General features: G+C 35.1%; 32 protein-coding genes, 5 long non-coding RNA genes and 1 pseudogene across 81 annotated transcripts; 18 read left to right on the top strand and 20 right to left on the bottom strand.

The window, feature by feature from the left end:
* Nucleotides 1-8,448: 8,448 nt before the first annotated feature.
* On the top strand, nt 8,449-9,601 carry LOC142554471 (transcription factor MYB62-like). The gene is made up of 2 exons (XM_075665142.1): nt 8,449-8,781; nt 8,898-9,601. Exons 1-2 carry the CDS (start codon nt 8,498-8,500, stop codon nt 9,469-9,471), a joined length of 858 nt encoding a protein of 285 aa, XP_075521257.1. The 5' UTR covers nt 8,449-8,497; the 3' UTR covers nt 9,472-9,601.
* Nucleotides 9,602-10,243: 642 nt separating this feature from the next.
* LOC142554461 (uncharacterized) lies at nt 10,244-11,981 on the bottom strand. The gene is made up of 2 exons (XM_075665130.1): nt 10,992-11,981; nt 10,244-10,890 (listed from the first exon to the last, which is right to left on the bottom strand). Exons 1-2 carry the CDS (start codon nt 11,808-11,810, stop codon nt 10,819-10,821), a joined length of 891 nt encoding a protein of 296 aa, XP_075521245.1. The 5' UTR covers nt 11,811-11,981; the 3' UTR covers nt 10,244-10,818.
* Nucleotides 11,982-13,856: 1,875 nt separating this feature from the next.
* Nucleotides 13,857-19,071, bottom strand: LOC142554452 (chaperone protein dnaJ 15-like). The gene is made up of 12 exons (XM_075665120.1): nt 18,915-19,071; nt 18,376-18,656; nt 17,424-17,547; nt 17,130-17,212; nt 16,921-17,032; nt 16,721-16,825; nt 16,499-16,549; nt 16,000-16,089; nt 15,802-15,910; nt 15,531-15,679; nt 15,389-15,442; nt 13,857-14,377 (listed from the first exon to the last, which is right to left on the bottom strand). The coding sequence occupies exons 2-12, from the start codon at nt 18,507-18,509 to the stop codon at nt 14,144-14,146; spliced, it is 1,245 nt and encodes a 414-aa protein (XP_075521235.1). The 5' UTR covers nt 18,510-18,656; nt 18,915-19,071; the 3' UTR covers nt 13,857-14,143.
* A 757-nt stretch (nt 19,072-19,828) lies between these two features.
* LOC142554481 (zinc finger protein BRUTUS-like) lies at nt 19,829-27,539 on the bottom strand. The gene is given in 15 exon segments (XM_075665153.1): nt 19,829-20,197; nt 20,284-20,355; nt 20,560-20,619; nt 20,702-20,936; nt 21,291-21,428; nt 21,503-21,724; nt 22,086-22,257; nt 22,380-23,241; nt 23,243-23,604; nt 23,715-23,883; nt 24,139-24,361; nt 24,766-25,094; nt 25,178-25,372; nt 26,356-26,565; nt 27,162-27,539. Coding segments are annotated over 15 exon segments (3,654 nt in total). The 5' UTR covers nt 27,435-27,539; the 3' UTR covers nt 19,829-20,065.
* Nucleotides 27,540-33,628: 6,089 nt separating this feature from the next.
* Nucleotides 33,629-37,089, top strand: LOC142554492 (lysine--tRNA ligase, cytoplasmic-like). Of its 6 annotated transcripts, none has more exons than XR_012822202.1 (5): nt 33,629-33,901; nt 34,467-34,535; nt 34,691-34,861; nt 34,948-35,041; nt 36,481-37,089. XR_012822202.1 is itself a non-coding variant. In XM_075665162.1 (5 exons), exons 1-5 carry the CDS (start codon nt 33,893-33,895, stop codon nt 36,712-36,714), a joined length of 306 nt encoding a protein of 101 aa, XP_075521277.1. In that variant the 5' UTR covers nt 33,629-33,892; the 3' UTR covers nt 36,715-37,089. The 6 variants fall into 6 exon arrangements, 1 of the variants encoding a protein (XP_075521277.1); XM_075665162.1 differs by lacking the exon at nt 34,691-34,861 and having other exon boundaries at nt 34,932-35,041; nt 36,481-36,593; nt 36,710-37,089; XR_012822201.1 differs by having other exon boundaries at nt 33,629-34,535; nt 36,467-37,089.
* A 10,711-nt stretch (nt 37,090-47,800) lies between these two features.
* Nucleotides 47,801-53,723, top strand: LOC142554515 (E3 ubiquitin-protein ligase MBR2-like). Its single transcript, XM_075665188.1, has 5 exons — nt 47,801-48,326; nt 48,443-48,547; nt 52,714-52,815; nt 52,897-53,028; nt 53,312-53,723. Exons 1-5 carry the CDS (start codon nt 47,907-47,909, stop codon nt 53,435-53,437), a joined length of 885 nt encoding a protein of 294 aa, XP_075521303.1. The 5' UTR covers nt 47,801-47,906; the 3' UTR covers nt 53,438-53,723.
* Nucleotides 53,724-55,327: 1,604 nt separating this feature from the next.
* LOC142554525 (uncharacterized) lies at nt 55,328-57,776 on the bottom strand. The gene is made up of 2 exons (XM_075665196.1): nt 56,594-57,776; nt 55,328-56,462 (listed from the first exon to the last, which is right to left on the bottom strand). The coding sequence occupies exons 1-2, from the start codon at nt 57,736-57,738 to the stop codon at nt 55,634-55,636; spliced, it is 1,974 nt and encodes a 657-aa protein (XP_075521311.1). The 5' UTR covers nt 57,739-57,776; the 3' UTR covers nt 55,328-55,633.
* A 2,206-nt stretch (nt 57,777-59,982) lies between these two features.
* LOC142554531 (lipid phosphate phosphatase 2-like) lies at nt 59,983-63,490 on the top strand. Its single transcript, XM_075665199.1, has 9 exons — nt 59,983-60,204; nt 60,424-60,605; nt 61,130-61,354; nt 61,481-61,568; nt 61,697-61,806; nt 62,020-62,110; nt 62,513-62,701; nt 62,809-62,868; nt 63,163-63,490. The coding sequence occupies exons 2-9, from the start codon at nt 60,597-60,599 to the stop codon at nt 63,363-63,365; spliced, it is 975 nt and encodes a 324-aa protein (XP_075521314.1). The 5' UTR covers nt 59,983-60,204; nt 60,424-60,596; the 3' UTR covers nt 63,366-63,490.
* Nucleotides 63,491-64,468: 978 nt separating this feature from the next.
* LOC142554539 (lipid phosphate phosphatase 2-like) lies at nt 64,469-68,115 on the top strand. 3 transcript variants are annotated; one of them, XM_075665206.1, is made up of 9 exons: nt 64,483-64,678; nt 65,274-65,387; nt 65,993-66,225; nt 66,344-66,431; nt 66,532-66,641; nt 66,744-66,837; nt 67,188-67,376; nt 67,482-67,541; nt 67,722-68,115. In XM_075665206.1, the coding sequence occupies exons 3-9, from the start codon at nt 66,010-66,012 to the stop codon at nt 67,916-67,918; spliced, it is 954 nt and encodes a 317-aa protein (XP_075521321.1). In that variant the 5' UTR covers nt 64,483-64,678; nt 65,274-65,387; nt 65,993-66,009; the 3' UTR covers nt 67,919-68,115. The 3 variants fall into 3 exon arrangements, with proteins under 3 accessions (XP_075521319.1, XP_075521321.1, XP_075521325.1); XM_075665204.1 differs by lacking the exon at nt 65,274-65,387 and having other exon boundaries at nt 64,469-64,678; XM_075665210.1 differs by lacking the exon at nt 65,274-65,387 and having other exon boundaries at nt 66,003-66,225.
* An 872-nt stretch (nt 68,116-68,987) lies between these two features.
* On the bottom strand, nt 68,988-73,031 carry LOC142554550 (uncharacterized). The gene is made up of 5 exons (XM_075665214.1): nt 72,490-73,031; nt 70,512-70,601; nt 70,274-70,426; nt 69,616-70,179; nt 68,988-69,515 (listed from the first exon to the last, which is right to left on the bottom strand). Exons 1-5 carry the CDS (start codon nt 72,953-72,955, stop codon nt 69,181-69,183), a joined length of 1,608 nt encoding a protein of 535 aa, XP_075521329.1. The 5' UTR covers nt 72,956-73,031; the 3' UTR covers nt 68,988-69,180.
* Nucleotides 73,032-74,471: 1,440 nt separating this feature from the next.
* Nucleotides 74,472-82,004, bottom strand: LOC142554556 (nuclear poly(A) polymerase 1-like). Its single transcript, XM_075665219.1, has 12 exons — nt 80,835-82,004; nt 79,935-80,534; nt 79,573-79,737; nt 78,648-78,710; nt 78,400-78,561; nt 77,472-77,585; nt 77,330-77,392; nt 76,874-77,203; nt 76,303-76,467; nt 75,342-76,196; nt 74,828-74,901; nt 74,472-74,733 (listed from the first exon to the last, which is right to left on the bottom strand). The coding sequence occupies exons 3-12, from the start codon at nt 79,657-79,659 to the stop codon at nt 74,697-74,699; spliced, it is 1,950 nt and encodes a 649-aa protein (XP_075521334.1). The 5' UTR covers nt 79,660-79,737; nt 79,935-80,534; nt 80,835-82,004; the 3' UTR covers nt 74,472-74,696.
* LOC142514678 (uncharacterized) lies at nt 81,167-81,850 on the top strand. The gene has a single exon (XM_075619771.1). The coding sequence runs from the start codon at nt 81,167-81,169 to the stop codon at nt 81,848-81,850; it is 684 nt and encodes a 227-aa protein (XP_075475886.1).
* Nucleotides 82,005-83,215: 1,211 nt separating the features above from the next.
* LOC142554561 (fructose-bisphosphate aldolase 3, chloroplastic) lies at nt 83,216-86,738 on the top strand. Its single transcript, XM_075665224.1, has 6 exons — nt 83,216-83,472; nt 84,469-84,738; nt 84,901-85,010; nt 85,103-85,193; nt 85,298-85,567; nt 86,117-86,738. The coding sequence occupies exons 1-6, from the start codon at nt 83,314-83,316 to the stop codon at nt 86,393-86,395; spliced, it is 1,179 nt and encodes a 392-aa protein (XP_075521339.1). The 5' UTR covers nt 83,216-83,313; the 3' UTR covers nt 86,396-86,738.
* Nucleotides 86,739-89,978: 3,240 nt separating this feature from the next.
* Nucleotides 89,979-96,004, top strand: LOC142554566 (CDP-diacylglycerol--serine O-phosphatidyltransferase 1-like). Of its 3 annotated transcripts, none has more exons than XM_075665237.1 (13): nt 89,979-90,345; nt 91,572-91,766; nt 92,046-92,111; nt 92,249-92,308; nt 92,926-93,016; nt 93,438-93,492; nt 94,014-94,093; nt 94,195-94,311; nt 94,412-94,496; nt 94,758-94,849; nt 94,997-95,250; nt 95,351-95,439; nt 95,518-95,829. In XM_075665237.1, exons 2-13 carry the CDS (start codon nt 91,603-91,605, stop codon nt 95,643-95,645), a joined length of 1,281 nt encoding a protein of 426 aa, XP_075521352.1. In that variant the 5' UTR covers nt 89,979-90,345; nt 91,572-91,602; the 3' UTR covers nt 95,646-95,829. The 3 variants fall into 3 exon arrangements, with proteins under 3 accessions (XP_075521352.1, XP_075521350.1, XP_075521346.1); XM_075665235.1 differs by lacking the exon at nt 89,979-90,345 and adding an exon at nt 95,864-96,004 and having other exon boundaries at nt 90,899-91,766; nt 95,518-95,645; XM_075665231.1 differs by lacking the exon at nt 89,979-90,345 and having other exon boundaries at nt 90,899-91,766.
* A 1,833-nt stretch (nt 96,005-97,837) lies between these two features.
* On the bottom strand, nt 97,838-99,116 carry LOC142554580 (uncharacterized). Its single transcript, XR_012822208.1, has 2 exons — nt 98,836-99,116; nt 97,838-98,053 (listed from the first exon to the last, which is right to left on the bottom strand). It is a non-coding gene; the product is annotated as an uncharacterized LOC142554580 (long non-coding RNA).
* A 546-nt stretch (nt 99,117-99,662) lies between these two features.
* On the top strand, nt 99,663-102,764 carry LOC142554584 (putative protein phosphatase 2C 27). 3 transcript variants are annotated; one of them, XM_075665248.1, is made up of 4 exons: nt 99,663-100,436; nt 100,920-101,114; nt 101,284-101,489; nt 101,883-102,764. In XM_075665248.1, the coding sequence occupies exons 1-4, from the start codon at nt 100,230-100,232 to the stop codon at nt 102,436-102,438; spliced, it is 1,164 nt and encodes a 387-aa protein (XP_075521363.1). In that variant the 5' UTR covers nt 99,663-100,229; the 3' UTR covers nt 102,439-102,764. The 3 variants fall into 3 exon arrangements, with proteins under 3 accessions (XP_075521363.1, XP_075521372.1, XP_075521368.1); XM_075665257.1 differs by lacking the exon at nt 99,663-100,436 and adding an exon at nt 100,458-100,841; XM_075665253.1 differs by lacking the exon at nt 99,663-100,436 and adding an exon at nt 100,458-100,820.
* A 1,978-nt stretch (nt 102,765-104,742) lies between these two features.
* On the bottom strand, nt 104,743-105,623 carry LOC142520386 (uncharacterized). Its single transcript, XR_012813920.1, has 3 exons — nt 105,367-105,623; nt 105,110-105,164; nt 104,743-104,981 (listed from the first exon to the last, which is right to left on the bottom strand). It is a non-coding gene; the product is annotated as an uncharacterized LOC142520386 (long non-coding RNA).
* Nucleotides 105,624-107,442: 1,819 nt separating this feature from the next.
* LOC142554606 (glyceraldehyde-3-phosphate dehydrogenase B, chloroplastic) lies at nt 107,443-110,569 on the bottom strand. The gene is made up of 9 exons (XM_075665272.1): nt 110,320-110,569; nt 109,874-109,987; nt 109,621-109,782; nt 109,354-109,521; nt 109,069-109,229; nt 108,913-108,974; nt 108,677-108,726; nt 108,017-108,423; nt 107,443-107,720 (listed from the first exon to the last, which is right to left on the bottom strand). Exons 1-9 carry the CDS (start codon nt 110,416-110,418, stop codon nt 107,585-107,587), a joined length of 1,359 nt encoding a protein of 452 aa, XP_075521387.1. The 5' UTR covers nt 110,419-110,569; the 3' UTR covers nt 107,443-107,584.
* A 771-nt stretch (nt 110,570-111,340) lies between these two features.
* On the bottom strand, nt 111,341-114,200 carry LOC142554616 (uncharacterized). 3 transcript variants are annotated; one of them, XM_075665289.1, is made up of 6 exons: nt 114,061-114,166; nt 113,412-113,466; nt 112,881-112,993; nt 112,263-112,359; nt 111,935-112,021; nt 111,341-111,642 (listed from the first exon to the last, which is right to left on the bottom strand). In XM_075665289.1, the coding sequence occupies exons 2-6, from the start codon at nt 113,412-113,414 to the stop codon at nt 111,505-111,507; spliced, it is 438 nt and encodes a 145-aa protein (XP_075521404.1). In that variant the 5' UTR covers nt 113,415-113,466; nt 114,061-114,166; the 3' UTR covers nt 111,341-111,504. The 3 variants fall into 3 exon arrangements, with proteins under 3 accessions (XP_075521404.1, XP_075521393.1, XP_075521399.1); XM_075665278.1 differs by lacking the exon at nt 113,412-113,466 and having other exon boundaries at nt 112,881-113,007; nt 114,061-114,200; XM_075665284.1 differs by lacking the exon at nt 113,412-113,466 and having other exon boundaries at nt 112,881-113,007; nt 113,945-114,110.
* Nucleotides 114,201-114,877: 677 nt separating this feature from the next.
* On the top strand, nt 114,878-116,897 carry LOC142514694 (peptidyl-prolyl cis-trans isomerase FKBP18, chloroplastic-like; annotated as a pseudogene).
* A 289-nt stretch (nt 116,898-117,186) lies between these two features.
* LOC142520390 (uncharacterized) lies at nt 117,187-119,725 on the bottom strand. The gene is made up of 2 exons (XR_012813921.1): nt 119,399-119,725; nt 117,187-119,308 (listed from the first exon to the last, which is right to left on the bottom strand). It is a non-coding gene; the product is annotated as an uncharacterized LOC142520390 (long non-coding RNA).
* Nucleotides 119,726-119,763: 38 nt separating this feature from the next.
* Nucleotides 119,764-121,160, top strand: LOC142520396 (uncharacterized). Its single transcript, XR_012813922.1, has 3 exons — nt 119,764-119,884; nt 119,945-119,995; nt 120,906-121,160. It is a non-coding gene; the product is annotated as an uncharacterized LOC142520396 (long non-coding RNA).
* A 1,979-nt stretch (nt 121,161-123,139) lies between these two features.
* LOC142554598 (3-hydroxy-3-methylglutaryl coenzyme A reductase 1-like) lies at nt 123,140-126,661 on the top strand. Its single transcript, XM_075665264.1, has 4 exons — nt 123,140-124,122; nt 124,657-124,838; nt 125,163-125,509; nt 126,124-126,661. Exons 1-4 carry the CDS (start codon nt 123,206-123,208, stop codon nt 126,364-126,366), a joined length of 1,689 nt encoding a protein of 562 aa, XP_075521379.1. The 5' UTR covers nt 123,140-123,205; the 3' UTR covers nt 126,367-126,661.
* A 438-nt stretch (nt 126,662-127,099) lies between these two features.
* LOC142520399 (cell division control protein 2 homolog D) lies at nt 127,100-129,472 on the bottom strand. The gene is made up of 8 exons (XM_075623386.1): nt 129,173-129,472; nt 128,381-128,522; nt 128,224-128,285; nt 128,018-128,129; nt 127,836-127,929; nt 127,671-127,740; nt 127,448-127,586; nt 127,100-127,355 (listed from the first exon to the last, which is right to left on the bottom strand). Exons 1-8 carry the CDS (start codon nt 129,391-129,393, stop codon nt 127,263-127,265), a joined length of 933 nt encoding a protein of 310 aa, XP_075479501.1. The 5' UTR covers nt 129,394-129,472; the 3' UTR covers nt 127,100-127,262.
* A 3,940-nt stretch (nt 129,473-133,412) lies between these two features.
* On the top strand, nt 133,413-133,979 carry LOC142514710 (uncharacterized). Its single transcript, XM_075619772.1, has one exon. The coding sequence runs from the start codon at nt 133,413-133,415 to the stop codon at nt 133,977-133,979; it is 567 nt and encodes a 188-aa protein (XP_075475887.1).
* Nucleotides 133,980-136,056: 2,077 nt separating this feature from the next.
* LOC142554673 (histone deacetylase 19-like) lies at nt 136,057-140,696 on the top strand. Of its 3 annotated transcripts, none has more exons than XM_075665349.1 (8): nt 136,057-136,189; nt 136,576-137,136; nt 137,643-138,083; nt 138,805-139,035; nt 139,149-139,219; nt 139,298-139,355; nt 140,074-140,172; nt 140,444-140,696. In XM_075665349.1, the coding sequence occupies exons 2-7, from the start codon at nt 136,609-136,611 to the stop codon at nt 140,137-140,139; spliced, it is 1,395 nt and encodes a 464-aa protein (XP_075521464.1). In that variant the 5' UTR covers nt 136,057-136,189; nt 136,576-136,608; the 3' UTR covers nt 140,140-140,172; nt 140,444-140,696. The 3 variants fall into 3 exon arrangements, with proteins under 3 accessions (XP_075521464.1, XP_075521459.1, XP_075521455.1); XM_075665344.1 differs by having other exon boundaries at nt 140,074-140,159; XM_075665340.1 differs by lacking the exon at nt 140,444-140,696 and having other exon boundaries at nt 140,074-140,361.
* A 644-nt stretch (nt 140,697-141,340) lies between these two features.
* LOC142554630 (histone-lysine N-methyltransferase ATXR7-like) lies at nt 141,341-160,357 on the bottom strand. 9 transcript variants are annotated; one of them, XM_075665302.1, is made up of 22 exons: nt 160,175-160,356; nt 159,363-160,033; nt 159,104-159,220; nt 154,183-154,506; nt 153,784-154,104; nt 153,368-153,685; nt 152,707-153,249; nt 152,256-152,607; nt 152,009-152,152; nt 151,469-151,887; nt 151,267-151,389; nt 150,325-150,405; nt 149,759-149,812; nt 149,506-149,657; nt 148,334-148,377; nt 148,201-148,259; nt 147,086-147,204; nt 146,912-147,010; nt 145,195-145,916; nt 145,069-145,111; nt 144,833-144,893; nt 141,341-141,630 (listed from the first exon to the last, which is right to left on the bottom strand). In XM_075665302.1, exons 2-15 carry the CDS (start codon nt 160,002-160,004, stop codon nt 148,356-148,358), a joined length of 3,612 nt encoding a protein of 1,203 aa, XP_075521417.1. In that variant the 5' UTR covers nt 160,005-160,033; nt 160,175-160,356; the 3' UTR covers nt 141,341-141,630; nt 144,833-144,893; nt 145,069-145,111; nt 145,195-145,916; nt 146,912-147,010; nt 147,086-147,204; nt 148,201-148,259; nt 148,334-148,355. The 9 variants fall into 9 exon arrangements, with proteins under 9 accessions (XP_075521417.1, XP_075521437.1, XP_075521426.1 ...); XM_075665322.1 differs by having other exon boundaries at nt 141,341-141,623; nt 144,827-144,893; XM_075665311.1 differs by having other exon boundaries at nt 145,069-145,916; nt 148,346-148,377; nt 160,175-160,357.
* Nucleotides 155,503-158,084, bottom strand: LOC142554666 (uncharacterized). Its single transcript, XM_075665333.1, has 4 exons — nt 157,120-158,084; nt 156,203-157,027; nt 156,003-156,121; nt 155,503-155,913 (listed from the first exon to the last, which is right to left on the bottom strand). Exons 1-4 carry the CDS (start codon nt 158,081-158,083, stop codon nt 155,518-155,520), a joined length of 2,304 nt encoding a protein of 767 aa, XP_075521448.1. The 5' UTR covers nt 158,084; the 3' UTR covers nt 155,503-155,517.
* Nucleotides 160,358-162,318: 1,961 nt separating the features above from the next.
* LOC142554685 (chaperone protein dnaJ 10-like) lies at nt 162,319-172,866 on the bottom strand. 2 transcript variants are annotated; one of them, XM_075665355.1, is made up of 11 exons: nt 172,676-172,866; nt 172,458-172,569; nt 168,138-168,197; nt 167,230-167,312; nt 166,959-167,118; nt 165,667-165,796; nt 165,091-165,249; nt 164,498-164,676; nt 164,337-164,417; nt 164,080-164,238; nt 162,319-162,654 (listed from the first exon to the last, which is right to left on the bottom strand). In XM_075665355.1, exons 2-11 carry the CDS (start codon nt 172,542-172,544, stop codon nt 162,562-162,564), a joined length of 1,191 nt encoding a protein of 396 aa, XP_075521470.1. In that variant the 5' UTR covers nt 172,545-172,569; nt 172,676-172,866; the 3' UTR covers nt 162,319-162,561. The 2 variants fall into 2 exon arrangements, with proteins under 2 accessions (XP_075521470.1, XP_075521468.1); XM_075665353.1 differs by having other exon boundaries at nt 172,658-172,864.
* Nucleotides 172,867-176,119: 3,253 nt separating this feature from the next.
* Nucleotides 176,120-177,613, bottom strand: LOC142520408 (uncharacterized). The gene is made up of 3 exons (XR_012813923.1): nt 176,863-177,613; nt 176,391-176,713; nt 176,120-176,316 (listed from the first exon to the last, which is right to left on the bottom strand). It is a non-coding gene; the product is annotated as an uncharacterized LOC142520408 (long non-coding RNA).
* Nucleotides 177,614-183,483: 5,870 nt separating this feature from the next.
* On the top strand, nt 183,484-201,863 carry LOC142554788 (uncharacterized). Of its 5 annotated transcripts, none has more exons than XM_075665465.1 (23): nt 183,484-183,676; nt 183,813-183,954; nt 184,043-184,196; nt 186,280-186,342; nt 186,583-186,929; nt 187,021-187,114; nt 187,367-187,444; nt 187,536-187,595; nt 187,683-187,787; nt 188,269-188,379; nt 189,366-189,407; nt 189,545-189,637; nt 190,017-190,195; nt 190,966-191,255; nt 191,338-191,459; nt 191,561-191,603; nt 191,681-191,772; nt 193,448-193,496; nt 198,511-198,581; nt 198,700-198,819; nt 199,069-199,169; nt 200,993-201,038; nt 201,458-201,863. In XM_075665465.1, the coding sequence occupies exons 3-23, from the start codon at nt 184,059-184,061 to the stop codon at nt 201,506-201,508; spliced, it is 2,295 nt and encodes a 764-aa protein (XP_075521580.1). In that variant the 5' UTR covers nt 183,484-183,676; nt 183,813-183,954; nt 184,043-184,058; the 3' UTR covers nt 201,509-201,863. The 5 variants fall into 5 exon arrangements, with proteins under 5 accessions (XP_075521580.1, XP_075521586.1, XP_075521589.1 ...); XM_075665471.1 differs by having other exon boundaries at nt 183,836-183,954; XM_075665474.1 differs by having other exon boundaries at nt 183,836-183,954; nt 184,048-184,196.
* A 664-nt stretch (nt 201,864-202,527) lies between these two features.
* Nucleotides 202,528-208,250, top strand: LOC142554691 (fimbrin-5-like). Of its 2 annotated transcripts, none has more exons than XM_075665367.1 (15): nt 202,528-202,630; nt 203,164-203,275; nt 203,358-203,528; nt 203,676-203,935; nt 204,064-204,235; nt 204,335-204,373; nt 204,473-204,541; nt 204,643-204,759; nt 205,745-205,956; nt 206,328-206,483; nt 206,558-206,757; nt 207,416-207,573; nt 207,661-207,757; nt 207,858-207,949; nt 208,066-208,250. In XM_075665367.1, exons 2-15 carry the CDS (start codon nt 203,189-203,191, stop codon nt 208,222-208,224), a joined length of 1,989 nt encoding a protein of 662 aa, XP_075521482.1. In that variant the 5' UTR covers nt 202,528-202,630; nt 203,164-203,188; the 3' UTR covers nt 208,225-208,250. The 2 variants fall into 2 exon arrangements, with proteins under 2 accessions (XP_075521482.1, XP_075521476.1); XM_075665361.1 differs by having other exon boundaries at nt 202,626-202,773.
* Nucleotides 208,251-208,605: 355 nt separating this feature from the next.
* LOC142554702 (BTB/POZ domain-containing protein At2g04740-like) lies at nt 208,606-212,702 on the bottom strand. Of its 2 annotated transcripts, none has more exons than XM_075665373.1 (5): nt 212,007-212,702; nt 210,688-211,447; nt 210,149-210,185; nt 209,899-210,047; nt 208,606-209,131 (listed from the first exon to the last, which is right to left on the bottom strand). In XM_075665373.1, the coding sequence occupies exons 1-5, from the start codon at nt 212,443-212,445 to the stop codon at nt 208,795-208,797; spliced, it is 1,722 nt and encodes a 573-aa protein (XP_075521488.1). In that variant the 5' UTR covers nt 212,446-212,702; the 3' UTR covers nt 208,606-208,794. The 2 variants fall into 2 exon arrangements, with proteins under 2 accessions (XP_075521488.1, XP_075521491.1); XM_075665376.1 differs by having other exon boundaries at nt 209,899-210,032; nt 212,007-212,701.
* A 2,073-nt stretch (nt 212,703-214,775) lies between these two features.
* LOC142554711 (polygalacturonase-like) lies at nt 214,776-216,771 on the bottom strand. The gene is made up of 4 exons (XM_075665383.1): nt 216,538-216,771; nt 216,116-216,430; nt 215,348-215,866; nt 214,776-215,181 (listed from the first exon to the last, which is right to left on the bottom strand). The coding sequence occupies exons 1-4, from the start codon at nt 216,661-216,663 to the stop codon at nt 214,936-214,938; spliced, it is 1,206 nt and encodes a 401-aa protein (XP_075521498.1). The 5' UTR covers nt 216,664-216,771; the 3' UTR covers nt 214,776-214,935.
* Nucleotides 216,772-217,473: 702 nt separating this feature from the next.
* LOC142554719 (GCN5-related N-acetyltransferase 9) lies at nt 217,474-220,452 on the bottom strand. 9 transcript variants are annotated; one of them, XR_012822209.1, is made up of 7 exons: nt 220,298-220,452; nt 219,916-220,100; nt 219,680-219,751; nt 219,098-219,197; nt 218,520-218,652; nt 218,248-218,354; nt 217,482-217,873 (listed from the first exon to the last, which is right to left on the bottom strand). XR_012822209.1 is itself a non-coding variant. In XM_075665413.1 (7 exons), exons 2-6 carry the CDS (start codon nt 220,088-220,090, stop codon nt 218,264-218,266), a joined length of 525 nt encoding a protein of 174 aa, XP_075521528.1. In that variant the 5' UTR covers nt 220,091-220,100; nt 220,298-220,452; the 3' UTR covers nt 217,483-217,873; nt 218,248-218,263. The 9 variants fall into 9 exon arrangements, 8 of the variants coding, with proteins under 8 accessions (XP_075521532.1, XP_075521528.1, XP_075521517.1 ...); XM_075665413.1 differs by having other exon boundaries at nt 217,483-217,873; nt 218,248-218,308; XM_075665402.1 differs by having other exon boundaries at nt 217,487-217,873; nt 218,248-218,286; nt 219,916-220,096; nt 220,298-220,434.
* A 2,707-nt stretch (nt 220,453-223,159) lies between these two features.
* On the top strand, nt 223,160-224,895 carry LOC142520412 (exopolygalacturonase-like). The gene is made up of 4 exons (XM_075623397.1): nt 223,160-223,353; nt 223,438-223,743; nt 223,888-224,403; nt 224,510-224,895. The coding sequence occupies exons 1-4, from the start codon at nt 223,213-223,215 to the stop codon at nt 224,738-224,740; spliced, it is 1,194 nt and encodes a 397-aa protein (XP_075479512.1). The 5' UTR covers nt 223,160-223,212; the 3' UTR covers nt 224,741-224,895.
* Nucleotides 224,896-225,848: 953 nt separating this feature from the next.
* Nucleotides 225,849-230,292, top strand: LOC142554746 (WRKY transcription factor 1-like). Of its 7 annotated transcripts, XM_075665438.1 has the most exons (7): nt 225,849-226,024; nt 226,555-226,639; nt 226,713-227,050; nt 227,133-228,244; nt 228,329-228,497; nt 228,592-228,744; nt 229,794-230,292. In XM_075665438.1, exons 4-7 carry the CDS (start codon nt 227,815-227,817, stop codon nt 230,032-230,034), a joined length of 993 nt encoding a protein of 330 aa, XP_075521553.1. In that variant the 5' UTR covers nt 225,849-226,024; nt 226,555-226,639; nt 226,713-227,050; nt 227,133-227,814; the 3' UTR covers nt 230,035-230,292. The 7 variants fall into 7 exon arrangements, with proteins under 7 accessions (XP_075521553.1, XP_075521545.1, XP_075521537.1 ...); XM_075665430.1 differs by having other exon boundaries at nt 226,555-227,050; XM_075665422.1 differs by having other exon boundaries at nt 226,628-227,050.
* Nucleotides 230,293-230,986: 694 nt separating this feature from the next.
* LOC142554774 (scarecrow-like protein 21) lies at nt 230,987-233,906 on the bottom strand. Its single transcript, XM_075665454.1, has 3 exons — nt 233,718-233,906; nt 233,514-233,615; nt 230,987-232,752 (listed from the first exon to the last, which is right to left on the bottom strand). The coding sequence occupies exon 3, from the start codon at nt 232,670-232,672 to the stop codon at nt 231,044-231,046; it is 1,629 nt and encodes a 542-aa protein (XP_075521569.1). The 5' UTR covers nt 232,673-232,752; nt 233,514-233,615; nt 233,718-233,906; the 3' UTR covers nt 230,987-231,043.
* Nucleotides 233,907-235,226: the final 1,320 nt, after the last annotated feature.

A 235,226-nucleotide genomic window follows, 5' to 3' on the forward strand; every position in this document is an offset into this window, starting at 1 on the left:
TTAATTATAGATTGCAGACCAAGATAATAATTTTTAAAATAAGAGAATTTGTGAAAATTTATGTTACTGGGAAAAGAAAAGTGGAACGTGAAAACAATTATTAATGTGGAAGTAGTTTTAAGCAGATCTGAATAAGTAAACTAAAAAAGATCAAGCTTTGATAAGATACATACAGGCCAGGATTGAAGATTCTTGATCTTCCCCGCAGAGAAGAGGATCTAGAAATACCAAAATACCCACGGTTTAACCTCGTCAAATTAATTAAAAAAACAGCTATAATCACCAGAAATAAGAGGAAAAAACGTGGGTATTTTGGACCAAATGCTACCAAAAAAAAATATGTAACCTAAAAATAAACTTGATATAATTAATTGACACATGATATATCCATAATTATACTAGTTATGTAGAGGATCTGGGCAACTGGGAATCTTCCTTTTGGAATCAAGAAATCTGCTATCTTCTGTTCCGTTGAGATGATCAGAAACTCTTCCATTGAAATCATCTTTGATAATTTGCGTTTGATTCCTGCTTGGTGGAGAAGATTCCATCGTTGAAATTTCTGCTTCATGTGCTGTAGCAGAAGAATCATGTACTGCCAGAACCCTGATCGCTTCTGCCTTGTTCGGGCCGATGGCCCGTATATTAAATAGTGAAATGATGAGGAGGAATACCAGAGAAGGGTGCGTGAGTATCGGGCTTCTTTCGCCGGAAAATGACATCGCAGGTTAAACTGAGAATAGGGTTTCTCTAAGAAGAGAACTTTAGCTAGCTAGCTAAGCTAGCTGCTGATATAAATTGATTATAAAAGAATATTGTGGTATCTTTGATTTTGAGGTTTTGGGTTGAATTTCTCTGCACTTTTGTCTGCATATGGTGTCTTTCTAGCTATAAGAAAATAGCTCGAGTAACTTGTCCAGTGATCGTCGGCTTTGCGAGTTGGATAAAAATATACACAGACCACGCCACTGGTAAAACATGAAAAGGAGTGATGTGCCGGTTTCACTGGTCAATAACATTTCTGTTGGAAAAGTCATCGACAAATATATATATAGTAGGGTGTCTCCAATAATTTTCACGAAAAAATTAATTTTATATGTGTCTTTATATTAAACTTTACATTAAAAATTTTCTCAAATTTTTTTTATCCATTTTAAAATGGTATATGTATATTTTGAAATATTTTACTAGCTAGTAAAAATATATATAATTGTTTAAAAGGCTCACTAATGTAGATTGAGTACCTATTTGCCAGAGAGGTTTGACCAGATTTTCTACGACGTTGAAGAAATATGCAAGGAAATAATAAACAAGCGCGGCCATATGCCAGAGTTTGACTAAGCAACATATGGCCCTGCGTCGGTGAATTTTAATATATTATATTAGTATTTCTTTTCTTTTTATTACAACAGATGCGCAGAGGAGAGATCGAACATAGGAAAGAAAGCCTGCTAATCTGACGGATGAGACCACTGGGCTACAAGCCCGTCTCTTTTTATATTAATATTTCAATTGAAAATTAAATGAAATCTTATGAAATTAATATATAATATAGATTTACATACCATGATTATAATTAATTAGACGGAAGATTGAAATTGATGCCCTCTTAATTATGATGTGTTTCATATTGTTCGAGTGAGTATTACTTAATAAGTAACTACAAATTCCGTAAAAGAAAAAAAAAAGAAAAAGAATTGTTCAGTCAGCATATATATATATATATATATGTGCGCGCGCGAGCGCGCATAAAAAATGCAGTGCAGGTGAGTTGATTAAATTAAGTAAAAAATAAAAGACTTGATCGTCCCTCATTGGTTGACACCTGTAGTATTTCCTTTAACATATTGCAAAAACATGAGACTCCGCTGATTGACCGGGAATCTTGCTCTGGATTTTACAAATTAATTTGTTTGTCTACGTACTATACATAAAATATATGCGTATCTCACAAAATACGACGCGTGAGACCTTCTCACACAAGTTTTTACCATAAAAATAAATAAATATATTCTTCCGATTTGCTCCTCAAACCCCAAACAGAAAACAAAAGGCAACAGATAATATTATATAGTATTGTAATTGCTGCAAACTCCATAATTACTTCAAATTTAGAGTAGTTTTTTTAATTAAAAAAAATTACTTATGGAAAACACATATAAAACTAATTAATATTTTAAATAAAATAAACACACAATATTTTCACCCACGAAAGCATACAAAATTTCGAACCCTAAAATAAAAAAAAAGGGCTTAAAGTTTTACGTAAATCATTCATTATATTGTTGTGTCGAAAATAGGTAACCAATGCCATACGATATCTGATCTTTTGGAAACTTTTTTAGCTTTGTCCCTTGGATTTGTTCTTCTCTTGTTGGCGTCTTTCTTTTTACCTCTCTTTCGAAAAATATTGTATTTTACCTTTTCAGCCTAAATGGACAACAGTACGCTTTAATTTACGATAGGGCCAGGCTTTGTTTCATTATTGATTAATTGATGTTATATAATTAATATTACAAATACGGCTTATTTGACATACCGAATTTTCGATACACACACGTATTGCATGTGCAGAATAACTAGTATATATTATTATGAAGGCTTGGCTACAATAATTTCCTGCATGCCACGTCCTAATTTAAGGTTCGGTCGACCCTACCCCTGCGGGCACAGCCTGCAGGGGTCGATCCAACGGCTCGGATTTTTTCGAGCCAATTTTTTTTTTTTTTTTACAGGGAGGTGTGCCCGGATCACTCATGTGGAGTGATCCGGGCCGTTCATTGCCCGTGCAGGCACTGCCTGCACGGGTAGGTTGAAACAAACCCTAATTTTCTGGATCTCCAATTCACACCATTAAACTAATGAACATGTAAATGGGCTTTATCTAATATCAGCCATATGCCAAATGTTATATTTTTGAGGCGCTATTTAGAATGAAATAATATAAAAAGAATTGAAGATATATATACATATATTTCAATTAGTTTGTCCTATTTTGGATTAGACTTATCAAATCTTGATCTTGGTGGTTATTTTACTGACTAAATATCAACAGTTTTCAGCGCCTATGTTAGCAATTTTCGCTGTTACACCGATCATTTTTAAATGTCACATCAACACTCCGACGAAATATGATGATTTTATCAAAACCAAACTTTGAATATACCTTCAATAAAACAAAACTTAAAACGGGACAAGTTAGTAAATAAATAAAGTTATTTTTCCCACATACATATATATGTAAAGGAGGTGAGAAATTAATCTAGTACCAAGATTTTTACATATATATTGAAAAAATAATAATGTGTATGTCTCTTATGAGATGGTCTCACGGATCTTTATCTGTGAGACAGATCAACCTTATCGATATTTACAATAAAAAGTAATACTCTTAGCATAAAAAGTAATACTTTTTCATGGATGACCCAAATAAGATATCCGTTTGACAAAATACGACCCATGAGACCGTCTCACTGAAGTTTTTGCCAATAATAATTAGCTCTTCAATGTAAGTTCACATTGTCATTCAAATATAACATTAGATTCGGTGTTCTTCACTTTAGGTAAGACGTTAAGAATAACTTGTAAAGGCAACATAATGCAGGATCGATCAATCGAGCTTTTAAACTTTAATGAGTGATGCATTTGTTATGTTTCACATAATATTTAATCAGCAAATTTCTTGATTTTTCCATGTATTTGAAAATGTATAAATAAGAAGCACAAAAGTTGGAGAAATAATAAAGTAGCAATCGACTTCAATAATTGATACTTATTCTATATTGCTAGGGTTTTATCCATTTCACATCGCTCTCTTTCCCCCCACTCACTTACATACATACATATATATACATATATATACATACATACATATATATATATATATATATATATATATATACACACACACACACACTTGAAGGACAACCACAAAGGGATCTTTCATTCCCTTTTGTTCGGCCCCTACCTCTAAATGCTATGGCTATGCTTGCTTTAATTTTAATTGCTATTTTCTTGTCTCTCATAATACAAAGAAACATAACTTCTCCGATCGACTAAAAATCTTAATTTTTCGTCTTTCGATATAATCCTTATTTTTAGTGTTAGATATGTCATATCGACTGAATTAAGTTCTTGAGTGTTATATATATAAAGTAGGACAATTCTCTCATTGAATTAGCTTTTGCGATGAAATTAGACCACACCCATATTTTTAAGCAAAAACTTGTGTGAAACGGTCTCACATGTCGTGTTTTGTGATACTGATATCTTATTTGGGTCATCCATGAAAAAGCATTAATTTTTATGCTAATATTATTACTTTTTATTGTGAATATCGTTAGGGTTGACCCGTCTATAAAGATCTACTCATATTTTTAACATTTAGTTTGAACTTTCATATGTCTCAAATCTTATTATTGTGACATGATAAAAATATATTTTTTGCAATTACATCAACTAGAAGACAATATTCAAAATCCAATGTATGAATTGCCTTTATGTCCCAAAACTCAAATTTGGATTTATGATTAGTCCATGTCCTGAATCCATATGTTTTTTCGAGTATGAAAATTGATATAAAACATTGAAAATATAGTACTAATATAGTAATATATGATATTTGAATATCAACCAGACCGGATCTGGTACAAAAAAATGAGTACGCAATTAGAATAAATTTATTAATACAAATACTCACTATACATGTTAGGGTACAAAACAATTAACGAATTTGGTGCACTAATTTAAGAAACTTCAGATACAAAAATATTAAATTTACGTATTACTTTTTATATTTATGGTATCAATTGATTCAAATTGGATACAAAATCATGATTTATAATTTCAGTTTAAGACAGAAAATATAACTATATAGGTCAAAGATTTTTATATACCAAACATATGTTTTATACCATATATGAAATAGTTGGTATTAAAAACTCATATATTATATATTCAATGTTTTGTGCCTACTTTTATACCTGAAAATACAGGTAGGCACAGAGAGTGCATGGAGTACAATTTTTTTTTTTTTTTTTTTTTTTTAACTACTGAGGGCTAGCTAACCACAAAACCAAGTTTGTGTTCGGATATTTAAAGAAAATTTACCCAAATTCAATTATCCAACAAAACCTTAATGTTGAGTTTGGATAGGAGGATTTGGATTTGATAGGGTATTTTTAGGAAAGATTTGAAATGACTTCATATGAGAACGAGTTTAAAATCCACCACACTGACTCAAAAATAATTATATTGAATTTTAAATTCATTTTCAAGTAGATTTATTCAATTAAACCAATGAATTTGTATTACAGATTTGAAATATCATTCATTCAAACTCAAATAATTTAATCGATATAGTAACTTTTTATGTTTTACCTAAACAAATCTAAATAATAATAATTTTATCATAATAAGCACTTGAAATTCTGAGAACACCAAACATATGCATGCTACAAAACAATTTGGGTAGGTTAATATTTATCAACTGAGTGGACTAAAACCATAAATTAATTGATAATTAACATGACAAAAAAAAAAAAACATACAAATTACGATATATCACAAATGTAATTTTCTGGATTTTGTTTGTTTGTCGTGTATACAACATTTCTAGCTATCACAGGCCATATATATAATAGGGTCGCGATAAGGAACTCTTTTAACATGTGCAATTAAATTATGGACGGCTTACATGAACAATAAGGTTAGTAGTCTTTATTTTGATTTTAACTGTGCCATCGTGAGAGCGAGAGATCAAGATTCATACCTTCGAAACCGAGCACAAGAGGTGTCAATTCGAGTGAGTTTGGATCAAATTGGAGCAAGATACTTCAAATTTACCGAGGACTCAAACCAACTCAAAAACGATAAACTCGAACCCAGACTAACCCAACCAACCTCGTCATATTTTACTATTCTCACTTCAAGGTTCTTTTTATGCAATCCAAATATGACCAAAAATAATCTTTTTAACTCAATTTTGTCTCAAGATAATAAAACTTCTTCTACAATAAAATGACACAAAATTCACCAATTAAGCATATTAAAAGACGACAACAAGAGGGATATGATAACAAAAATATTAACTAACTCGATATTTTTCATGTTAAATCAGGTTCATTAATCTTGACATCCTATGTGCGCGTTGTCCAAATATATATATAGTCGCCATCTAAATCATTTAAATTTTTACGAGAAATCACGCACCGATATGTGACAGTGTACCTTCATCAAAGATTTTAGGGGACGAGATAAGATTATGATCCACATTTTCCAAAAAAAAAATGATTAATTAATTTTCTTGCCAGAAAAAAGATGCCCTTCCTCCGATCCTTCCTCTTGGCTTGATCTGATGATCTTCATCAAGAAAGACAACTGTCATCGTATATCTAGCTAGCTAATTAACGGCCGGATGATCACATACTAATTGCCAGCAAAAGTCCTAAGCTATCTATACAAAGTAATCGATACGTACAAAGATTTTAGTTTTGAATTTGTGGCAAACTCGACGTCCTTGCAAGGACGACAATCAACTCTTGATTTCACCACATCAGAAGAGTAATTTAGGGAGAACTCATCAGGTTTCAACATAGACATTAACCACCATTAAAAAGTTCGATTGCTTCCTTGCAAAAATGGCTTCGGTTATTGAAAAATAGGCATGGGAAATTTCAGATCACTGTCTCTGGGAAGACAATATCATTATCAGGTAGATGCATCAGACGTCTACAATCATGAATTAAAACAAATTTCGAACACGCCATACCTAGTACAATTGTTTGCCGCCCTACTTATCGAGACAAATAATCTCACGTTTAGTTATGAGCATAAATACAATAACTGTTCAAGTCATGCACGTTTCTTTTCATAATTCCAGTAAAAAGAAGAAACGAGGAATCGAAGTGATCGGTGCTTCACCCCGAAAAAGACACCAAAAACATCTCTCACAAGAACATGCGCGTCTTTTATTAGATAGTCCCCTTTCTCGCGGACTTTCTTTGTTCGATCCATATCATCTTCGTTTTTTAGTGTATTTGCAATAATTTATTTTAAGTGAAAAATTTCAAAGATTTCATTGATTAGATTAAAAGCTTATAAACATTTAAAATAATCTTTTGCAAACACTACATAAATCTACCAGGTTTTAATATTAGATATATACTAATATTAAAAACATAAGTTTCATATAATCTTAATTGAAAGATTATATCTATATATTTTTATATATATATCGACGTCTCTTATCTGAGTTTTAATTTCATTTTAAATCTATGAATAGAAGTGTTTCATGATCTCCTCCATTCAAATGGAAACTAAGGTAAAAACCCATTTTAGTGTGTACATTTTACTGACATGCATGCATCTCTCATATAATGATTACTAGTTACTCTGTACACACGATGCGTGTGTACAATCTTTTTTATCATTATCGATGGACTAAAATAAAATTTGATAAATTATAGATGGACTAAATTGATATTTGAATTGTTGAAATAAAAAAATTAAAATAAAAGTCTATGTTGAAATTGAAAAAAACAAAAAAACAAAAGTGTAATATTAGTATCATATAAGGGTAAAATTAGAAGAATGTGTGTTGAAATTGAAAACAAAAAACAAAAGTGTAATATTAGTATCATATAAGGGTAAAATTGGAAGAAAAAGTTGGTGTCTTCTCTAGGTAGTTATTCTCATGTTCTCGCACTTAATAATATAGTATAGATATATATTATTCTATTTTTACAAAAAATAAATTTAATAATTATTAATCATTATACAAAGTTTAATAATATACCAATAATCATTTAAAAATAAATTTTATTAAGGTTGAGGAACATAGAATAACTAATTTTGGTGTCATGGTCTGTTTTAATAATTATATATATTAATAAAATGTTAAAATTTTAATGTAAGTTATATGTAATTCAGTGGATAGAGTCATTATTTCTTGGGGTTTAGGTGTTATAGGTTCAATTCTTATTGATGTCATTTTTTTATACATTTTATTTTTCAATTTATTTTTTAATTTATATATCAAAAATACAGTGTAGTCTCTCACTATTTCTTATAATTATATTTTGATACTCATTTAAATATAAATCAAATGAATTATAAAAAATATTATACAACCACGCAAGGCGTGCGTCGGTGTACTAGTATATATATATATATATATAGATGCTCGCACAAAGAGTGTAAATTCCTCGTTCATTTCACACAAATCTCGACTCACAAAAATTCCATGTAGCCTATCATTGATATTTTTAGGCAAAAAGATAAAAGCCGTATCATGTGGAGAATTAGAGAAACTCTCCAAGTGGGGTGTACGGATCCTTTTTTTATTTATTTTATCCTTAAATTTAATCTTTTTGACAAGTACTATAAAATCTACTCTGGGTTTATGATTTCTCTCCAAATTTTTAAGAAAGCTAAACTAAGAACGCCCACGCCCTTTGTTCATATATCTAATTTTCTAATTGTTATATCGAATATCATCATGAGTAAAAGTAAGGTTACAGGTAGCGATTTGTATGAAGAAGATGGAAGTGAGATAAGAAGAGGGCCGTGGAGTCTTGAAGAAGACAATCTTCTTATCGAATACGTGACTTGCCATAGGGAAGGCCATTGGAATTCCTTAGCCAAATGCGCAGGTTTGAAGAGAACTGGGAAGAGTTGCAGATTGAGGTGGTTGAATTATCTGAAGCCTGATATTAAGCGTGGAAACCTCACCCCACATGAACAGCTCTTGATTCTTGAGCTCCATTCTGAATGGGGAAACAGGTGAATTTAATTAATTCTGTACTCGTATACCTTAAACTACCGAGTAAAAACAAAAATTCTTAGAATTTAGATTTAGTGCATGCCTAAAATATTTTATCACTTTCTCTGGGCTGTAGATGGTCCAAAATCGCACAGCATTTGCCAGGAAGAACTGATAACGAAATAAAAAATTACTGGAGAACGAGGGTACAAAAACAGGCACGACAACTGAAGGTCGATTCCAACAGCAAGAAGTTTGTCGAAGCCATTCGCAAGTTTTGGAAGCCAAGATTACTAGAAAAAATGAAACAAGAATCATCAGATCAAACTGCGTCTCCTTCTTCTTCAATCTCCAGCCTTGAAACTCAATTATTTACTGGCGCCCCTACACCAGTTCTTGACCAGGCCCTGATGCAACACTCTCTATATCCAAAACCAAATAACCTGGCAAATAACTCAGAACATGGTAATTTTAATGAAGATCTAAGGACTGCTGGCATTCAAGTTGGCGGTGCATATTCACAGTTCGATGATGATTGTTACTTTGTTGATCTTCCTAGTTATGGAATGATGCCTAGGATGGATTCCCAGGATATTTCCTTGCCCGAATACCACGCAGAGGGTGTCGTTGATTGGTTTGGAGATGAATTAGGAAGGAGTACTTTTTGGGAAACCGATGAGTTATGGCAATTTAGAAAGATGGATGTTTAGATAAATATATTGGACTTTGGTGTTGCCCTTTTCTCTAGTAGGGCCTTTGAAAAGAGAATATCAAGTTTTATATTATGTGTGTTTGTAAAGTTGTTCTGTGTTTGAGATCAATCAGACAGGTCTTTTACTATGTAGTTGTGAATTACTGATGATATTTCATCTGATCACTTTATGCAATTGATTAATTATATATAAAAAGATTGGACTACAAATTATGTGTTAAATAAAAACTAGCAGTGTGGCCAACTTCATGCTCAACGTGCTGTCTACTCATAGGATGTGGGAAACAACTTGTGTAAAGGAAAAAACAACCCTACTAAAATTAATTAATTAAACTAAACATCTATAAAATTACAATCAACAGTGAGATATGATAGATAGAATTGGAGGGTGATACCAATGGATCGTACTTGGAAGAGATAGGCACGAGCTTGGTAGTGGAAAACAACTGTAGATCATTTTCTTTACTTGACCAAGTTATAAATGGACACCACACCCATAATTTTTTGATTTTCAATATGCCGAATCTTATTTTTAGTTTATTATATTTGTTTTTGTATGCAATTTTAGTCTCTTTTTTCCTGATATGATAGTGATGTACCACCAATGCAATGCGAGACTGATGTGGTCTATAGTGTCATATTCGACTGATGGGATTTTTAGCATTTCGCATGCGCTCATCTTTTCAGTTAGTTGACGGGATAAGTTTTCATGGGAACTCACTTTTGCAAGCAAATACACTTTCCCTATTCATTTTCTATATTAAGTCAACATAATTCATACTTTAGGTATTGGAGCTTAAATTGGCATGCCAAATGGGTTGGGCCATGCCATCTAGCCCGGTTTCTAATCGGGTTTTGATCAGACCATCACCGTATAACGGCACACCGGCCAAGCCCTTGCCACTTCTATACTGGGTTAACAGATTGGATGGGACCAGCCCATTTCACACCTCGTGGAACAAACGTACGAAAACATCGCCACTTGAAAATGAAGTTGCATTTGCATACCATATGATGATTGAGCCATCGTGTTCATCAAATTTACCCACAAACTAAAAAAAAAATTGGGGGGAACACCACTCCCTCCCCACCAGCCTTTTCTAATATGTCATTTTTTCTTTTTTCATTCTCATTATATATATTATTATGTAAAACAAGTATAAATCAAGACTAGACAAAAATTAGCATCGGAAAACAACATTAAATTCTTTTCTTGTACTCGGCATTTTACCAGAGTACTCTATGATGAAAGATGAAGCCTTTAACTTCAAAATTCAGCTTCAGAACGCAGAGAATGATGGATATAATTGCCGACAATAGAAATCCGAATATCACCTTCTCTTGTTCATGGAGCTGGTTCTGTAACCTTGTACATATCTGCTGTAACTTCTGTCAACCACAATCCTGGAAATAGTGTCTGCAGTTTTTTGTAAAATAAAAAATCAAGAACCATTATTCATCACAGATTTTGGATTTATAGTCTTTGAAATCAAATTGTTCGACTTCTCATGTACTTACATCCAATTGTTTCTGAATAAATTTAGCTCTTTTCTTTGGTCTGCGCGGGGGCCGGTGGTTAACCATTGTCAAGAAATCTTCTTCAATCGCTCTCTTTGAAAGCGCCACCGAGAATTTCTCCCGGTCTTTCTTCTCGCCGCCACTCCTCAGCACGGGAGATTCGTCCGCCGCCACTGCCGAAACCGGAGAGAATCCCGAGATGGGTCTACTCGCATCCACCGTCAACCCCTTCCCGCCGGAGTCACTTCTGGTGAAACCACCACAACAATTTCTACCGGATGAAAACCCATTCAGCGGCGTTGTTTTACATGCTGCTCGCCTCGTCCTCAAACTCCACGGTTTGTGGGTCTCGCCCTGAGGCAACTCCGCCGACGCCTCAGGCGGCGTCTGGAAAACAGGGAGCGGCGTCGGTGGAGAAATAGCGACCGAAGCCACACCCTCTTCCAGACCCTCCTTAAAAATCGCGTCTTTCATCTTGTCAGCCGCTGTTTGAAGATCGAGCATGACCTTCTCTCTAACGGCAGCGATCCCATGATCGGCAGGCGGAGGGGTGGAGCCCACTTTGCGGAATCCATCAGCAGAGGATTCTCTTTTCTCTCTGTCTCTGGTGGCGGCGTGGCGGTGTTCGATTGAAATTGAACGGTGGTGGTGGTGATGAGAAGAATGAGCATCGGTGGTGAAGCGACGGAGGGGTGAGATTTGACCATCGGAGTTCACTTTCATGCAGCGGAGGAACCTCTGATTTCCCCACCTCAGGTCGCAAGGCATCGTGAAATTGTGCAACGCCGCCTTGTTCGATCTTTCTGTATTCGTAGCCATTATAGAATCAAAACACTCTGAAATTAAGCTCTCTTTCTTTTTAATTGTTACTTTGATTGGGGGAGTTGTTGATCAAACGAAAGAAATTTTGTTTGATTAAATTGGAGAAGAGAAGAGAAGAGAAGAGAAGAGGGGGGAGAGAAGCTGTGCCTCCATTGTTATGGGAAACTCGCCGATGGCGTTTTATATCTGGAGTTGGAGGGGCTCGGATCTTTTCTTGCGGGTCTGTTTACGAGTTGGATCTAATTTCGGGTTGCATTATTATTATTATTATTATTATTATTATTATTTAGAGTATATATCTCGTGAGATTGTCTCACGGATCTTTATATGTGAGACGGGTCAATTCTATCGATATTCACAATAAAAATTAATATTCTTAATATAAAAAATAATATTTTTTCATAAATTACTCAAATAAGAAATATGTCTCACAAAATATTAGCCGTGAAACCATTTCATCTAATTTTTTATCTATTAATTTGGGGCCTATAGGTAAATTGAAACTTCCTAATAAATCAAATATCTATCTTTGTAGTACAAAAAAAAAGGTCTAACCTATCAAATTTTAATATAAAAATATATATATCTTCGTAGTACAAAAAAAGGTCTAACCTTTCAAATTTTAATATATAAATATAATTTTAAACTTCTATGGATTATATTTTAATTTTTTTGTTTTAAAAAATGATATATAAAGCATTTAAGTTCATTTATCTTTTATATAATTAAATTATATTTATTTATTAAAATTAAGTTGTCAAAAAATCACAAAAACTGTTATGAGACGTTATCATCAGTCAATTTTGAAATTTTTTATCCGACCTATAAAAAATATTATTTTTTACGGAAACTAATTTTTTTTCCCAGTTTGGAATTCAGAATAAATTAAGTCACGTTTCTATGAATTAATTGTTTTCATGAATCAAGTCAATTGGTCGCTCGGGATAACTTAACCTAATTTTCTTAATAAATCGAGGTTTTTGTAATAAAAATATTAGAATGAGCGTTTTAGACGGTTAAATACGAATGGACCGAAAAGATTTCAAGATACCTTCGAAATTTATTTTTTTAGGAAAAAAATAACTAGAAATTTGGATAGATTATGAAACCAAAACTTCAACTGAAATTTTAAAATATGGGAATTTTTTTTAAATATAATTATACAATGGCGTGAAGATGAGGACCCATGCATGTGGCCCAAGACGAGGGGCACGAGTAAGCTGTAATCGTGAAATCAAGTTAATGACAATATATCAATAGAATTTAAATTCATGTTCTATTTATTTACACAATATTTAAAAAAAATAAAATGAATTTCAAATTTATTTTAAAGTAAACTTGAAATACATCTTAATTAATATGAAAGTAATTGATTTGAAATTAGGATTTTGTTTATTTAAAATAACAAAAATATATTTGAAATATATAAATCCAAATACAACATAATGAATTTATATTTATATGTATTTCAAATTCACTCACCATTTCAACTGATGTAAATGTAAACGGTGATTATGTCGTTTCAAATTCAACTTTCAAATACTTTCTCAAATCAAACATCTTCATCCAAATCAAATCGTTTCATCTTAATCTAAGATGCAATTAAAACAAATCATCCTCAATTTATTATTTTTAAAATAAAAATAAAAAACACAAATTATTTTCAATGTCTGAGCGAGCATGCATGGAAATTTCTTCTCTCGAATGATCTCAGCTCCAACAATTCTTTCCAGACTGAATATATTTGACAGAATCTTGTGTATCTTTAACCAAAACCATTTAGCGACTTTGGAAATTTAAATTTAAATTTAAATTTTATTGGCTCTTTCGTTCGTATTTATTTATGATTGTTTTATATCTCACGATAGTAAAGTGAAATAATTAAATATATGGTACGATATTACTAATCCAACGTAGTATTATATAACATGATATTTCCTAAAAGATATATTACCGTAAGCATTCAAGGATAATCGCTAAATAAGACTTAACAAAATAAAAATACAGCTTACAAATATATGAAATAGTTGCAAGAAAAGCATCATAGCAAAAACAAATCGAATTCCACTACTGTTTTTATAGCCATCCCAATTACCAACACTGGCATTGAATATTTAACATCTCCAAGAATAAGATATCTACGTACAAAAGCATCTGCATGTTTCAACATTCTACATAAATAATATAGCAAACAATTAACGACTCGCAAAAGGCAAAAGGGATCGAGCATTTAACAACAGAGCCTTCTATAGACAGCAAACTACAATCGGATAAATCTTGCACGCAAGAAAGAACTTCAAACTCGGGGATCAAGCACAATGTATATCCAGTCATAACTTTTTATCGGATCCCTTAAGGTTAAGATTGAACCATTTCTTCTTCGAAGATTTGTCCTTTGAATCTGAACTTCCCTCTTCCCCTGGACTCTCAGATTTATAATCATCGGCTAGAAATTTACTGCTGCTTCCATTACTAAAATAGCCACTCCCACTAGATAAGGAAAGGGATCTCGCGGTGGTAAAAGATGCATGGATGTCATCTCGCTGTTTTAGAAGCTCATCAACCTGTTCACAAGTAGCATAGAAGGTACACATCAATTAAATATTTGAGGCAAAAAGCTACTGTGAAGAAGGTGGAATCAGTGTGTCAGTGAGTTATCCTTAAACACTTACTCAGCCAATTTGGATAAACAAAATACCAATTTGAAAAGGAAGTCCTATTGAGAATTAATAAAATGATAAGAAGATTTGGTTAACCGGGATATTTCCAAAGCCAACTGCTGCTACCGAGGACCAAGTTGATGGGACTGCCCCTTCTAACACTCTTCACCAAACAAAAAAGGAGAGGAAAAGTACATCTTGCATCTCTGAACGGTAAGACTACTCAAGTAAACAGTCAAAAGATTCATCCTACTGGACACAGCTTAACAAGGGTTGGATGCAAGTAGGAAATATAAGCTAATGACTAGTGGAATCGTATGAGGTAAAAGATTGCTGCAAACACGCAATTGTTTTTCAATCAAGAGTCTCAGTTTGATCTCTTAACTTCTAAATCAGAATCAACCAGCAATGCCCTCTTTTTTTCGTACCACTGTCTAAGAGTTTCAATAAATGTGCACAGATCGAGTCGACGGTAATAACAGGGTCTAGTAATTTTCAGCAGAAAAATGGACTTTAGAAACACCCAATATCATTGGAGTAAGAGGCTGACTAGATTAGTCAAAATAAAAGAGATGTCTGAATTCCATTACAGAAATGGGTTTCACTTTCACAAGATCATCCAGAATTTTAATTTCAAGGTTTAATAAGTTTTGGACAAGACATTGCTCTTTTTGCTTATCTCATCTATGTATTATCCATGCCCGTTAACAAAAAACTGTCCAAGGAACTTAATTTCACAAGATCATTCCAGAATTTTAATTTCAAGGTTTAAGAAGTTTTGGACAAGACATTGCTCTTTTTGACCTATCTCATCTATGTATTATCCATGCCCGTTAATAAAAAACTGTCTAAGAAGCTTAATAAGCTCAAGACAGCAGGAACAGAACAAAGGATTCCTTCCTGAAGCCAACTTACAGATTGCTTTTCCTGGTTATATCTATTGGTGACTTCTTGGAATTGTGCCAATGCCTGAAAACAAAAAAAGACTGAGATGTGGCAAAGACAAGCGCAACCGGTACTACAAAATTCATAATAAAGCAGGGTTAGAAAAGGACACCTTCCTATATTCTGCCTCAAATTGGCGCAGCTCATTTCGCTTTCTCAAAATCTGAGCTTCAACATCCTTGAGGTTGTGAGTCGTATCCTCATATGACTTTGCACAGAGAGCCTCAATTATGTAGGAAGCAGGTTTAAAGAAATTATCTCCTGCAACAACATGTGAAATGTTAGCCCGTGAAGAAATTTTAAGCCACTTTCATGCAATTATCAGTATTTAGTTGACATGCCACATAGTTCTATATATTTGTATTTGTTATAAAAGCTCAGACCATAAACAGCGAATATGTGAGTGCCAGCTTTTAGTTCCGAGACCTCACAAGGCTGAAGTCCATCAAGCCTTTTAAAGAAAGCAGCTTCTGGATCCTTAGCCATTGCCAACTACACCAACAAAACAGTCGTACTACTGAACAAAATAAATGGTGCAAGACTCTTGACTGGCCAAAAAATAGAGAAAATAACTGACACACCGCATTTATAGTCGAATCCAATCTGTACACTTGGAAATGCAAGAAGTACATTCCAGCTGAAGTATTCTTGCCTGTCTTCTCACTATCTTCCTGTAAAAGTTTATAACAGTAGCACAAGTTCATAAGAGAAGGACTGTCAATTCAATTGAGCATGTTTCTAAAAATTTACTCAGCATCCTACCAAATGCAAACAAATAGCTATTAGGTAAAAAGATAGCTCATACAGAACTGATACAGCTTGAAAAGAAGCAAGTTCAAGTACAATAGTAAATATATTCAAATCCAATTCTCCATCTGTCCCCGATCTCAAGAAGCTTAAAAACCATTCATGATTCAACTCATTATTTAAGAGACCTCCGAATTGTTTATAAGATACAAGAGACACCGAGTTCAAGCTAAAGGAGGCGAAACAAGGAATTTTTTCTCACAACAGCAGATTTGGTGTTTCTACCCTTGAGAGGACATTAACAACCAAAATCGGAAAAATAAATAAGATTACCTGCAAAGCCAACCCATATCCCCCATTTGCATCTTGTTCAAAGTATAAAAGCTGAAAATAAATGTTAAATGGAACTATTAGAACTGAACTCAAGAAGCAAGACCCTCCATTTCTTCCTTCAACATTGAAGAGGGGAGAGAACAAAAAGAATCATGTTTCTCCACAAATTAGAAAGATACAAGGCTGTGTTGTGCTAATTATGGGTAAAAGAAGTATCGCCACCTTAAATTTACTTTGAGATGGTGAAGTCACTCTAACTACAATTCCAGCCTCTGCTCGTTCCTCATCAAAGGTTACACTATAGAAGTGAGCACACTGCTTTTCTACCTGATTGTAGACAAAAGGAAAAATAAATGAACCAATACAGAAAATAACACCAACACAACTAACATGTTTTCTATGCAGTTATGGGAGGCACGTACTTTGCCGCTGACTGAAGTTCCAATTGGAAGTGGTTTAATCGTTACAGTGCCATTCAAAGCCTCTTCAAGAACATTAGCAGATACTGTAGTCCTGATAGGCACACCAAGCTTGCTAACCAAATAAAGATATTTGAACAACTTACAAATTAGTCACAAAGTATAATATATTTACGACTTAGTCTAAGTTAGAAAAGAAGCATAAATATAACCTGAATAAAGCTGCAAACATTGTGTTTACGGTTCCAAGGTTGGACAAATCAATCTCCATATCCATTCCCTCAGCGTCAAGGGCCTTATAATATCAATACATATGTTAATATAATTAGAAAACTCTTATTCAAGCAATAACAACCATAAAATTGAAATTCAAATTCATGTCAATTACTTGTCACCTTTATAATATCCATTTAACAAAAACAGCATAAACTTACAATGTATCAAATCAGGGAAAAAACATCAAGTTTGCAAAACAAAATGTGATAACAAAGAATAGAGTAGTGTACCTCAAACCCTGACTTATCATACTGCCTCTTCTTCTCTGGATCGGATAAGATGCTATACGAATATGCAACTTCCTTGAAGTGTTCCGAAGCTTCAGGATTGCTGGCATTCTTGTCTGGATGATATCTGAAGATATCTGAGATTATTACTTTACCCGACAAAGAACACTTCCTAGACATCAGTGTCTCTGCTATTTACTTGGGAAGATATTTTATGTGTGTCTGTGTAAAAGGGGTCCTTTGCAAGAAAAGACTTGTACATTGTTTAAAAAAAAGTACCTCAATATATGGTACTACACGTGAGATGACGTGTTTTTGACGGAGTGACTAAAAGGTGGACAAAAATACCCTATTGATTTGAAAAAGAGCAGTAGCGATCTCAAGCACACAAATGCTCAAAAATTCGTGGCATCCATCCTCACACAAATTACAATACATAATGAACAAAAAAGTTGAATTATAGCAGACTCCATATTTGTTCACAAAACACTTCATGTTTCATTAAAGATGGAAATCATTTGTTAGCACTGAGCAAGACAAAACAGAAGGTAAACTCCTCACTGATAGAAAACTAACTACACTGCAATGGTCCTAACTTAAGACCAGGGAGTGAAGCAGACCTTGCAATCAATTTCATTATTAAGCCCCAAAATTACCCTCAAACTGCAAAACCCAATTGACGAAAAAATAAGATCCGACACCTCCAATCACAACAATATAGCCCATTAAAAACACTGGAGTTTCAATCAAACTCAACCTCAAGTAATAACATAAAGACACCAACAACCGTGAAAACAACTAATTAGAAACTAAATAGCAAACCAAATACCCCAAGATTCATTAAACTCCAAGCGACGACTTCCAGACTTTCCATTTAAGTGGCCATACAAGAAGGAACACTGACATATAGAAAGTGAAAATTGAAGAATGAGAGAAGGCGACAAAAAAAACTTACTTGAGAGCAAGCTTTCTATAAGCAGTCTTAATCTCCTGATCAGATGCATCCCTTGACACGCAAAGCACCTCATATGGGTCCTTTCTCAGTGCTGGTGCTGGTGCCGACGGCCCCTCCTTTTTTGAACCCCCCATTTTCTTCTCTCTGAAAATTCACCTTATTTACTGTATTTTATCTCTCCCTTTCAAAAGTCCACTTCTTTCCCTACACAGGCGTTTGCCTCCTATGATATTGATTTGGCCTTATATCTAGCTGAACATCATTCGCCCCAATATTCAAATCTGCAAGCAAAACAAAATCAAACAAATGAATTTCAATTAAAACATGCAAAATTTTATCTAGCAAAGAGAAGAAAATCAAAGCTATGGACCGATTTGTGAATTTCTAATAAATTAACGCGAGATTGCAGATAATAAAATATTGATTCGACGTCAATAAAGCTGCTAATACAAGAAATAATCAACTCAGCAAGATAGAACAAATGAAAAACAACAAATAGATCCCACATAAATTAAGAAGCTCGGGCTTCGAGAAATTACATGGATATGCGAATTAGGGCAAAAAATGGAAGATCTACGAGCTGAGCGCCAGAGAGACCAATGAGAAGCTGCGATTATCCCATAAAATTTCTCCTTTCTTTCCTTCAAATAATTTGAAGTTCCCCATTTATTTCAGCACCAAGAGAAGATTATATATATGATGATGTAATCATTGTTAGGGGTCAGATTACCTCACACTTCCATTTCTTTTTTTTTTTTCTTTTTTTTTTCGTGCAACCAAATGTTATTTTATATAATTGTAATTATTAAGCATTAGTGTGTAAATAATTCTTTAATATAATAAAAATATTTAAATTTAAAATAACATTAAAAAATGTTTGATGTCATTTTTGTTTAAATGAAGATAATAATTTTTTGTTGTAAAATTGATATTTTCATTGTGGTTGAATGAAATTGTGGGATAGAAAAATATATTTAATCATATATTATTTTATTTATTAAAATTTTAAATAATAAATAAATATTTTTCAAAAATTCAATTTTTTCATTTATCAAGTGAATTAATTTTGATTAAAAATTTACTTTTGAAGACATGTTAAAAAATATTATATTAAAGTTCTAATTAAAACATATAATAATAATAATAATTTATGGATAATCAATATAACAAAATAAAGTGAATGATCTTTAAAGTATTTCGAAGCTCAAATTTAATTGAAACCGGGCAATAGCCCAATGTTTTCATGTGTAAGGACTCAGGATGGAGTTCCTCCGACCCTATAGTTTAGGATATTAAAAAAAAAAAAGAAGCTCAAATTTAATTGTTTTAAATATAATTTTATTCAAAAAACACTAATTACACCCGTGTTGTTACCATGTAGGTAGAACGTCGATAATTTATAGTTCATCTAGCACCCAAGTTTGATACGAGAGCTCGAATTCAAGACTATGTTGTAACAAATCGAACCGAATTCGACATTCAAATATAACAAATAACTCCTCCAACTCAAAAAAATAGGTGGGTAGATGAGTGAATAACATGGTTTAAATAAACTAGAAAGCAAGTGGTAGAAATTCAAGTGCCTCCAGCAACAATCGGAGAATAGACGTATGTACAAACTTAGGAAGTGCGGATGGCAATCCACACAAAAAATGCTACACAAGAATCGTTTCGGTACAATGCAAAAAAACTATGTGGAGCAATTAGGATCTTGTTCAACCTTGATTACCCTTGTGCTGTAAGATCCACAGAAGCCACATTTGTGATACATCCAATGAAATGGCGCAGTTCCTTTTCTGTCGCAATCATTGCATAATATATGCTGCAAGTAGAACTTAATTAATTTTCTTGGTTGTTTATAAAATAAATAAATGGCACGGAATGAATAAAGTAAAAGTCGAAGCTCACTTGACGTCGGTTTCTGTATTCTTCTGGGAGGATCTCAGAAGCCATTAAAGCATCAAGCATCCCAAAGTAGACCTGAATAAGAGAGACGATGCTCTCAGTAGACAAAATAAAAGAAGAATAATCATAGGCCAACAGTTTGGACAGGACGTGTTCCAAAGGAGGTAATTGGATTTGGACCAAAGGATTTCGAGTACCATGAATCATTCAAACTCAACCCAAAATATCAAAAAATGGTTCAGTGAAAGTTAATCATTTGAAGAAAGAGCACATCCTTACCGACATGTCTCCCATAGACTTGCTGCATATGGGACAGACGTAACGAGTGCAAGCATATGCCTGGGATGAGGACAAATTTTCAGCATATCTTTAGATAGTTTATACAAGACAAATCAGATTAATACAAAGCAGGTTAACAAACCTGGAAACAAGCAGAATGCATGCAGTGACCACAGGGAAGAGCCCTCACAGTTGCACTTGATGTAAATAAAAAATCACAACAAATGGGGCAATTGGTCTCAAGACCTTTCTCTGTGCACTTATGTTCCAGCAGCCTCATTCCCAAGCAACAATTGCAGGTCATGCAATGAAAGAAGTCTATACCAAGCCCTTTTCCAAGGCGGCATAAATTGCATGAAGGACAATGATAGACTTCCCTGGATTAATTAAATTTTAAGGACAAAAAAGTTACAAAAAAGCTCAAATACAAAAGTTTTGTCGTCAATATCTATTTATCCGAGCTCATAAGATAACAAGAACTATCCGAGCAGTCTTTATTTCTACATAATCTGCGCATATCACAAACTCATGAATGCACTGTCAGATGGATAAAAAAGAAAATAGAACTCAGGCATAAGAAAAAGTAATGATCATAAAACTTAAGAGAGATTTTAAAGAAAAAGTAAAATCTTAACTAAATTCCAAGCCTTTATTTCACAACGGTGACATGGCAGAGCCATGACACACTTAAGTTTTGTCAAATATGTAGCAGCCATTGTATAATCACTAACCTTTCATCATCAAAAAATTTGCAACTACTGCAATAGTATTTGGCCATCAGAAACCCATTGCAAGATATACTTGTGCAAATTGGTCCAATCGGTTGGATCGTTAGGCATTTCATACACATCATTTCAGATGTTGCCTTCCTGCAAAGCAAACAAACTCAAAGAATTTTCCTAACATGATTCCCTCAGAACACAACCAATTATCCAAGAGTTACCTATCCATCGAATGATCACTGACTTCATCATGGCAGAATCTGCAGGTAAACAATTTTCCGCAGCAAGCAGCCCAAAGCTTGCAGTTCCTTTTGTAATGCTCACATCCAAAATTTTTTTTCTCTGGATCACGAAAGGAAGGGGAACAACAAAGAAAGTCTTCACCATCTTGTGCTTCACCACTTTTGGTTTGCGAAATTTTTTGCTGGGAAGCTATCCACCGACTAAATAAAAGATGATAATTGGACTGAGAATTACGCAACACTATATCAAGAACAACGAAAAAAAAGCATTGTGTGCAACTATATTAATGAACAATACAAACTGTAACAAACAAAAAAACTGATGCTTAATAGAAGAAATAAAAACAATTTGGAAATGAGTCTATATGACAGGAACTAAACATAGATTCCTGTAACTGAACACTACCCAAAAATGAAACAAATCAAACAGCCCAGGTATATGGGATGAATACCCAATAATCTGCTAAAAATATATAGTTCCTGATTGTGAAACTCAAAGCTATGACACAGATAATAAATTGAGATCTACCATGAAGCATTGGAAATAATAAGCACGTAGAACCTGGTCATTAGATTTTGTATAAGGTAAGCCTTTCTTCTTGGATCAAGGGTTGGATCACGAGAGACTTTCCTAATCTCTGCTTCAAGCTCATTTTGATTCATCCGAAAAATATCTTTCCACCCAGGCTTAAAATTATAATCACTTAGATCCATGGACTCATGCATCTCGTATTCTGAAAATAGTTTCAAAACTTAACGTATGCAAGCTGTTAAAATATGTATCTTGCTAGGAGAAACAAAATTTCCGACTGCATCAAAAAGCACATGAGGGAAGAGGTTTATGCACCCTAAATACCTTTCGAGATACTATTCTCTGATGTCGGTACCTGTGAGGATTCAGCAGCAGTCCCTTCCCACCATTCATCAAGCCACTCACTGAACATTGTATTCTTGGTGGCATGCTTCCATGTGTCAATCATTCTATTTTGCTCGTCCTGCGTAAGAGCAGATGTTACCCACGGCAACATTGACTGGAGTACCTCTGCTCCTGTTCTACCAATTATGCGGCCAACAAGTTTGTCTTGCTCCTCCACGGAGAAATGTCTGTCAAATAATGGCCAAAGCTCAACCTCTTCACGGATGACATGGTGATCTAAAGTTACTTTAATGGATTTACACATGCCCTGAATCTTGGTTGCCATCTCATTATATTCTCTCAAATTATCAACACATTCAGAAGAACAGGAGAGCTTCTCACTCAAATTCCCAGTCACGTTATTTGCATTTAAATTTTCATTAAGTTGAGAAAGCTTAATTAGTGCGGATGAAATATTCTCAAACAGTTCTTCTTCCTGTTTGTGGTCCAATGTGTAAGAGTGGCTAACATTATGTAGAGTTTCCTTCGACTCCAAAGCAGGGAACACAATATCATCCTCTGCATTACTATGAGCTCTGTATAAGCCCCGCAAAAGACGAAATCTACCACCAAACTGTCTGAGAAAGTTTTCATCCCGATCACTAAGTTTCCCAGATTCCACATCTAGAAACTCCAGATCTTTTCGAATTGCTTTATGGAATCTAAAAATATTGTCAATAGGTCGTGTTGTGAACCCAATTTCTGAGGAATTAATTTCTGTTTCCCAGTTGAAAAGACTGGAGTTAAGAGAAGGAGCTGTAGGACTACATGACAAAGAACGCAGAGATTTTGCCTGTGGCAAGGGAACTCATCCCTAGACTACTGCTGTCGACTCCTAAACCAGGAACACAACAAGTTCGGTTATTGAGAAAAGTTTTTTGGGATTCTGTCCCTGAGATATTGCAACCACTGCTTTCCACGAGAGAAATTTTGTTTTCTTGCTTAACAGTCTTCTCACACTTACTTTCTAATCCAAAAGTTGTAGATTCATTAAAAATACTTGAATTCCCACAATCGCCACAAGATTTGACAAAATTATTTTGGGTTTCTGTAAGAGTCCTTGCAGGACAACCAGTTTCACTGGAAGACAAACAGTCGCTCCTTGGGTGACCTTTACATGCCCAACCAGAGAACAGAGTAACCAATGCAGTATCTGATGCTGGAGCTGCATCAATAATATGGTTAAGCAAATGACCAATCATTCACTTACTGTTATATAGATTATTAAAAAACAAAAGGTCCCCAGGGCTGAGATAAAGGAAGCTGACACAAAACCTGCCATGTTCATGTTGTAAAGGAAACATCGAGCTTCCTCTTGGCTCAGTGATCTGGTCAGCCAAGGTAAGACACATTCAATCAATCTCAACGGCATCACACACAAGCTTTGATACAATAGTTCACGCTGCCTTTCAGCGCTGAAATACTTCCGAGCAAGAGGAAGAACCTATAATTCAACACAAGTAGTAAAAATCTAAAAGCAGAGGAAGTCAGCCTTTGAATGCATCGAATAAAATTACAACTTTTGTAATCCCAAAATCAGGTGTTGCAGAATAGCACTCCAGATTTTAGATCTTTAGCACTTGCTTATATACAAATAAAAATTGTTTTCTTGATCAGGGACATCGGCAGTTCAAATATGATACCACTAAAATTAAGGCCAATTCAGAAATTAACAAATGGAATATGTCCCATCACGCACCTCGGTTTCTTCATTGTGACAATGCTTTTTTATTGTCTCCATTATATGATCTGCTTGTGAGCATAATCTAGAGTAAAATTCAGCAGGAGAGTTGGCTCCAGCGCTTTCAATATATTCTATCAAGCATCTGAACTTGTCAAATTCACTCTTTTCTTCTGCATGCTCCTGGACAAAAGACAATTCTGCATCTAGAGCAGGGAATATAACTTTGTCTTCTGCAATACTGCTTTAAAGTTAAGATGAAAGAAAAACAGGTCAAACTTCATCAAAGATTACATGCAGCAAATTGCATAAAAATAGCTTCAAATATAATAGTTAGTGGTTTTGCATGCAACGTATGCACAAGAGAAGGCGTAACTACAAAGCACTTTGCCCAAAACTATTCTCATGTTGATAAGTAGATCAAAAGAGGCAAACCTTATTAAAGTACTGATGTTAGAAGCGGATGCTTCAACTAACCAATCCCAAAGTAACAGTGTGGGCCCTAAGCAATAAGAACTGACAATTTTTGCTTACACAAAATGTTTTACACCAGTCCCAGCTACTTAACAGTCAAACTCAGATGAAATGTGATTTATTTATTGAATTTCAAAATAAAATATGGAAAGTCACAACACCGAAGTCAACCTATGAAAAATGCAGACTTCGGCTATAAATTGAAGCCTCCTATTAAAGGCAGATAGATCAGAAAACTCTCCAGTTAACTTTATATCTCTAGCTGCTTCAGCTATGTCATTCAATTCAATTTTGATAGCCTTATGCCAGTGGTATATATCATCTACTGGATGATACAGAGTATTTAATGACAGAATATCACTTTCAGGAGTCTCTGAAGATTCACAAATGCAGTGCTTGTTTTCTATTGGAGTATCAGAGCAGCTATTTTGTCTAGGGTCTTCTTCAGAACGTTTACGCTTACTGCTAATCTTTACTCCATCCATCCAAGTAAACATAACCTTCAAAAAGAAAAAAAAGTACTGGTCAGAAATGTAGACTTAGAATCTGCTTTCTGCTTACATATCCCCAAAAGTTAACTAACCTGTTGTAGCAACTTTTCTTGTGGTATTATTTTGTTCAAGCACTGGCGCATATCCTGCCTCTCAACAGGCGAAATTGATGATGAAAGCCACGGTAAAAATTCTGCCATCATATTTACCGGAATGCTGCAAAAAAATTGCCACACTAATGATGCCTGCTCTTCAAATGAAAACTTTTCCTTGAGCAACGGGAAGACCTGCCACAGGAAAAGAGAGAGAGACAAAGATAAACAAGGGATTTAAAATCCAAAAATCTTCAGCCTGGTCTCCGCATTCAGCATGCTGAAAGTATAGACGCAAATATTTCTTCTAGAAGCACCCTTTAATTGGGTGTATGATCTACTGCTTGGAACTTCATATGATAATATGAACATACACTACTTCATCTGACTCATCAGGATCACAAAAAATATTTACTTCTCATTAGCGTGCAGCACTTGAAACATGCCGTTTGTGCTTTTAATATTTTCTCACAATTATTCCTGTCTTTCTAGAGAACGAGAGTTCTACATCATGAAATTATTAGTTGAGGTCAGCCTAAATATGATTTTTAAAGTTAAATATTGAAATCAATAAGAGGCAAAGCCCTACAAATTTGCTGCTGAAAAAAATTATATATTGAGAACCAAACCAAACCGTATCTTTATTAACTGTGTTGCGATTGCTCAGTACCATCTGTTGGAATTATAGAGAAGATGAGGGTGACAAAATCTTAAAAAACACAAAAAGGCCCACACAATTCAATTAACCTTCGCATGCCTCGACCACGGCTTTGAATTTGTTCTTCAATTAATTTGATATCGTTTTGACTCTAACTCAGATCGCAAGATCTTTGAGTCTGATTTTTTATAAAATGAAACACCAAATTTATTGTTAACAAGATTTCTCACGATAGAACTGTTTATGATCAAAATCTCTGAGAAGCAGCGTGTCCCACATCCCAGAACAAACAAAAGAATCGGATTTGCAGCTCCTAGTACAATGTAGATCAGGGATGCTACCTCCGTATCACAAGTAGCAGTAGCGGGATTGACTACTAATCATAGAGAACCAAAAGCAATATGCAAGAACCCGGATACATATCTTCCTGTCTTGCTAAGGTAATCACAATAAACCTTTTTAATCATCTATGTAATGCATGTGAATTGTGATCAACAAAGAGACAATTTAAGAATTAAACCTGCTCCTCTTCCTTGGACATGTGCTGAGAAATTGATGTTTTAAGGGCTCCTGTACAAGAGGCTAACTCTCTCCTGTAGCTTTCTTCATTTGATGTATCATTGTCCAGCAATGTGAACAGATGATCAAAGAGCATACTTTCCCCCTCATGCTCAAGGGAGTAAGTTCTCGCCACATTCTTCACACGTATATCAAGTGCAGGGAAGATAACCTACAATTTCGAAACTTACTATGGTAGCGGTACGTCTTTGCTTCTTCGCAATAATAAATAATGGTTGGGAAAAACATTAAGCAATGGAATGTGAGATTTCTACCAACAAAATTAAATGTTTCCAAACAACTCTCTCGGAAAATTTTTAAAACCAAGTTGATGCCTAAAAATCGATTAAGATCATGTTGCCCCACTTCGCCAAGAAAGTTTTCAGGATAAGTTTAACTGCAAGTTTCACAGGAAATTATTGACGAGTAAAAAAGAACGTAGATGAATTTCGCAAATAATACCTAGCAAACATTTTCAGATGCTGTCTAAAAATAAGAGGGGGAAGTCAGGGAAAAGAGTTGGAATTTTTTTCCCAGATTTAATAAAATCGGGAATGGATAATCCATGAAGTATAACAAAATTACGACAGCATCACTTGCATAAAATGCTAAAAATTTTGTGAGTAGAGCTTAGAGTTCCTCAAAAAAACATACCATTCCCGAAATTCAGTAAACAAAAACAGTTCAGTCAAGCTCCACAAACAGCATGAACCATCCAATTCTAGCTTTACAAAAATGATACATACACTGATACAAGTAGGTACAAACCTCGTCTTCGGCATTGCAGTGGTGCTTATAAATCGACCTTAAGAAATGACACTTATCAATCAACTGCTTGATGTCTCCGCCGCTCCTATTCATGGCCAAAGCCATGGCGGCCCGATGAAGCCCGTCTAGCTCCGCCCGTATAGCCTTATGGAAGAACAAGAAAATCCGAACAGGCGATGAACGCTGCTGCGCCGCCGTCGAGTGCCCATTCTGATCCACCGGCCCGACAGCCACCATGGATACGCTGCCATTCTGTATCCCAGGCGTTGCCATTGCTTTCTCAGCGTCAGTGGATTTCTCGAGGAAACTGGAGGTGCCTTTTTGCTGGACGGATGGGATTGGGAAGCAATTTGTATCTGGACACGGACACCTACGGGGAATGTCTTTTTAATCAATAATAACGATTGATCAATAATAATATATTTATTTATTTATTTATTTTATTTATGGTACGTGTGGTGGATTACAAGTGTTTTATCAATATCTTTGTCTCCTCCGACGTCCGATGAATAAATAAATTATTTTAATATATCACTCAATATATATATTATCTAATTAATAAATTATCCATGTTATTTATAAATAACATTTATTAAATCGATTAGGAGACAATGTAAGAACTCAATCATACGTGGCATATCAGAGAATTTTTAAACGTGCATGGCACGTGACAGGAGAAGGAAGGTACGTGGCCGTATGAGAAAGTGTAGCCATGATGATTAGGCCGAATCTTAGTAAGTCAAATTGCAATTAATCCAAAATTAACCTAATTAAGAATGGCAAGAGAATTTTTCTTGGTTTGATCAATGTCATTGAAAATTTGTTCGTGGGTAGGTGAACCTTAGGGCATGTGACTTTTAAGAGAACAAACCAATTATATTTTAATTAATAATTTAAGTACATAGTTGATATCTAAAGACCGCCGTCAAACCAGCATTAATTAAAATAAACATATTAATTTCTTTTTAGATGATTAATCGAGCTTCCTCTTTAGGGACTAGACCCGAGGTCCTCCCAAGGGGCGAAGCGGTCCAATACCAGCTTCTTCTATAGGATCAGAGTCGTCAACAAGAACTGCAGAAGTTTCTGATGTTATCGTTTCTGTTTTGTGTTTGGTTAAAAAACGAGACGTTCACAGGTCCGACCAATGTGGCAATCTTTCTCCAAAGGTGAAGTGCGATCAGAATCTTAGCTTGAGCCTACCTTCGCACACCATAAACTTTATACACAATAAAGGGATCAATTTGCTTATTTTTAGATAGCTAGTACCATAGATTTTTTTTTTTAGCTATGAGCTATTAATGGACTTAAAGGATACCTATAGACAAGTTTTCCTAGTCAACGGAAGACTTTACCGAATCTCCTAGAATAAGAGTTCTTCTTTCTACCGTCGTCATGGAAAAAGCGTAACATATTTCCATTCGTGGACCTGAAAAGGGGGGATTTCCGGTGAAATAATGAGAGACCTTTGCCCATGAGACCTCGGTCCTGCCTTGATTAGAGTTTTCACCCTAAGGAATAAGACCGGCGATGAAGCAAACAAATAGGGTGTGAGAACATTCAGACCTCTCTGATATTTTGTTACATTTCATGTGTTCTGAATAAACTCAAAAACCAATGTAATAGCATACAAATTATTTTGATCAGATAAATTATACTGAACAAGCTCTGTATTACATACTCAAGATGAGAAAACAAAAATAAAAAAGAATTAAACATTTGACCTCTCGTTGAGATTTTATTTCTTTGAATGCACTATACTAATTTAATCTTTTATAATATAATATTTTGACAACATTAACAATGCATGTTATATATATTACCTAACATAGATGGTTCTCTCTTTCATGAACAAAATTGCCTCAAATTTAAATACTTGTAGGCCTATGTCAGATTTAAGCTTTATTTCTTTTTTCTGACCTGTTAATTATCATGTTTAAAAAATAATATTTTTCTTTCATGATTTGATAAATTTAATGTTTTGAAAGTTAATTTTGTAAATATCGATACCCAATTTAATTAGGGAATGAATGGAAAATCAATGCCTAAAAGCTAACCACAGTAGCATATATTAGTATGTAATTATGAAAATAAATTAGATCGTGATTTGAGTAAATAAGAAAACAAAACAACCAAATTGATTGATATTTCAAATTAAAATTAACTACCTCATACAGATTTTGCTACGATTTCGACGGCGAATTTTGCGAATTCAGAAAAAAATAATCTTTTTTTTTTAAACGAAGACAATATATAGTTAAATTAACCCCTCGAATTCCATTGTTCCTGTTGTTGTGAAAGTTGCAGGACGGTCAACCAGCATTAGAAGATACGACATTACTGATGGGTACTCAACTGTTCCATCTAAACCATGTTCTCAAACAATATATATAATCATAAAAATAAAAATAAAAAAAGTTGATGCATGTAGTGCCATGAGTTTTTGTTAGTGGCCAAGTACGTTTTCCACTCTTCCAATATTAAATAGTCGGGTGTGTGTGTGCGTGGCTTGTGGTCTGCCCACAATATTCCACAAAATACTTGCCCACCATGCGCATGTGTTACACTCAATGCATCATATTGATATACATACCATACAACTTTTCTGGTCTTTTTTATTTTCTTATCGTTCACTCTCATTCATTGTTTCCAACCCTTTTTTTGGTGGTTAAATGATTTTCAGTCGTGGACATAAAGTAGTTTGATCGAGTGGTCTCTTATCAAGTAAGTGCGATTGATTATTTAATTATAGATAAATGACCCATCAATCCTATCGACGCAGGGTATCTCGCTTTTAGGTCAAGGGGGTTCGGGGAAAAAAGTTTGGTCAAGATGATAATAGTTTACGGTATCTAATCAGAGTCCATGAATTGTATATTAATATCTAATACTGATTTATAAAGTTGAAAGACTAAGCTGAGATCGAAGATTATGAGTTATGACTAGCATCTATCAAGAAATTATTTTTGTTTTTTAGTTTGAGTATGTCACACAAGATTTGTCAAATATGATTTACATTAAGGATAATAATTAAGTCGAGCTTCATAAAAACGACAATAAGTTGGATTCTTGTAGAATTATGCAATGTAATTAATTATTTAGTGCAAATATGAGTCACACAAACTCTTCATTCGGAGCGAAGGATTGATTAAATAATATTTTGGCCCAAAAAGGGAAACTATATATCAATTGTGGCTGTTGTTTTTGGTGGATCGTTTCACATCTTTTCGAATAACAAACAATTTGGTAAATGAGACGGACTAGTGGAAATCCATTAGGAAATCATATTTTAAAGATTTGGACACAATGCAGGCCAGGCCGGCCATTAGGGAGGCCTATCACGGACTAAATGCCGCCACCACTTTAAATAAATGTCGGAAATTGGAATCCTTGTTTTGTCCATTAATCGGAAAATAGATGCATAATCCAACACTATCCTCAAAACAATGAGAGATCTTGTTTAACAGCTTTTCAATAAAAAAAAAATTATCCGATGATATCATGTTGGATAAATAGTGAGTAATGAATGAAAGAAAATGAAAGTTGTGCCCCTGAAAAATGAGCAAGTATAGTATTTCTTATTAGCTCAAAGTTTGAGCTCTAAGAGACATTAGAAGTTTTTAGAAGGGGAAGACGTTGATAGGTTGAGTCTCGGTGAAATACACGCACGGCTGGTCGGCTGTCCTGGCCTGGTGCGGTGTGGTGTGTCGAGTTCTCTTGACCATATTAATTTATTTGGAAAATAATTTTTATTTTGAAACAAAGATTACACCTGATACCCCCGGATTGAGGATGGGCTCGGCCCGCCCTCGGTAGCCCATCTAATTGAGGACGCGGCATTCAATGAAGGACGGGAGGTCATCTGGGAGGTCATCCCAGCCGACCTCTCATATCAGCAGTTTCGTCGATCAGAGAGGTCAGCCGACCTCCCAACATGAAGCCGAGCCGACCTCCAAGATTATGGTATCGGTGTGATTTGAAATGTCTCGGCCGAGCTCCCATGCCGACCTCCCAACATGAAGCCGAGCCGACCTCCAAGATTATGGTATCGGTGTGATTGGAAATGTCTCGGCCGACCTCCCACGCCGAGCTCCCATGGGGTCCAGACTTCAGGCAGGCTTGTACCTGCGAGAGCTCTTACTCAGACATTAGCGTGTAGCCCACAGAAATCGAAGCCCAGAAAGGTAAAGCCCATTAAAGATCTAATCAAATTTGGCACAAGATCTAACCAAATCTGGCACAAGATATACCCAAATCTTTCAAGATTCTGAGGATCTAAACCTACCAAATCAAGACTCTATCGTTCCGCTATAAATACCAGGTTTCGTTCATTGTTTATTGATTCATATATTCGCCTTCTCTCAGCACACACATTATTCTCTCAGTTTTCTGTTCTCTGACTTGAGCGTCGAAGGGGCTACGCCGGAACAACCTTCCGGCCCCCTTCTAACACTCTTGTTTGTGCTTTCAGATTTCGAAGGTCCGATCCGAGCTCCCTAAGGGAAGATCCGACCTCCCAGCTACCTTTCGAAGGTCCGATCCGAGCTCTCCAAGCGAAGATCCGACCTCCTAGCTACCATCCCCGATTTCAGAACCATCAATTGGCGCTGTCTGTGGGAAATACTGAGCAAAGACGTAGACATGTGAGAATGCAAAAGGAAAATTGGGTGGAAGAGCTCCCTAAGTGAAGATCCGACCTCCTAGCTACCATCCCCGATTTCAGCAACATCGTGATACCCCCGGATTGAGGATGGGCTCGGCCCGCTCTCGGTAGCCCATCTAATTGAGGACGCGGCAGTTCAATGAAGGACGGGAGGTCATCTGGGAGGTCATCCCAGCCGACCTCTCATATCAGCAGTTTCGTCGATCAGAGAGGTCAGCCGACCTCCCATGCCGACCTCCCAACATGAAGCCGAGCCGACCTCCAAGATTATGGTATCGGTGTGATTTGAAATGTCTCGGCCGAGCTCCCATGCCGACCTCCCAACATGAAGCCGAGCCGACCTCCAAGATTATGGTATCGGTGTGATTGGAAATGTCTCGGCCGACCTCCCACGCCGAGCTCCCATGGGGTCCAGACTTCAGGCAGGCTTGTACCTGCGAGAGCTCTTACTCAGGCATTAGCGCGTAGCCCATAGAAATCGAAGCCCAGAAAGGTAAAGCCCATTAAAGATCTAATCAAATTTGGCACAAAATCTAACCAAATCTGGCACAAGATATACCCAAATCTTTCAAGATTCTGAGGATCTAAACCTACCAAATCAAGACTCTATCGTTCCGCTATAAATACCAGGTTTCGTTCACTGTTTATTGATTCATATATTCGCCTTCTCTCAGCACTCACATTATTCTCTCAGTTTTCTGTTCTCTGACTTGAGCGTCGGAGGGGCTACGCCGGAACAACATTCCGGCCCCCTTCTAACACTCTTGTTTGTGCTTTCAGATTTCGAAGGTCCGATCCGAGCTCCCTAAGTGAAGATCCGACCTCCCAGCTACCTTTCGAAGGTCCGATCCGAGCTCCCCAAGCGAAAATCCGACCTCCTAGCTACCATCCCCGATTTCAGCAACATCAACACCCATTCGGAAACTTTGTGTCCGTTCCAAAAGCGTCCAAAGTTATTTTATTCACACACAATGCAATAATAAAATATCAATCTAATTTTTTTTTAAAAAAAATTTTGTAATGTATCCTGATATATGAGGCTTAGAACCTCACGTGATATGGAAACTACAGCTAAAAGCCCATCAAATCAAACTCCCATATAATTTTTCAGAATTCGCAATAAAAATCACAACAGCTAAACTACTTGCAAGTTGCAACTCGTTTTGCTTCCGCTTGTTTGAATTCAGGTAAAGCCCAACCCAATCTGTTTAGGAGATAAGAGGGGGTAAAGCCCAATGCTTGATGACCGTGGAACCACAGTTTCGAGGCTTATCTTTCTGTTTACTTACTTTTAGGGAGTGTTTGGTTTGAATGGATAAGGTGTGTTTATTTTTTTTAACCCACCTTATTCCTCGTTTGTGGTACGCGTGATTATTTAATCAAGTCAATACCTCCTGTGAATGATTAAGTTATATTAGGTGAGTTAAAATAATACCTCCTCACCCCTAGGATTATTTATCCAACTCTTAATCCTTTCTATTTTCCAATTTTACCCTTCTCCTATATCCAAACTCACCACCACTTCCCGCCGCCACCGACCGTCACCGCCGCTGCCGGCCCGCCGTCTCCGGACCGCCGCTGTCGTCCGCCGGACCGCCGCTGTCGTCCGCCGGACCGCCGCCGCCACCAACCACCGACCGCCGCCGTCGCCGCCGGAGTGGAAGAAGAAAAAAAAGAAGAAAGGACAAAATTCAAAATTATCCTACACTTAAAAATCATACCAAACATAACATTATATATTACGTTCCTACAACAATCATTTTCTTTATCATTTACTTACTAATCATTGGTTTATTTTGTATGTAATGCCGATTTCCGTCAGTTGTTTAATTCCCTGTTTTGGGCCTGGTTCTCTAATTTTTGCCAATTTTTCAATGATTTTTTGACCGAGGATTTTAGTCTCTGTGTATATTGTTTAGTCTGATGAAGAATTTTGTTAAAAGGACTATATCTAGGTGTGAGGCTGTCCTGCAATTCATACCCATTTGCTCTGTTTATGAGTTTTTTTATTTGCATTTGAATCAAATTTAAAGCTAGTACGACAAAATGTAGCAGGGTACGAGTAAACATGCAAAAGGTGAAGATTTTAATGTGAACTGGGGAAGTATAATTTTTTGCATTTGTATCGTGAAGCAGAAGCTGGAGTCATAAACAAATATTGATTCTTTATAAAAATTTACTTGATTAATGGATTTTATTTAATTTTTGGATTAATTTGGTTACTCTATCTTTTGTATTCTGCACGTTATTTTAATATGCTCGAGATTTATGCAAATTTATTTGCTTTTATGTATTTTGAAACACAATGCAGTGTGTGTACTCACAGTAATTTCTCATGGTATTCTTAAAAAAAGAGTGCTTTGGTATTCTCTTGTTGATTTATCAATTTGAAATTCATGATAGATGTTATTATGATCAGGTAAACCTTTTGTAAAAATGGCTTATATATCTGTTTCATATTTCCTCCAACTAACTACTTTGTACATTTTTTATATTCGAGGGAAAATAATTTTAGTGTTTGAATGAATTCCATCTTTAATCCTTGGCTTCCAGTATATACTTAATGTGTTTATCTCGTCATTACTTATTATGATGACTTTTCTAGTCATTACTTATCATGATGACATTGGCATAAATTTCAGGCCTCTGCCAAGCCGGAGCAACAGGCAAAAAAACCTGCTGCTGCCGAAGATGAGGGCATGGATCCAACGGTATGCCTAGTATATTATTTTAATTTTTTAGTTGTGTTCTTTTGCGTTTTTGTCTGTCTCGTGTTACCTATATGGTGTTGGAATGGGAATTATTTTGGCTGTATACCGAGATGATCTTGACTGTTTCACTGAATGCAATGTTTGAACTCTTGCAGCAATATTTTGAAAATGGACTGAGGTTTCTAATTCTTGCTGCTCAGAAGGAAAGTGGAAGCTATCCGTATCCTCACAAATTTGAAGCTAAATAGACTATCCCTGAGTATGTAAAGAGATATGAAAGTTTAAATAGCGGAGATCATCTTGAGGATGTTGAAGAAAAATAGCTGGTACTAGATATTCTGTATGTGATTTATTCCGAGTGCTATAATGGTGTGTTACTTTTGATTGATGTTATAGATGTTTCATTTGGAAGGGCGGCTTATGAACAAGGGTTCATCATCATCAAAGCTGTTCTTTTATGATTTGCATGGTGATGGGGCTAAAGTTCAAGTTATGGCTGATGCAAGGTAGTAATTGACAACACTTCCATAGCTGATGCTTTTTTAAATATGCTGTCACGCTGTGAGAGAGTTTATTTATTTCATTGCCACTTTTAGGCCTTGAAATTAAGGTTTTTGTTGTTTTGTATGGCATACGATGACTGTACTGAGGATAATTAAGTTGTCAACTATTTGTTTCCCGTGGGTGTGATGTGGTCACTGTTATTTTAGGCAGTGTGTATGACATTTATTGGTATGGTTGTATAGTCCCTTGTCAAGTGATTAAATATCTTGGTTTCACATGCACTTTTCCGGTTTCTTCGTGTAATTTTCCCTATCTCAGAAATCTACTCTAGTGGTACTTAAGTATAAGGGGAGAGCTGAGTATTATTCCAAAAACATTTGTTGTTTTATCTCATTGTCTACATACGATGCCATGACCAGGAATTGGTCCTGGTTATGACAATGCTAAGGCGACATTGGTTTTTTTTATCAGCTGACTGATTACATACATCAGTAATGTGTCAGTAGTGTGTCGCTTCACAGATGTTGAATATTCTACTCTGGACAGATGACTGATATTTGGGTCCCAGAGAGTGGTAGAAATCTTGAGGCCTATACATTGAAAGATCAGCTATCGAAGATACCCATCGAGTTTTTGGACATTCTTATAGTTGGTGTTTTTAAAGTTAACCAACGTATGCACAAAATCATACATGCCTCAGAATCCAGAAACTAAAAATTTGGAATCCAACTAATGCACCACTGGTCTGATGGGTATATGCATCATATACTTGCTTATTGGAGCAGGAGTCTCTGGTAGACAAGTTAGTGTATAATATGGATGATGAACCACTAGATAGTTCTATAATATAAACAATGCTTATTTCTCCATGGCAGAGCCACAATTCTCTGGGCTATGATTATAACTTGATTTTCCTGTCATCACTTCATAGGACTTACTCTATGACTTATATTTTAGTAAAACCATTTTTTATATCTTTTAATCATCCTTTTTCATGTTCTTAACCACAGAGCATTCCATCTAAAAGTGGCACATAGACAAACGATGATTCACAATGAACTTTGAGATTGTTATTTGAATACTTATAGTCCAAACAATGTATCAAGTTGATATCTTTCGTGATATGGAGCAGCTAACTACTATTTATTTATTATTTATTATTTTCATGCTTCATGGTAAGATTAATGGAAAGAAAATGTTTCTGAACCAAGCACCAGTACTTGAACATTTCTTTAATTGCTTAGTGGGTACACTAGATTCTATATTTTTTAAGTTTCTATTACACCTTATATTTTCACATCTCTACACATGTTGTAGTCTCTTTTCTATGCGTCCATCCAGTGATTTCTGCGAGTAATTTTAAATGCATTTGATTGTATGTGCCCTACGTGAAATCTGTTTATGATTAGTGGAAAATTTCATACTAGGAAACTCAGTACAGGCAGCTTTATTTGGATTTGATGTTAAACATGGAGGTTCTGGAAATATTTAAGACCAGGTCAAAAGTTATTTCCTACATCAGAAGTTTTCTTGATAAACTAGATTTTTCTGGAGGTAAGTCAGCCCAGTGTTGCCTTTAGTCTAAAATGATGTTTTATCACTAGCCCAGACCTGGCTATACGCTTTAACTCAAATTATTCTTGCCTGCTTTTTAATGTTCTTGTTTTAAGGTTGAAACATCCATGATGAACATGACTGCTGGGGGAGCTGCTGCCCAGCCATTCGTGGTCACAATGATTTTAACGTGAAACTATATATGCGTATTGCACCTGAACTATATCTCAAGGAGTTGTTGTCGGTGGCTTAGACTGCTTACATGAAATTGGTAAACAATTTAGGAACGAGGGACAAGAACAGGCAAGACAATTCTAAGTTTTGTGAAAGTGATCACTGTAATACATTTGTTTTCTATTATGATTACCCTGTCCACAAAATTTTTGTGATATAAATAAATAATTTTTGGTGATCCCATCTCTTTTTTACATATTTTATTTGAAAGTCCTTGTGCAAGCAGTCCATGTTACGGGATTCCAGATGATAGAAGAATGAAATTTGCCATTCCTTCTTCTAGAAACCTGGAAACACATTTATTTTTTCTACTGTCATAAATTATCTATCTGGGTTCCTCCTCCATATGCTTACACTACGATCTGTCAAATAAAGACGTATAGCTTACTATTATATATATAATTAATTTTGACTTTGCTCAATGGCTTTTTAAATTTAGTCAAGATTCAAAATTATGAAAAATTTTGTGCATGATTCAACTAGATTTATCACGAAAAACTTATAAGTCGTTACTTTAATAATTGGATGAAAGAAAGACACAAAAAGGAAGAAAAGAAAAAGGAGACAGAGCAAAATCTAGCCTTGGGATTTAGAATATTTTGTATTTAAGAATGTTGGGTATATTTTCTTTTCTCTCCCCCTCACCAAGGGTTCTCGTACTCAGGGTCCCTGCCGTGTACGAGAACCCTCGAGAGCTTGACGAATACATAAAGCCAACCTGAGATGAAGAGACTCTTACTACCACCACTCTCGTGTACCATAGCATAGACAAGGACCTGTTTTTTTGTATAAATCTAAAAATATACTCCCTCTCCCTCTCCCTCTCCCTCTCCCTCTCCCTCTCCCGCTCCGCCTGGTTTAAAACAACTAATCTCAAGACACATTCGATTATCTCCTATCTTATAGTACTGCCAGAGAAAAGCAAATTATTCATCACATTTCTCATTGCCACAACCACACCAAGGTACAAAACACAACACAGAACACCAAAGCTATTACACAGCTCATAATAGCATAACAAATCACCATATATAGAGCATACAACCTAGTACGTACATCACAGCGGGACAGGATTTTGCCAGAGGGATAGCCAAATACTTCGGTTTGCATCTGGGAAATGGTGTGCGGCATATTTTGGACACTTTTTTCGCACCAGGGGACTTGATAAACTTCTGGAGGTTGGGATTCTTCATGTACTGGCAGAGGCAAGGCCTCTGTTCCTTTATCTTGGCACAGCATAGGCGGCTTGGAGATGCGGAAGATGCGATTTCACTTGCGCACGGGCTGAGCTGCAGGGGGTTGCAAGTCACTGCACTTGTGACCTCAACTCTTCCAAGCAGTAGAGCAAGTACAGCTGCACAGACTGCAAGATATGTTGCTTTGGTTTTCATGACTGGAAACTTTTGTGTGGGGGTGAGGGATGGGAGATCTGTGGGAAAACATTTGGGTTGCACCTTAATTTATAGACGTTCGATGTGGTAAAATTTATGCAAATTTACTTGATTTTTAATAAAATTTAATTTTGAAAAAAATATATTTAATCTAATACTATTGTTAAATGGAAACAAAAGGAATTATGGTTGCGCACATACCTCCGTTCTGTGTTATTTGACTTAATGCTGCCACTAGTGGAATCATGACTCAAGCTATATTAATAATATTTTTTGACCTATTTTCGGTTATATATCAACGTGGAGAATCATGAGGTGCAGTATCATTTTCTCAAGACCCTCATCATACAATTCTAATGGGATTTTATTTTATTTTAAAAAATAAAAATATCTGTTATTTTCCAAAGGAACATTTTTCCAATCTTGGCTTGCTTCCCTCATTTTATAAATTTATTATCACATTGAGAAATTCAGAACCAACAAGGAACAAAATCATTTGACATACTGACGACTTTTCCTTTTTCATTACAGTCTTGTCCTATTTCATTCAACTCTAAATTTGCTTTGCTCCTTTGGTGTATGCTACCTAGCTCTTAGATTGAATGTGCCGATATACGTATCGTGTACGTGGAGCTGTACTGATATATTTAAACTTGCTGAATCTACATATCTAAAACAAACTATCAAGAGGAGAAGACAGTAACTCCACCGGCTGGAAGCTAGGACTTGAGGAGGAGGCCAGAGGGCCACCGAATCCATCAAAAAGTACTGGTCCTTGGATAGGGATCGCCGGCCATTGAATTAGTTGTAGCAGGAATTCAGAGTCGAGCATGCTCCGTGTTACTGAAGAAAACAGCCCATCGCTATTATAGGATAGCCCTGGATGAGTCGAGGGATTAATACCAGGAATGATACTGCAGCCGGAATTTGCCATTAACATTGAATCGGTTGAGTGATCCCAAGCAGTCTCCCTGACTGGAATTAGTAATCCATCCATCATCATCTGCTGATAACCGAGAACGGCCTTTTGAAGTTGAAGGGTTTTGATGTATTCAATGGCCTTATCCAGAACTGAAGCGGCACTCATCTATTTATACACAAAACCCACAATATTTCCAATCAATTACTGGCTAACAAATCTTTTATATAAATTTTGTTCGTCAGGGCACGGACTTTGAAAAAGAAGATTAGCTATATTTTAAATTTAAGAATGTCAAATTTTCTATTTTTGTAAAAACGATAATGATTTCAATACAGTAACATATCAGCTTGGTCCGCCCCTGTTCTTGACTTACGCTACCATAATTAAAATATTGCACATGCCAGCTTACTGACTTTGTATGAGGAGCCGGGTAGTAATTCTTGAAGGGTTTTCATTCTCTCAGCAATTCGGCTCCTCCGTTTCTGTTCAATTGATCAGGAGAAATTTGATTAGTACTTTTCAGTGATATATAGGTTGATGTAAAAATATTGTGTTCGAAGTTTATTACAAAATGGAATGTATAATATAAAGTGAATAAAATATGATGTAGAAAACTTTATTCTTCTTTAAATTTACTCGTTATAGCAAAATATAAAACTACTTTACTCTCAAAACTAATTAAAACTAACTATTACATATCCAAACTAACCCAATTAAAACTGTAATTTGAATGGCTTGAACATACATAATCATATTGACAATCTACGATAATTTGGCAAAAACTTGTGTAAGACGGTCTCACCGGTCGTATGTTGTGAGAAAGACCTTTTATTTGGGTTATCCATGAAAAAATATTACTTTTTATACTAAGAGTATTACTTTTTATTGTGAATATCGGTAGGATTGACCCGTCTCGTGAGACCGTCTCACAAGAGGCTTACTCCTATAATTTTAGTTTAGTAAGCTGGCAACTTAGCTAGCTCAATTAAAGTAATTTGAAACCCTTAGGTTTTGTTCTGAGAGATGAATTTTAAAACCATAGATTTCGATTATAGTTTTATTGTTTACAATGAAATGATATGTCAAATTTTAAATATAAATATTACTTATTTACATATTACCAAGACAAAATATAATATATTTCGAATGACACTATTATTAAGTGAATTTAAAATTCATCATAATTCAGATGAATATATTAATACTATAAAAATATATGAGGAATGAATTTGAAATTAATTTTTTGTTTCTCTAGATATATTTAAAATAAATAAATTTGAAATCTATCGATCTAAACGCAAACTTATACTGACCAGAGCTTTGAACTCGACTGTAATTGAAAGAAACCCACATATATATATGTTAATTTGAAGACGTAATGATTTTTGTTTAGTTTTAAGAATTTGGTAGTTAAATTTAGAAGCATATATGTCAAACATTCCTTCCTTCGGGGTCCATTAAAATGACGCATGAAAAAATTGAATCCTATGACAAAATATTAATTAAAGCAGCACGTGTCGAAAAACGAACCGTCAATTCTTTAAAGCTCACCCTTTCACACGTGCTACGCTTTTCCAGTTCTTTGCCCTTTCTCTTCTTGTTTCTGGCTTCTCCATATTCCGCCATCGCTGGGGAACCAATGGCGACTTCTTCTGCAGGTGTAAAATGCAGGTGCGAATTTGAATGCTTTCCCATCTGGGTTTCTTCTAAGCTCATGTAAAGCGTCGAATGTGGCGGTGGAGGTGGTTGATTCCATGATAAACCCTGCAATGGAGGTAAACTTGAAGTAGAATCAAAGTCCAAACAACTGCGATGATTCATTTTCGTGGAGAGAGAGAGGTGAAGAGATCGATGGTTTGATTTGGGCATCTGATTCTCACATCGACACTTTTCATGCATGCATTTGCAAACTCTCGAATTTGTATATGCGAGTATATATAGAAAATGGCTGCCTAGGTTTTCATGATTACCGACTTGGGAAAAAGCGTGATAGGCCTCCACGTGGCATTTTGGTTTGCATGAGAAATTTTTTTTTTGGAAGTTTGTTTAGTTAACCATCCCAAATAATACACGTATTCATAGTAAGCCTAATTATTTGAATTTGGATAACCTTTTCTTTTAAAGACGAAACGTACAAAACCATCAATTTTTAAAAAATTTTCTGGTGATATCCGGGGAGAGCTTGGGTCATCGGATTATTTTGAGACTCGAGCTGAGGATGGATCGGAAAAGTTAGGGAAGCCAACCAACCCTCGTCCAAGGGAAGGAAGTGTTTTTTTATAAACCATCATTGGGTTTGCGAGATTTGGGAAACTGATCAGACCAGCACATGATTAGGTGAACCCGAGCTCTCATCTTCGCCTAGGCAGTGCAATAGGACTTAGGATATCAGGGGTCATGTCTTCGTTCTTACATCACGATCATCCGCCCGAGCATATCGATAAATGTGTCGATTTCGCGTCCATAGATATGAGATCCATGCTTCGAAATAATTGGCATGACATTCAGTGCACGTAAGAATGATGTGACTAGACTAGACACAATATGGGATGTCAGCTGTGTCAGTGTCAGGAGACAGAGCATGGGCAGCCAGCCATCTTGCCATAATTAGCGACCGAGCACCAAAAACAAAATCATCAATACATTTTCCCCTATAAATACTCAGGTTTATTTGATCCAAAAATAGGGTATTAAGTTAACATTTAATGTACGAGTATTCAATATACATTTTCTATATTGTATTTTTCCTTGCGAAAAACACTTGAACAACTTGAACGTCAGAAGTGATCACGTTAAAAAAACTTTCCGACACCCTACTAACATTCTGTACTCCGAAAGTGTACACATTATTCAGCTCAGGTCGACATCATTTTCCATTTTGGAACAAAACACACAAAGAAAAGGTTTTCCCTATGCAGTAATTGTTAGATATATTTATAAAAAAAAAAATGAGCACTTGACACACCAGTGCATGGGGGTGTTACTTGTCAACAGGGAAAAGCATATGTATTGTTTCATATGAATTAAATCGTCATCTCAATTTTCTGACTCCGTGTGCACAGGTTATTGGAGAGCACAAAAGTTGGCAGTTAACTCATCCATTGGAGTGAATGCTCGTGTCTATCCGTGATGATTGGTCACTATTCTGTGCGTATAATACGTCATGCGATACATAATCGCAAGCAAGAGCTGTACTTGTCCAATACATAGAATCTTGGATGTCACATCTGTATTCCAGTGTGTGGTACTACGTACGCGTGAGAAATATCATCTTTATGATATAATTTTTTATTTTATCCCATATATATCCCCTTAGTTTAAAACGGATCAATAACATCAAATTACTGTTTTGATTCAAAGAATAAATCGATCGAAGGAATAATATTTTATTCAACCTTTCAGAATATTTAAGCAACTCAACTGTGTTGCCTCCCGATGTATTCACGCTCTCATTCTAAAATTTTGTGAGAAGATTGGTATGTGATTATATATGAGGTGATCCGTTCAGGTCGATACTCGATTTGTCGGGTGGTGTGTGTTTTGATACTTGAATCTAACCCGATTTTTAGGCTACCCAATGAATTGTGTTCGACTAGGGTATTTCGATTTTGTAGGTATGAGTTTAAATCTTAACATATTTTTCACTAAACTAAAATTTCAATGTATTTTTTTCCTTTTGAGTTGATTTTTTAACATATTTAAACTAAAATAGTAATGTCATGATATTTACTAATTTTTCATGAATTTCTTAGCTTGATAATTTTTTTTTTTTGCCAAAAATTTTCACGCCTTTTGCAAGATTGTAAAATCGCACTTTAAATTTATGAATATTTTTAACACAAAAATAAAATAATGTGTTTTGTTGTTAATATTTCTAGGAGGAATCTCTATTTAATCATATCTGTCAAATTCAAAGACGAATATACTTTTTTGAAAGCTAAGTAAAGAATCCAAAATGGTCCTATTTCCATAAGTATGAAATTAGAAAATATCATATATAATGTCTAAATTTATGAATGTTAAAGTTTCTGTTTAAATTTAGTACACATATTTAAATATCTTGCAACTCAAAGTCACTAATGAGTCAATCTAACATCAAGACCAATAAAAAAATTAGTTTTTAATCTTACTTGGTACATGATCAGGTTATTCGGGTAGCATTATATTATTCGAAACCTGACCCGATTCAGAATATTCTGGTTTGTGTTTTACTCGAACCCCCACTAAATATCCGAACTACCCGATTATTTTCACCTTGATCGGGGTCGGATCAGAATCCCACTACCCGACGACCCGGTTGCTCATCCTATTGATGGCCAGCCTACACATCAATTGTTCTTTATATAAAGAACTCGTAGAGAAATTTGCGCGGGATCATTAGACCATCTCCAATCATGGCACCACATTGGCACCACATTGGTGCCACACCATTGTGGTGCCATGATTTTTCACTCCAATCCAGCACCAAAACTGGCGCTGGATTGGAGCAGCTCTACAAGCTGCTCCACATGTGGCGCAACAATTTTTTATTTATTTATTTTTTTTAGTTTTTAATTTGATTAATTTAATATAAGTGTTTAATATATAAATTATAAATTTTAATATATAAATTATAATATTTAATTATATTATATTATCAAATTATAAATAATTAACATAAAACAGAAATATTAATATTGAAAAAAAAAAGAATATTCTTGGAATATTCTATTGTAGTGTAAAATGTAGTGCAATGTGGTTGGAGATTATTTTAGTGTAACACCAATGTAGTGCAGAATGTAGTGCAGTGGATTGGAGATGGTCCTTAGGGATTTTGAATTTCAAAAAATGGATAATACAATCTTTCAATATCCGTGATTATCATAATCACTTATCTAGATTTTAATAATTAGATATCCATCAAATCACAATCATATTCATCAATATATCGCTGATAAAATTTGAAATCCAAAATAAACTGATAAAATCTCTTTACGTACGAAGTTGCAATCTTATCCTCCCCGCACACTATATGGAATATAGTGATGTTATATATGTAAATAAGTAATATTTATATTTAAGATTTCACATATCATTTTATTATAAACAATAAAACTATAATCGAAATCTATGGATTTAAAATTCATTTCTTAAAACAAAAACCTAAGGGTTTCAAACTTTAATTGAGCTAGCCAAGTTGCCAGCTTACTAAACTAAAATTATAAGAGTATGTATCTTGTAAGACGGTCTTACGAATCTTTATTTGTTAGACGGGTCAATCCTATCGATATTCACAATAAAAAGTAATATTTTTAGCATAAAAAGTAATATTTTTTCATGGATGACCCAAATAAGAGATCTGTCTCACAAAATACGACCCGTGAGACCGTCTCACACAAGTTTTTGTCTTAATTAAATGTTTTATAATATAAATTTATAGTTTTTGTTTTATTAAATGGTTAAATATTATATGTTTTATAAAAAATAGTATAAAATATAAGTTGTTGTGTAATTGTAAGTTTTTATTTTTTCTACAGGTTCGATAAAACCATAATAACATTGACTTTGCAAATGCGATTAAGATGATTCTTGTACATGTATAAAGTTGATTTTAATATCTATAATATTGGTGGCAATCATGAGATAAAAATCTTCTCACAATTGATATCAAATTAAGCAACAAATAAAGTTACCTAAATAGTGGTAGTTTTACCATGCTAGAGCATTTTGATCATATCTTTCAAATTACTCAGTCAAATAGTAACAAAAAATATCACAATTCAAATAACTCAATTATCTACATGTTTTGTTTTATGTTGAAAAGCAAAATCAGATCGAAAAATTTTCAAAAATGATGTGTATGATGACATAATTTCTTGGAACACCGATGAAGACTTATGTGTACAAAATAATATTTTATTTGTGGTTGTCTCCTCAAATTTGGCTATAAATAGATGTGCATTGTAATGTATTGAGATATTACTCATTCTATGAACAAACCTTTGAATTCATAATATTTCTCTCTTTATTTTTCTTTTATTTCTTCATTTAAATATAATTAGCATGTTAATTTCATATTCAAAGTTTTACAACTTCCCAAAGTTGAGATGAAAATGTGAAACACTTGGTATGATAATAAGGTTATTAAAATATTTAATCATTATTTATTGTTTATGTTATATTTATTTTTTTAAGCATTATTATACTTTACTTATAAGTGAGAGTTTTGATTTATTGTTGCTATATGTTACACTAAATTGTTGGAATAATTAAATGTTTGTTTGGTATTATCAACTATTTAAAGTGGATGTCTTGATTTATTATATATGAATATATCATAATATTAATTTCTTGGTATCATTTAAATGTTTGTATGGTTTTATCAACCATTTAAAGTGAGAACATTGATTTAATGTTTACAAATATATATATATAGTACAACAAATACTTGATAACATTTATAATTTTTGGTATATATTATATAATTATAAGATAATATAAACGTAATATAAATATGATTATTTAATATATTGACATCATTTTACTAAGTGGATTTCAATAATGTTTATTAATGTTAACTTTATTAAAATACCAAAAGTGGATCATCTAATCTCAACTACTTAAATTAAAATTTGAACAATTAAAAATTATCAATTAAAGATTCAAACAATTAAAAAAAAACAAAACAAAAGGACATTTTAGTGGATTTGTAATTACCTCAACTTTCCTGTGGATACGATATTCGGACTCACCGTATTATACTACTTGTGTACAACATGCTCTTGGAAATACAACAATCAAAGTCGCACCAAGCACCTGCCGACTTCTTTGAGTCCAATCATAAATTGAAATTGAGTTGAATGTATGAAAATGGTGGATTCCTTGTTGAGCATTTGTATATTTCAATTATTATTTTTTATAGTTGTTTTGATTGTCTTACAATTTTTTATCTGTTAAACGAATCAATTATGTCCATATTTACAATAATAACTAATATTTTTCATAGATAATCCAAATAAGAGATCAACATCACAAAATTAACTTGTGTGATCGTCTCATAATTTTTTTTTTGTGTATCATATATACACAACCCAAAAATATATACAAATCTCTCATGTCAAAGGATAAAAAGAATTTGTGAAAATATATATTGACAATAACATTTATATACACCATTTAATCAGTGCATGTACTACTTACATTACATCTACTTGTTTTCTTAAGATCACTCTCTCCCTGATGGAGTAAATCATTCTATCTTATAGCGGCACAACAAGTATAGTTATTATATATATAACCTAGAATAATGACTCCGATAATTATAATCAAATTATTGCTTCCAACTAATGATTCTTTAATCAAAAGAATAATTTAATAAAATATATATCCGAGTAATATCCAACTGATAAATATAATATGCACATGATTAACATTAAATAAAACGTTTAAGAGGGCATATAAATTCGACAACAATTTTTCCCATTTATAAAAGAAAAGATACACATAAATTTATAATAATTAACATCAATCAAGCCTACAAGTTATATATAATCCATATCTTGTAATAGAACTTAAAATACATGAGAGTTGAGTCCAACCTAAAATTTCATATTACCATTAGGACAATACCTCAAAGATATATTTAACCCCAAACTTCGTACGATTATGAATTTGATAGCTTCCACTGTGAGCTGGAGTATGCTTTGGCCTCACCTTATTATGTGTAGCATAACCCAGTTCGAATTCGAGCTCAAACTCAATCTCGAGAAAGTTGCAGCTTACGAATTGTATGTGTTTGCGTATATAAAAACCCCACAAAGAAAAGCCTAGTCCATATATTATGGACCCATATAATTGGTCTCAAAATGAAAATATTTGTGGTCCAAAGATTTTTTTTGCTACATTCCAATGCGCTAATAGCCTCCAACAAATAACAATACCAAAACCTTAAATCTTTCAATTTAGTTTCACTATATTGCAGATCACACCTACCCGATGATATTAAAAACAAAAGAAAAAATTTCATATGGAAACTTTTACAAGTACCGAGACTGAACCATGCATATCTTAATTACGAGAGTAATAATGCTTGTAATGATGTCAGTGAATAAGTTGCTGCAAAAAACAAACGACGTTTGCTCTTTAAAAGTAAACTTAAGGTCTTGACGTGAAAATAATTTCCATGAGCTGTTCGAGACAATAATGCAGGGCAGCCCTGCACGCTCCCAAAAAAAAAAAAAACAATAGAATAGACAATTGTTACCGGTTAATGAGATCCTACCTATATGGGCACTACCCTCACTTCAATTTCAACGGGTAAGATCTTGCCACACATACAATTTCAAAAAAAAAAAGTGGGTCCTATATATGCAAGGACAAATCTTGGTCATCCATCCTATCATGAGAGCAATGCCCACATGGATACGATGAAATAAACCATTGTTACCCAAAAGAGATTGGCCTTTTTGGTGTCACATCTTATTCCCAAAAATCTTGGTTACGACATACTACATCATCATCTACCACATATTATTGTCCAATATTTACATCACATTTTCACCATTTATTTATCAGTACTATGAACATTATTTACTTTAAAATTTTAATTGTGGAAGGAGAGTTGTCGGGAATGTGTCCTGGCCAAGTTTTTCATCTTCATAATATGTATATGATTAAAAATGTTTGGCATAACTACTGCAATCGAGCATTTTTCCTTCTCACGTGTTTTCATCATTCTTGTAGTCTCAAGAACACCCAAGCTCCCTTCATTCTTTTGCATATTTTATCATGCTCCTCCTATTGATCAATGAACACGAAACGCTGATAAAAAAATCGAAAAAACAAAAGAAAACAGCATCATGTTCAAAGCCCAAATCTCGTTCCATTTCCAATATAATCTCCAACGTGAACAACCCAACTGAATCAAGAAACACATTCAGTGAAAATCCCAGGAAAATTAACAAGTTCTTTTTGGAAAAACTCAAAGATCTGGGATGTCAGGAGGCTTCAGCCTCTTCGTCTCCTGCATCGGTGAAACACACAAGAAACAAGAACCTGGATAGGAGAAAAATATCTTCGAGTAACCGAAGAAATCCTGCAAATGTTGCTGATGTTTCCTACGTCTGCTGCACTCCTCCGGGAGTTGGCATTGTTTCTGATTTTGTACCAAGACGTGGAAACACTAATCGGAGTACTGATCGCCGAAAGGTATATTTTTTTATATATTTTTTTGAATTTGCATAGGAAAATATTTGATTTCTTTAATGGGAATTATTTTTACTGGAAGTTTAAGAGATTTAACTCAATGTTCTTTTACTTTAGTATATACTCATGTGGGTAAGAGAAATGTGGATGATTCAGATCCGAGATTTCCAGGCAGTGTTATTGGATCCAAACTTGATAAACGCTCTTTGAGAAAAATCGTAGAGGTCTGGCATCGTTTTCTTCCCTTTCTTTCTTTTGGTTATCCTTTATAATAATCTATATATTATATATATATATTAATCTCATTGTGAACGGACATTATTAACCTTCACATATTTACTTATTTTCATTATTAGGTAACATACGTGGTAATTTCACATTTATTTCATTAATTAATAATTAATACTAATTAACCATATTTTATGATTATTATTTTGTGTTTTTGACTTTCTTCTCCATGTTCTTAAATGTTTGAGCTAATTTTAAATAAACATACTATTAAATTTACTTAATATTAATATTAATTATTTTTTTCAAATTTTAATAATTTTCGTTCTATATTTAATATTGATAAATGAAGAAAAAAAATTAAAATAATAAGTATTATTTTTAAACTAAATAAAATGAATTGAATTGAAAATAAAATTATATTTAATCAAAATTTTAAATTTATTTTGTCAAATTATTAATTTTTAAATGCATGAACAAATATAATATTTTATAAACCTAAATTGTGAATATAAATAATATTAATAAAAAAAGTTAATAAATTTGAATCAGAAGTACATATAAAAGTGAGGACGAAGAATCGTTCATCCACATACATTGGATGATATGATACTAGAAAAATATTGTTGTACAATTGATAAAATGAGAAAGAAATACGTAGAAAATCAATCAATTTTTTCATTAGTTTTTTTATTGTTTTTAATTAACAAAAATATACCTATAAAAGTGTGGATAGTAGAAAAGTTTTCTCATTGTGAACGGACATTATTACCCTTCACATTTTACTTATTTTCATTATTAGGTAACATACGTGGTAATTTCACATTTATTCCATTAATTAATAATTAATACTAATTAACCATATTTTATGATTATTATTTTGTGTTTTTGACTTTCTTCTCCATGTTCTTAAATGTTTGAGCTAATTTTAAATAAACATACTATTAAATTTACTTAATATTAATATCAATTATTTTTTTCAAATTTTAATAATTTTCGTTCTATATTTAATATTGATAAATGAAGAAAAAAAAATTAAAATAATCAGTATTATTTTTAAATAAAATAAAATGAATTGAATTGAAAATAAAATTATATTTAATCAAAATTTTAAATTTATTTCGTCAAACTATTAATTTTTAAATGCATGAACAAATATAATATTTTATAAACCTAAATTGTGAATATAAATAATATTAATAAAAAATGTTAATAAATTTGAATCAGAAGTACATATAAAAGTGAGGACGAAGAATCGTTCATCCACATACATTGGATGATATGATACTAGAAAAATATTGTTGTACAGTTGATAAAATGAGAAAGAAATACGTAGAAAATCAATCAATTTTTTCATTAGTTTTTTTATTGTTTTTAATTAACAAAAAAGAGGAAAAATTTGAAAAAGTTAAGCACACTATAAATCTAATGTATTGATAAGCCTTTTAATAATAATCAATTGAATTGGAAAATATTATTATACTTAAGTAATTATATTTTATTCTAATTCAAATTTAGTAACTTTTTAATGTCCAATATATATAGAATTCATCAGTAGAGTACATGATTTTATTTTTCAAACGATAATAAGAAAAAAAAGAACCTTAAAATAGAAATATAAAATGAGAACGAATTCAAATTTTCTGTTAATAGCTTCTTTTTCAATTGGGAAAGGACATAATTATCATTTACATGCTTACTTATTTTCATTATTAAGTAACATATGTGGTAGTTTCACATTTAGTCTATTAATTAATAATTAATACTAATTAACCACGTTTTATAGTTATGATTTTGTGATTTTGACTTTCTTCCCTTACTTTCACATTCTAATAATATTTAACTAAGTCATATTTCATTAAAAAAATTTATTTAATTATATATTATATACATATAAATGTGTGGATGATAGAAAATTTTTCTAATTGTTGTAAATAAAGTTGAATTATATTCATATTTTAATTTATATGTAGCAAATAAGTCATGTCCATGTTTTTAAATGTTTGAGCTACTTTTTTAAAAAAACATACTATTAAATTTACTTAATATTAATATCAATTATTTTTTCCATTTTAATAACTTTCTTGGACTTTCATTTAAATTCTAAATTAAATTAATTATGTTATTTATTGTTCTATTTCACTATCATTTGAATTCAATGAATTATTAAAAATAAATTTTAATATAATTAGATTTAAAAAAAATTCAAAAAATTATATATATAAAGGACTAATGATAAAGTATCTGAGTGCTTTGAACGAAGAGTCATTCAAATAAATTCTAAATTAAATATTGACAAATGAAAAAATTAAAAATTTAAATAATCATTATTACTTTTAAATTAAATACAAAATTTGAATTGAAAATAAAATTATATTTAATCAAAATTTTAAATTTATTTTGTCAAACTATTAATTTCTAAATGCATGAACAAATATAATATATTATAAATCTAAATTTAATTGTGAATTTAAATAATATTAATAAAAAATTAATAAATTTGAATAAGAAGTATCTATAAAGTGTAGACAAATGAATTGTTCATCCACATACATCGGATGATGTGATGCTAGAAAAATATTGTTGTACTAATTGCTAAAATGAAAAAGAAATATGTAGAAAATCAATCAATTTTTTCATAAGTTTTTTCCCACTAATTTTGATAATAAATAAAATAAATTGAATGATTAACTGTTTTAATTACTCTCATAGATTCTATTTTATTTAAGTCTACTCATATTTATATATTATCAAATAGTACTCAATCATAACAATAATGTCATGACATTTTATTTGTATTTGTAGTGTTATTTACATACAAGTATATAATGACAATTATATTGACAAAAAGGTAAGCACACATTAAACAAAAAAAATCAACAAACACTTAATTTGAAAAAAAAAAATAAAAATTTGAGCTTATTCACAAATTTTATACTTTTTCAGCTTATTTTTCTAAAAAAAAAAATCAATGACGGTATCTATTATATGTTGAAAAAAAGTAGAGTCAAATGGTACATAGATAAAATTATTATAAAATTGTTTTAAAAAATGACACAAATGAGTCAAAAAGAGTAAGAGCAAGATGTTCCTACAAATAATTATTAGTATTTAACATAACTAAATTGGAAGTTATGTTGGTGTAGAGTAAGTCTCTTATGAGAATGTCTCACGATTTTTATATGTGAGGCGAGTCAACCGTACCGATATTCACAATAAAAATTAATATTCTTAGAATAAAACTTAAAATGAAAAATTGTTTTCATATGTTCTTAATTATTCCAAATTATAAGTAAGTACTATTTTAGATTTTCAAGATGTAATTTTTACATTTTAGGAACATATTTATCAATTAATTGATATAATGAGTAGATAAATATCAACATCATATACTAAAATGTTTTCTTCCACTCTTATATTGTTTAATTAATTAAAATATATTCATATAATTCTATTTACACTCTTATATTGCTTAATCAATTCAAATCATTTCACATCATTGTATTTGTATTGTTATTTTAGTTCAATTTAGTACTTAATATGATAAATCATTATTCCAAATTCTTATAATTTGTTTTGATCTATCTTTTTCCGAACGAAATGTTGTTTCATGGATTTGATCACGTTATGCAAAGATTAAAAATATTTTTACTATTAATTTATTTTTTAATTATTTAGAATATGGGTTCATGTGCGGATGCACGTGCTTTTTTGCTAGTAAATACTTAAATGAGCCTCCATCTTCACTTATTCACAGATAACCAAGCTTACTTTTAGTACCATAACTTGCGTTTTCGGCAAATGGTTAGAGGATTTTTTTGACTGTAAATGACCACAAACTGGCTAACTCTCATCTCGAGCAACCAATTTGTAGGGATTTCTTGCATAATAAATGAGAAAATACGACATGTATTAGTAGTAATCCATTTATGTCCAATCAAATCCTCGATCGGAAGCCCGGTCCATTTGATAATTGGCAACCGAGCTACTAATAATTTATGTAATTTTTCTTCCTACTTTATGTATTTTCCATCTATATAATTGAATCTTGGAATGTCTAAATGCATGAAAACATGATATACCCGATGGACATGTAAGCCGAACGAAAGGTAATTTCAAAATTTTGATGCAACACAAGGAGATTGAAATTGAATGAACGCAGATGATGGTGTTCCAAGAAAACTTGCTCTCGGCAAGAAGAATCCACAATGGATCCGATCGATACAAAGATTGGAGACTCGACATTGATGATATGTCATATGAGGTAATTTCAGTTATGCAATTAATAGAATGTAACTAATCGTGGCATTCATAACTGAAGTTAAATTCATTATGTTGCGACTAGGAGCTGCTGGATTTGAGTAATGGGATTGGGAATGTCTGCACTGGTTTAAAACAAGAAGAGATATCTAATTGCTTAGGGAAATTCAAGCCCTCCGGCTCTCCAGACAAAGATTGGAGATGTAGCGTTTGCCAAGTGAGCATTTTCGATTTTTAAACTCGAATATTGCAGATGTTATACTTTAGTGTAGTATCAAAGGTTTCTTGCTAGGAAAACCAAGCCCCAGTGGCCAAACTTATAGGAGATTGCTGGGTATTGGGTTGGCAAACGCAAAATTTCAGACAGCATCCAGCAACACACAAGATTTTAGTCGATACATCAATCTCGTCTCTTAAATTTAAATTGAAAAAAATTAATCGTGAATCATAACTTGATGCTATGAAACCGGAATTTAGGAAATATTATTTTGTTTATGCAGGATAAATGCTGTGAGACTGAAGATATAGAAACACTGGAGTGTGGACACCATCATCACTTACAATGCATAAAGCAATGGCTACTGCAGAAAAATTCATGCCCTGTCTGCAAAGCTGCGGCAATTTAAGCTTACAATTGGTAAAGAAGTCGCCACGAGGGTAAGAGACAGGATAACTGGATAAGAGTACCCAGAATAGTGGTTTGGGTATGCAGCTAGAATGGTTGCATGATTCATCTTCTACATTAGTAAGTTTCTTGCTTTTCGATTTTTCAGGTCCAAAGTTTCATGTTTACTGACTAGAATTTTGAATCTTGTACTCATATTCTGGAAAAGATTCATGTCCATTATTGTACTAGATTCTGTGTTGTGCCCGTCAAATTTCCTCCTAATTCTAGGAAGTGGCGAGTCTATTAACTAGTATCGAACAAGAAATGTTTTACAACTCGACATACCGAGTGGATAGGCAGCCGAGCAGTTGTTCTACGGGATAAGAGAAAAAAGAAACAGAAAACAGGGTACAACAAAATAGATCCATGTTTTAGTGTACGTAGTGCGTGTAGACACTAGTATACAAAATTACCAATGAGGGAAAGAAACGGATATATGATTTGAAATCAACACAAAAGTAGTAAAAAACACCTATTTTCAAGAATTAAGCAGTTGACATATGAGGCTGCAACAGTCAGACCGACATTATATTCGGTGAAAAACAGCAAATCGAGAGAATTCAGCTTCTAAACGTATAGGATCATACTTATATGATACAACCGAAGCAAAGAATACATCAATAAATTGCAGCTTGTGATGTACACACAATGCCTCCATCCCTTGGAAACAAAAGAAGATACCTTGCTTTTACAGAACTTTGTCAGAAAATTGTGTGTAAAGCAAATCAAATTTCCACATCAATGAACTGCTGAAGGTATAGATAAATCTAAAACTTTATGTACGGATATTGGCATATCAAAGGCTGGGAATATGAACAAAGGAACTGCATGTATTCTCTAAAGATAGGAAGATAGTCGTCTAAAAAAGTAGCATGATCACTTGCAGCATCAATGTTAGATACTTCTTCAGAGGTTGGTAAACAAGAGACATATTTCAGCATTTTGCAGTTCCCAAAATTTTAAAAGTTGATTTTTGACCAAACATGCAGAATAAAGGGCTGGCCTGAAAGTAAAAACATTGGCAGTAAAAAACAAATCAGGCAGGAGTAAACAACACGATCACTTTAATTTCCCACTCTGTCTTTGGTGAATGCTTATAGAAAAGTAAAAATAAGTATCTTCCAACAACCACCGATCATTTCGAGATGGAATATCCAAATCAGGCTGTACTAAGATTAATCAGGAGAAGGGAAGGTGCAGCCCGACAAGCCATTCTATCGTCAAATACCAAATGCGAAACACAAAATCGATATCGGGGGATTAAGACTATATCCTCACGATCAGTAAAAATACACAACAGAAGTTGTGAGTAGGCGAGATAATTCATCAATGGAAAATCCAATAGTAAGATTCCCCTTTGATCAAAGTAAATTGGAACTGGCATGGAAAATTCCGGTGGGATTTAAAGCATGAGGGGAATTGTTGGATGAATGTGGAATGATGCAAGTAGATAAAATGATTTCGATGAATTCAAATATTGGGTGCAACGGATATGAACTATATTATATCAGAGCAGATGTCTGTTTCGAAATGGCATTCTATGAGGTATCAATAACTTGAATTATTGCACAAAATCAAAATGATTGCCCAGTGGAGTAGGGCAGTTCTTTCATTACAGAATTTGTTAATCTCCGTCTAATGGTATGACAGGATCTCAAGTTCATAATGCGAGCCTTGTGCATAACCAATGCATAAACTTGGGGCTCCCTCATGCTTGATTTAGTTCCTTCAATAGTTGTCTACGAAATGAGATTCACGATATCAAGTTGAGATGTCATCCCTCTAAATACATACATATATATGTGTGTGTGTGTCTATATGTATGTATTCCCAATCATATAAAATAATCGCTCCAAACTGATGAGTATTTATTCAATAAAAAAAACACAGACGGACCATGTGATTTTTGAAGATAATTTTTTACAGTATGATCAGATGTCCATTTTCTTTCAACAACAATACGACACACACACATACACACGACAGAAGACAAAAGACGAGTTTCTTAGTGCTATAACAATCATGTATCAGACCAAGCTAAATGGTAAAACAGACAAGACAGCGTTGATATATAAACTTCAAAGAAAAACCAAAACCCTCGGGCAAAACTTTGCATCCATGATCAAATCCCTTGTCATGGCTGGGAAGTCCGTACTTACAGCTTCAAGTTCTCTGTAGGAAGCTGAGTAGTAGCTTCGGGTAATACCACAGTAGGGGCCGGCATCATGGTCTGGTACTGAGCAGCCAATTGAGGGGGTAGAGGTTGAGTGCAATACATTTGAGCATGTGCAGAATCAGCAAATTCGTAAATAGAATTTATTGCCGAAGAGGGACCGGGAGCTACTGCCTGTTGGGGATGATAAACTTGAGTGAAACCAACGTATTGAGCTTGGTTCTGGTTGATAGGAACTCGAACTGGTGCTGATGAGGCCATTGTTCTATACACACCAGCTGCAATCTCAAGCTGGGAAGCAGCATTTCCTACTGGATTGTAAGCTGCAAGAGGGGCTGCAGCAGTAGGGGGTGGCATTTGTGGCCGACTGGAAGGAGCATTTGGTGTCAATTCATTATAATTTGGTGGCTGAACAGGTAAGTTATAAGCTTGAGCCTGTCTAGCAGGCATAAAGTAAACTGGATACTGCTGCTCAAGAAAGGGCTGGTCTGGATGGTGTTGTTGCTGAGTAGGATACATAGGGTAATAGGATGCAATTGGCACAGCTCCGGCAGGGATATACTGCATACCGGTATGAACAAACTGTTGTTGTTGATGCAACTGAGGATGGTTTTGGCCAAACTGACCGGACAAGACATAACCGGATTCTGGAACTTGAGGTTGCATCTGTCCTGCGCTATTATTTTGATCCCTAGTCTGTAGATCAACCGGACTGTTGTTGACCCTGCTGTTTCTAGATTGAATTTGTATAACTGGTTCTTGATAAATAGCTTGTCTCTGCCGAGACAACGGATTGGTCATGCTTCGCTCGCTGTACCAGTTAAGCCATTGACAAATTCAGATAATTCTCAACTCTTAGAATTGAACAAGCAACCATAGAAACAAATTACATAAAAATACGCGCTAAAGATAATAGAATGAAAGATCTTTCGTTTTGTGTACCTTGAAACTGAATCTGGAGATGCCAAATCAACACCACCGCCCTGTTTCAGCTGATAGTGAGCAATCTGCTGCTGTTGCAATGGAGCCTGTACCCGGTTCACATACTCCCCACCACCAAATACGGGCGTTACAGAAACCACTACACCAGGCACCTCTACCGCCAATCCTTCAACATCCTCCTGCTTCTTCCGCGTTAAAATCGCATCGCCCCCAACCCCAACAGTCATCTGCTGAAACTTCTCATCGACTCCCACCACACCCAGCTTTGGGATCTCCTCCAAGCGCACCCTAATCGGCGGTAAATTCACCATTGAAGGAGAACCAGCTGTGGACCCAAAAGACGAAGATGTTTCCAGCATCGGAGAATCCGGCACGGAATGCACATCATGATTAATAACACTATTATTATTATTGTTATTATTGTCGTTCCCATTCCCATCAACACTACTTCTTTTATCCTCCAATTGGGCTTCAACGTCCTTGGCTATGCCAGATTTTCCCAACAAATCATCATCCAAACCCAACAAATAGTTAACCGAAGAAGATTCCGAATGCCCACGTTCACTTGCGGTTGCTTTCCCCCCGTTGAGAGCATTAAGAAACCAATCTTCCGATTTAGTAGAAGCAGATTCAACGAGAATCTGTTCTATACTCGACGATTTCGGAAACAAGAAGAGGCGAATGCGACCCGGTTCCAATTCTCCAGGGGCATTATTAAGGCGGTCGTATTCTTCGACCATGTTCTCGAGATCTTCGTCGGTGGTGACAGAGATTAATGAATCCAAGTCCTCGTTAGGGAGCTTGTATTTGAGGCAAAATTCCTGATTGTGGAAGAGGGTTTTGGAGAGTCGGTGGTGGAGGTCGGCAAGAGAGGTTTGCCGATCGATTACGATGATTCGGGTGTCCCCTCCGATGTAGCATAAGGTCTTGTCATGCGGGCGGGGAATTATGTGACCGCCGTAGCTACACATGAGGCGTAGATTATGAGGCGAGGCGGTCGGCGGAGCGTCGGCATCGCATGAGTCCGCGATACGGGGTCGAGAGGAGGAGGAAACGGAGTCTGGGTAAGTTGGGGGTGCCACGACCGTGGTTGCGGAGGCGGTGGTGGAGAGAGGAAGAGGTGGTGCTGGTGGTGGGGCCTCCATCCCAGAAGAAAAGGGGAAGAACAGCGTTAAGGGTAGGAAATATGACTGCGTTCAAGGTGCTTGTATATATAATTAAGGCAGCCGCCAGCTGTTTTGCATTTTTAAAAATAAAAATAAAAATTGGATCATTAATTTTAACTTCGTTAAACATTCTTTACGAAAATTCTTTACGAAAATTCTAAAACTTTCTTTAAAAAATATTAATATACTAATATATTTTAATTTTTTTAAAATCCAATCAATTTATATTATAAAAATTTAAGTATATTTATCTTTCTGACAATGAGTTTTGTGTCTAATTTTTTAAAAATATGAGATGTTAATTTTAAATATAGTGTTTTTTTAATTTTTCATAGAGGATTGAAACAATTAATCCACATTTCTAAAAATATTTAAAAAATTGAATCACAAACTTCTTAGTGAAGCTTCAATTTTTTTTGAGTTTAAATGTGATTAATGTGAGTTTAAGTTTAAAAAATAGTTTTGAACTTAAATTATAGTTTTAATTATTTCAATCTAACTAATGAAGTAAATAATTCATAAATATAATAAATCATAAAGTATCATTATCTATCACATATTCAGTATCACTACTTTTAACTATTTATTACTATCCAAAAAGTGTACATTTGTATGATGACTCACTGATAAAATCTACTGGACCTCGCACAAATTTATTTACTTACTGGATTGGGCCCAGTTTCCAAGTCTATTGGGCCAGTCAATATTATCCACAAACCTAATCAAATTACTAGTGGCTTTTTAGTAATTAATCAGGCACCAAGAATGAAATAACAAGTGGAGCGAAAGTTATATAAACATAAGAATTCCATGACACGTCCAGTGTGTGTAGGCCCGGTGTGAGAGCCATCAATGTATTTCGCCATGTTTCGTTGATCTTATGAAGAGCATTTGCTTGATATCAAAACAAAGTGAAAAGTAGTAGCAGTCAGGGGACATCTAGTCCATTATACTACAGTGATCTTAAATATGGTTAGTGTCGGTGGGAATGGAACATAAATATCGTAGATGAAAAATATATAAATAATATAGTATAGTCGCTTTCTTGAAGGTTTGAAAAGTGACATAGAGTATCAAAATACAGTCTCAAAGTGCTGATTGAGCCGGTCACCGTTGGGTAAGAATTATTTCTCACTTGCGATGTGAGGCGACATTTAAAAAATGCACTTTTTTCTCTCTCTCTCTCTTGATTTATATGAGATCCATATATTTGGTCTCAACTAGGTGTGTTATCAAAACGTGTTGATTAGAATGCCGTCGGGTTTAAAATATTTTAATCACATTATTAGCACAAGTTATAACTTTTAATAAAACAATAAATAATCAATCACATATCAATGTCAATGTCATGTATCTGATTCCTAAAATTCACAAAGATTGGTGAGGTAATTGTTATGGCACAATAAATCACATTTAACAAGAAAAGCGATCGAAACACATTGTTTGCGTTATTGTAAGTTTAAATCAAGAATTTATGTCAAAATCAAGAATTTCTATGGATATATATATTTAGATTGCTAAGAAATTAGTTGAAATAATTGTTTGAGTAGGGTTATTTTAGTATGTTGCTTGTATCTCGGCCTGATGACAATGAAATATTTAAATATTCTTACTTATAGAAAAGAGGCTCGCACTTTTAGATGAGGTCTTGAATTTGATTCTCACTTATTTGTGTTGTGTATATTTTATTAGTGGTTGGTTGTACTTGTAACCTAGTTATTTGATGATATTATTGAATTATTTGTGATGATTGTAATTTATTATAATTTGTGCTAATGTTGACAATATAATAACTAAAAAAAATATTGCGTATCATGAATATATTGATATTCAGATAATCGATATAAATTAAAAAAAACAACTTAGTAAATAAAGAAACTATATAAACCCGCAAGACATAATTTTATAAAAAAACTAAAAATCGTTGAAATTTCTAGGTCGTCCGGTCAGCTTTGTTTATCGACTAGTCCGGAAACTACATATTTCGTATATTATAGTTATATATGCATTGTTATTATTCAACGAATCTAGATACAAGAAGCATAATTTAAAATTATAGACATATGGGGAAAAAGAATTGAATAATAATCTGCCTGCTCCGTTCCTCTGCTGTTATACTATTCAAATGGCACAGAGAGAGAGAGAGAGAGAGAGCAACGCAGAATTATTAAATAATTTTGTAGGCAAATTAGCTTCGTGTACAAAAATAAGGAAACATTATCTTCAGAACTTGTAATTTTGAAAGAGTCGTGTTTGAAAGGTTCCAGCACACGTCTATACCCTAAACTGGTTGCACACCATGACCGATCGTGCGTGTCTATCTGGTTTGAAATTTATTAATTTTTACAAATTTTAATGATTTCTTGTCAGAGAATACTTCTCTTGATTATTGATCAAATACATGCACTGCTGTGATGGCACTTGGGTCCATTTCAATGGTCTCTGGTTATCTAACCAAGAACGAATATCCAAGTATCGTTGATCTTTCTTTCTTTATTTATATATATAGTACTACGATTAGAATAGATTATTCACTTGAATTACTTCAACCCAGAAAATAAAATATCTTTAGTTCTTGGATCACTACAAGGTTAAAGTCTACTTTCTTGTAATTTGGGTTAGAATATTATGACATTGGGTATTTCTTATTCACCATGTATATAGCTAATCAACAGTTGCTGAAGACACTTGAGCTCTTTCTTTTGTGGGTACATTTCTTCATCAAATCCAGTTCTCTGGGTTTGAAGTGTTTGTTTTTTTTTTTTTTTTTTTTGCCATTGTGACCAGTGGGTTGGAGAAATTTGATTTCTTTTTGGCCTACGTCAGATTTTTGGACCATGTTTCAGGTTTGTAATCATTTTTGTTCATTTGAGCTTTATCTCCCTTTTCTCTGATGTATTATGCAAGAATAGTTTTGTATCAAGAAATGCATCTTCGTTGTGAAATTGTTAAAACTGGTATTAGTTAAGATCACAGCTTCTGACCAGATTTGACTCTTTTAAGGTTTTGGGTACTGAGTTTGTTTTAGGTGTAAATTAGCTTGGATTGATTTGAGGCAATATATTTAATCAGTTTTTCAATTATGTTTTTAATTTTTAACAAATTCAAATCTTCGAGTTAAATGGTGTCAACTAGTAAAAATCAGTTGCCCCCCTCTGCTAAATTTTTTAATCAGCGCCATGGAATCAGCATATTTTGATGACACAAGTAATAGGATAAGCAAAGTGCTTCACCTTTTATTCCCAATACTGATGGAGACAAACTCTTTATATTCGATTGTGGATTGCTTCCCTGTCTGTTTTCTTTTTAATGGATCTTTTTGCACAGAAAATATCAACTTCGGTTCAAAAGTTCATATTTCTGAAAACAGGGTCGGCGGGACGAGATTGGACTCGAGTGTCAACATACCATTAAGTCTCACGGGTGGGAACTCTTAAAGAATCACAAGCATGATTGGCTTACATTGATACTACTTGCAGTAATAGAGATCATATTATATCTAATGCACCCGTTCTATCGTTTTGTTGGAGAGGGCATGATGACTGATCTTAGGTATCCTATGAAAGGCGACACAGTGCCAGTATGGGCGGTTCCTGTGAGTACACTTGACAACAACCCGAAAAACTTTTTAATTTTTCACACGTTAGATTTGGTAGTATGGTTTTGTTCCAAGAGTTGTCGGAAACCATGTACTAATGTTATCACTTTCTCTTGTGAATAGCTGTATGCAGTTTTGCTGCCTTTTGCCATTTTCCTTCTATATTATATTCGACGAAGGGACGTCTATGATCTACACCATGCCATACTAGGTAAGATACCATTTCAACTTTCTGCCATATTTGGTGCTAGAAATTTTAACATATAAAGCATATATATGTTATAAAAATGTTTTAACTCAGCCGAAATAATTTTCTGAGCTTGAATTACTGAACTGCAGGAATCTTGTTCGCTGTTTTGATAACTGGGGTCCTCACAGACGCTACAAAAAATGCAGTTGGCAGGCCACGTCCTGATTTTTTCTGGCGTTGCTTTCCTGACGGGAATTTTGTATGTCATCTTAGATTTTGAATGAATACTTATTTTTATCACTAAATGATTCTGGTTTAGAAGGTTCACGCGTTTGTGGCCAGTTGTTATTTTTTCAATCTTTTGGAATTTCTTGATGCATCCATCTTTAATCTTCGAAAGTACACAATATGGAGTATACAGTATATATATAAGAGAGGTTTTCCTGTTAATAATATATTTCTTATTCAACAGACGTACGATAGATGGGGCGATGTCGTGTGCCATGGCAAAGATAGTGATTTAAAAGACGGGCTCAAGAGTTTTCCAAGCGGGCATACTTCATGTAAATTCTGCTAACTGATTTATGGTTTAACCGTGCCTATATGGACCTAACGGGGGAGGGGCGTTGCCTCTCTCACATAAAAACTTGAAATTTTGTATTGGATGTTTCTAAAATTAAGTTTCAGCTATCATAATACATTCAGTCATCCTTATTCATTCCAAATCTTGGGGCAACCACTGAAAGCAAAATGTTCACAACAGTGGCTTTGCTCATTTGTTGTGATTGCCTTCCCAGTCGCTTATGATTGTTTGTTTGTTCGTAACATTACGATTTAATTTGGATAAATCTAAGGTCACGGATTAGACTCCCTGACGAGTCATTCTCTGTGGTTTGCTTCGACTTCCAACTTCCTCATTTTTATCACTGCCATTTGCATTGTAATCAATCTCATATGCTTTTCAGGGTCGTTTGCTGGTCTTGGTTTTCTATCATTATACTTGTCGGGGAAAATCAAATGCTTTGATCGAAAAGGCCATGTTGCGAAACTATGCATCGTTTTCCTACCTATTCTTGCTGCATGCCTTGTTGGAATTTCTCGTGTGGACGACTATAAGCATCATTGGGAAGATGTGTTTGCCGGAGGTCTCCTTGGTATGTTCTCGTTTTTAACATAACGATTCTTGAATTAAAGAAAAGTTTAATCAATCGACTTTGTTATATTTGTTGTCGTGTTTACTGACGTCTGCATTTTGTTTTAGGTCTTGTTGTGGCTACATTTTGCTACCTGCAGTTCTTCCCACCTCCATGTCACACACAAGGTATATTGTGTAATTAAAGTAACTTTAGATAAAGGAAACCGTATGCAACATTTGATAATCAATTTTCAGCAATTGTACGAGTCTAATTTTAAACTTGAGTATATGGGCTTGAGATGATTCACGTTCAACCGAACGGTTTAGGACGTGATGAATGATATCAGAATCCTAACGTTTGATAGTACTGAAGTCCGATCAGCATAAATACTAGTTCTGTTTCATCATAGGAATATACCGCTTTCTTTTTCTATATAATTTCAAGAAACCCTCTTATTTAATCCACCGATTGTACCGCAGGATGGAGTCCACACGCATATCTCCGAGCGGTGGAGGAATCTCGCACAAACATGAGATCGTCTGAGCAGCCTGAACCCAGAACTAGTACTTCACAGAATGTAACACCTGAAGGTGCGAATCGACAGCAGTCGACGATCCATCGGAACTCAGTGTATCACAATTTAGACTCGACTATCGAATCCATGGAGTCAGGAAATAGATAGCTTAGAATTATTTTGTGTTCCAAATTGACTGATTTATATCTAGCTCAGCAAATTAATTTTATTTGAAGTTGTAATTCCATTATTGGAGTGGGTTGGTTATTGTATATGAAATCATTTTGTTGTTCTTGATACTGTTACTGAATTGTAACACTCTCCATTTGAATGTGCGACCCTCTTTGGATGCAAATTATTAATAGGGTTATAAAATAATTTATTGAGTAGGAGGTCATTTTAAGTGATTATTCATAAAAATAAAAATAAAATTAAAATCAAGTTTATATTTGACGAAGATATATATATTTTATCTATTTTATTATATTAAGTGTGAGGACATGATATTAACTACTTAGGGGACATCAACTTTTTCTTTCAATTTTACCCTTATATGATACTAATATTACAATTTTGTTTTTGTTTTTTTTTTAAATTTCAAAAACACATTTTTATTTATTTATTTTATTTCAACAATTCAAATATCAATTTAGTCTCTCCATAATTTATCAAAGCCAGACTATACTGGTTGGCTTTTATTGCTTTACGTGGTTAAAGAAATTCGAGAATACCACTTTCTTCTTTCTTTCTTTTTTTGGCTGCGTGCGTAGCGTGTTAATTAAAATTCTTATATTTATTTAATTGATTTTTACAATATTCTAAATATATAATTTCAAAATACTCTTAATGTAATGAAAAAGAAGATAGATAAAGAGGGTGATTGGTATTATTAACGCATGTTATTTAATATAATAATTACATAAACTATAATCATTTATATATAAACTTATTATGAAAGAGTAGGTCTCTTGTGATACGGTTTTACGAATCTTTATCTGTGAGACTAGTCAACCCTAATGATATTTACAATAAAAAGTAATAGTCTTGGCATAGAAAATAATATTTTTTAATGGATGACCCAAATAAGAGATCCGTCTGACAAAATACGACCCGTGAGACTATCTCACACAAATTTTGGTCAATACTAAAACAAATATTTTCTATGGACTTAAGTATGATTAGTAACATGTTAGTATTTTATATTTTGGTGTGCACTTTTTTGGACTGAAAAGAAGACGACCCCACCCCGTTATCCCATGCGTTCTTTTTTCCTTCGTACCTGGAAATTGAAAACGGTCCACAATAAAAAGCCAAAACATACAGCAAATGGTGCAGTAGATTTGGTGAATATGTAACCTCTCCGCTTGGATCTTCTCTCTCTCTCTTTCATTTTGAAATTACCAACGGAATTATCCGTATAAGGATTTGGATTATCTCTCTCTTCTCTCGACAAGCGGTACTGACAGTGATACGTTCTCAAGGTGAATCGATGTTCTCTTCTCCCTACTCCTCTTTTTTTTTTAAAAAAAAAAAAATCTAAAGGTTTGCTGTTTTTTATTTTGTTTAGTGTTAACTGTTTGTCTTATGTGATATAATATTTGTCAAGTGTTTTTGAGGAGTTCATTTTTGTTTTTCGCCGGATTAGAACAGCGATTGCTCTTTTTTTCGTTTTTATTCTTTTTTTGCTTTTGCGATGAGATTTTTGTGTTCGAAGATTTGTTTGTATCTCTCCATTTCTGTAGTTCGAGTTTGCAGTAATATTTTGATGCTGAATATCTGTTTTCATACGAAACGTATCGGATTCCGAAGATTGAAAATAATCTTCCACTATCGCATGGGATCTACGTACATTATTTATTGTCACTTTTCCGCCCTCCTATGCCTTGGATACGGAACTATGTTGTACCTAAAACAAGAAGTACAATTTTAAATGTTATTTGTGATTTTTGTGTGACCAGTTGACCTATACTCGTGAGAGCGCGATACTTAAATCGTATTTGAGCATATTTTGTGTTGTCTCATAATCCAAATTTCATGCAAACTAGCGATAGTTCTCATACGTGATTGCTTTGCCAGAATTATTAGCCTTCATTGGTAGAGGAGGCATTGTACATTTCAACGAGGGAAAGAATATTACAATCAACCTCGATTGACACGTGATGTCTTGATTGCATCCTTCACATTCAGCAGGCCTCTCACAGTCACATCAATAGTACCCTGGGTTCGTTTGTCATACAATTATGTCATGTCCCCCAGCTTGCATAATAGGCTCTTTTTGCAGCTACTTCGCATTTGTACTATTGTTTTACAAAAATGATTAATTCAAATTGTCCTGGAGAGTTTGCAGTAGACCTTTATAAACATTTTTTCAAGTTTTAGAGATCATAAAATACACTTCATTAACTTCAATGTGCAAATAAAAAGTTGAATTCTTGTCTCCTTGAGTGCTAATGAAGAGGAACGAGAATTTATCCACCGTTACCCACGCTAAAGGCCTGTTGAGCAAAAGATGGTAATGTGTTGGACATAATCATGGAAAAGCTTTTATCTGAGTTGTTGATAGGGTTATTTCTGAGTGTATTGCATAGATTTATATGTGCTACAGTCATTGAACTTGAGAGCATTGTTACTCTTTTATTCTTGTTATAGTGTTATTTTAAAATTTCGCTATCTGGTGTTAATTTTTATTTTTTTTTTGCTTATATTGGTTGATTCATGCTCTTTCATTTTCTATATGCTGAAGATACTTCCTACCAGTGTCTGGTTGTTTACCACTGACATTTCATATACTTTAGTATTTTAAAGGGTCAAAATGCCAGAAATTCAATTGGGTGCCCATACTATAAGATCTCACGGAGCCCGAGTTGTCAGGTTTCACATGCATGATTGGCTTATTCTGATGCTTCTTGTGGTGATAGAGATCATCCTTAATGTGATCAATCCATTTTATCGATTTGTCGGAGAAGATATGATGACAGACCTGAAATACCCATTGAAAGATAATACTGTGCCCTTCTGGGCTGTTCCGGTATGCTATATCAAATCATTGTTTTTGTATATGTTGGATCTAGATATGATGATAAGAGGCGATATCATTGCTATCCTCTCGAGAATTGATCAACACTTACTCTTTTTATGTGATAAAGCTAATTGCTGTTGTATTGCCTCTCACTATCATCATCGCCTTTTACTTTATCCGGCGAGACGTCTATGATTTGCACCAGGCTACATTGGGTATGATTCTTTCTTTTCTATAATCACGTTGTTTTGTTTGTCACATGCATAGATGATTATTATGGAAATGAAATCATGTCTTCTCTGTATACAATGTCAGGCCTGCTGTTTTCTGTACTTATAACTGGTGTTCTTACTGATGCAATCAAAGATGGTGTTGGTCGACCTCGACCAGACTTCTTTTGGCGCTGCTTTCCAGATGGTGTAGGGGTAAGTCCTGTGCTCTGTGTTCAATATTAGGGCCAAACCTTTTTCATATGGGTGTTTGAACTAGCAGGGTTAAGTAATGGCACCTTTGTATTTGGTGGATAGATTTTTCATAATATCACAGGGAACGTTCAGTGTACTGGATTGAAAAGCGTCATTAAAGAAGGACACAAAAGTTTTCCAAGCGGGCACACCTCATGTGACTATACTCTTCCTTTTTCCTTTTTCAATGACGTGTTACTAATTTAATAATTTTTTATACTCCGAAATTCTTGTTTATAAGATCATGCGGCATTGCAATATCTCGTCTACATCTATGTGTTAACAAATCAACTTTGAAGTTTTCTCCTTATTGCTACAGTTCTACTGCTTCAGCTTTGGTATTTTTCTTGCGAATCTGGAAGCATCACAGATTCTTGTTATTTTTTTTGTTAAAAGTTGAACACTTGTTTTGAGAACTATCATATATTTAACTCAAATCAACAATAGTTTCAGTTTCTCAAACGATTTAATGGAGCTTAATGGCATCTAAGATTGTCATATTCTTAGGGTCGTTTGCTGGTCTTGGCTTCCTGGCCTGGTACCTGTCGGGTAAAGTCAAAGTGTTTGATCGTAGAGGCCATATTGCAAAGCTCTGCATCATCTTTGTGCCTTTACTCTTAGCAGCATTAGTTGCAGTTTCACGAGTTGATGATTATTGGCACCATTGGCAAGATGTGTTTGCTGGAAGCTTGCTAGGTACTTAAAATACAAAATTGCAACTACCTCCAAATTTTAATTTCTTTGTTATAAAATTTATTTCTGTATAAGTTCATACCATGCTCGAAATTTCTCTATGCGCAGGGTTGACAGTTGCCTCATTCTGTTACTTGCAGTTCTTTCCACCACCTTATGATGTAGACGGTATTTGCCTTCTTTGAGCTTTTCAGCCACAGCGGCAGCACAATCCCTGAATCAGTGATATAGTTCTTGAAACAGATTATTACTGCATGATAATTGTCACATTTAAAAAACTGTTCCTACGAGTATATGATATACCTATTTTCAAAAAGATATTTTTAATGTAATGTCTGGGATAAGCAGGTTGGGCACCTCATGCGTATTTCAACATGCTGGCCGAGGCACAGACTGAAAACCGATCATCATCAAACAACGCTAATCGTCTCTCTGTTGCTCCATCAGAACTTGAGAGTGTGTACATCCATTCTCACAATTCGGAAGCCAATGCTTCTGGCTCGAACTCGATATTAGAAGACATGGAGACTCAAAGAAGACATTGAATTTTAAATTCAACCTTATTGCAGAGCGAGCCAGGCTTGGAAACAGTTGTTCATGCTGTTTTACATAAATTGTTGTAGCATTGCTTTTGCTTCTCTAGGTAGTGTGCTCGAAACATTTGCTTGCATTGTACTTGGTAGAATCACTAGATCGTGACAGTTGTACTTCTATGCTTGAGTTTGAAACTCGTTAGTGATCAGCTAATCTTTACATCTCTTTGATACATTTTAAGCACAGCCATTTAATTGACCGATGTTTTTGAAGTACATTTGAAATTTTTTTATTAGGTTAGTGCCAATGATTTCGGTTAAATAACCGATGTTTCATGTTCCAATAGGGGATGGAACCGGAATTTAATCACTTAGATATATGGTTTTACTTTGGTTCCCGATGGTTTTTGTTGGAGTTTGAAATTTTTATAAAAAAAAAATACAGAAATAAAATAGAGTTTTACTTCGTTTATATAAATTCAATTGTTTGTATATTTATAGTTTAGTAGGTCACAGTCTAACGAATTTCTATATGTGCAACGGGTTCAATTCTTCCGATATTCATGGTAAAAAGTAATACTTTTAGCATAAAAAGTAATATTTTTTCATAGATGACTCAAATAAGAGATCCGTCTCATAAAATACGACTCGTGAGACCGTCTCACATAAGTTTTTGTCTTTATAATTTAGGATCTTAAAACTTAAAAGAATAATGTATGGTTTAAGATTATGTTTCACGCAATTTTTATTCCAATTTCGGATTCATTTTTTTATCCAAATGAATCACATACTCGGATGCGTACCTGAATTAACATCTAAGCGATAAAATGAAAGGCAGATGCGACAGGCACCAAGTAAAGTAAATCGACTACAGAAGGCACCGGGGTGTCCACAAAATTTATCAAAATCAAGGGCCGGATCCGAGTGCAGAAGCAATTTATGGAACAACGAAGGAGAAGTATTATCGTCAATTAAAACGATGCTACGATGAGACGTGATGATATGATATTATTATGTTGAGACGTAGGTTGATTTCATATCACAATCTATCAATTGCATAGATATCTATCTGTTCGTTCCAACATTCACAATTGGCATTTCAAGAAAACAATTCTACTTGAAACCCATTTTGTAGTAATTTATTGCAAGATCATACAATCCCAAGTCTCTTATTAGTTGGGATCGACTAAAATGAATGATACAGACTGTCAAGTGAATTCAAAAGTCAAGTCTGACTGTTCTTGATGCGTATAGTTCCCAATCAGAGAGCTTATCTATTCAGAACCTCCTCCAATATCACTTGCAGTAGGTTGGACATTGGTTGCTTTCTTTATTTCACCGAGCTCTACCGTTGTATTATCTATTGTTTGGAATTGGTTTTCCTCCTTTCTGATATTTGCTTCTTGAAGCGAACTCTTAAAAGTCGTCAGGAAGTGGCCTGAATCCTTAATTTTTGTGAAATAACTTTCTGCATCTTCTGATATATCAGGAACAGGTAACTCCTGTGCTAGGTAGCTAGAATTAAGCTTCCCTTTAAATTTGTTGGATAATTCCTCAGAATTAGGCACCTCCATCACCCCTTGTATCCCTTCAGCTTCAGGCCACATTTCTGAATCGCGCAGAAGTAAATAAATTTAAGGTGTGTCAAGGAAGAAAATGCGTTTTACTTGCAACATGATAATTAAACTAGGAAGATCCAAAATATGTACCTCTCTCTCCTATTGAACTGATATATTCATTGAACTTGAGCGGAAGATTTGTGGTCGAGCTCAAGCTTGCAATATTTTCACCGGTTCTCTCTTCGCCTTTCGCTTTCTTCCCTATATCTCCAGAAGGCTTCATATTTCTTGAATTCTCTTGTTCAAAGTCATTGCTGGCCATTCTTGTTCTTTTTCTTTTGAGTTCTGATTCATCATTTTCTGCTGACAGAGACTTCTTTATGCAGATTTCTGACAATTTAGTTCCTTCTTTTGCATTGACTCGTTTGTCAAGGTTATTCTTAATTTGATCGTTGAATCCCAGTTGTTCGTTTTCCTGTTCACCTACGGCATATCCCTTCACAGTATCAACTCCTTTATGCTCGATCATTTTCTTACTTTCAGTTACGTTTTCTTGATCATCTTTGGTGTTTTCCACTTCACGCCTTCTCCTTTTGTAAACATGCTGCCATACATTCCTGAGTTTCTCTGGGAAAATCGGTTTTCTAATAAAGTAGCATGCCCCCTTAGCCATGGCTTCTTTCACCACATCCTTCTTTAGTTCAGAACACATCACTAAAAAAAGTGAACTTTTATCAGAAACCTAAATTTTTGCCGAAAGAAAGTCCAAGAAAAAACACAGTATTTTTTGAGGTAGTCTAAATCTTACATAGCATCGGAAAGTCTTTAATTAACTGTACGCTTTCAATAAACTTGATACCGTCCATTTCTGACATGTCGAAATCAGCCATGATAAGATCAAACCGATCTTTACGTTCCTGGACGATGGATAGTGCCACAGATGCAAGTTCAGTAGTTGTAACTGGAAGAGAATCAAGAAAAAGATTACTAAAACTCGTTGTATTATCTAGGAATCTGATGTAATATAAACTAACAAGAATATGTACCTTTGTAAGAATAGCCTTCTAGGATCAACGCTGTGTTTAACAAGGTTTCTGTATTGTTATCAACCAGTAGCACCCGTAAGCCTCGAAATGCTGCTGGGATAACAGTAGAGTTGTTCTTATTCATCTCGGCATGATCCATTCCGATAATATTTTTTAACACGCATACAAAGAAAAATGAAAGCAATATCATACTGGAAAAAGAGAAATCTTAACATATATCATTTTATATGAAAAAAATTGCCGTTGATTTGATGAAGATCGACAGAAAGTTGGTACATTCTTTTAAAAGATTATTGTAGAGTTGTGACATGTTAAAGCATTTCCCGTTTTGCAGCGAGATTGAAGATTTATTTCTTCTTGGTAGTTGGTTATTTCAAGAAAATCTATTATATATCTCCTATGAAATCAACATATTTTCTGTCGAAAAGGATAATTTTAACTTTGTATCGTCATCATAAATATAATTCGATTATTGCTAACAAAAACATGATTTCTTCTCATTTATGAATGATTTAACGAGTTAATTCGATTACTGCTAACCAAAATTGTTTCCAGCATGGATGTAAAGTCCAAATAAATAGAATTTGACAAATGAAAGGTTACTCCCCGTTATTTTAGTGGGTTGGGAGGGAGAAGGATGGCCTGTTTATTAAAATTTGGGCCCAGGCCCATTCAAGGACAATATGGGCTGATCTTTGTCTTGGTCCAGTATATGGTGGTCTTGGGCTAAGTATCCATGACCCTTTTCTGGCATCTGATGGGCCCAGGTTACATGTTTATCCAATTAAAATTTAACTTCAAGCTAAGGTATAATTTGAATTAATGGGCGATTTTTAAAAAAAGTGTAATGCTGTATCTCACTCGGTCGATGGTGCCTCATCCAAGTGCAATATAACTGTGATGAGACTCAATTAACAAGGCAAGGAAAACATTTAATTTTTAGCTCTTTTTAGATAATATATATAATTTATTCGAGTAATACTTATCAATAAATAGATTATTTCCGGGTTGAAATTTAAAAAAAATTTCTTAAAAGTAGCAATTTCCAAACTTTCGAACCACACATACGATACATGCATAAAATAATTATTATCATGGGATCATTAATAGATCAAATTGATTCATAAAATTTTGTTTTTAAATTATTATTTGGATAACGATTATGCAATTATATTAAATATGTAATTCATAGAAATAATACGTGATTTTTTTTAAATTTTTTAAGTGGATTGGATAGCGCAGTTATGCGTAAATTATATGAGAAAATATTAATTATCTAAATGTATATGATATTTTTTTGTAAAAACTAATTCATATCGTATCGGTGATGATATCGTTTTTATATAAAATAGTTTTTATATAAAATAGATGTATTCCGCCATATACTTTGTGGCAAGTGGTCCACTTTCACAAACATGTACGTTGTTACACAAAATCATGTGATGATCATAATTATTGGCGTCGACCAATCGTGATCTGTTTGCTTCAACTTGCATGTCGTTTGTTTTTCCTGTTAGTTTCTTGTGAACCGAAAACTTTGGGATAAATTAAAAAATATATCTTCAAAATTTTGGATTTTGAAAATATGTTTTGGTATTTATTTATCTTATTACATCGTCAGTACAGATTAAGCCTTGTTATCCCATCCATTCTGTAATCTCATGTACGTCTAACCAAAAATAAATAAATAAATAAAAATTTTTTAGCACAACAATCAATCAAAGTCATATTAATATTAAGAATAGGGTCTCACGAATCTTTATATATGAGACTGTCAATCATACCAATATTCACAATAAAAAGTAATAATCTTAGCATAAAAAATAATATTTTTCCATCGATGACTCAAATAAAAGATTCGTCTCACAAAATATGACATGTGAAACCGTCTCACACAAATTTTTGTCACAATGATTGTAGCATAAAAATATTATACCCACAATATGTCAAATAAATTAAGAGGACGAAAGGAGATCACCAGCCAAGCGCCTCTGCGTGCAATCCAAGCGATATTCATCCTGCGCCAACGGCTGACGGCAAATGGGGCAGTTGAAGTTGAGCTGATCGAGCCAGCCTGCAAAGCAATCCTTGTGGAACATGTGTCCGCATGCCAACTCCCGCACGTAGTCTCCTTCATCTCCCAGTCGATTCAGGCACACGACGCAATCCGAATCGACGTCATCTGGTTGAACTGGGAATGATAATTCCCGGTTCATGCTCAGCTGCTCGCAGAGGAGAATTAAGTTGGCTAGACCGGACCCTACCACGTCATAGACTTGGTGGTGATGATCATCCGGCCGATCGAAAAGGGGAGAGAGGAGGCCGATGGTGCGCATCATAGTGGAGATGATGGAGTGAAGATAACGTAAGCTCTTGGCGATGACGATGACGGCGAATATTAGGATTGAGTCGGAGTCGGAGAGTTGGTTGTGTAATAAACCCATTTTTCTTCTCTTCTGTCGTGTTAGTTTTTTTTATAAAAGCTTCATGCAAGAAAGTGAAAATGGGTATGTGTGTGTGTATATAGTCGAAGATTAAGTCATTTGTGAGATGGTCTCACGAATCTTTATATGTGAGACGAGTCAATCCTACCGATATTCATAATAAAATATAAAACTCTTAGCATAAAAAGTAATATTTTTTCGTTAATGACTCAAATTAGAGATCTGTCTGACAAAATACTTCCCGTGATATCGTCTAAAAAAGTCACACTTGAAATATGTCTGTATATATATATATATGTATGTACACGCCCATGTCAATTTTAAATATGATTTACATTTTAAAGATAATACATAATATATTTATCCTCGATTTTGTCGGATTACTTGTTTTTTTTTTAAACAAAAAAATGATAATAGAAGCTGCGACAACGCGCATTTGGTGCATCTCGAGATAAGGCAGACTACCTTACAATTCACACTAGTAAGATAAGCCGTCTATCATTCTTTGTTATTTAATTAGCTTTGAGGTGTCCTATTCCAATCACATTTGGGATAAATTAAATATTATTTAAAAAAAAAGAAAAAGAAAAAAGAATGATGTATCGTTATCAACATTTTATACATGTAACTTTAATTTAATACAATTTATAAAATAAAATATTTGATATAATAAATAAATAAATATACATGTATATATTAAAAAGTCAAATACAATTTATAAAATAAAATATTTGATATAATAAATAAATATATATATTAAAAAGTCAAATACATAACATAAAATCGATTAATAAAAAGTATATGTTACAATAAAACACACACATTTATTATGTAACCATACTTTGTCATACTTTGCGACTTGTGATACGTATCATGTAAAGATGGACGAAACTTCGCTTGTGAAAATCAACAAGGCTTTGTTTGGGGCGAGGATAATTATATTATATAACTAATAACTAAAATGCTAAATAAATAAACATTATGATATCAAATCTTAAAAACAGCGTTGGCTAGCAAATGAATGGGCGATTAGTTTTGAGTTGGTAAAAAAAAAATAACAAATACCAGTTTGAATATGAGCAATTAATGTTTAATAATTGATAAAATTACTACTTGTATCAATATGAATTAACTAGTAGTTTTATATAATTTTGAGAGTTGTTCAAAAATCTTGGCAAATCTTCATAGACATTTGGTCCTTGACTAAAATTCCAGCTACCTCAAATTTTAAAAACTCTCAAGTGGATGCAAAAATTATTTAATCCTCAAATTGTCTGTTTCTATTTATGCATTTTCAGATATGATTTTGCTCATAGTTGCGACTCATAGAATATAAGTACAAGGGAAATAATGATATGCTGCTGCTCAAATCTATTTTTATCCTTGAAATTTAAAACAGAATGAAGAAATTCCAAGTCATCAAAGTCTAAGGCCAAATTCGAATACTTTGATTGCGTTAAGCATTTTGAAAATACACACACAACATTTTACAAAGGAAAATGTACACATCGATTAATTTAGGCACCCCAAATGCGGTATACACCAGAGTTCGCCTTGGCCGGAGTATCTATGGGTTGAATGTGCTAAAATTTGCAAATTTTTATTACTTCATCAAGGTAACGCCTCCAACTCTCTTGCCTCGGTGCAAACCCCTTCCATTTAATTTGTTCTCTTTCAGGTGCAGACTCGAGAGTTTCCGATATTTAACATGATTCCAGCACGCGAGTCTCTTTAGGCGATATTAGTTACCTGCCTTTGCTAAAGAAGTGAAACTGAACCTGCAAATATACCAGTGAATCACCAACCAACTAAGCCGTGTATAATAAAAAAAGAGGCAGAACAATCAGTCAACTTTTGACGACAAATAAATACCTGATAAGAGGCTTCTGCGCTGTCACGCTAGCAGAAGGCGACCCTGTGGTAGGAGTTGCTGTCAGCTCAAGGGGCTATATCCATGTAAAGAGGCAAAGATAGAAGTCAATTTTCCTCCCACGTAAAGCAACGCATCATAATGTGAAACCAGTTTTCTAAGACGTAGTATCTCTGGTGATTAAAACGGGACAAAAATAAAGGCATGCATATGTAAACAGCAGACATGAGAAGGATTTCGATGTAAAACTAATCTATGCTGCAAAAACTCAAATAGTTGCAACACAAAGTGAAACTCTAGCAAACTTTATAATCAACTCCAATTCAAAAATGCAAAATGTGGCGAGATTGAAAATGCATACGCAACACTATAGCCCATATTTTCTACAACCAAGCATACCCAGTAAAAATGAAAATAAAAGTAGCAAACACAACTGGACATTTTACAAGAGCACCAACAATAATAAAACAAACCGATTACGCATACAGATAGAAGCATCAAGAAAGACGACAAGACCTCCAGCTCTTCCAAGTCCCCATTTTGTTGATTCTTGGAGCAAGAAATATTCTCTTTCCCAGCTGCCCCTGCTCCTACACCCTGCTTTTCTGAGATGAACTCCAATGGAGTAGTTTCTTCTGCCTTGCCATGGTGTTCCATACCATCTACAATCTCATTGATGATTTTCACAGATCCTTCTTGACCAACAGTTCGTAGAGAAAAATGTGAGTTAACAGGCTTCTCTCTTGCCGATGAATCTGATGAAGCAACCGGAGAAACTGATGGCACAACAGAAGACATACTTACAACCAATCCTGTAATCTCATGGTTGTCAGATATATCTTCAGAATGTTTCGAGTTATTTACAGTGTCATCAAAATCAGGTTTGAATTGTTTTCTTGCCATAGTTTCATCCAACAAAGTTGCATCACTACTAGATATGGACATGCTTGAGGACCCTGACAAGCTAACTCCTTTGGTGACTTCATCTTGTCTTCTCTTCTTCCGGCTCATCGCAGAATCAGCTTGAGATGTGTTTGAGGCAAGTGACATGAGGGATGAGCGACTCTCATTGGCACTTTTAACAGGAGGTGAAGGACGGATTCCACCAGGGAAGACGAAGTTGGGTATGTCTTTTCGTTTCACATGACAAACATGAATCCACATTGTCGGTTTCCAGAGTGAGTATGCATAAACATCCCTTTTAAAATCCTCAACCGTCATCCTTATATCAAATTGTTTGCCTTCCTGAGGATTAGTGTCTTGTTTCCTTCGCAAGCCCATAAAATAACTATGATGAAATGGCTTAGATTTGTCTGAAAATTCACCAGGGTGTGGATGGCACAGAAGTACCCCATTTGTGTCCCTTTCGATCTGAATAAAAATCAAATGACCACAAGAAAATTATGCAACAGGAATAAAATCAACATATCATGTTTTAACCCGACAACAAAGAGCTCAAAAAGACACTTCCGCTAACCTTCAAAGTAAGCAAGCGTATTCGGGATTCAACCCAACCTTTCCAATTCCTCGAGTCCTCATCAGTCTCTGATGCTATATCTATCTGTAGATAATTCTTGTACGCTTCAAAGAAAGCGAAAGGTTCAAAAAGAGCATCCCAGATAGACTTGTTTGCTTCAATTGTCTTCCATGAAAAATAACAGAAGCTAGTATAAGCATAGTAAAATGACAAATCGGGCTGGTAGATCTTGGAACAAATAAGGAACCATATGAAAGGCACGTGAGGTGATATAGCTAGTATTATTAACAGGTATTGAAGCCTAACTTAGGCTGCATAAGCATGTTCCGTCAATAGATGAAAACAGTAAAAACTAAAATTCGTAAAGACTGACTGCCACTCATGAGCTTTTTTTCAGAATCTGCAGATCCTATAGTACATCCCATCCCATCCCGAGAATTAACTCAGTTTAAAGCAAGACCAACATCTGAATTGAGAATGAAATCATAACAGCATTAAAAGCATATCTGACCAACGACAGTTTGTACAGAAATGCTCAAAACCATAAAAAGGTGACAGCAAACTGAAATACCTCGCAATTTTCATTTCCTCTTCGAAATTCTTCCATCATGACACGCAATGTGCTCATTGACACATTGTAGCTAGAGTTCATACAGGGATATGCAGGCGTAATTATGGGCATCAGATGTAATCTGTCCTTGTAATTTCTTCTCGGATCCCAAAAAGAAAGCTCCAAAGATCCTTCTTCAATTGGACACAACATAACAGGATTAGGCCAGCGCCACAAGTTATAGACCCGAAAAAACCGAGAAACCAGCATGCTGGCCAGTGCATTTGGGTAAAGCTGGCATATTAGGGCAACAAGCAATGCCCAATTAATGCCACCAAGGAAACCAGTTACCTGACCAAATCAGAAAGCACATTAAAGGAAGAACAGAATCATTAAAAATTGTCAAAATGGTTATATAATTGATATTGCTATACCACAGGATGGCTGAGAAAACTAGTACAGTCCTGATATACTTACATTTGAATAAACTCCACGGCGTTTAGCCCACAGCCTCATACTTTGCAAAGCAGTACGGAAATTCTAAATGTCACAAATATTAAGTAAAAAATGAATTTTTAAGAACAAAAATTAATACGCAGACCCGGCCCGGCATTCACACCTGAATATTTGGGACCAAACTTAATATTTGATCGGTCACTCTGCATCCATTGAGACTACGAACAGTCTGATCATCTACATTTTGTAGTATAGAATCTTGTGAAACATCCAAGTCCTGGAGACAGACATGTAAAGATGCTCAAGGAACATAATTAGGAATTATCCAGAGAAGCATATTTATTTCAATGGCAAAAACAAGTCTACAATATAGAGTACTTGAAAGCAGAAATTTTCGGCTATGTTTCAAGGAAAAAAGAAAGGATATGCCCAGCAACTAAGACAAAAAAAGTAATCAAGGAAATACCAGTGCATTGCATTCTCCAAGCAAGGACTTTGATATACAAAACAACGCAACTTGGACAAGAAAAAGGATACAAAGAGTTGGTAGACCTAAAACACATCCTGTTCCAAATTGTTATAGTCTCAAGACATCAACTGTCAAAACAAAATGAAACCAATTGTCACAGAACTCAGAATGAATAGGAGTGGCATTTCTCCATTTTAAAATAACAGAATTGAGGATACATCCAAGCAGCATTTCTCCATTTTAAAACAATCCGGTTACCGAACAACAAACATACTTAAATGTTACCCTTCAGATTTTCACCTACACAATGGGAAAAACCAAATGTGATGAATCATCAGTGCTTGAATCCATCAGTGAATAACAGCCAACTGTTAGTTAAGCTAGATTTAAAGGTGAGATTATACTCTTAAAACCGGTAATTTATGTACATCAAGTCATAACTATGGCTGATTCAGATTCGCACAGACATCACAAAAGAAACAAATCAAATAGCAAGATATAAGCACGCATGTCGAACTTCTTCGTGCAGTAGTTACTGATGGTGTACACGACATCATAAAAAACTAGTATCCTATGTCTTACAATAAAATTGCATGAAAATACCAAGGATAAATTTACATACTTCGGGAATGACCCAGAGAGACACATTTGCATAAAGCAGATCAATAGAAACACCATTGAACTTGAACTTCATGACTGGCACGTGAGCATCTGGTACAGGATGCAGCTCTTGTACATCAGGCATCTCTGACAACATTCTGTAAAGTTCACCAAAAAAGTCTTCCTGCATGTGAAATAAAAAGTGATATTTCCCACTTGTCACCTATTCATTTCCACGGGTATTGTACAAATATGAAGAAAGTAACCTACATTTCGAGTAGCGTGTTTTGGTCCAACACACAATGTATCAATATCTGCACCAGGGCTGTGCACCTGTCAAGTATTAAACATAATGAAAAATAAAATAATAAAATCTTTGGAGGCAATTCCTACGAAACATGTTGAGAATAAATTAATAACTTTGCAACACACCAAGATAACATTTCTTAGCTGTAATTTATTCCTGGCCCAGACTCGTCATTTTAAGAATAAACATATAACTCCACATCATATTTCGCCCAAAAGTGAAATTATCAATTTGTGAAAGCTTCAAGTACAAAATGAAGATATCTTAATTACCAATTTGTTAAAGCTTCAAGTACAAAATGAAAATATCTTAAATCTGACTGATCTCCGTAGACTTGTACATAAAATTTGGATTAAGAATACATGAGATTTGAATACACAAAAGAATCACAATCCCATTATGTCCATCCTCTAGCGTCATCCATTTACATGCTTTTGCTCTGCATTTTTTAGAACACAGCCACCAAATCTAACAGGCTTCAGTGTTTTGCATGTAAATCAAGTGATGTAGCCATCTGACTCAACTTGCTTTATATGATGCTCAAAAGCCTAGCAAGTATTAATTCTGAAATTGCAACACAAATTTTAACTAAGTTTCATAGATAAAGAAATTAGTACAGATCTTCTGTGGCCATAAGCAATGAAACAAAATGGAATAAGAAAGAGATCATCCATGGATTTGCGAGTGGTATACGAAATTGATCCTAAGAGATCACCGATTACATAAACATAAATAGTATGACAGGAATCAGCAATCAATACGTACGATAACCACGAGAACAGCCCAATTAAATTGTGGCTGTGTAAAATAGTCAGGAGAGCAGGTACCTTAATATTTATTCGGATAAAACCTTAAAACTACATAAAACACTTAAGAAAAAGGACGGACAATTAATAGTCTTGAGATTCGCCAACCACCAAAAAGACCATCTTTATACATAGAATATGGTTGCATCACATTAACAGGAAACATCATTCAAAAAGAAAATCCTAAAACTTCCTCTCTCTTAATAGCTTCTTCATGACTTTCATACAAGCCTGCATCTGCAAGAAACTGATAGCAAAAACGCTGGTAAGATAAAAAGCCATTCCCTTTTCATAATCAACCCATTGTCAATAGATAACTTAATTAAATGGTCAGAAAACACAATTAAAATAAGTTTTAAATCTCAAACAGAACACATATCAATTCTGAAAAACAAATAAATGGATTAGCAATAAGCACATAAAAAATAGCTGTAAAAAACAAACCTTTTCCAATTGTCTGGTCTTAATAACATCGAATTCAGTGGGGCCACCAGTTGAAATTGGCCCAGATAATCCAACCTGAGCCCCAGCGGGTATATTATTCGATCCTGGGCTACCCATGAACTATCCTCCACTCAACAATTTATTAAGTATCTTTTCACCAATTCGTGAAAAGGAAAGAAAGAAAAGTTATGTTGAGTGAAATACACTCACACCTTCTGTCGCCTTAGCAATTCAAATTAGGAAAGGATAAAAAAAAACTCTCTTCTTATTCCAAACAGAGTAACAATTAACTCTCGGACAGCAGCAAAGATAAAGAATAATCAATCAACTTAAAAAAAATATTGTTTCTGGATATTCAATTCCATTCCAAAAAATCTATAAAAGAAAAACAGATACAATCAAATCAAAATCAATAAATAGAACCCTCAATTTCCTCAGACAAAATTCTCTTTCTTTATCTCTCTCCTGCTATTATTTTGTCCACAGCAGTACGATATTTGGTGTGTAGAGCTCTAAAAATACATCCAATGAATCCCCGGTCTCCAATCTCCATCCCTTGTTATAACACCTTAGGTTACACCTTATGAGTTGCTGAATGACCTATAAGAAAATCAGACACTGGAGTTATACATAAGCACAAGTGGTTAAAGGGCAACACGCTGACAAAAAGGGGAGAGTCGGTGACTGGGATATGTCGGAAGAAACCAGAAAATTGAAAACAAAGACAAATACATATACAAAAAAAAAAAAAAACTAAATCCCATCAAATCCTTCCATATAATCGAATCGATCGACTTAAAGCAGGGAGAAAAAATGAAAAAAAGAAAAGAATAAACAATAGAAAACGGGCGTCCATGGTTGCTGAAATCACATAAAATCATCCCGTTTGCATCAACGTACTCTTTGATATGGCTCACCGAATTAAGAACCCAGACAAGTGGGCAATTGGATTAGCACTTGATTTTCTGAAATCAGGACTGCGCTGTGAGACAATTTGGTACCCGAGACGAACGAGAAGTAAGCTATTTCCTTTCCTTAAATGGACGAGGAGGTTGGAAAACTGGTTGGATTTTATTTTATAAAATATTATAATAATCGAAACCTCGGCTTTTATTATTTTATATTATATTATATTATATTTATATTTATACAACACACCCATTCAAGACAGGACAGCACCCACATCTTCAGAAGTTTTATTCCCCCATTGTCTCAGTTTCAGTTTCTTATTGATGGAAAGCCACGTCCAAGTCTTTTTAAACAAGCTCTCCTATGCCTCCATAGCTGTAGCCACATTAACCTTTTTCTTCCTCTATCTCCAAACCCCCGAAACTTGCGTGGATCCCTCAGACTCGAACCCGAAGCCACACTCCCGGTTTCCCACATCCACTTGTGATTTCAATCCTCGCTACTACGCCTCTCCCAACAAGAGGAACCGTCGCATCTGGTCCACTAAATCATGGACCACCGCGGTATCATCTTACGCCGCGTTCTTCAAGACCTTCCACATTTCTAACCATTCCCGAGCCCTGATTGTCTCCGCCGGGCCAGGTCATTCCGTTGTGGCGATGAATGAATTGGGCGTGGCTGATGTGACTGGGGTGGAGCTGGTCGATTCTCCGCCTTTGGTGAGCCGAGCGGATCCCCATAACTTACCCTTTTTTGATGAGATTTTTGATGTTGGGTTCGGTGTGTATTTGGATCGCGCCCTGTTTCCCGCCCGATATGTTGGGGAGATTGAGAGGACGGTGAGGATAGATGGGCTTTGTGTTGTGGCAGTGGAGGAATGTGGACCTAGGGATGTGGAGAAGATTCTGAGATTGTTCAAGAAATCACGGTTCGTTAGGGCCAAGAATGTAACTTTAGCTGGGGAGTTTAGGACAGGAATTATCATGAAAGTAGAGAGCTCAACCTGAAGTTTTATTTTTCTTGGTTTCCCTTTTGCAGTTGTTTACATACTGTAGCTCTATTGTATTTCAGATTACATTATTAATTTTTTGTAAAACAATCATCTTATCTATTAACCTTGTACAAGATTTATTTTTTGAAGTGTGCGGTTATCCTCGATTCTGGACTTCTGGTTGGTGATAAGCTACTTTGCCTTGGGAAAAAAGTTGTGTACAAGCTTCAAATCACTTTTTGGAGTTAACTACGTGAAATTTGAGTTTATGTTATTGTACATTTATGTGCAGCGTGAATGTTCGTTGTCTCTGTTTGTTTCTTTTGTGATAGAGAAGCTTGGTGTGGGTTGCACGGTTTTGGCCTGTTCCTAGAAATAAGCATAATATATTAAATGGAGTCTTTGTTCTGACCCCTCGCATTTTCCAAATTAGAGCTACATGGGTCCTGTGCGTTTTCGAAATTGCCAACATTTAAGTTGTGCATTCTTGAGAAAATGTGCTTGGAAGTGAACTTATGGTCGTGTGTTAAGTTGGCTATGAGAGGTGGATTTATTTTCGTCTTCCTAAGATTTTAGGTTCTGTGCTGGATTGATGGTCATGAGTTGCTTCCAAGTTTTTGGTTTATATGACATTGGACTACATCCTTTTTGCTCTTTTTCTGATGTTTCTTTGTTGGAAGTGTGTTTTTCATTTGGCAGCTAGCAGACTCAGATTTAAATGGTTTGCTATGTCTCAGGCGTAACTATGAGCAACTCTGTTATCCGAATTCTACGTTTTCGAGGGGTCGTGAATTATTTGGCTCTAGCCTCTAGTAGTACCGACTTCTTCAAAGTTCAGACTCTCTTACAAAGAGACTAAAACGTGTAATAATTCACTAATGGAAGAATGTCAGCGAAGGGCTAGAGTACATGAAATATGTCTCTACGTACTCGTCTTTTGCAGACATTCATTGAGTAAATTCCTCTAAAGTTGACGGCACAATCTCTTTGTACGAGATTATCTCTCAAATTCCGAAACTCTTACATCTAATAAAGGCTTGTATTTGAATCGGGCAGGCCCGGTGGAGGATGAGTAGGAGATGGCCTCTTTAAATATATAAAAAAAAAAGAGTGAAGGCATGAACTTTCTATCAGAATTTCCGTTCAAGCAGTCGACTTTTGCCCCAACAAATCTTTGACCGAAATTGATTCTTTAAATAAACAGTTTAAAAAGCAATTATTGCAAGGGATTGGTATGAAAATGGTAAATGGGGTGAGAAACTAATATAATTAATAGTAACGGGGTTCTAAAAAGATGAGAGGCATAGTTTGAGGAGTATAATGAAATTATTATCATCGTTTTCCTGCTCGAGTACAACTATGATGTGTTTGGTGGATCCGAACGTTCGTTGTCTTCTACTGCCCAAGCGGATTCTACAAGAAAAAATTAAACTGTCCCTTTTCACAGTACACACCTAACTTTCTTCAATTCCTCTGGCGATGGCTTGCTCGGCTGTTGTGAAATTCAACGCCTCCTCCTCATCGTGGATCGCCGGTCAACATTCAATCAACCAACGGTCAGGATTGGCGGCTCGTTTCAATCGCCGCGTCTCCGTCATCCGAGCCGGATCTTATACCGATGAACTCATCAAAACCGCTGTAAGCGTTTAGTTTGATTGTTGGATCATCTGATTGGATAGTCAAATAATTGTTTGTGCAGCGATTCTTAAAGTGTGTTGGATTGTATTTTTCCGGTTTTGTTTTTTCTTGCTACGTAGTATGTAAAAAAATAAATCTTACAATTGTATTGTTTTGGTGTGTGAGATTAAAGATTTGAGTGCTTCCGTGCTATATATGATATTGTTGTTTGCTGTTCTGAAGACTTTAGATGTTGCATTATTTTCCTACAGTTTTAGCTTTAATATACTTGTTTTTCCTTCGCATGTTTAATGAGAAACCATCCAGATACGCACTGATTACTTGTAAATTTGAATTTCAAGATGATTAATGCTCTGTATTCGTGTTGAGAAAGTTGATATTACTCTGAAATCCCTTGAATAGTTGGTCCAATAGTTCAATTGGAGATCTTCTAGCTATTTTAAAAGGTAAACATTAAAATTTCCTGTATGCTCTAAGGTTCACGGTGCAAAGGTGTTGTACGGTCATATTTCATGCCTTTGTATTTTGACTTCTTCTTTTTTCATTAACATGCAAGCTGACCTGCACAGTTAATTCTTAAAATTTCTTGAGTTCTCTCTTCTATTTCATACATTATCATTTGTAAGTTGGTCAATTAAGTCTCAACCATATCACTGCTTTTGAATGGTGTGCATAGGATATTGGCCTCTCAATATAGTTTTGGAAACAAGTATGCGTTGCATCCTTCTTGTTTTCTTGCGTGTTTTTTATTTTCTTATCCTTGATCTTATGCTTTCTGGTTGATAAAGGTCTGAACTTTAAATTCTACTATTCTATTTTAAATATTTTCAATACCTATTTTGTACATTAATTCTCATAAATAAAGTTATGATGGGAGGAACTGACTCAAAGTATTTTAATCCAACATCCACTGGTTTACTGCATTTGCTTGTGATTTGTGACTTAAAGCTTATTGTCCTTGCTGAAGTTGTTTATGTTTGTTTTTGTTGGAAATAGAAATCAATTGCTTCTCCAGGTCGGGGAATACTTGCAATTGATGAATCAAATGCTACTTGCGGAAAGCGCTTGGCTTCCATTGGACTTGACAACACAGAAACCAACCGACAGGCATATAGGCAACTTCTGCTGACCACTCCTGGCCTCGGTGATTATATTTCTGGCGCTATTCTCTTTGAGGAGACACTTTACCAGTCCACGACAGATGGGAAAAAATTTGTGGATTGTTTGCGTGATGAGAATATTGTACCTGGTATCAAAGTTGACAAGGTGAGCTTTTAATGAAGGTCATTTTGGTTTGACATTTACAACAGCATACCCCTAGAATGATGTTCGACATAATATTTCATGCTGCCTACAAAATACTTTGTGATGCTTTGGCCTCTTTGTTAATTTCTTTCTTTCTGTGTTTCCTTCTTTTTCATATGACAGGGTTTGGTTCCTCTACCAGGATCAAACAACGAATCTTGGTGCCAGGGTTTAGACGGATTGGCATCTCGCTCTGCTGAATACTATAAGCAAGGGGCTCGTTTTGCGAAATGGTACTGTCTTTGTCCTAAAGTCAAGTTTGAAATATGAAACACTATCTTAGTTTATTTACCACCCTTTTTTCCGTTGCATCCAAATAATATAGGAGAACTGTTGTGAGCATCCCATGTGGTCCCTCTGCTTTGGCTGTTAAAGAAGCAGCTTGGGGTCTAGCTCGCTATGCTGCCATTTCTCAGGTATCTTTTAAAATGTCAATGCATCTATTTATTCCAATTCCATCTTTTATGATATTCTCAATCATGAATCTAAGAAAGCTAGACGTATTGTGTTTTGTATGCAGGATAATGGTCTTGTGCCGATTGTGGAACCTGAGATTCTTCTTGATGGAGACCACCCAATTGAGAGGACTCTTGAAGTGGCAGAGAAAGTCTGGGCCGAGGTCTTCTACTACTTGGCAGAGAATAATGTTGCCTTTGAAGGGATTTTACTCAAACCTAGCATGGTAACACCCGGTGCTGATCACAAAGAGAAGGCTTCTGCGGAAACCATCGCCAAATACACTCTCACTATGCTCAAAAGAAGAGTGCCTCCTGCTGTTCCAGGAATCATGGTACTAATTCATGCATTCATTAGTGATCATAATTCATAACTACTCCCCTCTGTTTCTTCTGGTTTTTATGCACAATTTTTTTAAAATACCTTTTTTTTAAGTTGTTTGATCATTTATGGTCCTTGCTCCGCATAGGGTGCTGGTGAGTTAAGGGATGGTTATATATCTATGGTAACCAAATAATTTTTTTGGCTAAGTTCATTTAAGGTTTGTTTATGTTGTTTAATCGAATTGTGAACACTGGTAATTATGATTCTTTAAAGGCCTTGATACCAAAGTTGTTTGCTAACATTAGGAAATCTATTAATTAAGTGAAATTAACTACTAAGTCGTCTTTATAATGAGTTTATGAGTCTTATTATGGTTGTTTTCATACAACATTGAACAAATTCAAGAGTAATTGGTACAGCTTGAAGTGAATACTTGCATGAGAAATAAATCGTATCTTATGTCATGTTTTTCTTGTTTTATCTGCCAAAGCCAACCTTTATATTTATGCCTGTATTGGACGACACACCATTCTAAAGTATTTTTTTTTTCATCTTTTAGTTCTTGTCAGGAGGACAATCTGAAGTAGAAGCGACATTGAACCTCAACGCGATGAACCAAAGTCCCAACCCATGGCATGTTTCCTTCTCCTATGCTCGAGCATTGCAGAACAGTGTCCTAAAGACATGGCAAGGACACCCAGAGAATATAGAGGCTGCACAGAAATCACTTCTGGTGCGTGCAAAGGCAAACTCATTGGCCCAGCTGGGGAAATACTCAGCCGAGGGTGAGAGTGAGGAGGCTAAGAAGGGAATGTTCGTCAAAGGTTACACGTACTAAGTGAATCCTCGCCGATAAAGCTGCGTTAACTGCTAGGTTTTTGGTGTTTGGTTAGTGGCACCTTCTGCTAGCTTTGGGTGCTGAGGAGATTGCATATTTTCTGTTCTTCCTTGTTTTTTTATTGGCTTTTTAGCTTTAATTATGCATGCTTGAAAAAATCTTAGTGAGGCAACTGGTGCAGTGATAGTTTTTCCTTATAAAGGACCCAGGTCGAGTTTGTAGCTTCAGATGGAGTTGACATCTACTGGTTTTGTGATGAGGTTTATAAAACTGAATGATGCCTGTGTGGGCTAATGTCAGAAAGCCTGAATTCTATAATTTTCACCATTTACAATTTCTCTTACTATATGTTTTATATCTATCTATTTTTGTATGTCATGGAAGGAAGAGTAACCACATATATCTTCCGTGTTTACAAGATATTATTTTAAATGTTTCTCAATTTTTACCTTCAATTTTTTAATATTTCATTAGCTCAAAACTTAACAACATAAAATAGGTCTGAAGTATTGGCTCTTGGTCCATTCCACCGTTCGGCTGTCAAAAAATAAGTATAACATCCCATTTAAACCAAGTATTTATTAAATTAAATTCAAATTCAGGGCCTCAGTACCACTGTACCAGCATCTCATCAATGCTCCTTTTTTTTACAATTTTCAAAAAATTTGTTTGCCAAAAAATCAATCAGACTTCAACGTTCTGCTATTTTATAATATTTAATTAATTTAATGATGCATTTCAAATATGGATAATAAGATAAAAACAAATCATTGGTGACCATATTATGCATTGTAAATACTATATTATTTATATATTTTTTATGTATAATTGTAATTTTAAAAAGTAAAAAAAAAAAAAATAGTGATAGAATAGTAAAGTGCGTGTCCTGGAAATGCAACGTTGATATGGCTGTCGGAATCATGTAATTGATTAGGTTAATAATTTCGAGGGAAATGGAATCTTAGCCCATATGAGTTGGAGACATCTTGGGAAACTATGCTGCTTCCATTGTTTCATTACGTGTCACTGCCAAATTAATTAAATAAATAAATATAATATATGTTAGAAAAAAATATCATCAGTAAATTTAAATGTATTTATATATTTGTAAAAATTTTGAGGAAATCACATGGCCTACGTTATGATTTTCGACCTAATCCAACACAATGTGTGACCACATTTTGTACTCAACACTGTGTTTGCTGGGGTGGATTGGCCACCATCACAGTACATACCACTAATCCATTATTCATTTGAATTGACGCTAAAGCTTAGGTGACTTCATCTTTTTCTTTCTTTTTTCTTTAAATTGGATGTGAGTTGAAACGTGTTCATCTTTGTATTAGATATCTCATATCAGCTAAATTAAGTTTTTTAGAGTTATACATATAAACTTGTACAATCCTTCTTTTGAACTAGCTCTTAGGGTGAAATTAATTCAAGTCGTAACATTAACATGATATCAAAGTCAGATTTATCGCTATATGTTGAATTGTCCATATGGACTTGCATAATCCTCCTCTTGAGCTAGTTTTTGAGCTATAGTTAAGTCAAATCATAATATTAACATGATGTCAGAGTCAATTTTACTGTTACGTGTTGGACTGTCCTTATAGATCACTCATTAGTCTTGTAAACTTCACGCTCAAATTTTTTATTCTTGGACATGAGAGAGATTTGTTAGATATCTTATATCGGTTGAATTAAGTTTCACAGAGTTATATATATATATATTATTCACTTTGGTAAAAAAATGATTTAATTTGTGGGGAATTGGAATATGACAAATGCAAGGTAAAATGTATTTGCATGAGTGTGTTGTACCTCACGCATTGTGTTACAGCAATAATTTTTTATTTCCCAAACAATAATATGGATCCCCCGTCCAATATGCATGAGAGGTTTAATTTATATATACAAGCTGAGGAGTTCTCCTCCTGAAATAGCACAGAGAAATCATGGTTTCACCTGTCTGAAATATGAAGTTAAAACCACAAAGATTGGTGAGTTTTTGTTGGATTCATAAAAATTATTTCAAATTAGTGAGATTTTAAAGAATTCGAAGTTATGTACGAAATATTTTTGAAACATTATATTGAAATATGTTCATGTGGAAACAATGCAAACACTAATTAAGTTGATGGGACTTTTCAATTTTTCTTATTGGATAATAAAAAATCCTTAATGCCCAGAGTCTGAAAGCTTCAAGTTTCCCAAATTTAGGCAATCACGTATAGGGAGGTAATCGAGTCGAGTCGAGCCGAACTCTTGAATGCTTGAGCTTGGTTCGTTTATAATCGAGCCGAACTCGAGCATTATTTAACGAATATATGCATGGCTCACAAGCTTATTCAAGCCTTTATCGAGCCTAAACAAACTTAATAAATATGAATTATACATTTAAATTTTCATTAAATTAATTAAAAAGTAAATTATATATTTAAAGAAAAATATATTATTCTTATTAAAATTTGTAAATTTATTATAATAAATAAATTTAATAGATTTTTCTATATATTTCATAAATAATATGCAAAATCAATAAATCAAATATCAAAACTATTATTTTTTCATCTAAAAGTTTACTAATGAACTTACCAACGAACATGTTCACGAGCTAACGAGCCGAATACTATAAAGCTTGAGTTTGGTTTATTTATCTTAACGAGCATTATTAAACGAGCTCAAACGAGCTTTTATCGAATCGAGCTTCGAATAGCTCACAAACGGTTTGGTCCGTTTACATTCGTAAATTCACGTCATCATATTAAGAAAGTGGACTTTTAAATGGTCTAAATATTACGCAACAATTACCACTATTTATTTCTTCCTCGTGATATAATAATAATAATAATAATAATAATACACAGTTTAGAAATATATACACACAGTTTTGATTTTACTTTTTGGATTCTTTTATAGTTCACGTTTGGGAAATATTGAAAAAAAATTCAGTTGGATAATAATTCGGTGTCTTTTCTAACATGAGATTCAACTCTATTTATTTATTTATTTTTATGAAGATGAAACTCACAATCGTTAATTTTTTTTATATAAATTGGTTAAACTTTTTATCTAATACAATAGCGCAAATCACACTAGTTAGATAAATTGTATTAGACAACTCTGTACGACGCGAATCGTCTGGAAAAACGTTGGTAAGAAAAAATCGAACTCATGATTATTGATCCAAAATCCATCTATTCTACCCATTCGAACATCCTCCGGAGAATATATACTACCTTGTTTGCAAATGATGATTTAAGTTCAAAATTCACAAGGACTAAGAGGTGGAAATATATTTGGGGTACATTGAAAAAATAGTTGAGAAAATTATATTAAATATGGAAACTACACTGGACGAAAAATGAAATTAGCATAAGTATATAGAATTGATGAGTAATCAATTGCTAATCTATGAATCAATGAAATTCTCTTTCCTTAATAAATGAAATTTTCTTTGTCGGAAACGCACGAGTTTATACAGAATTAATATGGCAACTTGACAACAAATTATAGCAAAAATTCAACGAAGAGTCCAAGCTTTGACCACCGTACCGTTTTGCACATCACTACCTTTTCGCCATTGCTGAAATCAAAACTGAAATCAAAACCCGACCTTTCGCTTTCTCACTGCAAAAAATTGCTCCTTTTTGTACACAAACATTCGCTATATATATATATATATATATATATATATATCGTCACACACATAAGCACTCATACATAATATACATTACATTCACACGAACTTACCAGTCATCGGATGTGTTGAGTGCGAGTTATCTTTTAGTGGAGCCATTCTTGCTGCTTCTTTCGTCTTCTTTCCCAAATCTCGATAACTCTGGCTCCCGCATTCTTGATTTCTTTCTCCTTGTCTTTGATTAACGGAAGAGGTTGCTTTGCCATCCAATCGTGCGGCTGGGTATCGCTCACCAGCCTATCTCGACGTCAGTATGGAGATTGTTCATTTTGATTACAAATTAAACGACCCGTTTCTCAATACATCGCACTAATTGCTCTTGGATTGAATCTAGTTTACATCTTTGAAATAATTTATTTGGGATTGTATATGAGATGTATGCATGATTATGCAGGTAGTTGTTTGGGGATGATTCTCTCGTTTAATTATTTCAGGAATCAATCTTTTGTAGCATGCACTGTTCTTCGAATGATGGGTCAGCTTTATTTTTTTTCTAATTAATTGAAATTTTAGTTGGAAAGTGACTTTTTTTAGGTTCAATGATTTTACTTCATTTTGTTGCTTTTTTAATTGCATGCAGTAAAAGCTTTTTCTGAGGTTTGGTTTTGATATCAGTCCGGGTTGACGGTGACCTCAATTTTATCCTGTCTATTTTTTTAATCCTTGGGTGAAAATTTAGTTAATTGTATACAGCCTGTTTTGTAAGGTTTTTATTTACTTTTCATGGATTACATAAGGCTATTTGGTCTTTGTAAGCGTAAAGGTATAAAAGTATTTAAGATTCTTATCTTGATTCCTGTAGTTCATAGTTGTCTTCTGAAACTTATTATGATCAGAAAGATTCTTTTATCGTTACAATGTCTGGCTTTTTTATTTTTATTCTCATTATGCACCTTTTAACCAGGGAAGTTTTGGGTTATCGCAAGCCATTTTATGCTTGTATTTTGATGCGTAGGATAGTATGTTTAAAATAAGGCTAGCAAAGGTGAGAATAGATATCACCGGTGAGAATGGATATCACCGTTGCTACTTGATGTTTGTTATCTCACCTTTTGCTATGTGATGTATATTAATATTGTTATTTTACACAATTAAGTGTTTATAAGTTATATTTAGATATTGACCATGATCCTGGGTCTAGATTGTGTTTGAGCAAGAAAAAACGTGGGAGTTGCGAGTTGATTCTTGGAAGGTGTCCTCCGTATTTTTCATTCTATCACAACATTAATATGGACAGGAAGGACTGTTGCTGTTTTAGCACCATGTGATGGCAGTGGAAATTGGTTTATTTTTTAAAAAGAAACTTGGGGTATTAACAAATGCATCAAGTGCAAATAGTTTTAATGATTTTTTGTTTGTCATTTTCCTTGTTTTTCTTCTCGTAAAGGATATGTTCTTTTGTTATTTTTCTATTTATATTATGTACCTTGTAAGAAGGTTATGCATGCAATCACTTTATTTCTTGACTTGCAGTGAGAAATCTTCGTAGCTGATATTTTGTAGTATGGAAGTTAACGGTCATCAGAAAGCCAGGCTTCAGGATTTTGTTCCTCATCAAAATGGTGATGTGAATTCATCAAGTATTGATTATGAGTTTGATCCATGGGCTTCCTGGGCATACAAGCCGCATACCATTACATTTTTATTTATCGGTGCATGCTTTCTCATGTAAGTTGCTTAGTCTTTTAGTCCTTCAAAATTTTCAGTTTTCCAAGATCGTGTTGATGATGGACCAATTGATTATCAGCTTACTGGGTCTATTCTATTCATCTGGATCTATAAATCACCGCTTGCATGTTTCATTAACGAATCAACTTTTGGCAACTTTTTTCTTCTTGAAATAATGGAAAAATAATACGAGAACAAAAAAGAAGCATCTAATGAAACACTGAATTAGTTGGAAGATTTTAATGCTGCTCTAATCTATCTGTTTGAACATTCTTTCAGATGCGCAAGCGGGGTGCTTGATCCTGAAGGTAGTGCTGAAAACGATATTGTCACCTCTGTGAAAAGGTGAGCATTTGCTAAATTGTGTGCAATCTACCTCAATGTCTTTTATTTTACTGTGTTCACATGTTCCTTTTTCATTTATTTTGTTTCTTTTATAGACTTGTTCAAACTTCAAATGCTCTCTCTTACTGCTTTTTCAGGGGTGTATGGGCAATGATTGCCGTGTTTCTCGCTTATTGCTTGTTACAAGCTCCTTCGACGTAGGTGCTAGCTCCTTCATATACTTCTGTTTTATAACAACAGATTCCTTTTTTATCCCAGTTTACAGTAAATTTAATAATAGATGATATTGTGGTGCATGATTCCTGTTTTTTTCCATCTCGGATTGAAGCAGTTACTCGGGATTTTTAAATTCACTTGCTTTTATATGTATATTAGGAAAGCAGACTTATTTGTTTTATTGTGTACATCATACAGTAATCCGATGTGAAAAGACGGTTTCTATGCGTTAACCAAAACACATGATTTTGATTATCGGTATTTAATTGACTTGAACCTATTTATTGTCCATTACAAAGTAAAACGGAGTTGCATCTGTTTTATATGTTCCCACACATCCGAAGTTACAAACATTTGTGGGGAAGACAAGAAACAAGCTCATTTCTTATGTGGGTTATTTTTTCCCTGCCAAAATATTGCCAAGATTGGCGAATATGAGAGGCTAAAGAAATTTTTACATGGTTTCGATACTTTAGTTAATTTTACGGTGGAACATCTTCATGAATGTAGGCATTGGTGCCCAAATTTCTATACTTGCCTGTTTACATGTCAATTTTTATTTGCCCATTACCCATTAAGATCGTATATTTTCTTATAGTGTACTATCTCGGCCGCATCCTGCAATTTGGCGCCTTGTCCATGGAATGGCTGTCATTTACCTCATCGCATTGACATTTTTGCTTTTCCAGGTCAGATTTGAACTTGTTTCTGCGAAGTTTCTTGGATGAGTGTTAGTTTTTTTTTGGTAGTGACAAGGAATAAATTTATTGCCATTATTTATCATGCTATAAAGTGGCGCACATAAATCACCTGGATATGTTTTCCCAAATAGTGTACCACCATGATAGATATTGATGATTTATCTTCTGTTGGGCACCGTTTGATAGTTGAACCAAAAACAGAATTTTACTGTTCGCACTTTGCATGGATATATATGTAGCAGAGGTAATATGTGTTGATTAATTTATGTTTTGATTAGCAGCGTGAATGTGTGATTGAAAACTTGATAATTTAGTAAATACAGTGATTGATCTTAGGACAAATTTGAACGTTTCAATTCCTTTTTTCTTTTTGAGGATGTTGATGCCCCTGAACATTTGTTATTTCCAGAGGCGTGATGATGCTCGACATTTCATGAGATACCTGCATCCAGATCTAGGTGTCGGTAAGGGATTTGGGCATTATATTAATCCGTCAAATAATTTGGTTTTTCTTATTTGGTTGTGGTAATGCATGGCATCACTTGGGGTGACAAATATTGAAATAAGTCAAATACTAGTTATTTAATAAGTCAGAGCTTGAGATAATTTTTCATTGAACCATCTTGAAGCTCGGGAATTTTACTGCATTGGGATCTATCGATGCATTTGTTTCGAATTTATTATTGAACTATAGCAGCAAATACTCTAATTGTGACTTGTGAGATTGTTTAAGTGCACTAGCCATAAAAAAACGAAACAATTTGTCTTTGAAATTTAGCTAAAAAATTATCAAGCATACTAGAGTTCAGTTTGAGATTGTTTATTTCGAATTTGAATCATGTATTTTTCAAGCTGGTGTGAAAAGCTCACAATTTAGGTTTGTACGTTTTTACATCATCAACCATGTAGTCAACACGAATTATAGATCACTGGAACTTTGTTGGATCATTGTTTGCTGAAGCTATATGCAAATTTTCTGATACAGAACTTCCCGAAAGATCCTATGGAGCTGATTGCCGAATTTATATGCCTGAAAATCCAACAAGCAGGTTTAAGAACGTTTATGTATGATTTCTACTTTCACATTCCTTCTTTTATATCTATATTTTGTCTTACCATAAATTGATATTGTGATCATCTACATACTTTGGTTTAATGTGTTTTAGGAGACACTTTTTGATGAGTTTGTTCTGGCTCATATCCTCGGATGGTGGGGGAAAGCTATAATGATACGTAATCAGCCTCTTCTATGGGCACTTTCGATTGGATTTGAGTTAACGGAGGTAGGCCTTCATCTTGTGTGTGGTTCTGATTCTCTCCATTCAGTTTCTAGAAACTTGTAAATATGTGTCTTTTGTTTGATTTTTTGTCTTGTGTTTTCAGTTTACGTTTAGGCACATGTTACCAAATTTCAATGAATGCTGGTGGGACAGCATCATTCTTGATGTCTTAATCTGCAACTGGTTCGGTAAGTAGTTTTTATCATTCTCCTTTTGTTCTTTAAATTCATCATATTTAGCTTTGGCAGTGATAATGCTGTTAGTATATGTATAATGTGGTTATAAACATGTACCTGCTAATTTTCCAAATGAATTGAATGTCAATCTAAATGACTAATTCAATGGCTCTGAATGGTTTCACCACATTTCTCTGTCGGCGAGTTATAAAACCCAAACTTGGGGGGTAAAATAGAATTTAACTTGGCTACTAATTATGTGCTTGATAACAGGTATTTGGGCTGGAATGCATACTGTTCGATATTTTGATGGTAAAACTTACGAGTGGGTTGGAATAAACCAGCAGCCAAACATCATGAGCAAAGTACGTTGGTTTGTAACATCTCTTTATTTGCAGCTATGAACTCGTTACATATATTGTCATCGGAGGGCTTCAATCTTGGTGCCATGATTTGACTATGTTGTGCGAAACATAGAAGTAGGAAATAATTGCTTAGTCTGGACTTTTCAGGTGAAAAGAACACTTGGGCAGTTTACACCGGCCCTGTGGGATAAAGATGAATGGAACCCTTTTCTTGGTCCACTGCGATTCATTCAAGTTCTTAGCCTTTGCATAATTTTCTTGACCGTAGAGCTGAATACATTCTTTTTGAAGTTCTGTCTTTGGATTCCTCCTCGAAACCCCCTCATCGTATACAGGCTAGTTTTGTGGTGGCTAATTGCTATGCCAACAATTCGCGAGTATAATTCTTACCTACAGGACAGGTGTTTCTCTTTTCTTCCACATTTTGCACGTGCTGCTACGCATGCACGAAAATTCGATTTTCTCATGAGATGACACGATCTCTTGTTCGGTTATATTTAGGAAACCGGTGAAGAAAGTGGGAGCATTATGCTGGCTCTCGCTTGCTATATGCGTAGTGGAACTCCTCATCTGCGTCAAGTTTGGAAAAGGTGCCATCACAACCTTGCTAGTAGTGTCTTAAATTCAACAGGACCTGAGTAGCTATATTATGCTTGTTGATTTTCCAGGATTATTTCCTAATTCCATGCCAAAATGGTTAGTTATACTTTGGATGTGTGTTGGGATGTGGCTTGTGATAGTCTTGGCTACATGGTCATGGCAACTGCACAGACTCACGACAAGGAAGCTGCAATGAGTTAATTTATTTTGTTTTATGTATTTGTATTTTATCTTATGTTCTATTCATGTCATTCATTCATTCATTCATTCAAACATGCGGTAGAACAATAGATAAAATGCAATTGTGGAATATAAGATTTGTCAGCTTCTTCAAGACTGCCTCCCCTCCCTTCTTTTTTGAGATTACCCTGTACATATGCCGGGGTTTTTAATTGTAAATGATTTCTCCATTAGGTTAGATTTTTACACTTGATGCTGTAGGAACCTCAATTCTTGTATACTAATTGCATTGACTGACACGTGTGTAATAATAATTTTCGAAGACCATGTACGTGTTAATTTGAAACCAAAAATTATGTAATTTAACTTTGTTTTTTACTTGAAAGAAATAATTTTTAGATATTTGTTTGAAATTGCCATTTCTCTTTGGTGCCGGATAATAGAGTTTAAACTTTTTTTTCCTGAAGATTTGATGATCTTTAAATGATTGCCACGTTTAATTTCTGATGATAAAGATTGTGAAGCATACCAAAACGAGTTTGTCAAATTTTAGTAATTTTTTTTTTTTTGTTTGGGTTGGATTTTTAGTATACTTTTGATTTTGATTGATTAAAAGATTATTATTACATTATATCAGACATGCATGACTATTGGTTAAATTATTATTTGAGCCCGATTAATCGTTGGGTCCGGTTTAAATTATTATTTGAGATCGATTAAATCGCGAGTTATTCTTGCCGATATTTCACTGATTATAACATTGTATTCTTTATAACATTGATTTATAATCGACTCTCGACAAGTACAATTGATAAAATAATCTAAAGTTCGAGATTAAACATAAAATATTTTTTGTCCAGATAAGGCTCGGAGGACAAGTACTAATTATTATTATGCTATGAAAATATTTTTTTTTTCTATTATAAAAACTCTGAGATGGGCTCGATGACTTCAAATTCTTGATTAAGCTTCCAATTTAATACTTTATTTTTCTAAAAAAGACATTCCATAACATAATTTGATAATGAATATCTATATCATAAGATATAAGATAATTTAATTAACGGCTTTCCAGTGCTTGATGTGTGACTCAACGGTTTCAAGTAGCGATTAAACAGAATTTGGGTCAATCAAAATCTTAAGCTAAAAAGATTTGGTATCGAGTAAATAGTGCGAAATCAATTCAGACACTAAGACGAGCATGGATTAAGAAAAATGAGGTCCTACCCAGTTAAATTTGTTAACCAAGTGAAAATGTTAGATATCCTAAGAAAATGTTAGATATATCCTAAGAAAATGTTAGAACATGTAATTTTTTTTTAATAAAAAAAGAACATGCACCTTCTTTTAGTATCGAGGACTTGTGCAAGTATATGATCTAGACTCTCAAAGTTTAACAGCCAAACAATTCCTTTAAACCTCACCAAGAATTTTTTTCCAACCTTCATATGAAATGGGATTAAAAATATGTCACAATCTATAGTTTGAAAACACTTCATTTTCTCTTTTAATGTTAATTTTTGGTTCGAGGCACACTTCAATTTTCCTCCGTGGAAGAAAGTTGAGTGCGTTAAAGAGCAATCCTACTTCCTATTCTATCCACACGACATATTCGAGTGTTATTTTACACGTCTACGGCCGTTTACATAGGTTTCGCCATTCCGGAATATTCAGATACAGGTAATATTGTTCAAGAAAATCTTCAATTACAAAAAGGACCGGGGAAGAGTAGAAAGACACCAAAACTTTAAGGGAACAAAGTTAAAGATTGGTCATGATTACATAGGAACATGGGGGATTTCTTTAATTTCAAATAGAGTGTAGTGGAGAAGAGAGATCTACAGTCGAACTTCAGTAGATTTATGACTAAACCTTGAATGACGAAGATGATTAGAAATGAGGAATCCATTGTTTTATGTGAAACTCGAGTTGCTTGGCAGTGCATTGAGAATTACATGACAAATTATACCCAAGGAGTTGTACAAAAAATTGAATATTTGTTGCTTGGAAGAGCCTAGAGAGTAACATGATCGTAAAATAAATGGGATGACAAATCAGAGACCTTTTTTCGAGTTATAAGATGAGATAGGACTACAAAGGCTCGGTGTACCTAAAATTGGCATATGCTGCAGTTCCAGATTATTACCAAGTCTAAATTTCAAATCCTTGTGCTTACAAGCTAGTAGGCAAATCACCGTACATGAGAAATAGATAAGAAACCATACGCGTTTATTAAATTCATTAGAACGTTGGAAACTCAAAATCAAGAAAGTATTACAATACCCTTCAAGAGGCATGAAATGCCAAAGAACCTAAAAGTTTACAGCGGTCGCATAGAAGTAAATCAAATAATTATTGCATACCACATCCATCTGCCATATCACGAGAGCAACAAAGAGATCCACATTTCATCAGCCAACAAACCTGCATAAAAACAATATCACAAGACAATCCAGTATCATTTGCATAACTTATCTAAAAATTGAAGCGAACAAATGCAAGAAAACGATCAAATGTCACTTCTGAATTGAAGTCGTGCTGCATGGCACTTGAAATTTAATAACTAGGTCCCTCTCAAAGCAAAATAACTGAATGACATGAAGCCGTCAATAACAAAAGAAAAACCGTGAAACTCTGAACTCAACTTCAAATGGACATCAAGTGACGAAAATCTTATTCCCTTCTAGCGCAAAGGTTTAAAGAGGAAGCAATAAATGTAACATACGGAGGAAAGATGCTATAAGAATCTGAAAGGAGAAACAAAGAATTCCACCCAACTCAGAAGCTAAATAATGTGCAAAATGACTATTATTTTTCACCAAACCTATCGCTTTAAGAAAATATTGTGACGTGAGGTCGCCATCATCTTCTTCCAATCTTCGTACACAACTGTGGTTCAATTAGCATTTCTAAAACAGCCCGCAAATCTTTTTTTCCAATTTTTTTTGAAGTATCATAATTCACAATAATGTCCGAATCCGTTCAATCGTTTCTATGACTAGTACCTATGACAAATAGATAATTAAGTTCCAATCTCAATTACTTTCTATTCAAGCCATACAAAAACCAATCAACCCAAAAATCAGAGTAGATCCATCGAACATAAAGAAAAAGCTAAGAAGATACAAAACCCTAATCACAACGTCGGAATCGAGAAATATAAAAGAAGAATGCCGAAAAGGTTAACATATAAGCACAAATATGACCTTTGCTTCTGCCTACTGGGAAGAAGAAGCTGGCGATGGTTTTTTCGGTCGAGCATAATCGGGTGGCGAGTACACCACGGCGGCTAACATAGCTGCCGGAAGCACGCCGTACTTAGCCACCACCGCCAATTTCGTCACTAGAGGCTCCCCTTTCAACGCACTCAGCACCATCCCCACCTGATTTTTGTGCCCTTTCGCCCTTTTGTGTAAAGAGAGATTTTTTGGAACTGTATATCAGAAAATCAACTTTTAACTTTGAAGAAAATTCTGAAAAAATTCAACTCCCGGCACAAAAAATATTACGTTTTGTTCTATTAACATTATTTTTTATTATATTAGTATTATTTTTTATTGTAAAACTATCCACCAACTCTTATAATTATTCGACTGTTTATTTATTCCTTAATATTTTAAATTGTGTATCTATATTATATTTCAAGTGTAGTACTTAAAATTTGTTGTTTGGTGGAATAAATTTTTTGAACTAAATAAAAAAGTAAAAAATACTTTTTTAAAGCATACTATTTTGGTTCAAATCTTGTAATAATATAATTCAATGGATTAGAGATGAAGAGACAAAAAATGGTGTCATGCCCAACCAAACTAGTCTTTACAAATTTATTATTATTATTTTATTTATTTCTTATTGAGAAGCTGACTGACCATGGGATGGAGCAAGAGTCAGTGGTCAAACGGTGCAGGGAAAGCGATCAGGTCTGCTATACTCTATAGCCAATTAAAACACACCACGTGTCCCAAAGCAGCAAAGTTTTACCTGTAATCACCGGTTACCAACTGAATTCAATGGAAAAAAAATTCCGCACCTGCATTCTTAGTATCATTTTCTTCGTTCTCTCATGCAATTTCCTCTGCGATATTTTGTCAATTGAAGGGATTTCTTTTGTATTGGACTTGTAATTGTAAACTCTTTTGTGTATTTCCATCTACCTACCATTTTATCGATAAAGAGTGGATTTAAGTTTGAATTTATTTTTTCTTTTAATGGGATTTGGATCCGTTGGTCCCTCAAGTTATTTTTTTACCGAATTCTCCAAGATTACGTTATTTTTTTCCTTTTCTGGGTGGTGTGATTTCGTTTGTTAATAGTGGGGAAATTGATCTGGAGGTTAGGTTCATTTTGTAGGTTTTGTCTTTAATTTGATTGGGTTTCGAGGTGTTGAGGATTAGAATAATTTGGAGCTTCTTTGAAGGAATCGAGGTGGGGTTATTGATTTTGATCTTTTAAAAGAAGGATAATATTGGTTGATCTGTTTTTGTCATTGGGTTCTTTGAATTGATCCTGGGTACAAATCTATTTAGTTTGTTGTTAAAGGGGCATATATTGAGTTCTTGATCTTGTGAACGAGGCGTAAGTTGATGTTTTAAGAAGGAAAATGGCTGGGGATACTTATTCTACACCTCCGCTAACTAATGGCAAAGATTGTTATGGTGAGAATGATTATAAAGTTTCAGTTTTGAGTGAGGATATACCTGAGAACATCGAAGAAGGGAAGCAAATAGTTAACAGGAAACCACCACGGCATCTTTCTGTTGTACGTCACTCTATCAGCACCACCACATTGGTCTCACCTACTGATTTTGTGAGTGAATTCTTGTAGTAATGTAATGAATGTTTCACTTACATCCAGCGTATGTTGCTATTTAGCACTGCCATGATGTCATTTGTAACTGAAAAAAGTTATCTAGTCTATATTACTTGTTATTAATGGTAGCAAATGTATTAGATTCATTGTTCATTTGGAGGCTTCGATTTGATAGTTGTGAGTCATGGAGGATTCTATGGTTTTCTACGAGGATAAAGCAGGAGAAACCGTTTCTCCTTGAGAAAGATGTATTTTATTTATTATATTCTGCAGGCAACGTATCTGAATTTCAACTGATAACAAGATGGGGCAACTGATAACAAGATGGGACAATGCTTGTAACTTTTAGAAGTAGTGAATTAAAAGATTAAATTTTTACTGGTACTTGGACACATTCAATTGGTAATCTACTCCTGTTGGGCCTTAGCCTTTCTGAATGTTTGATGCATTATAAGTAATGCTATCTATTTTTTTCCCAAGGATTTTGAGCTTGGAATGTCGGGGATTAAGTCACCATCAGATATAAATTCAAGCTTTCAACCCATCTTCCGGTCTGGAAGCTGCGGTGAGAAAGGACCAAAGCAGTATATGGAGGATGAACATATCTGCATAGACAACTTGGCTCACCATTTAGGTGAAATTGCAGGTTCCCCTTCATTTGGAGCTTTCTACGGGGTGTGTAGCTAAATTCTATTAATATATTGAACCATTCATCTTGAATGTTCTCCAATGAATCCAAGACTCAGAAAATTTGTTAAAGAAATAGATTTTGGGATCCTTTTTCCACCATATCATATTTGTTACCTGTTCTTTGCGTTTATTGAGTCACACACTGTGTGAGCAGGTGTTTGATGGTCATGGAGGTACAGATGCAGCACAATTTGTCAAGAATAATATTCTGAAATTCATAACTGAGGACTCCTTTTTCCCAGTTTGTTTGGAAAAAGCAATCAAGAGTGCATTTCTTAAGGCTGATTATGTATTTGCTGATGATAGTTCCCTCGACATATCTTCTGGTACAACAGCATTGACTGCATTCATATCTGAAAGGTAAGAAAAATTATTTTCCTTCACATGTCATCAGAATTTCCTAAACTCCGCTTGATAGTTGTCACTACCAGTTATCATCGTGGTTAATGTCCTGCTATGAATTAATGCATGGTGTTGTTCTCTGTCACCCGGGAATTATTTGTCTTAGAGATGTGAGTCTACTGGTTGTGGATTTTTTAGAACCCCCCCCATATTCTGTATCCATAATCGGTAGAAAGGTGAACAAATTGTGTCTGTGGACACTATCGTATGAAGTTGGCCAACCTTATTATTAGTACATAAAAGTATTTTATAGTGAGAGTTTTTGAAGGTTTTTTTTTTTTGAAGAGGCTCACGAACTTCATCTAAGAATTTAGGCTTTGAATTACATGTAAAACGATGTCTACTCTGCAGAACATTGGTAGTCGCCAATGCTGGAGACTGTCGAGCAGTGCTGGGAAAACGAGGGAAAGCAATAGAAATGTCCAGAGATCATAAGCCGAACTACACGTCAGAAAGACTCAGAATCGAAAAACTTGGAGGAGCTATATATGACGGCTACCTTAATGGTCAACTATCTGTCTCACGAGCGCTTGGTGACTGGCACATGAAGGGACCAAAAGGATCCTCATGCCCTTTAAGTGCCAGCCCAGAGTTACAGGCAACTGTCTTGACAGAAGAGGATGAGTTCTTGATCATTGGATGTGATGGCCTATGGGATGTTATGAGCAGTCAATGTGCCATCACAATGGCAAGGAAAGAGTTGATGCTGCATAACGATCCTGAAAGATGCTCGAGAGAGTTAGTTAGGGAAGCGTTGAAACGCAATACTTGTGATAACTTGACAGTTATAGTGATTTGTTTCTCTCAGGATCCTCCACCTCGGATAGAGATACCTCCTAGTCGAGTCCGGAGGAGTATATCTGCTGAAGGGTTGAATCTTCTTAAAGGTGTTCTGGAAGGTAACTAGTGAGAAATACACAGGATCTTATGTTCATGCAGTAGTTTCGTTTCATGTTCTGTGTATTTAGATAGATGACACATGTTAAACAGATTAAAATACCATTAATAAACATGTGTCATCAATCTTTTCACAATGGAACATAAAATGAAATGTATGCACTTAGTAAGATGATGGCCCCAAGACTTGAATGCGAGGAAGAAAATTTCTTTGTAGTTTTTCACTAATGTCTATTTGAGTGAAGTGATGTATTAAGTGAATGAGTTAAACTCTGCAGATTTCCAGAAGATAGGACGATTTTGTCCTGATGTATATAAAGCTTAGAGCCTTGTTCACTGTGTCTTTTAACGTAGAGAAATAAAGCTACTGATTTTTATTGTTAGAGAAGAGCTTCCTGAATGACCCGTATGAATCATGTTTAAGGACTTTGCCTCGAGCTCGGCTCGTTAAACAGGCTAGTACTAATATTTTTATTTGTTAAACTAACAAACGAGCCAAGCTCGAACTTGTCTCGTTTATGTGGCTCGCAATCTTGATCTCACGAGCTGAATATCCTTAAACTTGAGTTCAACTCAATAAGATTAACAAACGATATCGATCGAGCTTTTTACTTGGCTATAAAGAGAGTTAGTGGATTGTTAAATAGAAACTAGACATAATCTAATACTATTATAAATATATGAGTTTGAATTGTGAGCTTACTATATTACCCTTTAATTTATTTACAATTTGTTATGTTTACGAGGCTCTTTAAGTAATTTTCTATGTTAATTTAATACGATCATTAATAGTCTACTTAATTCAATCAATATAATTATTAACTTGATTTTACTTTTAAATTTAATTTAATTTACATATTTAAAAAAATAGTCTACTTAATTCAATCAATATAATTATTAACTTGATTTTACTTTTAAATTTAATTTAATTTACATATTTAAAAAAATTAATAATATTACATCTATTTTAATTTTATAAATATATGTTTTTCATTTGTAAACTTACTATTTTACCATTTTATTTGTTTTATAAATTGTCCTGTTCGTTCTTTAAATTAATTTCTACATTAGTTTTATACATTGACATCAAATTCATAAAAAATTACTATAATAAACTTTAATTATTCATTGACATCAAATTCATAGAAAATTACTATAATAATGTTATAAATTAAAAATTTGTTAATATTCCGAATATTAAGGTAATAATGGTAAGACGAATATAGATGAGTGAGGTTGAATAAAATTAAATTATTAATAAAATTAAGATCATATAAAACATCTTTTTCTCATTTAAAATAGATATATTTTTAGACTACTTATGTATCAACGCAGATATATGATTGAGAGAAAAAGTTTGTATGTAAGTTATTTCAATACAAATACAAATATTTAAGTATTTAATCAATTTCGATATATGATTCTAAAAAATATCTTTAAATAATATATTATCTATTAATAATAATATATATTAAATATATGACATTCAATTGTGAGCTTACTATTTTACCAATTTTTTGTTTTACAATATTCGTCATATTCATGATGTTATTTAAGTCTTTTTTATATTAGTTTAAAATTATCATTAATAGTGTACTTAACTCAATCAAAATAATTATTATTTTAATTTAATTTTAATTTCTTAAATTTATACAGTGCAGTCAAATTTATGAAAATCTCTACCATGTTAATGATAGATAATAATGGGAAGACGAAGGAATATGAGACGGATTGAATAAAAATAAATTATTAATTAATAAATATTAAGTTCATATAAAAATTCTTTCTCCCATTTAGAATAGAGATATTTTCAGACTCTTTATGTGTCAATTGAGATACGTGATTGAGAGAAATTTTTGTATGTAACTGGTTTGAAACATTGTTTTAAGCCATTTGGTCAATTTTTTATATATGCTGCTAAATAAATATTATTAAATAATATGATTAATTTGATCATTTAGCGTTCTTACAATGAGATGAGTTTTTTACCCTAAAGTTAACATGTTTTATTGTTATATGTCATTTGTGTTGATTATAAGTCTTTAACTGACGTTTATAAACATAAGATGGCAAATAAACTATGTCACAGATCAACAAATAATTTAGAAATGTTTCCATATTTGTAAATTAAAAGATCAATCTTTTTATAATGGCATTGAAAATTTGGTGAATGACGCCATAATGGTTCTACCTCATGGACTATTAGTCCTTCACTCCAACTCCATCTTAAAAAGTGTTTGTTCAAGCCGAAATTAACCGTTTCTGACATCAGAATCATCAGAATCACATAGATGGCACAATTTTCAGTGCCATCTAAAGTAAAAGTATGAGTTAGAAATGAAATTACCCCGTTCTACTACAATATCTGCTGAGATTGTGGCATAAAACCTTGCTTACTTCTCCAACTTGAACTGAGCCTTTTTTTATTGATCCAGACAACTGTGAATAGAACGAAACAAAGTAATCTTAGTCATGCAATAAATTATCTGTAGAAGAAAAGATCGGTAGAAAGTAGAAGATGATTTTGCCTCGTCTTCAGTTTCCTCGAGTACCCTAGCCATGCAATACATGATAAAGAAATTTAAAGTTAGACTAATATACTCCACTCCATAAGGAAATCAAGAAACTAATCGCTGTGATGCCCGACATTAAAAGTTACATAGTTACAGGCCTCGCCTCACCTTCCGCAGAAAGTTAAGATGTCTTTTGGATACACTCGGGCTTCTTGTTTATAATCTGCTATTAAGAAATTTCAGATTTTACTGGGGGATTTTCAAAAAAAAAAACCTGAAAATCTCAGTAATTGCATGAAATGACGATAAATGGAGAAACATAGTTCCCATCGTTTAAATTGTACATTTTAGCGTAAAATGCCTCAGGATGCTGCTGAAGGCCTAATATCATATCTATTCTTGAGTAGTTAGTGCTGTTAAACTACCTTCAAATCAGCAGACTAATAGTGTTACCAAGAAATCAGAATATTGCTTCTCAAACAATCAGATTTTCAAACAATTCCCGTACATGTCATCATAGTTATAAAAGGCGAGCGCCAGGGTTCCTTTAAAGGCATGCCTCTGCCCGGGCGCGGTGCTGCTGAAAGGTGCACACATGTGCACTTGTGGCCTACATAATACATATATAATATATAAAAATTCAAGCCCACAAATTTTAAAGTCCAATAACAAAGCATGCCCCTATTTACAGACAGAATCTTGAGCAAACTTCAGAGACCCTTGCTGGGTTTGAACCTGACATCAAAAGCCAGTCAAGAAATATAACAAACCACAAATCTGGACGGTCAGAACTTCATATTCTTCCATGAGTGAATCTCGGGTTCCAGTGGAGTGGCGATGGCTCAAAGATGGGAAAGAAACAACAGAGAGGAGAAGAACAAGGGGAAGGAGACGATCATTTTTGTATCTCGATTCTTTCTCTAATGCAGGAGAGAATACTGTGAGTACTCTTGGTCGTGTGGTGCTTCTAATATGGCTCTTTGTAGTTCTGATAATAACTCTAGTTACACTGCAAGTTTGACCTCGATTCTGACGGTACAACAACTCCACTCTTCGATAAAAGGAGTTGAGAGTTTGAAAGAGGGTAATGAACCTATTGGATACCAAACAGGCTCCTTTGCCGAACATTATCTGAGGGTAGTAAACTTGCAAAAATCTCATCCATCCAAGATCATTATCCTAGAGTAGCAGAGGGATGCATCTCTAAAATGATTGAAAGAAAAGTGCATGTCGGAGTTGTTTAGAGAACTCAATGAATTGGTTTGTACATGATCAGTGTAGCAGAGTTTTTTATGATCACTTTGTCACCATTTGTAGTAAATTAGTTTTCACATCAGATACTGTTTCCACACACGTAATTAGTAATGAAAACGCACATAATCGGATTTATTTTATTATTCTAAAAAAAATTAGTTTTGACTTGTCGAACCCATCTAATCGAACTAAATAAACCATTTACCTTCATGCATAGAATTTTTTTATAGACAAACTAATTTGGAAATTTTTTTTTAACAAATAGGATAACATAATTCGGCCAAAAGAAGGAAATTGTCATAATTTTGACTAGAAAGGGAAAAAATATAAAGTTGGTATATGAATTTTAGTTTTAAAAAATGTAATTCAATTTAGAAAATTAAAGTGAATACAAAATGTAGCACTAGTAATTAATTCAAAAAAGAAAAAAATAAAAAGATGATAAATAAATGGATGAATAAATTTATTTTTGCTACAAATTAATTAATTCAAAGAAAATAAATATATTCATAATTCAAAAATCATGGATTCCCATAATCTTAAATTAAATCCATGGAGGGAAGAACTTGGTGTCGTCATCTTCGGTTGCTTTCCTGATGCTATGCCTGGCGCACGCGAGAACACACTCTCTCTTGCACTCGCTGTCGGTGAAAACCTTGATCTGCGTGCAGTCGAAGTAGCATTCCGCCATGCAATGCGTACTGATGTTCTGCGTCTCCGCCGCCTGTGCCGCCACGAACAACAGAATCAACGCTGTTAAAGCAACCCAGTTGCAGGTTCTTGCCATCGTTATATATGTATTTTATCAGAGGAAGTTATTTTACGGTGATTCAATCCAACTGTTGTATTTATAGAATGGTGAGATTTGTGAAGGGTTGCGTCTGTGTCTTTTCGCTTTTTGGGCTTAATATCCGAGCATTAATTACTCGCGGCTTTTCCCAAATGGGATTCATTAATTTACCAGTAGCGATTCGTTCACCACCTTTTAAAATCGTTTACGACATTTTAGCAACTTTAATTTTATGATAAATATTGGATAACGAATTTACTATAATTTTGATCTATTGTAAGTGCTGTGGAGTCCTTATAATCTCTTTCTTTTTGTTTTTTTTTATTATCCTTTTTTCAATAATTTTGTTTCCTTGTGTTATTAATTTAAAGTTTGAAATTGGGTGGGATTTTAATTGAAATTGTTGTTGTAGAAATAACTAATGCTTGTTCAGTGAATATATTTTACAGAGAGTACATATCAACTTCCAATATTTCCCACTTCTGTAAAATAAATGGATACTTGCCAAGTTTCGATAGTCACGATGACCAAAAAAACGTCCTTGTATTTCTCCTAAAGTAGTTTCTTCAACAGCTCAAGAAAAAATGTAAATTCACATGTTAAGCTTCATAAACTTTGCATTCCTCATCTGCAGGATTGGTCTTGCAGAAGTCCTCCAATGGATCTCCACTTCCTTGCACAGATGCTCCAGACCACTTATTCGCCACGAGGTGAGCCAAATCAACAACCCTTTGGCTGAAAAATATCGAACATGACCGGCATTAAAGATATGACTCGATACCAAATATGTTTTGTTTACAAGTATAGGAACATTAATCTATCTATAAGCAATCAAAGAAGTTCTGGTGCACACTCCAGGGGAAGATTTAGCGGAGTGAGAAGAGGCAGTCTCCCCCTTAACCGGAAAAAAATTCCGTTTTAATGCAGTTTTAGAAAAACCTCTTTTGTTCCACTCTTCCATTATTCTGGATCTATCCATGCAGTCTGCGTACACTTCATGTGATAGAAATATTTACAACGATAACACATACCTATATCCCCATTCATTATCGTACCAAGCCACGACCTTCACCATATCGTCTCCCATCACCATTGTCAATGAAGAATCGATGGTTGAAGAAACGTCAGAGCATCGGAAATCAACAGAAACAAGAGGGATGTCACACACATCCAACACGCCAGCCAATGGTCCTTCGGCTGCTTTTCTGAAAGCAGCATTGACATCTTCGGCCGTTAGTCCTTTCTTCTCGACGTTGACAACCAGGTCAACCACAGATACATTAGGCGTTGGCACACGAAGAGCAATGCCATTGAGTTTCCCCTTGAGCTGGGGTAGCACAAGTGACACTGCCTTTGCTGCACCTGTGCTGGTTGGCACTATGTTGAGTGCTGCAGCTCTAGCTCTCCTCAAGTCTCGGTGGGAAGCGTCCAGGAGCCTCTGCATATAACACAGTTCAAACGATCATATACAGTTGCAGATCCATGAAGAATTTGTGTAACACGAGGTCGAGACCTAATGGATTTATGGGCAACAACATCTAGGAAACCCTCCCTCCAACACCCCCCAGCCCCCATGCCGATCGTACAACATCAAAATGAGCATGTACAGAACACGGGACCGATTCAATGGTTATCAATGCACCTGGTATGTATAAATAAGCATAGCAGATAGTTTGTTGAAGCGAAATTACCTGGTCACCAGTGTAAGAGTGAGTGGTTGTCATTGTACCTTTAACAATGCCTGGAAATTGAACCAAAAAAAAAAGCACACACTGGTGAATATTGAAACTTACCTATGAAACATAAGACTCTAGTACTATGTTGCAAGAATAGCATGCTTATATCAGTTTACTTCTTCGGAATTTTGAATACCCTTTTACACGAACTGAATCAGAATACAGGCCTCAATCCTGAAAAATCGTCTTACCAAACTCTTCATCCATGATCTTCACGAATGGAGCCAAACAGTTGGTCGTGCAAGAAGCATTGCTGCAAAAATTCCAACTCTTATATCTTAGGCTACTCGTAAAGTCTCTCTAACATTACTTTTCGAGGAAGAAAAAGACTAATGAAATGTATTGACCTTATGATATCAGCTACCTCGTGATAGTAATCCTGCTCGTTTACCCCTACCACGTAGGTTGGAATATCAGCACCCTTTGCCGGAGCAGTGATGAGAACCTTCTTTGCTCCGGCTTGGATGTGCTTACCTGCTCCTGGACCGTCAACAAATACACCTGTTCCCTGTATTAAAACCGTTCCGTTCTTTAAAACTGTGTCTCAAACAAGCAGATTTAAAGATTCAATCCTTGATACTCAAAACTAGGATAAAGAAACATAAATCTTGATGGCTTGAGTTCAATCCCACCTCAATTACAATGTCGATTCCGAGTTCTGCCCAAGGAAGTTGGAGAGGGTCCCTGCTAGATACAACCTTGATTGGCTTCCCGTCAACACTGATGGTCTCTTTATCGACTATTTTAACATCTGCTTTGAACGTACCCAGTATCGAGTCATACTTGAGCAAGTGAGAGGCCTGAAATGCAATTGAAAGAATCATACAAAAGAAAGTCCGGTATAAGAGACAAATAACACGTCCAGAATCTAAGCAAGAAACTGGGCTCTTTATGCTTACATTTTTTACACCTCCACTGTCATTGACCACAACAACTTCCAGTGGCGAGTTCTTGCGGCCATGCCAGCACCGGAGGAAGTTCCTACCGATACGTCCAAATCCGTTGATAGCTACCTTCAATTTGGCTACGGTCTCTCCATTCAATGGGGTAGATCCCGCGGTCTAATGTAGCACATCATACACATTATTTTGTATTAGGAGACCGGAAGTAATCATGCATCAATCTATATATTCTTCTTTTGTAAGTAAATACCTTTGGAGTGAGCTGAGCAGCGACTACATCAAAGAAAGAAGTGTCCCTATTATTCTTGGAGAAGGTCACACATCCACTGGACCTAAGGCCAGAGAACTCTGCTACTTCCAGCTTCTACAAAACAATTAAAAAGTACCAACCACCAATATTCAATCAGAGCCCTTGAAATAGTACTATTAGAACTGTATTATCAATTAACCAGGTTCGAAAATCCAAAAAAGGGTTCTTAATCTATGATATGAAAGCGAGATTGAAAGATTTAAGTTAAAAATACTTAAAAACAAATTTAAAAACCTCTCGGCACTTGTATTTAAGAACTGGAGGAGTCAGAAAGACTAAATTTTTTTCCAGGAATTGGTGTGAAATCACATTATTTGTTCGAAAATTTAGCAGGGAAGGTGCCGATTGGCCACATGCATCGGAGAAAAAGTGAAGAAAACAAATACCTTAGAGAAGCATTGAGCTGAAAAAAAGTGGAAATTCTTGGAGGGGAGCCTGGTGCTCGTTGGGATTCTTGAAGAGGCCAAAGCTGCATGGGAAGCCATGGCCGCAACTAAAACAACTTCACAAAACACTTCCTAGCTATATATAACTTCAAGAACATTATTTTAGCAATTGAAAGCCTTGCCTCGAAATTATGGTTGCGAGTGGTTTATTGTAGTGAGTGGTGAGGATGGCATGTGAACTTGATATCAGATAAGATGATGCTATTTTTTAAATATAAAATTTTAAACCACATATTGTTCCTGAATTGATATTGTTTGGCTTCGTTCTTTTTCATTCATGGTGTGCCCTTTCACTATTGTAGAAAGAGACATGCTTTTTTGGAGGATATATGAGGTGAAAGAAATCAAGAAAATCCGCAGCCATTGGATTTATCATCTGGCTGAGATGCATTCATAACTGATGGTAGATATGTGTTGCGGATGAAATTTATTTTCTTCCGTCTATGTGGGCGGCAGCAAAACATGTGAGCGAGCCAAAAATGCTTTCTTTTTCCTCGGGAAAAAAAAGAAGAAAGAGATATGACTTCAGCCCCCTTGAGATTATATCCGAGTACAACATTTGCAAGAAAACCACAATTAATTTCCTTTGATTTATATAGTTTTTTCTAATGCTTTTCCCCCAAAAAGTTATCATCGTGTCAAGTTGAGAAAATGCAGTTTTTTAAGAATTAAATGCATTTCAATGTTCAAAATCAGCTCTAAGGGTGACCATTTCGACATAGATTTTACAACATCCCATCACCGAGTTAATATTTATTATTATAGGTATGTTTATCAAATATTAGACTCCCAAAAGCTAAAGAAGTCGTGATTGTAATTCATGATGCACGACCAAATCCTACACATTATTGTTTTGGAAAACTATCATCTATTAACCATCAAGATACTAGAGTTAAAACCTGGAATGAAGTGCTAATGCTTAAAGCACACTAATATTAGGGTCATCAAATGAATCAAGAGCTAAGCAATGGAATGACCAAGGTATTATTTACTCCAATGTTGTATTCTAAACCTTGTCAAACGAACAGAGAATCACCACGTTTAACGAAGTGAAAAAAGCTAACACGATGACTAGCATTGTAGCATCGTAATCATCTCAAATAACTGGAGAAGAGCAAGAGAGATCTAGACGAGTGCTTCAATGTCATCGGCGCCGATTGCTACTCCATTTGGGGGGTGTTCTTCTGATATCAACTGATTGGATACCTCATCAATAGCAGAGTTGAGCTGTTCAATATTCTCAGACAGTTTCTTCCGTTGCTTCTGAGGATATGATATGTTGTTAGGATCAAGTAACAAGATAGGACTGCACACTACACAGTACTGACTTTATGAAATTACGGAGTACATGTTGAGCAAATTCTGCCAAAAAAAAAAAACAAAGATAAAAGATAATCCTAATGGTGTGATTTTAGTTTATAATTAATGGTATTGAGCCATTGGCATTTACTAGCAAAAGCACTTTCTTTGTTGCGGAAGACCATGGTCATTTGATTTTGCTGAAAATTGAGGAGCAAAGAGAATAGAGATCTTGCAAAATAAGAAATATGCTTACCTCCAAAGCCTTTCCTTCGTCATAAATAAATTTGGGAAGTTTTTTCATCAGATCCTTTTTGTCAGCACCGGTTAAAGCCTTGCTGATCTGTGAAAGCGAAAAAAAAACTATTCATAAGTATCTCGAGAAACGGTTTCATAATCTTGATCCATCACAATGCATCAAACGGGCATGTGATGCATTGGCATGGAAACAAATTCCACCGAAGAAATAACATATTGAAATTTCTATATGATGTTTAACCGTAATCACTTGAGGTGCATACGCACAACCAACCACCGATGAAATAGCATATTGAAATTTCTATACGATGTTTAACCGTAATCACCTGAGGTGCATACACACAACCAAGTGTTCCAACAATTAAACCGCCTAGAACAAAGCCACCGATAAACAAGCTTGTACTGCCTGATCTTCCACCGTCGCTGCCATTAAACATGTGACAGGAGATACAATTATAAACTTCTCTAGATATATTGCTCTTTCGTCTTCTTTATATTCCATTTTGATATTAGATCCTAGGATCTTAATTCATCACAAGTTCCATGCAGGTGTTTCCTTTTCAACGTCAATATCATAAAAGCTGACTGTGGTAGGTGTTTTGGTATAATAATCGATGCTTTTAGGTCCACTTGTTGTATTGTTGTATTTTTTATGCCCTTGCACTCAAAACAATTACAACAAAGCAGAGAGAATGTCCATTTGGAGTGATTTAAACTGATTTTTTTATTTGCATGTCAAATACCAGTTTAAGTCAAATTGGAAAACTGTTGACATAAATGCAGTGAGATCCAGTTTACATGTTGCTTCAATACAAATTATCCATTTACATTGAAGGGTAGTTCATTGAAACAAATGGGAAAATAAAAGGATTAACTTTCCAATAAGAAAACCACTTTCATACATCAGAAGCACAGCAACCACAATTTGATGGTGAAAATAGTACCTATAACCTGCTTGAATGGTGAGCGTCCTCTTCTCGGATGATGAAATCCTTGTTCCTTCAGAAACGAAGGCCAATCTGGTGGCACCCACACTGGCAACATATTGGTATCCAAGCTTCAAAGAAGTACCTAGAAAGAGTAAGTTAACCATTCAAATAAAGTAAAAATGTCACATACCAAAACACGGGACAACAATTAAAAAGTGAAACTGTAAGGATTGCACAGAGGTCAAAATCTAACATTCAAAAATTTAAATTGAATTGTTAACTGTCAATTTGAAAACAATTTCTGAGCATAGTTTAAGGTATATTTTCACAACACCCCAAAATGAGAAGAGTATACATTTGGATTTCTTTATTTCTTTTGTAATGACTGGCAAAAGATTAAAACCAACCCTTCAACACACCCAGAAGCTCGTTGACATTAATGTGCTCTCACTTCAAGATATAACAAAAATGAACAAATTTCTTTCATCCAGAGCCAGTTCACAAAAAATCTTTACTTTCTATCTACAGCAAAACTTAAAGATTTACCATTCAGACTTTTCGATTCAACCCCCCACCCACTGTCTCACCTCCTACAAGAGTCCTGACAGAGAAGAATCTTTTCCAGATTAGATATCAATAATAGCAGAAAAACATTAATGTGCATAGTCCCTAGACAAATAACAAGCATGGTTTCAATTTAACATAATCATTCAATCATACTCGGTTGGAGCAGCGACAGTGAAAAAACCAATGAAGGAAAAAAAAATTACTTTTACTGGAGGAAGATTACTGCCCGGCACAGATAATATTATCTGTGGTTGGGGGAAGATCAAATACAGGGAGGCAAAAATACTTAGGCACCAGAGAAGATACAGCTAACTAAATTTTAAATCGATTATAACGACAGTTAATAGAGGAGGAAAAAAAGAAAAAGAAAAACTAAAAATCCAATTGAGAGACCATCTTCGGAAAATTATGCTAAAATGATATATGATGCCAAATCAGTCTCTCAATCCTCCACATTATCACCTCATAGTTACAATAGAAACAAAATTATAAACAAATAAACGATTCAATACAAAAGCTGATCCTGCTCGAAGAACCCATCCCAGTCGATTACTTTCATCCCAAAATAAATCAAAACAGTTTGTTCATTTTCCCAAATGAGAAACCTACAAAAAGAGTGTAGATTTACCTGATGAGAGCTGGCAAGATGGGTTTTTGGCAATCACAAGCGAATTGGATAGAGCTGTCATAGTGTAAAAGGTATTCAGAGAATATGAAACGAGCGAGTGAAATTGGCGTAAATATTTTGTTCTACGAATAAATAGGAAGGAACCCCCCTTAACTTTACTTCATTGACACTTTGTCCCTCATCTCTGAGAAATAGGCATTCAAAGGAATAGAGCGAGTTTAAGTGAGGTTTATTCAATTTAAAGTTTTGATAATTTTTAATGATTTTTTTTAAATGATAAATTTTTATGAATTTAATATATTTTTATTGTCTTTTACAGAATCTCACATATTTATAAACAGATTTATGTAGTTTCACGTAGGACAAAACGACAAATTGTATATAATACAGTGATTACTATAGTGATTATGTACATGACATATTATTATATAACTTTAATAATTTGTAAAATTTGAGTTAAATATTCAATAAAATAAAATTAAACGTGAGAATCGTTCAATATCTTATCGTTTCCATCAAACAGTTAATGAATCAGTAAGCTAATTTAGCTGTTATAGTTTACGTTTTTCAATTAAAGATTTAAGCTATAAAAGTGATGTATTGTTTATTCAAGTGGTAATGTATGTAATTAACTAAAAAGTGATTTAAAACAATAATTTATTTAAAAAAATTAGCGTATAAAATTTATGTTTGAATAATTAATCTGAAATTAAATAATTATTAAAGTAAAAAATATCAAAGAAAAAATTATAAATTCTTGAAATTTTGTGTTCACCCAACTACCACAAGAAAAAAGAAATTACTATAAGAAACCAATTACCCAGGGAAAAAATAGACCCGCCAATACCTGAGCACCAACTGGGAAACACAACGTTCAAGTAATTTAGCATATTCTCTCTCTGTTATAAGCAAATTCTGAAAGCCAAATTGACAAACGAGTGCCTTGGAGGTGTAGCGTCTGTGTTCGGATAATAATGGAATAAAAATTGTATCAACTGTTTCGTTGGTACATTCTCCAACGGCTATGGCTTCCATTGGAACCTTTGACAAGTGTATACTGCAACATACTCGATGTTGTTTGAAGCCCAATGGCCAAACAAAGCAGCCGCTTGTTGTTTTGCCAATGCCCATTTCAAGAAGATCGGCGATTTTCATCTCTTTGCTGCCTTTAAGCCTTAGTGGTCTTCCGCAAATTTTGCTGGCTAGAGAGAGGCGGAACAGAAAGATCATCCCACTTGAAGATTATCTCACTGGCCGTTAGATTCTTTACTTTTTTGTTTCGTTTTGCTGCAGTTTCTAGTTTTTGTGTTGGTGTTTTGCGTTTATTTTTCCTGGTGGTGTCTCTGCTGCATAGTTTTTTCGTGAGCTTTCTTCATTGTTAGCTTCCCAAGCCCATGTTGTTTCGAAAGATTCTCAAATCTTTCTGAAACGGTTCATGGTTATTTTCTGAAGGGATCTCTCATCATTTGCATTTAAAAATGACGCCTCTTCTTTTCTTGATGCTGGCCGCTGGGCACTTATGTTAAACTTGATTGGAATAGTGAATGAATCCATGGGGATTTCTTGTTTTTGTGTTTGCTTTCTATACATCTTGATGAAATGATGGTGTTTACCTGTTTAATAGATGCTATATACAAATGTTTGGTGATCTAACTTCAATCATTTGACAGATACATTCAGTGAGGTAGTAGCAAAATCAAAAACAGATTCGCATGGTAGTAGGTTTCGCAAAGACTACGCAATTAGTAAGAAAAGGCATGGCCTTTATGATAGAGTTGTTAGCTATCAAATTTTTGGATGTTGATCTTTCGCTGAGGAAAACAACTGCTAGGGTGAAAGTTGCTTACCTCTTCATTATCATAGGGACAATGTTGCGATCGCACAACCACTCTATAACAAATTATCAACTTTCTTGTACACTTAAGTAGCCTTACGAGTTCCAAGTCGGAGCAGCACCGGGAAAAGAGCGAAAACGTGAGTTTGTAGACAATCCAAATGGTTTGTTCTCTGCGCAGGCTGCATCTAAAACCTCCAAAGGCCATGTATACCATAACTGAAGGGATGAAAGTTGGTGGAAAGGTAACCCAGGTTACCTACTTTATATGCCTATATCATTATTGCGGAGGAGTAATTGCCCCCACAGACCCATGTCGCTGCTTATTATGCAGCACAACAATCAAAACATTGTTCTTTGATTGCAGCAATGCAGTGCAGTTGTAAATAATTGAGTTGGGTCGCTATTAACAGCCATGGCTTTTGATATGTCGCTACAATTACTATATTTGTGTGACTTATCATTTCAAAATGCCATGGAGATCCTATTCAAACATCTCTCTCGTCATGTTGTTTCATAATTTCATTTCTTGTGTGTTAATATACTTTTTTCTGTGATCCAGAGGACTGTGATAATTCCTCCAGAGGAAGAATACGGCCCAAAAGGAATGAATGAAATTCCGGTAATCCATTTCCTTCCTCCTCACTGATTTTTAACCTGTTTGGTATTGTTTGATATTCAATTGGGAGTCATGAAGGTGTTATGCTTCATGTTGCAGCCTGGAGCTGAATTTGAGCTGAACATTGAACTTTTGCAAGTAATATCACTTGAAGGCAAGTAAACACTAATCTGGATTGAAATTGGAAAGGCTATCAATATATGTAACTAGAGTCTTCATTTTTCTGTTGGGAGGGATTGAACTTCATATGTAAAGAAAATAAATATAAAATAACTGGTGATAAAACTAGTTATTCAGTCTATAATGTGCCAAAAAATGAGATGCTACTAGAAACAATAATCTCCCTCAAGTGGGAAAAAGTTCAAGTCTTATATATTATCTCATGAAATCATACATTTCTTGGTTGTGCCAAGAATGCGCGGCACCTCTAGAAACAATACTAGAAATGAGATGCTAGTAAAAACAATAATCTCCATCGAGTGGGAAAAAATCAAGTCGTGTGTATGTTGTGTCATGAAATCATACATTTCTTGATTATTCTCCATCATACTCAATAAAAAAGCGTGAACCGCATCTCTAGACTTGAGAGACAACCCGTCAAGCATCAATCGATCACACCTTTTAGTATGCCTTGATACTCAAGATGCCATTTAAATATGCATTAAACAACATATCTGGGAATGAGGTCTTTTTCAGATTTGTCCCGAAATGTTTATCATATTGACAATTAACATCTCAAAAGTTGGTTAAAAAAACAAATTTTGCATTCGCCACCATCCTACCTACCCCTATACATGGCTTCCCGTCCTCGTCTTCTAAGCGGCGCAAACTTACCGCCGCCTCAGATGACGGCACCGGAAGATTTATCGACAGCAACCGCCAAACTTGTGAACTCAGACATGGTCGTAATCTGTCACGGCTCAGCTCATTTGTGATATTGTCTGCTTTGGCCCGAGACCTCACGGCTTTAAAACGCGTCACAACGTGCGGCGTCCACTCACACTGGCTCTGATACCAAATGTCACATCCCACCCCACTTGTGACATTGTCCGCTTTGGCCCGAGGTTTCACGGCTTTAAAACGCGTCGAGAGCATAAATCATAAAACCTTCATTACCTATTGACAACAATCTGAACATTTCCATTGCCGATATTAACGGAATGCGAGACTGTGAATCATAACCGTAAAAGTTCCATTTGCTGTCATAATACGGTCAAAATCTGACAACTCCGTGGAAACAATCCACAATAGCTCGATAATTTGTCAATATATCCATACCGAGAATACAATCGAAATCAGACATAGCTAACTTGATTAGATTAGTTATCATAATATTATTCTCAAATCTAATCACACAATTTAGGACTATCTCACGAGACATCAAGTATACACCGGCAGGAGTAGCCATAAACACAGTATCCAACAACGGAATAGTAGCAATCTCATGCTCATCAACAAATGCAGCATATAAAAATGAATGAGATGCTCCAGTGTCTATCAATATACGTGCAGGATAATAAAAAACATAGCAAATACCTGCAATCACTCCTCCTGGTGCATCCTGAGCCTGATCTTGAGTCAATGCATGTACTCGAGCCTGCTGTGGCACTGGAAATTGTTGCTGAGGAGGACATCTAGGTGGCGGATAACTGAACTGCTAAAATGACTGTGCAGGAGCATATGGCCTGAAAGCTGGTCCCCGAGGTTCCTGACCAGACTGTTGTGGCTGAAATTGCTGTCTTTGTGCATTGGGGCATACTTTGGCATAATGCCCAACTTGACCACAGACATACAAGCCCCTGGACTCCTATACACTTTGCACTGAAATTTCTTCCACCACATCGGTCACAATACACAACATTCGATGATCCAGATGTACTGCCCCCTCTAGTACTGCCTGAACTGGAGGAGCTAGATTGCGATTTCTTCTTGAATTGTTTACCTCTTGCTTTGAATTTTTGTTGTTTCGGTTGCTGGGATGACTGTAGAGGCTGATAAGGAGATAAACCCACTGTCATCGGCTGATTAATTCCAGATCCCTGAGAAATAGAAGCTGGAACTGGAACTGGCTGTGGTTCTCCCATGAGCAAACTAGCCTCTATCTTTTTCGCCATCTCTACTGCTTGAACATAGGTATTAGACGATCCACTCATCACCAAAGTATGAATAGTCTTTTGTAGTCCATGCAGGAAACATGAAAGTTTCGACTGATCATTTTTTGCAACATGTGGCACATACGACAAAAGAGCAGAAAACTGATAAGCATATTCAACAACTGTTTTATTGCCCTACACCAACTGACTAAGCTATTCTTCCTTGGCATAATAATATGAAGGTGATGCATATTCCTATGTAAACTGAGCACGGAATATGCACCACCTTGGGAAATATTCTCAAAGTGTCAGACCGAAGCTGGCCATCTATATCAGTTAAAAGACTGAGCACAACTTTGGTGGCAAGCTGCAGAGAAAGCACTTAAAGCATTTGGCGAAATCATTCCGTGCTCAGTTTACACAGGAATATGCACCACCTTCGTATTATTATGCCAAGGAAGAAGAGTTTAATGAGTTGGTGCAGAGCAATAAAACAGTTGTTGAATATGCTACTCAGTTTTCTGCTCTTTTGCCATATGTGCCACATGTTGCAAAAAATGATCAGTCCAAACTTTCATGTTTTCTGCATTGACTACAAAAGACTATTCATATTTTGGTGATGACTGGATCGCCTAATAACTATGTTCAAGCAGTAGAGATGGCGCAGAAAATAGATATCTCTATTCGACTCAATTCTTGTACCTAAAATCAACAATATAATAAATATCAATTGTTGGAATTCAAATGAATCAAAATACTCAAAATTCAAAACCCCAAAAACTGAATTTTTACCACAAACACTTCAAATTTCGAGTACAACTATACAATCAGTTGTCCAAGCTCTAAAGAACACGAAATCGAGGCGAATTGCAAAAATTCGAGCCAGACACGACCGAAGGCTTCGAACAGGATTGTGAAAAAACCTTGCAAAATGGGTATCAATTGATAGCCCTCGTCGAGAGTTTTCTAAATATGTATTTACTTTAATTTTTGAGCAAGCAGAACGGTCACAATCGATTGATGAAATTTAGAAATATGTTGCTGATACAGCATAAGGGGAGAGAATGAAGATTCAAGATTATTCTCTTTTTTTTTTTAACAAAATAATATATATGTTAAATGGGCTGGGCTTCTTGTTTGGACTGGCTTCTTACATTATCCTTGCCACTCTCCTCTGCGTGCTCTTCACCATATTGTGCGGCGCCTGAATCCTTCGCATCTGCGGCAAAGCAGTGGTTAGGCCTCCCGCGGCCTATTGCTATTGCTATACATCCACACGTACGTATTTGTAAATCACACCTGCTATTTACTTTACTTACTGCCTCTTTCTGTGTGCAGTCTGCAACCTCTCTTTTTGTTATTAAATGGAAGTAATCTTCTATTGAAAAGGTAATTCATTTCTGGCTTGGTTTAAAACATACCTACTATGGTGATATACACACAAAAATAATGCAATTTTTTGTTATTGATTTGTTTTTTTTTAGAATTAATAATTCGTACATGCCAACCAAAATAAACAGAGTTTGTTTTTTGTTACTTGCTTCTTTCTATAAGTGAAAAAAAGAAATTAAATAGTAATATTTTTTGTGAATCAGGAAAAAAAATTTTGAAATATTAGGAATAAGTGTAAGTTGGTGGACGACCGCATTTAAATGTAAATCATAAACGTCTGATATTTTTTCTTTTGGGAAGAGCACCGATCCCGACTCCTGGTGGTTCGGTACAATGACATTTAATGTTTGAGTTCTCGAATTTAATATTGTTCACACTGGATTCTCCAAGAGGACAATAAATTAATTTGAAGGGCCAGTCCTAGTTCATGAGATTTTTACGTTAGATAAAAATTTGTGTGATACAATTTCATGGGTCGTATTTTGTTAGACGAATCTCTTATTTGGATTATCCCTGAAAAAGTATTATTTTTTTATGCTAAAAGTATTACTTTTTATTGTGAATATCGGTAGAGTTGATCTGTATCACAGATAAATATTCACGATATCGTCTCACAAAAGACTTAGTCCTTATATAAATAAATATTTCAAATTTATTTTTTTATTTTCGACAAAAAAATGATAATTTTATTAAAGTCAAGTCAAGTACAATCACATAAAAATTTAAAGAAGGCAAATGGATGACCGTGCATTCTAAAAAATATTTTTAAAAAAATTATATGAGTAACATGGAATTTTTTCTATTATAAGAGACGGAGCATCGGTGGAGCCAGTGGAAAAACCCCCCTTTTAACTTTTGTACATGTTCAAATTTTGTATTGGCTCTTTTTTTTTTTTTTTTGTCACAGGTGGAGTGAAACATTTAAACGCGAAACATGCAATTCAAGATGGAGTTTGGATGTCCATAGTCTGTGTTTCATTTGACATCAACGTCTCAAGTTTGAGAAAATGTTTAGGATGTGATACTCAGTTGTAATAAATTACGGAATTAAAAAAGAGATGGTTTCGATGTTTTTTTAAATGTTTTATTGTCTCGAAAACTTTAATAATTGAGGCATGATAGCTTGCACCTTGGAATGGTTTTAACATTGGGTACGAACGTAGAAAAGAACAGGACTTTATATCCTCACTGGCTCGATATCCATTATCATCCTTGGCTTTAATATGGGCTTACTAATCTGGGCCTAGGTATGTTGGACTGGGCTTATTATTCATTTCACGGGCCAAATTAATATATACTACATCATTGAGTTGAGATCATCCCATAACAATGGGCCGGTCTGAAGAATATTGTACACACGCACACGAATACTAATAGGTGGACACATAGAAATACGACATATCAAAACTATATATATTCAACAAGAACATTTGTTGTATTCTTTTTTTAAAAAATTAATATCAATCAGCTAACACTAACTCTAAGGCCTAGTTTGACAGATATGATTAAGCTCGGATTATTTATTAGTACTTTGTTTGATTTGTTTTGTAAACTTTATATTGATTATAAGTTTGATTATTTTCACTGTTTGTCTTGAAAAACTAATCTATGCGTTGAAGATGGATAATATCTATCCGGCTACATTAATCAACACTAACACAATGTGATAACCAAAATACCCCTCAATGAAAATAAAAAAATAGCAAGCGATCTTGTAAACCTAATTCTCTTTTTTCAAAAGAATGGAGAGTAAACGCTGATGAATCGCGACTTCCAAATTCAAAGAGGCCAACCATAAATTCTCATTTTTGGATAAATCTAAAGAATTCTGAAGCTTATTCGAATGTAAAATGTAAAAAGTCACAGCTCTTGGAAAAAATAAACAATGAATGAGAAATAAATGAAAATATAATACGAAGGGTATTTTGGTCATAAATATGTTTATCATTATGTTTGTTAAATTCGCACCACACATGATATTACTTTATATCATATCAAACATTTATCAATCAAACTATTGATCATTCAATTATCACATCCTAGTAACACCAGTAACAAAGGGAACCCTAAATGGTCAAATTAAGTCAAAATGTTTATTCATATGTGGTTTGACTACCTACAAGAATATAAATAGTTTTTTTAAAAAATATATAAATAATTTACAAGAAATAAAATAGAATGTGGTACATTCATTAAGAACCAAAAGCGGTGCAAAAGTGTGCTGTCTTTTGTTTGGTTGTCCACTCCTCCTTTGGCAACAGTAATCAATTACTTTCCTTCGGTTTCCATTCATTATTTGACACTCTGCTTTAAAGATGTCACTCTCGCCTAATTAACACGTAACTCCTCCTCCTATTATAACCAAATTCTTGGTCCGACCACATTATTTTTATTTACATAATAATGTATGTTTAATTTTGAATAAAAAATTTAGTATATGTATTTTGAATGATATAAGATAAATTTGATGATATAATTCATAATTATTATTAAAATTGTATCATTGGATTTTGAAACGTGTAAGCGAGCAATTTTAACAAGAGAAATTATTGTTAAAATAACATACCCAAAGATTAAACATGGAATTTTGGAATAGAAAGGGATACTAAATCATTTGATCCACCACAATAAAAGCAAAAGTAGGTCTCTTGTGAGATAGTATCACGATTCTTTATCTGTGAGACTGGTCAACCCTACCGATATTCACAATAAAAAGTAATACTCTTAGCATAAAAATTGATATTTTTTCATGTATGACTCGAATAAGAGATCTGTCTCACAAAATATGACATGTGAGATCGTCTCACACAAGTTATTGTCTAATAGCAATTTCATGTAAAAATTTATAGTAAATTGAACCATACAAAAAATATATATATGGAAGATTCACTTGTGATATTTTGTAAATTTATTATCGTTTTTAAATGATTTCTAAAGATAATATTAAATCTTCCATATATATATATATATATATATATTTTTATTTAAGTTAGGAAACAACATTTATTTTTAGAGTTTATATATTTTATTTTATTAAGGAAAAATTTTGTATGGAAAGTGAACCATGCAAAGTTGGAGAAAAAAAACACAGAAGGTGGGTTGGGTGTGTGTCTCCGCTATAAAAGGAAAGCATCCTTCGTGCCGACTCCATCGCTCCTCCCTTGTTCTCCACTCTCTCTCTATAAACACTCTCTCAGTTCCCCCAATATGGACATTCGCCGGAGGCCCCTCAAACCATCCCACACCACCCGTTGTTCCGCTGCCTCCGGCGTACATTCTGATAGCAAGGCATCGGACGCGCTTCCGCTCCCGCTGTACCTCACCAACGCTGTCTTCTTCACGCTCTTTTTCTCGGTCGCCTACTTTCTTCTGCACCGGTGGAGGGACAAGATCCGTAACTCCACTCCGCTGCACGTCCTCACGCTGTCCGAGCTCGCTGCTGTTGTCTCTCTCATTGCTTCTTTTATTTACCTACTTGGGTTCTTTGGGATTGATTTCGTTCAGTCCTTTATTTCGAGGAACGAACTCGAAGCCAGTGAGGTTCGGGGGAGATTCGTTCTTCGAGAGGAAAACCCGGATCGGACCGACATTCGGTGCTCTGATTTCTCCATGGACCGCCCTGTGATCAAGCAGTCGTGTTCAGTAGAAGATGAAGATATCGTGAAAGCCGTGGTCTCTGGAGAAATCCCGTCATATTCTCTTGAGTCGAAGCTCGGGGATTGCTTCAAAGCAGCTCAAATCCGGCGAGAGGCGTTGCAGCGGCTGACCAGTAGGTCGTTGGACGGGTTGCCGTTGGAAGGTTTTGATTATGATTCGATTCTGGGGCAATGCTGCGAGATGCCGGTGGGCTATGTGCAGATTCCGGTGGGGATCGTGGGCCCACTGTTGCTGAATGGGTGCGAGTACTCGGTGCCGATGGCTACTACAGAAGGTTGCTTGGCGGCGAGCACCAACAGAGGTTGCAAGGCGATCCACGCATCTGGAGGTGCCACCTGTGTGCTTCTCCGAGATGGGATGACAAGAGCTCCGGTGGTGAGGTTCCCGTCGGCGAATAGGGCGGCGGAGTTGAAGTTTTTCTTGGAGGACCCTCTCAATTTCGATTCCCTGTCTGTTGTTTTCAATAAGTAAGCAAACTATCTTTCTTTCGTTTATTCAGTCATTGCTTCTTTCTTTCTGAATAATTTTTGCATGTGGAATTCATTCCGTTTATTCAGCTCTTAATGTGCTTGATTCGTCGGTATCCGTCTAAGGAAGGCTGTAATGTTACTGTCCTGGAGTTTGAACTTTCACCTGACTTTTTGTTATTTTTACGGAAAAAAATTTACATAAATGGAATTCCTTGCTAATTGCTATAAACGTGTAGTGGATGTGTGACCTTTTCCATTAACATAGACTTTTGATAATGTCTCCCCTTTTAAGCAATGATTGGCTGTAAAAAGAACAGAGACTGAGCGGTCAAATTGATTCGTTGTGAGTCTCAGTATGTTGCTGTGCTGATATTGTTTTCATTTTTTTGAGTTGGTGGTTTTTACGGACACCTGACATCGAAACCGTGCTTTATTAAGTTGCTCTTGTTTGATATGGCTATATGCATTGAATTTTTGATTCTGTTACTGGAAATGTATCCCCGTTTCAACGAATTTTCCATGTTGGAACAGGTCAAGTAGATTTGCAAGACTTCTTAGAATTCAATGTGCTATTGCGGGGAAAAATCTGTACATTAGATTTAGCTGTAGCACAGGTGATGCCATGGGGATGAACATGGTTTCAAAAGGTGTTCAGAATGTCTTAGACTTCCTTCAAAACGATTTTCCTGATATGGATGTTATTGGGATTTCTGGTGAGTAAATTTGACAAATGAAAATTTAAAACTTTCCTCATTCGAAAGCTAACTTATTTTATTTCCTTGAACAATGCTTCTTTTTAGCACAGTATCTCGTGTATTAGGAAAACGTTGAAAGAATGTATGAAATCTATGTTATCTCTTTTTTCTTTCGCTTATAGCATCTGTTGCCCGGTGTATTCATTTCTAATACCTGGTGTAATACTTCTAATTTCATGGGACAAAAACTTATCTACAGTGGTAGTTTTTCATGATAATATGATCATATATGAACCTTTTCATGTCACTTTTACTAAACTTAATTTGTCTTTTTCGGCCAAGGAAATTTTTGTTCCGATAAAAAACCTGCTGCAGTAAATTGGATTGAAGGGCGTGGAAAATCAGTTGTTTGCGAGTCTATAATAAAAGGAGACGTGGTGGCTAAGGTGTTGAAAACTACTGTGCCTGCTCTTGTTGAGCTAAACATGCTCAAGAACCTCACGGGCTCTGCCATTGCTGGTGCTCTTGGTGGTTTCAATGCACATGCAGCCAATATTGTTTCGGCGATTTTTATAGCCACGGGGCAGGATCCAGCACAAAACATAGAAAGTTCTCATTGCATTACAATGATGGAGGCTGTTAACAATGGGAATGATCTTCATGTTTCTGTATCCATGCCATCCATTGAGGTATTTAACATCTCTTTAGCAACATTACGCCATTCCTTACATGTTCGGCTTCCCAGCAAATTGGAAAGGACTCTCCAACCTAATAAATTAGCTTTTTTGGGTTTTGGCTCGTGTCTTATGTGTATAGCCTAACATCGATTCTCTTGTTTGGGAAGACTATCTGATAAAAACTAACTACTGCCGTCTGTTAATTTGTTAGGTAGGAACAGGTTAACGTCAGCATCTTTAGTAGTTCTCGTATCATATTACATGTTCCACAACAGCCCCATAACAAAATTGTCAAGTGACATAAGTTTGAAGTGCTTCTGCCACCTTCTAGGCAGTAGCGGATTTAGGTTTTGGGGGCAGCTTACAAAAGACAAAAGATTGAGATAGGGGAGATTCAAATATGAGTACCTAGAAGAAAAAAATATAAAGTTGCCTCTACCACTGATATATGTTATTTTCAATTATTTGGACTGGCTATTTAGTTAAAATGATACATTGTAGAGGATTGTTATAATAAAACGTGTATATGAACAGCGAATTTCCTTGTGACTGCAAAATTTCATTCAAGTGGCAAACTCTATGCATCAATCCCCAAGTACTGAGGTTTGACTAGTAATTCTTTACAGGTTGGCACTATTGGTGGCGGAACTCAATTAGCATCACAATCGGCTTGTCTCAACCTGCTTGGTGTCAAGGGTGCCAGCCGCGAATCCCCTGGTGCAAATTCTCGGCTCCTGGCCACCATAGTAGCCGGTTCAGTCTTAGCAGGAGAGCTGTCTCTAATGTCAGCCATTGCCGCTGGTCAGCTCGTTAAAAGCCACATGAAGTATAACCGCTCTAGCAAGGACATCGCCAAAATTGACTCCTAGAACTGTGCTCCGAAACTCCCAGATACTGGTGGTATTTTTGCAGTTGGGATGAAGATCGGATCTAAAAGAATGAGGAGGCAAACAAATGATTAACGATCACACTGTTTACGCTCAATAATTAATGAATCAAAATCTGTAAGTTAACATCTTTTCTGTTTATAGGAATCGTTTAAAATTTAGTTTGATGCCTTAAAGCTCTTGTATTTATGTACTGGTTATACTTTATAATGAATAGGGTGTAAACTTTGTATGAATAGGAAGGATGCAATACGCTTTTTTTTTTGAAATTTTACCAATTTTGAAGGATATGAGGGACCCAGGAGATAGCCCAGGTGGTCTCACCCCATTCCCTCCCCCCCCTAGGTCGTACGATCGAGCCCTCCCCATGTAATAAATAAAATCTTTGTAGGACGTGACTCCGCCAGGGGGTCCAATTCTTGTCTTTTTGCAGCACCACTCAGCTTCAATCTTTTTGCACTTGTAAAATTGCGTTACAACATAAACAAAAAGGTTTCTGTCTGTACAGCGGACAACATCGACATATTTCAAACATGAGATTGAAGCTACGCATGCTCCTTTTGATCACCATATTTAATATACGTGTCATTAAGCGGGCAGGGGAAGGATTGAAGGAAGAGATCCTCGAAATGAGTTGAGGGAAAATTGTTGATAGGTTGCTAAAATTGGCGTGTTTTATTTTCCTCCAACAGCAATTTATGATTAGAATGTAATTTTGAACTTTCATTATGTGGTAATGATATCATGCTCTTGCATAGACAAGCAATTTGATAATAAACCCACAAGTTGAGAACAAGGAGTACGTGCTCGAGTCGAGCAAAATGAAAATGACTCAAATTCATTTCATCACAACACCTAGACCGACCATAAATGCGGCTTCAGAGACGAGACTTGTCAAGATCATCGAAGAAAGGATGTTCCATAGCTTTCTTGGCTGAAATTCTCTTAGCTGGTTCGTAGTGCAGCATTTCCTGAAATTGAGAATCATAAAAAGGACTATTCTTGGAAGACATTTTAAGACAATATTTGATCGTGACAACAAGTTTAACAAAACAAAGCTTACGGATAAGAGGTTTAGTCCCTTCTCATCCAGTTCCTTAACCATTGAAGACAGTGGCTGTGGACTCCACTGTGGATATTCATGCCAGTTCACAAGCTTGCTCACACCAGGCCACACTTTTTCGTTTGGAGTACCCAACAATCTGTTTCAGATTTTAGATTCAGTAAGAACTTAAATGCAGCCAAAATTGAAGATCCAATTTTCTTTATTTTTTGGTCTATCAAACCTGAATATGTGTAGAAGCTGTTGAAGCTCTGAGTCTCCAGCAAAGAGAGCTTGGTTTGTCACCAACTCAGCTGAATTTTAGTAAACAGAATAAAATACTTTAATGTTCTAGTTGGATATCTTATTTACGAGATACAACGTGGTATAGGGAGAATTAGATCTCTACCAAATATGCAGGCAACAGACCAGATATCCACTGCAGGTGAGTAATGTGTAGCACCCAGAAGCACTTCTGGAGCTCTGTACCAGAGGGTCAATATCTGGAAGAAGACCGTGAAATTAGCAAACATTAAAAGATATCAATCCAGTTATCTGATTAGATAATTGCTGTCTAGGCCAGAATGTTACCTCATGAGTATACTTTTTTATGGGTACTGTATACGATCTGGCCAATCCAAGATCGGCTATTTTAAGCGTCATTGTCTTGGGATCCATCAAAAGATTGTGCGGCTTAAGATCCCTACATAATTGAAATGATGAACATCATGATGAAATAGAAAAACTAAGAACTAAGGTTGATGGTGTATAAATTTGATGAGAAACCTATGAATTACCTGTGTAAAACACCATGACCATGGCAAAAAGCAACTCCCTTACAAAGCTGGTACATTAAGCTCTGCGAATTAACAACAATAGATTCAAGGCATGCACAAGTATAACATCATCAATACAAGGAAGATAAATTCCCTCGAGTTGAGAAGCTATGAATACCTTCACAGCTGCAGGTGGGACATGGCCTCCGGTTTGACGGAAGCTCCGGATGTATTTCTTGAGGTCAGTATCCATGTACTCGAACACCAAATAAAGAACTGTCTTTCCTTCCTTATTCTGGCCTTGTTTCACGTCCATCAGTCTGCATAAGTTTATTTTAAAGGAAATTTGTTAAATAAAAAATATTTGAAACGACGTGTAACAGAAAGCCTGACAGAGTATATAATTAACATCTGTCTTAATGAAATGAAATTCATCAAAAGAAACCAACAACTGAATAAACAATAAATAACTAGAAATTAGCAAAAAAAATCAGCCTAAACTAATTTAATTATCTGGCTAATTGTATGTAAATTACAATTATAGCTCGAGGCTTCGGGATTAAACTAGAGGAATGCAGAACAAAGACTAACAGAGATAATATAAAGAATAACCATACATAAATCTCAAGAAAACCAAACAAAATCTGGAATTTGGACCCACAAACCGGGGAAAACACTCACAACCAGAAAGTTTTCTACCTAATACCTATTCCCGTCTCTGAAAGAGCAAAAAACAATTATATTGAAATAGAGTAAACCAAGACTAAATCCCCTGCAATTGAACTTTAAAAACGTTTCAAAATCTCAAGAACTGCTCCGAAGACAACCAAGAAACCTCAAATCACGCTCAGGGAATCCATCACAAACAATCAAGAAATCGAACAGGGTTCCAATTTACGAACCCTAAAAAACCCAAATCCACATGAAAAGTGGGCGAAACGTAACGTTAAGTGCTACACATATAAATAACCTGACGACATGGGGATCTCTGGAGAGCATACGCAACAACGAGACCTCTCTGAGAGTGGTGGGGGGCACTCCCTCTTCGTCTTCATGAAGACGGGTCTTCTTCAATGCCACGATCTTCCCAGTGGCTTTCTCTCTCGCTCGGTACACTTTACCGTACGTTCCTTCTCCAACTTTCTCCAGTTTTTCGAACGCCTCCATTGCAGATTTCGCTTTCTCCTCCATTTCTCTGAAGAATTTGGTTATGAAAATGGGAAGTCGCAGAAAAGAGGAACTTGTTTCTGTTTGAAGCCGCGGTTGGGGATTGTATGTATATTCGTTTGTTTAGCAACGGTAACATTTTTGAAATTCAAAATGGCTCCGTTGAAATCCCAAAATTAGCCCCGACTGAGATTCCAATAGATGCAAAAATAGGTGACATTATTTTCATTTTAGTCTTATTGCTTTGTGAGAGAAAGATCAATCTTATATTTTAAATAATTTAAATAGATTTTAAATTATATAAAAAATTTTGAACTAAAAGTACTTCTATTTCTAAATTGGTTCTTTAATAATAAAGACATTCAAAATAAACAAATAAATTTCTCACAAAAAATAAGATTTTGATTTTTAAAGATTGCAAAATTTTGGCATACTCATAAAAAAATAGATGAAGCTTTTTAAGACGATTTCACGGATTTATGTGCATAAAAATTATCAATTTGATCTATACTTGAAATAAAATATAATATTTTAAAATAAAAATTAATATTTTTTTTATCCGCGGTAGGAAAAATGTGTATACCATTTTTGTGCCATTAAATATAAGCATTTGAACGATGGACCAGGTAAAAGAACTATCCTACCACTCGTGTTGAAACAAGCATTATATTTTGAGGAATTATTTCAAGAAAAATGCTAAATGTACCTCTTGTATATCATCACTTACATTATAACTTAAATTTTTTTTATTCTATTGCGGTGTAATATTTTGAACGAGTACCTCCCCCGTGCCCTCTCCCAACCACTCACTAAGCCCTCCTAGAACTCGATAACAGCTTGCTATGCGAGATGAGCAGCAGCCCGAGCACACTCGGCTTCTCAGGAGTCGTGATCCCATTAGCATGGAGGCCATTCACGAGTGTTTTGGCGGACATCGCATGGAGATGGTACTCACTGCCCACATATGGTGCAACGGTACATCCGTCCGGATCTTTTCAGTTTCTTGCGCTCACCACAGGTGCGTCGCCGGCCGCAGTAGTTGGCGGTAGAAGTCTCAAGGGGTGTGGATGGATTGGGAAGTTGATATGAGTTGAGAGGGCAGCAAAGGGTGCACATAGAAGCTACATACATGCACTGCATCTGTAGGTAAACCCTTTGGAAGACTTGTTACAAATGTCGCATCTTGGCCGTGTTGTTATTCCAACTTTTGCTACGCATATCTGCAAAAGATCGAACTTATTTATGATTTTACACGTGGGTTCAAAATATTTTACATTTTAAAATAAATTATCCAAATGTAAGATCAAATATACGAGGCTAAACCTGACAGACATGCAATTAATATATTATATATATACACACAACATACGTACCCTATTTTGGTTTAGAGTGGAAAACGAGTTGGTGCTGGGCGTGCAGTGGATGATTCATCAGCAGCGGAGCAGAGTGAGCACAAAACTGATGCAGCTGAAAACCGCACTGCTGAGACGATAACCTCTTGCCAGAACCATGGCTCCTTGCAGCCAGCGCAAGCGAACAGAGCCGGTGAGGTTACCTCCATCAAGGGGTGTTTAGAGAGGACCAAATGCGTGATCTCTTCACCCAGAATAGGCGGCGGCTCGAAATTTTCTGTCGTCTGAAAATTATAGGCTGCGGCGGCGGCGGACATCAGATTCAAGGAAGAAGAAGATCTTCTCATTTGTATGAAGTTTCTTGAAAGATTACTTTTCACACCAGATTGTTGCTTCAAGAGAATGATCGACGATGCAAGTTTTCTTTGGTGGGAATATTATTTATGCTGCCCTGGAGAGATGATACAGTAATCAGAATACCAAATGCATGTTAATCGAAATCCATTCGATAATTAGTATTATTATAATTATTCTTTTTCTTCTTTGGCATTTTGGATATTTATGTGAGATAAGAACAAAATAATTTTTTCATATTAATTTTTAAAAGTTGTTGTTAACCGGACATGCAAGATAAAACGGACAACCAACCCGATATGTTGTAGTTCCTCTGATACTAAGTTTTTAAATATTAGTATTAAAATTGAAGGTCAAGCTAGCATTTTATATATGTTTGAGTAGATCTCTTGTGAGACGGTCTCACGAATCTTTATCTGTGAGACGGGTCAACCCTACCGATATTCACAATAAAAAATAATTCTTTTTCATGGATGACCAAATTAAAAGATTTGTCTCACGAAATACGACCCGTAAAACTGTCTCACACAAGTTTTTGTCGCTGTTTAATGTTGTTTAAGTGTGGGTTAACCTTCCTCTTTGGTGCACTTCAATTCAACGTCTGTGGATCATTTCTTGTTATTTTCACAAACGGGACTAGGAATCGAAGACCAAGACAACGAAGGGCCAGCCCCCCATCCATATCACCATATGTAAGGGCCCAAGTCTTTTGGTCAAAATCAATTTTCACTCGTTTTCAATTTAAAAAAGTCAATAATAACAACTTGCTACGCGGACTTATCCACTATATAATATTCCTTGATTCGTGATAACCAAGAAAAGTTTATCGCATTGCTACGACATCAATTTTAGAACAACCTGTCATTCCTTATGTCATAACCAATGCTAAATCAACCAAATATTCTCATTTCAGCATTCTTGTCCATGATCTCTTTGTGATCGTTCAACATGTTCATACATACAATGAAAATAATATTTTTGACATAAAAAACTAATATTTTTCATAGATTGGGTCGAACGAAGATCGGTTTCACGTGAGTTTTTGTATATCAATTGATACTTATAACAAAACTAGTTTTCGTTGTGATTTTATCTGAGTGCGAGTCACGTCCAAATGATCAATCACTATATCTATATCGAAAACAAAATTTTATTAATCCTTTATTTTAGAAATAGTTTATATTAATTTTGATTTACCAGTTTATTTGATATAGATCAACTCATACTAATTTAGTACACTTTTTTTTCGAAATGAGCCTTAGATATACATGAAACACAAAGACCAATCAGATGATAAAATTTGAGAATGTAAGATTTGATTTGAAATTCATTAGCAAACAAAAGTCATTTTGTTAAATATTTCACTTGTGGGGCTAATTTCTTGAGTAAATTGTTGAAATTAAACTCCGTATGTACAATATTATTTCTAAATATCCATGATGTTTTCCTATATATTATCTTATATTTTAACACAAAACTTACAAGAAAACAAAATAAAATTATATAATTAGTACGATAAAAACTTGCGTGAGACGGTCTTACGGGTCGTATTTTGCGAGACGGATATCTTATTTGGGTCATCCATGAAAAAGTATTACTTTTATGCTAAGAGTATTACTTTTTATTGTGAATATCGGTAGGATTGACCCGTTTTACAGATAAAAATTCGTAAGATCATCTTACAAGAGACTTGATCAATTAGTATATGGCATTGATGCTCCTCAAGCTAGATATTAAAAACAATATCAATATTCAAAATAAATGTATCTGAGCTCAAATAATTTCTTGTATTTACAAATTTAACATGAAAAAGTTCAAACTTTTCGAGTTCGACTCAAATTTAATTATTTCAAATGCGTATAAAATATTTTCAGAATCGACTCGTCTACGACTATGATAAATGACAAAAACTTGTGTGAGACGATCTCACGGGTCATATTTTGTGAGACGGATCTCTTATTTGGGTCTTCAATGAAAAATATTACTTTTTATGCTAAAAGTATTATTTTTTATTGTGAATGTCGGTAGAGTTGACTCGTCTCACAGATAAAAATCTTTCGTGAGATCGTTTCACAAGATATCTACTTTTTCTTTTTATCTATATATAATATAATATTGTGGTCAAATTTGAGTTGAGTTTCTAATTTCTTGAATGGCAAACAACACAAAATAGGGACCTGACTCGTGGATGACGTCATCGCTTATTAATAAAAAAAACCCAGTGGTCCCCCTCCTCCTCTCGCGGCCCCACATACAACCCGATATATACCCGCCTCCGCCACCGCCTTTGCCTCCAACTCCATCTTCCACTCCCAATTCTCTCCTCAAATTTCTTTCATGGGTGTTTGTTTCTCCTCCCAATCCTCAGATCAAAAGCCGTCCGCCAATGTCGTCTCCGTTGATGGGCAGTTGCGCCAGTATTCTCTTCCTGTTACAGCTTCTCAGGTTCTTGGATTCGAGTCTTCTTCCCCGGACTCCATCTTCCTCTGCGATTCCGATTCCTTGTGCTTCGATGATTTCATCCCCCCTCTCGACGGGGAGCTCGAGCTCCACCGGGACCAGATCTACTTCGTCTTGTCGGCGAATAAGCTTCAGTATCGGTTAGCGGCCTCCGACATGGTGGCCTTGGCCGTGAGGGCTAGCATTGCGCTTGACAAGATCAACAGTAGCAGGCGGAGGAGCAAGGCCAGGATTTCTCCTGTCTTGGTGGTGGAAGAGCACCCGCAATCGAATTATCAAATTCAGAACAAGGTTTCTTTCGACTCTCCGCTAAGGGTAGTTTCCAGATCTGGTTCAACGAGGAAGATGCAGAGATTCTCTTCCCGGCGAGCTAAATTGGCCGTTCGATCGTTCCGAATCAGGCTCTCCACCATTTACGAAGGATCTATGCACGACGCCGATTGAAGAACTTGGAAATGGTACGCAAATCAAATTATATACGTCAGCATGCTCAAGCTAGCCGATCAGCTGCCCGAGGGGTGGGAAAAATCTTTTCCAAAAATACACGAAATCCGTCGTCGATCGGTTCCATCCACTGATTCCTGCGCCGCCCGTGTTCTTGGGGGAGACCTCATGATTCTTGATCAGAAATATATATTTCCGCATTTCATGTAATCTATTGTACTCAAATTTTGCATCCAAATTGGTTGAGATAATTGTGATGATTTATTCGAACTCTTGATCATAATCTATGTTCATATTTAAATTTGTTGTTAAAATGAATTGGGATTGGAGAAATTTCAAACAGCCACGGTGTTCTTGGTTCGTCAAGATCTCGAATGAGTACACACAAGCAACGCACGCGCCGATTTCTAAATGAATCTTCTGATATATTTCAGAATCTCGATTAATAAATTGATATTCATAATTTATTGTTATTTTTAAATCAAATATTAATATTCATAATCAAGCATGTGTTTTCGTACATTTTTTTTCTATTATTAATATTCATAATTTATTTTGAGTCATAATTAAGTATATTATGTAACTCAATTATTTTGGTTAATGGAGTCCCACCTAATTCTAAAATCAATTCAACTTCTAAGTCTCACCCGATTACTTATATGTTAAAAAAACTCGATTATGTTATGCCTCACATTTTATATCTATATACCCGAGTCACGAAAAAATATAATATTGATCAGATCGACTTGTCTCATAAGTATAAATTTATGAGATTTTATTACAAAAGATTTACTCTATTGATTTAAAACATATATTTAAAAAAAAAAAAAACATGATCAGTTTTAGGTTTGGGCTAACTTTAACAAAATGATTTTGACAAAAACTTGTGTGAGACGGTCTCATGAGTTGTATTTTATGAGACAGATCTCTTATTTGGGTCATCCATGAAAAAATATTACTTTTTATGCTAAAAGTATTACTTTTTATTGTAAATATCGGTAAGGTTGACATGTCTCATAAATAAAGATTCGTGAGACCGTCTCACAAGAGACCTACTCAATAATCTTTGGTTGGTCATTTATATTGGAAGATCATTTTTGAAAAAAAATTTACAACTCAAAAATAATATTAACCAACATCATTTTTCGAACTCTCATTCTTTCGATGTCCCTCCATGTTTGTTTTTATTCTTATAACTTCTTCCATGTAATCACCGGCGTGCGTTATAAGTATGTTATGTTTTTTTTCCCTTTCGAAATATCAGTTACTTTTAACATTAATTAAGATAAGTATGTTTTAACATTGATATACGTGAAACATATAAAAAAGGTACATATTTTTATCATGTTAACCTAAAATATCCTATATTCCAATTATTAATTCTACTAATTTAACTTTATTAGCTATCTTATGATACGGTCTCACATATATTTTTATGTGAGACGAATCAATCATGTCTATATTTACAATAATAAGTAATACTTTTAGCATAAAAAATAATATTTTTATTACGAGTGACCTAAATAAGAGAGAGTAGATCTCTTGTGAGATGGTCTCACGAATCTTTATCTGTGAGACGAGTCAACCTTACTGATATTCATAATAAAAAATAAACATAAAATTTTAAATAATTTATATATATCTACATTATATTTTATTAAAGTTGAGCCTAACTTAGACAAAATAATGTCATCGTCCATTTTTTAAATGAGTAGGCATCTTGTGAGACATTCTCAGGAATCTTTATCTGTGAGACAGATCAATCATACTGATATTCACAATAAAAAGTAATGTTTTTTCATGGATGACCCAAATAAGATATATGTCTCACAAAATACGACCCGTGAGACCGTCTCACACAAATTTTGGCATTTTTAAATACTTAAAATACTCTTATTTTCTTATAACAATACACCAAACACTTCGTTTTCTATTCTAGAAGATCATCTCAACCAGGGATCTGTATTTTATAGATAAAAATATGAAAAAATAATAGTTTAAATTTTTTTAAAAATAATTTCTGACCATATAAAATATAAGGACCACTAGTTTTTATAAATAAATAAAAAAACGAAGACTTAAAAATAATAAATATTAATTACTCGCTGCATTAGTATAATAATCTTTCTTCAAAAGCAAACCCTGTCCATCACCTCAATGCCGGCTTCTCTGTTGTAAGGCTCGAGTCTCCTAGCAACTCAAATTTCGAGGTAATGTATGCGTAATACTTGTTGCTCAAATTGTTCGTCTGTTTCATCTGAGTTCGATCTCTATTCAGCGAGTGGTAGTGGTTGGATCGCTTAACTCTAATATGGAATTATATTCCCAAGTCGTAGATGTTTCGAGTTTATTTAATGATTTTGTAGTTGTGTTTGATTTTGTATGATTTGGATTTCTTGTTCATTTTGTTGCTTAGCTTTTTCGTGCGCAGCGTTAAATATATGAAGTTGATTAATTGCAGAGAAAAGTAAATGGGTTTACGGATCCAATATTAGTTTTAGGTTTTAGGTTTCATCGATGAGGTTCTAACTTACTGTTTAGTATACTGAAATTTAAGCATTTGTCTTCTTTGAGTTGCTTTTAATTTCTGCCTCAGCCTTAAAGTAAACGTTGAGCTAGATCTCTATTGATGGAAACTGGGGGCAACTCACTTCCATCTGGACCTGATGGAGTGAAGCGGAAAGTGAGTTATTTCTACGACCCAGAGGTTGGAAATTACTATTACGGGCAAGGTCACCCAATGAAACCACACAGGATTCGGATGACACATGCTCTTCTTGCCCACTACGGGTTACTGCATCAGATGCATGTTCTCAAGCCTAATCCTGCCAGAGAGAAAGATCTATGCAGATTCCATGCCGACGATTATGTCTCTTTTTTGAGGAACATCACTCCCGAAACACAGCAGGACCAGCTCAGACAGCTGAAGAGATTTAATGTCGGTGAGGACTGTCCTGTGTTTGATGGTCTCTACTCGTTTTGTCAAACTTATGCTGGTGGTTCCGTTGGTGGAGCTGTGAAGTTAAATCATGGGCACTGTGATATCGCTATAAATTGGGCTGGCGGACTACATCATGCAAAGAAATGTGAAGCTTCTGGTTTTTGCTATGTGAATGATATAGTATTGGCTATCTTGGAACTTCTCAAAGTGCACGAGGTTGGTTTCCTCTTCATATTCCTCCTTTCTTCCTGTTTAGTTAATAAGCTTCTATAGTTGAAGTAAAATCGGAACTCACTGCATACGACGAGTAAGCTTTGTGTTCTCAAGCTCTTTTCAGGATTCCTTACTTTAATTCTGAGACTGAAACTTGTCTCTGCTGCTGGAACGGGTTAAACTTATTCTTAACCAGCCAACTTTAGTTTTTGCGTGAATGACATTTTTTTTATTTGCGAATTTGATATAAGTTGGTAAACGAAGACTTCAGACCTTCTGTCACAGGCATTGACATATCGATGCTTTCTATTCGTCAATTCTAGTCAGTCTATCCATTTCATTTCATTCTTTTTCCATGGTATGCCTTAACTACTTTGTTGCCGATGGAGTACGGAGTTCCAAAGGCCTTGGAGTCCTGTCTACTTAATCATAAGTTAAATGAAATGGAACTTTTGTTTTGCAAGAGTTTTTCTTTTTTGCACATTGATTTTGATGTTATTTTTTGGCAGCGAGTTTTATATGTAGACATTGATATTCATCATGGTGATGGTGTTGAGGAAGCATTTTATACTACAGACAGGGTCATGACTGTTTCTTTTCACAAGTTCGGAGATTATTTTCCTGGAACGGGGGATATACGTGATGTTGGATTTGGAAAGGGGAAGTATTACTCTCTTAATGTTCCCCTAGATGATGGAATTGACGATGAAAGTTATCAATCTCTATTTAAACCTATAATGGGCAAGGTGATGGAATTGTTTAGGCCTGGTGCTGTGGTGTTACAATGTGGTGCAGACTCGCTGTCTGGAGACCGGCTAGGCTGCTTTAATCTCTCAATTAAAGGTCACGCAGAGTGTGTCAAATTTATGAGAACCTTCAATGTGCCACTACTGTTGTTGGGTGGAGGTGGTTACACAATACGTAATGTTGCTCGATGCTGGTGTTATGAGGTAATGTTCTTATTATTAGTGATAATGGTTTGTCAATCAACACCCCATACTGTCAACTGTTAGTTCAAATTTATGCTTATCAAACCTGTGATGCGTTGATCGGGACTCGATCAGTAAACGTCATAACTTCCACAAGTTTGAGATGCTTAATTCTTTTTAGTTGGATATTTTCTATCTCACAGCTTCAAAACAAGGACATAGTACTCAAATTCAATTTGTTTGTTGAAATTGTAATGTTTATATTAAAGCTACGTACGTATAGAATCATGTTTTATATTGGTATGGGCTCTTTCACTGATTTCACATCCTCACAGTTGAGGTTCAGATCCAGTCAGTTTGGTCTTCAAAACAATCTGACACGCTAAATAGTCATGGAATCTCATTTCAATGAGTTTGCAAGAAATTTTCGGTAGAATGTTGAGGAACAAGTTATTTTCTATTATATAATGAGGAGTTTCCACTTATCAATTATCATATCTCAAAAGTCTCCATGTGTCTATAAGTGGATGAATTTATTGTGATTTGTGAACAAAACCCCATTCTCTGGCCCCCAATGGAATTATTACACAGGGGAAAAGACAAAGTCGGAAATTGTAAAATCTTCCTGTCAGTTGTTTGCCAAAAGAAAAGGAAACCTGCATAATTCAGATGTATGATCATGTCGATCCCATAGTTGGTAATGCAGCTCTTCTGCAGTTTATTTACTTACCTTATTTGACAGACAGGGGTAGCACTTGGGGTCGAACTGGAGGACAAGATGCCACAACATGAATATTATGAATACTTTGGCCCAGATTATACTCTTCATGTTGCTCCAAGTAACATGGAAAATAAAAACTCTCGGCATTTACTGGAAGAGATTAGATCCAAGCTTCTGGATTATCTTTCCAAGCTTCAACATGCACCAAGTGTCCAGTTTACGGAGCGACCACCTGATACTGAAATTCCAGAGGTTTGTTTCTGCATCAGGGAGTCTAATTAATGTTCCTACTATACCTATATTATACACACACAGAGAAACATATATATCCTAAATTTAGCTATTCTTTTGTGCTTGACATGCAGGTGGATGAAGACTATGATGTCGCGGAGGAAAGAGGTGAAACCGATTTTTACATGGATGTTGATGATGAATGGTAGTGTTTTTGCTTCATGAATTTTTTAGCTTTTTTGATATTTATCACTGGGAACTTCAGCATCTTATTTGCACACAGTAAGCCTTTGCCTGGCAGAGTGAAGAGTGAATTTCTTGAAGCTGAAGGAAAACACACGGTACTCATTTCCTTTTCCTATCTATTTTATTTTCTGATGCCAATGTTAAGAGCTACACTAGTAAAAGAATTTAGTAATGTTTTATGCTTCTGTATCTGCATATCAGAAATTTTCATACTCTGATTTTAAAGCTACCTTAGTTTCAAAATTTTCCTCCAATCGAAAACTTTTCTCGTAGTCGGAGTCAATTCATCATCAAATTGCTTGTGTCGGAATCATTATTCTCTCCACCTATTTAGTTTATGGTATTTTTGCCTTAGTTAAGTTGAGTCAAACTGTGACTCTATGGAATGCGTACCATTTTTACATTCAACAGTGACTCAAAATGAGCAGATACCCAATTTATTTTGCCTATTCATTGGTGTAATGCACGAATATTGCATTTGTAGTATAAACATGTTGCACCAAAATTAATTTGTTATGTGTTCGCTTGTAGTGCAATTGGCCTAAAATACAAGATTTTACTAATTAGCCTTCCCTGAGCTACTTTTTACCCTTCTTTTTAGAAATTATGTTCGGAGAACTGATCACATGTTTCCATTCAATGACAAGTCGTTAAAATTCTCGTTTGTGCCCGTTATATTATCTGTATTTTAGCAGAACCTTTTCCTGTTGAGATGTAAAAATAATTATAATAAATTTTCAGGGAACATAGTAGAAAAAAGTTTAGAACTTTTTCCAGCTTATCAATATAGTTGTTCCATTTTGCTCTTTTCAGGGAGACAGTAGAGAAGGCGAATGTAATGGTGAACCGGACCTTAATCCTCTGAAACCCATTGCCTAGTCTTGCGATCCACTTCATGAGTAAGTCTACAATGTAAACATTTGGATTTAAAAAAATATCAGGGTAAAAACTTAGTTTTTGTTTCTAATTCAAACTATGATTTTCTTGGTAATTGTCAACTTTTATCACTTGTAAATTAAGCAAATCTATGCGAGACAGAGAGAATTTGTGGCTGGGAAATTTGTTGAGTTATCTTCTAGCTATATCTGGTACTTTGTTTCACTTCTCCATTTTCCAACTTATATCGCAATGGCAATGAGAAAAAAGTTTGCATGTCATAAATAATTATGTATATAAATGGCAGGAACACCAGAGTGTTTTCTGTTGCACAAATTATGCATCAAATTGATAATGTCCTAGCATTCGGAAAGCAGCCCTCTCTTTGCTATCTCCTTTCAGTTTCATGGTACTGGAAATAATCGATTACAGGCCTTTTGTGTTGGATGTATATGACCACCCTTTTGGTATGGTTATTGGAAGACCACTCCAGTACCATACGTAATATAATTTTTGTTCCCTCTGTAGTTGAAAAGAGATACCTTACCTGGTTTTTTTTATTTGTTTTACGATCTGTCTGTTTGGGATCAGGTTTACTGTCATACGCGTGCTGAACAGGATCACTCGTTTATATCGTGCATCCCGTCGGGAGCCCAAATTTTTTTCCTACTAAATTCAACATTTAAGTTCAAAATTTTGTCTGAAGATTATTTCAGTTCCATCTTGATCCATAATTATACAAATGCAAACTTTACCAAAAAAGGATATTATTAATTAAGCCTGTGGGTATATAATAATTTGATGATGTGTGAACCTCTGTGGATACACGAAGACATTCAAGTCTCAAGCGTGTTTTTTAACAGAACATGTGAACATATGTATGATATATCTATAAATTTGATTTGAAACATTTAATTGATCAAATTAAATTAGTAGTGATTTACGCATATTCCCTTGACTGCAAGGATGATTTGGAGACTTTTTTAGCCCACCGTGTGAACATGTTAAGATGGTTGTGCAGAAACTTAAGCAGTATGTACTCACATGATATATTCGAGCACAATTAGTCTACCTAAACAAGTGGAAAAAATTACAAAAAAAAAAAAAAAAACAAATGAAAAAACAATACGTGGCTAAAGCAGTGCTTATACCCAATAATTCAATTATGAGTTTAACTTTTTGATTAGCTCACTCAACTCAATTGTGCACTGTACACATGCTAAAAGCTTAAAGGAGACTCTTCCTGATTCACATGGGAATCCTGTGATGTGCTCCCGCGATAATTTGTAATCCAGGAGCATTGTTCCAGCAACATTTCACTTTTATATCTCATGTACCTCGTTTTCATGGTTTAGGCTACAATGGTTCCTTTTTATTGCTGAGTGACTTTTGCCTTGTGTTTTCTTGCTACAATATTTCCGTTCGTTAGGCAGTCGCTCTTCTTTCCTCGACTCTAGATGCTTTCTTGTCCACCATATACCTTTCCTCTCATTTCTGTGGATAAAAAGAAGAAGATTTGGCTTGAGCAAACATATAATAATGGATTCAAAATTCTAATCGTCGCCCTTTGGTTCCATACCAAAATCATATCTAGAAAGTCTCTAGCTTGGCTTGATATTTTTCAACCGTTGGAACGCATAAAAATGATTAAACCTACATGCACTAAGTTATAGGGTGTGATCATCAAATTGATGATACCTACAAGGTGCCACCAACCAAAAGTGGTGGAAATGTGGACATCTCAATTTTAAGTTAAAATGGGTATTGCTTGCACTCTGGTTTACAAGAAGAACAATGAATTTGAATACATACATTAGGACGGAAATAACATGAATATGAAATTCAATACTAATAAAATAAAATAACATGGTCGATATCACAACGCACAAACCACTACATTCTAATAATATCCGATTCAATGCTAGTTGAAAATGAGATTCAAAAGAACTGCACTACAACTGAGATGCAATTCCTTGCACTATCATAACCCATGTTTAGAGCAAAATTCAACTATTATTCGATTCACTATAGTAGTTGACCATATTACCTGAATGACACCATCGGATAGTGTTAATACCCCGAAGAAATCGAGATTTTATCTTCTTATCTTCGTACAAGTCCGTAAATGTTTATATGATAAATTTACAAAAAAATATATATGTAAGAACAAACTCAAATATTTGTAGGATAATGTACAATTAATATTAATAGTAATTAAAAGCTCAACCAAAAGCTGGACTCGATTAGATTCTGCGGTTGCACCTTCCCTGGCTCCGCACAGAGCAGCGGTGAAGGGCCCATAAATATTGTAAGAACGGTAAATTCATATTAAAGTTTGAAATAAATTTCAATTATAGACTGAAAATAACAATTGCTCAACTTCTTGCAAAATACATTTTACAAATATTTAATGTGAATCAAATTAATGGATCTCCCATATTTTGAATGTGTTGTTAGGGCACCCACATTGGTACATTAATGAGTGATTATTAACACCCATTAATATTCATGCACAATGTGGGTGCATGAATTATTAATCTTGGCAGCCAAGAAATTCATCAGGATGAACGGCATTATTTCGCAAATAGCGACGGTTTTTCGTAAACCGTCGCAAACTGAAAAACGTCGCTACTTGCGACGGTTTCTCAAAACCCGTCGCTACTTGCGACGGTTTTTCACAAACCGTCGCTATGTGCGACGCTTTCTCACAAACTCGTAAAATAATCTGCATTTTTGAGAACATTGAATCTGCATTTTTGAGAACATTGAATTTGACGGCTAGTTACATTAGTGTTTACATAAATGAAACTCGTAAAATAATCAATAAAACTATTAAAATTTTGTTTTTTCATTTTTTAAATAATATTTTAAATAAAAGAGTCCAACATTTTTATCATTTTTTAATAATATTTCAATGAATATTGAAATTAAGTTATTTTTAAAATAATAATACTATTTATTTTTAATAATATTTGTTGTAAAATTTTAACAAAATTAGAAAGATATTGAATTAATTAAAATTAAAAAAAATGAGTAAGTGGACAATGAGACCCATAAATAATGAAAGTTGATATTAAATGAATGTGAGTGTGTTTTAATAATGAGAAAATGTTAATGTAATGAATATGTGGCTCGTGGACCCCATAATTTTTGAGGAGATGGAAAGTTAATAACATAGATTAATGTGGACGGATGCGGATGCCCTTATTCTTAACAACGGTTCGCTTAGCTATATTTGCGGTCCTCAACTTACCACATTTTACTTTTTTAAAAATAAAAATTAAACATTAAACGTGTTTATCCCTTCTCTCTTCACCAAGTCCACCCTACACCATTACCACAAAAAAGTGGTGCAAGGATTATAGCACTAGTTTCAACCCCGAGTTTAGCAAACATCCTCACTTATTCCGACCTGTCGGATTCGAACCGACAACCAAAGGATTTAGCAATCTCAGGCGGGCAACCCTCGGTATTGCCAATCCCTTTACTCTCCCAATTGAGTTAAGGTCGGTGGAAAATATGAAATTTTCTTAATAATCAAAACAACCGTATTTTTCTCCTCCATATGGTCGCGGACAAAATACTGGATCTGTGTAGTGTAAAAAGGGCCCCAAATTAGCAATCCAAAAGCGACAGTCCCACTACATAACAGTATTTTGCCCCCAACCATTTCAATGTTATTTCTTAGCATTCATTCAGTAGCTTGAATGGACATCAATCCAAAGTGAAACGTACTTTGTTCCAAATTGTGGTCGAGGCGGTCGCCAAGGCAGCCCTCAACCGCCCTGCCTTTGCATCAGGCGACGCTAAGCTATCCGATCGGACAGGCAGACAAGGCGGTCAGGCAGGCGGTCAAGACGTGTAAAGAGTAGACAAAAAGAAGTCATTTGAGCTAGAGTTTCGAGTTTCAAGAAAACGAGATACAATATCAACTTCAAAGAGAAGACAAGAAGCGGCCGCCGATGCGTGTAAAGAGAAGACGGGTAGAAGCCATTCGATTCTAGGGTTTTGTATTTTTGGGCCAGTGGAGCTTTAGCTCATTAAGAAACAGGACATGAGTCTTCTATAATGAATTGTTGGGCTTCAAAACGACTCAATATGCTTGAAATGAAAATGTCATTGCTTCAAAAATTCAACTGCCTAGGCGGCCGCACTGACCACCCCACCACTGCTTTCTGCCGATTACAACACTGGAGCCGTATAAAAAAAATTTAAATAGCTTCAATCACAAACATAATACTCAGAATTAATCCAACGATGATAACCGTTTGTCCTTGGGTTTTATCAAGGATGAGGAACATGCCAGGGTTGGTGACCGGGAGCCCCAACCAAGATTATTGTGTATGTCATCCTTTATATCATTGCAACTCGTCATCGATAGTTCCCTCGTACGAAAAATTAGTGATTATTCATCTGGTTTTGCTTTAGTAACTAGTGTCGTTCTGTTACATAGGAACTAGTGTCTTGCATGGCTACCTTCATTTCGCAAATTATACTTCCATTAGAGAAAGTGAGTAGATGTTCTAGTCACCTCAAGTAAACCGTCATGGTGAAGGGTGGGGTACTAACCGACTTTCGGTCTCTATTCAAATGACATGAATGTTTTTTTTATTTAATTTAATGACCGGTGTCTTGGCAATAAAGCACAAGATCTACCTGAGACAACATGGTACGTAGCATGGTAGAAAACACATACCAGAAGGCCTCGACATAAATCCACTAAGCATTTTCCATGTATACTCAATATTTGCTTCTTCCTGCGCAATATGAAGTGAAAAACAAAGAAATAATTGGGATTTGCATCACTGTCCATCTTCGCTTTACAAAAACTTGCGGACCAGTCTTGAAATTAATCGAGTAGCGTTAGAACTACAGATAAACAGCAGATCATTTTGTGTTATTAAATAATAACAAAATTTAGCAGGTTGATACCAGTTGACATCACATTGCGAGCGATTCATGTTCCCCAACCGACCTAACATCACAAATGGGGCATTTGTCATTTTTAGAGCACTCATTGCTGAAAGCAAAATTTATATCCAGAGCACAAAATTTTACAATGAACATGAGCCAACTTGAATTCAAGTCCACATCACAAAATGGGACTTCTTATACAGAAACGTCATGCTCAACAATTGTATGATCCATTGTATGGTCAAATCTCCTTTAATAATCCATATCATGCCGTTTGCAACATTTTCACCGCATAACCTATATGTTTAATGGATGTTGGTAATGTTATCATACATAGAAGTTCTCAAAACAATTTACGAGAGAATCTAACACATGAGATGAGCTCAATAATACAATTAACCCAATATATTGGAATGGAGGTAAGCAGCATGCGGAATAATCAATATTTGATTTATTGTTAGATTTCAAATTACAATTTTTCTTGCCCTTTTTCCTACATCTTGTAATATGAACAAATATGACTACGTTAACAAACTGTGCCATGGACGGCAGCAAACTATTAAATTTTAACGACCAATATACCAGCAGGCATGCCTGCGTTAACATATGGAAAATTTGAAATGTTAATAGTATTTTTGTACATATATCTGAATTTTCCAATATTTGTCCAAAAAGCAGCAAAGAAAGACAACTTATTTCAGTTCTTGAGAGGAGAAACTCATCTGCAACTGAGAGAGATCATCAGGAGCATGGACAAGGATGTGGTATTATTGTCATCATTGACTGAGCCCTAGAATAATGAGAGGATATCCAAGGTGAGAATACCACGGTTTCAAAATCACGAGCAGTTTGATGCAGTCCACAACCTGAAAAATTTCGAGTGAAAACATTTACCATTATCGGGAATAACAGTATAATACTGCAATTCAAAAGCATATAAAAAATCCACAAGATACAGAGTGCATATTTAGGGGAAAAAGAGAGGCATACATAGGAATGGCCAGGTGCACATAGGAATTGTCAGGAACACAATAATGTGTGAAGATTTTCCCAATTAACAGCAATTAGTTTCCAACAGTGAATAAAGTGGAGAAGGAAATGAAAAAGTCCCATACATAGTTGTAAAAAAAGTGTGCCTGGGTAACCACCAAGGCACCGACCTTGCGAGAGGCGTGGGAGGCAAGCCTGGGCGCACGCCTCTTGCAAGGCACAAGGCTAAAGCGCGATTATATATTTCACTGGCCCAGTTCTCTATCTTTTAACAAAAATGAGCTGCAAAGCTTAGAGCCCAAAGCTGGTTTAGAAAAAAAGAAGCCAAAGCTGACTTAGACAAAGCCCAAAGCTGGTTTAGGAAAAAAGCCTAAAGCATAAACCCTAAAAATTTTAACAAAATAGGCCGTAAACCCTAGAGCTCAAAGCTGGTTTAGAAAAAAAGCCAAAGCATAAACCCTAAAAATAAGAAGCAGGGCAGCAACGATCAAAACTCTGTTATCTTCTATTCTGTTTTGAAAAAAAAAGGATCAACGCCCCAACATCAGCAAGAGCATCTTGAAGAAGGAGAAGAAACAACAACAACGAAGGGTCTCCAAATCATCAAACAAACAAAGAAGCGTTTTTATTGATGAATTAGCTTAATCATTTTCGTAACATTTTTGTCATATAATGATATAACATATAAACATATGTTTTTTTTTAATTAATAGTGCCCTTGCTTCAATAAGTCACGCGCCTCGCCACAAGCTCCAAGAGCCCTTTGCACCTTGGTGCGCCTCTAATAACTATGGTCTCATATCACTGTCACAAGTACCGATAAAAAGTGGAAAAAGGTAACTAATCGGTAAACATTGCAACTGTCATATACCTTCTTCATTTGAATATTAATTAGTAATGCACAAGAAAATGGCAGGGACAGGATCAACCATTGTTGGGTGGAGCATGCCATATCAACTCATTCAGTGAGCTGTTCAAAATCAAGATACTTCGTTGAAAGAACTAGGAAACTAATGTGATACAGATGAAGTAATAAACCACTTACATAGAGCATCTCCTCAAAAATTAAATTTCAAACAGTATCCAAAGCATCACATTTGAAGTATTGTGCTACCGCAGATAACCTCAAAACTCAACTCCCCTGCCTTCCGTTGCAGTATCAACCTAGATGAGACAGATAGAAAAGCCAAGACTGAAGACATTGAAGTAACTAAACCACAAACAACGCATTTAACCTCTAGGAGACAAATATTTTTTATATAAAATACCCAGTGTTCTAAAACTCGCCCTAGGCGACCGCCTAGGCGCTGCTTGAATGCACCGAAAAGGTTCTAGGCGGCCTGCCTATGCGGCAAGGACGCCTAGGCGCTCTTAGGCGGGCCTAGGCGGGTCAAGACGGGCCTATGCGATTAAAGTTTTTCTGTGAAATTTTTTTTGGGCTTTTAATTTTTGAAAACCAAATTAAACTAGAACATGACATAAGAAAGAATTATATGCTCGTGCTTTTAATTTTTTGGGATTGAAAGCCTAATTAAAACCACGATTTGTTGGCTTGCGCTCGCCCTAACGCGTCACTCTCATCTTCTTTATCTATTTACTTCTGCACACATAAGAAAATCGAACCAGACCCTAAAAGTAATTTTTTTCTTTATTTTGATTTCTTCTGCATTGCCTATTATTCTAATCCACCTTAGACAGAAGGAATGATCCAGGTGTTAATTGGATTTTAATAAAGTTTGGGCTGAAATTTAGTTTTAGAATCATTACAAGTTTCTTGATACCCTGGAATCCGCCTAGCGACGCCTAGGCGGCCTAGCTATTCTGGCGCCCGACTACCGACTAGCTAATTTTAGAACCATGCAAATAAGAGGTCTATATTACATCTTGCACAAAGGATTTTATCAGCAAGCATGCCAAATTGTACATGCATGGGTGCCAAATTGTACATGCATGGGGTACAAGCACATCAATATTGCTTTTAGTATTCTCAAAAATAAAATAATATAGCTTTTAGAAAGATTATCAAGATAAGATCGGTAAAAAAGTCAAGGTTGGTGTTGGAATTCGTTCTTGGTCGATATCGAGGTTTCAGAATTCACATCAAAGATACATGAAACTTGCAAAAAAAATAGTTTCAATGAAACGGATAACAGAGATTACCAGGAAAACAGCTGTCACAAATGGGACGTCTAGTAGAGAATTATTTGGTTTCGAGTAGCCTATCAGAAAGGAAAATGAGGACCACTAAATTTAAATAATAATAATTTATTTAAAAAAATAGAATATAATCTACCAGCAGACAAACTTTTCCATCTTCAGTTCAATGACCCACGGCACCTGAAACAATTTGGCAACAGAATGAAAAGCAGATAATCGCAGACAATACATGATCAAAATAAAAACGCAGGAAAAAATGATCAGAAAAGGAGCAAGCTCCGGAGTAGGCTAAACACTTGATGTACACATCTGTGAAATTCACCAGTTAAGAAAAAAACTATAATGAAATATGAAAGTTCATAATGCACTGGTCAATTTTTAACCATATCTTCTTGAAATACGGCGAAATATAATGACATTAAAAAAATCATAATTAGGTTTAAGGAATTGTTATATATATAAACCATAATTAAGGTGATTTACCTGAACCTCGGTATTTAATTATTTATCAGGCCTAATTGGTTAAGAAAACTAACCCAAAAGAAAAGAGAAAATACTAATTCATAACATCTAAAGTTTATTACAGGTATTGATCCACTAAGAAACCGTAAGTCGATACGAGTTTGAAAAGAAGAGGCAGCAATCCTTAAGTGATGAGCCAGATAGGAAAGATATACCATGGTTAGAGAAAGATGTTGCCTCCCAAGAAACAGCTAAATTTACAATGACTCATAATAACTTTCAAGGATGCAAACAAGAAAATTTGTAAAATCAACATTATCTGAATTTTATCCTTGACTAATAGTATTAGCTGCCATTATTCTGCTAGTATAAAGAGCCACTTCAAGAGCATCGGCATAATAAGTTTCAACCAACTTTTTTGTCTCCCAACAGAACCCACGAGTATTCCCAAGTACAAGTACGCATAAAAGTCGAACAATTTCTGAACCAAATTTAAAGAAAAGAACTATTAACAAGAGGAAAAGATAGAAACCTCAAACTCTAAAGATGCAAAATTTTATATCACCAGAAAAATTAATCAGGAAATCGATAAGGAATACAGTCATCTAAAGCAGGCAACAAAAGATATTCAAATACATGATCAGAATCTCCAACGATACAAGTAACTAAAAGTCATTCAGAAGCTTTTAAGAACAAGGCATCAAAAAACCAGTACAATCTTTTAGAAATCCATTTGCAAATACTGTAATTGAATATCACAAACCCCAGATCAGAAGCATTATGATTTATGAAATATGAGACCCTTTATAGTCGAATATGTAACCGGTTAATAGCCCTAGGCTTTACCTTTTAGAACCGCAGTTGCAAGGAATTTTGTTCTCCTCAAGTGGAAACTTGTAATTGTAAGTGAGTTCTTCACCTGCCGCAATATGCCTCTTTGCATATATGAATATCTTTTTCTGACCCTCTACACTTATGACCTTTGTGTAGCAATTAGGCTGCATTGAAATTAATGCCTTGGTAATTTCCTATTTTAGAATCACTGTGATATACAAATCACACCATCCAACATAGTAATAACTTTTCATCCAGTGCTCACCTCACAAGAATGATTTATAAATCTAGCTATCCCTCCACGCTTTGTAGCATCAACCTGCCCAAAAATTAAAAAAAAAAAAAAACTGCAGATTAATGCATGAAGTGCAGCTTTCTTTCTACTATATTCTTATCAGAGTAGGAGAAGATAATATAAAACCATCTTAGTTTTTGTCATGATGGGGAAGAGTAAAAGATCCATACTGAAAAAGAAAAGGCCCAAAGCCTCTGATGAAGGGGCCAAAATAGATGTTGAAAAACCATAATCACCAAAACAAATCAATGAAAGAGATACGAGAGAAGTGCAACAAATGTTGAAAAACCATAATCACCAAAACAAATCAACGAAAGAGATACGAGAGAAGAGCAACAAAAATTAATGGGAACCTAGTAAAAATATTATCAGTCATCACAAAGATGATTCAACTGAAAGCAAATACAAAGTAAAACATCGAGAAATGACAGACTGCCATATGAAATGATATCTGTAGGCGTTGCAAAATACCTAATTTTTGTTTTTCTAAAAAGCACAAGAATTTACAGGTTGAATGGATTCAAGTGTTCTCATACCACGCAACCATCATCTAATCTGAAAAGATAGCTGCTTCCGATTCCCATCTTCTCATACTGGCATTCCCGAATATCAGATATCTACAAGGTTGAAATAAAATGTAAACTTAAGAAACAAACTTGAATCAGAATGACATCAGTAGAATATACTATTATCAAAATTGGAAGAGGCATCAGAAAAAGGTATTATAACTTTAGAAACCATTGGTTAGTGACTTAGTGTACAATGTGAGGATCTGTAAAAAAAATTGAACTTCTCCTGGTACAGAAAGTGTATTTACTACTCTATCACGGAAGAGTTCTTTCTTAATCTGGACAGCTTGGACTAGGATTTTCAAACCCATGGGAAAGACCAATCCCACCAGATTCCAGTAATAACTAATGACAGAGGCGAATGACCATAGATAGCAAGCATGCTAGGATGCTAAAAATGTGTATGCCACAAAACTATCAGAACGAGAAAGCTTTAGTAACTTCTCCACAAACGCATGTATGACATCTCCCAAGGATGCCGAAATTTCTGCAATTAATTTGTTCAAAAAACCTACTCATGTACTTTAAAAAATAGCATTTGTGTTTTAAATTACCATTTCCATTTAATTAAATAAGTTGGGAATATCTCCTCTACCATAACGAAAAAGAAAAAAGAAATCTATAAATTTGATAAATTAGAATCTTCGATATAGCATTTATCGCATCAAACAATGAATCTAAACAAATGCCTTCTTTTATAGTTACTGATTACTGAAGGGTTATTATTTTGTTCATATGGATTGAATTTAACATGGAGTTTAATAGTTTATACTTTTTTTCACTTTTCTGGGAACTCAGGAAAAGAACAAAAGGCAATCTTGGAACAGAGGGATAAAAATTGACTTTGCAATGTCACGCAAAAAGTCCTTCACATAAACATGGAGAGCAGAATGGAATATGAATGCTTACACGAGACCGAATAAGTTCCCCAACATATTCTATAACAAAGTCCTCTGCTTCGATTGACTCCAACGCAACAAGACCCCAGTCATGTATCTTGCTTCTTTGGAAACGCAAGCGCTTAATCCTTCCCTGGCCAAAAACGATTTGTTAAAATAAAAATTAGAAAAGAACTAAAAGAAAGGCACGATGAGATCCATCCTCTGATTACCTTCAACTGCGTCATTTTCAACAGATCAGCACCTTCCGCAGCAGCAAGAAGGTTACGCAGCTTGGCCCGGTTTGTTCTCGCTGAAAGTCCTTTAACACTAGCTAAATGAGATCCAATACAATCAGAATTAATATAATGGGAATGGATATGACTACCCCTGATACGAGCTCTTTCAGAGGGACTAGTACTCAAAGCCCATTTACGCCATTCCCAGCCATCAACAGATGACCGAGCACAACCATCAGACTGAGGAGAAGATTTTTCAATCCCAGATGTACTGATATCGATCTTTCGTGTGTCTAAATGTTTGCATACTTCTCGCTTAGCATCTCCAATTTCTAGTTTCTGAACTTTTCCTGATCGAGAATCTGGTGCTTCATCAATCAGTTTCTTCTTTTTAAGCTTTGTGACCTTGCATGCTACATAAGAAAATTGACACCAACAAAATTAGATTACCCTCAGCTTCATATCAGCAATCTGCCACCAAAAGTGTAGGCCGGTCAAAGGAAATATAATAAAGAGAGAGAAGATGACACCAACATTTTGGCACTGTTGTGGCATCACCATTAGATTGAAATTCCAAACAGCAGGATTCCCGGCTCCTGGCACAGGTACTCCACTCAACATTGTATTTCTTGTTGGTAAGCACAGAGGTATTCTGTGTGCTAAAATTTGAATCTTCTCCTAAAGAACCATTTTTAAGTAAAATTTTTGTAGCGAGCCAATATACTAGAACTTAAATGATAGCTATAAAACTGTAAGTATCTTACTGTGAAGAATAAAATACCTAGGTTAATATTATCAACTTCCCCTGATATTCGACTAAACATACGTTGAGAAGATGAGCTTTCCCTATGTAAACTAGCTTGATCACATGGCTTGCCCTTTTTTTTAAAACTTGAAATCCTTTTTTGAACGTTTGCGCGCTCTGATAAATCTTTGAGAGTCTGAACTCTCCTTGACCTCTTGCCTATTTGTTTCTGATAATCGTCTCCCAATAATAGAGAGTCAAAATACGAAATTGATCTTTGCTGACCCATTTTTCTCTTACGAGAATATGTATATCTTCCAAGTAATAAAGATGACCCCAAACACTTATTCACGGCATGAATGTCTTCATTACACAATTCTACTGTCCCCTGTTTAAGAAAAGAAACAAATGAGGATGGGAAAAAAACTAAAACAATCATTTAACTACAAAGAAGGCAATCACAGGAACCCAGAATGTCAGAACCTACCTTAGGATAGCTTGATTCATGTCTCCTTGAAGAGAACCACATCATTATTTCTTTCTCAATGGTGTCGTCAACATATAATTGTTTCAACCCTCTCATGACACTTTGATGTATTTGCTTTCGGCTCATCATCAACACCACCTGGAGAGCATTTTTCCAGGTCTGCTCATATTTTTCAAATGATGGTTCTTGACATATTTGAGACAAAGTCGAAAGATCTGTGATTTCTTCAAATTGAAGTGGCCGCAGTCCATCAACTTCAATATTACAAGCATCATTTACATGCACAGGCAACTTCTGAAATGCCTCCCGAGAGAATTGTGATAAAGAACGATATTCCATACTCTCCTCATATAAACCTGGCCGCAGTCCATCAACTTCAACGTTATTTCTGTCATCTAAATGCACTGGTAATTTATGAAATGGACTTTTTGAAAAATTAGTCATGGAGACTTTGTGACGGTGAAAAGCATCCTGACACAACTGTGCTTTGGAAGAATCAAATCCACTAGATGGGTCAGGTACAACAGCAGAGTCTGGAGTGACCTGCAAAGATTGGGATTCTATCAAACAGAAGATAACATGTTTGGCAAAAAAATAAAGATATTTAAGCCCAAAACACTTTTCCCAGGGGGAAAGGGAACTAGTGAAGGCAGCTTCTCACCAATACCTCTTGGACGTGACTGTTTTGTGGAGAATCAACCACTTTCTTCACTTCCTCGTCAATTACTCCTCCAAAGTAATGATATAAAGACAATTTTGCAGATGATTGTAGATCATTCATTACATATTCCAGAATCAACTTCATGTCATCAAAAGATGTCCCAGAGCTTAAAAGAATTTCTTTAGAAGAGTTTTCTTTCTTGTGAGAAGACAAAGAAACAGATTGCATATGTGCTTGTGCATGCATTCTCATTCTCACTGGTTCAAAACCTGGGGGACAATCTGCATCGCAGCTAGATGAATCTTGTTTGTTTATTAGCTGTGAAGCCATAAAAGTGAACTTCATAATTTATCCACCACATAAAAAACGAAAAACTCAATAAAAAGTTTAACAACCAGTCAACCAGATTCACATACATGTACAGCTGGTATATTTTCGAAACTCCCAGAGTTCTCATGTGGGATGCCTTGTTTAGGAGAGGAACAAAGTTTCATCTTTCTCCATGCAGATGAATACTCCGCAACAAGATCACAGAATATGGCATTCCACATGTCTTCCATACAAGTATCATGTAGAGTCCTAGAAAGTGTCATAGACGCAGCCCAAAAGTTCTCAAGGCCTCCAATGCATTTAAATCTAGGAGATCTCACTGTTTCACCACAACTTTCAATGATGGTGCTGCTTAATCCTTCCTCATCCCCAATAGCAAAGTCATTACTTTTGTGACGCTTTTCGAACTGACACATAAAACAGTAAAGCCACATTGATACTCTTCAAGCACTAAAATCGCATTCTTTCAAAAAGTGATTACCTACCAGTCTGTCATCTGAGCGTAAGGATCTGGCTGATTGAATGACTGGTTCAGCCTTAAGATCCTTATGAATTTTCAGGGTGGCAAGAGACTCAGAAATTATGCACCCAACAATCTCGTCAAGTACTACTTTGCGGGCAGTTTTCATGATTCCAAGGTAGAGCTGGGAACAAACTTCTTCAGAAATCGTAGATATCAAGCTCGATACTGTTCCAGACACTTGAACATTGGCATCACACGAAGAGACAGCTCCAAGTCCAGCCATTCTCCAGGTATTTAAGAGCGATTCCAATGGCAAAGGTCTATACCTGTTATCAACATGATATATCTGTCCAAATCACCACAGAGCAGAAATAAGGAATGATTTAAAACGAAAGAGTCATTTAACTGAAAAAATAAATTTTCAACCAACAACAATTCTTAATTAATGCAACTCAAATGCCAATTGGCAGTACGAAATCATGTTGCGATGCTTAAAAAATATTCCACATCAATCTGAATTATGAAACCAAAAATTGAGGTGTCAGTCCGTTTTAGAACAGATTTGGGATCTCTAGTATAAACTGGTAGGAGAAGCAAGATTAAAAAACAACTTTAATGTTAATGACTTATAGGAACACCTGTTCATGAGCAACCTAGGTTTAACACCTTAGACACACAGCTCATTTTCAGTACAAGTGTACGACGTATAAACGAGGTCAGTTGAACAGAGATGTCTCTTGAGCTTCTGAGATAACTTAGTCCTAACTGTAGAGAGGTGATAACTACTTTCTTCTTTTTCCCTTTGTTTTCACAATAAATAAATCTAATAGCAGTAGTTGTAATAATAACAGTAACAGTAGCAGCAATAAGGAACATACAACAAGGCTTCAAAATGATATGACAAATAATTTTTTTCTAGACAATAAATTACTATATTGTCCACCAACCATAGTTGTCAAGGCGCTAGGCGACGTCAAGGCGACGAGTCACTGCCTAGCGCCCGAACGCCTAGGCGACAAAAGGCGATCGCCTAGCCACGAGGCGATAATATAGAGAGAATGTATTATATATTTATGTTCTACTAAAAATCAACTATTAATAATAATGAACTATATGAAAAACTAAATATATAAAGCTTCAAGTAACAAAAAACAAAAATATCTCAATATTGTCGATAAATCAACACATTCAAATCTTATGCTAGACAATTTAATTTTTCCAAAACAATCTAGACTCAGATCAATCACTTTCTAATTCAATCATTTCATCCACATCACCATCCTCCACATTTTCATCAATGTCTGAATAATCATCTTTCAACACATCATCATCAAACTCTCCCGCGTCAGTAGATTCTTCATCTACATCCATTGGTGATTGTAGAGCATGGGTAGTTTGGCTTGTCACCCGACCTCTTCGTCCTCCCCCTACCTTTGCCTATAGAAGTTGAAGCTCCCTTATAAATAGGGTTCGAGGTCCGTTGTTGTCTAGTATGTCTGGTTTCTTCTTCTACTCCAGCAGCCTCTGCTACAACGTTCCATGTCAAAGTATCATCATCATCAAAAACAGGTTCCTCTCCAGCTTCCATCATTCCAATCAACCACTCATTATTACAATCATCAATATTCCTCAAAACTATAGGATCTCTTTTTTCCTTTTTAGCCGCACGAGCCTTGAGTGTTTGATTGTACTTCACATATACCAAATCTCTTAGTTTCTTGTGATCTAGTCTATTCTTTTTCTTTGAATGTATCTGTGACACGAATGACGAAACCATCATAAACTATAAATTGAAAAGAAAAGTGAAAGAAGTCATGTAATACCGTAATAGTATTTACTCACTTGCTCAAATATGCTCCAATTCCTTTCACAACCCGAAGCACTACATGTGAGGCTAAGAACTTTGATAGCAAATTCTTTCAAATTTGGAGTACCATTGCCAAACATTTTCCACCAATCCGCTGAAAAAAAAATGAATCTCATCATTTTCATTTGATATTTAAGTATTTAACTATTTAACTTTTTGCAAAAAAAACACATACCAGGCGCCATTGGTTGGTCTTTATTATTCCTTGCTCTAATGGCAAATTCGTTGCCGAACAATGACTCCGAGTTCTTATATACCGGCAACTCCTCCATAATAATCTTATCCCTCACGTCATGGCTTGGAATCAATCTTTGTATGCATGCAAACAACCCATTTGTGACTTCTGCATCCGTCTCAACTTTCGGATTGTGATAGTAAAAATATGGGTTTAAGTAGTATCCTGCCGCGTGCAAAGGATGATGAAGCTGATTATCCCATCTAGCATCAATAAATTCTAACACTTTTTTACATTTCTCTCTGTTGTTATCAAAGGACTTGAGAATTGTTTCTTTTGCTCTGTCCATAGCTTCATAGATATAACCCATCGCTGGCCTTATTTCATTATCGGCAATGCGAAGAACCATCACTAGAGGACACATCACTTTAAGGGTGTATGTCACATTATTAAAAAATGAAGGCTTGAAAACAGTATCATTTGCCTTCTTACCCTTTATATCATTTGACCAATTACTTTCTATCCACTGTGTTGATATGAACATTCTCTTCAAAGCCTTTTGTCGTTTGTGGAGGCTTTGCAAAGTGAGAAATGTAGTAGCAAAACTGGTGACTCCATGTCTTGCCAGCTCTTTGTTTCCAGTAAATTCTCTCATCATGTGCAAAACACCTCCATGATTGTAAATGTAACCAACAAGAGCAATTGCTCTAGAAATAGTCTTCCGAACCACCTCAATTTTGCCAATATCCTCTAGCATCAAATCAATGCAATGAGCAGCACATGGAGTCCAAAACAAATTCGGTCTTTTTGCTTGTAGAAGTTTACCTACAAAAAAAAGAGTACAAAACAAAAAAAAATCAATTTATGTTATATGTAATATAATATCCAAGGAAATAAAATTTCAATACTTCACTTACCAGCTAAAACATAATTGTTGCCATTGTCTGTAATCACTTGCACGACATTTTTCTCTCCCACACGCTCTACAAATCTATCAAGCAACTCATATAACAGGGTTCCAGTCTTGCCATGGGCGGATGCATCCACAGATTCCAAGAACATTGTTCCTTTGGGTGAATTAACCAAAAAGTTGATCAATGTTCTATGCTTCCTATCAGTCCACCCATCAGACATAATTGAGCAACCATATTTCTCACATTCATCTCTGTTTTCTTTCAACAACTCATTTGTGTAGGCAATTTCTTTCTGTAAAAGTGGTACCCTCAATTCATGATAACTTGGTGGTTTCAAATTCGGCCCGTACTGACCTATGGCTTCAATCATTTCCTTGAAGCTATCTAAATGGGCAGCATTGAAAGAAATCGCAGCTTGATACATGAAACGAGCTATCTTTTGAACTGTTCGATCTCTAAGCTCTTTATCACAAGCATCGTTTATGTTTGTTTGCCTCAATTTCCCCCCTTTGGTTTTCTTCTTCGTGATAAAGAGATCCATCGGCCCTTTAACACTGCCACTGCCACTTCCACTTCCACTTCCAGCCTCGTGTATGGAAGTCAAACTTCTCTTTTTGCTTGGTTGTACATCTTCTTCATCGTCTTCATCTTCATCGATATCAAGAAAGCAAAAATCTTGCTTCATTCCACCGCAAGCTCTCAATGTTTGCTTCTTCTTTTCATTCATATAATTCAACAGCTCATCACGGACACTTTGAGGACACTCTTTGCATTTTTTGACATTTTTTGAATTCCCAGCAATATGTTGTTTGGCTCGAAAAATTCCTCCATTGGACGTGAAGCCACAAAACCTACACGTCACACTATTAGTATCAGTTGGATTTTTCAAATAACAATGCTTCCAACCGAGGTCTTTCTTATTATCTCCATCTGGTTGTGTGTTTTCTGATTGAGGATGAGAAGCCATACTAGGCTATTTTTTTAAAATAAATGCAAAACAGAAGCCTGCGGCAGAGAAGAATAGTTGAAAGAGAAGCCTGAAAACAGAAGCATGCGGCAGAGAAGAACGGGTCCAAGAGCTTCAATCTTCAATCGGCAGGGGAGAATGGTGTGCGCAGAACTGCAGGGGAGAATGGTGTGCGCAGAACGGCACGGCAGAAGCTTCAATCGGCAGGGGAGAAATGAGAATACGTATCGACATGCAATACTAGGCTTTTTTTAAAAATAAATTAGTTATGGGCTGAAATTAGTTATGGGCTTATTTAGTTGGGCTTTGGGTCATTAAAAAATAAAGGAGAAGCCTGCTTATGCGATGCGCATAGGCTGCTGCAAAGAGGCGGAACGCCTGGAACGCCCATCGCCTGGAGAAAGGCGGCTTCAAGGCGCTAAAGGCGCTCGCCCAGCCATGCACGTCGCCTGGTTGTCCATAAGGCGCTGAAGCTCCGCCTAGCGCCTGAGGCGCGCCTCAAGCGCGCCTTTGACAACTGTGCCACCAACTGTGCAAGAAACTAAGGAGAATAGAAAATTCATAAACAAAAAAAACATGTATTTGACAAAAGACTTGGTGAATGACACGAAATCACGATCCATGCAAAGACTTCAGATGAGTCGAAATTGTCAAAATATGCTCAGACGTTCGTACGGTCAGTCACCAGGCTTCCTTCTCACACTGAATCAGCCACCATAAACTCAAAAATAATATACTTTTTTGCATATTTTATCACTAAATCAAATGCTGGCTCCAATTCTAGTAATTCAACTATATAACCACGGAGAGTAGATAGATCTGGAAAAAGATTCAAAAAATCGTATTCTGGGCAAGTCAACAGGTTCAAAATAAAATGATCTCTACTCTACTGCTGGAAAACAGACCAAAATCCTTTATAGAATAATATCACACAGAATGCTTTGTAAATGGCTCATCTCAGACAAAGGCATGAATCCATTATGTTGCATAAAAAGAAATTCAAGATTGCTTATAACTTACCAATACAGATTTGTCGATATATCCATAATGACACCAGGAGTGGAGTTCATTGAGAGAGTATGGCCCGTGCTTTCTCCCCTCTGCGTCTTCAAAAATCCAACAAGATTCATCTCTTGACTGCAATTTCAAAATCATGATGACCAAATAACAAGAACTTGCATAGAACGAAGAAAATTTGAAATGATTGTTTCAGCAATAAAAAAAATTCCTCGAGGTTTTAAGAAAAACTTTCTTTGAGGATAGTGCAAATCTCTCCTACCAGTTGTAGATCTGCAGTGATTTCAGTGTTCTCGGGTATAGGAATTTGATGGTTGTTGCCATGGTCATCATTTGTGGACTCTTTCACCTGAGCAGCAGCTAAATTTAAGTAAACAAAGCCGGTGGCAACATGGTCAGGAAATTGCTTGAAGTACTTGAGAGGCACAGGATTGTTAACATTTCCGTTTAGTATGGGATAAACAGGTAGTTCTTCCGGCAAGAAACCAGTATGTAACCCATCATAGAGCTGCTGCTGAATATAAGGGCCACAGAACTGACCATTTTGATTAAGATACATCCATCCAGTCGCATGCAGAGGTGTCGCATCCGCAGAATTCCCAATGTCATGATTTGAGGTCCCACATACATTGTCAGATAGTGAATCCTTGATGTCACTCCCTGTTACACTCCCATTAAACCCGTAGCTCGTGGAAGCTCCAACTTGATTATCACAGTCACGTCCAGACGAAGAAACATTAAATGAAGAGGGATTACGGTAGGAACCATCATCCACGCTTTTTATGCCATCATCCGAGGTTGATAGCTCAATCCTTGTCCCATAAGTAAACGAAGAAGATTCACACTCATTGAAATAGCTTTCCCTCACGCTACTATTGGGAAGGAAAACAACTGATGACACCATCACTTATACAAATAAACAGCCTCACAAATCTGTTCACAGAAGAAAACAATTTTCTGTTCTTTCATTCGTAAATTCCCGGAATTCGGTGAAAAAAAATTAACAAGAAGAATTGATTGATTTGAATGAGATCAATCTACAAAAACCTAACGGTCAAGGAAGGAATAATCGACCTGGCGGAACCGTGGTTACTGAAAACAAGCCAAACGAACGGCTCTGCTGAATTTCCGTCACGCTTTGCGAGTAGATCCGTCGCCGCCGTACTGTGGGTTGCCTTCCTTATTACATCCGCTTGCAGATAACAATATCCTTGTGGGAGAATCGGTGAAGGTCCCAATCCTCACCGGGAAGTAGTTGATTTAACCTAGACCGCGCGTGTATGGGCCTGGTCTTTTATTGGGCTCTTAAGTTGGGTACTGGACTGCCAAATTCGCTTTTGGGTTTAGGCTCATGTTTTTAACTTATACGTAGATCCAATCGGATTCTGTCCAATTAACAAAAAAAAAAAGTGTGACCACCCATTTTAACATAGAGTTTAGAGCCTGTTTTCATTTCATTTACAAGTGATATACTTGATAATTTTAACATTTTGAAAACGTGAGTAAGATGTAATGGTTATCAGGGATGCAATAGAGTAGAGCTCGAGTATCATACTACTCGAGTTGAATTAAAAAAAATATATTTGAACTCGAATTCAAATCAATGACGTATCATGTTACTAGAGTTCGAAAAACTCGATTTAGACTCTATTTTAGTTTTAAACAAATATATACATAAGTATATATAATAATATAGTAGCTTGCGAGCTACTCAAATAGACACATATAAAATTTGAGTTCAACTCGATTAAATATTCAAGCTACTCGAATTTAGTATCGAGTTTTGACTGAATCTCTTACGAATTATTCATAAATAGCTTGACTTATTCGCACCTTTATAGTTACATACGAACTGAAATTTGTTATTCCATGCAAATGGAATAGTTTTGTAAACTAAGAAGGGTGTATTTTATTATATTTTAAAATGTATGTCGTGATTCGAATAGCAGTACGTTTAGGCCCAATAAAAAAAATAAAACAAAACATAATCGTAGTAAGAAGCATAACATTAAAGCAATTAAAAAGTTGCAAGTGGTGTCGTCAAAACCAACAACTGAGAAAATAATTATTATTATTATAAGCCGCTAAAATATCAAGATTAAAAGTATGGTTGATATGAAACAATAACGTGAGAATGAACTTTATTTCTCACTTCTCATTCTTATATTATATTAATAATAATAATAGTTTATTATAATATTATATATAAAATAATAAATAATTATTATTGAATTTTATATTAATAATTATTTGTGTTATCATTTATTTAAATTAATTAAAAATAATAATAGTTTATTATAATATTATATATAAAATAATCAATAATAATTATTGAATTTTATATTAACAATTATTTGTGTTATCATTTATTAGTATAGTTTATTTAAATTATTCTTAGTTAAAATAAATGTTAACTAGTTGATCTGTGGAGTTTTTAGGTTTTTTTTTAAAAAAATATCATAAGTATTAAAATAAAATTATTTTTAAATTAGTCGTCAGTTACCTAATAATATAGAACATGGGGGGATGGGAGGCCATGCCCAGCGCCTCCCGTTGCACATGCACGCACGCAACTAGCATGCGAAATTTATTTTATTTTTCATAATTGGAACGCCTGTTGACGGGGATAACTGGTAGTTGTAACACCCACATTAGTTGTAACACCGATTGGGTGTTATTAGTTAAACTAAATAGCAATAATTTTATAATAATTACTAGAGAGAGCATTATTAATTATTATTAAAATAACCGATACCAATCACGGAACGATTTATTCCTTCCTTGTTCACTCCAATGTACCAATCATTTCTTAATAATTATGTATCTCATCTGTTGCTTCCTTCCGGAAATCGTTGAGAAATAATAAAGCTGACTTGAATCATTTGTTTTTTCCTGCTTGAAAGAGAATAATTCAGCAACTAAGATACAGAGAAATCCTCTCTGTCCAGTGTAATGCTGCAATTGACTTAGATTAGTTATAACTTATATAATTGTCACGCCAATTAAACTAAGTATGGAACCGGGAAAGACCGCAGGAAAAGGAAAACCGATGTAGGTAATAATATTGCTACATAGTTGTGTTAATACTCGGGGAGCCTAAGGCGAGGCTTTTTCACCGAGCCTCTTTCACCTCATGTGATCGATCACATAACTGAAAACACATCTATTACATCATTATATAGTGAAATTAAAGTTACGTTAAATTCAACACGATGGCATGATAACTCAAAGCAGTTGTACTACATCAAGAATTCAACCAAGGTTGTGCCAGCATATTACAACTTTTACAGCACATCATCTCTATCTTGGACAAATTGCATAAACCATAGCACATCGAAATGGGGGGTCTTTAGACTCTATAAGATCTATACATATGATACAACCTCAATCAAGAAATGATGCACAAGAAAAACACATACCAACATGCACTCACATTCTTGGACATCATTAACTCCACATACTTATGGTTGTTTGTGAGCACCCGGTGGTGCAGATGGAATAGGGAAGTTGCTAGGATGAGCTCCAGGAAAATGGGGAGCCTCCACATATGGGCTCTGAAAAGTTCACAGACATGACGTTAATAGCCGAAAGGAGATGAATATCATGAACGGGAATTTAAAAGGTATTACAAATAACGCAGAATAAAATACTTATAAGCAAATAAATTTTTGCTTTTATCATTTAATGCAAATAAACTTGGTGCAAACTCTATCACACAATGCCATGTATGTGAAATGTTGTTAGCAAATGCATGTTTTTCAATCTAAAAAATATTCCACCAATCTTGTTCTAAAACCCCGCACATAAAGATTTATAGAGTCTTAACCAACAGAGGATATTTTGTGAAAACGAAAGCACACTAAATTTTGGCCTGCTGCTGCATCGATTGGAATGAATTTTAGAAAATATTTGATCAGGGTTTTTAGATCTTTAATGCATTAAAGGAATTCATAGAATTTCCTGTGAAGTACTGAATAGCATATACTTGTATTACAACTGCACAACACATTTCAGCATATTTAACTTCTTTTTTCCTTTAGAAAACAGAAATCTCGCGGGCATTGCTAAATTAAATCCTTGTGAATCTTAGATCGAGTTTGGATGGAGAGAATTTAATTTGGAGAAAACATGAATTTCAAATGATGCCAATAATAGGCATATTTTTAATACGTTATGGTTTGAGAAATAAACTTATAAAAATATATTTAGAATTTAGTCCTACTTTTGAAACTTTTAAATACTTGAATTTAATTCTAAAAACTTAGCATTGATGTATAAAGATTTAAAACCAGTGGATCTTGAAATTTATAAACGTGTAAATAAAATAAGTGTATACACCTACATGCGAATCATAATACATGAACTTAAAATTCTAAGAATGAGATGTAAATGTAATCATATTCAGAATAGAAATGCATGCAAGGGGTTTTAATTTCTATTAAATTAGTATACGTGAAAGTCAACATATGCGTTAAATTTGATGACAAAATCATGTTTGGATTATAGATGCAGAAGGGGGGGGGGGGTTTAAATTCTACTTGGTACGCATGAAGGTACTAAGTAAATACGACTGTACATTTATTACTTTCCATACACCTCCAAAATGTCGTGTGTTTTTTACCACAAAGCACCACCCATGTTCTAGATAAATTATCACACTAGAATGGATTTTGCATATATACACCAAGTCCGCACCTCCAAACATTTCAAAAGTAAAATAAATTTCGAAGACTTTCTTAGGATAACTCTACTGGCTGCAAATGCATCAATCATGAGGCATGTAAACACGAATTTTTATATTCCAACAGCATAGATCATCGTAATGTTAGAAAAGTAGAAATTGTTTACTCAAACCTAATTTTAGTATATGCCCAATGTAATTACCCAATCATTAGAATCGTCAGAATGAGATCAGCTCAACAGAAAACCATCATCAAGGGGAGAGGTGGTGTGAAGGGAGAGGAAGGGAAAGGCCGCACCTGGTATGCAGATGCATTGTATGACAATTCTTCATTATTTGAAGATTCGGCTGATGTGTTCCAAGAAGCAGCGTTAGTATTTGCTTCCCTTCCTCTCAATTTGTGGAGTGGATCACTTCGCATGCTTGCATTCTCATTTTCATTACTTGACTTCACTCTCTGAAGAACAAGAAAAACTCAAGTCATATCCATCTCCCATAGTTAACAAAAACCCAAGGGGAAATTGGCAAGGATTCAGATTTCAGGGAATCTCTTACTTGGATAATTTTTCCAAGGGTTTTTAAGCCCTTTGCTCGCAGTCGGAGCTCCTCTTTCTTTGCATTGCTGTCTTGCAGAACCTAAGGAGCACATAAATGAATTACAACCATCAAGTTGCAATAAAAAATTGACGCAAAAAAGGTGCTACTCCAAAACAAACCATCTGACAAACACGCGAGAGGGTGGCCTCAATATCAGCCACATTGAGCTTCCAGAGGGAGTCAATCATTAGCTTCTTGTGTGATTGCATGTATTCCTCAAGTTCCTCCTCCGTGTAATTTCCTTCAGCGCTGAGCTGTCGTTTCATGTCTTCTTGTAGTTGAATCAAAGCAATTGCACCTAAGGATGAATATTATGTCAGAAATGAAGGAAAGTGATCATAAGCCTCATGGAAAAACTGGTGCACACTCAGAATCTCCTCCCAATATGATGTAGCACGAGTTTAGTGATTTTTCTATCCACATTACAAGTTTCCTATTAACTAATAGCATATAGTATAGTGTTATAACTAAAAGCCTAAATACACTGTCTTCTTGGGCTCAAACAACATACAAGCTTTTGAAAAACAATTTCTTAAATGTATTTCACATTATCCCAAAAAGCCTCGAGCAACAGAATTTTAAGGTGCCAACTTGGAAGCATAAATCTGATCTGCAGACCCATTAACATAAGAAAACAAAGCATGTATTCGATACAGGCAATGAGGCAAAGAAAATTCAAAATCGGGAAAACACGCAGCGAGACTAGACTAACCTGTTGCAGCAGTTACTTGGGATTTGATGAAATGTCCTTTATTTCTGAACCACTCAGCAATAAATGGCACACCCAAATAGATTACCTTCTTTCCAAGTTCTTTTGCAGCCTGTCTTGCATAGATATATCCGATCGTACTCAGCATATCCACACCATAAGCTGTGATAGGACATTTTACCAGATGAGAATAGATTTGCTACAAATGAGTAATTGACTGATAGATGAACAGTAATTAATAAAGGTGAACATGAATGGTAGCAGATTAAAGTCGAAAGTAAAATCCAAAAAAGCAACTTGACAAGTAAGTAGGAACAAAACCATGCCAACCATATGTACCCCAAATAACATACATCAGATGTTTATGCATTTATTTACACACAAAAAAAACATTTTATGTTAGCAGACATATAAATCAATATTATTATAGTTTCTCAAAAATCACAAAAGCTATCGAGAGAAAATATGAAATAAGTAGTGCTGAAAATGATACTGCGATTCCATTGGTCTAAATAACAAATCCATAAGATGACATGTATTAGCAGAAAATATGATAAGATGGAGCTGATGATGCGTTACCAGCATTAGAAAGCCTTGAGACTTCCGCCTCAGCCTGCCGAATAAAGTCTTCTTTGTTGCCTTGGATATAAAGATTGAGCCGATCTTTAAGTATGCGAACAAGCTTCTCTTCCCTTTCCTTCTGAACCGTCTAAAATAACAAGAAAAAAGGTCATAAGAGTACAGAAAAGCTATAATATTAATATTCTAATGGTAAGGATAAAACTTCATACTTATTTCAACTTTCTGATTGTCAAGCACTGACTAATGATGCATGCACATAGCAAAGTAACTTCTTCACATTTTGATAGCTGGAAATTGAAGTTTTAAGAAGAAAGGGTATTTGGATTTCGAACCATTTTGCAAATTGCTTTCCCACAGTTTGCTTCAAAGAAAAAGTATTTCTTCGCATTCCACAGAATTGAAAATTCCTTCTGGATTGTAATCCATCTAGTAGATCTGATCCTTCCTGCCTGTGCTTATATTCTGGTTTCTTTGGCTCAAGAAATACAACTCTAAGCAAATGATCTGGGCAAAGCCATAAGAGGGAAGACGGAAGTTGAAAAGGATGGCTGTGTAATGGTGTAACCCTGCCCTACCAACATCTTATGGTTGCTTATGAGGTTATTGGTTGGCATGCATTGTTTAGCTATGCCTTGAGGACATTGTGCATGTTTGGTCACAAGTTTGTGTAAAGTGGTAATAACTTTGCTCTAAACAGTGTACCCTGGTCATAGGGTAGGTTCTCATAAAAATTTTAAAATAAAAAAATGAGTTGATTCTTGTGGGTGCATACTGTGAGAAGGAACAAAGTTGGTGACTGCATAGCTGATGATAATATGAAAGATGTTCTCCACTTTGGAGTGTGGTTAGCCGAATTTGACCCTCGAGACATTCATTCAAAAGGATCAACTTGGACCGCTGATGTAGTCATGTTTTCCATTATCATTCTACATGTGCTTTTTTTCTTTTCAGAGGCTTCTGCCTTTTGTTCAGTAAAAATTATAAGCCCTTCTTTAAACACCACGGGGTGGTCTGATAATATAGCACTCATAATGCTACATTGCAGAATAGAATATTAAATTTGGCAAATCAAGCAGATCCAAATTTTATATGGATTCATAGGAATCATACAATAGTTGGGAATAATCAATTTCCAGGTCTTTATTTCACTCTTGATCCTTCAAATCCCATCTTCCCCTAGTAATCCTTCTAGAATACATACTAGTGTTAAAATCATGACAATAAAAGAAGATAGCACACACATGTAGGAAAAATATACACTACGAACTAGGAAATATCAGAGCTTATACCCGCATCTTGTCTTGCAATTTTTTGGCATCAAATTCTTCACCTTCTGCAAAAACGTCCAAGGAAGCCATAGATGCCATGGCAAGCTGGCCAATATATTCCTCAAAAAGCTCACTTCCAAAAAGCATGGCAAAAATCGCTGCAGGATCAATAATTGCGTCTCTGAAAGAAATTCACAAAGAAAAGCATTACCAAAATTAGGTAATAAATAGAAATCGCTAGAAGAGAAAACCATAATTAGGAAAAAGCTAAAGACAATAAAAAATTATGTACGTTGAAATTCCTGACTTCCCATAAGCATCATAAGCTTCTCTCTGCTTAGGATCACTTAGCACCTGGTAGGCCTCGCCCAGAATCTGGTATAAAAAAAAGGTATTGAACTGAGAAGGCAAAAACCAATAACCACTATCACCACATATCGAACAGATAATCTCAAATAGATAACACTTGTTCACTGCTCTTCCATCTCTGGCTAGATTTTATCATTTGTTTATGATCATTTTGTTGAGAAGAGAAGGCAAAAGCGAATAACCATTATCAACGCATATCGAAGTATCGAACAAATAATCTCAGATAACACTTGTTCACTGCTTTTCCATCTCTGATTAGATTTTATCATTTGAATATGACAAGTTCATTGAAAACCATTTATGCCGTGAACCGTTTTGTTATGCATGTTGAACAAAATAACTTAATTAAATACATAAATCATATTGCTTTGCATATATGATCGCATATTTGTTTGACAAAGTGGTATAGATTAACTGGTGGTCAATATTTCACATCTCACAAGTTAGATCATTCCAAAATTGCCGCAAATGTTACGAACTATTATTTCAAATGCAGTCTCATGTTATTTAGAGCTGCAAAAAGATTTTCCTTTCATTTTTTGTTCAAAAAATTAAAAGAGAGTAAAATGTTAAAAATAGTTACGGGTTTAGAACATAAGCTCGAATGATTTTTAAATTACAAATTATTAATTTCAATACAGTAAATATATAAGTATGCTGGCACTGCAGTAACTAAACCCCAACCTAGACACAAGTATTTTTACCATGACAAAGTCACAGTCATAGCGTGCTTTGAATAGTAAAAAAAAAAGTCGTCATGAATTAAGCCTACACAATTCTCACAAAAAAGCAACAGAAAGATTATAATAAGGGGAAAGGTGGTGATCTCACCTGAAAATTTTGTGCCGCCAAGGGATCATTCGGGTTTTTATCTGGATGAACCTGTCTAGCCTGCAACATTCCAAACCATCGGCCAATTGAAAAGGGTTATAAATGGCATAGTATATTAGCACATGAATTGCAATTGCAGCGTATAAAAAGGATATTCAGAATCCTAATTTTTTTAAAGAATGACTCCAAACATAGAAAAGCAAGAAGATTATACAGAAAGCTATCAAATTAATATTTCAAACGTGTACATCAAGAAAAAACCATGATATAAGATATACTTGTTCTAAAAAAACTTCTCTACCAAACCCAATGTGTCAAGTCTCATTCTATAAACCCCACGTAGGTCAAAGTATAAGATATTTTCTCAGGTTAGAAACCCATCTATCGCAGCCCAAGTGGCACTAATTGTGTCAAATAGTGACACAGGTCTCATGTTCGAGATCTCTAACCTCCACCACCAAGTGTTTAAAAAAAAACCATCTATTGTACAAACGAAGGGAGTAACTAAATAAAACTCGAAATTATAAGACTCCTCTGGCTAATATATTGGCTTCTTCTCTGCCTTCTTAAATATGGTTCATCCAATCGAAAGGTAAGCCCAGCAAATTCGCTTCAAAAACCATTTCAAGCTCCAATCATATCAAACTTGCGAAGAGCACAGATTGGATAGAACTTATGAGCCAAGTTGAGGCATGCAACTTATCGAAGCAAATTAAAGCAGCATTCGTCTAGCCATCATCTTCTAGATTATGGATGTACGAAAAAGATCGTGAAGTGAATATCATCACATATGCATTTTTTAAACTGCTGACAAACAATAAAAATAAATACTCATTGGTATAATAGCAAAAAAATATGACTGCCTCACTGAACATTACCTTCAATACAAAAATTCTACCTCTGTGACACCTATACGCCTTAAACTCGCATGCTTCATGGTCATTGCACGTACTTCTTGGCCAGAGCACATTCACAGCTAAACAGTTGTGTTTTTGTCCTAACATGCACCTAAACATGAGTATTGTGCGCCGTTTTGCCTTGAGATTCAATGTGCATTCCATAGACTCTTAGTAACTAAGTCCAAAATCCATATCACAACATTAAAAGTTGAGCAAGAAAAGCTAGAGCCAATGACTGACGTTTTGCAGCTTTTTCTCATCCCTTGTGTTCATTCTAAGCACATTAATTTTGATTTCTATTCACTCTCTTCCTTCCTACTTTTAAACCACGAAGAATAATTCATACATAGTACGTACGGATGCAAGAAACAAAAAGTAGTTGCGCTAGTGAAGATGGAGTTGAGGATTGCCTCGTTCTCTCTTTTTTTTATAGGAAACATAAATTTTATATAAAAATTAGATTTTGTTACATAAAAAGCGGATGAGTGATCCGCGGAATAGAAGACACTACAACAATTTTGTCAATACATTACAAACTTCCAATCCCTAACTACATATGAGATAGCAAGATGACTAAATTTTTTGATCTTTCTTGTTGACGTTGCGACCCTGAATTTGAGCACTTCCCCTACTTTGTCTACCGAGTCAGACGAGTCGTTGAATATTCTGTTATTTCTCTCGAGCTATAATGTCCAAAACGTGAAATGAACGACCATATACCAGAATGTCTTCAATGTTGCACCTGCTTGAAATCCGGGATCTATAATGAACATATCTTTTGCCCTTCTCGGAAAAGTCCAAAAAAATCTCAGCTCTTGCATCACCTTAATCCATATGCTTATAGAAAAAAAAACAATGTATCAGTAAATGATCCTTATTCTCTTCGTGGTTTTGACATAAGTTGCACCACTGAGGGCTTAAAGCACACGTTGGCCATCTTCTTTGCACCAAATCTGAGGTCGGCAATTTGCCCAGAGCCACGAGAAAATTTGAATCTTTTGCGGGATAGGTACTTTCCATATATGAATGATAGTTGAGAAAACTGGGAAAATATGGAAGGGAAAGAATGACTCGTAAAAGATCGGACAAAGAACAACCCCGTAGAATCCCCCAACCACACCATGAAATCCTCCGAACCCAACTCTATTCTGATCGTATCTAAGACTCTCACTAGATTAGCAAACTCCCCCAGTTCTAAATCATTAAGATGTCTCCTAAAGCGCACGTCTCAACGATAATTTTGACTGACTCCTAAATCAACAACCTCAATAAAATTACGAATTGGTTTATTGATGACGGTACAAATCCTAAACAAAGACTTAAAGCGTTCTTTAAAAGAAGGACCACCTCCCCCCCAAACATACTCCCAAAACCCGATGTAATTTCCCCCTCTCAAAACCTTCCCACTCACCAGTTGAATTGCCGGGAAAGAACGAGAAATAAATTTCCAAGGTCTTCTGAAAGTCGCGTTCCTGGCAATCCCAAATCCCAGCCATTCTCTTGAAGACCATAAATGCTTTTAACTACGTTCTTCCACAACTGCTCATTTTCTTTTGTGCCTCGCCACCACCATACGGTTTGTTTCTCAAACCAATATTCCCCAATCCTATCCCTACCCTGTCCTTCCTGTCCTTTGGTCTGCATACATGTTCCCACCCAACAACGTGACAACGCTTGTCCCCGTCCGCTCCATCCCACAAGAAATCTCGCATCATTTTTTCCATTATTTTTGCAACTTTTGCTGGCACCCTAAACAAGGACATGTAATAAGAAGGCATTGCGCTTAACACCGATTTTATCAGGGTCAACCGACCACCCCTGGATAAGAACGACTTCTTCCAACTTGAGAGTTTTTTTGACATTTTTGTAAGGACTGGTTCCCAAAACTCGAGAGTCGTAGGTTTCCCTCCCAATGGTACCCCGAGATACTTAATTGGTCAGTCATCTTTTTTGCATCCAATTGCTTGTGCCAAACCAACCACTTCCTCGTCCTCGCAGTTAATCCCCAACACAACAATTTTTTCAAAGTTGATCTTCAACCCCGATTTCTGCCCGAATAATTTGATTATTTCCACCAGTGCCCTCACATGTCTTTCCGTTTGTACCAAAAACAACGTATCATCGGCAAACTAAATATGCGAGATTTCCAAATTTCCCCTGCCCACCACCAGTCCTCTTACCTCATTCAATTCCTTAGCCCTGTCAACTAACATTCCAAAAGCATCAATGACCAAATTAAAAAGAAAAGGGGACAAAGGATCCCCTTGTCGAAGTCCTCGTTCCCCTTTAAATTTTCCCCTCGGTTTTCCGTTGATAAAGATCGAAAATGATACGTTAGACACACACCCCTCGTTCTCTCTTTTGTCCTTTTGATTAACAAAAATGAAATGTTTCTTACTTTTCATATTAAATTAGTAACTAAGGTTTGAAGTTCAACATATGGCAAACCAAATAAACAATCATAATGTCATATTTCCTTGGCAACATCACACGAATCCTATTGTTCAAGCTAATTCATCGAGTTGGATGTCATCCATCCAAATAATATAAATAAAACCCCCTTTGATCGCACCAAAAGCATTTTGGGGATCATCAAACAAGGAAAACATCTTAATGTGAAAATAACTAAAAATGGATAAGAGTTGTATTTCTCGATGATATAATGAATAACGGAAGGAAAAAAATTCAAATTGTTCCCTCAGTTTTCTGGCACCAAATCTAGGTCGTTGGATAGAAACAGCTAGTTGGACCATATATATCCTTAAGTGGCACGAAATTTCATATCAAGTTTCTTTACAAAGAAGCATCTAAATCATAAATCTGCGTGGTTGAGAGATTGCACCATCACATCCCTGGGAAGATGTTATGTGGATCGAGCATTCATGATGAATTTAGGAACGTGTCGATCTCAGATATATTGAGAGATTGGGCTTATGTGTACCATTGATACACCATTGACATTATGTACTTTCTATTGACAATGGACCACTAGTCGCTGATGTAATTAACTCTTATCATATCATCAATAAAATATCATTTATTATAAATAAAAAAAATTCATATTTGTCGTTTTTTTTAACATTGAGCAATAGGTTGATCTCGTTAAGATTTTTATGCTTGAACCAAAAATTCAAATTTACACCGACAATTTGCATATCAAACAGACACCTGATAGACAGAAAATGTTTAAGATTTAAGTAACCATGAAACGGTCGTGCGCGTTCGATGAGGATAGAGCATGGAAATTTACGTCAAATTCCAACCAAATTTTCATCAGTCCCGCATTAGGCAAACCATCCCGGATGTGATTATGATAATTGACAGCGATAAAGAAAACCTAGCCGAAACGGAAAAAATATGTCTATATATAAAAATAAAAAATAGAAAGCCCAATAAATCCCAGCTATGGAATCAACCGCACCTTAACATAATACGCTTTTTTTATCTGTGACTCAGTTGCGGAAGGGCTCACACCCAGCACATCGTAGTACTCCGTCTCTTTCACCATGGATCTCGAACAAGTTCTTCTTTCCCTGATTGCACTCAATTGATTAATGAACAAACTGGATTAAGTTACACGAGTTCCAGATTTTATACGCACAATAATCAGAAGAACTGTACCAAAATTCAGGATCGAACCGAGAATTAGCTAGCGCTACGGGAATAGAAGTGTAGAATCCAGCGAATGAGGTTGGGTGATTGACCTTTTCTGCCCCGTCCTTTTGACTACCTCGGCCTCGTCAGCTCTTACTGGCCAAAACTTCTTTCCGCGTAAGAACAGATTGGAGAACGCGGAGGTCCCACGCGGATATATTCGCACACACTCACACTCACACGTGCACCTGCCGCTGTAGAAAAATCGCTCTTAATTTTTCAACCAAACAAAAAACCATCACCATATTAGCTGATCATGGCATATGCGCCGATCGACGAACAAAATAGAGAAGAAAATCGTTTTTTATTATTTTAAAATAAAAGTTAAATGATACAAAAAAATATATGACGAAATAGTTCGGACAAAAATAGAGATATTATCTTCATCGTTTTTCTTCATTCCTTGAACCATAAAAAGCTGAAATCGGGACGGATATGATAGGAGTGAAATTCAGGAACATAGATGGGAATGACAAATTGGTCCCGGCCCATTACCATCCATGTGTACAATGGGTCTCTCATTTAATTTCTCGCCCCTTGAAGGTAATGGGTCTCTCATTTAATTTCTCGGCACGTGCAGATTTTTTCTACGCGCTTAAGTCCACCTCCGACATTTACTTTTTATTTTTTTAAAAAGCTTGACCAAATCCAACGGCCAGATTAATCTAACAATTTTAAATTATTAAATTAACAATAAAAAATTAAAAAATTAAAATTAATAACATGATATTTTTAAAAAATATATAAAAGATTGAATGAGATTATTTGGTCGTTATAGATCTCAACGATCAAGATCATCTTGATCTTTAAAAATTAAAAATAAAAAAACTAAAAATCAAATAAAAAAAATTACATAGAAATCTCTTATGGCCGGCAATTATATTCATATCCTCTTTTGACATATCTAATTTTTAATTTTAATATCTAGAACAAAAATTAAACACGATAATTCAATAAAGACCTCGTTACAATATCAATTCGATCAAATTGATCATTCAAATATAGTAAGACAAGCTGATACATCTCGCACGCTTGAATAATTAACTACAAGTAAAAAGTATTATAAAATTCGTCAAACATATAGCTTTCTATATTATATGTTATTATTATAAGTCATCGTTTGGTGTGATAAATGTGATTCAACTACCGCCCCAACCCACTCATTTTTTGCCACGTGGCATTTATATTATATATTTTTAAAAAAACAAAACTCAACCATGGTAGCTTTCAGACTCTGCCGTGTTTTTTAAAATTTCTGAAACCACCTCTCTCATAAAATCAAGCAAGCCTTCTCTCATAAAATCAAGCAAACTCTGTTGGATACGAAGAAAACCTTTCTCATCTCGTTGAATCAGAATCAGGCAAGGTGAGGATTTTCTTTGCCACTGTGAAAATTTTTTTTTAAATAGTGTAGATATTTGTGTTTCTTTGAAGAAATTTGGGATTTGTGTTTCTTTCAAGAAATAGTGTAGAAATTTTCTTAGCCCCGAACACCATACCGGTTCACTTTTACTTAAATACTTGAATAATTTGCTTTCGACAGTTCTTGCACCTTCATCTGAAGTTTGATTGTAGAAATGTTTGTTTTACAAATTGGTTTCTCATAAGAACTTAATCCTGGTTAGATCTGATATCTCGAGGCTTCCATTTGCTTCCCATACGGTGGATGCTGTGCATGCCGGTGTTGCTTTACAATGCTGGCCTTCACCGTCAACAGCGGTAAGAATACCTCAATCTTAACAAGTCCCATTCTGTTCACTCGACATCTAGAGTTCGAGTTGTTCTAGTGTAAACATGTTCATCTTCGAAAAGTCAGTGTCATGTAGGTTATAATACTTGTCGAAGGGGGTTTTGCTCGAACGTAGCCAATAAATTTGGAGCTAATGATTTTATTTAATGTTAATTGTGGTGAAACCTAAGCAAGAAGCCAAATAATTTACATGAACCTAAGAAATGAAGGATTCAACATTCTGCCCAATACTTATTGTGAAGATTTATTTATAAGATGTTCATTTGATAAAATCTGAAATGTATGTAGTGACTCTCTATTTTTTTGTTGCAGTAAAAATAAAAACCATTTGGCATACCATTATTTTCGTTTATGGTGAGCGCCTTCGTTATTTCAAATTTTTTTCTGTTACTTATATTAATTATTTAGTGTAAACTTTTAAATGTTGCATGGGTCATAAACCAAGACATGTCCACTTTGTTGTATTATTGTAGCACCGATTTACAGTTGCCCACTATGTTGTATTATTGTTATCCTCCCACATTGACTGCAGAAAAGAAGCAATATTCGTTAAGCAAGAACCATATGATACTTACCCATGTCATCTTTTCACCTCAGAGCAACAAAAGTAACTGAAATAAGTTCTAGAACACATATTAAACATTCAGGTCTGAAGGACAAGCATTCTTAATCCTTTATCACCCATGTATCACCATAAATATTTGCTGAGTTATTAATTTTTTTTTTTGTGATATAGGGGAAAACATATGTAGTTTTCATTGGGCGTAAACCTGGTGTATATGACACTTGGGAAGAGGCACAAAAACAAGTTAATAAATTTAGCGGTGCGTCTCACAGGTCATTCTCTTCTAGGGGTGATGCAGTAAAAGCTTTTGGTTCGTATCTGGACAAACAAGTTGCAGCTTCTTCCTCTACTCCTAGTGTTGAAAGAACGTCGTACGCACCTTCTAGTGCAAGTGCAAATGCAAGTTCAAGTGTCACTCAAGCTGAGAAGATAGTTAAATTGGAAGTTGCACTTTCAAATTTAGTACAGATGACGGAGGAGATAAAAAACAAATTGAATCTCTGAAAATTAGATATTTTTTTGGCAATGTAATCTCCCATTTACATTAACAGTACAACTACTGGGATGGTTGTGTTTTTCTTCTGTGTATTGTATGGGGAAATGTCGATGTTATTTTCGCACTAAAATGTTTGTTCTATTGCCTCTGATATTGATTTATGTGCATTGGATTTGATCTATTTTTTTCTTAGCTGCAATTAGTTTCATCTTCTTGGCTTGTTTTTTTGCATTTTCTTGACTTGTTTTCATGTCCAAAAGATATTCCATAGTGACTTGCGAAGAAACCATTATATAACTTATTGATCAATTGGATCCATTACAGCATTATTGAATTCGGGGCCAGTTAATACATTGTTTACCAGGGGTAGATTTAGGTTCAATCCCCGAACACCATGTTGTGTCTCTTCATGATTGCAATTAGCATGAACCTACGGGTACGCACAAATATCTGTCGAACTTTGTAGCAGATATATAACATGAAGAAGAAAGAAGAGTACAGGAGATCCAGTTTATCATCCCTAACACTTGCACTGAAAAGCAGACTACCGGCTTGCAAAGTGTTTACACAGGAATAACTCAACAAGATTTAGATAGCATAATGTTCTAGCACAAAAATCTTCTCTTGGATCAATGATAATTCAAAAAGCAGTTCGCACTAGCGGCACTAAATAACAACATGAGATAAAACATTTGCTTCCAACAATGATCCATAATGTACCACCAAAAGTCTACAAAAATACTTAGAAACATTGTCTTCGTGTGCAATTACACTACTGAACTTGCACAAAGGGTCTTCCGTCAATTACCACGTCCCTGAACAATATTAAAACATTAATTAGAAACATTTTATAGAAAAGTTAAAAAAAAATGTAAACAAAATTACTTACTTGTGATGAATGAGGGCCCCCAAAATTATAAGGAAATAAATTCATTTGATCACCTAAATAGATGTTTGCATTACCCTCCTGTATCTTAAACAGAAAAAAAAAATATAACATAGCAAGTCAAAAAAAGTAACTTATAAGGACATAAATTCATTTGATCACCATTATATTTGGCGACGGAATAAAATGGTGAGTGTGTCCGAATGTGGAATGGAATTGCGATATTGTCAAATTTGAGTGTCGTTGTGATGAAATTCCATTGCTCATTTCTCGTGTGTTGGTTGTTTTTTGTGAACTTTGTCCCTTCTTTTTTGCTCCTTTAGCATCTAGCAAATCAAACAAAGTAACAACAATTAATTCAAGTCAAACATAGTATGCAACGTTACAACAATTAATTCAATTGAAGTACATACTCGACCATATGAAAACTTAATTCAATATAACTACTCACTTAATTGAAAATATGAAAACTTACTTGAAACTTCCGTTTTCTCCTTTCTTTTTCCTTTTCTTATTTTGCTTTTAGTATCCCAGTGTCGTGTAATATTAACATTTGTAACTCATTTGGCTTTAGCACTAAGTGGGTTACCTATGCAAACTCCAAAACTTCGAATGTCATCACATTGTGTCTCATCATCTACACTTAACTTTGACACAAGGTTAGAGATTTCATCTTTTGCACTGTCAACCAATCCATATAAGATTTTTCTTGCCTCCTCATGAGATTTGCTCAGTTGAGTTAGATCATAGGTTGCTCTCATTATTTCGTTGACAAACACCATTTCAGATACATGACTAGCACCACCCCTTCCACTTTCGTCAAAGTCAAATGTAACTCTATTTCTTACATTCTTCATCCACCTCTTCAAAATATAACATTCTGGTATAACAGTGATATCCATACAATTAAACACCATCAAAGCATGCTTACACAAAATCCCCATTGTCTCAAACTTATGACAACTGTAATTTATTTCATGAGTCTGCTTATTGAACACCACATATCGAACCCTTGAATTTTCATCATGATAATTTACTTTGATTTGAATCCAATTCCAATTATTACCAAAACAAGATGGTGGTTCAACCGATTTGCAATTCAATGAATTAACAGTTTCAACTTCGAACAGATGATATATAGATATCGTATAAACATTAGAAGCATTAATCAACAATGGATGGTTTTTCAATATCTGTGCAGGATTACCATGGCGACAACGAGTATCTTCAGTTATTTTGAATCTTCTCATAATTCAGCACAAAGTCATACAAAGAACTCATTTTGTTACCTGCCTTTTTTAAAACCATATTCGTGACTTCACTTCTTGAAGTAGCCAAAAGTCCCGCACTAAACCTTCCATTCATAAAAGTAGTAGACCATTTCTTCTTAAACTTGTACATATCATTCAACCATTTATGACCATCCAAATCAAATATTTCAATCATATATTTCCATGTGCTCTCAAATTCATCTTCACAATCACAATGATTCATGCATTTATACCACAATCCTTTAAAAGCAGAATCACCATTTAAACTCCCAAAATGTGAAGGAGCATTTTGATTTATATGTCATTGACATAAACGATGATGTGATAGTGGAAAAACTGTTTCTATGGCATTCATCATGGCTTGACATTGGTCTGAAAAGATAGTTTGTGGTTGTCGTCCATTCATAGAATCAAGAAATGTTGCAAACAACCATTCAAAAGAACTTTGAGTTTCATCTGACATAAAGGCCAAGCCAAACAATACATTCTGCATATGGTTATTTAAACCAAGAAATGTAGCACATATTAAATTATATTTATTTGTCCTATATGTTGTATCAATCGACATGACATCACCAAAATATTCATAATCAACCTCGCATCTATAGTCCCTAAAGAAAAAGTTCATCACCCCATCATCATCATCCAATTGAACATTCCAGTAAAAATAATTCTCCTTATTAGCCTTGTTTATAAAATATTGAATAAGTGCAGTGGCATCTCCATTCTCAACTTTGGTATGTTTTTTCAACCGACTCATATGGTCATATGCGTCCTTTCTAATAAAACCTAAATTTTGTGGCCCACATGCTTCATTTTCCATAAAAGAGACAAGCATTAGAGACGGATATTCCAGCATTGACCATAGCTTCTAGAGTAGACTTTTTTGCATGTGATATTTTACGTGCCGATCTTACCAAGTGAGTTTGATCAGGTGCAAACATCTCATGGTTATGCTCTTCAAAAAATCTACTCACCCGCCATTCATACCCTTTTTCCCTTGTAATCTTCAATTTGGCTTTACATTGTGTTCTAATGACCGGCTTTTGATAAACTGGAATCCTTTTACTAGAACATTTCTCATCTTTTAAACCTTCACATGAACAATGAAATTCTTTTGATTGAAGTTCATTGGTATGGGAAAAATATCGTTGATCACCCTTCCTTACACTAAATCCCTTGGCATGCGCATATTGACAATACAATAAATAAGCATCTTCAACGCTGTTCACAACCTGGCCCACTTCCAATTTACTCTCCAAAACATGGACAAAAGAGTTTTCATTCGGTACCTCAACATTTCCAGCTTCTTGATTGTTGTCTCCTTCTATCTCTTCAAGTGAAGAGTTGATTGTTATCTTCCATTCTCAAGCAAGAAACCAACTGGATCAATAAAAAAAACAAGATGAATTTAAGTATTTACTATAAAACAAGGCAAATGAACTTGATCAACTTGACTCGTGTCATACCGCAAATACACCCACACAAAGAGTCTAGACTTGAGCGCCTTGTTATCAATTTTTTCCCCCAAACTAATCATCTAATTTGCGGGACAAATTAAAAACAGTTACATATTGGAAAGGTTGTATAAATTTATGAATATCTTATTCGATTACCAACTATAAATCCAACCATGTCTTCATATATCGCTCTTAATTTTTCAACCAAACAAAAAACCATCACCATATTAGCTGATCATGGCATATGCGTCGATCGACGAACAAAATAGAGAAGAAAATCTTTTTTTATTATTTTAAAATAAAAGTTAAATGATACAAAAAAATATATGACGAAATAGTTCGGACAAAAATAGAGATATTATCTTCGTCGTTTTTCTTCATTCCTTGAACCATAAAAAGCTGAAATCGGGACGGATATGGTAGGAGTGAAATTCAGGAACATAGATGGGAATGACAAATTGGTCCCGGCCCATTACCATCCCTGTGTACAATGGGTCTCTCATTTAATTTCTCGCCCCTTGAAGGTAATGGGTCTCTCATTTAATTTCTCGGCACATGCAGATTTTTTCTACGCGCTTAAGTCCACCTGCGACATTTACTTGTTATTTTTTAAAAAAGCCTGACCAAATCCAACGGCCAGATTAATCTGACAATTTTAAATTATTAAAATTAACAATAAAAAATTAAAAAATTAAAATTAATAACATGATATTTTTAAAAAATATATAAAAGATTGAATGAGATTATTTGGTCATTATAGATCAACGATCAAGATCATCTTGATCTTTAAAAATTAAAAATAAAAAAACTAAAAATCAAATAAAAAAAATTACATAGAAATCTCTTATGGCCGGCAATCATATTCATATCCTCTTTTGACATATCTAATTTTTAATTTTAATATCTAGAACAAAAATTAAACACGATAATTCAATAAAGACCTCGTTACAATATCAATTCGATCAAATTGATCATTCAAATATAGTAAGACAAGCTGATACATCTCGCACGCTTGAATAATTAACTACAAGTAAAAAGTATTATAAAATTCGCCAAACATATAGCTTTCTATATTATATGTTATTATAAGTCATCATTGGTGTGAGATTCAACATCATTGTATTATTCAATATCTGATTCAAATCTTACAATAATCTGAGTTTAAAAGATAATAATGTTATTTTTATTTTTTCAATTTATTATCTCATCAAATAAGCCATTGCCTAAAAATATAATTAAAAGCATGTTTATCATTCGCATCATTACCCAAACAGTGACAATCACGGTATGACCTGAAATATAAACATGTAATAAAGTGTATATATATAATATAATATAATATAAATATCTAAAGTTTGTACGAATCGAGGACGAGTCAGATATTATATGTCAGATGCAAATAGAGATAATAATTTCACCACAGATGAGATGTCGCACCTAACGAGGATGGGTCCAGGGAAATATCAAATTTCCCATAATGGTTACGGGGCGAGGATGAGATTATAATCCATATCCCGAATTATACACAACAACAACAAACACAATGTATGTATTATTGTCTATTGGAGCATGGATGTGGATTCTCCGAGTAAAAATTCGGGTATGGATGCGAGGATGAAGATTTAGTCCATGTGGAGACAAGGATATGATGTCCCCGCTTAGAAAAAAATGGGAATTGGGGCAGAGATAAAGACGAGTTTTGGATTTGGGGACGGGGATGTGAAAGGCATCTCAGTCTCATCTTGCCTCATAAACATCCCTATATATAATATTTAATTCTCATGTCAGACCCAATACCCATTTTAACATATACATACACGACAAAAATGGTTTGTATACAGGTCAATAACTCATTATACTTGAACCCAGAGCCGATCCTAACAATATATGGGCCCGAGTCTAACTTTTAAAAAGAGGCTTCTGAATCATAATGTGTGTTCATTTTTTTTAGTTTCATAGCAATTTTTCAAATTAAATCAATACGTTAAAGATAATATAAAAAACTAAATGAATAAAAATATCAAACATGTCCAAAATGATCACTAAAAAATAACCCACCTAATAGTTTTAGAGCTAAAAATACTGATCAAGTCCGTATAATCAAGTTGTTCAGTAATTTCTTTCTCAATCGATAACATAGCCAATTCATTCAATCTTTCTTGTGACTTGGTTGATTGGAGAAAAGTTTTGATGAGCTTTAACTTTGAAAAACTTCGCTCTGCACTTGCTACTGTGACCGGAACAGTCAACAATATTTTATAAGCAATATGAGCATTTGAGATTCTAAATGCAATCATTATTCATATGAGTATCACATAAAAAGACGCTGATGATCAAGCGCAAATAATCGTTAGCCACATTAATAGCTTGAATGAATCTCCCACTTTTTACACAACTAAATAACTGGGAAATGCTGTCTTACTCACAAACCGAATTCAATATCAAATATACATATCAGTTACAGCCAATCACCACACATTCTTGATACGCCCCACATACACATTTTCAACCTTTCACTTTTGAATTTTGATCTTAGCTGGACCTGATATGGTGAACGAATGGACTGATTCCATGGGGCCTTTAGGGTTTTTAATTTTTCATCTCGTTATACTTTATATATATTGATATTTGAAATTTTGAATACATATTTTAAGAAATATTTGGGTTTTTTCTATGCACTCTCAAGCAAAATTTCATAGCAGGAGATTTCATGATTTGGAAACTTCCACGTGTATATATTACAAAAGCAAAAACAAAAGGGAAATCTCAAATCTTGAATCCCCGCCTCAGAAAGAGTGAATAAATCATTAATTCGAAGGTAATATATTATTAATTCTCTTTTTCTGATTTGTTCCGATTTTTATACTTGTCATTAATCCGCCATGCTTCCCACCATTACTCCACCCCGATAAGAAAACTAGACTGGTTTGGTAAATCATACCAACAACGTCTTATTGCCAGCTAGATTAATTCATCCACTCATGACTTTGATTTCGGAGAGGACCGTCAATTTCTTAAAATTTTACGAGTGATTTTTTTAATACTAAAATTCACGTTTCGGCCGCACTAATTCTTCACAAACTAAATTTTTCCTTTCGCTTCCATATATGCATATGTGGGGGCTATCTAGAATTATATATAATAATTTTTTTAAAAAATTTTTGGACCCCAAAAAAGGGATGAGCCTGAGTCATTGGACTCATTTGACTCCAAATAAGCACGGCCCTGCTTGAACCTATTACCATCACTTATGTAAGCCCTAGATCACCAGCACCCCAAAAGAAGTACTAAAAGCGCAACTTTCCGTTTGATTCGTGGTATGAAACAAATAGTACGAAGATAAATAATATTTTTTTTATAATAAAATATATAAAAATTACAGTTAATATAATGTTTAATTAAATTTGAGATAATGTGATATTATCGTTTTGTCTTTTTGAAAATATTAATAAAATATTGATAATATTATTTTTTAAAAGTAATACAAATAATTTCAATTCAATTATTTGATTGATGTGAGGTAAATGATTGTGATTTGATTGATGTAAGATAAATGATTGGTAGATGGATAAATAATATGGTACACCAAATATGAGATTAGATTGGATAAAAATATAGCGAACCAAACGATACATAAAAAAACTATCGGATCAAAGGTGAGTTTGGAAACAAAAATTGTGACTTAGAAAAAAGTTAAATAAGTATACTTTTTAAAAATATTTTTATTAAAAAAGACAGAAGCGAGTTGAATGTTTGAATAAATATTGAAAGTTGAATTTTTTTTAAATATAAAGAGAAGCAAAAACTAAAAAACAAATCATTTTTTGTAACCAATCAATATGACTTCGTTTGCACAAGTATTTGTAAAATATTTTTATAAAAGTTTTTTTTTTCAAAATTTAATAAAAACGTTTTAAAAGTTTTTTTAAGAATATATATGTATTTTAACAACTATTATATAAAAGAGTTTTTATAGTTGAAAAGATATTCATACAATTATCTGAAAAACAATTTCATAGTTAAAAATAATTAAGAAGATATTTGGATAATTATTCTATAAAAACTTTTTAATTTCCGTTTGATCCACGTTTCTTTATTCTAAAAGCATAAAGAAAAAATCTGATTTGTTTTTTAAAAATTATTAGTTGTGAACAATTTTTTTTTACAAAAATATTGTAAAACACTTATTTTAATATTTTAACTTATAAAACAATAAAATATTTTTAAATTATTGTCCAAATTACTCTAATAAATTTGACATCATATGTTATCAAAATCAAGATGAAATAATAGAATGTATTATTTTTAAGCATCTCATCTAATTTTTTTGATGCAAGCAATATTATAAATTATAATCGATTTTGGTCACTGAACAAACACCAGACAAGCCCCCGTGTGTCGTCCGAGACCAAGGAGACCTCCTCCACTCTCCTCTTCTCCGCACCTTTGTCTGTCAACCAGGACGGTATCCCAAGTCTCCAATCAGCCTCAAACCCAAAACCCTATTTTTATAATACTTTCCTTAATCTCAATTTTCCAAGTCTCCCTGACCCACCTGGTACGTTGATCATTTCGGTGTATTTCTTACGTCTGTAGTCATCACGCCTCTGTTTTTTTTGAAGAATCATCATAGCATCTATTCTTTTTTATCCTTCTCACCGTTGCATGTTCATCGGACTTTTCTTGATCCGAAGTATATCGCTTGCTGTTCAATCAGAATCGAATAGGCTGTCAAGGATATACAATCTCGGGCAGCTAGGGTCAGAAAATTACAGAGCGACGAGCAAGAACCATTGTCGAGAAATCGGTGATTTGACGGAGGGGAGGCTGACCCAGGTGGGTTTACGTTGGTAATATGTAGTATCTCTTCATATAGTTCCTCTGAATTTGAGCTTTTATTGTACAATTTTGTTTTTCTTACAAGTTAAGTCGAGAGCGAGATGGAGAATGGGGACGGTGAATTGGAAAGTAGATTTTCTGGGTTGGGGATGAACGATCACAGAAATGTCAATGGCAACGATGGGTTGTTTCAGGTGATGAAAGCTGTAGAAGCTGCTGAGGCCACCATTAAACAGCAGGTCTTTTCCTATTACACATATCTCATCCCATGCGGTTGAAAATAACCATTTTCCTATGTAGCTTATTATTTTCATGCCATAGATTTTACAGTTTAATCAGATATATATGAAAATTTATTTGACCGAGGAACAAAGTATTTGGTTGGTACCTCCATCGTGATTCTCGCTCGACCTTGAATGATTAGTGTACCCTGTACCCTATATACTAATATGAGCTAAACCCTGTAGCTATTTGTAGCAGTTTTATACCCGAAAGTAAATACAATATGATTGTGAGGAAGGAGGAATGATCTTTAACATAGGTGCCAGCGTTTCTATTATAAACCAAATTGCGAAGGAGCGAACCTTTGTGTAAGTGCCGTCATTCATATTAACTTTATCCCGGAATCTTGGTACTTATTTATTTTAAACTGCAATAAGAAAGTAGGATTACTGTGATCTGAAGGTGATTGTACTTAAATGTCTCTTTTTATTGACTTGTAACGTCTACCATCTCAACCATGGGGACAAAGTCAGGCGTTCTAAAATGGTATATCTTGTATATATTATATAACTAGTAGCTAATAATCACCACTTCAGATTCTTTTTCATTTATGCCGATTCTTTATTATGTCACCTCCTTTCCTTTTGACGATCCTTTTTATGCCTCAATGCAAGCAATAAAACATGTTACATTTGTTTAATTGTTTTTGTTGATTTTCTTTTGGAATTTCCTGAAATAGAAACTCAAAAAAGTGGTAACCAAAAAAGATTCTTGTGGATGGATATATATGTTTCCCGTGCTTACATCAATATTTTATGGATTTTGTAATAGAATAGCAATATATTAAAGGCGTTTAGTATCAAAGGATTGCCAGATGGATGCTATGCTATTATTTATGTTGCGGGAAGGAAAGTGAACGTTGTGCGTGGTTCACTGTATTGGCCATTACTTCCTTTTGTTCATGTTCTCACTATTTTATTATTAGGTCTCTAAATCATGAGATTGAGCGAGATACTCAACTAGAATACTTTTCAACGATAGTTTGTCAAAAAGTTTCATACAATCGACATCGTCATCAGTCTTCAGGTTAACATAAGTTCGCTGTAACCTTCTTCTGGGAATGATATCATCTCAAGATTATCATCATCAATCCCTGGACCTGGGAAAAACAATAGAGCCTCTTATTGCCGTAAACTTTATTGTTAATTGGATTTGGTGAAGTTATCTGGTGTTTGTGTACTCCGGACAGCTTTGATTTTCTCTACCACACATTTAGGCTTCTCCACCATGTTCCTGTGTATACTGGCATAGTTCTAGGGACTTTGAGCGCTATGCCTGCTTACATCTGTAGAAGCCATAAAATGCTGACCTTTTTATTTTGTGTGGTTAAAAGGTAAGTTTTTCTGTGGCATCATGAACTAGCTTAGTTCTTAGGTTTACGAACACCCTGCCAACTGAAAACTTTTGAAGCCTTGAATTGCTGTCCTTTTTTATTTTATGTGGTTAAATGGTAAGTTCTTTTGTGGCACCACTGGATTTCTGCTTCTAACACTCTGAGCTTATCCCAGGTACAGCCTTTGTTGGTCAGTGCAGTCTGGTCATTTATGCAGGCTTGATAGCCTCAAATGTTCAGATTTAATTAAAATTTGAAGCGACTAACTGAAAAGGAATCACAGTCTGCAAAGTTATCCTCACTTCAATTTTGGCCAGAGTGCAAAACTTTATTTGGTCCCTTTTTCTTGTTCCTATTAAACCGTCCTTATCTGTATTTGTTACTCATTTGTTATCTCTATAACATGGAGTCACACTGTTTCAAAAATAAATCGACCATATAAATTAATATCTTGAACTGGCCAAAGATGAGTTTTATTGGGATTTTGGTGGAGGTATTTAAACTCCTCCATTATTTTAACTAGGCAGGTAGACTTGTCACTAAGATAAGATTTTTGGTATCTTGACTCTAATGAAACTACATGCTATGGCATTCCTAATCATTGTTTAATTGCGAATTCCTGCTCTCTGGTGAGTTTTTATCTACTCCCATGGGCCCATGATAATTACCTGAAACTGAAAATCTATGGTTTCCCTTGTCATTTGTAGGTGGAAGAGAACAATCGTCTGAGATCTGAACTCCAGAAAAAACACGAGGAACTTGAGAAATTTGTGAGATTTCTTGCATTATATGTTTCCTGTTTCAATATTTTACTACAATTTGACGTCAAAATTCTTCTGCTCCAGATCTGCTATAATATGTATGATTATAGTTTTTTACATTTCGATTTGATTGGTGTGTGAGCGTGGAAATGTAATTGACTGGTTGCTTGTGTCGCAAAGAAACTATCTAAAGCATCTACAGTGCCTACAGATTTCAGAATATTGTCTTATCTATTGTGCTCCATGCAGAAATTAGGCGATCCGGGATACCAAAATTCCCAATCAGGTGATCAATGGGTTGGACATGTTGATGAACCTCACAGAACTGATCAAATAAATCCAGGGTCCCATAATCGAATGAGTGGAATGAGAACTGTGGATATTAGTTCTGGACGCGATTTATCAAATTCTGCTCTTCAAAAAGATTTGAATCAAAATGATATGGACCAGACAACTCACGCTTGTATGGAAAACCATTTTGGTAATAGCATGGTAAATGGATCATCAAGGTATATCCGGGGTGGTGAGATAACATCAGATAATTCCGTTGCTTCACAGATTGTGTCGCCATCTAATACATCATTTTCCCCTATCAGGTATCGCATACGCAAATAACCTATGAAAATAATATGAACTGAATATGAATTTGTTGTCTTGATGTGTGTTTTCCATTGCCTGCTTTTATAGGTACCAGCTAGAAGGCAGTTCAGATTCACAGCTAAAAATATCTGGACAGGGTTTGATTTCAATGGGGGAAGTTAATATTAATAGTCAAAAGCAGGTAACTCTTCTAATTATGCTTTGGTAAGTATAATATCCTCAATCTGCTAATATGGATGGGCTGTAAGTATCAATGCATGTTGAAATCAAATAATAGGTCAAACCTGTAACTGAGAATTGAATTTCAAAATTTGGTTTGTGTGAGTATTGTTCCTAAAATTTGGCCAATGATTGAAATCAAATAAGAGTTCATAGCTATAAGTTACTTGTATTCATCTTTCATTTTTAGCATCTTATGTTTATATGTGCGTAGGATCTTGTTACAAAGGTCCGAGAGCATGAAGAGGAGATTTTGCAATTAAAAAATCATCTTGCAGAGTACTCCATAAAGGTTTGGTAGAAAGTTGTATATTGAGATCTTATTGGCTGTGTGAAAGTACTTATATTTTCTTATTGGTGTTGTGGCTTCTTCTTTTTTTTAGGAAACACAAATCCGGAATGAGACTTATGTTCTGGAGAAGCGCATATCATATATGCGCATGGTAGGAAGTATTTGCTTTACTACTTATTAAGATAGTCATTTTGTTCTGAATCTTGATGGAGGTTCTATGCTTTTATTCTTTCCAAAGGCCTTTGATCAGCAACAACAAGAACTTGTTGATGCTGCATCTAAAGCAATTTCTTACAGACAAGACATTATGGAGGAGAATGTACGGCTTACATATGCATTGCAGGTACTTCTACAAAACAGTTTCCCTTCAGTGCCTCATGTGTTAAACCAGTTTTGATCCTTTTGGCTTGATCATGGCTGCTTTTGAATGTGTACAACTTCAGTTTCAAATTAAATTTGTTGAGAAAAAAATTAAATTTTAGTGTAATGAAATTGCATCACTGAACATTGATAAGTTGGTCTGAATGGTAGTTGAGGGAACTGGTTTTGGTTTCTTCTGGCCTATAGATGTTCATGTGATCTCGATGCATTTTTGTTTGTCATTTGCCGACGGAATTTATTACCTTGATCGTATACAACTAAATATCGTGCTTGAAGCATTAATTCTAAACATCTTATTTACGTCTACCAATTACTTTCTTAATCTTTTGGTCATACTTTATAAGATGGTGATGATTTACGAGGACAAATGATATAATAGACATCATTTATCTAACCAATCAATTAGTATGGTGTATGCTGAAGCTATGGAGTTGCTCTTTCAGGCTGCACAACTAGAAAGATCAATGTTTGTATCTTCTTTAATGCCTCTTCTTGCTGAATATTCTCTTCAGCCACCTGTTGCTGATGCCCAATCCATTGTCAGTAACATCAAGGTTACTAAGCACTATCCTACCCTCTTTAATTCGTGCAATATATAAGATATTATCTAGACATGGTATTTATGTTGCTTGCTGCAGTTTACATGGTGTAATTATGGGTGATTTTATTGAGATTAGGGTTGGTGGAGTTGTGTGTTTGAGATTATTTTAGTAATCAGTGTTAAAACTAGTAAGAAAGGCTTTATTTTTGTTGTCTTTGAACATACCTGCACAGCTTCGCTATATTAATTATTTCGACTCGTGATAATTTAAAAATGAATACATGCTAAAAAATCGAAAATATAATTCTAATAAAAAAGTCATTCTAATTGATTATAAACAATCCGATAAAAATCACCCCTAAAGGTTCTGAAAAGTGAACTAAGATGTGAAGTTGTTAAATCACTTCCCAATTTAAGGATATGCGGGCAGGCAGCTCATTTCAGCTGCTAATATATTTTCAGCAATTTAATTATTTGTATACACCTAGCTTATAAATTTAGTGGTTTTGTTATGTGGTACTGGAGGAGTTGTATATCTTTGGTGCAAGTAACAATCTTTTATTACCAAGTCAAATTCAATGATTCCTAGATATCTGTTTGAATTTATTCATCATTTTTGTTAGTAAATACGAACTTAGCTGTTTCTAAAGAATTGTTCCTTATGGCTTTTTTACAGATTTCTTTTAATATTTCTGACTGCCATAATACATAATATTCTTATACAGTTGTCCTGTCCCGTGTTCTGAAATTCCTTCGGCTTATGAAAATGAAACAAAACCTTAAATTTAAAATGCTTTCTCATATGAGATTCAATAGTGTAAAAATTTGACTTTACCGTTAACTAATATATTGTACTATTACCTTGTTGAATGATCAGTACCGTTACCTACTAAAAAGATGATGAGCCACTATCATATCTAGACGTGGGTGGGATGAATATAATCATGCCTCATGGTGGGGGATTATGTTTATATAAACTTCTGTTTGTTGGGATTTCAGGTTTTATTTAGACATTTGCGGGAGCAGCTTCTTGTAACTGAGGTATGTTGTAGAAACTTTAATTTTTTTTTACAAAATATATTTATGGAGGGATTTATATCCAAGAGACATCAATTGATGCTGCACTTGGGCTTTATTTTTCAAATTCTTGTGTCACATGTTAGTCACTTGTTTTCCAGGGAAAGCTCAAGGAGTCACAGTACCAACTAGCTCCCTGGCGCTCTGATGTGAATCCCTCAAATTTGAGTCAATCACCATTTCATCCTATTGAGGTAGGGTTGTTCTATACTCTTTGATTTTAGGATTTTAAATTTACTGCTTCCAGCTTTTGGCTTTATCTCTCTTTATTATGCCAATTAAATACTAAAAAGGTTAAAAGTCGTTTGGTGATAATATATATGATTGTTTTTAAAATATATAAATATGAGCAAAAGTACAGTTTTCTCTTTGATGTACAAGGTTGCATTAACTTTCTTTGAGAGTTGGATGTAATTCATTGACATTTTTATAAATTTACAGTGATCTGAAGCTTGGAAATCAGCTTAAGCTTTTGTGAAAAATTACTGTAGCATCTCTTTCCTTTTGGATTGGCTTCTAAATGTATTTTACAATTGAGTACTGACCTCATGTGAATTATATCTTTTCTGTCAGTTGAAAAATGGGCTCGAACTGGTACAGCAACCAACATTTTCTACTGGAAGTATGCCATCTTCATATCCTCAAACAACACTTGACGAAAATCTACTGGGTCGACCTCAAAGTGGTCTGAATAATGCTGTGAAGAATCCGGAGCACAATGAATTAGGGAGGTATCCACATGTTGCTAACAGGTGAGTCTGGTTGAATGGAGAATCTGAAGTTGATGATGAAATGAAATGCATTCTCTACCCGGTACATTTTGTTGCAGCTCTTGGTTTCTTAATGTGTGAACATGAATGATTTACTGATGGCATTTCCTGCTTGTTACTCAAACAGTATGAAAGAAAACTGATCTTTTACATTCTTGAATAGTTTGATCGATTTCTTTTGGTTTTCACTCATTGTATAAGCTTGTTCGCTTCAGATAGAGGCTTTTAACCTTGTTATTTCTATTTGTTTATTTATTGAATTTCTTGTTGGGAATGTTGTGTTTGTTGTATGGTTGCAATTCAACTGACGTATTTGAAGAATTTTGAAATACTAGGATAAGTTAGTTTTTTTTTTAAAAAAATTACGAGGATAAGTTTGTATTAGGACTGGGTTAATAATGCTTGTACCTTTTTATCGGTTTTCCACTCATTACAGATATTATGATGTGAGTAGATGTAAAGTCCACTTTTTTTCACTAACACAGGTTTATTTGGCATGTGGAAGATCGTTTTTATTCCACACTGTCAGTGCATCTGTTGTGGTTAGTGGCCTTGTGAAGCACTGGGAGTGGTGAATTTTTAATTCTGAATCAATACCAACACTTAAAAAAAAGAAATGGTATTAGCTTGTGCATTTCACCGGCTGAAAGCGAACTACCTTGATTTAGATATAGTATTTGATTTGCAATGAGTTTCAGTCAGTACAACTCATTGTTAGCTACTCCTCAAAGCATATGCTTCTTGCTCTTTAGGACTGCTGCATCCCAGGAAGTACCTGCACAGTTCACTATCAACCAGACTGATTCAAATCTTGTTCGAAATAATGAAGAAACTGTGAGCAAAAAGGTCACATTTGGTGATCTGGTTCGAAGTAGTGGCGTCGACGAACCTGACATTCAAGGAAACCATAGTGATAGAGAGCCTTCAGTTAATTGGACTTCTATAGCTTCCGCATGCAGCACAACTCTTGATGATCCTAACTCCTCATATTCTCCTTATCTAGCACCAGTTCTTGAGGAACCATCATCCTCTTTCTCTGATGGTCAAAATTCTTATCAACATTTTTCACTGTTTTAAGCATAATTATGCTGTACAAAATTCTAAATTTTGTTAACTTTGACCAGCTGCAGATGATGATCCACTACCAGCAATAGAGGGTCTCCAAATATCAGGCGACACATATCCCGGACAGCAACTCCGAGCTAGTGGATATTCTATTAATGGAACAACCAGTTGTAATTTTGGGGTTATTATCTGTGGTCTCTCCGATTTTGTTACATTTTATTGTGAATACTTAATATCTCTTCCTTTTATTGTTGTTAACTAGTTTTTTTCCTCAATTCACAGTGGTTACGGCATATGGAAGATGGATCTTTTAATTATATTGATGGTATTTTTTTTATTTGTAGTTTTGGTATTAACTTTTCTCGGGTTAATTTCTGATAATTTTCATATTGCTGATTACAGGTGCAAAGCAACCAGATTATCTTGTTTCCGCTGATGATGTTGATACATATCTTGCCATTGAAGTACAGCCGCTTGATGACCGGAAACGGAAGGTATTCTCAGATGTGTGGGTTGATGTGTGCTTACTTGAATATGCGACCGCAAACCACTCATGTTTGTTATTTGTGCTTTCATGTTGTTTGCTATTTAACTTCAGCTAACAAGGAATGCACTAAAAAGGATGGTAATGTGGGAACAGTGATGATGACATTCTTCAATTATCTGCTGTGAATGCCTGTTTTGACTCGAAAATGTCATTTGTTTTGCATATTTTAGAGTTGGAGTGACATTAATTTTATGTCATTAGATTTAGCTTAGACAGATTGTCGGTTGAATTAATGAGAAATGAGGTATACTGTGCTACATTAAAATAATAGTTCTAAAGCATCGGAAATCATTTTTACTTCTATGTATGTACTCCTGGATCTTCAACAGATATAAAGCAATGGAAGGACACCGATAAAGTGGAGTTTACTAATGGAGTGTTCATTTTTGTGCTAAGCTCACTTGAGAAATACTTATTTGAGCTGTACTCGTACTATCCTCGATTGAATCAATTTGAGAATTGAGTGTTTCTCTATGATGTCAAGAAAATATTTTCCATTTCCTGCTATGAGAAATTGTCTTTTCAAAATTACGCTGAAACTTAATGGACACTCTCTAACTAAACAGATACTTTTCAGCATAAATATAAAGCATGTTCAAATCACATTTTTAACTTGCATTTTGAACTCCAAGTTGTTAACCTAACTAGGGGGAGGAAGTATCAGATTATGAACAATTGGATCCTTGCCAGAAACTTTTCACGATCAAGGATATCATGCTGCCAATGAATGTACATTTTCGTTAAGATATAACTAATGAACTTGTCATCTTGTGAAGTCTTAATATGATGCTATTTTGATTTTAATATGCTAAATGAAAATTTAACAGGTTGATAAGCAAAATAATGACACCACACCAACATGATTGTAATGTGCATAGAAGGCTGCATGGCTTGGATTTGTTTGAAAAGCACATTGCATGCTTTGAATGATCGAGAAAGAACGAGGAAGAAAAAGTTGATGTTTAGCCTCTAAAAGATATAATATTACATTCACTGCTGATAATCCCTGCTCTGCTAAGCAAAAAGACGAGCTTGGATGGCTCTGTAAAACTGCAATGTTAGTTGCTATGCAAAACAATTTATAAGTTAATTATTAGTAGAGGCAGAAGCATGGATATATTTTCGGGTCTACTCATCAAAGACCTCGGTTAACTTCTGGAATACAATCCTTAGTACCGGAAGTACATGGTTTGGTTGCACCATTATTAACGATGAGCGTAATTGAAATTCTTATACTTAGGGGTCTGTATGTATTTGCACAATATACATAAACTATGTACATTGTATGAAATAACATAGTTCCTTTTTGTATATTAGGATTGCCACTGGGTTTTAGATGAAAATTAAGCAAATTAAGAGTTTGAAATTTTACTTTTTTTTTAATCCTTAAATAGTGGTCTTGATTGGTGGATGTCACATCATCACATTCATGTAGTGGTACTTTTGAAAAGAAATTTTTGTTTCCTAAAATAGAATAAGAGCATCCAATTTTTAAAAATTGTTTTGTTTATGCCATGTGAATACTGTATCTTTTTTTAAAAAAATAATACCATGACAATCATTATGTGTTAGCAAGAATTGCTCTCTTGCGGTTTCTGAAGATCGTGTTTCTTTCGTTTCAGGGTGAACTTGTGAAGGTCTTCGCCAATGAGCATATGAAAATCACATTAGGTAATGGATTCTTGGCAAACCTTATCTTGCCTGAAAATTTCATAATTATGTTTTATGGTGTATCTTGTTGGTTCACAACATTCAATTATCTTTGTAGTTTGTTGGAAATTGTTTGAACCTATACCACACCTTCTTCAATCTACATACTATTTGTTCTACATTTGTAGAGACAATCCTAGGGGGAATTTTCACATAAATTTCTTCTTCAAGATCACCTTGTAAGAATGTATTAATAGTTTTTTTTATAAAAACCGACATTATATTGATTAATAAAATTAATTACAAAATGCGAACAAGAGGTCCACATAAATGAAGTAAGATATCTCCATAGTCAAAATAGATTAACATAATGCATGACACCAATTCCTATACAAATCTGAGACCGAGAACAATTTGAATTCTACAATCCTCGAACTCCATCAAAAAAGATTTCGTTGAAATTGTTTGTTTTGAAATTTCCCGAAAAGCTAATCATAGGTTCTTCTCGAAATCCTGAATTTAATTTTCTACCAACACTCCTCAATGAAGTCTTCTCGATCTTCAAAGATCCTCTTTTTGCTTTCCATCCACCTCGACCAACTCAAACATTGAACCACCACATTCCAAAAACTTCTATCCTCCTTCCCAAATCCTGTCTGAGATCCGCCGCCAATAAATCTCAAGTTGATCTCGGGGATACCCAAATCAAGATGAAATATGCCGATGCTTTAAACAAAGACAAAATGAAAAAGACAGTGAATACACACAAAGAGAAATTGATTATACTAGTCTATTTCAAAGTCATAATTTCAAAAATGACCTTCTTTATTACACATTTTTCATTATGTCTTATTTAATTAAAAAATCCTAAAATACCCTTTCTCTATGAACACACATGTTCCATTTTCGTGATTTATTTGTTTAATTATCTATTATTTATCTTTAAAATTTGATTTAACATTTGTTCTGTTTTATTTAATTTATAATATATTAAATTTTTTTAATATTACTTACTTATTTCAATAAACATATTTTAAAAAAATTATGAATTGTTAGTTTGAATTAGTGCATACGAAACCACCAAGATTATAATATTTTAATTACGATTGTTGCTCATCTAAAATAATATAAATAAAATCACCAATCACCATGATTATGAAACGTAATAATTACGTCAATGTGAGTTTATACAAATATAAACAAAAAATCTGTCTCAATTAAGTCTCTACTTTATTCCATGCTAACAGTTTATGAGTATGCACAACAAACCTTCAAAAAATAAAATGCATAAAAATGATACTCGACAAAAGAATTATCACAAATTATCACCACTCTATGTCCAAATGCATGGAATTTATAAGATTATTCGAGAAATTGCGAAAATCAAATAAAAATTTTGAGATAAAGAAATTGATGGTGAATAGAATTTAAATGATAGAGGATATCTATGTAATTTGATATGATAAAAAGACTATTTTGGTAAATTAATTTAACTGAAGACTAAAATTGATTATAGTACTTGTGTGAAGTCTATTTAAGAAAATCTCCCATAAACAAATGGTCCAGAGTCTCTATTTTTTGCCAACATAACACACCGATTTGGACAAAGAGAACAAGAATAATTTTTTTTTGCAATATCTCAGACGATGGTAATTTCCCAAGTACCGCAATCCAAGAATACTTGCACCTTGGATGGAATAGGCACTTTCCAAATTGCTTGATAAAACAAAAATGACGAATAACTAGAATCTGAAAAGAAAGACTCTAAAAAAAGATTTCGCCGAAAACTGCCATGAAGAATCCCAAACCCAGTCTCTAATGTCTTTCGCTCCCTCGATCAATATGATCTTATCTAAAGATTCGATCAAAGAACCTAACTCAATTGCCTCCCATTCCCTGAGAACCTTCCGAAAATAAAAATTCGAAGAAAGAGTAGAAGGGATGGATGAAAAATTGGATTGTGCCGAGTAAGAAATACGATGATTATGGACCGTCAAAATCTGAAATAAAGACAGATAAAGATCCTGAAAGAGGAATTCCCCACCATCTATCTTACCGAAACCTGATCTTATCTCTCTCCTTGACCACCACTCTCACTTACCGAAGAAAAGTAGGATAGATTGTGAAGATAAATTTTTATGGAAATTTAAATTGTTGCAGTTTCCATATCCAAATTTTGAAAAGCCGGATAGATTCTGGAGACAAATTTCCAGGGAAATATAAACAGTTTCCATATCCAATTTTGGTTTCCAAGCACAATAACACTATCAACGTTTATCTTTGTAATTGGGCGGACACCTTGTGATGGTTTGTACAATAGGCCTGACTAGGACCTTTGGCAACCAATATTTCCTTGACTATACTTCAGCAATATGAGCTTCACGCTATCTCCTTGTCCGATTCTTCATATTCCATGCTTATGTGGAATTGTGGCATGCCATGCAGCTTCATCAGTTACTCTTTGGTGTGCCAATATTTTTTAGACTAGGTGCAATTAGAAGGTTTTGACTGGCCTGGCAGTTTACTTCTTCGTTGAATGACCGCTCTAACACAATTCTTTTGTACTTGTTTTTTATGCCAGTGATGAAGTCTTAACAAAATATTCTCAACCTTAAATTCCTTCTACAGCACGGTTTATTTAATAGGCGACAGATTCTTTTTGCCAAGAACTTGAAAGCTTACTCCATCGAACTCAGGCCAGCCAAAAAATCATTAATTCTCTCCTTTTCACAACACCTTTTAAGCATGCTCAATCTTTACTGCACTTCATCTGCATGCATTGATAATGGTCCATTTCTTGCCAAAGACTTTTCAATCGATTGGAATATTTAGTGACTGTCAAAATTCCCATTCCCTGTTTGGCGTCGGCAATTTTAGTCTCAATTTCATAGATTTGTGCAGAGTTGCCAATCTTCAAACATGTCTGTTTGGGGCCTCCAAAATTACTTTGGCAGTGTTAAGGAACATATAGGGGTCATTGATTTCTAAGGACATGGAATTCCAAATCTAGGAGATCATCATTGAGTCTTCTTCATCTCATGACGTAAATTTGCAGATGGCCTAATTAATTTCAAGTGTGTTCGCACTGGCTGAGGCTGTTTCAAATAATTTCTCCTATATGCTGCCTGAATTTTTAGTAGTTCTCAACAGTAGAATAAATGTTCTCAGTGGCCTGGGTCTTAATTGCTTAAGGTTCAGTTGTGGTTGAATTCAGTGGAGTTTGACATGGCTCAAGAAGAACGGAGGAAGAAGAAAAGAACAAGGACCAGAAAAGAACGAGAAAATTTTTTCTAGATGACAACTAGAGAAAAAGATGATGAAATTTTTGGAAACATGGACTAGGAAAGAAATTATCAAAATTGAATAAGAAAGAATGCAATTTTTCAAAGAAAGTCTATGGCTCTAATACTATGAAAAAATATGTCAATTTCTCTATATTTTAAATCATGATTGCTTATATGTATATAAATTTACAACTGTGGAGGCTTAACTAAGAAGGAATAAGATTAGAAAATAATATAATTCTAAGTTACATATAAAAAACTAAATTTCCTAAAATTAGGGATTATGGCAACCGGTAAATCTCTTGTATTCCTTTTAAAAAATCTCTTGTATTACATCTTACAGTGTCCTAAAATAGATGTGTTTTCCCTTAATATCTAGCACGGGTAGAATATTTAATACTATTCTTTTTGTTTCTGTCTTTTCTTCCACCACATTAATTTGCTCATGGCGAGGACCAGAGATTCTCCAGTGAGGCTGCGCGTAGTTATTAAAAGCGTGCACCTGGTTGCGCCTAGGTGAAAGGTCCAGCCAGGCGCACCCAATAACCCAAGCGCAACACTTGAAATAAGCGTACTTAAAGCTTGCGCCTCTACGTAGGCTTGAGGCATCCGAGAGACGCATAAGCGCTTGCTTTAAAGAAGTGGGCTGATATTTTATAAGTAAATAAAAATTAACTCGAGGCCAACCAATTTTGAAGCCCAATTAGCAAAGCTCATGACAATTTAATGATCAAAGAACCTTGTTGTCACTCATTTATGCAAGACTTTTTTATCAGAAAGTTCAGACGTCATCTATACAAACTTTTAATGTCATCTTCCCTCTATGATGATGATGATGGTGATACAGCTGAGGAAACACGAAAAAGAATTTGATGATTTAGATGATATTGTAATCCTCTCAATGCAAATTTTTACTCTAATTTCTTTCACACTCATGACTCACCATGGTTTTGGAAGTAGATGATGATGATGATATAGTTGAGAAAGATGAATATGAATTTAATGATTTAGATATTTGAAGTTTTTTTTCCTTAATATACTGTGAATTACTGACTTATTAATGAATTTTAGATGATTAAAGTTTTTTCTGGTTATGATTCACGTTACATTATCTTTTAATGAATTTTTATTTATAATGTTTGCTATCTTTGTGAAAATATTTAATTTATGTAATATTATAGATTTATAGTATAAATCCCTTTATATATATTGAATTTTAAAATATATCCCAAATACGCTTTACTCCGATAAAGCGTGCGTTTCAGGCTCCAGGGTACTCTAGCGCTTTAGTGTGCCTTGAGCCCTAAATAACTATGGGCCTGCACCTGCACATTAGCTTAACATTTTCTCTTTTGTGAATCTAAGAATTTGTTGCTAAAGAACTGAGAGAATAAGAAGTCTTCAAATTGGGCCACACGATTAGGAATGATACTTACCTGCCAAATCAGTAGGTCACTTATGTTAGCTTGTTTTTGCTTCTCTAAGCTTTATTGCAGTTCTTTGGTGTGAGTATAACAAAGAAAACGAGAAGATGAGAAAAAAGATCGATAACCTTTTTCTCCAAGTCTTCTTAGGCCGTTAACTTTGGGTTGATAAATCATTTTCTCTTTAATAAGTTTCTAATTAAAAGTAAATCAATTTTTTCCCTGTGGGCATCTTTCGTGTTTCCTAAAATACCTGTTAAATTTTTGTTTCATTGTTGAACACTTGCTGCTCCTGGTTTTCAGCAATTTTGTCCTTTTGTCTTGCAGACCCAGAAATGCAAAATTGCATAGAGAAGACTCTTTATAGTGGTCATGCTTCATATAAATTATCACTGTCGGTGAGATGACTCCTTATAAATGATATTTTCTTCAACCTCGAACAACACTTTTTAATTCATACCTTGAAACCGTGGCATTAATTTACCTCGTGCTTACTTTTTCTCTTTGACAATGAAGACTGGTTATCTTGATATATGGGAGCCAGCTACATTGACCATTAAAAGGGATGGTTACAGCATAAAGTACAGTGGCCCTAGTGGTGATGTAATCACTGAAAAGTTTTCAACCTCCACAATTGTAAGTTCTATGTCCATTTGCACTTTTGTCTTTTATGATAGAACTCTACCCTGTCCTACCCAAAAGCTCTAAAAAAGTAGCAATATCCAGAAAAATAATATGTCCATTTTTTGTCCATTTCTGAATTATCAAGCTTTTATCCTCTCATTTATCTAACACGTCATAAATTTTATTTTCTATTGAACTCATACCATATACCTTATATACACTTGTTTGTTTGATATTAATATTCCTTTCTAAATTATTTAGGTCTCAATTCCTTCTGGAAGTGTGACAGAATTTTCCATTATTGATCCGAGCGGCACTGAACGTCTTTTGCGGGCAGAGAATAGCTCGACGGATATAAGTGGGTAAGTCGAACTTACTTTGTTTGCTGTGTTTGTTGACTGGTGTGATTGCTGCTGTCAAATCTGATATAATCTGAAGAAGCCAGAGAATCCAGCTATCAAAACTTGTTCAAAATGAATAATGAAACTGCATCACAAGAATATGATCCCGGATTCACAAGGATTTTGGTTGAATGGGCTATTCCTATCTATAAGAAAACATTTGGGTCTCATGAACTAAATGGGGCCTGAAATGCTTCTACAAGCCATACTAGTGTAACAAATTGGTTTCCAACCAACATCTCAGGGTGTTCCTTTCTATAGATCTGCTTTGTTAGGTCCCATTTGGTTTATGGACATTCTGGAAGGAAATGTCGTTCCATTCTGAATCAAGTTAGAAGTAGAATCCTAGTTCTATTGTTTGTTGCCAATTATGAAAAGCACATATGTGGTGTTGAAAAATTTCTTTGAAGAACTAATTTGTTTTTATCTCTTCTAATTGCAAAACATTTTATCCGACACCCCACATATTCACCTGACTGAGTGTCAGGGACTCAATCCATGGGGCCCAGCCCAACTCAAACAAGAATCGAGCAGCAAAAATCAAGGATGTGCTATATCAAAGGTTTACTCATGGAAAGTTTAGAAAATAAGGAATGAGATTGATTGGATTTTTATTTACTTTCCTTTAATAAGTGCTAGAATCTCGAGCTTAGATAGGGGAATAATGGGCATATTTCTTTGATGCCAATTTAATGCTTATCTTGTATTTAAAGGGTTGCTGATGAAGAAATAAACATTCAGCTTTTCTCAAAAATATATAGCTAATATTGAGATCGCGAGGTTCTCTCAAACGAGCCTCGAACATCCAAAAAAATAGGTAGACAAGGTAGAAAAAACCACAAACAAATCTCAGAGTTAAACGATTAACCTCTTCACCGACCCATAACCCGATCCTTTACCCGTGCTCATAACACTGAAATACTGAATAAGAAACAAAAATTTCAATTTCTGCCCGCCTTTCAAAAAATTGTTGACCAAGCTTAAAATCAAAATCATCCCAAGCGTCATTCTTTTACAAAGTACCAGTTGTAATGGGGGTACAAATGACATCAGGGGATGGTATACTAGAGGTCTCAAACTGATCTGTGATGGTACTAATATTTTTGAACGAAAATTTTTTATGTATACAAGAGTCGAGGTTGCCTTTTCGGTAATGAGCAACAGAAGTTGTCGACAATGTTGGACCAACAAGTTGAGCCATGTGTTTTTCAATTGCATCGAGTGAAGTTTTCTTGAAACAAATGGAGCCTCAGTTGTGCAACTTTATTGTTGGTAATAGTGAAATTAGTTGCGTGCAGGAGAAGGAAATAAGACAGAATAAAAGAGGAGAAGATTTGGGGAAAATAGTGATGAAATTAAATGGAGAGCTGATCGATGATATATATATGGTGGTGAGAGGGCAGAAGATCATACTTGCGACTGGAGAAGTGGATGAATCGTGGACTTAATTGAGATGGGCAGTTGTTTTGGTGTGAATCTGAACGAGTGAAAGCTCTCTCTGAGAGAGCCAATTTATTTTTAGAAGATGTTACGATGATCTTCGACTTAATATTCAGTTTATATATTTGGAGGAGCGGTGTTCTCGGGGTCAGATGATTTATTACGACTTTGATTTGTTTTTACCCCTACACACAAGTAAATATTTGTGCGTTCTTTCACAGATCTTGGACTGAAGCACATCGTTACTATTCTCTATACTTGTCTAATTTTATTGGGGGAACACCTCCCAAATCAGTTTCTTCAGTACTTTGTCGTAACTATGTAATTTGCTTTTGTTTTTACAGTTGGAGGGATACAATCGTTCTTACTCTAAGGTTATTCATCGTGAAGGTAAACTTTAATATCATGCAAATGTTTTCAATAAATCAAGTGTGGCCAAGATGCATAATCCTCGTTAAATTCTTTTATCTCAAAATGAATCACTGATCTCCTTTATCACTAGTTTAGGAATTTTTAAGCTATTCTTCCCTGACTCTCGAATTTCTGCCTCTACATCTAGACCATTCATCTCCCATTCGCCTTATGCGGACCTATTCGTCCTTTTTTTCGAACAACTTACTCATCATCTCATTATGTAAAAAATACTACATGGGAAATGTATCAAAACATCTGTATATTAGCATGCAAATAAGTTCCAAAACAGCCTTCAGATTTGATATATTGATTTGATGTGCGGAGGTTTGGTTAGTATGCATGAATAGCAGGAGCACGCATCCCATTAAACACGATTATATGTTTATTTTTTGCAGGCTAATGAGAAGAAGAAGGGGAAGAAAAAAGGTCTGTTTTTCAACAAGTAAAGAATCACATAAACCTCTCCAATTGCACACCCCTAGAATCGGGTTTTACGCACATTTGGTTAAATTTTGCTTCAAGGGTTTTGTTCTAGGTTGTACAAAGTCAGGATTCTTTAGTTAACTTATATAAAGTTGGAGCTCCCTCTTCTTTCTTTTTTTTTTTCCCTAATTTTTTTATATTGAAAAACCACTCTCCTTCTGAAGCTCTGGAGTCGGATGTGGAGGCGAACAGGGAAAAGTGGTACACTTGTGTTGGTGAATTCATAATTTGTAGTGTATTTCTTTCTGGCATTTTTTGGTGAGTGTGTGAAAATGGTGCATTCAATTAATGATTAATATAAATTTTATTTATTTTTAATTAGTTAGACCCATTCATTGGGTTTAAACAAAGATCGATGAACAGTTTAAGTCACATATTTAAAGTTGGATTCATATATCCATAAATTGGATTGTATGAAAATTACTTGATAGGATAATAAAATCTTTTGCATCTAATTACTACCATTCTCCATTTCTTTCATGAAATAAAATCAATCATCGATAATAACTTATCCTGAAATGAAAAGTTTTAATTAGAAGTTTTAAGCCAAAAAGTTTACCTATTTATCTTTTTTTAAACTTATAAAATTTTATAATACGAGTTTTCTATCTTATCCGATTTATAAAAAATATTATTTTTATGTTAAATTATTACTTTAAACATTACATATAAATTGAATCGATTCGTCTCACACAAATATATATATATATATATATATATATATATGAGATTCGTCTCACACAAATATATATATATATATATATATATATATATATATATGAGACACCGTCGTCTACTTTTGAATTAATTAATCTACTATAATCATTTTTATATTTACTTCAGTAAAGTATGCACGTGAGTATATAAATTCGAAAATTTTATGTGAAAATTCAATATAAACATATACATACATAAATATACACACATTGTGTATACTTATTTGAATATTAATGATGTGCATTTTATGAAAAGTATGTGTATATAATATATACACACGGGCAGACACTGGTGCACCCAACCCTCTGTTAGTGTACGATGAAGATGAAGCGAGCTTCCTTCGCATTTGCATCCCTCAACATTCGCGGGTCCGCAAGCTCAAACGCTTTTTTCTCTGTTTCTCGCTCTTTTCGATTAAATTTTCGTTCTCACACCCTCATTAGGAAAAAAAATTCAGAAATTAATGGAGAAGTTCTTCACCCTCCGGAGGAGTTATTGATTCTATCCCAGGGTACATCATGTTTTTTAATTGCAAATTGATGAAAATTTCTGGTAGAAATCATTTTTGATGAATCTCATCATCAAAGGAATAGTGCAGAACGTATGCATGCATATTATGATCATAATAGCATGTTTATTGTTCTTGTTTGGATCTACGATATGCGGAATCGCTGTTGTACTGCATATGTAAATGATATCGGATATTGACGTAGCTTTGGTTTAACTAAAAGATGTTTGGATAGATAGCGATCTTGTCGAGAAATTGTGATGGGACTAGAGATAAATCGCTGCGACAGCCAACATAAACCGCAAACCATGGAGACATAATTGCATGTTTATTGTGCTTGTTTAGAATTGACGTGACACAATATTTGTTTTGTGCTTTGGTTATAATCTTTAGGGAATATTGACAAGTACAAGGGAAAATGTCAAGTTTTGTGGGCGTTGTTGTTTCTGATCCTTGGCTTCAGAACCAATTCACTCAAGTCGAGCTGCGAACCCTCAATTCCAAAGTATGCATGGGCTATTTATGTTTGACTGGTGTTGTTACCAGTGGTTTTTATTATAATAAGGTCACGAATGTCATACCTACAGTTTCTCTCAGCGAGGAAGCAGTATGGGAAGGTTACATTGGAAGTTTTGCCACCAGTGATGGTTAAACTGAAGGCTGTTGCTGATACCTTGACACAGGATGAAATTAAGGACATCTTAAGTGAGTCCTCTTCTGATTTGGGAGATGAAATTGATTTTGAATCCTTCCTTCGGGTATGTATTTTTAGAATTTTAGAAAACAGTCATATACTAGTATCCTAACTAACCAAGAACTAAAGCATTTATGTAGGCGTGTTTATCTAATAACTATCATGTTTCTTTGCTCTGTTTCACGGATGATGGATTGAATTTATAATTCAGGCATATTTGAACCTACAAGCTCGGGCCACAGTGAAGAAGGGTCATTCCAAAACTCTGTCTCCATTTCTAAAAACTTCATCTTCATTCCTCAAAGCGCCAACAACAACTCTTCGTCATACCATCAGTGAATCAGAAAAGTCCTCTTACGTTAACCACATCAATAGCTATCTCAAAGAAGATCGATTCTTGAAGAAACATCTTCCAATTGATCAATCAACCAATGCTCTCTTTGACCTTGCCAAGGATGGAGTTCTGCTATGGTACTTATAGAGGACCCCCTAGTAATTTTTGCAGGAATAGTGTCTTTCTAAATGCATCCATACTTGGAGATGCACCCAAATAAGCTAACAACAATGGTACTTACGATTTTTTTGACCTATTTATGCAGTAAGCTCATTAATGTGGCTGTTCCCGGTACTATTGACGAGCGAGCTATTAATACCAAAAGTGATTTAAATCCATGGGAGAGGAATGAGAACCATACGTTGTGTCTCAATTCTGCAAAAGCAATTGGATGCACTGTTGTAAATATTGGCACACAGGACCTTGTTGAAGCAAGGGTAAGCAAGCTACTGCCAACTATATTTAGGAATTTCAGCAAATGCTACTCATTTGTGCAGTGAAATTTGTTGGCCATAATCGTCTCATTTATAATGCAGCCCCATCTAGTTCTTGGGTTGATAACTCAAATAGTCAAGGTAAATCAAATGCTCTCATTAACAATATTATGAATTACACAGAATATCCAGACATTGCATATCGAATTCCATTGCTTTTAATGTTGTAAATAACATCAGATACAACTGTTAGCCGATCTAAATTTGAGGAAGACCCCTCAACTTGTTGAGCTGGTGGAGGATAGCAAGGTAACAAGCAGACCACGTGTTTCGACTCAATTAACCCATGACCTGATACGCGGATCACACTATTTTTTTGCGTGCCTCAAAATTGGTGTTGCATAGTGTAGGACGTGGAAGAGCTTATTAGCTTATCGCCGGAGAAAGTGCTGTTGAAATGGATGAATTTTCATCTGAAAAAAGCAGGATACAAGAAGTCAGTTACTAATTTTTCATCTGATTTAAAGGTAGTGAACGGTCATAGATCCATTTTTCTTTTATATTACTTCTTTTTGGTTCTTTGAATATCAAAGAATATAAATGTCCATCGACTGGCAATGGCTCATCACTTTTAGCGAAATTGAAATAGACTCGTGTTTGTGAGTTATGCAAGATTAGAGATCCTGTTTTTGAGAAAAGTTATCAAAGAATACAATGCTCTCTATGGCAGCAAAAACATCTGTATAGTCTCTGTATCTTGGTTTTGGAATTAGTTTTTCAAAACTAAGAGTTCATAAACAGCCTATAGATTGAGGAGAATGTGTGTGTGGGGTGGCGGTGGGTGGGGGAGGTCAAATTTAACAAGTACTCTAGTGTCTTAAGAAGTTCCTTGTGTATGAAATTTGCTGACAGTGTGGAGAAAATGAACGATCTGCTGAAAAATATGCACATTATTGGTGATTATTACTGGAAACTGAATGATGATAGGCAATTTGTTGGTATAGATACATATTAATGGAAAAATTTAACATCAAGAAGTTAGATTCCCCGAGATGGTGAATAGAACAGCTAACCACTAGCATGCAAGATTATCATGAAACTCTGTTCTGGCAATGACATACTAAGGGTAATTTGATTCCTGAAAATTAAAGATGTACGAGGTTATACAAGACATAGTTCAACGACCAGGATGTATGATTTCCGCCAAATTTAGTACTATTATTATTATTACTAAATGTTGAAACTAGAACAGCCAATCGATTTGATCTAAATATCATTCAGCATCAGATTCTATTCTCATTCTCTATTGTTAGAGATTGCATGTATTTTATTCGAACATCTGCAAGTAACACGTGTTTCTTTATAAGCACATAAATTTTTTAGAGGCTGCATCTTTTTTTGCGGATGCAAATATTTATGTACACTTAAAGGGCTCCTATCGGCTATCACCATATATTAAATAGTTTGTGGTACTTTCTGTCTAAGATGCCATCAGTGTCATTTTATTTGTAGGATGGAGAAGCATATGCACACTTGCTCAATGCTCTTGCCCCAGAACTTGACACAACCAAGGCACTGGAGGCAAAGAATCCTAAAGAACGAGCAAATTTGATACTTGAGCAAGCAGAGAAACTGGATTGTAAACGATATGTTACCCCGAAGGACATTGTCGAGGGCTCGCCAAACTTAAATCTTGCATTTGTTGCTCAATTATTTCAACACAGGTTAGACTAGAGGTTAATAAATGGTACGGCGTGGAAATTTTGCTTCTGTTTGTCTTTCCAGTTATGTTGGGTAATGTCATCTTATTTTTATTATACCATGTACGCTTTTGAGAATAATCCCTTCCAAGATTCAAAATTAATGACAACAATCTTTACAAATTATCTGGCGCAATAAGTATAGTGGAACCATAGAATGCTTGGTTCACACTTGTTTTAGCATGCAGAAATGCTTGTTCCATAAATTTCTAATTTCAATACAAACTCCTGATCACTTTTCCTGTTACGTGCCACATGGTTATATGTTTATAATGCAAGTATATCCGTGTTTAAGAATAAATGATTTTTCGCTGCTCATTGTATTTTTGTTAAAGAAATGGGCTCTCTGTGGACACCAAAAAGATTTCATACGCGGAGATGATGACAGATGATGCTCAAACGTCTCGAGAAGAGAGATGCTTTCGGCTGTGGATCAACAGCCTTGGAATTGACACATATGTCAACAATGTATTTGAGGATGTCAGGGCAGGGTAATGTTTACATTTTTCTGTTAAGATGCTGGTATTTTTGCATTTTGCTTTATGTTCATTCCTCTTGCGTGCAGATGGGTTCTTTTGGAAGTGCTTGACAAAATTTCTCCTGGAACTGTAAATTGGAAACAGGCTACAAAACCCCCTATTCTGATGCCCTTTAGGAAAGTTGAAAACTGCAACCAAGTAATAAGTATTGGGAAGGAATTGCGCTTCTCCCTCGTGAATGTAGCTGGAAATGATATTGTGCAAGGAAACAAGAAACTCATATTAGGTAAGGCTGCTTTAACTTGCTATGTTGTTGGAAGCAGTGGAAATTTTACAATGTCTATAACCTTTTAATTTTTCCTGGATATACTTAGCTTGATTTGACGGGGTTCCGCATGCTGCATACATTTTAACTTTTGATCGAACTGAAGAACAGGAGGATTGATTGAGATACTTCGTGTCTTTGCCATTTCTATTTGGAAAGTTTTTTTTTGGGAACATACCTTTGTTCAGTTTTCAATTATCAGAAAATTCGATAAAATGCAGTTATCGGGTCTTAGTTCGATCTCATGGTACTGTTTGATTTTTATATGTGTTGAACAGCTAGCGCCACAACAAAAAGAAATGTTAATTTTGGAAAATGTGAATTTGGCGATGATCTCATTAATCTTAGTGTTCTGTTGTTCTTGCCTGGAACTGCTTTCCACTATCCTTTGGCCCTGATGTTCATTGCTGAAAATTAAAATGGACACATCCAACCTTTATGTCATTTCGAATTTCATCAGTGAATATGAAGGGAATGCCTGAATAACGTACAAAGACCAAATTTTTAAAAGCATGCTTGGTTCTGTAAGAAAGTCACTTGGTATCACCAATCTACTCTTATTATAGCCTTTTACACCAGAGTTACACCATCACAAATTAATCGGTCCTCTTTCTGCCAGCTTTTCTATGGCAGTTAATGAGATTCACGATGCTCCAATTGCTGAAAAATTTAAGATCTCATTCCCAAGGAAAGGAGATTACAGATGGTGACATACTTATTTGGGCAAACGGCACAGTGAAGAAATCTGGTAGAGAATCACAAATGGACAGCTTCAAGGTAATGGCAAAACATCGATCACAGCAATAGTATCAGTTATCTTTACTAAATGACAGCTTTCTGTAAATCTTTTTGTCATACTGTCAGGATAAATCCCTTGCAAACGGGATTTTCTTTCTTGATCTGTTAAGTGCTGTGGAGCCTAGGGTCGTTAACCGGAGCCTTGTAACAAAGGGGGAAACTGGTGAGTAAGTTTTTTTCCATCGCCCTTGTAACACGAGGCAAAAAGGGTGTAATTGATATTGGTTTCATGGAACTGAAAGTGGAGATCATCGCAAATGCAGACGAGGATAAGAAGTTAAATGCAACATATATAATCAGTGTTGCCCGAAAGCTTGGATGCTCCATATTTTTATTGCCTGAGGACATTATGGAGGTTAGTATATGTGCTATACAGCCTTGATGTGCAAGCAGTTCGTTTATTCCAAATTACTTAAAAACACTGCATACCAAAGTTTTATGACAAAAAAAATACACTCTTGTGATGTGCAGGTGAACCAGAAAATGATGCTAACTTTGACAGCAAGCATCATGTATTGGAGCCTGCAACGAAAGGTTGATGGATCTGATCCCTCAAACACCTCCAATGAAGGTGACAAAACTCCAGATGCATCTACAGGCGGTGATAACCAAGACATGCCGACAGGTTAACATTCGTAATTCAGTGTCATCTAGTGTAAGATATATGTCTCAACGAAATGCAGCCCTTTTTTGCACCAGAAGATTGTATTAGGTATATTTGTCCCAGCGGATCTAACGGGGAAAAGAGAATGAAATCCAGCAAATTTAATCATATGTGACTATATTCTTCACCACTTATATAAATAGATCGGATTTAATCCATTACTCCCGTACAAACACTCTATGCCAAAGAGAACCAGATGCTATTCACAGTGTTATCTGATTTTGATTGCGATAACATATATCAGATTATTCCACGTTTCAAACGAATATTTAATTTATAATTAAATTTTTCTTTATTTTTTCTCTACCAGAGTAAAATAAAAACCACTATAAAAGAATATAATTATTAAACCAAATTTCTTACGCATTTTTTTATAAACATGAAATATCATTTGAACTTATTCTTCTGATTTCTTTCCTAACAAAAGAATCTATGGTTGATCTATCAATATAATAAAAACTTGGGAATAAGTACAATCACATTGTATACTTGCGTTTCTCGGGTTTAATGATAAACCATGATTTCTTCAAAAAAATTTAACTGGACAACTCAGGTTCACCAATTTTCTCATGCTCAGCCATAAGCATCAGCATCTCGAGTCGCTTGTCGAAAAGCAATGCACTTTCGTCCCTCTTGTCAAGTTCAGCACCTTCAGACTCGAGCCATTTCTCTCGCAAATCGTCGAGAAGATTTCCTTCAACCGTGTTAGCTTCAGCTCCTGGAGCACTTGGAGCTGTGGTTCGAAGTGTGAAATCTCCAGACGGAGCTGGAAGAGTGAGGAGCATTGCACGAAACTCCTGAGTATCAGCAAATGTCTCAAAGTTGTTCGCCATGACATCTAGACAATGTTCACGAATCTTTGACACACCGTACCTTCATAAGAAAAGTTTTTGCCTCAGAAATATCAAGATTAGATGCATGAGTACTAATTTCATAAGTTGCATATGAAAACAAAAATTAGGTTTAAAAGTGAGGTTAGTAGTGATTGGTGGACATAGAGGTTAAATTTTAATAAGAGCGGGCACAGTTGAGAAGAGAGTGCGACCAGTCATCTTGATACGAAGAATTCATGTTTTATTTCTAGTTTCTAGTTTATAAAAGAAGTTCTACCAGCCAAAGACATAAAATCAACCCCACATTTCTCTCCACCAATTCATGGGTCTTGGTCATTTAATTAATGGATTTAGATACACAAATGTATTCTATGCCATCATATATTATTTGAACTGTTTACTGGATGTTGCTGACACATATTTGTGTCCGAGAACTATGTTAAGGTCCATGGGGTACAAGGAATAACTTTTACGTTGGCCCTTCTGTGATGTTTCACATAAATATAAGCCAGTTCCAGTGTGAATTGTACCGTGAAATATACACCAGCTACTATCTTGGACTAATCCTTCCAATTCATGACCTAAATTGTTCATTCAACGTTAGCAATAAAAATGGTCTTCCACTGTCTTTCACTACATTTTTTTGTTCTTGAATCCTCAAGAAACAGATTGGTATGTTATCGATGTAATTTTGCTCAACTAACATAATATCCAATGATGATTAGAAAGGAGGAGAGACAAAAACAACCTCACGCGGTATATACATCAAGAAACTGAGAGGATGAAAAGAAAAAGGAGGAAACATACATGTCAGATAATATCAACCAATGGCACAATTCTGCTGGTGAAACCATTTCTAGTTGTGGGAGCAACGCATCAGCTACCACGCGTTTAAGAGGAAATAGCAGATATCTTGAGGCAGCATCAAGAATTTCTTCAGCCTGCAAAATTAAATACTAAAATAACAAGGTAAAAACATAAAAGGTTCAGCAATTAGAAGTTATTATTAGCTTATTTTGTCCTTTTTATTTTCTTTGAGAGGTTAGGTGAAACACACCTGATCAAGGTTTAGGCCTGTCAGACCATCAGTATACCTGGATACAAATAAAATAATGATGATGGAAGTTATATAGATTAACAAGGAGAGGGAGAATCAGGGTCTTGACAATGTACTGCTTCTTTGAGAAGTGGATTTATATTGAATACCAAATCATTTTTAAAAGGTGATTCCTTTGAAGAGCCCACAAAAACACATAGGACTATGATATGGAAAGCAGAACAATTATCAGGAGCATTAAGGTAACAAGTGGTGACTACATGTATCAATTGCAGAGAGGATTATTTCAGAAGGATGAATAAGGAAAATTCAACATGGGAAGTCAATTCTTGTGCTCCACAGTTACAGCACATCTTCATCCATCACATAAATAAACAATCAGCCATGAATATACACTATTACTAGAGTTTTATTATTATTATTATTATATTTTTCTGGCAAAACTATACTAGAGTTTAACCTTTGCCTCAAGCATATTTGAGTGAAGCAGATAAACAGATCACATAGAATAGGCTGAAAGAATGAGAAGAAAAACCTACATGTATTCTATTATTTTCTCAAAAGCATCTGTGCTCAGATCATGTTCTTCAATACATGGTAGATTACCATCATTTAACCGACCCCTCTCTTTGAGAGAATTAGTCATGCGAAATAATCGTGCTTTAAAGTATTCAGATCTCGATGCTAAGATGGCTTGATGGCAGCGGAATAACTTCTTCTCCACCCTCACGCAAACATCAGCAAGATCATCATCTGAATCATTCACATCTGTTGAATCAACAAGAGATACATCACCATTAACAGTATATTCTTGGTATTGTCCTCCAGACGACTTGGCAAGACAGACTTGAAGGAGTCTACTCAATGCAGCAGGAAGCCGATCTTCATCAGGAAGGGAAAGGCCCTGCAAGATAAACCTTTTCTGGGAGTTGTCCATTTCTCTGAGGGCTTTGTAATCAGCATGCCTCTGATGAACTATTTCTTTTTCAAGAAGTCCTTGTAATGAATGGCACTTGCAAACTCTGCATATTCTAACAAGATCTTCCATGTCATCCACGGCAATCTCCAGCCTATCAGAATAAAAGAAATGGAGAAGGCTAAAAAGAGATGGATAAGAGATCTTTTCCCGTGACAATCGAACTTCCTTTTTTCCTTTCCAATCAGTTTGAAATTTTTTCTTAAAGAAAGAAGAACGTGCACTCAAGATGACTCTGTGCGCTTCAATAGGTCTTCCTTCCACATAAAATACAATATCCGGGGGAGAGTAGCTGGAACTCAATGCCCCATCAGATGAATTACCTACCATTCCATGTCGAATCACTAAATAATAAGCATTCCCAGTCTATAATAAAGTTTTTCCAATCAGAATACCAGCATATTTGTATGAGTTTAGAACTCATGCTTCTAGAGCAATTAAAAAATATAAACTCCGCAAATTTCTGTAGAGCTGAATTTCTTACAAAACAACAAGAGCATTGAAACTCAACTTTTGATCGCGAAAATCCGTAGGTTACTAAAACAGCTATTGAAATATGATAAGCGTAAACCACAGCCACCAAAAACAGAACCAGATGCTGTAAACTTGTAAGAAAATAGTTCAATCACGGAGACAGACTAACTGGAAGCCTAACCCAGCCAATCTAACAAGGTCGTGTTCTAGAATAGAATCGCAGCCGAAATACTCATCCTAGAAACAGAGCACCATCACTTAAAAAGCACAACCATTGTAATATACCTCAAGTTGTCGTTGAGGATGTTTCAGTTAATTTGAAACGTAAAGTTTGTCACTTCAACGCACAATCATATTCTAAATACAAGAAGAGGTGTAACAACGATGCAATTTTTAACTTAACCGAACCTGGTAAAGGAGTAGAAGGATTGATATTATCAATGCTGTTAGGCTTGCAAGCCAAGAAAGTGTCTCTCAATGCAGCCTGCAACGGTTGGAGTGGCGGCGGTCGCGCCTCAAAGGCCTTCAGCAGCTTGCGAACTTTGAGATTAAGAGCCGCGTAGTGGCATCGGTCGCCATCAAATGTGTTCTCAGAGCAGATAGCACCACTCTCTAAGAGCATCCGCGCCGCATCTAAATGCCCCGCAAGGCAAGCGTAATACAGCGCCGCCGAATCCCATGGATCCCGCGCGTTCACGTTCACCCCGCACTCCAGTAGATACCGGAGCCGCTCAACGTCACCAGCTCGAGAAGCCTCAAAAACGTCGCCGTATGGAACCTTCTTCAGTGGCATTGAGGACTTGAAATCCTCCGCCTCCAGCTCAATCTCCTCCAGTAGCTCGGACATGTTTATTTGTGGACGAATATTCCCACAAATTTTCAATTTTATTCACAAATTAATTGCATAGATTATTAATTTATGGTTCCAACTTCCAAGATTGAAATCGAACAAATTTCCTACTCTTCTTGTAGATGGGATTTGGGAAGACGGCGAGGATTTTCTGCGCCGCGAAGGAGAAATGGTTCAATGGACTATTTCAATTTTTTTTTTTTTTTTTTTAGAGATACTTCAATTGGACCAAGTATCGATCATACTTACTGTTATCTGTTGACTATTGGAATGTCCTTTTGGCCATTTGGCACGCTTCGCTTATTTATTTTTTGGTTTGAGAGAAGCTGTTAAACATTTAGCAAAAAATTACATACAGTCTCACGAGTTGTATTTTGTGATACAGACAAAGATTCGTGAGATCGTATCACAAAAAACTTAATCTAAATATTTTACATGGTTCGAATGAAATTGTTGATTAATTATATATATATAAATTTAGATTATCATCTTACTAGCTTTTAAAATTAATTTATATCCAAAATTCTCATTAATTTTAACTATTGTAATGCGACCTTCAGAGCATGGCTGCTCGATTTTGGTGGGTTAGAAGTAGTGACTCGAAGAAAACTAACTCGTCGGGGACAAGGAACGAAGTAACAAGGTTCGAATAATAGGAACGCAAATGAGCCTCGGATGAGGAGACATCTGTGGGTTAGGCCAATTGTCCTGTCTTTGAAAGGATCCTTGTGCAAGTGGGTTTGTTAAAATAAGCTATGTGCTCTGGCCAGCAATCTTGGGAAGATGGGGAGACTAGTTGATTTGCCACTAAATGGCTCGGAAAGCCCTTTCTGTAAAAATAATAACAATAATAATAATAATAACAATAACAATAACAATTGGATTGTCAACCCATTCGCATCTAGTGGAGGGAATATTATTGGACAACTTGGTTTCATGTACAAACCATTTTGATGGTGTGTTCCTCCCTACGGGGTTTGTTTCAACCTACCCGTGCAGGCCTGCACGGGCAATGAACGGCCCGGATCACTCCACATGAGTGATCCGGGCCCACCTCCCTGTAAAAAAAAAAAAAAAATTGGCTCGAAAAAATTCGAGCCGTTGGATCGATCCCTGCAGGCAGTGCCCGCAGGGGTAGGGTCGACCGAACCTCCCTACGGGAAGTTGGGGCATTTGTTTGTCGACCAATTTTCAAGTTGACCATTAATTTTAATCTATTTATTTTACCACTAAATTATATCGAATACCCGAGTCAAAAGATTAATCCACTTTCTTGGGTATGTTCAATTCATTAATGAAAATTTTAATTTTAACATTTTAAATATAGTATTTAAGCTTAAGATAAGATACTCAAATAAAGAAAAAATATAAATTGAAAATTAGATTTTACTTCTCGGATCTTCGAAGACGAAATTTTAATCAAATGGGCTTGTTTAATAAAAAAAAATGAGAAGAGAGGTCGAATTATTGGATAGAAAATAATTACTTCTAAAACTTCAACCTGGTATATAATTACAACCCGGTAGTGACTAAATTAAAGCAACAAAATGCATTATAACTCAATAAAATCCATTATATACTAATACAAATATCCCACAGAAAACTCAAGATTGACGTGATGTAACCCAAAAACCAAAGATAGAAAGTCTCTGTCCTCGAAGATGCAACTCATCGAACAGGTTGTGTGCATAACCACCGAGTCACATCAAAATGGCGTATCGCATGCTGTCTCTGACTATGAGATGATTGAGCTCCGACGTCTGCGTCAGCTCCGCCGAAACCCACATCCCATCGGTTCCACTTATGTGCGGGTGCTGCGATACGCAAGAAAGTAGCGTGAACGAAGCTCGTATGATGCCGCAAACGATACCAGAAAGTAGGCCATGGCTCCAACGCGATCTCGATGGTCTTCCGCCAATCCCACCAGCCACGAAGCTCTCGTCAACCACGCGGGACGTTTTTTTCATGCTGGGTAAGTTTCTCGAAAAGTAAACTAAATCCGGTAGAGGGAATGATTAAAGGAAGGCGATGTGAGAGTGGTATAAGAAGTTAGTGGTGGTATTGATAGTGGTGGTGCTTATCAACATCTTGCCTAATTGTGATTCATGGGTGGATTAGCTTTTGGCTTAATTAAATTTAAAATACAAAAATTATGGTCAATGTTTTAATTAAATCATCCCCACAAAATGATATTAGCCAACAAATTACGCGTTAATGAATTCGATTATTCATGATATTGGTGTAAAGATTGGGGCCGACGTCTCAAATTCAAATCTCACTATTCTTGAATCTTATTTATATATCCAAAGGTAGTGACGGTGGTATAATTATGTATAGCTGGAGAACTTTATTATATCCTTGGCCTAAGCCAACAAAAATGAGATAACAAGCGTACAAAAATGTGAACATTCTAAAATCTATACCTATCTTCCATTACACGAAGTGATAGTTAAACACAAAAAATGTCACTCACTTTTTTTAAAAAACTTAAGCCGATTGAGCTGGAGCAGCACACAAGGGTGGGTTCTGTTTCCCGGTGAGCTTAGGCTTGATGTTGTTACATTTGGTGGTGATGGGGCCAAGTTTACCGTCGTATTTGAGATCTATGTCGCCGATCTCGACGTTTTCGCAGGGCTTACTGCCACTACAAACAAGTGTCACAGCAACTGGATCGTTGCTCGTTCCCCTGATGTTGTTCAATTTAACGTTGCTGATCTTGACCAGCGAAGGTGTCTATACAAAGCAAAATGGAGAAAAAGGTCAAATGTCACTTGGTCAAAATTGAATGCAAGGGATTAAGTTGAGGACACATATATTTCTTTTTAAATAACATATAAAATGGAATATGTTATATTACATACAACGTAGAACCGTTAAAAAAAAGGGTAAGATTACTTACATCGAGCTTGCACTGGTTATATGGGCAGTATTCTTGATCAATGACAATAGGATAGGTAACATTGTCCATGATAAGGTCTTCAAACTGCAGATTTGTCACTTGCAGACGGGCCGGAGCCGAGGGCCATGTTTTGATCCGGACCCCATTCATTGTGCTGAGGAAGCTGCAGTTCTTGACATAGATCCCGACCACGTCCTTCTCGGTTTCGTACTTACCTAGGCTTCCGATGCTAACACCATGTCCCGGCCCACAAACTACGTTCTCTACGTGGACTTCTTCGCTTCCATCCCCAATGGAGACACAGTCATCTCCTGTTTTTATGGTGGAGTCTTTGACGTTGATTAATTTGGAACGACCTATATGGATGCCGTCGGTGTTTGGACTCTCGCCCGGTGCCGAGATCGTGAAACGGAGAAAAGTGACGTTTTGGGATCCAATCACGTTCAGATGAAAGTTCTTGCTATCCTTGGTTGTCACATCACGTATGATCGAGTTATTGATGAAATTGAAACTCAGATTCTGCATGTATGGAATCATTTAAGACGATCGATCAATTTATTGAAACCAAACATGAACACTATACCATCTTACTCCAAAACACTCTCTCATCCGCTACCTCGGCTTAGGGCACTAACATAAACATGCTTGTAACATGTTTAAAAAGCACAATTTTGCGGGTAAGATCCGAAAACATAAGATGAAACATCTATGTAACAAATGTTTGAATCAACTCAAACAAAGTTTGCTTCAAGTTTAGAGTCAACTTACCAATGGCAATTTAACACATTTCTGGTTCTTGCCACAATCGTTTCTCTTCCAAGCTTCTTGTCCTTGGCCATCGAAAACACCGCCACCGGAGATGGTCAGATAATTGACGTAATTGATAGTAACCCATTCTCCTTGTTTGTCAGGCATTTGGTTGGGATCTAAAGGAGCTTTCAAATCACCTTGAACTTGAAGCTCAATGGGAGATTTATTAGGTCCTACCAATTTCACTTGAGTCAATTGCCATGTCCCTTTCGGAATAACAACTGTGCTTGGGCTTGTTGATGCACACGCCTCCTTCCATGCACTCAATAAAGCCTACAAGAAAAATCAGATCTTTAATCAAATAAATTTTGATTTTCTACAAAATAGTTGAATCTCTATTTTCTACCAAAATTTTGAATCAGTAGGTATACTATATTTACCTCGCTAATATCGGCATTGGGTTTGGCACCATACTTGGTGATGTCAAAAACTTGGGATTGCACGTTGGCAATGCAAGCCAAGAATGCCAAAACCAAAAGCTTTTTGCTTATAAACGTGTGAGCCATTATTTTTGTTTGGTAGAAATCTTTGTATTTTAGCTAAAATGGTGTTATTTGTAAAGTGGTTTTTTTGATGCAATTTATAGTGTTAGAAGTGGGGTGTTGAGTGACACAAAACATGTCCTACCAATCCTTCTATTCCTTTCGAGGACCATACGTAGGAGTGTAGGAAGTTATGGTTTGTTGGTTTAATTTCACTTGCCGAGAAAATAGCATCATGACGTTTTGGGACATGACATCCCATTAATAGTCGAATATTTTTTAAATTTTGTGGAGAAATAAGAAAATATTTAAAATATTTGAAATTTTTTTGTATTAATTATGATCATTTCAAAGTTTTAGTAATTTCTTCATTGAAATACATCTTTTGGGGTTGTGACTTGTGAGTGTTATTATTTTTGACTGAGATATCTTATCCTTTTGAGTGAAGGCTTTTTTGGGAAAAACAAAACAAAACAAAAAGAAAAGAAAAGTAAGCTAAGGTTTTTAAGTTAAGCTAAATAGCAAGCCTAAATTACAAATGAATTCGTGAATAATATTTATACTCAAAATTATACCCATTTTAAAATTTTATATTCAGACTCGTTTCTTTCAAAATTGAACCCAAAAAAAACAGAGAGAAAATTATAGGCGCAAATATCCACGTCAATATAAATCTTACATATTGTTTGACTTCACGTTTTGAAAAGTTAAAAAAAAAAACGACACCCTTCATTTTTTTAATTTGATTTATACAACATTAATATTTACCGGATAAATTATATTCTGGTATTATTGTAGATTTGTTCCATATTTATATTAAATCACTCAACACTTTAGCAAATTTTACGCACATACATGCAAACATTCATATGTTGCATGAATTTATATGTATATGAGCGCATATATACATCGGTGCAATCATAACTTAATATCAGATCAAACGAAAGGAAAAACATAATGGGAGTTCATTAAAAATTGGCTTTTTACTTATTTCTCACAACCTCTACATACATATCCACACATAGGGGCATCTAAAAACGTCTGCAACTCTGTATTTAGCCAAAGTGATCAATGGGAATCAAAACATTGAGGGAGAGCACATATTTTTGTCAAAAATTGATGGCTCTAACCACAATAATAACATTTTGTGTTATGAATGAGTAACAGTAGCATTACCGATCAGCTGAAGCAGTTCCCTGCGCTTGGATTCAGTTATCTGTAATTCAAGAGTAACCTGTGCAGCATAAAATAGGACATCAACATCCAAAATTCGACCACTCATTCAATTTAGAAGCTTTAATTCTATTCGCTAACCGCAACCAAGTGTGTGTGTTTATATAAATATATTATTCCTAGTAAATGAAAAATGCACTCTCTGTTAAGTGCAAGCCTCCATTGAACAATTAAAAATAATGACACCTCAACGGCCGACAAAATCAACAAAGAAACATAGAAAATAAGTGAAAAATAGTTAATTGTCGTGATGATGAATTGCAGAATGATAAGTAATAAATTTGTGCTTTGGCTGAAACGAGTAACATACGATAAAACTAGTATAGTCGCGTCATTTAAAATTGCTCAAGATGCAGATAAAATTTCAGTGCTCACCTCTTTGAATATCTCACTATATGAAGTCTTCTTGAATTCCTAGAGAAGCATCAAATGTTACCTTAACCGGCCATATATTAACAAGGCAACGGAAAAATTTTGTATATCTGTAACTAGACAACAAGATATAAGCCGTAAAATAACACAAAAGAAGTAAATGTCTCCCATGAGTTCATTATATTGCAACTTCCACATCAAGTTTTCCTGTTGGTGCAAGTCTGAGTGCATCTGTGAGTATGTATGTGTATTTTAATCGAGAGAGAGACACTCACCAATTTTTGGAAAAGATTAAGAGAAGCATCATTTGATTCTCCAATCTTTGCACGAAAGATGAGAATGCCAAAATTTTTAACCGTAAATGCCATCATAAGCAGGACTGACTCCTTCGCAAGTCCTTTGCAACGACTGGAAGAGAAGTATGTTGTGAAATTTACAGAAATTTCCAAAAAATTGTTGCACAGAATAATATGCTAGGAAGATATATGCAAATGAATCATCTATAGAATTAATATCTTTCCTTGTCCTTAATATTGCATACTTACTTTGCACAGTGCTTTTTTCAGCAATGGTTGGTGATGTGCCTATCTAAATTTTAACCTCTTAACATTATTCATATTTCTCATCATTGGGAACACTTCACTTTTCAATTTTACGGTTGTGTGCCATATTCTTAGAGTGTTACGCTCTACAAAAAATTCAACCTCAGAATCAAGGTTTACGCCTGTGAATCTTCTTTTTCTTTCATAATCCACCTCTCTTCTTTAGTCAAAGTCTTGAAAACGGTGTAAAAACAGAAACTTGAGACTTATTGATTTGTGCAATCTAAAATAAAAGATGAAAAGAGTAATACCTTTTGCTTTCAGCAATCATTATTTCTATTTCCGCTATGTGAGAATCATCCAAGTCATTCATAAATATATTTACATCACCAACCATTGCTGAAAAAAGCACTGTGCAAAGTAAGTATGCAATACTAAGGACAAGTAAAGAACCAAGAAAATTACAAAGCACCTTCACCTATCAATCTCATATTTGAAAGTTTTCCTATAGAAGTCATGGTATGATTTCTTGTGAATAAATAAAACATATAACCAATTCGGCACTACATTCATTTCCCTAAAGTCATACAATACAATTTTTATTGAAAATCGCTTTATAACATGCAGTTGACACAGTTAAGCGACAGATACAAGGACTATCTTCAAAACAAACAAAAAGATGAAGCCCAGCAATACTAACCATCATGATCACACAAGCGCACCAGATAGCATAGTTTAAATACTAATTAGTTAAAGGTACTATCCGACAGGAATCGATCCTGAAACTATAGCTACATTACATGATGCATCATCCCAAAATAATATTGCATCGACTTCTTAAAGATCAAGAGGCAATCTAAATTGAAAAATACCATATATATTAACATAATGACCTTGTGTATAGGGTTGCCCATGAATGAAATCTCCAACCATTAAGTCCTTGTCCAGCACTATGAAGGTATGCTCTGCAATCAAAACCCCATTACCAAAGATCATCTTTTCCACCAATTCCTCTCATAATGCCAAACAAATATAAAAAGTAGATGTAGAATTTACATTACCAACCAGGAAACAAGAAAATATCTACGAATAAAAATGATTGTATTTGAAGAGTGAAATGTTACACTACTTGAGGTATCTTGGGTCCAGGAAAGCTGCATTTCATATTCTTGGTCCAGAGTGAGAGGCTCAGATGCTGTAGCTTGAAGGATGCCGGGGTCTTGCATCCACGCATGGTACTTGGGCACATGATCTTTCATGTACGGCACCAGTATCACTCTTTCTCCAACCAAGCTCAGCTTCATTCTTTACTTTCTTTCAGAAATGATGCACCATAAGATAAGAATGAGCTTTAACTTTATGATTGGATCAGTGGGATCTGAATTGTTGAGACTCGTTCAAATTTAAGGATTCTTGATACCAGTGAGAATTGTTAGAAACAGTTTAAACCCAACGGGAAAGAATTATTCGGGTTAATTTAAGCGGGGCGTTTGATCGAACAGTTGGTGTACCTTCAGATGAATTCCCTAATCAGATTATTCCACCGCTATCGAAAGCAGCGAAAGAAGAGAAGTGGTCCTCCGTCTTACCCTATGCTGCCAGGTAAGTGAAAAACCCGGTTAAATGCTCGAGACATGGCTTTTATATTTCCTTCCTGAGGAGCCCTCCTTTTAATTATTTTCTATATTATTGTCAGAAATATTAAAAATTAATATATTAGGAAAATTAAAATATTTTTAGCAAAATTAAAGTTAGTAAAAAATTATTGACGTTCGCTTTAATTTTTACAAAAATCAGTTTGTCAATTTTTTTTTAAAGAAAATCAATCGTACCAAATAAATTGATTGTTAAATACAATTTTATTTTGTATGGGAAATTTTACTAGTTCGTGGTCATTTGTTGTTGTTATTATTATTGTTATACATATTGTTTTTAGTAATACATGTGTGACCCATTGAATATCGAATTTGGATCTGACTGAAAACACATTAATTACCTAATATTGTGCACTTTTCACATGTGATGATCATTTTATGTGACATTGTGTGAGATGCATAAGATGATCAACTAATCATCTTGTATAAAAATACACATCACCAGGTGTTGTATTTTCAGCCATAGCAGAAGATCCAAATCTTGTATACCTTTTATTTAACGGATTTAGCTAGTGTCTTGATTCAAGGATTGGATCACATTTGTTTCTTCATGTAATCCAATCTTTGGGTCCATGTGACCAAATAATTATAGCCCCATTACTGTTCTAAGATGAAAAGTTCGGGTACTGCCCATATGTGATAGCATCGATCAACGTATTGTCTAATTTCATACGTAAGATATTACAAAATTTTCATTTTCTCTTCTTTTTAAGAGACAGATAAGAACATATTTTTGTTGATGGCATGCCGGCATCTACATCTTGTTTCTAGCGTTTGATACCTCACTTCATGCGCATGATCACGTTAGATTGTTATATATGTAATAATTAACGAAAAAACTTCTGAAATTATATATTCTCTAATAAACAATAATGTAATATAAAATAAATTTACTTTAACCAAGGTGCTAAAATTAGAGAAATGAATTCGAAAATCATTTACCAACCAGATACAGATATCAAGAATATAAATCTAATATATCAAAATATGTTTTTTTTTTTTTAAAGTAATGAAATTCGTCAAATGTCAAAAAGAGTTGACACAAATAAAATCGATCGACCTCTAGTCACTTGCATGGTAACACAAGTTCGAATTCGAATTTTAAGTTGCTCAAGTTTGGTCTTGAGTCGAGCTTTGATCATCAAAGTTCACGAGCAGATTGATTCGTTTTACACATCCAACACTACAAACCAGTATATATGTGCATGTAAAACAAGAAAGAAAGATGCATTCTTACTAACTATATATCGTCTTTAAGTACACTTATCTATCAAAAACTCACAAATTAAATCCCTCCACGCATAGTTTCCTATACGATTATACATACATATGAAATACTAAAACTTTTTAGAGAAGTCGCCATAGAGGCTAGAAAAAGCTATCTCATAGGAACAAAAAAAGAGATTATGTCTACCGTGAGAAATGGGGTCACAAGACCATCTCTTCGACGATGTAGATGCGCGTAATCAACTTTGTTTGGGGATGAATTTATAGGAGTTGGGAGCCGACTGCAGCATTGGACAGTAACACAAATAAAGGTCCTGGTTAGGTTCATGTAGGCGGCATGGACGTGACCTAAGTGGGTAAGTATATTTTCCCATGTCCTAATTATATTATTAAAATCTTTGATTTTTTTTTTTTGTTGAAATTAAACGAGATATATATGCCATTCATTCAAGTACGTGCAAGAATAATTAGTTAATTATATAAAATTTAAATTTGTTTTAGAAACCCTTGTCTTAATTAATTTATTAGTATTATATGGTACGGTGGAGCGATTGAGAAGGGAGATTGGGGAAGGAAAAGTGCTGTTGTTGGCCGTAAATAATATATCGTCGTTAAGAAATCTGAATTTGAAGAATTTCATGATTTTCATAAGCACGAACGATGGGATTAAGGTCATTATTTTGTTTCACATGTTGCCAATTTATGAACAAATATTTCACTGAAATCTTTGTTTTTTTTAAAAAAAATATTTGGCCGATCTTATATTTGAATTAACAAAATCTAGATTATTAAACTTCTGTAATTATAAGAAGGAAAGGTTCTTACAGATTGGGATTACATGCATATTTTAAGGCTAAATTGTGAGTGTAACTTCCAATTTATTAAATGACGAGACAATCGAATTAAGTCTAAATATGTTTTTTTTTTAATAAAGAAAATAAAAAAATCTACCGTGATATCCATAGAATCGGCCGGGACGTAATTTAGCCAAGTAAATTAAAATATTTAGACTTTAATTTGACTATTCCAAGCACGTAAAATGACTTAATATCAACGATTTTTTTTGGTTGAATAGAGGATTATATATGTTAATTGCACCGATTAAAAAAAAAATGTGTTTAATATTTAATGTATTTTATCTTCTTATTCAAATACTTATATTGATATTTAATGTATTTTATCTTCTTATTCAAATACTTATATTGATATTTAATGTATTTTATCTTCTTATTCAAATACTTGTATTGTCACAATGTAATATTGAAATGTGTACGTAACAAGATAGTCAAATCTATTCATAATTCTAGAAAGACCATTCAAGGCAATTGTCAAGGGAGATTGAATTTTCTCAATTAAATATCGATTATATGGATTGATGCAATATTCATTTAATACAAATGTTGAAGTTTTGGTTGAATTTAACTATATAAATGGCTTGAGTTCTTTCTTGGTCATCATCGATTATAGCTAGCTAGCAACGCATGCAAGTCACGACACAAATTCTTGGCTAGATAGGTTACGCAGATCTTTTTTGATATATAAACATGGATTCAACCAAGGTTAATTTCTTTTTTTGGGCTCTTCTTGTTACATTTTCGTCGCTTAATTATGTGCACTGCCGAGGCAAGATTTTCAGTGTTGCAGAATATGGGGCAGTTGCAGATGGAAAGACCGATATCACCCAGGTATTTATGTGACGAATTGTCCTTAATGTTGCCGCCCAAACTCTTCTGTTTTCGTGATCAGTATATGATTCTTGATGCATGCAGGCGTTATTGAAATCTTGGGAGGGAGCATGTGCAACTAAAGGAGGCACAGTCTCTGTCCCGAAGGGTACATATTCAGTGGGTGACATAACTTTCGAAGGGCCATGCAATGGGGCAACTCACTTTCGTTTGGAAGGAACGGTGACTGCTTCTAACAGCCATTCATCTGGTCGAGATTCTTGGATCGCATTTCACAATATACATGGCTTCACGTTGTATGGAAACGGTACTTTTAATGGCCAAGGAGAATCGTCTTGGGGACGACGTGGTGATGGCACTGATGCGAAATCCAATGGTGGTCGTAAAACAGTGAGTGTGTCTATCTATATTTGATGTGTATAAATAATAGATATGGTAAAATCAGTGTTTTTTTTTTTCTAGAAATGTCTTTGGATACAATTTTCAAATTTCTTGGCATGATTGATATTTAATATATACCATGTTATGCTGCAGTCTTTAAAGCTTCGGATCCAAAAAGGCATCATCAAGAACATCCACTCCGTGGACAGCAAGATGTTCCATTTCCATGTTCACGATTCCGACAACCTGTTACTCAAGAACATACACATCACTGCGCCGGAATACAGTCGGAACACCGACGGAATCCACATCGGGAACTCCAACAACGTGAGAATCATCACGGCCAGCATAGCCACCGGGGACGACTGCGTGTCCATCGGCTCCGGGAACACAAACATCACTGTTTCGGGTGTTGTTTGCGGTCCGGGTCACGGGATTAGCATCGGAAGTCTGGGAAAGTACGAGAATGAGAGGGACGTGAATGGGATCGTCGTAAGAAACTGCACATTCAGAAATACCGACAATGGCGTCAGAATCAAAACATGGGCACCTTCGAAATCAACCGCAACTCTCTCTGATGTCAAGTTCATCAATATCCGAGTCGAGAACACCAAGAATCCAGTCCTCATCGATCAATATTATTGCTCCAAATCCCATTGCAAGCACAAGGTATATAGATACATTTATATACGTTCTGTTAAATTTAAGAGAATTTAAATTAAGGAGCAGAATGAAAACAAGAATCTTGATTTATTTCGGCTTATTTAATTTACAGGGTGAATCGAGCATAAAGATCAGAGAGGTGAAATTCATAGGCGTGAAGGGGAAGTCGGCTTCGGAAGTTGGAGTAAATGTTCAATGCAGCCGCAGTTATCCATGCGAGGATATCGAGTTCAGAGGGCTGGACTTGACTATGGCCGGCTCAGGTGCACCCACCACTGCCTCTTGCTCTAATGCCGGTGAAGTGTTTCTGGGACCTCGCCAAGTTCCTTCCAAATGTTCTTGAGATTATTATAATTAAAAAAAATGTTAAGCTTTAGATAATTACAATTAGCTTATCATTACGTGTAATTATCAATAATTGAGCTTTCCTTTGGATCTTGTAACGAACTATTATTATCAAGTTGCACTGATGAAATGAAAGATTTTCTCACTTCAGAATTTTGTCTCCCTCGTTTGGATGTTTGACCATTCTTTGAATTAAAAAACCATCGAAATTTAACAAAAATGTTACATATGAGACGGATCTCCGATCAGATCGATACATGAAAAAATATTATTTTTTATGTTCAAAATATTAATTTTTATTGTCTAAATAATCTGAATGGATCATCAAACATATATAGAGATTTGTATCTTACATTATATCTTCTATCAAATATATTTGGTTTGGTATCATGAAATCTAATGATTTACTAAAAATATCATTTTAATTCCAGTAGATGAAAAATGAAATTAACGAATTCGTTTTATTTTATTTTTTAAACAAAACAAGAATTAGTCAACAAATGGGCTTTGGATTTTGGAAATACAGATTGTTATTTTAATTTAAAAATGAAAATAATAATTAATGACAAATAAATTAATGAAAACAAGAGTTAACATAAACACAGTTATTATTACTAAAAAAATTGTATGAAGTATATTATTGGATAAGGAAAAAACTTGTGTGAAACGGTATCATGGATCGTATTTTGTGAGAGAATCTCTTATTTGGGTCATCTATGAAAAAATATTACTTTTTAAGCTAACAATATTACTTTTATTGTGAATATGTAGAATTGGTCCGTCTCACATATAAAGATTTGTGAAATCGTCTTACAAGAGACTTACTCAATGGAGAAATAATCAAACGACCAATTTTTATTTTATTTTCACATTATTTATTTGTTATTTGTGTCGACTATATTGCTCATCTTTTAATTAATAATCATAATTTTATGCACATATTTACTGTGTGTATAAATTAATAATAGTATTTTAAAAATTAATGGGTCATAATATTTTATTAAAAATTATAATTTAAGAAATTTAAAAAACCCGAAAAAAGATAAACGCCTCCTTTTGGCCTTGGGCAAACGGGTCATTAGGGGCGGGCCAGATCCGGGTGCCCATCTCAACAAAGTTGGCACGAATACTCCAGGTTTTAGGCATGATTTGGTACGGCTTGGTCAGAGTCAATCCATGAGCTTCTTTCTACTAATGTAAAGCCCCTGGAATGGAGCGCCACCGTACCCTCCGCCGCCTCCGGCTGCTCTTCCTCCTCTGAATTTTGATAACTATGACGGAGGTAATTGGTTTCTTCTATGTTTCTTCAGTTGTAATTTGAACTGTGCAAATCGAAGCTCAAATTTTTTTTCTTTGTTTAATTTCTATATGCTTTACTGTAGTTTGTTCTTTTATCTTTCTTATGGATTACGTGAGCTTGCTTTGGATTGGTTATGCCCATTTTTTTCTTCTGTAAATGATAAATCATGGTGCACCGATACAGTTATAAACTTATAAAGGCTTCTTTTTTTAGAATAATATTGTTGTTGGGACTGAAGGGGTTGTATACTTTAATCTTCTGTGGCTATTATGAATTCTTTGACATAATTACTTTATGGATGCGAAAGAAATACGGAGTTTGGAAACGAAAGTGGTATGAGATCACTTTGAAAAGTTGTTTGTCAATGTGAAGCAACTAGAAAATCGCGATACTCCTCTTTGCTGATTTGGAGTTTGCAATTTACATGAATAGATGCAGCTTTTCTCTTTTTTTTTACCAACTGTGTTTCATTCTTTCACTTTCTATATTTCCTCGATTCTTCATATGTGCAGTAGTTTGTTATGCTTGGGAGATTAAATTACTGTTTTTGCAAACAATTTCCAAGGATCTAATACAAATGCCTAGTTCACGTGTTAGGTAAACTTTATCGCCATCAGATCAACAGGATTTTGCATATTCTATGAAATTTGAGAAAGTGGATAAATTGCAGCCAAGGCAAAACCCTGATGATGGGGTTCAAGGGTCCCCAGTCTGAGGCAGAAAGCACTCCCTCTAAAGCAAGTGATAAAGTATTGGATGATGGCTATAGCTGGAGAAAATATGGGCAGAAGCTTGTGAAAGGAGACCAATATATTCGAAGCTATTACAAATGTACTCATCCCATTTGCCTTGCAAAGAAACAAGTGGAGAGATCACACGATGGAGTCAAAACGGATATTAATTATCTTGGGGGACATAAACATCCTAAAGCACAACATAGTCCCAAAGTTGCCTCCAGTTCTGAAGTAAGTGTACAGGAGATACCTATCGCAATGCCTACATCAGAAGGTAACTAGTAAAATCTCTTTAACTTTGTCTTGAATTATTGGTTCTGTGAACAGTTCATGAATTTTTACATTGCATGACATAGAATTGGGTAACTATTCTCGGAAGAAGAACCTGGAGAATGTAAACCACACTTCAATATTGGAGACTAACCCTCTAGTAACCACCACACATGCTGATCGGCATCTGAGGCAAAATGCTGATGCTGATGTGTCAGAACACCACAGAGAAGAAAGAACTGTGTCTCTTATGGCAGAGAAGGATTCAGATTTCCTGAGGCAAAAAACAAGTGGAAATCAAGGAGTAACAGATTTTTTTTTTGTCAAAACCAAGTCTCTCACAAAACAAGGCATGATAAAGCTGATAACATATGTGTCATCCCCGTCCAAAAGTCTGAAATTTGTGATAAAGGACAAACTTATTTGGTTAAGAGGGAGAGAGATTCAGATAATTTGCAGCCTGTCCAAAGTTCTAGAGGTATTCCCATCTTACAAACTCAAGAAAAAAACCATACGTGTTACATAAAACCTGAGAAGACTTGGGAAATTTTGAGGAAAGGAAAGAATATAAAAGTCGGAGGTTTTAGTTTGCAATCTCATCAACTTAGCATTTCTAATATTTTGTCTGAAAAATTGGTGGCTTTCCCAAAACAAACTGTAGCCAAGGAGGGACCTAGACAGTCCCTGGATGATGGACTCTATGCTCTTGATGGAAAAGAAGAAAGCTTTTCTTTGGAGAAGCGAACAGTTTCCAAGGATCTAGTACAAATGCCTAGTTCGTGTGTTAGGGAAACTTTATCATCATCAGATCAACAGGGTTTTTCATGTTCTATGAAATTTGAGAAAGTAGAGAAATTGCAGCCAAGGCGAAACCCTGATGCTGGGGTTCGAGTGTCCCAGTCTGAGGCAGAAAGCACTCCCTCTAAAGCAAGTGATAAAATATTGGATGATGGCTATAGCTGGAGAAAATATGGGCAGAAGCTTGTTAAAGGAGACCAATATATTCGAAGCTATTACAAATGTACCCATCCCAATTGCATTGCAAAGAAACAAGTGGAGAGATCACATGGTGGAGTCAAAACGGATATTAATTATCTTGGGGAACATAAACATCCTGAAGCACGACATAGTCCCCAAGTTGCCTCCAGTTCTGAAGTAAGAGTACAGGAGATGCCTATTGCAATGCCTACATCAGAAGGTAACTAATATAATCTCTTTAGTTTTGTCTTGAATTGTTGATTTTGTGAACAGTTCATGAATTTTTACATTGGACTTTTCACAGCTGATGCTGGGTCAATTATTACTCGTGGTGAAGCATGTCAACACAGCCCACCACCTGAAACCTCAACGCCATTGACGGTTGTGAGAAATGGTGATAGTGTGACAGGTGTAGCTTCGCCTTCAAATGTTGAAAGCGATGACAAGGCTTGTTGTCCTGACTCTAAACGGCAGTATGTTTATTCAAAAGCTTCAAATAGTTGTAGTGCACTGATATTGCTTTGGCTGTTGACTAATATTGTACTGTGGTTTGTGCCCTTACTGCAGGAAGATATTAACTTCTGCTGATGGCAATTTCCTTAGTAAACCTAATAATGAATCACGGCATGTTCAAACTTTGAGTGTGGTTGACATAGTAAATGATGGCTACCGCTGGCGAAAATACGGACAGAAATTGGTGAAGGGAAATCCTAATCCAAGGTAACTCAGTATTTTAATGATGCATAGTAGTGATTTTCTTGCCACGTGGTTCTCTTCATATAGCATATATATGTACAAATGGAATTTTCCGGTCAACGTTATATGGGCAATTCATGAATTAGATGCTTCTCTCTGCTCTGTGAATTATTGTTCGCTTACTGGTCGAGTTCGGGGAATTTCTAGGCTTCAGTTCTTTTTCCATAGATGCGTTTATCGCTTCCTGAGGAAACCTAACTGCCGATCTTCCCTTTCAGTCAAAGGTTTTGAAAGTAGTTACTCCTTATTTCCATATGAGAACTCTTGCAAGTTTCTTTTGTTGTTTTTCTAGTTATTTGGTTGCTTCCTTAGATTTAGGGTTGGATGTGGGTATCAGGGTAATCCGAAGATGCTCAGAGGTTTGTTGTGGATTGCACAATAGAAGAAAGTAACTTGTCAAGACAGGACCTTTTACATCTGTAAACTGTTGTTTTTTATTTGTCCTGATACTTCTTACTGCTTGATAAAAATAGTACTTCCTCCCATAATACAACTGTCAGAACAAATCTCTTTGTTCTCAACCCATCATTTGAATTAGATTTGTACCGAATTTTCTCCTTATGTCTATCCTTCTTTCCCGCTGCTTCCGTCCATTTCTCTCTCAATCAAGGAGAATTGGTTAAGAACTGATTTCTTGGTTGTGAATCTACTTCCAAATGCATTTTTATTTTTTTCTCTATGTACTTTTTTTATTTCTCAGTGTTTCGAGATTCAAGATCATTAGTAGATACACTGAAATTTGACGTCAAGACAATTGGTTTTGAGAGAATTAAATACAGGTTAATGTGAAAAAACAAACAACAAATAAGACAAAATGCCAATGATCAGCAGGAAATTGTTTTTGACTGTCATCGTGTTTTTCACACAATGTTGTTTTTCAATCTACATCAGCCAGACCATCTTTTTACTCTCAATATACAACAAATAAACGACTTTCTTCTCTGAACGTCGTATGTGTCTCCTTTGTTTGAACTGGTCGAACTGGAGCTGCCTGATCTCTCTAATTTCAACAGTTTTCTGTCATTTAGGAGTTATTACCGGTGTTCAAATGCTGGTTGCCCAGTCAAGAAACATGTGGAAAGAGCATCCCACGATCCACATCTCGTTATTACAACATATGAAGGACAACACGATCATGACATTCCCCTGTCCAGGACTGTGAACCGAAGTACAGCTGAGAAAGATTCTGCTATGTCAAAAGCTAAAGTTGAGTCGACTCTCAAAATTAAGAGAGAACAAGTTTGTTGGTCTTGAAATGGTCGTTCATATCCATGCAAATTGAGACATTCTACCATTGGAATTCTAGCTAAAAGATAGTACATTGTATCATTTGAGTCGGTACATCTTTCCTCTCTACATTTGTATTTTCGAGTGGTGGGCTTAGTCTATATCAATGTGGGATTAGTCGTCATAACAGCATTTGAACTTCGCGTATGATGGAATAACTTATATATATTGTATAAAGTACTCGTTTCGAAAAAAATAATAGTATAGATGTAGCATTGTATTTAAGCTTTGGCATTGCTTGTGTAACCGATCACGACATTCTTTAATAACACACAACGAACTTTTGACGTTTTTTTCATTTGGTTTGATGATTTCACGACTTTGGCCCTCATTTAAAACATATTTTTTTCGTTTAATTATTTTAAATATTGCCTAGGATGATCATTCCGACTTCCCAAGTACTTAATTTAAGAGCCGTTCATTTAGGTATCATTTTGATTTGCGGCTTCCCATGAAAATTCTACTATACGGAATGTACCATAACATGGTTAAAAATCTTGTAAGAATTCCATAAACCATTATTCTTTTCGATAAACGTCTGATTGTATTTTACACCGACGTTTCAAACTTGTATTCAAGCACCATTTCGAAATACGTACACAAAACACCGAAAGCACTTTCCTCCATAAGTTTTATAGAAAATATTAAATGACTTGGCGTGGCAGTGGCAACAATACAGAAAAAACAAGAGGAATTACTGCGCAGCGTGACTTGTGCATGTAAAACATATTTGATATGGAAAAACAACAGGATATGATTTGCTGTGAACGAAAAGGAAAGACTGACATTTATTTTTGTAATTTTTTAATACAGCAAGGGTTGTCTTTCGAACCCCGTTCGAGCATACTGTCTCACACCTCGTTTGAATTCCTGAGTCCGTCCCCGAATCGAGTGGCACTCCTTTTTTTTTGGGGGTGGGGGGCTGGGGGGCGTGTGGGGGAAGAAAACAAAATCACAATGGCTGGCCACAGAGCTTTCACTTCCAGGCACAAGAAGCTATCAAATCTCTGTCCATCCAACCAAGATACAGAGCTCCATCCCTTTCTTCAAGCCTATACTTATTGCAGTAGTTTTGAAGCAATGTTTTGATCGTAGCATTTACCAGAGAACTCAAAGGATACGGACTAAAACCAGCCATACTGAACCGGGATCGCCACTTTCCTAGAAGTTCGTGCCTTTCGACCCTTTCTGTTCCCTCGCATGCCATAATATTAACTACATCTCTAGCCAAACAATGTTGCTCCACGTTGATTCGTGCTTTATGTTCCCTTGGAAGTGTCACATCGATTGATTCGAACATAGCAGTGTAGTAACCCAATGCTTCTAGAAATCGAGGGTAAAATGCAGCAGTGTTCGTGTTGAATTCTTGCTCAACTAGTGTCACCACCTGCGGATTCAAGCCTTTCACCATCTTCAGGATTCGGTCTCGATGGTTTTCCGTGTTGACACTTTCGTCTGGCATCCGGTGTAACATGAAAGCAAAGTTAACCGCTAAGGCCTCATTGGGACGGATTCCAAAATTTTTGAGGTTAACGTCACAGTCAGATATGGCTGCACCGTGGAATTCGAAAGGAACTTTGAATGTCTTGGCTAGCTTGGATAGCCTCCTTCCCACTATGTTTAGTCCTCCCCCACGAGCATATGCGGAAGTCAAATCGTCAATACCCGTTATTCGAATATGAGGTGGCCCTCCTGGCCGGGATGCAAAAGCCCTGATTAGAGAAATCCATTGGCTCCCTTGACAGATCTGGAAATCAATAATGTGAATCCTATCCTCATTTTTCATGGCTTCTGCAATGGCACCATTAGCTGACATGTATCCGAATTTGAAGTAGGGGCAAATTTCAAAAAGTATGTGCATATAAGAGAGTAGTTCGAAACTAGCAGGTTCTTTGCATATCAAAGATTTGTAAATGGAACTTCCAGAAGAACTCAGCTTCGCCACAAGTCCTTCTAACACGTAGGCTCCTAAACGCTGCATCGGTTCACCAGAAACTGATACCAGCTGACGTAACTCCGACACGAGCCATTGTGCCGTTAGTAAATCATTATTTGATATCGCTTTTGCACAGGCAATGAGTAGCTGCTTCAAGTCCTTCTTAGGTATGGTCTCCATCATTTGTCTCAGGCTATCAAGAATCTCTGCTGAAGCCATGCTGCCCAACACCATATAATCATCATAAGTCTCAATATCTGGTCCAAGCATCACAGTCTCAAGCTCTTTCAACTTGTTCCTAAAGTTATTCGCATCTTCAGTAATGCAAGAAACACTGGAAGGTGAGCCATAATTAGTTTCAGGAGAGTGCCGAAGGTATGATTGAGATTCTTGGTGGGGCAAAGAAATATCACTTGGGGAATTGAACATAGTAGGGTCTTTTTTGAAACTTAATGAGGATGGCTCGAGTGTGCAATACCGGTATTGAGAATTCTGAATGGAGGAATGGCTATATTTTTTGTTATGAGCATTATTATTGTAGCTCGACTGGTGGTCCAAAGATTGAAAAGTCAGTGGAAGAGAGTAAGAGGACTCTAGATACCGAACAGGTTGATGACATGGAGCATTGGAACTGTTAGATTTGATCCTACGAGGTTCAAAATCTTGCATCGAAAAGGTACTTTGTTTAACAACCAAAACTGGCTGATGATCGAAACAAGCGCTTTCAAGCTTCCTTCGCCTGCATATAACTGAATTGCCAACAAAACAATATGATCAACAACAAAATATGCTAACTTGATTTTTTTTTTAAAAAACAATTGTAAGTAAAATTGGTTAAATTCAAAACCAATAACCACAACAGAACATGCAACCGGACTTCTTTTATCATTGGAAAGAGCTAAACACGCAAAATCTTCCCTTGAAGCCAACTAACAAATAGAGAGGTAGAGAAAGGTCACTAATTTTCATTTTTTTTTTTATCTTTTTTCTCCTCTTTTCGATATCTGATTGACCACAGCAGTCATGTAATCAAATATGCACTACTTACAGAGAAAGTTATTAGGTTTATTCTGAAAAATCAATATAATTATAACGTCTAATCAGGATCAACCACGACACAGGCAAAACATTGGGTCAAGGTAATAGATACGACTTGTCATTCACTTCCGGAAAAAAGAGTCAAATAATTGGAGTAGACAGACTACAACACCTAACTTTAATTTATTAAGAAACCGTAACTTTCAAATCCCTCCACCAGATTTTTTTTCAACTTAAGTTTTGAAAACTATTCATAATAATGTTTTTCCTCCTGCCAAAATCAAAATCCTGGTTCTCTCCTATTTCGAATGGAAATTTCGGTCTCTAGCTTCTGCAAATTCTTGGCAGTTATACTCCCAACAGTGTCAAGAAAACAGCATGTCTCAAGATAATTAGCAGCAGCAGCAGCAGCAAATGAATTACAAGAAAACCAAGCAAGAAGTGAAAACATAGTACAGTTGAGAAATCCAACCTCTGGAACTTGAAGATCTATCTCCTACCCAATAAATTTCACTCAACTGTCAGACCGATTATCCGTCAAACACCCGCATTAAACCCTCCAAAATCTCTGCAGCTGAACGAGAAGAAAATAAAAAACAATCTTTTGCATCAATACCAGGCTAGCTACCAGCCAAATATAAGGAAAAATAAAACAAGAAATTGGAACGAAACCCACCAACTGAAGATCTCGAAAAAGTTCCAAACTCATCTCTTTGAGATCGATTTTTTGCACAGTCTCAAGTGTGTTCAGCAGAGAGACTCAAAAATAATGCCTCAACAGATATGGGAACGAGGTTCAGTGTCAGGGATGAAATATTCTCTAAAAAAATCATTACAATTATCATCAAAAGAAAGGACTCTTGAATTTGTCGAAATCACTAAAACGCCATTGAGAATTGAATAATGACCTTTACACTTTATTTATACTAGTACACTTTTCTAAAAAAATAAAATAAAAATTAAAAAATTTATAATTTATTTTGCTTACATTCAATTAAAGATCAAAATATAATTATAAAATTATGTACGTGAATTATTGTGTGTGTGGTTGTTAACATAATATCATGTGTTCGGCCGCGGATTTACGTAAATATTTAATTTAACACATTGCCATATTTTGTATTTATGATATCAATTAATTTCCAAGAACTTAAGTAAGCATTTAATCTTTACTACTTAAGCTATACAACTCGGATTATTAAACCCTAATTTTATTTCTCAATTTATTCTTGTTAGCGTTAGGTACGTTGTTTCTTAATAAAAGCCAGAAAATGTGCTGGACTCGGTTTCATACAAGGGAAAGGCTTCAAATAGGCAGGATTAGGGTCGGCTCCAAGGGGAGGCAGCCTAGGCCACAGGTGGGATATTCTTTAATTGTTATTTTTTTTTATTATAATATTTTGGTTTTTTCATTTAAAATTCTAATGGCTATCTCAATTTTTATTTTTATTTTTTGCTGAAAATATAAAATGGTGATCAATTTTTTTATGATTTTGTTCTCCTCTTTTATTTAAAAAAAAAAAAAAACCTTCTTTATTTTTACAAAAAAATTATTTTTCTTTGTTCAATTGCTCCACTCAGGTGAATTATGTTTCTCAAATTGGGTCATTTATATATCGTGTCGGTTTTTTATTGAATATGTTTTTATTGTATGTTCATGTGTTGAGATTGGTATTTTATTTTTAATTGTTTTTGTTTTTGGTTTCAGGGATTTTATAATCTTGTAGTTTGTTTATTTGATTTTTATACTTATTTTTATTCGATTCGAAGATAATTATTCCTTGTATGTGTTAGTATTTAAATCATAATTTGTATTTGTTTTGTGACAAAAACCAATTATTTACGCTGTATTGTTTTGATGATTTTTATTATGTTTGTATTATGCATATGTTCATCTTTGATTCGTGAGATCATGCCCAGTGAATTAATTCGTTGAGTTATTTTTTAGTTTATATGTGTCAATTTTTAAAATTTAATAAATCATGTGGTAAATTGGATATCAGTGAAAATTATATGTATTTAATTATGAGCTCGTATGCAATATTTTTATATTTAATCAAAAAAATTATATGGAATCCTCCCTAAAAATTAGCCTAATCTTACACATAGGTGTACGAGTTAGTGAGGTAGATGAATGTTTGACATAATGTCATGTTTTCGATTTCTTCTGCAAACACATTTTCTG

This window comes from Primulina tabacum, chromosome 1, assembly GCF_025594145.1.
Source record: "Primulina tabacum isolate GXHZ01 chromosome 1, ASM2559414v2, whole genome shotgun sequence".
Classification (NCBI taxonomy): Eukaryota; Viridiplantae; Streptophyta; class Magnoliopsida; order Lamiales; family Gesneriaceae; genus Primulina; species Primulina tabacum.

Excerpts from the sequence above, each read along its gene's own strand:
- LOC142554531 (XM_075665199.1), top strand. Across the intron at positions 61,807-62,019 it reads GCTTTCCTGACGGGAATTTT|ACGTACGATAGATGGGGCGA; the intron begins GTATGTCATCTT and ends CTTATTCAACAG. Across the intron at positions 62,702-62,808 it reads GTTTGCCGGAGGTCTCCTTG|GTCTTGTTGTGGCTACATTT; the intron begins GTATGTTCTCGT and ends ATTTTGTTTTAG.
- LOC142554606 (XM_075665272.1), bottom strand. The coding sequence starts at position 110,418 with ATGGCTTCCCATGCAGCTTTGGCCTCTTCAAGAATCCCAACGAGCACC. Across the intron at positions 109,783-109,873 it reads CTGCTCAGCTCACTCCAAAG|ACCGCGGGATCTACCCCATT; the intron begins GTATTTACTTAC and ends GTGCTACATTAG. Across the intron at positions 107,721-108,016 it reads GATAATGAATGGGGATATAG|CCAAAGGGTTGTTGATTTGG; the intron begins GTATGTGTTATC and ends GATATTTTTCAG.
- LOC142554492 (XM_075665162.1), top strand. Across the intron at positions 34,536-34,931 it reads ATGAGGGCATGGATCCAACG|ATGTTTCATTTGGAAGGGCG; the intron begins GTATGCCTAGTA and ends TTGATGTTATAG. Across the intron at positions 35,042-36,480 it reads CAAGTTATGGCTGATGCAAG|GCAGCTTTATTTGGATTTGA; the intron begins GTAGTAATTGAC and ends AACTCAGTACAG.
- LOC142554566 (XM_075665237.1), top strand. The coding sequence starts at position 91,603 with ATGGAAGTTAACGGTCATCAGAAAGCCAGGCTTCAGGATTTTGTTCCT. Across the intron at positions 91,767-92,045 it reads ATCGGTGCATGCTTTCTCAT|ATGCGCAAGCGGGGTGCTTG; the intron begins GTAAGTTGCTTA and ends ACATTCTTTCAG. Across the intron at positions 94,312-94,411 it reads TTGGATTTGAGTTAACGGAG|TTTACGTTTAGGCACATGTT; the intron begins GTAGGCCTTCAT and ends TTGTGTTTTCAG.
- LOC142554673 (XM_075665349.1), top strand. The coding sequence starts at position 136,609 with ATGGAAACTGGGGGCAACTCACTTCCATCTGGACCTGATGGAGTGAAG. Across the intron at positions 139,036-139,148 it reads CTGATACTGAAATTCCAGAG|GTGGATGAAGACTATGATGT; the intron begins GTTTGTTTCTGC and ends CTTGACATGCAG. Across the intron at positions 139,220-139,297 it reads ATGGATGTTGATGATGAATG|TAAGCCTTTGCCTGGCAGAG; the intron begins GTAGTGTTTTTG and ends ATTTGCACACAG.
- LOC142514678 (XM_075619771.1), top strand. The coding sequence starts at position 81,167 with ATGGAAAGCCACGTCCAAGTCTTTTTAAACAAGCTCTCCTATGCCTCC.
- LOC142554746 (XM_075665430.1), top strand. The coding sequence starts at position 227,815 with ATGCCTAGTTCGTGTGTTAGGGAAACTTTATCATCATCAGATCAACAG. Across the intron at positions 228,245-228,328 it reads TGCAATGCCTACATCAGAAG|CTGATGCTGGGTCAATTATT; the intron begins GTAACTAATATA and ends GACTTTTCACAG. Across the intron at positions 228,745-229,793 it reads AAGGGAAATCCTAATCCAAG|TTTTCTGTCATTTAGGAGTT; the intron begins GTAACTCAGTAT and ends TAATTTCAACAG.
- LOC142554550 (XM_075665214.1), bottom strand. The coding sequence starts at position 72,955 with ATGGGTTTATTACACAACCAACTCTCCGACTCCGACTCAATCCTAATA. Across the intron at positions 70,180-70,273 it reads TAAAGACTTTCCGATGCTAT|TGATGTGTTCTGAACTAAAG; the intron begins GTAAGATTTAGA and ends CACTTTTTTTAG. Across the intron at positions 69,516-69,615 it reads CAGTTCAATAGGAGAGAGAG|AAATGTGGCCTGAAGCTGAA; the intron begins GTACATATTTTG and ends TGCGCGATTCAG.
- LOC142554774 (XM_075665454.1), bottom strand. The coding sequence starts at position 232,672 with ATGCAAGATTTTGAACCTCGTAGGATCAAATCTAACAGTTCCAATGCT.
- LOC142554702 (XM_075665373.1), bottom strand. The coding sequence starts at position 212,445 with ATGTCCGAGCTACTGGAGGAGATTGAGCTGGAGGCGGAGGATTTCAAG. Across the intron at positions 211,448-212,006 it reads TCCTTCTACTCCTTTACCAG|GTAATTCATCTGATGGGGCA; the intron begins GTTCGGTTAAGT and ends ATGGAATGGTAG. Across the intron at positions 210,048-210,148 it reads CAGGCCTAAACCTTGATCAG|TATTTAATTTTGCAGGCTGA; the intron begins GTGTGTTTCACC and ends TTGTTATTTTAG.
- LOC142520399 (XM_075623386.1), bottom strand. The coding sequence starts at position 129,393 with ATGGAGGAGAAAGCGAAATCTGCAATGGAGGCGTTCGAAAAACTGGAG. Across the intron at positions 128,286-128,380 it reads TCCCACCTGCAGCTGTGAAG|AGCTTAATGTACCAGCTTTG; the intron begins GTATTCATAGCT and ends GTTAATTCGCAG. Across the intron at positions 127,930-128,017 it reads TAAAAAAGTATACTCATGAG|ATATTGACCCTCTGGTACAG; the intron begins GTAACATTCTGG and ends GTCTTCTTCCAG.
- LOC142554461 (XM_075665130.1), bottom strand. The coding sequence starts at position 11,810 with ATGGCTACGAATACAGAAAGATCGAACAAGGCGGCGTTGCACAATTTC. Across the intron at positions 10,891-10,991 it reads TTATTCAGAAACAATTGGAT|ACACTATTTCCAGGATTGTG; the intron begins GTAAGTACATGA and ends AAAAAACTGCAG.
- LOC142554525 (XM_075665196.1), bottom strand. The coding sequence starts at position 57,738 with ATGGAGGCCCCACCACCAGCACCACCTCTTCCTCTCTCCACCACCGCC. Across the intron at positions 56,463-56,593 it reads TCTCCAGATTCAGTTTCAAG|CGAGCGAAGCATGACCAATC; the intron begins GTACACAAAACG and ends TAACTGGTACAG.
- LOC142554515 (XM_075665188.1), top strand. The coding sequence starts at position 47,907 with ATGCTCCTCCTATTGATCAATGAACACGAAACGCTGATAAAAAAATCG. Across the intron at positions 48,327-48,442 it reads GGAGTACTGATCGCCGAAAG|TATACTCATGTGGGTAAGAG; the intron begins GTATATTTTTTT and ends TTTACTTTAGTA. Across the intron at positions 52,816-52,896 it reads TTGATGATATGTCATATGAG|GAGCTGCTGGATTTGAGTAA; the intron begins GTAATTTCAGTT and ends TGTTGCGACTAG.
- LOC142554719 (XM_075665402.1), bottom strand. The coding sequence starts at position 220,090 with ATGAAGCTGAGCTTGGTTGGAGAAAGAGTGATACTGGTGCCGTACATG. Across the intron at positions 219,752-219,915 it reads CTGGACCCAAGATACCTCAA|AGCATACCTTCATAGTGCTG; the intron begins GTAGTGTAACAT and ends TTTTGATTGCAG. Across the intron at positions 218,287-218,519 it reads TTAATCTTTTCCAAAAATTG|GAATTCAAGAAGACTTCATA; the intron begins GTGAGTGTCTCT and ends ATGCTTCTCTAG.
- LOC142554788 (XM_075665462.1), top strand. The coding sequence starts at position 184,059 with ATGGAGAATGGGGACGGTGAATTGGAAAGTAGATTTTCTGGGTTGGGG. Across the intron at positions 198,582-198,699 it reads CATATAAATTATCACTGTCG|ACTGGTTATCTTGATATATG; the intron begins GTGAGATGACTC and ends TTGACAATGAAG. Across the intron at positions 198,820-199,068 it reads AGTTTTCAACCTCCACAATT|GTCTCAATTCCTTCTGGAAG; the intron begins GTAAGTTCTATG and ends TAAATTATTTAG.
- LOC142554561 (XM_075665224.1), top strand. The coding sequence starts at position 83,314 with ATGGCTTGCTCGGCTGTTGTGAAATTCAACGCCTCCTCCTCATCGTGG. Across the intron at positions 85,011-85,102 it reads GGGGCTCGTTTTGCGAAATG|GAGAACTGTTGTGAGCATCC; the intron begins GTACTGTCTTTG and ends CAAATAATATAG. Across the intron at positions 85,568-86,116 it reads CTGCTGTTCCAGGAATCATG|TTCTTGTCAGGAGGACAATC; the intron begins GTACTAATTCAT and ends TTCATCTTTTAG.
- LOC142554685 (XM_075665355.1), bottom strand. The coding sequence starts at position 172,544 with ATGGTGAAAGAGACGGAGTACTACGATGTGCTGGGTGTGAGCCCTTCC. Across the intron at positions 165,250-165,666 it reads CTCAAGGCTTTCTAATGCTG|CTTATGGTGTGGATATGCTG; the intron begins GTAACGCATCAT and ends GTCCTATCACAG. Across the intron at positions 164,677-165,090 it reads CCAAGTAACTGCTGCAACAG|GTGCAATTGCTTTGATTCAA; the intron begins GTTAGTCTAGTC and ends ATTCATCCTTAG.
- LOC142554452 (XM_075665120.1), bottom strand. The coding sequence starts at position 18,509 with ATGGGGGGTTCAAAAAAGGAGGGGCCGTCGGCACCAGCACCAGCACTG. Across the intron at positions 15,680-15,801 it reads TCACATATTCGCTGTTTATG|GAGATAATTTCTTTAAACCT; the intron begins GTCTGAGCTTTT and ends ATGTTGTTGCAG. Across the intron at positions 14,378-15,388 it reads ATAACCAGGAAAAGCAATCT|GTTGATGAGCTTCTAAAACA; the intron begins GTAAGTTGGCTT and ends ACTTGTGAACAG.
- LOC142554711 (XM_075665383.1), bottom strand. The coding sequence starts at position 216,663 with ATGGCTCACACGTTTATAAGCAAAAAGCTTTTGGTTTTGGCATTCTTG. Across the intron at positions 216,431-216,537 it reads CCAATGCCGATATTAGCGAG|GCTTTATTGAGTGCATGGAA; the intron begins GTAAATATAGTA and ends TTTTTCTTGTAG. Across the intron at positions 215,867-216,115 it reads AATGTGTTAAATTGCCATTG|AATCTGAGTTTCAATTTCAT; the intron begins GTAAGTTGACTC and ends CCATACATGCAG.
- LOC142554691 (XM_075665367.1), top strand. The coding sequence starts at position 203,189 with ATGTCAAGTTTTGTGGGCGTTGTTGTTTCTGATCCTTGGCTTCAGAAC. Across the intron at positions 203,276-203,357 it reads TGCGAACCCTCAATTCCAAA|TTTCTCTCAGCGAGGAAGCA; the intron begins GTATGCATGGGC and ends TCATACCTACAG. Across the intron at positions 207,758-207,857 it reads TGTAACAAAGGGGGAAACTG|ACGAGGATAAGAAGTTAAAT; the intron begins GTGAGTAAGTTT and ends TCGCAAATGCAG.
- LOC142554616 (XM_075665278.1), bottom strand. The coding sequence starts at position 114,121 with ATGACAGCTCTATCCAATTCGCTTGTGATTGCCAAAAACCCATCTTGC. Across the intron at positions 112,360-112,880 it reads ACCATTCAAGCAGGTTATAG|CGACGGTGGAAGATCAGGCA; the intron begins GTACTATTTTCA and ends GTTTAATGGCAG. Across the intron at positions 111,643-111,934 it reads ACGAAGGAAAGGCTTTGGAG|AAGCAACGGAAGAAACTGTC; the intron begins GTAAGCATATTT and ends TCATATCCTCAG.
- LOC142554471 (XM_075665142.1), top strand. The coding sequence starts at position 8,498 with ATGAGTAAAAGTAAGGTTACAGGTAGCGATTTGTATGAAGAAGATGGA. Across the intron at positions 8,782-8,897 it reads CATTCTGAATGGGGAAACAG|ATGGTCCAAAATCGCACAGC; the intron begins GTGAATTTAATT and ends TCTGGGCTGTAG.
- LOC142520412 (XM_075623397.1), top strand. The coding sequence starts at position 223,213 with ATGGATTCAACCAAGGTTAATTTCTTTTTTTGGGCTCTTCTTGTTACA. Across the intron at positions 223,354-223,437 it reads GAAAGACCGATATCACCCAG|GCGTTATTGAAATCTTGGGA; the intron begins GTATTTATGTGA and ends TGATGCATGCAG. Across the intron at positions 224,404-224,509 it reads AATCCCATTGCAAGCACAAG|GGTGAATCGAGCATAAAGAT; the intron begins GTATATAGATAC and ends TTTAATTTACAG.
- LOC142514710 (XM_075619772.1), top strand. The coding sequence starts at position 133,413 with ATGGGTGTTTGTTTCTCCTCCCAATCCTCAGATCAAAAGCCGTCCGCC.
- LOC142554539 (XM_075665204.1), top strand. The coding sequence starts at position 66,010 with ATGCCAGAAATTCAATTGGGTGCCCATACTATAAGATCTCACGGAGCC. Across the intron at positions 66,226-66,343 it reads TGCCCTTCTGGGCTGTTCCG|CTAATTGCTGTTGTATTGCC; the intron begins GTATGCTATATC and ends TATGTGATAAAG. Across the intron at positions 66,838-67,187 it reads TCCAAGCGGGCACACCTCAT|GGTCGTTTGCTGGTCTTGGC; the intron begins GTGACTATACTC and ends TCATATTCTTAG.
- LOC142554598 (XM_075665264.1), top strand. The coding sequence starts at position 123,206 with ATGGACATTCGCCGGAGGCCCCTCAAACCATCCCACACCACCCGTTGT. Across the intron at positions 124,839-125,162 it reads GGATGTTATTGGGATTTCTG|GAAATTTTTGTTCCGATAAA; the intron begins GTGAGTAAATTT and ends TTTTCGGCCAAG. Across the intron at positions 125,510-126,123 it reads TATCCATGCCATCCATTGAG|GTTGGCACTATTGGTGGCGG; the intron begins GTATTTAACATC and ends AATTCTTTACAG.
- LOC142554556 (XM_075665219.1), bottom strand. The coding sequence starts at position 79,659 with ATGATGTTTCCTGTTAATGTGATGCAACCATATTCTATGTATAAAGAT. Across the intron at positions 78,711-79,572 it reads GAATCTCAAGACTATTAATT|GTGCACAGCCCTGGTGCAGA; the intron begins GTCCGTCCTTTT and ends AATACTTGACAG. Across the intron at positions 74,902-75,341 it reads GGGACTTGGAAGAGCTGGAG|CCCCTTGAGCTGACAGCAAC; the intron begins GTCTTGTCGTCT and ends ACATGGATATAG.
- LOC142554666 (XM_075665333.1), bottom strand. The coding sequence starts at position 158,083 with ATGGCTTCTCATCCTCAATCAGAAAACACACAACCAGATGGAGATAAT. Across the intron at positions 157,028-157,119 it reads CAACAATTATGTTTTAGCTG|GTAAACTTCTACAAGCAAAA; the intron begins GTAAGTGAAGTA and ends TTTTTTTTGTAG. Across the intron at positions 156,122-156,202 it reads AGACCAACCAATGGCGCCTG|CGGATTGGTGGAAAATGTTT; the intron begins GTATGTGTTTTT and ends TTTTTTTTTCAG.
- LOC142554584 (XM_075665248.1), top strand. The coding sequence starts at position 100,230 with ATGGCTGGGGATACTTATTCTACACCTCCGCTAACTAATGGCAAAGAT. Across the intron at positions 100,437-100,919 it reads TGGTCTCACCTACTGATTTT|GATTTTGAGCTTGGAATGTC; the intron begins GTGAGTGAATTC and ends TTTTTTCCCAAG. Across the intron at positions 101,115-101,283 it reads CATTTGGAGCTTTCTACGGG|GTGTTTGATGGTCATGGAGG; the intron begins GTGTGTAGCTAA and ends CTGTGTGAGCAG.
- LOC142554630 (XM_075665311.1), bottom strand. The coding sequence starts at position 160,004 with ATGGTGTCATCAGTTGTTTTCCTTCCCAATAGTAGCGTGAGGGAAAGC. Across the intron at positions 153,686-153,783 it reads AAAATATACCAGCTGTACAT|CTAATAAACAAACAAGATTC; the intron begins GTATGTGAATCT and ends ATGGCTTCACAG. Across the intron at positions 152,153-152,255 it reads AGTTGATAATATTAACCTAG|GAGAAGATTCAAATTTTAGC; the intron begins GTATTTTATTCT and ends ATGGTTCTTTAG.